The 282,891-nt window shown below is 44.0% G+C and overlaps 12 protein-coding genes and 1 long non-coding RNA gene across 23 annotated transcripts; 7 read left to right on the top strand and 6 right to left on the bottom strand.

The window, feature by feature from the left end:
- Positions 1–22,814: 22,814 nt before the first annotated feature.
- Positions 22,815–24,199, top strand: LOC103065967 (potassium inwardly rectifying channel subfamily J member 12). The gene has a single exon (XM_025166685.2). It carries the CDS (start codon positions 22,901–22,903, stop codon positions 24,197–24,199), a length of 1,299 nt encoding a protein of 432 aa, XP_025022453.1. The 5' UTR covers positions 22,815–22,900.
- Positions 24,200–50,530: 26,331 nt separating this feature from the next.
- On the top strand, positions 50,531–54,307 carry ATP5MF (ATP synthase membrane subunit f). The gene is made up of 4 exons (XM_025166682.2): positions 50,531–50,658; positions 52,227–52,334; positions 53,152–53,268; positions 54,154–54,307. Exons 1-4 carry the CDS (start codon positions 50,643–50,645, stop codon positions 54,180–54,182), a joined length of 270 nt encoding a protein of 89 aa, XP_025022450.1. The 5' UTR covers positions 50,531–50,642; the 3' UTR covers positions 54,183–54,307.
- A 147-nt stretch (positions 54,308–54,454) lies between these two features.
- On the bottom strand, positions 54,455–61,865 carry CPSF4 (cleavage and polyadenylation specific factor 4). 2 transcript variants are annotated; one of them, XM_007428247.3, is made up of 8 exons: positions 61,632–61,865; positions 60,299–60,349; positions 59,111–59,263; positions 58,463–58,558; positions 58,053–58,146; positions 57,646–57,718; positions 56,563–56,688; positions 54,455–55,860 (listed from the first exon to the last, which is right to left on the bottom strand). In XM_007428247.3, exons 1-8 carry the CDS (start codon positions 61,732–61,734, stop codon positions 55,792–55,794), a joined length of 765 nt encoding a protein of 254 aa, XP_007428309.1. In that variant the 5' UTR covers positions 61,735–61,865; the 3' UTR covers positions 54,455–55,791. The 2 variants fall into 2 exon arrangements, with proteins under 2 accessions (XP_007428309.1, XP_007428308.1); XM_007428246.3 differs by having other exon boundaries at positions 56,563–56,733; positions 61,632–61,863.
- Positions 61,866–62,122: 257 nt separating this feature from the next.
- Positions 62,123–70,101, top strand: PTCD1 (pentatricopeptide repeat domain 1). Of its 2 annotated transcripts, none has more exons than XM_025166678.2 (9): positions 62,123–62,202; positions 62,552–63,179; positions 64,149–64,289; positions 64,737–64,955; positions 65,694–65,795; positions 66,778–67,533; positions 67,738–67,854; positions 68,344–68,526; positions 69,887–70,101. In XM_025166678.2, exons 2-9 carry the CDS (start codon positions 62,709–62,711, stop codon positions 70,070–70,072), a joined length of 2,175 nt encoding a protein of 724 aa, XP_025022446.2. In that variant the 5' UTR covers positions 62,123–62,202; positions 62,552–62,708; the 3' UTR covers positions 70,073–70,101. The 2 variants fall into 2 exon arrangements, with proteins under 2 accessions (XP_025022446.2, XP_025022447.2); XM_025166679.2 differs by lacking the exon at positions 62,123–62,202 and adding an exon at positions 62,209–62,360.
- Positions 70,102–70,904: 803 nt separating this feature from the next.
- Positions 70,905–76,625, bottom strand: BUD31 (BUD31 spliceosome associated protein). The gene is made up of 5 exons (XM_007428245.4): positions 76,395–76,625; positions 72,514–72,629; positions 71,940–72,062; positions 71,424–71,590; positions 70,905–71,175 (listed from the first exon to the last, which is right to left on the bottom strand). Exons 2-5 carry the CDS (start codon positions 72,605–72,607, stop codon positions 71,125–71,127), a joined length of 435 nt encoding a protein of 144 aa, XP_007428307.1. The 5' UTR covers positions 72,608–72,629; positions 76,395–76,625; the 3' UTR covers positions 70,905–71,124.
- Positions 76,626–76,749: 124 nt separating this feature from the next.
- On the top strand, positions 76,750–85,118 carry PDAP1 (PDGFA associated protein 1). Its single transcript, XM_088148025.1, has 6 exons — positions 76,750–76,898; positions 81,020–81,111; positions 82,122–82,235; positions 83,036–83,157; positions 83,745–83,896; positions 84,229–85,118. The coding sequence occupies exons 1-6, from the start codon at positions 76,886–76,888 to the stop codon at positions 84,285–84,287; spliced, it is 552 nt and encodes a 183-aa protein (XP_088004151.1). The 5' UTR covers positions 76,750–76,885; the 3' UTR covers positions 84,288–85,118.
- Positions 85,119–86,045: 927 nt separating this feature from the next.
- Positions 86,046–97,976, bottom strand: ARPC1B (actin related protein 2/3 complex subunit 1B). 2 transcript variants are annotated; one of them, XM_088148023.1, is made up of 10 exons: positions 97,833–97,976; positions 94,275–94,349; positions 92,544–92,648; positions 91,990–92,212; positions 91,689–91,796; positions 90,487–90,693; positions 89,918–89,993; positions 88,768–88,964; positions 87,703–87,793; positions 86,046–86,284 (listed from the first exon to the last, which is right to left on the bottom strand). In XM_088148023.1, the coding sequence occupies exons 2-10, from the start codon at positions 94,336–94,338 to the stop codon at positions 86,246–86,248; spliced, it is 1,110 nt and encodes a 369-aa protein (XP_088004149.1). In that variant the 5' UTR covers positions 94,339–94,349; positions 97,833–97,976; the 3' UTR covers positions 86,046–86,245. The 2 variants fall into 2 exon arrangements, with proteins under 2 accessions (XP_088004149.1, XP_088004150.1); XM_088148024.1 differs by lacking the exons at positions 94,275–94,349; positions 97,833–97,976 and adding an exon at positions 94,120–94,241.
- A 2,715-nt stretch (positions 97,977–100,691) lies between these two features.
- On the bottom strand, positions 100,692–112,264 carry ARPC1A (actin related protein 2/3 complex subunit 1A). Its single transcript, XM_088148022.1, has 10 exons — positions 112,107–112,264; positions 109,627–109,716; positions 108,862–108,966; positions 107,791–108,013; positions 107,097–107,204; positions 103,974–104,186; positions 103,580–103,655; positions 102,593–102,786; positions 102,125–102,215; positions 100,692–101,107 (listed from the first exon to the last, which is right to left on the bottom strand). Exons 2-10 carry the CDS (start codon positions 109,688–109,690, stop codon positions 101,069–101,071), a joined length of 1,113 nt encoding a protein of 370 aa, XP_088004148.1. The 5' UTR covers positions 109,691–109,716; positions 112,107–112,264; the 3' UTR covers positions 100,692–101,068.
- Positions 112,265–115,556: 3,292 nt separating this feature from the next.
- On the bottom strand, positions 115,557–152,369 carry MYH16 (myosin heavy chain 16). Its single transcript, XM_088147767.1, has 43 exons — positions 152,160–152,369; positions 151,465–151,608; positions 150,596–150,752; positions 150,161–150,188; positions 149,184–149,280; positions 148,942–149,067; positions 148,357–148,420; positions 146,745–146,843; positions 145,420–145,523; positions 143,916–144,054; positions 142,630–142,898; positions 141,786–141,956; positions 141,181–141,360; positions 140,677–140,803; positions 139,415–139,476; positions 138,424–138,511; positions 136,868–136,985; positions 136,608–136,728; positions 136,179–136,315; positions 135,735–135,816; positions 134,630–134,803; positions 133,532–133,759; positions 133,122–133,226; positions 132,664–132,750; positions 131,362–131,507; positions 130,887–130,977; positions 130,352–130,408; positions 129,310–129,396; positions 128,210–128,455; positions 127,584–127,701; positions 126,830–126,957; positions 125,861–126,057; positions 125,248–125,380; positions 124,402–124,618; positions 123,473–123,609; positions 122,756–122,859; positions 121,824–122,016; positions 120,831–121,034; positions 119,469–119,594; positions 118,203–118,373; positions 117,856–118,056; positions 116,652–116,878; positions 115,557–115,944 (listed from the first exon to the last, which is right to left on the bottom strand). The coding sequence occupies exons 1-42, from the start codon at positions 152,367–152,369 to the stop codon at positions 116,675–116,677; spliced, it is 5,877 nt and encodes a 1,958-aa protein (XP_088003893.1). The 3' UTR covers positions 115,557–115,944; positions 116,652–116,674.
- A 2,193-nt stretch (positions 152,370–154,562) lies between these two features.
- Positions 154,563–164,825, top strand: KPNA7 (karyopherin subunit alpha 7). Of its 2 annotated transcripts, none has more exons than XM_007434479.3 (11): positions 154,563–154,826; positions 157,955–158,074; positions 159,464–159,598; positions 160,170–160,255; positions 160,766–161,034; positions 161,558–161,640; positions 162,057–162,320; positions 162,468–162,701; positions 163,290–163,472; positions 164,017–164,166; positions 164,656–164,825. In XM_007434479.3, exons 2-11 carry the CDS (start codon positions 158,009–158,011, stop codon positions 164,737–164,739), a joined length of 1,554 nt encoding a protein of 517 aa, XP_007434541.1. In that variant the 5' UTR covers positions 154,563–154,826; positions 157,955–158,008; the 3' UTR covers positions 164,740–164,825. The 2 variants fall into 2 exon arrangements, with proteins under 2 accessions (XP_007434541.1, XP_025026464.1); XM_025170696.1 differs by lacking the exon at positions 154,563–154,826 and adding an exon at positions 155,675–156,073.
- Positions 164,826–167,800: 2,975 nt separating this feature from the next.
- SMURF1 (SMAD specific E3 ubiquitin protein ligase 1) lies at positions 167,801–206,779 on the top strand. Of its 3 annotated transcripts, XR_015797416.1 has the most exons (19): positions 167,802–168,153; positions 185,541–185,579; positions 186,509–186,617; positions 187,493–187,626; positions 187,747–187,812; positions 189,480–189,555; positions 190,359–190,603; positions 191,319–191,403; positions 191,637–191,783; positions 192,825–193,026; positions 193,493–193,596; positions 196,027–196,141; positions 197,782–197,960; positions 198,691–198,828; positions 200,438–200,558; positions 201,672–201,873; positions 202,540–202,624; positions 203,231–205,912; positions 206,030–206,779. XR_015797416.1 is itself a non-coding variant. In XM_088148021.1 (18 exons), exons 1-18 carry the CDS (start codon positions 168,099–168,101, stop codon positions 203,328–203,330), a joined length of 2,193 nt encoding a protein of 730 aa, XP_088004147.1. In that variant the 5' UTR covers positions 167,801–168,098; the 3' UTR covers positions 203,331–206,779. The 3 variants fall into 3 exon arrangements, 2 of the variants coding, with proteins under 2 accessions (XP_088004147.1, XP_088004146.1); XM_088148021.1 differs by having other exon boundaries at positions 167,801–168,153; positions 202,549–202,624; positions 203,231–206,779; XM_088148020.1 differs by having other exon boundaries at positions 203,231–206,779.
- Positions 205,558–212,371, bottom strand: LOC112541392 (uncharacterized). 3 transcript variants are annotated; one of them, XR_015797419.1, is made up of 3 exons: positions 212,172–212,371; positions 211,317–211,431; positions 205,558–205,654 (listed from the first exon to the last, which is right to left on the bottom strand). It is a non-coding gene; the product is annotated as an uncharacterized LOC112541392 (long non-coding RNA). The 3 variants fall into 3 exon arrangements; XR_015797417.1 differs by lacking the exon at positions 212,172–212,371 and adding an exon at positions 211,991–212,155; XR_015797418.1 differs by lacking the exon at positions 212,172–212,371 and adding an exon at positions 211,991–212,155 and having other exon boundaries at positions 211,317–211,428.
- A 109-nt stretch (positions 212,372–212,480) lies between these two features.
- RNF216 (ring finger protein 216) lies at positions 212,481–273,521 on the top strand. Of its 3 annotated transcripts, XM_088148019.1 has the most exons (18): positions 212,481–212,639; positions 217,805–217,869; positions 218,868–218,979; positions 219,779–219,915; positions 221,788–222,606; positions 222,783–222,859; positions 224,392–224,494; positions 226,230–226,394; positions 227,638–227,752; positions 228,853–228,992; positions 230,304–230,354; positions 231,022–231,159; positions 232,423–232,571; positions 233,624–233,702; positions 258,588–258,685; positions 263,817–264,039; positions 270,091–270,160; positions 270,391–273,521. In XM_088148019.1, the coding sequence occupies exons 3-18, from the start codon at positions 218,916–218,918 to the stop codon at positions 270,711–270,713; spliced, it is 2,751 nt and encodes a 916-aa protein (XP_088004145.1). In that variant the 5' UTR covers positions 212,481–212,639; positions 217,805–217,869; positions 218,868–218,915; the 3' UTR covers positions 270,714–273,521. The 3 variants fall into 3 exon arrangements, with proteins under 3 accessions (XP_088004145.1, XP_088004144.1, XP_025026465.1); XM_088148018.1 differs by lacking the exon at positions 217,805–217,869; XM_025170697.2 differs by lacking the exons at positions 212,481–212,639; positions 217,805–217,869 and having other exon boundaries at positions 219,783–219,915.
- The last annotated feature ends 9,370 nt before the right edge of the window (positions 273,522–282,891 follow it).

Raw genomic sequence — 282,891 nt, 5'->3', positions numbered from 1 at the left:
AGCTAGAAATCTTCAAGTTAGTAATTGGCATCGTGCAGGGGAGAGACACAGAATGAACTCCTGAGGAAGATCAAAGAAGTAAATTCACTCTCTCTCCTTTCTGCGGGACTCAACCAAAGGGTGTGTGGAGGTCATTTCCTGAAAAAGAGGGCAAATTTTGGATCGATCAAAATAAGACCTTCCAAATGCATGGAATTGCTTGGTGCCAAGCAGATAGCCAGCCACTCAGATGCCCTTAAAAGCAGAATGGGCAAATGTGAAGTAGAAAAGCTAATCACCAATCATCATTCAGTATAATGCTTCTGGTTTGGCAAAATAGGTGCTGGTGTTGACTGTCTTAAGTTGGGGACCCTGAATGGTACTTCAATTATAACAGATTAAAGCACTGAACAAGAACCAGAAGACTCAGCTTCAGAGCCATCTCTGCCATGAAACTTACTGGGTGATGTTGACACAGTTTTCTGTTATCATTCAATGTATCAAGGCCCCTATCCTGCAAACCTCAAATGGAAATGACAGCTTTGGGATGCTCCTACACCAATCAAGGCCTGCCTCAAGCAAACCAAAGTTCCATTCAGATCAGAGTGGAGTTATTGGTCACTGTGAATGGAAGAACATTTCTGGGTCCATTCTATTCTATGTCAGTGTGTCTCTATCTCTGATATCTGAAGGCAGGGCTCCTGTTGAGACCGCTAAATAAGGATGTCTAAGGATGTCTAACAAGGATGTTCTCTAAGGATGTCTAAGAAGGATGACTAAGGATGACTAAGAAAGTTGTCTAAGGTTGTTTTCTTCTATTGGAAGGATGTCTAAGGGGCTTGGACAACCTCAATTTTTCCCCCTCCATGGAGCCCTGTTTAAAAAACATGATCCATGATCCAGCCATGTTTAAAATCACCCAAGTACAATTTTAAAACTCCCATGAGTACCTTTTAAAGCTGGCCACAAGCTACCCTGGGGAGGAAATTATTAATAGCTGGTCATGATTATTGCTAATTTTGAGATTCATTATTAAGAATAATATGCTTATGGTACTGGAGAAGCAACTCTCTCTCTTTCCCCAAACACCTAACTCATTATCCCAACTGCTCATAGTAACTACCCTTGTCCATTTCAAGAAAAAATCTGCCTTTCTTTTGAATATCCTCTCTTCCTTTATAGCCCTGGAACTAGAGGAAGATGTGTTTCTTCTTGAACTTCTAACAGCCATAAGGAGAATTGTTGAAAGGGTTTCCCCTTTCCTGGAGGTCATGTTTCTATGGCCTCTCTGTCAACCCCTCTGGCATGCAGCTGTCTAGGTTCCTTAAGATCCTGCCTGTGACAGAAGTAAAACTCTCTTGGAGGAGATCAACACTTCTGAACACAAAATTGCCCTCCACAGAGCCCTGTTGCTTTTCCTGATGGTCAGCTGGAAATGAAATGCTGGATGTTGCCAGTAAAATGTTCATGCTTGGAAACAGGCAGAGAGACCTCATTGCTCACCAGACCCTACAGTATGTAACTGGGGTGGGAGCTGTAGGTCATCCAGGGGCCACTGGTTTGTGGCCAGATTGTGGCCAACAACTGTCCGCTTCTGCTGGACGGCATGTGAAACTCAGACTCCCCCAAATTGTACTCAACTTACTTACCAAACTTGCTTTTATATAAGTCGCCCAAATGGAGGAAGGATATGGATTGAGAAGAATGGGGTAATTGTTTAGTTTCCTGTCCTGGTGCGTGTGTGTGTAGCAGTATATACAGGTGTGCAAATATGTGCCATTCCTAAGTCAGCAAATGTTCTAGCTTTCGGGGGCTGAAAAATGTGCCCCATTCACCACTCGTGCAGGATTTTAAAAAATCTCTAATTTGCGATCACCCATCAGCTGAGAGCCAGCCCCCCACCAGTGATATTTGGCCTTCTAGCTCTCAAGAGGAAGCCACAGAGATCCTATTAACAAACTAACTTTCTTCCTGTGAGATAGTTCTCACCGGGAGCTATTGAAGCAACACATTTCTCCAGAGGGTTAAACCAAGGAACAAACAGCTTGCACCCAACATATATAGGAACAGGAAGAGCTCTCTGTGCCTCTTCTTCTCCCTCAGGGAAGCCTTCAAGTGGGTTAAATCCAGATCTTAGCTCATAGCTGAATTACTGAGCCCTCCCTCACCCTCTCAAATATAAGTCTTGAAAGGTTGCTTCTCTTGTCATGGAATTCCTGCTAGCTTGGAACATGGATAGCATTTGCCTTGGAGGTTCAAACACTTGGATGTTTTCTGCCCTTGCACCATCACGTTTCTCCGGCTCTCACTCAGGACTGCTCGCTCCCCTGGGTAGCAAGATGGTTATTATTATGACTGCCAGAACCAGTTACATAAAGTATTTACGTCTCGCCTGTAACCCAGTTGACCCTGAGCTAGCTTGATGATTCGGTGACGTTGGCTCAGCCCGGGAAGGATTTCTCTGGAGGTCATCTGTTGTCTCTGTGGCCTGTGGAATATTTTTAAGAAGCTGACAGGAGCTTTAGGGTGATGACTTAGTTTCTGTACCTTGTGGGAAATCTTGCCCTGGTCTCATTGAACCCTCCAAAGTTCAGTTCAGGGAGTCACTTGAACTTATATTTCTGGGGTCACCAACTTGGCCTCTATAAGCAATCAACTGTCCATGGATGTCTTTCTTGGTATTTCCCTTCCCTGTTCCTCCTCCTCCTCCTCCTCCTCCTCCTCCTTCCATGTTGCAAAATGAAGTTCAGCTTTCCAACATTACCTTTAGTTCCAAGAATATTTATACAGTTTAAAGGCAACTAAGGCAAAGTGCAAGCTTTAAGAATATATCATAGATCTTATGGCAATAAAGCCATAGTACACTATGTAATAACATGTTACATCTTAAAATACAGCTTTAAGTACTAGTAATGGGAAATCGCGGCATTCACAAACTGTAAATCCAATAGCTCACCTTCTAATTAAACTTTCATCAGCACTGAAAAACTAGAAAGGTTTATTCCCTGGTGTCAATATTTCAGGGAATATCTCCTTTAGAAGAATTACATTCCACCTCCTTCTAATTCAATTGGACAAGTCAAGGACCTCATCATCTGCCTAGGCACATGCAATGATCAAAGGGAATTATACACACACACACGCAAACACACACACACACACATACACCTTAAGATCACTATTTTTGGAAAATATCTCAGTTGGGGACCTCAGTGAACTTTGAATAGCAACTCTCTCTCTCTCTTACACATACAGTTTCAGATCTTCGAAAATGACCTTGAGATCCCAGGATCGATGACGGTGCTTGGCTACCAGAGTTCTGCCATCTCTAGACCTTGTTTGGAAAGAAGACCCCAGAAAACCAATTTGTATTCCAACAGAGGGTCTCCACAGATGTTCCAAGATAAAGTGAGGGCAACTGATCCACTTGGAGAACATTTCAGTTTCCACTCAAAAGTTGGTGGAGCAATGTTTCACTTTACCAAATTTGAAATCATGCACACTGGTTCCAGCACTTTGGCTGGACAGCTCCTTTTCCTTGCTTCAAAGATGGGAAATCCAAACTTCACAACATCTGTGGTAAGAACATAGAGGGATGAAAGCAACTTAGCTCCTTGCTGTTGTGTTTTTCTAAGTGATGGACATTCCATCTCAACTGGGTTGCAGATCTAAAATGATCTGACCATTTTATTTTCTACTGTATCCACTTCCCTCAATTTTTTGTCTTGGGGTTACTAATGTGGATTAACAACGGCAACCCATGGCTTTGAAGAGTTGCCTTAAACAGCACCGAGAAACTTATTCCAGCAAGAACTCCCCACCACCACCACCACCAGACAAAGATTTCACTATTGCAGAGAAGGCTTACTTGGGTCCCAGCTGGTGTTAATCTGTTTTGGCACGAGGCTATGATAGTCTTGCTCAGCTAAAGAGAAATCCTACATCTGTGTCCAGGCATTTTGAATAGACCCAGTTATGCCAGACTGAAATGGCCCCAAATGGGCTCTTTATATTGTCTAGATTCCTCTGTTTGGCAACACAATGGCACCCTTGGCATGGCTTTTGCCACAAACACAACTGTCTTGATGTGCAATGCCTATTTTGTTAGATGTTAACAGTTAGTGAAAGGGACCTTCACGTCCCCTTGCTCTACGCTCACTTCTGTGCATTTGAATGGTTTCCGAGCTACAGCAGCTGATCCGACTGAAGATAAACACAGGTCAAATGCATATTAATCTCCTAAACACCCTGGTTATGATTGCCCTCTCCTCAAAGAAAATAAATATCCCACAAACTTCAATTTAGAATTAGGAAAATAAATGCATTGTCATACAGATCTGGGTGTTATATTCACAGTTCTTTTTTTTTTTTTTTTTAAAAAGCTTTCCTCAATGGATTACATCTTTTTTCTCCTTTGTCAGTCAGTCTGGCATCTATGAAACAAGTGAAAACATGACTTTAATTATTCCCCCCAGACTGACTTGTTGGGTAACTAGCATCATCCTAGAAGAACTATCTCCTCCTGGGCCTGATTTCTCCAGGTCACAGTAACAACAATTACAGATAGTCCTCACTTAACGACCACTTGTTTAGTGACTGCTGGAAGTTATGATGGTGCTAAAAAAGTGACTTATGACCAGTGCCCAAAGTTATGACTGTTGCAGCACCCCCATGGTCATGTGATTGCGATCCAGGTACTTGGCAGCCAGCTCGCACTTACGACAGTTGCAGCGTCCCAGGGTCACGTGATTGCCATTTGTGACCTTCCCAGCCAGCTTCCGGCAAGCAAAATCAATGGGGAATGAGTGACTCACTTAACAACCAAAAAAAGTAATAAAATCTGGTCTGGTCACATGATGATTCACGTAAGAACTGTACCACTTAGTGACCTAAATTCCAAGACCCATTGGGGTCATTAAATGAGGACTACCTGTATTTGTTGTTTGAATATATTTTTTCTATAGCTATTTTCTATTACTTTTGTTCCTATACCAATCTTCCTCAATATGATGCTCTGCAGAAGTGTTGACATCAAACACATCTGGTGGGCACCAGGCTTGGTTTAGAATCTTGATTAGATGGTTGCTGGTTGGCTGAGCTCATTGTTTGTGTAATGACAGGGCTGGACTTGTTAGGGAACCTTTCTACTGTACAGGTGTGTGTGTGTTACCTGTCATGTTCATTTGGCAGATTTTCTACAGGTGTTTGCTATGCAAAATAAATATAACTCTACCCCCGTCCCCCAAAACCTATTATCTTTTTCTGGTCCTTGATCTGGCTTGGGTGCAGCCCTCACCAACACCTTCAAAAGTTGTTCTCAAAATCAATATTTAATGAAAAATTAAAGGAAATTATTGAGTGAATGGCTAGAGAGAGTGTCATTAACTCATATTTAATTAAACTGGGATTTGAACCTGACATCATCCATTTGTTTTTGGGGTATAGCCTTGACGACGTCACTCAAAAGCCAAGTGTGGCCCTTGGCTTAGAAAAAGTGGTGGAAGAGGTTAGGAGGAAGAAAAAGGGGGAGGCAAAACAAAAATATAAATGAACATTAATTTAAGTATAGTTCATGTGTGCATGCATTACAATGTACATATTACAGTACTAAGGTATGCATGTATTACAAGGTGATAGGGGAGAGGTTTGCTGGTTGCCTTGCTTATATCATCTTGAATTGTTTATATTTATTTTGCATTGTTTTATTTTGCCCAGAAGCAGTAGAGATGGGCAACCTTATTAATTAGATAGATAGATAAATAGATAGATAGATGATAGATGATAGATGATAGATGATAGATGATAGATGATAGATGATAGATGATAGATAGATAGATAGATAGATAGATAGATAGATAGATAGATAGATAGATATAGATTCCCTGAATATTTAATAATTTCCTTCTTCTCCTAGTTTAGTAGCAACCTTCGAAGACATCTACAAAGGGAAACATCTGGGGCCTTGGCAACGCCACAGGTTGCATTCTTGTCTAAAGAGCTGCTTATCATCATATACGAGACAAAATAGAGAGACTGTATTGATTAATTGTTGTTTGGCCAAATAAATGCTCTGCCCTATTAAACATTAAAGCATGTTGGAAGGAGAAAGAAAGGGAAATGAAAGAGTACAATTGGAGGGGAGGAAAGTAGATAAAGAGATGGAGATGGAGATGATAGATGGATAGATAGATGATAGCTAGATAACTAGATAGCTAGATAGATATAACTAGAGATATCTAATTAATAAAATCACCGTTCTACAAAGCACTCTTGTTCATTCTCTCTAAGCAATAGCTTCTCTTCATCCCCCATGAGATTTTGGATCCTAGCCTGTTCCTGATCCTACTAATTCTCATGTCCAAATGGTGGAGCCCCTTTTGCATGGTGCCAGGCCACATAAAACTATTTGTTAAAAAGGAATAAAAGGTGTCATTTGGGGAGAAGAATGAAACAAAGCAAAGACCAAGGGAGGGAAGGGGAGAGAGAAGAGTTTTCACTCTATTTTTCAGGAGTGCCTTGGAGGACACGAGCATCTCCCAAAGATAAAAAGAGATCCGCACAAGATTTTTCTCCTTACGGCATAACCTTCTCTCCACGAGCCAGAAGTTTGGAAAAAAGTGAAAAGTTCACACTCAAAGGCCTTTTAAAAAGAGAGGGGAGAGAAAACAAATGCGTCGGGCCCAAAGAAGAATCCTCTTGAAACGAGGTGGCGTATTTCCAGATTAAATGTTTATGGTGTCTTCACTGTGCTCATTGTCAGAATTTTGGGGGGGACCCAAACATCTCCACCTTCTTTGTGGAATCGTCCCATTTTTCTACTTGACATCCTTGGATACTCATCATTCCATTTCATTTTATTTCCTTGCTCCTTTGATGGCTGGACAAAATCTCTTAAGGGATATGGAAATATTTGCATGACAGCTTTAGATGGCGCCCTCCATCCCAAAGCATCAAAAACTACAGGGTTGCCCCCTCAAAAAAAGGGGACTGATATAAACCCCAATTCTAGCCAAGAAGGAATTCGAGCATTGTTTTCTTTGAGGACCTAAGCTAAAAAAACCTGCAAAAACATACGAAGAGGATACCCTCCTTCCCAGAGCCTGACTCAAATCCAAACTGAGGGTCCTGGGTTCAAATTTTATGATATTCCAAATATGCTGCGTTTCGTTCTCCTAGTTTTATGCAGAAGATCCACCGCGGTGTGACAAGAACCGATGCAAGCTGTTCCCAGATTCAGGTCAAGTGTCTTGGGAACGAATACTTTGGGAGCAGGTTTTGCGGAACTTTTGCAAAAAAAAAAAAGTCTTTGCACCATCTCTCCTCCTCTGTTGATTTGGGGAGGAAAACCTATTTCTTCCCGTTGGCCTTTGAGATCTGTAATTGACAGTAACTGACATTTTGTAACTGTAATTGACCATAATTGGCATTTTGTGGCTGTGCTGCGGAGGCTTTTTTCTTTTTTCCCTCTTTTCCCCTGCTCCTGACAATCTGGATGTCGCCTGACAATCAATGCTGGTAATCCCAAATCTGGCATTTTTTCAAATTAATTTCTTTTCAGGATCATCTCTTACAGAACAGCCAGCAGCTGCAGGGAACATGCCACCAATCAGGGAAGAGCTGCCTTGGGGAAAATAAATAGAGAGGGCTAGAAACTTGAATTTAAAAAACATTTGTGTTTTAACAGGGGATGAATTCTGTCCATCAAAGCTTGTTTGAATGTTTTGACCAGCTGCCCTTCTCAGGGGGCAGAGAAACCGGCAATAAATTCCCCATGAAATTAATACAGTTCTTCAAAGCATCAGAGGATACAAATCTGACTTTTAGAGCAGAAAGCAAAGTTGAATGAAGGAACCCACCTGTATTTACTGCCTGTCCAGGTGGTGACAACATTTAACAGGTGCCTCTGCTTTATTCTACCATCCTGTGATCAAATTAGGTTGCTCTAAAATGTTTTGGGAGACCAGTGGCAATACCTAACAACTGGAATTCACTTGTTGGCTGAATTCAGCTTTGGTGGCGTGGGGGGGGGGGGTGTTAGTTTAATTTTCCAACGTTGAAATTGCAGAAATGGGGCCTTCTGTTTTCAGCCCTCATTCTTAGAAGAGACTCGGCTGGCCACATTCACAAAAATGGAATTCAGAAGCTGCATAAAACCAGTCAGCCACAGGTTGATCCCCCATGATTTAAAGGCAGGGATCACCGGGGGCTTCAGGACAGGATCAGAAGGGACCTCAGCCAGGTGCTTCTGTCCTGAGAGAGGGGGCGCTGGTCCCCAAAAGCAAGGAAATAAAGCGGATCTTGCAAAACCTGACTTGTGGAAAAGCAGGGTTGGAGTTGGGGATCTTCGGATGGGACTGCTTGGAAAACCTAGGGCTCAAGGCTAGATGGAGAGGCTAACAAAAAAACCAAAACAAAACAGTATGGATATACTGAGAAGTTTCCAGGAGTTGAATGGGAGTGGAAAGAGAATCCCCCTTTCTTTTGAGGGCTGGAAGATCTACCAGAGTTGCTATTCTTGTGCATAAGCGGTAGGAGGGAGTGAAGGTTTGTAGGAGAATTTCTCTCGCGCTGGTTGCCCGTGCTATATTCTCAGTCAAGAGGCTTAGCTGCACTAAAATACAGCGCTGACTCCCTCTCTCTCCCTCTACAACAGCTTAAGCCACCAACAGCACAGAGCCGAAGACAAGAGGAAAGTCTCTGCAACTCCAGAGCAAAGGGAAGCCGAGCAACGCTGGGGGAACAAACCGCGGAGACTTCCAACCCCGGTTAAAGTGGAATCCCGAAGAAGACTTTGTCTGGGTGTGCTGATGCCCCCAGATCACTCCTTTGGCATCTTCCCAACTTGACTCCAACAAGGTACAGAGAAGAGTTTGACCTTAAACCCTCCTGCAACTGGATTGTCTTGGATCTTATATATATATTTTTATCATTTTTTAAAGCAACTGCATTTGCAGCTGCATTTTTAATCAATTTCTTTCCCACTCGAGGGGGGAAAGGTTGGGTTTTTTTGTTATTTCCTTTCCTTTCCTTCCCCCCACCCCCACTCTTCTACTTCTTTTCCAAGATTTTTGTCCTCATGCTTCTAATGGAGCACTGGATTATCTGCCGAAGGGGTCGAGCTGAAGCACAAGACTTGTGGGAAATGAAGAAAGATCTAAGAATCCATTCTGTCTTGGGATTTAAAGGAAGGATGGGGGATCTGATGAAATCTGTGCAGTGAGAGGTAAGTGAGAAACGGGTGCCAAAAGGGGCTTGTGGGTGAGAGAGTTTTAGAGAAGCCAATCTGGTGTGGGCCTTTCAAGGTTACCTAAAACTAAGGAGAAAAAACAGTCAGATAAGTCTTTTCAGCTACCGCTAGAAAGTGGATTCCCAAACACTAGAAGAATGCTCAAAGTCGATCTAGCACCAAAGTGATCTGACTTGAATCTTAGATCCGTTTAAAAAAAAGAAAAAAGAAAAACAGAGCTGATATGCTATACAGTAATGGTTAATATGTTGGCCTAGGACTGGGGAAAATCTGGTTCGAATCCATCTTCAGCCACAGGGCAGTCATACAACCTCTCGAACCAGCCCATCTCACAGGATTGTGGTTGGGGCTCTAAATGTAAGTCCCCTTGAGGTCTGAGGAAAAGGAGGAGATCCGTCTAATGTAACCATGAATACATAAATCACCTGAAACCCCACAGCCACCCAATGTTTTACTCTGACCAAGACAGAGAATTCACTAGCTCAGGGTGTGAAAGGACTTTCCTTCAGCCTATGAGTTGGCAAAAAAGAATGCCAGTAAAAGTGATCTGCCCTCATTGGCAATGCTTACTCTGCCTCACCAACAAGGCCGTTGAATTTTTTACGAGAAACAAGTTAAGAAAAGGGGTTGGGGGTCCCCTTGGTTTGGTTTCCCCTTCTAACAAGCATCCCGTGCTGTTCTGGGAAAACAGCCGTCCATCAGTCTCCTTAACATGTGGTTAAGAGGAGAGGCAAGTGTAGACAGATGCTTCGATGGCGGGTTTTCGCCACCTGTCAAGCTGCGGGTTATTTCTGGTGAAGGTTCTAACGTTCTCCTGAAAGAGCACTAAACCCACAACCCAAAATAGTCCACGGAAAGGACCCAGGCTTGAAGGAGGGATGTGAGTGGAAGCTGGAGGAGCAACCACCATTAATGAAAGAGCTTTATCCTTGACAAGGATGCAAGAGAATGGCAGGGTTGGCAGCTGGAGGCCATGCCCAGCAGGATGTCACAGTAGTCGGAGAGTAGGCAAAATGGTACCCCCATCCTCTAATTAAACAGTAAGAATACAGGCATGGGAAGCCTACTCCACCCTCTTTGTTGGTAGAAGCAGAGTAGAACCTGTAATACCCTCAACACCAGCACACAAGGGAAGAATTCAGCTCTCTTTGGCAGTTTATATTGACCTCCTGTACAACACAGGACTCATGCTCTCAAGAGGGCTAAATCTCTGCCCTAAAGGAACCAGTGTAAGAGCTAACCAGCATTTTAGAAGTCTCTGCTCAGGCATTCTGCAGGCCAAAGGCTCTGTAGAAGCCAGTTGTCTGTCTGACCTGGAGCCCAAGCCCACCAACCAATAACAGCCAAGCAAATCCTAACCCTTGGTCATATCATCAACCACATCATTGATGAATTTAGATTAGGTCTGCACCAACGCTTGCATTGGGGAAGAGGAGGAATGCTACTTTAAAAGTGGAAAAGCATAAGATCTCTCTTTAAGCTGCCTCTGTATGGGCTAGGGATGAAAAGAAGGCAACCTCCTGAGGATGTGTTGCCTCAAAACCATTAGAAGGACAAGAGGATGAGCCCTCAGCTCTCAATTCTTTTCCCTAAACTCATTTGCCTTCTGAGTTTTGCCTTGAATGACCCTAAGACTGCAAGCTTGCTAAGCCATCAAAGAAATACCTTGTTCTCTTTAGCAAGCATTCCCAGTAACCAGTAAATGCTTACTAAATTGATCCGGCAGTTGTATCCACCCAGGAAGTCCTTGAAATGAAGAAAGTCACCATCCAAGGGAAGAAATTTGCAACAGCAGGAGCTCTGATGGATTCTATTCCAGGCAAAACCATTCCCCAAAGTTGCTTATTTCACCATGGCATGAGCGAGCTTCATGGAATGGCTTATCAACGGGTTGGCTAAGGCCTCCTGTCCACTGGGAAGATGCTGAGATCTCCCCATCAGTCGAGCTTTTCATGTTAACATGCACTTTCCCGGTCTATCCAAATTCAGTAGAGATTGATTCTTTCTAAGTCTGCCAGAAAAAGAATGCAGGGCTCAGCTCCTACTAATGTTTAGCAACAAGGATGATTAAAAACAAAAAAGTAGGCAGCGCCTATTTTCTCAGGACCCAGTGGCAAAGCTTTCTTTGTTTGGAGAAGTCCCTGTAGGGAGGAAGATCTTTTTGATTATTTGGAGCTCTCCATATTTATGAAAGATCTTATCAGGATGAGGGGTGATCCAAGAAAAGAAATGGACAAATTAGAGGATGGGAATGGAAGTAGAATTGTTCTTGACTGGCCTGAGAATTACTCATCAATATCGTTGGTGCTTAAAATCACAAATGAAAATGCTTCAAAGCACTGGTATCAAACAGCACGCCCATCCATGGGGTTGGTCCAAAAAAGGTCAAGATGGCAATGGCTACCGTGGGATTGAACATGCATAAAAGGGGGGGGGGGGTAATCCTGTGGCCACCACTGCCATCTTGACTTTTTTGACCCTCCACCATTGGTGCCCATGCAGGCTTACAATCTCAGATCATGTTCGACCAACCTGATCTTGTAAATCCAATATAGTTTTGACTTTCCTCCTGCTTTTTAAAAACCCACGTTAGATCCTTCCCAGCTCCTGTGCGCTCACTCTATAATGCCTGTGACTGTGATCTTTCAATGTGGGAAGTTTTCCAAATTGGCACAATTTGCACATTTGCACAACATGTTAGAGTAGGTGAAAATGGACTTGGGTAGCTTATGGACTAGGAGGTTGTAGGAATCCTATCATTGTCTGGGCAACTGGTTCAACCAGAGTCTCCCTGAAACCCACAGGATGGTTGATTTGTTGGACATTTTGTGGGAGGTGAAAGTGTTCATAAACTAGGTTTAGGGTTTAGTTTAGGATTTAGTTTTGTGGTGTGCCCAAGCAAATCAGATTGATGCATCGAGTCACTTGCTGTGACCATTTCTTCACAGACTGTTCGTTTGCTTCTTCCCTCACTATATCATCTTGGTTTCTGCAGGCAGGAAAAGTCATAGAAAAACCAAGAGCCCAAAATGTGATTCAGGGAGGGGAGAAGGTTGTGAAAAGGGTCCTATTTAGACAGGAGTCAAAAAACACACAGATGAAGATGAAAGTTGCAAGGCCACCTTTTATAAATGTCCTTGACTCAGACTTCCCCAACTTTTTGACCTCCAGACGCATCGGACAACTGATGGAAGTTGTACTCCCAAAATCAGAAGGACTGCAGATTAGGAGAATCTGCCTTGGAAAAAGGGCAGATGAAATCTAGCTTCTCCACCATCAGTGAATGCTACGTAGCATTTGCTCTGACCCAGAGAAATCACATTTCTGGGAACAGCAGAGATCCTGGCTAGCCGCTCATTTGACTAAAAGTCCTCTTTTAGATGAGAGAGTGATGGAGCAAATCCAGTCCCGTCCCAAATGCTCCGTTGCTAAACTTCCACGCTTCAGTTTCCAGGATGAGGGAATTAGAGGGCTGATTTTGATTCAGGGGACACCAGTTGCTAACCCCTGTTATAATGATGAGGATACCAATAGGTGTTTGGAGCCCTAGTAATAGCAATTTATTAGCAGACTATAGAATAAGTAAGAGAAATAATGTACTAGAATATTATGATTAATAATAATAGAAATCTATCATCCTTGTAAAGGTGTCTCAAACTTCTATTTAAAGTTCTAAAGTTGAAATGTCCCTTCAACTTATATTCAAACGTTGCAGGTACGCCCGAGTCTTTGTAACATACATTCTATGTAGCTTAATAATTGAAATAATTCTTTGCCATTCTGAGAAAATGGCACACTGACAGCGTATTTCTCTCCTTATCCCCTGAGTGTTGAAAGGGGCACTAATCTAAAAGAAGAGGGGGGGAGGAAGAAATCGCAGAAAAAAATATTGTGCTACCAAAATAGTAGCATCTTTCTGCACGAACAAGGAATGTTAATTCCCCCCCCCCCGCGTTATATATTTGGAAAGTGCCATTAACTGCCAATCCAATATTTCTCCCCTTGCTTACATTTTTGCAGTGCAGCAGACTAGAATAGCTTTTATCTTTAGAAACAAGGCTCTTCAGAGCAATGTACCAGACAGAGTAACACCTTGGGCGTTAAATTCAGATCCATTAAAACAGCGAGGGTGTGATTTGCAAGAAAGTTGTAAAATTGCGTGCGTGCACGCGTGTGTTTTTAAACCCAGCTCGATTCTGATGCTGGTTTCAGGCCCCTGCGATGTAAGCAGTGCAACGAAGGAGCTATTTTTTGCTGTCAGTTCTTAGAAAGAAATGTGACAGGTTTATTTACGAATGCGCATCAAGAGCTGAGGTTTAAAAGAAATAGGTCATGGGAAGAGTTGGGGTTTCTGTGCGTTGCCCAATGTTTCGACCTGCTTCGAAGGGGGGGACCGTTGATGTGGCCAACCTAAATTGGGGTCTAGAGCCTTTATAAATCCAAGGTTGTTGCTGTGGGAATGGCCCGTAAGATGGGAAGGGCAGTGGTTAGATTGCAAACAAGTAACCCCAAATGCATGGCTATTTCAGAAGTTCTGCAAAGAGAAGCCATGTCTATCCCTTTCTAAGCCAGTGTTTCTCAACCTGGACAGCTTTAAGATGGGTGGACTTCAACTCCCAGAATTCCCCAGCCAGCATGGCTGGCTGGGGAATTCTGGGAGTTGAGGTCCACTCATCTTAAAGCTGCCAAGGTTGAGAAACACTGTTCTAAGTCACTTGCAGCAAGATTGTTCAATGTCTCTGTAGTGGTTTCCAGATCAGTTGTGTGAATCTGTTGCAGCCCAAACATCAAAGAGACTTGTGGTATCTTAAAGACATTGTGTCAACGCTCTAATAAATGCGTTAGCCTTTAACACTCCACAAGATCTTTTTTGGAGCTTGGTTATACTGACTTTCCAAAACACGTCCTTCTTGTGCTTTAGCTAAATTTAGCCAAAAGTCTATCTATGTGAACTTGTTAGGAACCCTGTAGGGTAGACTAGGCCAAAAGAGATTTTGAATTGGTTCATCCACCCTGTTTAGCTCTGGCCGATTAACCCATGTTTCAAAACCATGATTTACTGGGATTGCACCAAATGAAACACCCTGGTTATCCAATGAGCTGTAATGGGTTGTTTTTCCACCACACATTAAAAAGCAGACCATGTTTGACAAGCCCTGTTAGCTGAGTTTATACAAGCTAGCAAACCAACCACACTGGGGCCTGGCAAGCCATCTCTGATTCTGAGAAACCAGGAAAATAATCGAAATGACAAGATCCAAAATATAGTATCATTGGGGGAAAAAATAAAGATGATATGAAATCAAATAAAGATGATATCAAGCAAAAGTATAGCAAGACTCAGGTTCAGCAACATTTTCTCCTTATTAAATAAAGCTTTTCTCAGTCCTTCCCGATTGTCCTGCTGGAAGATTTTTTTCCCCTAAAGACCTGCTAAAGATACGATCACTTGTTGAACCCATGTTATGCATACAATCTACGTCACTGGTTTAATAACAATCCCACCCAATATTTTAAGCGTGCAACTGGAGGTGCCAATTTGGGGGCACGGCAGAGTGGGCAGGATTTCACAGGGATTGCTTTTCTGGGCTGACCGTGGTCAGGTTTGAACAGTTTTCTTCGCTGGATAGCTTAACGCCAGGCAGCTGTTGGAGGAACACTGAGCCAGCGGAGAAAAACAGATGGGAACTTAAACGGATCCCGGCATTTGAGACGCTGAGAGTTAATTTCTGAACATCCGGGAGGGGAGTGGAAAAGAAGTCTGTGATGTTGCAGGGACATACAAGGCGATATTTTGACTCTTCCGGGGTCAGAGATGAAATGCAGAAAGGAATTTGGAAAGTTCAGACAACCATTGCGTTTTCTTGAACACTGGGGGCATGAGGACTCAGAGAAGGGGGAGCCACGGAGTTTCTCCCGAACTCATCTTCTGGCCAGAGATCAGCTTAGCATCGGTTTGCCACCGATTTATCATTAGAGAGCACCAGAATGATCAGGGTTAACTGTACAAGCTATTCGCAAGAAGTCTCTGACTTTGCTGGCCCGGTGGCCTGTAATAAGGGTTAAAAAAAACTCTAGCTAACCCTTCTGGGTCTTGCTGAAGTTTGCTGAGATGATGCAGGCGAAAAAGCACTATGAAAAGATACTTTATTGAAAAGAAGCAAGATCTTATTGACTCCGGGGACAACAGGAAGATGGTACAAGGAGCAACCTCTTCATGAGGTTAATGTGCCTTGCACATGGGTGTATAGGGTTTGTGAGGTCTGCCTTGTCATTCCAGTTGGCCCATCTGTACAGGCAGTAAGATTCCAAAATTGTGAATTTGGAGAATGCAAACATAAAACGCTTGCAAGCCATTTTGAGTGAGCAGGTGCTGCTTTCTGAAGTTGGCATAAAGGGGGTTACCAAATGTTGATGAAAACTAGCTTCCAGACACATGGAGAGACATAGTTCAGGGAAGCGGTAGATTTTTTGGGTCTTCTAGTGCTCAGCAAACGGTTGTGTGTATAGCTAAAACAGTGTTTTTCAAACTTGGCCACTTTAAGAGGGGTGAACTTCAACTCCCAGAATTCCCTAGCCAGCATGGTGGAGAGCAGGTAGAACCCCTGGTTCAGTCCTGCATATCGCGAGGAATGGAAACGTAAAGACATAGCTGCAGGAATAAGTCTGAAAGGTGATAACTCTCAAACCCATTGGGGTTTGGGGGCAAGTATGGACTAGGAGTTGGGGGAGGCCCAGATTCAAGTCCATCCTCAGGTAGGGAAGCCCCCTGGGGGACTTTGGGCCAGCCACACCCACCCACTCAGCCCAGCCTCCCTCCCAGGGTTGTTGTGGTGGGGAAAAAATTGGAGGTGGACGTGTTATGTGTGTCTCCTGGAGGAACGGTGAGCTAAAATCCCATCCAATAAGTAACATTTTATTTATTGGGAACTTTCTGGAGTGTTTCCCTCACTTTCAGAGTTCAGAATAATGGGACGTTTATAGCCATTCTTTCCCTCCTTTCTGAAAGATTCCGCTTGCTTCGTTTTTGGTCATTCTAAAATTGCTGATGCTTCTATGACTTTGGGAAATGTGATGCTGTATAATGGATTTGCCATTAACTTTCTTCCAATCTCCAGTATTCAATACCTGCTTCATATGAGCTAAAAACATATGGATTTTATAAGGAAAAAAATGGATAATTTTAGGCACTTGGCCACGGTTGGCGTAACCATGACTGAGTGAATAAACCACCTTTGGAGAGTCATACAATCAACTGAGCCATCAGCTGGAGATTACAACCCAAAATATTTGCTCTCATGCCAGTTAGTGTTAGAAGCAGACTCAGAAAAGACTTTTTCTGAGCAAAAAAAGGTTCTGTTAAGATCAGTTGGCTTGTTTTCAAGAGTCCACCAAGGGCTCAACGCCTGCGTGCACATGTGACTTTTCTCCTTTTGGGGTGGACGAAGGGCATGCGTCGAAATGAAGTGAGATAAAGAGAATCCCACAGGTTGGCGGCTCCGGGACGGACCTTTGCCAATGATAGAATAAGCCTCTTCTGACATCTCCTCTTTTCTACTCAGTTGTTCAACATCTTGGGCTTTATCAGTTCCCTTTGTGGCCCATTCCACAACTCGGTGGCCTATGTCGATGCACCCCAGCAACCCCACTGGGCAAGGTGCTAGCTTTCACGGACGGAGACCTGTGAATTCTGTATTTCTTCACGCCGTGTATAAATTGCTCGTGCTGTTTGTTTCAACAGCAGGTGGAAACAGGAAGGCAAACAGTGGGGTGTGCAGTTAAGGAGTTTTAGCTGCTCCCGTTAATGCTCTTACAGATTTCCCTGCCTGCCCCTTTAAATAAAAATGCATTTTACTTCAACGTATCACAAAAGTGGTTAATGCGGCCCGGTTGCATCTGGGACACCCCCCCAACTCCAAATCGTTCTGGCTATTTATCGATGGATTAAATTTTTACACCGCCCCGCTCCCAACATCTCTGGGCAGTTAGATAGCAACCTTAGCTGAATCCTGAAAAGAGCTGGATATGGTTAATACCTAGATAAGAAAGCACCAGGATATCTCATGTTGGGTGGCTAGACTGGGCAAGCGGAAAAACATTCTGGAAGGAGGCAGTCACCAACTTTTTTGGGTAGCACTGCCAAGAAAATGGCTTTGGGGAGAACCAGGAAGTCACCCAAACTCAAATTTGACCCAAAAGAGATTTGACCCTTTTTTATCCGATTAAAAAAAAAAAAAGCAAAGATTTGCAGATTTGCACTGTCTGTGAAACCTACCGCTAGCTTCTGGGGAGCAAAAACTGGGTGCCTGAAGCGATTGCCCATAACTGCCAACTCAGCAAGAACCTCTGTGTTCTGATGGCTCCTAAAGCAACAGGGAGTTGAAAGCGAGCTGCCGATGTGCCGGAACAGGTCCATGTGTATTGCTCCAGGAAGGAAATGCTCTTGGAGAAGCAGGATAAGCTAAAGAGAGAAAGGCATCCGAGCTATTTTGAGCCCCCGGAACAGCAGACCCCGCGATCGGTTCCAAAACTCCAACTTCTCCTCCACCTTAGGCATTTGGAGGAACCGAAGGCCATCTGTGGCACCAAGAAGCTTTGCTGGACAGTCCGCCTTCCAAATCTTAGCCCTTTCGTTGGGATACTTTTGAAAGCTGCATCTTGGGTTGTTTGGTAGCATGCCACAAAAAACATCCTACTTTGCTATTTCTCCTGAGCTTTTGAGGGATCTGGCTTCTTCCCCCTGGAAGAGTCAAGGGAGCCTTAAAAGCTTGCTCACTTCCCCTTTGGGAACCCGTTGAGCTGTTCTTAATAAAGACGGTCTTAATAGACAGCTCTGTCCTGTGGGCTTTCGCAACTTGTCCCACCGACACATAACCCCGAAAGCCCTCTGTAGTACGCTGTGCTGCCAACCCCAAGATTTCCATTCCCTCCCAGAAACCTGGTCCTCTTCTCTAACCCAGTGTTGCTCAACCTCAGCAACTTTAAGATGTGTGGACTTCAACTCCCAGAATTCCCCAGCCAGCATGCAATTGAGAAACACTGGTGTAGGAGATCAACTCCTGCGTTCCTTCAAGCTGTGGGTTCTCCCCTCTTGGGTTGGGAAAGGGTTGTTTTAGCTCGGTGTCTTTCAACCTTGGCAACTTTAAGATGTGTGGACTTCAACTCCCAGAATTCCCCAGCCAGAATTCTGGGAGTTGAAGTCCACACATCTTAAAGTTGCCAAGGTTGCAAAACACTGCTCTAACCTCTGCAGCAGAACAGCTCTTTCTAGCCCCGTCTTTCAAGGATCTGCCCCTTTTCTCATTGGGAATACAGGAAGAGACGAGTGTCTCTGCCTTGTTCCCCTGAAACCCTGCAATTATTGCATCTGCCCCCCCTCCCCAAGCACCTTGTCAAACACCCACCACCAGTTTTAGAATCGTGAATGCGTTTGGGAGAAGCGTGTCAGTGGTGGCTTGCTTTCCCTCTGTTTCTTTTTCAACAGAATTTTTTTTTCTTGATGCAGGGAGCTCGTAAGTTGAGGGTGTTTTTTCCCTAAAGATCTTTTCCTCGATTCCTCTCCTGTGAAGGATCTATTAAACCAGATCCAGGGTCTCTGGGGAGATGGAAGAAGGGAACAGTTCTCCCCAGTCTCTGTGCCAGGAGAGGAATCCATGAGACATGCTTCAGGATTAGAACCGATCAGACTTTCACACACAACAGGCAAATCAACGGTTCCCTAGGAATTATTTCAATATTTGGCGGGGGGGGCTACAATCTTCCATTCACTGGGTATCTGGGCACTTCAGGGGACCCCAAAGGAAAAACTGGAGAAAAAATGGTGCAGAGGAGCCAGTGAAGAAAAGAATGGGAAGGGAATGTTCAAATAAGCCACGTTTTTTTTTTCCTTTGGGGGCCTCTCAGTTCAAAAGTGCCAATGAGAACGTGGATCCAGCCCAGCCATCAAGGGGTGACAGATGTCACAGCCAGATTGCATTCCCATCAAGAACAGTTTGTAAGGGAGATCTCGCGACTTTCTCTATGCTGGAGAAAAAGTTGGGTTGGGGATTGGGGTGGAAGAAGCGGAAGAGCTTGTCCCAAAAAGAGATGTTCAGTTAATGTGTGGATGAATCGCCATCAGGAAATCCCAGGAATGCAGCCTGGATGGGGAAGTCCAAAAAATACCCCGGAAGAAGCCAGTTGCAAATAATGGAAACCCTGTTTGGTATAGGGGGAAGCTGATGGCTGAGAAACCAGGAGATGGTGAGTTCTAGACCTGCCTTAGGCAGGAAAGCCGGCTGGGTGACCTTGGGCCAGGCCCTCCCTTTCAGCCCAACCCACCTCACAGGGTTGTTGTGGTGGGGAAAATAGGAGGAGGCAGGAGTATTAGGTATGTTTACCACCTTGAATTGACCAAAATACATAAAACAGGATAAAATACAGGTAGTCCTCACTTAACAACCATTCGTTTAGTGACCATTCGAAGTTACGGTGGTGCTGAACAAAGGGTCTTACAACTGGTCCTCACACTTACAACCATCACAGTACCCCCATGGTCATGTGATCATGGTCGCTTGGCAACCAGCTTGCACTTACGACGGTTGCAGCGTCCCAGGGTCACATAATCACCATTTGCAATCTTCTCAGCCAGCATCCAGCAAGTGAAATTAATGACGAACCACATGATTCACTTAACGACCATGTGATTCGCTTAAGGGCCATGGTGATTCGCTTAATGATTGCTGCAAAAAAGGTTGTAAAATCAGGTGTGACTCGCTTAACAACTGCCCCTCTTAACAATGAATTTTCCGGTCCCTATTGTGGTCATTAAGCGAGGACTACCTGTAATAACAACAGCAGCAGCAACTCCCATGTTGCTGCCAAAGGAACAGCATGGAGCATGAGTTAAATGAGATTTTACCTTCTTTTTTTTTTTAACCAACAGTGACTAATGGAACAACTCCAGGTTCAGCCACTTGGAAGAGCCATCCTTAAGACCGTCTCCTCTCCCCCTTCTCTGCAGGGTGCTAAATGTCAGCTTTTGTTCAGCCTTTGGAACAAGAGCAAAGAAGCTGGTTTGCTCCATTTAAAAAACAAACACAGTTAGGCAAAAAGCATTTTCTATTGGGGAAATAGGACTTTAAAGAGGCCCCCCAGGAATATTCTTCTTTTTGGGGTGGAATGAAAGGACATAAGTGCTTAGCGAAGCCATGTGTCCTACTTTGCCTGCCTGCTTTGAAGGCATCCTCTAACGGGGGGGAGCGATCTCGACCCCCCCCCCCAGGAGAGCAATTATCCAGCCAAAATCCCACAACCTCTCTGAAAGCCACTGCTGGCTTGTAATGTTTAAGGTGACAGAAGGCAAATGTTTTTAAATAGATGGAGATAATCATGTTGACTGGATGTAATTTAATGTTAATTAAAATGTAAACGCAGCGAAATCAGATTTAGCCTTGGTTCAGCTGCTGAAAAGCTACGGAATAGCACTTGGCCTGAAAAACGTTAGGTCGCCCTGCTCAGGATGAACCAGTTGGTCGATTTCAGCTTTTCTCTCCGTTTCCCCCCCTTCCTGTTTTATGGATCTGCCAAGCCTGGTTTCTCCCAAAATCTCCCGCTGGACGTTGCTGCCCACCGGTCATTGAGTGAGGCCACAGAAGCAGCAATGACTCAAAAGGGGGGGGGGCATGCTTCTTAATGTAAGAAAGCTTGCTTAGGTTTCCATGGGGGTGGCGTGCCTTTGTTCCACCAACTTCCTTGCCAGGGGTGTCCGCGAGGTCTGGTCAAAAAGCACATGTTTTAAAAATGGAGAGAGCTTCAACGTTACGGGGGTAATAAAGCCAGCACATAGTTCGACAAAAATTAGGTCACGGTCCTTCCGTGCCAAAATCCACTTGGGACCTCACAACCTGGAATCTGGGTTCCGAAAGTCTACGGTGGGCCACCTAGTCGATATTCCGGCAACTGAAATTCACCGATTCTCTTTTCCAGCGACCCGTTGAGAATGCTGAGAATGGCCTCCCTGCACGGCAGGAGGGGCCAGGGACGGCAGGAGAGCAAGGATGTCATCACACAAACGTTGTGACTTATTTACTTTCTTGGATGCACGTGATCATGGCATGTGTGTGATGATACAATTGTCCACCTGCTGCCGTTTTTGGCATTGCTGCGGCCACACGTCTGAAAGGCACCAAGTTGGGAACAGAGACTCTGCAACATTCAAGCCCAGTGGGAGGGGAAGAATTTTGGCAATGTTTTCTGCTTGGAATGACTGGTTTGAGCATAACGTGCTTAGAAAATGCTCAAAACAGCCCATTTCACACTTGAAATGGCAAGTTTGCCCTCGGAACAAGCCATTTCCTGAACTTTCACACTCAAAACGGTTCAAAATGAAACATCTTTCACATACCATACCCACTTTTTGGCCTTTGTCACCCCCCAAAAAACCTCAGTTGTGGCCTTTGTCCCCCAAAATGTTGCCTGTCCCTTTCCCTGAGGGTCACAAGTAGGAGCACACCTTTGGCGTCCGGAAATTCACCTGCTGCCTGATTTACCTGCACTCATACAGTTTCCCCAGGTCAGCTCTGCTTACTCCTGCAGTGTGGTTAGGCTTCTTGCCCGCATGCGAATCTGTGAATTACATTTGCAACCAAGCCCAGACTGTCTTCAAATTGGATGTGGCAGCTTTGGAGCTACCTGCTGATAGTTGCCATCTAGACAAAAGACAATCCTCTGATGCACTGCCAGAGTTCAGCGTCTCTTCACTTATTCATACTGAGAAGCTCCATCAATCAAAGGAACAGCAATCTTCCACCTTGTCCTGCATTTAATACTGAGCGTGTATATGCCACAAACTGGCTGTGTTAACACACTGTGCTTAGCTTCCTAATCACTTATAAGAATTGGTCTACACCACTGTTTCTCAACATGGCTGGCTGGGGAATTCTGGGAGTGGAAGTCCACACATCTTCAAGTGGCCAAGGTTGAGAAACACTGGTCTACACTATCCACATCTCCAACATTTCCAGTTCTGGATGATTTCAGGAAGTTGGGGAGGTAAGATATACAGATAGGCCTTGTTTAGTGGCCACAGTTGGGACCAGCAATTTGGTCGTTAGGTGAAGCAGTTGCTAAGTGAAACCATGACGGTGCTTATGATCTGACTTTCCTTTGCTTTACAGCTTTAAAGCTTTCCTTTGCTTTACAGACCTGCGAAGGTTGTCAATGCAAGGATTGGTCACAAAGTGACTTTTTCATCACTGTCGTAACTGCGAACAATCACTAAATGAGGCAGTCTCTAAATAAGAACTGCCAGTATTAGGAAAAATACATAGGGAATGAAAAGAAAAAATGTGGAATTATTTCCTGAACGAAAAGAGTGAATCCTCCCAACTTTTGTGGATGAAGACACAGCCATGGTTACCTGTGTGATAAGGAATATATTTGTATTAGGAGGATCACTGTTTTCTTAACATGCCCCACAAACAAGTTCCTAAGAATAGCAAGACTATCCAAAGCTTCTCCGTGAGATAATTCATATGTCTTTTTGTTGTTGTTGTTGCAGAGACTCTACTCGGATCTATCTGCCTGTTTACATTTAAACCTGAGAATCTCCTCCCTTTTCTTAGAAGCAGTATTTGGAGGAAGGCAAAGTGAGATCCTCCAAGACAGCCAGAGTTACAACAGGCCAATCTGGGGATGAGTACAGGCAGAGTCAACCCTTATAGCATAGTGTCTTCTGAGGAAGACGGGTTGATCTTGACCGCCATGCCTGGAGTGAATGGTTTTGGCAACGGTAAGATCCATACTCGGAGGAAATGCCGGAATCGATTTGTTAAGAAGAATGGCCAGTGCAACGTCGAATTTACCAACATGGATGATAAGCCTCAGAGATATATAGCTGACATGTTCACCACGTGTGTGGACATCCGCTGGAGATACATGTTGCTGCTCTTTTCCCTTGCTTTCCTAGTGTCCTGGTTATTGTTTGGCCTGATCTTTTGGCTGATTGCACTTGTCCATGGTGATATCGAGAAGCCAACTAAAGATGAGACCTTCACCCCTTGCCTCCTCCAGGTGAATGGCTTTGTGGCTGCTTTCCTCTTCTCCATTGAGACTCAAACGACAATAGGCTATGGTTTCCGTTGCGTGACAGAGGAGTGCCCTCTGGCTGTTTTCATGGTGGTCCTTCAGTCTATTGTAGGGTGCATCATCGACTCTTTCATGATTGGCGCCATCATGGCTAAAATGGCAAGGCCGAAGAAGAGAGCTGAAACTTTGCTCTTCAGTCATCATGCGGTGGTGGCCATGAGGGATGGCAAGCTTTGCCTGATGTGGAGGGTGGGCAATCTCCGTAAGAGTCACATTGTTGAGGCTCATGTCAGAGCTCAGCTTCTTAAGCCCAGGATCACTGAGGAGGGGGAATATATCCCCCTTGACCAAATTGACATAGATGTTGGGTTCGACAAAGGCTTGGACCGTATCTTTTTGGTATCCCCCTTGACGATCCTTCATGAGATCAATGAGGAGAGCCCACTCTTTGGGATTAGTCGTCAAGATTTGGAAATGGATGATTTTGAGATTGTGGTTATCCTTGAGGGCATGGTGGAGGCTACTGCCATGACCACACAAGCTCGGAGTTCGTACTTGTCCAATGAGATCCTCTGGGGCCACCGCTTTGAGCCTGTCCTCTTTGAGGAGAAAAACCAATACAAAGTGGACTATTCGCATTTCCACAAAACCTATGAGGTCCCATCAACTCCCTGCTGCAGTGCCAAGGACTTGATGGAAAACAAATTCCTACTTCCAAGCACCAATTCATTCTGCTATGAGAACGAGCTTGCATTTATGAGCCGTGATGAGGAGGAGGAGGAGGAGGAGGAAGACGATAGTAGAGGTTTGGACAATCCATGCTCAGGTGACCAGCCTGAATTCGATAGGCTGCCAGCTACTGTACCTCTTGATCAAAGGTCCTATCGGAGAGAATCAGAAATATGACTCAGGGGTCTCCTAGATGTTTTGAGAGTTTCTTTGGTCTCTCCCCTCTCCCTCTCACTAACCTTCTCAAAAATTTATGCAGAATAATGCAAGTGCCATAGGAATGCCTGAGAACTAGTGTGGTTTGTTGGATCTTGGTTTTTGTTGTCTTAAAGAAAATTAAGTGCAATAATCACTGACTGGCACCGATCCTCAGAGGGTGGTAGAGCTCCAGTGTTAGAACGTCCTGCAGAGCAGGTCCTACATGGAGGCACCGTGGGTTTTGCAGCAAAAACACACAAACACACGCATACACACTTCTGAGTTTTATGCCTTGTGGAGGAATGACAACACATGCTGAGTGAGAGTAGGGAGTCTTTCCTTCTCTTTGTTGAAAATTAGTTTTTAAGAATAGTATTGCATTAGAGGGGTTCAGAAGACGAAAATATCAGGAAACAGAACCAGGTGTGTTTTTTTCAGATATACATACTGCCAAGGGGTGGAATTCCTTTGCACTAAGATGGACAACCCTTTTCTGACTTCACTATGTTGTCACGGGGATGGTAAAAGAAGTTTAAACAGCAACCCGATGAGAAAGGGTCCAGGGGTGGAACTCCAGGGCTGGTTCTACCGTTAGGTGGAATGAGGAAGCCATCATGGGCAACCAAGCAAGATGTCCTCCGTGGGCAGACTGATGAACCACAGGGAGACCTTGGGGTCTCAGAAAGCTTAGGCTCCCTTAGCTTGCTTCCCTCATAAGTGCTTCTCATGGGCCGTTCCACAAGTCATGGTAGAGATTTTCTCAAGTCAGCTTCAATGCCTGGTGACCACACGGATGCATCCTTGGGAGTTTTCTTGGCAATCATACAGAAGTGATTTACCACTGCCTTCTTCTGGGGCATTTTTAAAAGGGTTTCTAGCCCTGCAACCCTGAGATTTCCTGGTGGGCTCTCATCGAAGTACAAACCAGATCCGAACTCGGTGAGCTTTTACAGTCTCAGTCCATTTCAGTTGCCAGTTACATCCCTGATTGCTTTGAGCTCCTGGAGATACACAACACAGATTGCAGCCATGGGGTGGGGGATGTGGAAAGCTCTGCCTTGAGTACCATAATATCATCCGTTGACGATGGCCCTCACCCATCGCAGCATCCTTCCTCAGAGACGGATGTTCTGATTTTAAAAACAGCAGATGCCCAAGAGAAATGAACTCAGCTGATTTCCCTCTGACTATTTGGACCAGAAGACTTTCTTTAAGCAAGAGAGGGCTTAACCATTCCCTCGGTAAGGGTTGTAGGATCTTTGCGCCAAAAGCCATGCGTCTACCCCTTCCCTCCCCACCTTACATGAACCTCACCCTGTGGGTGCCTTCTCCTCCTCTGCTGCTTCTAAGCACCATTCTGTTCTAGTCCCCAGCCTTAATCAGAGTCACATGTCCATCCATCTGGATGGAGGCATGGGCCAAACTGAGCAGCAGATCACGTCAGCAATAAATGTGAAAGATGTTACGTTGGCCACCAGTTTCCGAGTATCCACCATTAGCTGTTACTGTAAAAGCCAAACATTAAAAAAAAGAAAGAGAGAAAAACCAAGTCTCGCAACGGCTGAATTTGCCCTCCAGCAAACTGCCAGGAGCTGAAGGACATACTGTGTTCAGAGACAGCTTGCAAAGGAGCGAGCATTTGAAGAAACTGTCTAAAATTAGAAGCCGTTACTTCTGAGATTTAAGGGAGCCAGCCGACATTGCCAACTGATCAGACAGCAGATGCTGGTCTGCCTTGCTTCTGTGCCTTTAAGAGTAACTCACTCTGCAAATCTCAGTGTTTGGGAAAGCTGCAAAGGAACCTGCAAACCAAGTTAATGTTGCAGGCACAAAGCTTGCAAATCATCTTCTACCTTGGCAAGCTTACTATTGTACTTACACATTGCATTAAGCTATGGCTTGCCTAACCATGCTTTCCTAAACTATGGTTAAGCAGCCACTGCTGGCTAAGCCTCTTGTGAACCCAAAGTAACCCCATTGGGCTGGGTTCATACAATGTGTTAAATTATAAATCCTTGTTTACAAAACATCATAGCGGGGGAACGAAAAAGGTATGTTACGGGCACCATCATGAAGGCCAAGCCAGGCTTTCAAGAAATGGCTGGAGAACATCTTCTCCCCTTGGAGAAACTGGGGAAATTTTCATCCTCCAGCTTCCAACTTTAAAATGTGGATTTAAGGCTGCCATTGGCACCCCTATCTTTTCAGGCACGTCCAAAGCTGGCAGACATCTTGAAAATACACCAGTGTCAACCTGTCCTGCAGAGACAGTGAGGAACCAGGATAAGGGAGCTGAGACAATCTCTAGGCAAGAAGGCTATGAGTCCTGCCCATAAGTCAAGAACCATGGTCTGAAATGAGCTGGGCTGGAGGGATGGTCAAGGTGCAGTTAATGGTTGAAAAGTCTAGGTAGATCAGTGTTTCTTCCTTTTTCTCTCTCTCTCAGGACCTCTTACCCCTTTTAAAAATAATGGGGGACCCCAAAAGAGCTTTTGTTTGTATGGGTTATATTGATCGACCTTTACCATATTAAAAATTAAAATTGACACTTTTGCTGCCCCCTACCCTTCTCACGATTGTTGGATGTATTTTTTTTTCAACAGAGGCTGGCAAATAATTTTGATTATGTGGACCCCTGAGAGGGTCTTGGGGGACCCCCATGAGTCTTCAGACCACACTTTGAGAAACACTGAGCTAGACTAATCAAGGTTAAAGATCCTGGGTACAAAGCACTAGGATGATTCCCAACTTGGGGCCATTAAAACTCTAAGGGGCCAACCCCTTTCAGACTTAAACAGTGTTTATTATTATTTCTACATGATCCTGATGTCCAGGGTGACTATTTTTCCCAGAGACCCGACAATGAAGTTGGGCAATTGTATGTTTTTCAGCCCATCATTCCTAGACGTTGTAGGATTAAAGGTTATGAAGTCAGAGCAGGTTTAGCAACTGGAGCTTCTATGGCCTTAAAACATTTTCTTAAAACATTTGATCTCCTCTAGCTTGTAATCCCCAGTTTGGGTCCTCAGACAAAACCTGAACCAGAGTCAAGGCTAGCTGAATCTTTGGAGGCAGGCTGTGTCAATGCGTGGGTCAACTGAGTACCCTATGGGCAAAAAGGTAGAATATAAATCATTAAATTAAATTAAATTAAATTAAATTAAATTAAATTAAATTAAAACAAAGCCCTGGGGAAATATACTGCAAACTTACTCTGGTGTTCCGCAGGTTTCATGGTTGTTGATTCCAAATCCCAGGGAGTTCATGTGCCATAGATTAGTAGCGACAAAATAATACGAATTTTCGGTTAAGGCCTTTTTAAGATTCCAAAGGATCCATTCCTATTCCCAACTTCCTTCTGTTCACATCTTATGCAAAGGCACTTTCTCTCACTTTCTTTGTCCATAGAAGTCAATGGTCCAATTAAAGGGATTGTGTGGGAAACCCCAGAATATTGATTCTTGGAGTTGTATTTGAACTGAGTCATTTACTGCCCTGAATGAAAAGCATTATCCATCTGATCCTTTGAAAGACTGAACCATGCATGGTTGAGGCCCTTTTTACTTATTTATATCTCCATCCCCCAATGAAACGGGTCCCCTAATGAGTGTTTGAGTGAGATCTTGGGGATGGGGTTAAACTATGGTTTTAAGACCATTTCCCATGATTTATAATGGAGAGGTCACCACCATATAACTCATTTCTATAACTTACATATGCTCAGCCCAATTTTGTGGCAGCATCTATCCAACGTTAGCTGATCTATCAGCTCAGCTGGGTTACCACGGATTAGTCCATGGATGGGAGCCAACCAGGAGGGTCAGAGCTGTAGGCTAGATGGAGAAGTTGAAAAAAAATCCTGGCCAAAGGTAACAACTAACCACTTCCATAGGGTTGGCAAGAAGATGGCGTGGATGTATCCTTCTCATCACCAGGAGTCAAGCTGAGCTCCCTAAGGATTTTGTCTCTCTCTTGTGACATGTTGGTATCCTGTTTCTACAACCAACCTGGTACCTAAACTGCCTTTCCCAACCTGTTTGCCAGGGTGATGAGCTAAAACATCGGAAGGACACTGGAATTAAGGAACAGAAGGTGATTTAGAAGCACACATAGATGGGATCCCACGATCGACCTGTTCCCACCCCAATGCTGCTGCATAGATGCCTTTATATTCAGGTTCCAGTCATTGTCTGTTGACCCAACAAGCTGCTTTGGAACCCTTCAAAAAGGGGTAGAATTAGAACCGTTTATCAAGGGTGGTTTTCTTTCAAGAGGTTGGTTGTGTGTTTTGCTGTTGTTTTTCTAACTAAATTCTTATTGCTGATTGAGGAGGGTGGATGGATGGGGTGATGTTCTGGACATGAATTTCTAAATGTAGAGCACCGTAAATATTTATAAAGGAGGAAAAGAATCTTGAAGTAAAGTATTTGCTTTTTAAATTATGTTATATAATTGTACAGTCTGGTCCCAGAGACTAAAATATTATATATATGTATCTATGTATTTTTTAAACTATTGCATAGAGCCACTTGAAAAAAAATATGTAGGTATGCAATGCAAACTTAGCAAATAACTCCTCTTCCTCCTCCTCTTACGTCAGCCCCTTAATCTTCTCTCTGCTTCACATCAAGCTATGGAGAATAATGTTATATAAAATGTATAGCTCTAGAAACTGAATGTGCTGTTATATAATGTATAATAATTATATGTGTATATATTTATATATATATATATATATATATATATTTTCGCCTACCCCTGAGTGATTTAGTGGATCATTCTTTCCAAGATAATTGACAAGCTAGCTAGGAATAACCTTGCCTGCTTTGTTACAAGCCATGGACAAAAGCTGAAGTTGACCCGTATTTCTCCTGTTCGTTCTCTTGTAGATATAATAGCCCAATATTCTAAAACCAAAGAAATGGGTCTTCTCAGATAAGGGCTAGGAAAAAATCAGCAACCCTAACGTTGGGAAGGAAGTCAAAGAACCGCGATCTGTGTGAAGGGTATCCTCCCCATTTTGCAAACTTTTTCAAATCTAGGTTGACAACTCTAAAAAGTAGTTTTGTTTGATGTGTTTCAACGTTGTTGGCAGGGCTGGGATACATCGGAGAATCCTCTCTTTGAAGGAAGCTTCTCTTTGAAGAGATCGCTGAGGACGGCCCTCTGTTTGAAGGACATGAACATGAACAACCCACAAATGATGTTGATTTAGAAATCATGATTGTACTTGAAATAAACATCCAATACAACTCACCCCACTGGGGAAGACTGTGAATGGCTGAGCTTGTTGCCCAAGAAATGCTAGCTATGGATGGGTAACTTTGAGGCCCATATTCCTCTCCCTTTATTTGACTCTTTGTCTTGAAACCTAACTTGAACAGGACAGTATTACAAAGAGAAGATTATTCCCTATCAAGGCCACCATTAACTAAGTTTGGTGCCACCTAGAGACTAAACTATGGAATGGCATTATCCACCCCAATGTTTACAGCCCTTAGCATTCTCAGCCACTTGCTGGCACCTTCCTTCAATTAATTACCATTTACCCATGAAGACATTTCTGCCCAGGTGTTTGTTGACTGTACTTATTACTTGAGCCATGGTGGGTAGGGGGTTGATAATGCAAAGTGGGTTGGCATCAGGTCACAGGTATGAACCAAGATTTCCTGTTTTTTTCCAGGAGTTTTAGAACAAATTATTAAAAAAAAAAAACCACTATTATATTTAGGGGTTATGCTACAGTTTGGAGGTATTTCCCACCTGTTAACAGCAGGAACTTCTGCAGCCAATTCCAGCTGCGGTGACCAGACCAGAGGGGCTGCAAAAAAGAGATTTGCAGGCTACCTGAAGCTTCTGGTTGCCCCTTCAAAACATCCTTGGAGACACGCTGCCCCCCCCCCCCGAATCTTGTTTTGGAGCTGCTGTGTCAACAAATCAAGTGAAGCAGCCCATCCAAAATAAAAGATATTCGTAAATTTGTAAATCTATCTCCCGAGCCTTCCGAGAATGCCACCTGAAACTGTGCCAAACGGGTCATTTTGGACCGAAAAACCAAACCATTGCAAATGCCTCTCCGGCCCCCAGGGCTCAGCCAAGTAAATAACCCTCCGGACATCAGAACTCGGATAGATTGCCAGCAAGTGCTCATGGCTGGTGTCTGAAACTGGAGTGGTTAACATGATCCATTTTGGTCCTGCTCCAGGCTGAACAGAAAGCTCAGCTGCTACATTAATGAAGTGGGGGGAACACAACCCCCTCCCCTTTCGTGACATCTTTGCCTTTCGAGTTGCCTGCCGCGTATCTTAACCTTTGGAGAATCTCTGCCGGCTCGACCTTCAAAGCTTTTGTAAGCCAGGAATCCAGCGCTGGGTTTTCTACCTTTAATAAGGCAGAACAAAGCAATTGCTTTCGATGTGGTTGTTTGAAAAAAGAAAAGACAGGGTGCTTTTGTTGGTCGTGGTATCCACCACCACAACCCCTGTGCCTTTTTCACTTGAGCCAGAAGACCAAATGGAATTCTTTTCTCCTTTATTCTCTGAAGATTTGAAAAAGAGATGAAGACGTTCAGGAAATAATTGGTTGTGTAAAGGGAAAAGGCCATTATATTCTTCCAGATCCAGCTGAACAAATGTGTTCAGCTATTGATGCAGATCACTGCTTTTATATTAAGAGCATATCACCTGGAGGAATGAGTCAACTGTTTTCTCTTTTGGAGGCAATGTCCTATGTCACCATCTTCTTGTGATATAAAGCAGAGGACATCACCTGAACCTCTCCAGATGTTGGGAATCCCCCAGAGACCTCCAGAAGTGGTTATTAATTTATCATTTGTAATGTGACAGACGGGGACATTCTTAAATGCACGACCGAGAGGATTCATAATAAGCCACATTAGATTTCAGTTCATGTGTATGGGAGCAAATTGAGCCTTTGATGAGGGTCTTCCCACAGGTTTGGTGGGCCCAGCCAACCATTCAAAGGTGAAGTGTGGGCTGGACCAGGTCACTCAGTCATGGTTGAAGAGATGGGAAGCCAGTAGATTCAGATGACCATGGCCATTCAAGATTCTCCATCACCTTTGTGGTAGGGAAATGGGGTGGTGCTGTCTCTGAACCTTTGGAGAAATTCCCCAAAGATTTCTCAGTGGAAGGGCTTGCCTTAGAGGCAGCACAAACACCACGACTGGAAAAGAAAAAGAAAAAAAACCCTAGGAGAAATGCCACCAGGGAGGCTTCCAATGGCTAAGGAGGCTTCACACAAGATCTTCACACGCACCCCTTGATCACTGATCCCTATGTAAGCACCAGAACAGCCCACTCCATTGATGAATTCCGCTCTTCTCCTAGAGGAAAAAATGGGGAAAGCTGATTCATTGTCAAAGTGAATGAAAATCAGTAGGGGAGTCTGGGGGGAGGCAGAATTCTTCTCTCTGGCACCAAAAGCAGGAAATGTGGAGGATTTCCAAACACCAGTGTGAACCAGCGCCAAGAGATTGCAAAGGGGAAAGCAGTGGATTCTGGGCGATGAAGTCTATTTAGGGATGGGGAAAGGAAGGTCAACAAGTCTGTGAAATGCTAGGAAGAAACAGGAAGGAGACACAGAAATGGATTTAGGGTGATGACAAAGATATTGCCCTGAGGCCACCAGAGAGGAAAATGACATCAGTGAAGAGTGAAAGGTGTAGAAGGATTGGAACTTGGGAAATATTTATTGAACCATGACAAAAATAAGCTGGTTCAGGAATCAACAAAGGTCAATGCGCTTGGGGGCCAAAACATCCCATCCTGCATTCACAAGGAAACCAATTAATCTGAAGCCCACTGTTTTTAATGGTGCCACTGAAGAGGGAATCTGAGATGGGGGGGGGGTCTTATGATCCTTGTTGGTACTAGAAAGGGGTCGGAAGAAACACTGAACATAGAATTGGACTGAGGCCAGATTTTGGGGTGGGTTGCTGGGTGGTTTTTGGAAATACATATTGCCCTCTAAAGGTTATAATGCTTTTCAAGGGTCTTTACTAATTTTTAATGGAACTGTGTGTATGTTTATTTTTATATGTGTAAGAGAGATTGTGTGTGTGTGTGTGTGTGTGTGTAACTCTGCTTATTGTTTTCCTGTTTTCTCTTTCTTTCACCCTCCCTTTCTCTTCCTTCCTTCCTTCCTTCCTTCCTTCCTCTCTCTCTCTCTCTCTCTCTCTCTCCTCTCTCTCTCTCCTCCCTCCCCAGGCCCTGCATTTTGCTGCTGCAACGGCGAGTTCTGGGAAGGTCAACCTGCCTTCCTTTTGGAAGTTACTCCAGGGTACAACCCCGTTGGGAGGCCAATGCGATGCTTTGCACAAAGTAACCATAGTAACACACCATCAGTGCTCTCGTTGCCTCTAATATCAATTTTGTTTTTCTGTTAGCGTTAAAGGAGAACATCTTTCTCTTGCTCTCTTTTCCTTAGCCAAGATGAATGAAAATCTTCAAATGGCTAACAAAAGCCCAGGGGATAATTCCTTTACTCATCTGCCCGGATGTTCACCACAGGAGAGCCGAGCTACTGGAATGAAACTGTGCGAAGACTTAATTCCTCCATTGCTCCTTAATGAAGAGGCAGGGATGAAAATGAGGTTTCCCTCAGGACTGGTATCAAAGTAATTCTCCCAAGTTACCATTTTAACATTTTAAATGATGATTTCCCTTTAAAAAAAAAAAATCATTGTTTCAGAAAACCTGCAGAGTTTTCCAAAGCAATGCCTAACCTACTCTTAGCCACTTTAACAACAATCCTGTCAGGTAGGCCTGAGAAGGGAGGGATGACCGATGCATTGGTAGCTGAGGAAAGACTGGAACCAGGACTTCTCCGTCCTATCTGTCGCAACGGCATATCCCCAGCGGTTCCACCAAATGTCTTAGCAGCTGTTGGGGCTCCAAAGAAAGCCTTGGGAGAGATTAGCCCGTGGTGAGAGTCATCCTTTGAAAGATGGAAGCAGAACTTTGAGAGGACCTTGAAGAGCAAGGCAGAAGTTGAGGGATGACCGGCATGGGTAAAAATGGTGCTACAGAACCTCAGAAGCAGTTGCCTCTTCCCCTGAAGGTCCTGAGGATCTGCTCAAAGTTCGCCCTAGCCATAGGCTCTGCCATGTTTGTAGCCATGGGGGTCTTCTAGCCCCTGGGGAAGACGGCAGTCCTTGACGTTCCCCTTGGCTTCCTTCTTGCCATACTGCACCTAAGATGTCTTTCCAAATGCCTTCCTTCTGAAGCTCAGCCAACAGCCCTCATCTGATCAGGGCTTCATTCCTACCCATTATAAATGCAGGTATCTTTGTCTTAAAACGACAAGCTCAGCGATTCGGCTTATAGCTGGTAAGCAAGAAGGTTTCCGTGTTGTACTCCTGGTACGTGCTTTTCTCTCGTTGCTGCCGTGATGCTGGGGAAGAAACATCTGCAAGTCTTTGGGTCATGTAGCAAACCATTTAAATAATTCTGTTTTCTGCCAGGGAAGACCAGAATGTCAACGGAGGAGTGACTTTCATTGGTAAATGCATGTCTGGACATGAGTTCCCTGTCTCTGTGGCCAAAGTCTTGATTAATGGGTACATTTGGATTTGCAAATCTCTGCTGATCCCTTCCGGGATAAGAGCAATGTTTCCTTGACCACGTTTTGCAGTCGTGAACTCGGTGATTAATAAGACGGCTTTGCGTTGAGCTGATGCGGACCTCTGTTGTAACTGGGCTGTTCTGTACGCATCCATGTTGTCGTCGCTGTTGTGTTCTTTAAACTAGAAAGTGGCTGAACCCAAAATTTAGAGGACCCCATAAACAAGGGCTGAAAAAATATATCCTGCTGCTTTTTTCCTATCAGTTCTGATTCAGTTGCATGAAAAAAAGAATTTGCTTTCGGCATTTCCTTGAAAAGGAGAAGACAGTGGCCATTTCATACATTCTTGCATTATTTAGTGCCAAGATAGCCTCCACCCTGGATGCTCCCTGCGTGACTTGGATCAGTCATTCTCTAGCCTAGCCCTTTCTTTCTTTCTTTCTTTCTTTCTTTCTTTCTTTCTTTCTTTCTTTCTTTCTTTCTTTCTTTCTTTCTTTCTTTCTTTCTTTCTTTCTTCTTTCTTCTTTCTTCTTTCTTCTTTCTTCTTTCTTCTTTCTTCTTTCTTTTCTTTTCTTTGCAGGGTTGTTGTTATGGGGAATAATGTGGGGAGAAGCATTATGTACTCAGCTTTGAGTTCCTGGAGGAAAAGCAGCTTACAAATTAATAACAAAATAAAATGCTCCAGTCTCCCTCATTTCCCACGTTTCAATTAATCCCAAATTTAGGAAGAAGTCTAGATAAGGAAGGATACAGAGAACAAGGGAAAGATGGGCATTGGGGGGAAAATGTGCTCACACCACCACTTCCAGCAAGAAAGTCAGCTCCGCTCAGAGAAATTTAAAAGAAATTCTCAAGCTTCCCAAACTGCCAGTTGTTGTTTTAAAGGAGCCTTTATGGCAGAGAAAGAAAATTTCAAAACGGGTTTCAGCCTAGCCCAGGCAGACAGAAAGTTATTTAATTCCCAAAAATGTATCCATTTTTCTTGGAGGTTTATAGGCCTGCCCAAGGAAGATGGAAGGACACAGGACAGATTTCAGCAGCTGAAAATGGAGAGCAGCTTCTTCTGAGAAACCTGGTTCTCTGTCCATGGTCCTGGCGTTGTGAAAAACACAATGATGGAAATATTGCTCATGATATATCAATAAGTCTGCTTTTTTCCCCCTGTGTCTCCTCTCTTTGCAAGGTTAACCTACATGGCTAAACATCAACTTTATAGCATTCCAGGCTGTCCGCGTGTCTGAGTATTTGTGTGTTTTAAATCTGAAAATCCATATGAAAATCCAGTTTAGAGTCAGTTTAATCATGTAAACCATCTGCTTTGCTCTGAAAGGTAAAGCTACTTTTATTTCCAAGTGCTGGCAAGATTTTCTTTTAATTTAAACAGGGCAAAAAATAATTCCCTTTTTTCATCTGGAATGAGAATGTTAAAGTCAAGACAGATCCCAATGTTTAGATTATGTTGTGGAGTGTTTTTCTCTGCATTACACAAGCTTTTAAGTCTTTCGGGGAAAGGATTAACTTTCACTCAAATCAATCAACTGGATGCCATACTGAAGTTGTCTGATAATAGATGGTTCACACAACAGAATAATCTGTGACATTTATTATGGCTGAGTTCATGCCCTACACTGTCAATTGCAAATAGTTGTAATGGCTGATGTAGTTATATTTAAACTGTCACATAATAGGAATCGTTTGTTATGATTAATATTCTACAGTCCTTCCCACCCACAGGCCTCCAATGTGTCGAACTTTAAAAACAAGTAAATATATATATATATATATATATATATATATATATACACACACACACACACATATACATATACATATACATATACATATACATATACATATACATATACATATATATACACACACACACACACTAAATTAAAACAAGAGAGCTGGTTTGATTTAGTGGTTAAAAGCACTAGGCTAGATACTGGGAGACCGTGAGTTCTAATCCTGCCTTAGGCACGAAGCCAGCTGGGTGACCTTGGGCCAGTCCCTCGCTCAGCCCTAGGAAGAAGAAGGCAAGGGCCAACCGTTTCCAAAAATGTTGCTAAGAAAACTGCAATATTTATTTTATTTTAATATTAATATATATGTGTATGTGTGTGCAACTTCAGGTCATTGTTGACTCCTGGTGACTGCTTGGACAAGTCTCTGCAGTTTTCTTGGCAAGGCTTTTCGGAAGTGGTTTGCCCTTGTCTCCTTCCTAGGGCTGAGAGAGGGACTGGCCCAAGGTCACCCAGATAGCTTCATGCCTAAGAACTAGAACTAGAACTAGGACTAGAACTCATGGTCTCCCTGCTCCTGGTCCAGCACCTTCACCACTAGATCAGACTGACTCTGACACGGTCTTTAAGTCATACTTGACTCCTGGTGATCGACGTGGACCAGTCCCTGCAGCTTTCTTGGCAAGATTTCGGAAGTGGTTGGCCCTTGCCTTCTCCTTCCTAGGCCTGAGAGAGGGACTGGCCCAAGGTCACCCAGCTGGCTTCGTGCCTAAAGGAGGACTAGAACTCACGGTCTCTTGGTTTCTAAACTGGTGCCTTAACCTCTGCACCGAACCGGCTCTCCATCTATATCTATATCTATATCTATATCTATATCTATATCTATATCTATATCTATATCTATATCTATATCTATATCTATATCTATATCTATATCTATATCTATATCTATATCTATATCTATATCTATATCTATCTATCTATGATTTTTTTCTACAACACCTCTGGTAAAAGCATGTTAAGAGAGTTAAGAGAGCCAGTTTAGTGTCCTGGTGAAGGTGCTGGCCTAGAAACCAGGAGACGGTGAGTTCTAGTCCTCCCTTAGGCAAGAAAGCCGGCTGGGTGACTTTGGGCCAGTCTCTCTCTCTCAGCCCAACCCACCTCATGGGGTTGTGGTGGTGGGGGAAATAGGAGGAGGAAGAAGTGATAGGTATATTTGCTGCCTTGCGTTATACATAAAAAAGGCAGGATAAAAATATAATAATAATAATAATAATAATAATAATAATAATAATAATAATAAAAAATAATAATAGCCATATTTTACTGTATTGCACAGGAACATTCCACGCTGCACCCCTTTCTTGCAGCCCCCGCACATCTTAAATGCACGTGTAGTTGCATTTTTAGAGCAGGGACGGGCAACCCGTACCCTCCAGAAATGACTCACTAGGATTCCCAGCTTATTCATCGCTAGGCATCCCGTCGCAGAGACCGATGTTGGCGAAAGAGAAGAAAAACGTTCCGAAGCATTTACCGAACAAGAGGTAAGGGTTAAGCCCGGGAATGCAGAGAAAAGGGAAGGCCTTTCGGGGTGAGATCAACAGCTTGGATTCAGAAGCCACCCAGGCAGGATCGGCCGTGCTCGGGAACGTCTATCTCAAACCGGCAGGCTCAGTTTGGCTCGGCCTGGTTGGCATCCCTTGGCTTTTGCGCCTCCCAGAGATGCCTCTTGTCATCAGGAAGCCCGCTGCCTTTTATTTCCCAGCGGGGCTGCGATGAAAGATAATTTTGGAGCTGATAAATCTGCAGACCTGCTGCAAAACCAGCCGTGTCAGGAATGTAAAGCGCTTCCTACAGCAGTGCCAGACCTTTCAGCAAAGGGCGGGCGGGTTTTTAAAACGGCGTATCCCACCACTTCTGCTCACATGATGGGGCTTCCTTGGCTTTGTGGTCATAAACAGGTTTGCTCATGAGTAAGGTCTTTGGACTCGCACAGGATGTGCTCGCCCCCTCCCCCGGGAATGTTTCCCTGCCCTGCAGTTTGCCTGGGGTGCGTATATAAGGCTATGCAGACCCAGGAACGCTGACACTGAGCTGTGCATTCACCTCTACATACATTGAAAGGGTTAAGGTGTTTTATATCAGGCACAATATTTTTTAAGGTTGCATGCATGGAGCAATAGGAGGTAGGTAAATCTTTTTCGATTAGGAATGTAAATAATAATTCACAGCTATTTTTATGAAAGAGGGCAGCCCTGATTGTGCCCATTGTTTAAATCACTGCAGGCCACTTGTCCGTCTTGAAGATGGGAGAGCAAAAGCTTCTTGAATCAGAGCTTAGCAGGCTCTTTTGATTTATTTTTCTTTCTTTTCCCTCCTTTCCTTCTCCTTCCTTCCTTCGATCCTTCCTTCTTTCCTTCCTTCCTTCCTTGAAAAGTTCTTTGAATACATATAGCTAGCTTCTTTGCTTCACTCTTCCTCCTTCCTTCCTTCCTTCCTTCCTTCCTTCCTTCCTTCCTTCCTTCCTTCCTTCCTTCCTTCCTTCCTTCCTTCCTTCCTTCCTCCCCCCCCCCTTCCACCTTGGTTTAACCTCTTAGATCACATGCAACGTGTTTTGATTTTCTCAAAGAGTCTCTTTGATTTTCTCAAAGAGTCTCTCCACTTCGGAGAGGGCACCCTTGGCCCTGAAAAGTCCTATCGCAGCCCCCATCTAAGATTCCAATGATTTGGGCCCCCTCTTGGGCTTTCTCAAGAAGTCATTCTTCCTCGTCTCACCAGCCAATTCTAGCACAGACTCGCTGGCACAAAGGGCTGGCAGATTTAGCATCACCGCCTCCTCTGAAGCGCCTCTGAGTTTTCCAAGCGAACTGGAGAACAATTGGATCAGCAACAGTACTTTTCCACCGTTCGCCCACATGACATTCCCTCTTTCTCTTTCAAGACCGAAATTCCTGTGAAGCAGCCTGGCCCTTTAGAGGTGGGAACTGGGGCAGAACCCTTGCCTTGCGCCTACAGCCCCACGGCCTTTTCTCCTGGAAAGACGAAAGCTGGATCTGGCCTCCGGGAGCACGGAGGGCCACCCAGGTGGGCTGGATTTTCTGCCAAGCCAGTCACCAGGGATCGCTGGAAGAGCAATTGTTCCAGATTTTGAATCTGCCAGATTGTAAAAAAAATCATAACGGGCGCAGAGGTCAAATAGCTGAAGCCGCCTCGTTCATTCTTGGCTAGTGGATGAACCCAACCCCCTGATGGCCCATCAGTTGAGATGGAAATTGAATAAACAAGCTTGCAACAAAAGCCTCTGCAGAAATTATTGACTGGTTGAACACACTTTCCTTCCGCTGTTTTCCCTCTCTTTCTCTCTCACACACAGATGTGCATACAGACACACTTAGAAAGTGTGCGAAATGTTTCATTCACGATGGCATTGTTGTTATTTTGAAGGACAAGGGAAAAAAAAGATTTGTATCTACTTATAGACCAGGAGGTGATCCGGAGGCATTAAGTCAAAGTTTTAGACTTGGATAGGAGCTGTCTCTTTTAGGTGCTGCCCCCCTCAAATCCTTACAAGAAATACAGCAGAATTGTACTTTTTAATATGACTGCTTTGGGAATAACATATGATCGGTACTTCATTCATTTGAATTTAGTTCATTGGATTGCACATGAAATTTATCATTAATGTTGAGTTTCTGCCTTGGCTTCACCTGCTTCTTTGCTCTGGCCCTGCCTGTTCGTTGGTCTTCTTCTCACTTTGTGGAGCATGATTCCCCTGGAGACCACACAGAGATCAATAAGGGCTTTGGGATGAGAACAACTGAGCATCCCAATCGAAAGAACATGAAAGGGGGAGGAGAGGGAGGGGGCAGAGAGGTATCTCAACTTTTCTCCAGCTATAAAAAAAACCCCTCCTTCCTTTTCATTTGAGCCCAAATTACTCGAAGCAAATGGACTTTTAATTATTCATTCTTTGATGAGGGCCTATTAAGAAATAATAAGAGCAAATGGATATTCTAGTGGCTTTAAAAATATCTGCCTCTAATTGATGAAAGATTCTGAAAGAGAAGAGGGATAAGGACGGGTGGGGTATTGTTATGAATTCCATTACAGAACTCAAATAATTTAGCAGGATGATATCCTTTGTGCTGTTCTGTCAATTAATAGCAGGAGACCAAGGACAATCAAAGCTATGGGGAATTTTGGATTGAGGAAGTGGCAGCTGAAGGTGGTTGAGACTCAGACCCAAGTCTCTGGTTCTTGGAGGAGTTGACCCACGCAACGAGACAACCCTTAACTACAGTGTCTACCTGCTCGGTGAAGTTCCCTCGAATTCCCATCTCTCCCTCCTCCCCCAAAAAGAAATCCAACAGGATGGAAGCCAGTCAAGATTTGCATTATCGTTGGCGAAGGCTAATTTATAGCTAAGAGATCAAAGAGTCCATCAAGGTAACTTGGATTCTCCCAGAAAGACGCACTTGTTGTTCATCTCCACTTATGAGATGTTGGGAAACAAATAAAATATTATGAAAACGCCATTGGTTCTTCTGAGATCACCCCTCTGAAAGAAAGTCCAGATTAAAGAACAGAACCGCCCCTGGAATTGTTCTGCCCAAGACAAGCGGAGAACGTGCACGAAAAGAAATGCGAAATAAATGTTGGGCCATTGTGGAAGGTAGGCGAGGCAGTGGGGGGGCGGGGGGGGGGGCGGGGAGAGAAATGTGTCTCCATTTCTGGCCCTAGTGCATGCCTCTTCCTTGTCCATACCACTGAGCAGAGTCAGCCAAGTTTCCAAACTTGATTATATTTTGGAAAGTACTTGTCAGCTGGAAAGCTGAGAGCGTCATCCTTGAGCCTTGGGTATGAAAGCCAACCTAGATGTGAAACTTCTGTTCCACCGTTTGATTCTGAAAAGGGTTTGGGGTGTGGGGGTGGTGAGGACAAAACACCCGTTTTCCATGACAAATGCCAGGTCTTTTCTTGTAAATACCAACCAGCTGGCAATCTTCCAGCAGGACAATCTTCCCAGGTTACTTGGTGGCACCTTCCGTAGTCTTGGGAGAAGAACGCTCCCCTGCTTTGCTTTTTCAACAGCGCTTTGCTTATTAGCATACCTCCCACTACAAATGGGGAAAGCGCATCTGACGCACTGAAACCCCTCAGAATGGGAAACGGGAATTTAATCAACGGAGGAGGGGGAGAGAAATTTTTCATTCACTTGGAAGTATAAAAATATGTTTGCTTTATTTTTTTCTGAGTTGTAAAAGTGGGCGTTAGGAGCTAGTCTTTCGGTTTGAAGGCTGCAATGCTTTAGATCTTTGTTCTTGTTAATGGGGCAGTACCCTAAGTTGTATAACAACCTTGCAATAGACTAAGTTGTACAGCCCCTGTCTCTGGATGCATGCCATCTAAAATTCATGGCCAGGAAGGAATAAAAGAAGAGGAAAGAAGTAAACAGGAGGGGGAAAATGTTATTTTGGTATTATGTTTCACAGCACAGTAGACCCTGGCCATTGGTGGCCAGCATCTCCCTTCTTTCTAAATTGCATTAGGGTTTGGGTCATTTTGAATCATTCCAGAAGAAACCATGGGTGTAAGTTACATAGAAGTCCATTTCAGCTGGACATCAAGAAGAAGGTCTTCACCATAACAGCTGCTGTGCAATGAATCCACCTATCTCAAGAGGTGCTAAACATTCTGGAGATGTTGAAACACAGGTTGGATGGCCATCGGTCAAGGATGCTACAGCAGCGCCCTGGGCAGGACAATGATCTCCAAGACCTCTATCAACTCGTACATCCTGTGGTTCCATGGTTTCCTTGGGACTCCGCTGAAGAGAAGAGATAGAGAGGTGGGTTTTTACAAAAAAACAAAACATCAACAGTAGATAGCCTGAGTGCAAAGTTGTCCCCATAGTTGGAAGTCACCATCTAGTTTCCCCAAACTCTTGACTTATTTCTGCTTCCACACCTTATGATAGCATGGCCTTCTTTCCCCCCACTCCCAACTGGGATTCCTACACTTTAATATGCTTGTATATTTTCCTTTGGGGAGAGGGTGATACGGTGAGATCACCAGAAATTACTGGCTGGAATGTTCACAAAGATGGAGGTAGGGTTGGAGAGCAGTCAAGGGAAAATAGGTGTCTTAAACAAAGCTTAAAGTAACTATTTCTGGAATGCCCAAAATGTCAAAAATCATGCTGGCCCAAATTGGTATTTTCCTCCAATTTTAGCAGTGCAATCTCGGAAGGTTTGGGTCCAGGGTTGTGTATTTTGGCCATAGCGTGTGGCCCCCCATGACCCAACCCTTAAACTACCAAGAGGCAATTCTCAGAAGGTTGACTTAATGATAAGGAGTTGTTGCTAGTAATGATACCAATGGGAACAGCTCTTTAAAGCCTCTTGGGCTCCGTTTGTTTTGTTCTATAAACTTGAATGATGTCTCTGTAGGCAGCTTAGAGTCATCTCTAACAATGAGTATCAGTTACAGGGGTGACTCAGAATCACGTGTGGGACCTAACAATCTTTCCTTGCCCAGAGAAACTGGGAGAGATTCCTGGAAAGCATTAAAAAAGAGAAGAACGGGGATCCAAAACTGTGGTTAGCGTATCTCCTGCCCAAGTGAGCCACCGCAACATATTTTGCTACCTGAGAAGAATGACAAGATGGAGACCTTCCTCTCACCTACAGAAGCTAGGAGGACTGGATGGACAGTTGAATTTTATCTCATTGTTGGCTGAAGGACTGTGTCCTTCCTAAGGTAGAATAAGGATGCACCAAACATTGTCCTCGCTTCAAGACAGGCCCCCATCATGCTCCAGTGGTAACTTGGGAGGGCCATGTTGCTTCGCCTCCCTTCTTTTTACACCCCCCTTTCTTGATTGCAAGGTAGTTCCTTTTGGAGGTGCTTATACACACTGGTCTCCATTTTCTTCAGCGTGGGCCTCCTCAGTCTTGGTGGCCAGATCACCATCAGCAAGGCAAGAGATTTAGGCCTACGGTTCAGCATCCCAGGCTCCCAGTGAAATTGAAGACTGCCCAGAGCACTGTGTTCCTTGTTCTGTCCATTTATCATTTCAGTGGAGGCACTCACAGTGTGATATCTCACTTGGCATGGCATGTTTGATGACTGAAAGCTATGGTCCGCTTCTGAGAATGTCTGACTAGCAGGTTGACATGGGAGAACCTATTGTTCTTTGCAGAGTTGCAAAGAATTGCTAAATCATAATTATGATTTTTATTTTATTTTATTTATTTTTAAATAGAGTGTGGACTGACCTTAGGAGGTCAGTGGGTTGGCCCTTGGGATGGGGCAGCAAAGAACATTTCCCTCTTGCAAAGTTTGGGCACAGAAAGCATTGAGTTGGGAATGCTCATGATAGAGTAGGAGAGAGGGTCGTGCTTTTTGCAAAGCAGACTGGTCTGATGGCCCATGCGATCACTAATTCACTGCACCAATGGGTTCATCATCCTGTTCTACTGAAAACCCACCCACCCCCACCTGCCCAAGTGGGTTAGGAGGCAAATTAAAGCCAACACACAAACCTATGTACATCTTGACTTGAGCAGATGGTAGGACTTGAAGTCTAATGCATCTGGAGGCAGCAGGTTGAAACAGTGACCTATAAACAGTGATCTCTAGTATAAATGACTCCAAGTGTGCAGGTAGGAATCCTTCTGTCCTTACTGGAGATCATGCTGGGGCTCTCTTGAAGGGGCAAAAAATGGATCTGAGTAGCCACAGGTGATCCATACATTGGCTACTCCTGACATGTAAATATAATAAATATAAATAAATAAACAAGTATCCTGCAATGTTTTAATGCACTATAAATATGAATCAGCCATCAGCCTGCTCATCTTCTGTTGGTGGTTTGAAGGGCAAAGGCCATCTTGTCCTTTGCTCCAGGCACCTAAATGTCTTGGGAAATATGGTTATTTTCCAGCTATTGAAATAACAGCCATGGTCCAACCTTGGTCCTCCTCAATGAACACCACCAAAATAAGTGGCTTCCACACCTGCTGACTGAGAAGTCCTCTCCCCAGCCTTTCCAGACAGCTTCCAAAATTGGGATTCCCTTGTAGGTATGTGGGCAGGAGAGCAGATGAAGGTGTGGAGAGAGGGAGGCAAAAGCAAAGAAGAAGGCGAAGGCGAAGGAAGAGGAGGAGAAGGAGAAGGAGAAGGAGGAGGAGGAGAAGGAGAAAGAGAAAGAGAAAGAGGAGGAGGAGGAGGAGGAGGAGGAGGGGAGAGCGAGAGAGAGAAAGAGAGAGAGAGATGATTAGAGATTAAAATAGCTCTCGCCCTGGCTGCAACTGAATATGAAGCTCCTGGAACGACATAGCAGATGTTTAAAACAGATTGAAATGTCACAGTAGGCATGGAGGGTGGAACAAAATGTTATCAGATCCTTCTCTCTTCTAATCAGCCTGTTCCCTTTGCCCAGCTCACTGAGAGATAGGGATGGCACTGAATGAATGTCCAAAGTTGAGAAGAAGAAATCCCAGGGGGGTGCCCCTAGAAAAGATATATGGCAACTTCTTTTATCCTCCAGGAGCTCCAGGTGTCATACACTCATTCCTCTCTCCAATTTCCCCCAGTAACAGCCCTGTGAGGTAGGCTAGGCTGAAAGAGAGTGACTGGCTTAATGCCACCTAAAGGTTCAGTGAGTGAAAGTGGACTTGAAGCTGGGTCTCAACATAATGGGCCCAATGAAGGCGACTGGTACCAAATAGAGCTCTGAAGGGATGAGATCATGAGGGGCAACCATGTGGGTCTGCCTGGAGCCTTCTGCTGCTTGCTAGGTGCCCTGCCCATTATTGAAGGAAAATAGGAAAAGTGGGCGGGGTCAGAGAAGTGGTCAAGAAGCTCTCAGCCTCTCCCAGCCTCTGCTGTCTAAGACAACTGCCTTGGATTGCACAATAGTAGAGCCAGCTCTGATTTATCTTGGATTGTGTGTATGTTCGGGCTCTGAGCAATGGAGCCAAGGGGTCCAGGGTCCCACAGCTTGGGGTGGCAGGCAAATTTAAGAACCACATTTCAAAGAAAAAAAATCTGCAGAGAGGTCCTCGGAAGGGGGAAAAGGAAGGAGAGAGAGGAAGGAACCACGAAGGAACAAACTTCACACAGTGGATGATCTAGAACAGCTGATGCTGTGTAGCCCTTTCTCAACCTCATGAATGGTGAGATATCCATGCAAAATGCCAGCATGATTATTAATCACAGCGGGCATCCACATAGCCCACCGGTTGGCTTTCAGCTCTTGGTTCATTTGTCACACAGCCCTTGAAACCAAAGACACTTTTCAAATGTTTCCTTTTTCCTGGATTGTTTTGAGCATCTTGACCCTGGAAAGGGCGTCTTGGCTTGCTGCTTCAGAAGGGCTTTCTGGCTTACATGCTACACAGGTCTCAACCAGGATGAGTAACTTCTTTTGGCCCTGGGGAGCCCCATGTGGGCAGCCAGATCTGGGATCGACTGACAGTAGATCTTCCTGCCTTTCTCACCCCCAAGCCACCATTCACACATTCTGTCATCCTTCCCCCTGGGCCCGCAGATATCATTCCAGTCTCATAACTGAAGCAGAAGCTTGAGATATTCGGTTACAAGATTTCTCACCCCCATCCCAGAACAGCACAAATTGTGTTTCCAAGCTACCAAGGACTCACGCCCCGTGATGAGATTTATCACTGCCTTTGGCTGAACAACTTTAGGCAAGCTTTTTTTGCCTTTACTTTTTGCAACAGGGTCAAACTGGAAAGCCAACCTCAGCCTGAAATACCCTTAACAAAGACACTTAACTTATTCTTTTTTTTTTCCCTGCCCAAAGTAGCTTTCCTGTAAAACATCTGGAAGTGCGGCTAGAACATAAAGGCCAGATGCAAACTAGGACTGTGGTTTCAGTCCAAGGAGAAGCGGCCTGTTGTGGGGCGAGCCAAAGCCTTTACGAGGCATCTTTGAAAGGCAGGGATGGGAAAGGAGACAAGTAGGGTCTGTACTGATTTCCAAAAGGCCACGTTCAATTCTGTTCAAATGCACAGCAGCCAGGTTTCGCAATCAGATTTCTAACTGCCAGACAGACAAAGGCTTTTTTTTTACAGCTAATAAGGAATGAATCCAAAGACGAGACCCAAAAACTTAACTGTTTCCAACCAAAACCTCTTTGCTTATTAGGAGCCTGACATTGCTGAGGGCTTTTAAAACTCCTGATTTTCATAGAATTATAGCGTGGTGTAGCTGTCCAGCCTCTTCTTAAACATGGAGACCTCACAAACTCCATAGGCAGATTGTTCCATTCGGGTACAGATCTCGCTATCAGAAAGTTTCCTCTTATATTTAATCAAAATGTAGGTAGCTGCAACTTACCGCTGTTATCATTCTTGAATACTTTATGCATGGATCTCCATATTGTCCTTATCTACATGATGTTAAGAGGGGACAAATCAAAGTTATAGTGATGTTAGGTGGGCAGGTGTGCAAAAGAGATTTAAAATGCTTTCTTGAGCTCCATGTCAGGCCTACATGTATCTGTGGCAGCTGAGGTGGGGTCATGCATAGCCCTAACGGAAGGACCAGCTCTCTACTTAAGTTCTGCTACTGCTGCAGATGGTCCATGGCGGGCCAAGAAAAGAGAGTCATCTTGGATCCAGCCAGGGAGTGACCACATTTCCCACAGTACTAACGATAGGAACATAGTTGTTTAACTACTCAACTGACCTGTAACCCTGACCAGTGCAGAAATGGCAGAAGGAAAACATTTCCATCCATCCGGGATAACAAATAAATGTAGTTCAACCTTCCAGAGATCACACGAACATGAATAAAAGCAGGTAGGTGAGAATGAAGAATTTGCACACTCCCCATATCCCCTGAGTAAATTAATTGGCCACTTTATCCTAAGTTCAAATGAAAAGTACAAAGTGTTTTTAGGATTGAACAATCCACCTCCACACACACACACACACACACTTCTGTGTTCTCCGTGTCTTAGCTCTCCCACTCACAAGGAAAAGGTCCTCTTTTTCCAGGCACATTCTCCAGGTGAGTTGAACCAACATCTAAAAAGACAAAATTAATGTGCCTTTGAAAACTTAGACAAATAAAACAGTTTTCATTTGGCAGTTATTAAGTAAGCAGACCTTCTTATCTCTAGCCTGAATTCAGCAAAGGAAGGCTGTTCTTCCATAACCATCTATTACAGTGTGTGTGTCCACACCTTCAGGTCAGTGTTGACTCCTAGTGACTCCTTAGACTAGTCCCTGCAGTTTTCTTGACAAGATTTCAGAAGTGAAATTTACCCTTGCCTTCTTCCTAGGGCTGAGAGAGAGGGACTGGCCCAAGGTCACCTAGCTGGCTCCGTGCCTTAAAGATATTTTGGGCACATCAAATCAACCCAAAACTTTATTATGGTCATTGACCAGAAATATTTCAGCAAATTAATACATCAGCAGGCTATCAGAAAGCATGGTGCCAGGGAGGGCTCTTGATCTTCCATGATTAGAAACATTTCTGCAATAACATAGTTTTCTATGTCCATACAGATCTTGCGAAAGAAAGAAAGAAAGAAAGAAAGAAAGAAAGAAAGAAAGAAAGAAAGAAAGAAAGGAGGGAGGGAGGGAGGGAGGGAGGGAGGGAGGGAGGGAGGAGGCAGGCAGGGGAGAGAGAGAGAGAGAGAAGGAAGGAAGGAAGGAAGGAAGGAAGGAAGGAAGGAAGGAAGGAAGAAAGAAAGAAAGAAAGAAAGAAAGAAAGAAAGAAAGAAAGAAAGAGAAAGAGGGAGGGAGGGAGGGAGGGAGGGAGGGAGGGAAGGAGACAGGCAGGGAGAGAGGGAGGGAGGGAGGGAGGGAGGAAGAAAGAGGGAGGGAGGGAGGGAGGAAGGAAGGAAGGAAGGAGGCAGGCAGGGGGAGAGAGAGGGAGGGAGGGAGGGAGGGAGGGATATGGAGTTAAATGCCTTCCTGTAGGAACACTTAGGCACTCATGAAAGGTGGATTACAAAAACAGAAAGGTTGCAATCTTCAGACCTGACAATCAGCACTGTTGCTGGAAGAATAGGCAAGACAAAACCTGAATGATTAAGCTTAAGCATCCCGTTTGAAACCCGATGACACCCCCTGCCTTCTTTTTTGTCTTCCTTCCACTCTAATGGAATCTACCCGATGCACCCGGAGCCTCTGCTATTGCCATCAGTTTGCGCTTGACTTGAGCCGTTCCGAACATGGTTGAGAGAAGCCCTTTCTTGAGGCTACTAACCTGCCCAAAGAATGTGACTGCAGTGACACAAAACAACGAGCAGCAGAAGATGTAACAGAATTACATTAAAGCCATGGACTTTTTTTATTATTTTTTATTTTTTTAGCAATTAAGTTGTTTCTCCCCCATCTAACAGAAATAGATGTTGCTAAACATAGCTGCCCAGGAGTGGGTCTGCCTGAAAATAACTATTTTCTCAGGCAACAGAGATGGCTCTTTCTGAAAGGAATCTGAATTAATGTAGAATTGTGCCTCTAGCCAGCTTCTAGAGGGGAGGAAAAGGAGACAAACCTCCTCGTGTATAGCGCGTCCTACAAAGGTCCATCTTTGCAAGATGGGACACTCCTTAGTTTCCAGACTCTTGTATAACACTCTAGGGATTATGGATTCCAGGCTGCCTTGGAAGATCTCTTAGATTGTCAGGAAACATTTCTTCTGCCTCTTGACCCACAAAGAACTCAGATTCTCATGTATAATAGGTGACATTTCATGGCCAAAGAGAGAGATTTGCAGTTAAGCCAGTACATTTCTGCTTTTTTGGAGGACCTGTAACACCATATCTCAACTTGCTTGCAAAAAGACAACCAGGCTAGAGACACAGAGGATTCTGGGAACAGGGGAAGGCGCTAGAGCACATCCAAGTCATGGGGAGAGGCTGGCCAGCCCTGATGGAAGTCATTGTTTTTGCTGTTTTTCTTTCAGTCACTTCTGACCCTTTACGACTTGATGGAAAATGGTTTGACAGGACTGCTGGTCTCAGTAGCTGCTTCTTTGAGTTCTTGTAGGCTCCTGCGTATATCCCCAGGAGAAATATCTCCCACCTCATCTTCTGTCCACGTCTTACTCAAGTGCCTTCCATTTTTCTAAGCATCAGGGTCCTCTCCAAGGATGGTTGCCTTCACATTATGTCCAAAATATATAAGCTTTAACTTCATTATGAATGTTCCCAGTAAACTATCTAGTTCTACTTCATCTAGTATTGAATTATTTGTTTTTCTTGCAGTCCTTAAAAATGCCCTACAGTTCAAAGGCCTCAAGGGTTTTTTTGTTCAGCCTTTTTGATGGTCCAGCTTTCACAGTCATAGGCTACAACTGGGAAGATTATGACTGCAATCATACATATGGAACCCTCTTTGTGGAACGTACCAGTTGCCAATCTAAGGTGCTGCATATTTGCGGGGAGGGGGGCGGTTCTGATAACTTCTTCCCAGGTAAAATCAGCCATGTGAGAACAGAACATGAGTATCTACCGTAAAGGACCCAGCTGGATCTTAGTCTGCGAAACATACATGAAATTCCTCAATAATGTTAAATTAAAGTCCTATTATTGAGCAGACTCTGACTCTCTAGATGTTGAACTACAGTTCCCAGCATCCCTAGCTGTCAGCTGTGCTGTTGGGAATCATAGTTCAGTAAAACTCAGAAGTGTAGGTTCTTCACCCTTGCACTTGACAGACTCTGATAAGCCTTTTTTTTTTTAAGGTATAGATGGCTGATTATTCATCCAATAGGACAATTATTTCTGAATAGAAGTTGCTCTGCTAAACAAGACTGACACCTTCTGGGACTTTTCTGAAATGGCTGCTTGTGAAATTACATGGTGGCAATTCATTTTCCATTTAAAAGCAGCAAAGCCTCCTTTGCTGAGACCAGTTGGATGGACACTTCCATGTAATTTCCACGGCCACATGGAAAGAAAAGAAGAGGATGACCAGCAGCAAGGTGGTTGAACTCAACTACAGCGGCATGGATACACTGTTGAAGGACCAGATTATGGACAAGTTATCCTGGAGAGAATTGATCTAGTGGTCGCTAAGAGTCAACACCAACTTCATGGCCCATAATTAATCAATCAATGAGAAGGAAAGAGAAGAAGAGGACAATCAGCAGTGAGGTAGATAGATGGACTCAGTTACAGTGGTGGTGGGTGCCCTGTTGGAAGACCTGAAGGACCAAGTTGGGGACATCAAGTGTCCTGGGAAAAATTTGTGTCATTAAGAATCGACATCAACTTGATGGCATGTAATCAATCAAAACATGGAAATAGCTGCCCGCTGCCTTGGAGAACATCTTCCCAACAGCCTTGGGATTCCCTCAAGGTCTTCTAGCCAACTTCCAGGCAGAGCCTGACCCCGCTTCTCTTACAGCCCGGATGAGCTGATGATCCAGGTTCCGCCACGTGCTGACACCATTCTCTACACCCAAGTGGAAAGAATTAGGGCCCCCTTATCTGGGCTGTAGAACTGGAGGCTGTTGCTAGAGGGAGGCAAAATTAGGCTTTTTGGTATCTCTCTGGTGCCACCCAGGGGCCAACGGATTGTTGCAGCCTGGATCTGGGAGCCTTAATACTGAACCCCCCAACCCTGACCCCCAAAGCATCATAAAAATAGATGTCCCTGGGGAAAAGTTTTCTTTTAAACATTGACCATAAAATAAAATGTTGTTGTCAGCACGCAAAAACAAACGCCCTTCGGGGTCCTCCATCGTTTTTAAAAGTGGGAGGGGGTCCTGGGAGCAAAAGGTTTGAGGGACGCGGGGGCAGAGCGGATCTGCCTTTTCAGAAGGGGGGCTTCCTGGCGGGCGAAGAGAATGAAGATGCTACTAAACTAAATTATTACATTATTTAAATTTAAGATGCTATTAAATTCCGGCTATTAAAAAAGCGAACGGGACCCTCCCCGCCTGCTGTCTCCTGCTCCGGACAGCCCCGCCCCTCGCCTAGCCCCCCCCAGGAGGCCCCTGCGGAGAGGACGACCTTCTGCCCGGCGACCCTCCCGCGCCTGCGCGCTCTACCTCTTCCCAGCAACCTTTGCGGACGGAACTCCAGGACGTTCCTTAGCAGCCGCAAGATGGCGGGTCGACCGGGTGAGTCTTTCTCGGGGGCGGGAGAGGCCAAGGTGACCCCCGGCTTTCTCGTGGCCTAAGGCTCGCTTCTTTCCTCCCAGATAAACCGGGTGAGGCAGCCCGGACGCGTTTTGCGGACGTTTGGGACTCTAGCACCCATGAGCCTCGCTGGCTGGGGCTCATGGACTCTGGAGTCCACCGGGCGGGGGCTGAGGGCACCAATTCGCCTTGTCTCTCGAGCGCGCCAGGCAGAAAGGCAGTAGGGGAAGCTTCATTCCCCCCCCCACACACACACACAAAGACCTGTGTTGTCCCTCCCCATAAATGCAGAAAGAAACGGTGCAAGAGTTTGGGGGAAAAGAAAGGTGGGATTTTATTTTTATTTCTTAAATGCACATGCCCTGGGCTGGAGGTGGGCGGCCTGCACTTAAAAGCAGAATAATAATAAAAAAAAAGAAAATGCATGACGTGCTGACATCCAGAGCAGCCGACCACCGCGCTAGCCATCCTCCCAAGCCCAAGATTTTGCAAGCACAAAAATTGGGGGGGGGGGGGGATGTGGTTCTTGTCTTTTGGAGGAAAGTTCTGCTTTGAAGAGCGGATCACCTGCCTCCCTTTGGAACTGAAGCAAAATGATCCCGACAGGAGTTTAACCTGGCTGGCCTGCCACAGTTTTCCCTCATTCTTAAAAGAGAAGGGGAGAGGGGAAAGCATTGGCTGAATGTGGTTTTTGGATTTCTGCAGCGGGGTGAGGAAGTTTTCGCCAGCTGCAACTCCCTTCATGAGATGCTTGGAGGGGCTAGCCCAGTGTTGTTCAACCCGGGCGACTTTAAGCTGTGTGGATCTCAACTCCCAGAATTCCCTAGCCACCATGCTGGGAGTTGAAGTCCACACAGCTTAATGTTGCCCAGGTTGAACAACACTGGGCTAGAGAGATGGAGGATTTAAACTGGGTTTTTAACCCATTGCGGATGTTAACTGGTAAGGTACCTCTAATCAGTCTGGCATCTGACCTGCATCTCATCAGCCATCTTCCCCTCTCTTTCCACCCCCCTTTCCATCTCATCCCAGTTTAAATCCTACATCTGTGCATCTGAGGAAGGGAGCTGCAGCCCACGAAAGCGTCCACCTTTTCACACAACCTGCTACCGGGCTCCTGACTTTTTTTGCAGCTGTACATGAATAGGGCTTCCTCCTACAATGGCTTGGGGTGCAGAGAATGAGGTTAACCAACTCCTTATCTTCTGGGGCTGCTTTTTCTCCCCCAGTCCCTAAAAGGCATGTTGATAGGGACATAAATCTGTTTTTCTTCAACATTTGAATATTCTGTTTTTACATCGAGAGCCAGGGCTGTGAAAACAGGACAGTGGGAAGACCTGGGTCCGCATCCCCACTCCGCCAAGGAACGATTTTTAATCTCCATCTCAGTATAATGGAACTCAGAGATTTGTTAGAAAGAGAAAGGGTTTGAATTTTCTCTTCTGCTCTTGAGAGACTTAAAACAGGGATACGCTTGTAAATTATATTGATCTCTTGGCGATAATTCCTAAATGCTGCATCCCTTTCCATGTTTTGGGTTCCTTTTCTAGTACCTATTAAAGATATGAAGCTCCTGGACGTGAAACTGGGTCAGCTGCCCTCCTGGCTAGCATCACTAAACTACACCCCCAGAGCAATGTTTGAAGCTTGCCGGAGAGGTTAGTATTTGGAAAATGTGTCTTGGGGGGGAATGTTCCTTAGGAATTTTACAAGATGTATATTGGAATTTCCATGACAGTAGCATTTCAAAATTCTGTTATTAAGTTTGCATCAATAATACTCTGGCTATAGCAGTGTTTCTCAACCTTGGTGACTTGAAGATGTCTGGACTTCAACTCCCAGAATTCCCCAGCCAGCATGGCTGGCTGGGGAATTCTGGGAGTTGAACTCCAGACATCTTCAAGTTGCCAATGTTCAGAAACACAGGACTAGAGAGTATGTGGTTAGTAAAACTATTAACTCCATGAAAGTATTTTGGCTTGGCAGTCAAGATATGAAAATATGTGATTCACCTGCAGTTATTAACCAAAATTTCAACTAGCTACTACAATTTCCACTGAATTCTGCAGCGTACGGTTGCGTTGCAAGCTTCTGTTTTCATCTTGGGATCGTAACCCGGAATTTGAGCGTGTCTCCTGCACCTCTAAATTGGTATTTTAACGTGGTCCGTACGCTTTGATCAGTGGTTGCTGGCGGAATGGTTGAGTAGTAAAACTTTCTAGTTATTGAAAAAGGAATTTTGTTCTGGGCTACAGCTTCAAGGACTCCTGGCTAAAAATCCCACTTAACTTGCTAAGTTTAACGAGATTCACTTCCTGGTAAAAATGATCTCTAATTGTGGCCTCAGGTTTTCCTCCTTTTGTCCGTTATTTTTGTTGCCACTAGATGTGCGTTTTCTTCCATTTTTCAAGCTATTATTCTTAATGACCTGTGTCCATCACCCTGGCTTCTAAGGTGGGTTTCCACTTTGTTTAGGCCACAACAGGTTCTACTCAAAATACTGGGATGTGAAGAAATGTGGCATCAGCGGTCCGGCCATATTAATAACGGCTTATGTGATTTTCAGCTATTATACAGTATACGACCATCTTAGTAAGTAAAATCTTTTTTTTTTTTAATTACACGATGTTCACACAATGTGCCAAGATTCTGTAGGAAGTTAATGGGGTGGCAGATGTTTCTGGCTGCGTTCAGAGACTGGCTTCCATCATCCCAACACAGTGGAACCAAATTACAACGTACAAAAACCTGGATTTGAAACCAATTTTATTTTAAATTCTGGTTCCTGCAAGTGGGCAGAGGCGACAGATTCATATGACATGAGTAAAGCCCCTCAACATGAAAGACTGCATGAGAGGAAGAGTAAAATAGCCAGGCCCACGGCCCTGTTCGCTCAATGCAGGGGGAGACCTACACTAAGGCCCGCTGCATTGTGGTTTTGTGGTTGAATAGACACAAGCTGCTCTGGCAGCTTAAGGCAGGTTTCTCGATCAGTGTTGCATTAGAGACGCTCTGGATGTTTGTGGCCTTGAAGAGAATTTTATTTAGTTCTATCCACCATTTAAACTCGTTGGCCAAATTCTGTTTCTAGGACTCCTACTCACGGTATGTCACCTCGCTTCTGACCAGCCCTGTAATCTAATAGAACAGGTGGGAAATAGGGCTTTGAGACTGTAGCTGCAAAGGACCTTCTGCCAGGTGCTGGTTAAAATTGATTTTCCCAGAAATCTGGTAATTGCAACCAAGAGCAGGAATTGGCAGTACCCCATAAGCTTTTCCTGTTAGACTGCACTTCCATCTTTTTTTTTTTCCATTCACCATGCCCAGATAGGGTTGACAGAACTGTTAAGAGTTCAGTTACCTTATTCATAGATTTCCCTGGCCATATGTAGAAATGTTTAAAACAAACACTAGTTTCTGTATGAGAATTTTAAGAAAATTGCAACCTAACCAAACTGGTTTGTTCTGATTATTCAGAGGAGGAGCGCTGGAGAAAATATCACTGAGAATCCTTGGACAAGTATAGAAGTTGGCTTGCTGTGACCAGTCAACTAAAGGCAACCGACCTCTGGATTTCTCTTATAAAATAGCAAATGTATGCTGAGACCAATAATAAAATATTCAGTCTGTGTCTGGTAGAACTAATTTCAATACTAGGAGACAGATGAGTGAGAATACAAAAAAAGCTTCCTTTAAAACTATAAAAATAGTAAGTATTTGAAGATATAATTCCAGCTTCACCAAGATCTAGAATATTAAACACACTTAGTATGTATCTTTTTTGAAATTGTACAGTTGTCTCTTTTTTCTCTTGATGAAAAATGCCAAGCTTTGAACAATACCCGAAAGCTTTTTTTTTTAAGGCTGATTCTTTGCCATTTTGCTGCCTTTGTCGTTTGAAGGGTTTGCTTCACTAGCACTAACTCATGAACATCCATCTTCTCTAGTTGTTTACAGTGACAATGATTTTTGAGAACAAACAGAAAGGTTAGCAGTATAAAGCTGTTATAATTATAAAGGAAATCATACTGGCTCAAATCCATATAGCTTACTTTCCAAAGAGTAAAGGAGAAAGCTGAGAGCATAGGAAATATGGTACACCATAGTGACTAGAAAATATACTCCAATTCAGATTCTCAGAATAATTCAGATTTGTGAGTGGAATTACATATTGATAACTCTCTTCCAAATGAAACAATGATATGACAAAATATTGTTCTGCAGCAGAGTCTTTAAAAGAATGGGTTTTTATAGAGGGCTGCAGGTTACTCCTAAGGTGAATTTAGGCTTTTGTTTTCTATTTTAAGAAAAAGGGTTTTAATTGAGAATTTTGGATGTCAGAACATTTTGTTCCTAGGGAACTTTTGGTAATTTTTTAATGTGTTTTGCACATTAAAATTGCATTGTACTGGCACACATTTTAGATTGCTTTCAGAATGAAGAGAAGATTTGGTTTTCCCATAAGCCTAAGGTCACTTTTAATAATTTGGAGTTTTCTGCCCACATTTGTTCAGCTGCTAACCATGGCAGTAAAAAAAGAAGGAAAAAACTTCAGAGAGAAGCTATAGCTGCAGGCAAATTCACAGTGGACCCCCTCTCTTTCTCCTGAACAAAATGAACTGCTGCAAGCAGCTGAGTCGCTAATTCCACCTTGAATTAGCCTTCAGCCCAGACAAGGAGCACAAAGATGCAAAACAAAGCGGATCTGGGCAATGGCTCACACGCAAATATTTATCATCTTCTGCCATAGCCAAGGACGGCTGAAAGAACAAAGACCTCCAGGCTAAATGTTTTTGAAGGAGAAGCTCCACAGTTTTGAACCAAAAATCCCTATCCCAAATGTTTTATTTTAGAAGGCTTGTGTATTAAGTTTGCTTCTTCAGGCTGCTTTCACATTACATTCTGTGAACAAGGGCAGGCACTAAGTTCTAGCCTTAAAAATTAAAACAAGGAAATACCCCCCCCAAAAAAAAAAGTAGTTGCAAATCAAGTAGTCCTTTCACTGGCCAGTCCTTTGGTGCCGGTATAAAAAAAGGTGGTTCAACAGTTCAAGATGACACTAGAGATAATTCAGCTCCCAAATATATATATAAAAATGCTGTAAAGTCTGCTGATTCATTGCCCACTAAGGAAGGCCAAGTGTCCTTTGGTACATCTGTTGGCATAATGTCCTTTTTCACCACACTAGGGAGAAGAGAAAAATGTTATTAAAGTACATACAACTAGAAGCTTTTAATGAACAGTTTAATCTGGATATTCACAATCATAGAGAACCTCTGGTTTTTTCTAAAGTAGCTCCACTCTGGAGGTCCATAGTTAGAAGCATCAATGCTTTGTCTCTTTCAAAATAATATTCTTGTAGTATAAATCAATAAACGGCTGCTGTTTTATACCCCATCGTTTGTATTTGGACAGGCGGGATATATGTCCATGGGCAGGTTTTCCCATGAAAACTTAACACTCCGTACAGCTGAATTTGGCACTGCAGTAACTACCCAAGGGAAAGCTATGGCCTACAACACAGTTCTCCCAAGATCTATTTATGATTTCAAGCTAACGCTTTCCAACCTATTCTATTACTAGCCTTCATTCCCCATTGTCCGTATTAGACTATAATGGTACAGATTTCTTAAAATGTCCTCCTCTTTGTGTAGAAATAAGGAAAAAAATCTCACATGCTTTTCTCACTTTTCACAAAGATGAGAGTCATTTCTCAAATTCCACCTCCTAGAATCAGAAGGGAGTATCCAATTTTTAAACAGTGAAAGCATGATGTCTGTTACCGTCTCACCTCCAGAAGTCAGGGCTGGGGGTGGAACTGCCCATACCAAAATCCCTTGCACGTTTCATTCCCTAAGAATACGCAGCCTTGGCAGCTTGCCTTACCTTATAACAGGTGACCTGCTCCAGGGGGCGTGGGCCTCTGTTCCCTATGCTGTTGTTTTGGGACTGCATAACCCCAATGACCTGTGGAGTCCTCTGCTGGTTGGGAGAAGAGTTCTGATTTGTCAGCTGGATGAGAGAGGATGACCTTTGTAATGGCGTGTTATTGCTTTGCTGAAGAGGGAAAACAGCCCGCACAACAGGTAAGCACCTTAGAGGCAGCTATCTCTGCTAACATCAGACAAGAATCAGAAGAATGTTGCCCCAGACTTGGGCCCACGGTGCAAAAGGTAATCCACACACCTCCCTAAAACTACCCCGGGACAAGTTTACAGTGTTGTGAATCCTTTCGAGCTTCCCATGAGTCTGCAGTCCTGGGACCTGCCGAGTGATCAGAGCATCATCTAAGCCAGTGTTGTCCAAACTTGGCCACTTTAAGATGAGTGGACTTCAACTCCCAGAATTCCCCAGCCAGCCATGCTGCCTGGGGAATTCTGGGAGTTGAAGTCCACTCAAAGTGGCCAAGTTTGGACAACACTGATCTAAGCCCAGCTCGTAGATAAGTGGTTGATGCTTAAACTTTTCTCTCAGCTCTGGGTCTCAGACTTCCAAAGCAGCTCCCAAGATACGTTCTTCTTGGCTATGCTTTTACAAATGCCGCAACGAAAAAAGAGCACCATTCAACTGAAGATGGTGGGACTCTCAAACTCTACCTCAAATGCTCTAGGTATGCAGGAAGAGATGTGCCCATATTAAACATATCCAATGTTCTCTTCCCTTAAGTGAGTAATGTCTTCCTGTGCAGCGCTATTATCCTGCGGCAGTCTGATTGTAGTATTACCTGTGGTTTTAGCCTACGTTTGTAGTGCCCTTAGTTAAAAGCACACGATAAATTACTCCTCTCCTCCTCCTCCACAATCATTAAGTGCCACTATAAAAGGAAGAGCCTCTCTAGCAGCAATAAATGTGTACAATTCACCTGTTCAGACAGACCCGGTTCTCTTTAAGAAAGTAAGTTCAAAGATGATAAGTCTGAAACCTTTGGAAATGACCTTCTGAGGCAGCTGAAAAAGCGATCTAGCTTACCTTTTGTTGCGGCTGTGTTGGCGGAGGCAGTGGAGGTTGCTCTGTAGTTCCCATGGGAAGTTCGAATCGAGGACTATTTTTCAAAAGAAAAAGAACATGTACGTATGGAAAGATAGGAAGACCAAGCTGATAAAAAAAAGCACGATTAGAATCTAATTCTCCCAGGAGTACTTCAAGCTGAGCTACAGAAGCCATACCCTCTTGAAAATGGGAATACTGCTTGACAGATACAGAAACTGTAATATTGGGCTAAATATTTTGAGGATGAATGTTTAAGAGACAGCGTGAAACCTGAGCTTGACACTTAGGAAAGGATTTAGGTGAATTCTCTGAAAACTGCACACCTACGTGGCTTAGTAGTATAAGGTGAGGGGAGACTTTTAGGACAGATCCTGGAACATACTCACTGCATGAATTTGCACGCGGGCCCTTCTGGACAGAAGCCTACCAGATAATTCACACAAATAACACGCCGTGTGTGTCTGTGTCTGCAGAGAGGACCTACAACATAAAACGCAACGAATGTAGACGTTACACAAGGAACGTGCAGGCCACACAAGTCTTTCCCCCTAACACTAACCTCACCAAAGGCAACTTGAGATTTCTAAGTTTTCAAGCAGCAAGAGCTTGAATTCTCTATAACTACAAGTATAACTACAAGTTTTTCTTCAGAAGTGAAGAAGGTAAGTTTTCAAGGAGCCAAACGTCAAGCGTGAGACTTTGCAAGCTGGCCTTACTACCATGTATCAAAGGCCAAGCTTCAAGTCTGTGTATCAAAGGCAGCCCAGCTATCAACAGTCACAAGCTGAATACCTACCATGTTTACAAAAACCTCGGTCATACCAAGGGCAATCTTTGATTTTAGATTCTGGGTCAATATGCAAGAATGGACACTCCTTGTTGCTGCATTCTCCTGCAACAGACAATCACCAGCTTCAGCGCACCAAGTCATGAAAAGCCAGTTTCAAGAACAGTTACGCAGCATTAAGAAAGTCAAGCACTTTCTTTATGACCAGCACCGACACCTTTCATCACCACTCACTTTGAGATGTAACATGCAATGTGCTAATCTTGTGCACGTACACATCGCTGAGCAGGGGTGTAAAGAAACTGGTAATTTAAACATTAAAAATCGTATCAAAAAGCAAAGCCAAGCACATTATCAGTAATCAGTGCAGGGCTGACTGTACAGCAATCATTTGCTCTACCATGATTCAAAACACCCTAATCAAAATGTCACCAAATGGTAGCATAATAGTCAGGTGACTGGCTTACAAATCAATGCACTTTGGGTTGAAATCTCATTTCCTCCAATAGCGTCTCAAATAACTTGAGATTATAAACTCATTACAGTAAGGTTTGCCACAACAGTGGATGAAATGCATTCCATGGTAACCTACGGAGCCCATCCCCCTGTAAAAGTCAAGTTTAAACAGCAGCAATTCGTTATTACATTTTCCCTTACCGTATTTTGAATAGAAGTAACATTCTGGCATCTTGGTCATGTCATACTCATGCAAGAATTCACACTGGTCCCCTTTCTTGCACAGTCCTCGTAACCAGTGTTTACAGACTACTGTCTTTTCACCACTGATGTGCCGGAAGGGACACATCCCTCCTGCCATGGAATATGAAAAGGAGATATGAAACACGGTAAGAAATCAATATGAAATACCTCTATGCTATAATGTTGCTTTAATTTGCAGATATGAAACATGTTAAGGCAACAAGGGAATAGCTGATCTACATGTTTTTTAAAAAAATATAAGGTATTCATACAGTAAATTCAACCTTTCCCCAGCAGAGCCTTCTAGACCAATATGACCAAGAGTTACCATGTTTTAAGACAAACTTACGCTATGAGATCTTGACATATGATTTTTATTCTTTTTTTTGAATATTTTATTGGGGTTTTAAAATTACAAGGTTAAAAGTTAGAAATGAAAAAGAAAATTGAAAATACAAATTATAAAGAAAAGGAAAAGAAAAGGTGAGATAACGTAAAAGAAAAAGAAAAAAGATATGAAAAATAGATAACTTCCAATCTATCTCTGGTCTTAGGAATAATAAGAGTATCATAAGTGCTAGTTTTTAATGCATTAAATAGGAATAATTCTTTGTCAAAACATATCCCATTACATTTATAATCTAATCTTCAAATCCCCATGTAAGCTTCACCCCGCCTGCATTTTGCAAATAGTCCATCAATGGTTTCCATTCTTTAAGGTAATAATTATTTGAGTTTTCTGACATATGATTTTTATTCTGATAGTTCAATTTGTAAACCAATAAGACTTAAAAAATAAGGCTCTGAATATAGGTGATGAAAAGGATTTTTCATAAGCAATTTCTCCTCTCTTCCCATGGAACATCAGGAACTCCTGTAACCTGAAAACTGGGCGGCCAGTCTGCTTGCACATCCTCTGGCTACATAATACTTTATCATCCTGTGTTCATTTATGGGATAGAGATCCCTCTTATATACATCTTGGGGGAAGGGACTGCCTTTTCTATACATTCTCTATAAAGCACTATATATACTGATGCACTGATAAAATAAAAAGTAATTAATGATTCACAATAAAGAAGATGATGAATTTTTAACTCCTCCCCTCTCTTTCAGCCTTCCAGCATATCTGCAGTCATAGCTTACCTTTCCCACAAGCTGCCTTTAAAAAAAAATCACAGACAGCAGCACCCGACTCTGTGAAGAAAGATGCACAATGAAGGTCTCGTTACCCCAGTTACAGTTTAAGCAATTTTTTTAATGATCAGTTACACTATCAAACTGCAGACAAATACAGACAGATGTTCATGGCTAAACATGTTTTAAGAGCCATTTTCTAAAAGCTCAAAACACTTCTAGATATTTCTGTGCCCTTAACGACTATGTAACAAACTGAAATCCAAAAAAGGTTTTCCCAGATTTTTTTTTCTTTTTAAATAAGTCTGTGTGGACCACGAACACAGGCCAATCATAATACATTTACAGTTTCTCTGAAGAATTGTATTATTCTTCAACCAAAAGCATCATAGAATAATTTCCTCTTTATTGAAATATCTAACAAACCTGGGGATGCATTTTCAACCCTTTATTAAGAAGGCATATATAGGTATATGCCCAGGGAGCATCACATCCTGTAGAAGACAATACTCTGTCCTTTTAAAGGGTACGCTGGGTGTTGGGGGGGAGGGAATGGCAGTGGGAAGAATCATTTTAGCTTACAACTGTCAAAATCCTTTGGTTCTGGCTGCTTGCTGAGACTTCTGGGGGTTAAAATCCCAAACATCTGGAGGGCACCCAAAGGTTGCCTCTCCCTGCATTGTCTTCTACCTGGAAGTCCCACTGACCTCAACAACTGCGTTCACACAGCATGCCAGAGCAGGTCCCCGAATGATCCCAGGTCCGGAGTTCACCCAATACAAAGAACCATGAACCATTTAGATTTAGACAACCCACTTAGCCACTCCCCAAACCCCTAACCAAGCTATGCAGATGCAGCTGACCTGGTTAAGCATGTTGCATGAATGCAGCCAGTGAGGCATTATTTCAGGAAAAGATTATTATTGTTATATTTTTACCTTGCCTTTTTTTACATAAAGGCAGTGAACACACCTAAGACTTTTGCCTCCTATTTTTCCCACAACTCCGTGAGGTGGGTTGGGCTGAGAGATAGGGACTGGCCCAAAGTCACCCAGCCGGCTGGGGATGTCATGGCTTAATTTATGCCTTTATACAAAGGAAAGGGAATTCCCGACAGAAACCCATTCCTGCTCAATCTCTGTTTGTGCTTCTTCCTCCTCCCTCCTCCTCCCTCCTCCCTCTAGTGTCACGTCTTTCAGGCTGTCCAGGCCAGGGGATGAACGGGCACGGTCCTCCAACCAATTTGGGTGGGAGAAAGTTTAGGGATCCTAAACCGTCTTGGACTCTGACGAGCTGGAAGGCCTCTGGCCAGGCTCTCGCGTCCCCGGACTCCCTCACGTACTGTCCATGCCCGGGAAGGGCAGCGGCTGCGCCCCCAGCTGCTGCTCCACCGCGATCTCCAAGTCGAACTTGATGTGGTCCACGCTGGCGATCAGCTCCTGCATGGCGGCGGTGGGGAGAGGCCGACTAAGTGGGGTGAAAGAGCCGGGACCTCCGCGCGAGGCGCCTCAACTCAGCCGGGAGCAGCCCTGAGGGAAAACTGGCCGAAGCGCGGGGGGAGGAGGAGGAGGAGGAGGAGGAGGAGGCGCGCGCCACCGGCTGGACCAATCGGAACGCAGCCCCGCGCGCGAGGCACGCTGGGACTCGTGCCTCGTCGTCCCCCGCGCTGAGCCAATGGGGGAGCGGCTCCGAGCCCGTGAGGAAGAGGCCCGGAGGCGGACTTTTCCTGCCCCCTCCAGCCAATCAAAAGGAGGTCTGTTCTGATTGGGCAATAGGGAGGGAAAGGGGATGGACTGACCTATCCACGCACACGCCCGTGGAGGGCGAGGGGTGCGACGTCCCGCCCTTGAGGAGAAGTACCGCCTTCTAGTGGGCGTGGAGAACGAGAGGAAAGGGCCGCGCGGACTGAGCCGGTGAGGGTGGCTGGGGCGAGGCTGGCCGCCTTCAAGAGGGGATCTCAAACTCGCTCGACCATTATTTCATCTATTTATTAATCCGCTCCGCCTTTCCTTCAGGAGGTCACACATAGCACTCCTCCCTCCCATTTCCCCCTCAACAACAACCCTGCAGGGTAGGCTGCCACGATAAAGAGAGAAAGAGAGAGAAGGCGCGAGGGACAGGCCCAAAGCCTCCCAGGTTGCTTCTGGACTGAGGACGGACTTGAGCCTGGCTTTCAATGCCTTTCCCACCAGGGTCAGAGGAGGCCTGATAAAAATGTTTTAATTTAAACATTAATTTAATGTATTTTTTTTTCATTTGCAGGATGGCTCACACAATAAAAATATTTCCATGCTGCTTTGGATGATTCTCCCAGGAAAGCAGGTGACACTGTTTTGAACTGCAATCCTAATTCCTTGGATCTGGACTCCAGGGTACAGCTCCCTCGTCCGGTGATGAGAGAAAGGAAGGCGAGATCAGCATGATTCCTCAGCGGGTGTGCCGTCACTTTTCTGCAGCATTTACCCAAAGAGGTTCTGCCTGTCCTTGGCTTTGTTCCGTACACAGTTTAAGAGCCGTTCCTGGAAAAAAACTGATATGGCCCCAAAGCCCACAATCCACAGGTTTTCTGGACCGGAGGCTTATTACCACATCCCTGGCCGTCTACAAGTTGCACAACCGAGATTTGAAAGAGATGGGCAGCTCGTCAGAAGTGCTTCCTAAAGAAGAGGAGGAAGAGGAGAAATTTGATGCTGATGAAAGCTTTGGGCTGTTGACTCAGAAATATTCTTCCAGGCGCTTTTTTCGTGCAACTTCGGCTGATTTTCACAACTTACAGCTTCAAACTGAAGATGAGGATGAGGAGGAGCCAGAAATAAAACCGAGACAAGGTCGAAGGAATACCCCGTACTGGTATTTTTTGCAGTGCAAGGCATTGATAAAGGAAAATAAGGTCATTTCCTTGGCTATGTTTTTCTTTCCTTTTTTAAGAGATGGGGTGTAGAGGGCATAGAGAATGGCCTTGGAGGACAGGGGGAAGATCTGTTCCCAAGGCAACAATCAGGCATTGGTTTCTTAGTCTAGTCTACCCTATAGGGTGAATGAGGATTGAGAACCTACTTGCAGGAGGGAGGAAAAAATCAGTGCCTTAAATCTCCAGTTAAAAATAGGTAGCAGAAAATATATTTTCTGGAAATTCTAGAGAAGGCTGTTGGCTTCTCTTCACTTGAGAGTCTGTTAGATGCATCGGATTATAACTGCCTTGATCTCTCGTCAGCAAGGTCAGCAACCCTCCTGTATGCGAATTGTGACTTGTACGTTAGTACGGCACAGAGTTCAAAAAGATAAAATAGAGAGGGATCTCCTTATGCTATCTAACACAGTCATCTCTAATCTTTTCAAACCTGGAATCTACCTTTAGCCCATCCATGCACTGGAGGACTTGCTTCTTAATTTTTATTCCTGTATTTCTGTGGTGATAATGGGAACGTTTCAATTCAACTTTGGTTGGCCAGGAGTCCATACAGTGGTTCCGAGCCACCAGCTAAAGACCCAGGATGTGATGGTTCAGCCATTTTACACAATAATTGAAAGATTGCATGTGTGTACATGGTTGCTTCCAGGTCTTAAAAAGTTAATAGGAGAGATGGTGGGGAGGCTGGGAAAGAAATGGAAGGGAGAATAAAGGAAATGATCAAAAGATTGAAGGCCAATCCATTGGTAGCTTATCTGATCAGTGGTAGTTAAGCCTAGGTAGTGAGAAGAAACATTTCAAGTCGTTCAGAGAGACTCTGGCTTAATGAATTCACTACATGTACCCCGGATTTGCATTACTGCAGTCTGTGTAGTTTTGACTTCCTTGAACTTGTCCACCTTTGTGGGGCTCCACAGTTAACCCTCTTCCTAACTGTCTCCTCTGTAGCTGGCAGAGGCCCTAGATCTGTTTGAGGTACAAATGCTGAAGGAAAAACGTCTCTGGCCAGAGGAGCGCAACTACACCGTGCTGATTGGTGGATGCGGCAGGGTTGGCTACCTGAAGAAGGCCTTCAGGCTCTACAATGATGTAAATACCGCAAGCTAAATTTCTTTCAAAGGGAATTTCTGTGAGATGGGGGGTTGGTTTAAATGAATAAGAACAAATGGCAGGTTTAAATCAGCGATTGGCTGGATCCAGTCCAATTGGAAACCTAATTGATTTTGATTTCCCACTGATGCTTCCTCATATATGTCCTAAATAACACTACAAATCTGGCTGGGGAATTCTGGGAGTTAAAGGTCCATACATCTTAGAGCTGTCAAGATTGAGAAACACTCCTCTAGAGGAAGTCTTCACAGTATTCTCGCACAGCAGCCATTTATAAGATTATGAATGTAACTTACACTCGTTCTGATCAATAGTTTGAAAGCACCCCGTTCATTCTAAATGATGTATAATCTGTCGCAAAGACGACAGATTGCTTTAGTGTTTTTCTCTATTAAGCTTTTATCTTGTTACATTATTGGGAGGCAGATGAAAAAGCGAGACCTGACACCAACCCTTGCCACATACACAGCCCTGTTCAATGCCTGCGCGGAGTCACCCTGGAGAGACAGCGGTCTGCAGAGTGCACTTAAGTTACGACAGCAACTGATACAAAAAGGCGTGGAGTTGAATCCAATTGCATACCGCGCTTTGTTGAAAGTCTGTGCTCTGTGTTCAGATCTCCACATGTGCTTTGATGTACTAAAGGTAAAAAAGGATGGGTTGGTATAAATTTATGACTGTCTAGGTCTGTTTGTAAAGTTGTATCTATCAGCTGCCTTAGAAACCTCATATTGATATTCAAAATAGGACATGAATCTTCCATAATAATAATTTATTAAATTCATATGCCGCCTGACTCCCAGCGACTCTGGGCAATTAGGGCCATAATTAAGCAGTGTCATTATGTTCCACAAATGTCAACAGGAATTTCTGAGGTTGCAGCTGGGAAAATTGTTATGAAATGTATCCCTTGGTATTCACTGTTGTTTCACCTGCCTTGGAATAGCCTGTATAAACAACAGAACAGAAGCTCCTGTTTGTTTGCAAAGAAATGGATGCTGGAATCCTAGAAGACTTTTTCCAGTCTTCACAAGATTTAGACTATGGCAGGATTCACACGTTGCTGTACAGCCATATATCAGGTTTATAAAAGGTAGTGCCTAGTTCACACAACACATTAAGCCAAAACCAGATAAAGTGTATGATGGTTTAGTACAGTAGGTGAAACCAGTCACAGGATGTATTTTGTTGCCTAAGACAGATTGGTTTCTGCAGCTCTCCAGGTGACCTCAGCAAAAGAACACATCCTTAGTTCTTAAAAATGTCGTGGCAAATTTCTAGAGATCTGTTTTCTGGAAATTTTGTATTTGGATTACAGAACAGCTGATCGGTTGTTACATCTTTGCATTGAAAATTAATGATGGAATACTTGCCTTTTCTCAGGAAATGGTGGGAAAGGGCCATCAAATCACCACGGATACTTTCAACGTTCTGCTCATGGGATGCATAAACGACAAGGAGAACGGGTTCCGTTACGCTTTGCAGGTCTGCTTTCTGCTTTTTGCTCCCTTCCCATGGTGGGAACAAACCAAGCTCTTTCTCCCCTTTCATTGGCTGAAGCTATTTCTCTTAAGGTGTCACGTTGTGCTTTTTTTTCCTCTAATGCATTTATCCATTACGTTATTAATCTTGCAAGCACAATCAAAGAGAAAACCCCCTTAATATAAATCTGTACATTGGGATATCTTATAGTTTATTGTTGCGTGAGGTAGAATCATCCAGGAAGGAGATGTTGAAATGGATTGAAAATTCCAGTTTATTATGCAGAAGGGGCTTTGGGGATTCAAGGGGGCTGTCTTTGGAAGGAAACCAAACCAAATACGCTAAATTCTGCAAATAATTTAGTACGCTGTTACTTCAGGATTAGCAGCGTATCATCTGAGCTTCAGTCACTCCATTTGTTACTATTAAGTTCCCAGGTCCAATTCTGAGTGTTGGTTTGGACCTATAAAACCCTACACGGCAGAGAAATGTCTTCTTGATCCAGATTTAGCCTGTCTTGTTTGTCTATCGCTGGAGGTCGGAAGGTCTCCACCCTGCATGAGATGAAGGGAGTGGAGACCCAAGGGTGTGTCTCTGCACTGATGGCAACCTTCCCACCCACACGGACGCTTTGGAACCACTTGCCTCCTGAGATCTGAGGGCTTCCCCCAAGCTGGTTAAGACCACGTTCGGAGGGGCTTTTGGTCCAGGTGGTGGGCCTGTGCTCCCTTTCCCGACTTTATTACGGGGAATTTTGTTTACCGCTTTTTAAATAGGGAGTTGCGTTGGGCTGGTTCTGTCTCATCACCTTTGGAGTGGGCGGCATATATGCGTTTTTTTCTATAAAAGTAAATAAATCTCCCTGTAGTATAAGGATGTTGAGATTGCGGTTACATCTTTTTATTTCCATTTGGGCAGTAACTTTTCTAATTGTCTAGAATGAGTGTGCATCAGTTAATGATCAGTACTGGTTTTTTTGAACCAGGTTTGGCAGCAGATGGCAAAGCTGAACCTAAAACCCGATCAGTACACTTACAATTTGATGCTTACGGCTGCCAAATACTGCGGCCTTGGTGACCCCGGTGTGGCTTCTAAACTGTTACTAGGACCCTCAGAGGAACGCCCAACGATCCTGAGGCTGAATTCTGGCAGGGAGCAAGGAACGAAGGATCGGAGAAGAAAAAGAGGTAATGTTCCGGCTTTAGTGTCGTTGAATGTCGAAGCCCTGGAAAAACGTATGTTCCCAGAAAACGACACAAAAACTGAGAAACATGATGGAAACAGGGATAGTACCAAGGACTGTACAAAGCCAAAGACAAGCGATAGCTCTGATCTATCAGGCTGCGTTACGGACAGGAGTTTGGTGATCTCTGATCAGAACCAGTTGGTTCCGGAGTCAGCAGAAGAAAACTCTTTCTCGGAGCCTACCTTTCCGTTCCCCAACTTGCTGGATCTGCAGAGCCCAGGTCCCAACGTGATTTCATTAGGGACTGTGGCAACACCCGCTGATCGACTAGCTCTGATGGGAAACATGGAAGGTTTCTTAAAGAAAATGAAGGATGACAAGGTGGCAGGAAATATTAGGACGTTCATATTGCTAGCTGAAAATGTAGAGCCCGACAGCCCGTCAGAAGCGTCTTTGTTGACTGTCATGGAGGAAAATAGCGTGAAACCAAACGTAGCTTTTTTCAATACCTTGATCAGAAAAAAGAGCAAGAGGACTGATCTGGAGGGGGCAAAGGTAAGATCATCACCGTATGGGTGGGAGCGCCACATTAGCCAAATTCAGCTTTGTAAGAACTTTGTAACACTTTTCATTCCTGCTTTATTTTTTAGGCAAACTTTGGGGGCTACGATGATATGCAAGAAACATTAGCTTAATCTGTAGTTATTGCAGCTTTGGGGGAATGTGTACGGCCTTGCTTAATGTCTTTTCATTTTACAGGGCTGGTTGCCTTTAATGTTGAAGAAAGGAGTTTCACCAGATCTATATACATTTTGTAACTTAGCCATTGCCTGCCGCAGAAAGGAAGATGGAACGCAGTTGCTGTCAGACATGAAGGTACAAAGGAATTTAGCTTCTATAACTTTTGGGGCTGCTGGTAGAGAGCCACGTTGAGGCCTGCAAGAACTAAAACTTTTTATTAACGTTAGTAGATCTAATCTACTTGGCCTTGCTTTTAAGTACTTGTCCTGGCTGCAAGCTAGAGCAGTCAGCTCTTCTGGTCAGCTGCACTTGGTGTGATTTCCCTCCCCTCATTCCTTCTTTTTTAAAAAATGTAAACCATTCCAGGACCGAGATTCAGATAATTTCCTGGAAGGGGAAGGGGAAAACCAGTCACAGGGCTCCAAAGCCTGGGGTAGATAACCCACCTCTGAGGTGTTGCTTTTTTTAACATGCTGTGAATTGAAAATTTTGAGGCAGTAATCTTTTGTGTATAAATGTTTGTCAACTCCTCCCTCTTTGCCTAGATTCCTACAGAGACCGGTACGTCCCTTCTTCACAACTGTCTTTGCCTCAGTTTCAGGACTTTTTATTTATTTGTTTCAGCGATCTGGCATAAAACCCAATGTGCAGATCTACGGCGCACTTATAAACGCAGCCGTGAAGAGACTCCATTACACTTACCTCATAGAGATCCTAAAAGACATGAGCAGGAATCAGGTTGCTCCAAATGAAATTATTATTAACCAGCTGGAGTTTGCAGCCCAGTATCCTCCTAATTTTGATAAGGTAAGATATCCTCTACTTCTTTGTTTGCGTAAACTTGCCTTGAGCTGGTTTAAGCCACGCCTAAAAAGTTAGAAACGTAAACTTTATGTAAAGGGTTTGGAAGGCGTTAAGTTGGCATGAACACTGAAACTAAGTTAAGCATATTTTACTTGGGAAGTGAAATGCCCACTTTAAGCTCCACCTCCAAAGAAAATCCCATTCACGCCTTTATCCATGCAGCTAAGTGATGCTGACTCGATGGCCCATCATCACCAGTTCTAGCACTCTTGCACATGCTCGTTGCACTCGTGCTGTGTCCTGCACCAGACGTGGGCTAGAAGTAGAATGGGTTCTCTGGGGTGACTCGTGCTGGGTCAGCAAAAGTTTCATCTCCCACCTTAGCCCATCCCACTTCGTGGTTGAACAGAAGCAAAGTCTTTCAATTGCTAAATGAGGTTATTGGAATCAAGGAATCTTTGGAGAGAAGCTAGATTTGGGGCCCTGCTCCAATTCTGTATGGTAAAAAGAGATTCCTGGAGGGAGCCTGTGTTCAGAAATGCTGCTTCTCTGCAATTTAGTGCCCCTTTATGAATTATAATGCCACATTTGCACATCTAGGTGGCAGCACTTAGCCAAGCATGGCTAATCTCAAAGAGCTCAGACATGGTTAATAGCCAGATGAGAGACCGCAGAAGATAGCAGAGGAACTACATGGCATTCTCCATGAAATTACTAGGAGTTAAACTTGAATCCCAGGAATCTTTACTTAGACCTCATTCCAGTTGGGGGACTTTGAAAACAAAGTCAGGCCTATAAGCCTGAAACTCTACAGGTAGTCCTCAACTTACGACCACAGTTGGGCTCAGAACTTCCCTTGCTAAGCAGTGAGGTTGTTAAGTGAGTCGTGCCCAATTTTACCACCTTTTTTGCTGCAGTTGTTAAGCAAATCTTGTGATCATTAAGCAAATCTGGCTTCCCCCATTGACTTTGCTTGTCAGAAGCCCCCTGGGAAGGTTGCAAATGGCAATTATGTGACCCTGAGACGCTGCAACTGTCGTAAATATATGCCGGTTGCCAAACACCTGAATTTTGATCACATGACTACAAGGACACTGTAACAGTCATTAAGTGCGAGGGTTGGTCATAAGTCACTTTTTTCAGTGCTGTCATAACTTTGGTCATTAAATGAATGGTCGTAAGTTGAGGACTACCTGTATGTCTTTGTCCAAGAACCTAGACGATATGCCAGAAACAATTGGATGTAGAATAGTGCTTCTAAATTATATTGATTCTGGTGAGAGTTTAACACCAGCTCATGCCATCCTCTCTGTCTTGATACAAGGTATGTTTTTAATAACTCCCATTTGTTTTCTTCTCACAGTACCAGAAAAGGGACCGTTATCTAGAGAAAATTGATGGCTTCCGAGCTTTCTATTTCCGCTGGCTTAAATGGATGCCAGGAGAAGAAACACCACATCCTTGGGCAAATTACAGAAACAAGAAGTTGGCACAAAGCAAAGATAGCACAGGGCTGGAACAAGACCACGATAGCCAGGAGAAAAAATAAAAGAGTTATTGTTGACAGTTCATAATGATGATCAGTTGTGATACTGGCACATTTTTTAAACTGCTAATTCTATGGACATCTGTTCACCTCAAGCTCAAATAGACCCCTAGGTGTATATACAATTGCAGCCCAAACTTATCTGGAACAAAAACAAGATCTAGCAGTATACTTAGCAATATACTGTCCTAATAAATTATGCTTTTCTATTCTTGTTACAGATCTAGCATCATGTTCCCACTCCAAAGGAAATTTAAGTTTATTCTTGTTTTATAGTGATTGAGCAGATCCCTCATCTCTTTCTAAAGCCATTTCTATGACACGTAACTATTAAATGTTATAACTCTTCAAAGGAAAATATTTAGAACCCAAAATTGTGAAGCAGTACAGGTACCACGGAACAACATTTGCTGCCGTGTTTTCCTTGAATATCGACAGAGAAGACTGAACGGACCACATAAACTTCACTGTGTGGTATATACCACAGGTAAATGTTTGGAAATTAAATAAAGTTTGGGTTCAGTAAAGATTCCCAAAGTAAAGGGTATTTTCTATCCTCTCACTATCCAGCAGTAGTCATACAAATGTTCATGGAACTTCAAAGTGACCGTTAGTTTTTTAAGATGGCATACAATACTTTTCAACTCCCTGATTTCTGTATTTGAAATGGGAGTTGTTGAGTCCCATGAATCCTGTAATATTCACTAGTGATCATTATGTATTAGCGACCCCAATATTTCCAAGTCACTGGAGGATAAAGAAGTACTTAATTAACCCTTTATTGGTAGAACTGGTGCATAAAAATAATTACAAAATCACAGAATTATGCTCATCATCATTTGGGAGAAGTAGGCAAGACTTTATTTTAAAATACAATGACTACACAGGACATCAAAACACACTACTGCGTTTACACATTCAGTTATTCTATTTCGGGATGCAAAGGGAATCATCTTACGGCAGGCTTGTTGTGAAAAAATAGTTCTTATGAGCAGTCCTTGATGGTAAACAGTCCCTTAGAACCTCTGAAAAGGGGGTTGCTTTTGAAGAATGCTTCATCCAGAACAGCCTCTACAACCACAGTGAGTACACTCAATTATTCTCCCCTGTTGAACAAAACCAATGTGTGAATTGAAAAGGATCAAACTGTAAGGTAATGCAAGAGGTAGAAAAAAGAGGATTCCCAGGCTGAGAAAACTTGATTTTAGAGCGGGGATATTTTTTATAGGATGAGAATTTCAAAAGCTGTATTTTCACTATTTATGCATGATTGGGCCTCTGAATATGCACAGAAGGGGGGAAGAAAGTCGATACCAAAAGAATTGCTACAACGACTTAAAACAACATTCCTTACCACTTCCAGTTTACTTTTGGGCACCCTACAGATGCAGTTGGTTCCAAAATTGGTATCGCGGGTCTGGATGCAACGTAAGCAGCAGAGGTTTTCATACCCTTGTTTCTTCCACTTTGCAATCAGGTTTTTGTCCGCGTAACCTTCTTTGATACAATATTCGTACAACTCTATACAGGGCAAATATAAATGAAAGGGTTAATATGTCTTTCTGACTGAATGGGCTAGAATCTGGAAAGAGAAAGATGAACGGTAAAGGAGTATTAAATGGCCTTGAAGAAGGAAATGAGAAAGAAACTCAAGATTGCCCCACCTTGATTTTCTTTGGAGGAGATACAGAGAATTTCTGCCAAGCTTTCAAGATTCTGTTATAATATCCCATAACAACAGAGTTCCAGTATTCTTTGTGTGGTCTGTTTCCTGACTTGGCCTACCTCGAAGGGCTGACAACTTTATTTTTCCCGCACGCAACAAAAAGACAAGGTCTATTCACTCAGATCAAATTGCCGACTGTCTTACCTCTACTAATGGCTTTCCTTTTATAGAAGAGATCAAAAATATAGCGTGTTTTCTGATGATGAATTCTGAAGATGGGCCAAAGAGATTCCACTTTCCTTTTCCCTTCATGTGGTTCGGTCTCAGCTGAGGAGGAAAAAGGCACAGAACACTCAAGGCGGTGAACATACCTAATACTCTTTCCTCCTCCTATTTTCCCCACAACAACCACCCTGTGAGGTGAGTTGGGCTGAGAGAGAATGACTGGCCCAGAGTCACCCAGCTGGCTTTCACTCCTGAGGCAGGACTAGAACTCACCGTCTTCTGCTTTCTAGCCTGGTGCCTTCACCACTAGACCAAATTGGCTCTCAAACAAAAAGGGACACATGGACACATTTTTAGTCATCACATTAGAAAAATGGCCTAATTTCAGCAACTAGCTGAACATGAAGCCTATGCACAGATCTGATCTATCACTAACGTGACATCATGGATCTTTCCTATCACTGAAGTCAGAGCATCAAGTGATCTGATGTGAGAAATGTCTCATCAGATCACTTGAGGCACACAGCCTAGCCAGCCTCACTGTGTGTCTCACCTTCTCTCATTTTTTGATCCAGTTCATCTAAGGTTGGTTCAATCAATTCCCAGCCATCTGGAGGAGGTTTTCTGCTCCTCTTCACCTTGGGCATCTCTTCGAAAAGGAAAAAGAATCTGCAGAAGAAACATAGCTGAGATGTATGTATAGTCTGATGTGGGAGAAACCTAATGAAAGGGGTGGCATAAAAATGTCAGTAGGAGACCTAGGACAGTGAGATCCTATACACAGCTATTCAAACTAAACCCTAAGGCAGTGTTTCTTAAACCTTTTTCCCTCAGGACCCCTTCCCACTTAAAAATGATGGAGGACCCCAAAAGAGCTTTTGTTTGTATGGGTTATATTTATCAATATTTACCATATTAAAAATTAATTTCAACGCATTCACTGCCACTATTGCTTCTCACAATTGTTTAATGGGATTTTAATATTGTAATATTTTTCAACATAGGGCTGGCCAATAATTTTGATTTCCTGGACCCCTAAGTGGGTCTTGGGGGATCCCCAGGGGTCCTAGGACCACACTTTGAGAAACACTGCCCTAAGGAAACTGTTCCTTTAAAAACAGTTATTCCAGCAAAAAGAATAATGCCATCCTGTGTGGATCACATCTTGTCGCCTTTTATTTTACCCAATTAGATCAATTATTAACACACACATATCTTTCTAGTTCCCTAGAACAGCCCTCCTCCTGATGTTTTGGAATCATAGCTCCAAATCCCCAGAATTGTTCACAATGGGCTGCAAATTCTTTTTGCGATATTCCCAACACTTGGCTTGGGAAGGCTGGCCAAGAGCAGTGTTTCTTAAAGTGAGGTCCTCCAAGGTCCTCTCAGGGGTCTGGGAAATCAAAATTATTTGCCAGATATTGAAGATATTTGCAAAATTTTAAAACAATGATACTGTATTGTTTTTTTATGTGTTAAAAACATGTTCTTTTCATGAAAAATATTTTATTTATATTAATATCTAATGGATTTAATATTGTTATTTTTACATGATTCAGTAAATAAATACAGGTAGTCCTCATTTAGCAACTGCAATTGGGACCGGCAACTCGGTCGTTAAGCAAAGCGATTGCTAACTGATAATCATGCAATCATGACTGAGCTCAGGATTTTACTTCAGTTTTCCTCTGCTTTTTGCTACTTGCTTCAGCTGAACTGGGGTTCCTTCTCTTTTTCCTTGAGGATCATGAGCTTCTTACTGCAAAATTTAGGCTTAAATTGAAGAATGTAGGGAAAACCACTAGACCACTCAGGTATGATTTAGATCATATTCCTTGTGAGTACACAGTGAAGGTGATGAATAGATTTAGAGGATTAGATTTGGTAGACAGAGTGCCTGAAGATCTATGGACGGAGGTCCGTAACATTGTACAGGAGGCAGCAACTAAAACCATCCCAAAGGAAAAAAAATGCAAGAAAGCAAAATGGCTGTCTGATGAGGCTTTACAAATAGCTGTGGAAAGAAGGAATGCGAAAAGCAAGGGTGAAAGGGAAAGATATAAGCAACTGAATGCAGATTTCCAGAGAATAGCAAGGAGAGATAAGAAGGCCGCCTTAAATGAACAATGCAAAGAAATCAAGGAAAACAATAGAATGGGGAAGACTAGAGATCTCTACAAGAAAATTGGAGATATGAAAGGAACGTTTAGTGCAAAGATGGGCATGATAAAGGACAAAAAAGGCAGGGACCTAACAGAAGCAGAAGAGATTAAGAAGAGGTGGCAAGAATACACAGAAGAACTATACAAGAAAGATCTTAATGTCCCCGATGTCCACGCTGGTGTGATCACTGACCTTGAGCCAGACATCCTAGAGAGTGAAGTCAAGTGGGCCTTAGGAAGCATTGCTAAGAACAAAGCTAGTGCAGATGACAGTATTCCAGCTGAGTTATTTAAAATACTAAAAGACGATGGTGTTAAAGTGCTGCACTCAATATGCCAGCAAGTTTGGAAAACGCAACAGTGGCCACGGGATTGGAAAAGGTCAGTTTATGTTCCAATTCCAAAGAAGGGCAATGCCAAAGAATGCTCAAACTATCGCACAATTGCACTCATTTCACATGCTAGCAAGGTTATGCTCAAAATCCTACAAGCTAGGCTTCAGCAATACATGAACCGAGAACTACCGGATGTACAAGCTGGGTTTCGAAGAGGCAGAGGAACTAGAGATCAAATTGCCAACATTCGCTGGATCATGGAGAAAGCACAAGAGTTCCAGAAAAATATCTACTTCTGCTTCATTGACTATGCAAAAGCCTTTGATTGTGTGGATCACAACAAACTGTGGCAAATTCTTAAAGAGATGGGAGTACCAGACCACCTTACCTGTCTCCTGAGAAATCTGTATGCAGGCCAAGAAACAACAGTTAGAACCAGTCACGGAACAACCGATTGGTTCAAAATAGGGAAAGGAGTACGACAAGGCTGTATACTGTCACCCCGCTTATTTAACCTATATGCAGAGTACATCATGAGAAATGCCAGGCTGGAAGAATCACAAGCCAGAATTAAGATTGCAGGGAGAATCATCAATAACCTCAGATATGCAGACGATACCACCCTAATGGCAGAAAGTGAAGAAGAACTAAAGAGCCTCTTGATGAGGGTGAAAGAGGAGAGTGCGAAAGCCGGCTTGAAACTCAACATTAAAAAAACTAAGATCATGGCATCTGGACCCATCAATTCCTGGCAAATAGAAGGGGTAGAAATGGAAGCAATAACAGACTTCATTTATTTGGGCTCCAAGATCACCGCAGACGGAGACTGCAGCCATGAAATTAAAAGACGCTTGCTCCTTGGGAGGAAAGCTATGGCAAACCTAGATAGCATATTAAAAAGCAGAGACGTCACCTTGCCGACAAAGATCCGCATAGTCAAAGCTATGGTTTTTCCAGTAGTAATGTATGGCTGTGAGAGCTGGACCATAAAGAAGGCTGAGCGCCAAAGAATTGATGCCTTTGAACTGTGGTGCTGGAGAAGACTCTTGAGAGTCCCCTGGACTGCTAGGAGGTCAAACCAGTCAATCTTAAAGGAAATCAACCCTGATTGCTCATTGGAAGGATCGATAATGAAGCTCAAGCTCAGATACTTTGGTCACCTAATGCGAAGAGAGGACTCTTTGGAAAAGACCCTGATGCTGGGAAAGATTGAAGGCAAAAGGAGAAGAGGACGGCAGAGGATGAGATGGTTAGATAGCATCACTGAAGCAATGAGCATGAAACTGAGCAAACTCAGGGAGGCAGTGAAGGACAGGAAGGCCTGGCGCGATATGGTTCATGGGGTCACGAAGAGTCGGACACAACTTAACGACTAAACAACAACAAGTAAACAAGAGGAGAGAGCTGCTACAAAGGTCATAAATGTGAGGACTGGTCGCTAAGTTGTTTGAGCACTGTTGTAACCTCAAATGGTCACTAAACAAGGCAATCGCTAAGCAAGGACTACCTGTATTCTATGAATGCATTAATTGTAATTTTGAATATGGCAAATATCGATCAATATAACCCATACAAACCAAAGCTCCTTGGGGGTCCTCCATGATTTTTAAAAGTGGGAAGGGGTCCTGAGAAGAAAAAGCTTAAGAAACGCCAGCCTAGAGGAATCCAAGCCCATATTCTTCCCCTTTCGAAGCTCCCCTCTTCAAGCAGCGACAGCAGGATCGCCTGTCTCCCTCAGTGGGAAAGGCCACTTCTACAATGGCGACAGAGCAGGTAGAAATTACACCGGTGAGTTCTCTCCCAGCAAGATACTCTCCCAGCGGATTTCTGTCTGCCACGAAGCGAAACCTTAAACATGCCCCAGCCGGAGAGGGAGGGAGCACAGTCGGGTTCTTCGGGGCCCTCCTCCTCCCCTGGCACGAAGGGGAGCCACTTACGCTCTCAGGGCGCTGCTTTCCTCCTGCACGGCGCTCTTCCGTCTCTTCGGGGCTCTCGTCGCCCCGCAGTGACGTCACCAGCAGCCGAGGCCCTCCTTCCCACCGCCGACGCTTCCCGGGGGGCTTTTCCTAGTCGTCCGACCGTCCGAGAACCTTGCCTGTTTGGCGTTGCGCCAGAGTTCAGGCGACCCGCCTTCAGAAGAAACCCTCGAGCGACCCGTCCGCCTCTTCGGCGTGGCCAGGGCTGCGAGGGGCTCTCCGTTTCCCCCCAAGGTCGCTCCGTTTTCCGTCAGGCAATGAAATAGACATGAGAGGCTCAGAGCAGGCCGCCGTCGGGCGCTCGCCACGGGAAAGGGGTGGCTGGGGACCTAGAGCGACGCCGGCTCCGTTTCCGTTTCCGGGTCGCCTCCCAGCTCGGGGCGAAGCGAGGCGTGAGGGGAGGCGGGAGGACTCGCTCGCCGTCGGAGCCGCCATCGTTGCCTGACCTCGCTATGCCCAAAGGAGGTGAGAGCCGAGCGGGGAGGCAGTGGCGGCGGCCGTTGCCGCCGCGGGGGGACTCCTGGGAAGACCCAGCTTCTAAAGCGGCTGGACTACACCCCGTCGTCCCCGCTCACCCGGCTGCGCCCCATAGGCATTGTAGTCCGGCCCCTCTGCTGAGAGGATTGGGACGAATTTGAGCCGCTTTGGACGGGTTTCAGGGCTTTCCTGCCGATTTCTCTCCTTGAAAAAAAATCCTAAAATGGGGAGGGGGGAACAGCATTCAAGCACTGCCGCCCCCAAAGTGCCTCGGGGGAGGAATCCCGAGATTCTCCCTGGGGCAGGCCCCTTAGAGTCTCTTAAGGGGGTGGGGGTGCTAATTAGTGTCGAATAAGGGGTGGGGGTGCTAATTAGAGTCAATTGGGGGTGGGGTTAGAGTCAAGTAAGGGGGTGGGGTGCTAATTAGAGTCGAATTAAGGGTGGGGCGTTAATCACAGTCACACAAGTGGGGGCGTTAGAGTCGAATAAGGGGGTGGGACGTCACTTCGCCGAAGTGGGGGGGGCGCCCCCCGCACTCCCCGGCTTGCCTTGCTGACCCTCCCGATCCGGTGGGGATCCGGTGCCCGGGCAGCGGCGGGGGAGCCGGGCTGCCTCGCCGCCGCTCCTCGGGGATCGGAGGGTTGGCTCGGCCGATTGCATCAGCTGGCTCTGCCGGAGGAGCTCGCGGCGGGTTGGCTGCCGAGCAGACCCCGGGAGGCTGGAAGCGCCCATTTCCACGTGGGAGCGAGTGGGGCGGGGGAGTCGCGGGCCCGAGCCTCTCCCTTTAGGCTCCGCATCGGCGGGAGCCCCGGAAAGGCCCCATCGGGCCGCGGAGGCACCTTCTTCGGAAGCAGCCGCTTCGTGATGCTTTTCTCCCTCCTCCTCTTTATTTTTTCTCGTCTTGTTTCCACCTTTTCCCCTTCCAGCCCTGGGGGAGGGTGTCTGGCCCCTGGATTTGAGCCTGGCTTGTGGATGTGCTAGAAGCAGGAGGGTGGGCAGGGGGAACCAAAAGGGCTTTTGCGTGCATGGGATAGAGCCCTTCTCCAACATTTCCTTGCCCCTGCCCATCTTTCATGTATCGGCTTCTGGAAATAAAGAGCAAAGGCCAGAATGCCTCCTCGCCAGCAATCAACACTCCGATAAGCAGGGATTAACACCAGACAAACAATCAAGCAGTAAACAACAGCCTAATCTAGGAATTACCAAGAAAAAACAACACCCCCTCCAACAATGACAGGGGAGCCTACTGTATATAAAGAGAGAGAAAACACCACTCCCTTCTAGCACTGAAGATGTTACCTAGACAGGTAATGACACGTCTACAAGAAAACAACCAAGCTCAGAGAACCCCAAGGATTCCACAAACAGCCTTTTTTCCCACAGGCCTTTCCATGGGGGGTGGATGATGATGGGAGAAGACTGTCTTATACTGGAAACCAGCTGCTTCCGCTGATGGTTGAGTTGCAAAAAGCGGAAGAGACAGGAATGGAGGGCTATAAAGTACCTTCTCCAGCGTGGGTTCCTCCTGAAAGGTTGACCTATGGCTTCCGTGAAGCCTCAGCCGGCATCGGCAAGAGTCAGAGACATGAAAGAGGAGCACCAAAGCATCTGCAGGGGACCCATGATGGAAAAGGCTGCCTTTGGAAGATGAATGCAGCTTTGCTTATTTCAGTTTTATTCCTGGAAATGTATTATTTTTCAAGCTAATTTTTCTTTGTGAAGGAAACACTCTGTTATGACTCTGATGTAATGCTAGTCACATTGAAGCCTCTGCGCATGTACAGAAGTTGATCGTGAGATTTAGAAATAATAATAAGTGAGCCTGATTGCCTGACTGGAGTGATGAGAGAGTGCCAAACATCTTCCATCATGCTTCATGGACTAGCTTGCCCATCCTTCCTTTTGTTTATTTATATTTCAAATTTATCATCGCCCATCTCACTACAGAGCAACTCTGGGCGGTGACAAATTTGAAAAATAAATAAATAAATGGAGAGATGGGCAAGCTAGTCCATGAAGCACAATAGATGTTTGGTGCTCTCTCACCACTGCAGATGTGACCAAGAAGTATAGGATTGAGGCAGACAGTTTGGGTCAACCTTTCCTAATCACTGCCCTCCAGATTTGTTGGGCTGTAACTTCCAAAATTCTCAGCAGTGACCATGCTGGCTGGGAATTCTGGGAACTGAAGTCAGTACCTCTGGAGGCTACCCAGGTTGGAAAAGGCTGGGGTAATCCTATGTGGTTTTTCACAGCAATTGCCAGACTGCTGTGTAAGGTAAGCAACTTACGTGGGATGGAAGCAGAGGTCTCTCCTTCACTTCCGCACCAGTGTGAATGTCAGCCTCTCAGAGGAGTGAATTCTAGAAGATGGTTTGAAAATGGATGCTAAGTCAAGATGTGCGAAGCATTTCAAATTCAAAAGACTTCCTACTTGAAGCATTCCATTTTGAGCTCAAACAACTGTCCTGAGGTTGTCAGAGGCTCCAGGGCCGTAGAGAAATGTTTCTGTCCACACATTCCTGGTACCATTTTCTTCCTTGAGGTTGAGCGCCGGCCGCCTATCTTCCTTAAGAAAAAGAGTGCCATATCCTTATTTTACACAGGAAGAACAACTGAATACAGTAGTTCTAGCCTGCCTCTCACAGGCTAGGTGTCTATATGCAGGCAAAGGAAGGAGAGCTGCCTCATGCTCTTTTATCACTTCAGTGAGAAATTAGCCAAAGTGCTGGGGGGAGGTGAGGGGGGTTCCCCTCTTTTGCTCTTTGACAGAGGGAAATGGATTTGAAGGAGGAGGTGCCCCTTGCTGCCAAGCATTATTTGGGAACTTACGTAGTTTCTTTACACTTCATAGCTGCTGGATTTGTTGGGCACATGACTTGTTGCACGGAGATTTGCGCATAAGCAGCAGCTGGAGAATGTGCAGTTGAGCCGCAGCCCAGACCATGAGTCAGGCAGAGCAAATGGGTTTTCGCATGGTGAGGGGAAGCCATCTTGCCCTCCCCTTCCTGAGACCGCAAGTATGGCTCTACCCAGGATGGAAAGGAGAGCCTTGCCCCACAGCTGCTCACGATTCCTTGCTGTGGGACAGATGCCATGTCCGCTGTTGCCAAGGCAGTGACAAGCACAATGGGGAAAAGCTTTTAGCTGTGTGTGTGTGTGAGGTGTTGAAGATTATTTTCAGCAGCAGAAATAATTGTCTGGTACTTGCAAATCTGGAATAAGTTTTATCTTTGGTCAGAAGTGGAGGGCATCAACTGATGGCCACTCCAAATGCCCCAGATAGTAGTGCCAACTATTCCTTTCCTAGTTCACACCACAAGGGCTGCTTTGGTGAGTTGGGCGGCCATGCAGATCAAGTCAAGCAATGTGCTAAGACGGTGGCTGGGTTGCTATAAAATGCTGGGCTGCAGAGGAGGATCCTGTTTTTGTATCGTCTTGTGAGTTGTGCAAACCCAGCCAGGAGATCCTCCAGTGATACCAAAATGCTGGTTTGGGATAAAGCAACAGGATTTATTTAGAAAATGCATCATTCATTTTGAATGTTGGTGTCCCAAACTCTGGGGACCACAGGGATTGGTACTTTGTAGCTGAGTAAACATAGAAGTCAAGCTCATTAATGCAATATTTTAGTGGTGATTCTTTATTCTCAAACCCTAGATTCTTCCCAGAAGAAATATCTCATTAGAAACAAGATACTGGAGTAGATGCCAGCCCCAGAAGGGGTCAGTGAGTGCCACTGAATCAGGGAGAAGGAGACACTGTATGAGAGTTAGTTCTCACAGTCAGAGAAAAACAACATGACAACAGACCTGAGAATTGCCAAACCAAGGGACAAATGGAAATAAGCCCTCTGTCCAGATAGCCTGTCAATAAGGAGAGCATTAAAAAAGAAGTGCCAAAGGGTTTGAAGATAGATTCTATAAATGGGGCTTCTTCTTGAAACCCAGCAGTCAGTGGAGTTCTTTCGTGATGGCTTCCTCACTTTCCTTCATTGAAAAACTGAAGCTCAGAAGTTACTTGATTTTTGTCCCATTGGGTCCAGCCCTGCCTGCCAGTGGAAGCGGAACGGGGGGAAATAGTAATCTAAACCCACTTTTTACTTGCAGGTAAAAAAGGGGGCCATAAAGGCCGAGCACGACAATACACAAGCCCTGAAGAGATCGATGCCCAGCTCCAGGCTGAGAAGCAGAAGGCCAAGGTAAGGGACCCGGAGGCTGAGCTTGCCAAGCACTCAGCAAGACCACAGCTACTCTGGAAGCAAGGAATTTGCCCCGACCAGATGTGTGAGGTACTGGGACCAGCTACAGTCCCAGTACCCTTAGAAGTTCTGATGGTGCCAGTCAGAAGCATTATATTAAATGCGGGTAGATGAATGTCAGTTTTAGTCCTAGCCCCTGATTTTCCTACCAGAGACCAAGTCCAGACTGTTTGGGGCAAGCCTCTTCTCCCTCCCTCCTGCAGACTGGGGGACAACCCTGTTTGTGATAGTTTTCAGAGTACTTATCTCTCCCATAACTGCCCCAAGAGATCCCCCAAGCAGTCGACCCAAGGTTCTTGAGGTCGCACTCAGGGACTGAGTACAGCAGTAGATATCACACCATCTCAACACGGAACCAGGCTTCTCCAAAATCGTCATCTGATACAGTGTCAGGCAATGGGTCCGTCAGAGCCAAAGGAGGGAACTGGGCAACTTTCCTTTAAGAGGTGCATCTTTTTATCAACCAGAACGAGAGGAAATGTTTACAACAACAACATCTTCGTTCTCCTCCCTTTTCCTCCAAGGAGATCTGGCCTTGGGACGTCCACAAATTGGCGGGGGGGGGGGCAAATGATGAAAGCAACATCCTGATGGTCCTGTCCTTTTGTACCCGCCACATCATATGGTGCTTAAAATGTGATAGCGCTTTCATCCCTTGGAGGAAGCATCCAGTCCTGTTGATGCCTCTACCCCTGCCTCCCATTTTACAGTGAGGTAGCTGAGGCTGAGAATTGGAGGCTCTCCCTTGTCATCTTGTTTGAGCTGGGCAGCCATATATGTTGAATAAATAAATCCTCTGAACACCTCCACAAGGCCAGGCAGTCTGAGAGAGTAACGGGCCGAAAGCCGCCCCAGCTGCTGAGTGAAGATGAATCGCTCCCGGCTGTTTTGATCCCACCATAATCTTCCATGCAGCTGCTCTGGTTTGGTGATGCTTCTCCTTTCCACAGGAAGAGGAAGAGGAGCAAGAGGAAGGAGGCTCTGGGGCATCTGGAGAACCCAAGAAGAAGGAGAAATCGCTAGATTCGGATGAGAGCGAGGAAGAAGAGGGTGAAGACTATCAGGTAGAGGAAGAGGTTGGGGCTGGAGCTTAGCTTCCCTGATGCAGGACCAAGAGGAGCGATGAGATGCTTCTGGCTTTGATTCAGCCGGTCGAAACTGCTACATATGTGTAATGCTGCCCTGCGCTCCCCCACCACACATACAGCTTCCCCCCGCAAGATCTTGCGTCCCCCCCACTTTAATTATCTTCCAGAAAGGTGTTCCAACAAGCTTTTCAGAGTAAACCGTTACACTTTACCTACCATATCTTTGGCTGTATGCTAAACTGTAAATTAATACACGTTTGGGTGGTTTTCCCATTTGAGGAGTTACAGATGTGAACTGCCTAGAGCAGTGTTTCTCACCCTTGGCATCTTGAAGGTGTGCGGACTTCAACTCCCAGAAATCCCCAGCCAGCACACCTTCAAGATGCCAAGGGTGAGAAACACTGGCCTAGAGATATGCAGTTGTGGTAGTCTACCAGGGAGGGACCAAAAGCAAATAAATGTTGTCTTTGGATGGAAAGGTGGCTAGCTGGGATGCTGTAGACAGCTCTGCCTTTGAGCTAGAAGATGGAAGTTGTCTTAATCACACGCCACGCTTTGGAGCCCAGAAGCTGGGTCCGCAGCCGGGTGGTGCTCAAAGGATGGGGGTGGTTTGTGCAATTTTTGGAGCACGATGCCGCTGGTGGGGCACGCCTGTACTGGATGCACAGATTTGGTGGCCCACGGGACACCTTTGCCCTCTGCGTGCATCCCAGCCTGGGCTTTCCCCGCGAAGGGTCAGCCACAGCTCCCGTGTCCATTGTGTCCTTCAATTGCAGCCAAAGCACAAAGGAGTGGAAGGCATGATCGATATTGAGAATCCCAATCGTGTCGTGCAAACGGCTAAAAAAGTTACCCAGATAGACATGGAGAGCCCCAGGGAATTGTCGCGGAGAGAACGGTAAGACATTTCCTTCCCTTTAAGATAGAAGTGGGCAGTCCTGGGCTTGTGAGTCTCTTTCCAGAACCCGCTTGGAGCAAGCCAAGTGTTTGGGAGGGAGGTATAAGTGGAATAATGATTTTTTTAACCCTTTGGAAGTAGCGCATGGTGGTGGGACAAAACGCACTTTGATTTCATTCCCTTTACATCAGTGTTTTTCAACCTTGGCCCCTTAAAGGTGTGTGAACTTCAACTCCCAGAATTCCCCAGGGAGCATGCTGGCAAGGGAATTCTGGGAGTTGAAGTCCACACAGCGTAAAGTGGCCAGGGCTGAGAAACACTGCTCTACATTGAATGAAAATCAGTGTATTCAGTAGGACGACTTGCAGTCACGTATTTCATCATTTTCCCCTCCTGCAGCTTTAAAAATTACTGTATGGCCAGGCAGTACTGAAATGTAGGCTATTTTTGTTCCCTCCCATGAACCTGACACACTCTGGTCACAACCGTCGAGATAAAAGACCTTCATGTCTGGGTGCACGAGGAGCTCTGAAAAGCTCCACGTTTATTTGGATGTTTTCCCAACGGTTCCTCCTCCACCTTTTCAGAGAAGAGATTGAAAAGCAGAAAGCGAAAGAAAGGTACATGAAGATGCACCTCGCAGGGAAAACAGAGCAGGCGAAGGCAGACCTCGCCCGGCTAGCCATAATCCGGAAACAGAGGGAAGAGGCCGCCAAAAAGAAGGAAGAGGAGAGGAGAGGTAAGGAGGGGACACCCAGGCTGATGTTCAAGTGGGATGGCGCTCCTGTGAGGCTTCAGGAGCCCTAAGGAAGGGAAGCGACGTTCCCACAATCTGGTCTTTCTGTTCCCCTCCAGGTTGGTTTTCTCTGCCATCCCTGTTCCTTTGCTTGGTGTTGTTTTTGTGGGGGGTTTCCCCCCATTATTACTTGCTTTTAAATGTTTTTAACAATTTGTCCACCGCCCAGAGTTGCTGGGAGTTGGGCAGCGTATAAATGTAATCCGTCATTGCTGCTTTTATTATTATTATTATTCAGCTCTCTGGTTTTTTTCCTCCTCTGGTTTACACCGCAGCTAAAGACGAAGCGGCTTTGGCAGGCAAAAGGATGCAGTCCCTCTCCCTCAACAAGTAAGCGCGGGCCACCCGAGAGGAGGGAAATCCCAGGGACCGTGCTCGGCGGGGCACCCTTCGGACTCGCTGCGGCGTCACTTCCCAGAGAGGCTGCAGGAGGAGCACGGCAGCAGCGACGTCACCGTCACCTCTTAAGCGAAACTGACCGCTCCATGTTTGTCTTCATCTGGGCACAGAATTCCATGGGGTTATTGGGGGGGGGCAGGCGAGGGAGGGAAAGGGGGGGATCCGGGAACTCTTAACCTTTGGCGCAGGATCGTGAGAATGGCTAACGGTTGCATATAATGACCGTTTCGGGAGGGAAACGCCGCCGGCTGAACGGTTCGACGTGTTTCGATTTCAGATCGCCTCTCCGGTGGCCGAAAGGGAGGGAGGCAAAACGACGCGGGAGATTTGATGGGGAGGGGGTGGAATGCTTTCAGCTAGCTTTCAGGGAACTAGGCAGATTGGGGAAGGGGTGAGGGTTGGTAGCTTTGACCCCTGTAGATGCAATTCCAAAGTGGGGAGGGGGGAACACCATGCGCTTCGTAATAGGCCCTTGACTGCAGAACAGCCCAGGGAAGTGAACAGCAAGGGGGTGGTGTGTGGAATCCTCGGCCCTATCTAGCCCTCTGGCTATTTGGTTTTTCTCTTCCCCGCCCCGTTATTTTTTTTTTTAAGCCGTCCTTTTCATTTCTTTCCTCCTCCTCTGGAAATGGATAGTGACTTTTTAAAACTTTGGCAAAACGAAAACCAGAGAAACGCTCTTCTTGATTGTGCATCTTCTTGGAACAGAGGCAGACGAGAAACAAAAACCTGTATATTTGGCTGAATAAAATTTAAATTATCGTAACAGTCTGGTCTGGTGCTCTTCCCAAGGGGCTGCCTGGCCTGTAGAATACATTCTTCAGTCACCTAAAATGCCAAAGCAGGGAGATTTTCTACCCGCAGGTCCTTTGGCATTTCAATCCATTTCTGCTTGCTGTCACCATGTCGGAAGGAAGAGCGGATAGGTGGAGCGTTGACTCACTTCTTCCCCTTTTACTAAGGAAAAAAAACTCCAAAAGGCTTACTTCTCACAAGCTTGAAGCGATTTAAGCACCAGGAGGATTTTCGCACAGGAGGCGGCCAGATGAAAATACCCGTTTTTCTCAGCTTGAAAAGGCCTGGGATTCTTCCTTTCCAAAGTGTGGGGGCACAGTCTAGCTTCCGGGGGAAATCCAGATGCCACGTACTCCTTTTAGCAAAGTAGAAGCAACAGTAGGCTTAAGACTACCGGGGGGGGGGGGGTCACTCCTTTTCTAGCAAAGTCTGAAAAATGGTGGGAGGGGGCTTCTCAAGGAGAGATCTCTTTGCTACACACTGAAATTCTGCCAAGACTTGCAGGCTACTCCTGCCAGTCAAAACGGTAGTGAAGAAGCAGAATTTTCTACCCCTTCTCGCAAACCCTGGACCATGGATGCAGGTGGCAGGAAGAAAAATGGCATTTTTTTTAATCTGCGTGTGTAAATCGGCCTTAAAAGCCTTTTACGCCCTTGGGGCACCCCTCGAACACAACCTGACAAATTGTCTTAAGTCCTCTTTTCCTTAGATAGAAACCTGATCTGCCCTCCAGCCGCACAGACTTCAGTTCCCAGGATCCTGCCAAGCTGGCTGCGGAATTCCAAAATTTGAAATCATGCCAATAAGGTCCGAAAGCAAGGCAGTAAATTCTGAGAAAGGCTGACTTGACTGCAGGGAAGAAAAGAACCCTGACCAATGACCAACCCAGAACCGAGAGTTTGTTTTTAATTGCATGTACTTTATTTTTTCACCCTCTGGGTTTCTGCCCAAAAGGCCTCAAGAAAGTCTGGAGCTTGTAGCATGTGGGATTGTCTTTTCAAGGTTCTTGACAGCAGGAACGGATTAAGCTTTGTTCGATTTCCTTGGAAGGCAGGAATCTCTGTGCTCGCTGGATTTTATGCAGGGAGAAACGTCTGCTTATTTGATGTGGAGGCCCTTCATTGCAGCCTCCAGGGTCTGAAACACAAAAGAAAGAGACTTCTACTTGGGCAGCAGACATCAGTTTACTTAGAAATGGATCCACTGGGATCAAAGGTGACTTTACCCTGAATTCACAACACTATCAATCTGTAATACCTGTTTCCCCCCCACTTTCCCCTCTTCTTTGGCTCAAGTTGGGACTTAAAACGTGGAATGAAAATTTTTCCATCTTCCATTTGCCTGTGATAATCTCAACACCCTTTCCGGCCTCAATTTTCTACCAGATTTCCACTGAATGCTGTTTTTTTTTTGTGGGGGGTTGTTTTGTAGTCTGAAAGGGGTTTCTCTGGCCTGGTGAAAATTGGAGGCAGCTGCTTCCCCCTGAAATAAATACTAAAGTGAACCATTCAGCGTCTAAATCCCATTTCTTCTCATTGTGCAGCAGAAGCCTACCTAGATAATATCAGAAGTCCTGCAGCCTTCAGCAGGGCTTCCTCTCAAATAAGGCTGTCCCTAAGTTACAGTCCTGAAAGCCACTGGATTTAGGGGATTCCCCTCCGCATCCCAAAGATAGAGGATCTGCTTCAACCGATTGTTAGATTCCACCCAAAGTAGAAAAAAAAATTGGCAAGCTGATCCTTAAACAGCTCGCGTCCTGCGGACAAAGCCAAAAACTCTTGAAGTGGTGGAGGGGTTCAAATGAAGGAAATAAGGAATAAAATGAGGAAATGAAGGGGTTCAGATTTCCATGAAAGCCTTGTTCTGAAGATAATGCTCACTGAACATGACTGTTGGATTTCCACTGCAATTTAGGCTCGTGACTTCTTCCTTCCACCACACTCGCACTCCCCACCATAATGCACAACTTCTGGCACTTGCGTTTCTCTGCACCTGTCCTTTAGAGGAACGGGGCTTCTCAGCAGGGGTGAGAGAGGACAAGGATTGTCATCCTACTGAGTAGGCTCAAAGTCTTCTGCTCCTCTGACCCCCACGCTGGGAGCTTGGGTCACCTGCTACCATAGGAGGCCAGCTGTGGGGCCTGTTGCAACTTCAGGAAGCAGCTTGTCCTGTTTGCAGAATGACAGCCAAGGTTGGGAGAGCCCACCCAAGCATCTCTGCCAGAAGATGCATCACCACCTCTAACTCTCCCAGGATGCTGGGAGTTCATCCTACCTTTGAGATTATCTAGACAGGTGGCCATACCTCTAAGTCAAACCTTGCATTGCAGTGAACCACTGTTTTTATTTAGGGGGACCTATTACTGGAAATACAGGAGATGCTAGAGCTCGATGCTCTGTTTTTGCAGTGGGCCAACTTCATATTTAAGCATTCAAATCATCCTAAATGGGACTGATTTGTAGACACAGACCGAATCCCAACCCCTTAAAAGAAAGTTTCCTTGCCCTCTGACAATTCCCCGTGGATTGCAAGGGGGTTTGGCCCTCATGGCTTACCTTGACATCCCATAGGCTCATGCCACCATCCATTCCGGTGGTGCAGAACTTGGAGCAATTGCCCTTTCCACCAGCAACCACAGAGATTTGGCTAGAAGAGAAGAGAATCCCTGGGCTGAGACTTTTCATCTGAAGCAGAAAACACTTGCACTACAAACCAGTTAGAGGTGGCCAAAATCATCCATGGCTGATGGTTCCAGGAACAGGGGGAGTTGTCTTACATTGAATCCAGCCCCTAATCACACATTGCCAACTGCAATCTTTTCCCCAAAATCCCAGCCAGGGATGCTGGGAATTGTAACTGAAGGACTGGGAGGGCTCAAAGCAGCTTTCTGGGAATAAAAGCAAACGTTTCTCAAAGGGTTCTACCTGGAGATGTCAGACACTGACCATGGACATTTTGTATACCAAGCAAATGTTCTACCACCAAGCTGAGCCACCATCACAGGGTAGAATGCATGATTTTTATTTTACAATTTTTAGATGGTGAAACTGCAAATTTGTGGTCCAGTCTAGGTCATAGAAACCCCCTTCTTCCAAGTTAATTCTGGTTGGGCTTTCAAGTTTTTAATAGACTCATAGTTTCCTGATTCCTAAAGGCATAAAAAAAGTCTGCCAATTCCTCCAACAGAAGTTTTCAAAATTTGCCAAGCTGACCCAGGATGCTGATTTTGACTATGGCTCAGGACATTGTAAGGAAGATGGAGCCAGGTTTCAGAGGCAAGGAAATGAACTTTTAAAGAAAACCTTGACCAAGCAGTTTTCTTAGTTTGAATGAAGGTGGCTTTGCAACCCAGCAGCTCATGCTTTGAAAGGCATGTCTATATCTTATAACAAGTCTATAATGCCGGGAAAGGTAGAAGAAAGGAGGAAGAGAAAATAAAGAGCAGCAAAGTGGACAGACTCAATTACAGCAGTGGTGGGAGGACCATTGGAAGATCTGAAGGCCCAGGCTGGGGACAGATCATCTTGGAGAAAATCTATCCATGTGGTTGCTAAGAATTTACACCAACTTGATCAATTGATCAATATCTTATAAAGGAATGAGATGCTATGCACACTTGCCTGATACTATTTTTGTGGATTGTATCCAAAGAAGCATTGTTGGTTTCAGAGCTGGCTTTTTTGTCCAGGTTCTGGAAGCGCTCACGAGCTGTGAGTCCCCGCTGGGAACTTTGTTTGGGGATGTCCAGTTTCCCTCCAAAGCTCAACGCTCCCTGCTGTTCGTCGTACATGAACAGCATTGGGTAACAGTCATGCCCCTGGAGAAAGAGAAGTCAAGGCCATGTCTCAAAAGACAATTGCAAGGAAGTTCACTCATACAATTATTATGAGTTGTGGTTGGGGTAGGGCTACCCCAAATTAGTGTCCTCCAGATGTGGCTGTACTACAACTCCCAAATGTGTCATTCCTGGGGATAAAGGATGTGTCGTTCAGTACAGCTGAGAAAGGATTACATTGTGCTTCAAATATTTTTATTTATTTTATTTATATATGCCACTCAGGAGGCTAGATGAAAGCAGTCTGGTTGCTCCTCAGCAGAAACAGAAGGGGACCTACTCTACTTTTCACAGATTCATCCACATGTGGTATGGTGCCATCTACTGGCTAAACCTTAAAATGACATTATCCACCCAGCACAGATGATTGCTTGCCCATTTCCCCAAATGAGGAATGTGCCACCAAAAGACAGAACAAGCAAGCAAAGAGCTGCTTATAACTTCTTGCTATAATTTCAATGAAGGCACAGTAATTCTCATTATACTGTGGCACGGATGTCCACAAGGTAGGATCGAAAAAGTCAAAGGGCAGCCACAACAGTGTGATGAAGGCTCTGCCTGTTTTTTATGTGCGTCCAAAAAAAAAAAAAAAAACCTGGCAGAGCTTCAATCACACCATTGTGCCTACTATCTTGACTTTTTTGATCCTACTGTGTTTACAACTGGGAAAAAGTGACTTGATTTGTTGCTCAGTCTGCCAGCCAGGTGGCCAAAAGTGGAGGGCAGCTTCACATCCCTTGTTCCTTTCTTTTCTAATTTCCAGCCAGGCAGTCCTTCCAACAGAGGATGGTCCCTTTTATCGGCGAGCCTGTCCTTGCAAATAATTTTTTTGATGCAAATTCATCTACGGTTCAGTTAAACTGCCATACTATTCCTCTACATGGGAATCTTTCATGGGAAAATAAACCTAGCGAGAGAGAAAATGCATGACTTACTGCAGCTACAAGACTCTTCTCCGTGATGAAGGTCACAGCCAGGAGGGGTAGAGTCTCCGTAGAAAGGCAGGCTACACTGAGGGGAGAAGCGAATCTTCAGCCAGATCTTTGGTCTTTGTTTCAAGCATGAATGTGAAAACTCCAGTCATGGATTGACTGATTTCATTCAAATCATCAGTGACCATGCATCAGTGGTCTAAACCAGGGTTTCTCAACCTTGGCAGCTTTAAGATGTGTGGACTTCAACTCCCAGAATTCCCCAGCCAGCCATGCTCTGAGGAACTCTACATGACCCATGTGATTTTTTTGGTCTACCCATGTCAGATAAACATTAATTATTTAATTATTTTAAGATTAAAATAATTTTGTCTGGATGTGTTTCCCCCTCCCTCCATCTTCATCTTCTCCATCTCAAATTACATTTCTGCCCCAGACTCAGATTTCTTTTATCTGACCGTTGTCTTGGTTGCAGCTCTTCCTCCTGTTCCTCAAGGTTATTCCTTCTTCCCGTTACAACCCATCAACTTGCCCCCAGCTTTCTCCCCCCTCTCTCAAACCATCCCACTTACGCCATTTTTTTGTTGGCATCAGCCAGGCAGATGGTGCTGTCATGGCCCACCCATGCCAAACGGTTCCCGCTCTCGGAAAAGCAGATGCTGTGGACCCAGCTGCAACTACTCTTCGACTCAAACATGAGCTCCCCAAACGACATCTTGGATCCCCAGGGGGTAGGGGCTGGCCGCTCTTCAACCTCCTTAATGTAGGCAGAGAAAATCCTGAAGGGAAAAGAGAAAAACAAAGCAGATGACTCTGTAACACTCAACAGGGAAGGAACTATTTCAGCTAGATCCATAATCCTATCAACCAGTATGCAATGGGTGGACGATAAGGCTCCATTGCATGTTTATATCGCACCCTTCATAATCATATGGGACAGATTGTCCTGGAGGAAATCTATCTGGGTGGTCTCCAAGAGTCACCATCAACTTGATGGCGCATAATCAGACACAATCATATAACAGATTGCTGTCTAAAAGCACCACCTCCCTGTTCTAGGATTCCATCCAGCTGGGGATACTGTGACATTGAATTCCAGCACTAGGCAGAGGATTAAATGAGATAATCTCCCATGTCCTTCCATCCCTTATATTCAACGCTATTACCCATCTTTCCCAAATAAATGAACTATTCTACAGTTAATTCAGTTTACATCTATTTGTAGTTACATATACTTCCCTTCATTTTCTTCCTATGGTTCATTGTAACATTTTTTTCAGTTCGGCTTCTCTCATTTCCATGATCCTGCTATTAACTTTGCTAGTTTCTAGCTCAGTGTTTCTCAACCTCGGCCACTTGAAGACGTGTGGACTTAACTCCCAGAATTCCCCAGGCTGGCTGGGGAATTCTGGGAGTTGGAGTCCACACGTCTTCAAGTGGCTGAGGTTGAGAAACACTGTCCTAGCTTGACAGGCTGAAATCATATCTAACTTGCCACATAATCCTAGCTGAGTTTCTAGGACTGTTTTTAACAGGAAATCAATAAAATGGAGAAGAGCCATTTCTAACAGTTAAACCTCAACTGAAATTAAAACGTTTCCAGTTACAATACGAGCTAATAATAGTTCTGTAATCTGGTAAAGGCCCATACATCAACATTCATGCCAACGTTCAGCTGAAATCAGTTTCTGTGGAACTTTTCACCCCTACGGTTCTCATCCTGGGAAACGGTTCAAAAGCTAAATTGGAAAATGAATAAAACCAGAAGGTTCACCTGCATTTGAAATCACAGGATCCAGCTGCCAGGAGGACGTTGTTTGGGTGCCAGTCCAGACTAAGTATTGTTGATCGAATTGGTTTCTTGATATGCTTACAGACCCACCTAGGGTACGTTAGAGAGAAATGTTAGTCTCATTTTAAGGAATCCAAACACTATTAGAGAGTTCTAAAGAAAAACTCAGAATGTATTAATCTAGGTTCATGACCTATTTGTGATTCTCTGTTTCTCCCACAAGCATTGAAAGGATAAGACCCCCACCAAAAAACCCCACCCACTTGCATTTGCCAAGACACACCAATCGTTCTCTTGCTCAAAGTAGCAGATGGAGATCCGCCTGGAACCGCTGCCCACAGCAAACTTGTTCTCTTTCGGGGACCACTTGACACAACAGGCAGCACGATTGATCCGGAGGATGACCAGGGTTGGCTTCCAAACGTCGTTCTTCAGGGTCCAGACGTAGGCGTTGCGGTCTGTCCCGCAGCTCACAATCCGGTTGCTGTCCGGGGCCCAGTCGATGCCTGTAAAGGAGATCACTTTAAGCCAGGTTTGGTGGTGGTTCTTCAAAATGTTGTCCTACTTGCTTCAGAGTCTGATTGTTTGTGTTGTGGTTGCCTATTTCACAGCCATTAATGAGTGGTGGGACAAGGGGTTCCAAAAACTTGTTCTCTGATTTAAATAGCCTATTGACATCTCACCTTTTCTCTAACTCAGACTTCCCTTGCCTGGCATCCTGCAGGTGTGCTGGACTACAACTCCCAGAATGCCTAGCTGGGCAAGTGCCCAGTGCTAGAAGGAACATCCTTCTTTCCATCAGCTCCTTCCAGCTAGTGGGGACTTGGTTGTCCTCACCTGTCACTTGCCCGTTGTGTTCCTTCAGCTCATGGATTTTGTCCCACTTGGCACCATTTTTCTTGTAGATATGAACTTCGTGATTATTGGGGGAGATGGCAAGTTCTGCGGGGAAGAAGACAAAAAACCAGCTTGATGAATACATCAACACAAAGGCATCTTGGCCCATCATATCAAACCACAGTTGTAGACAGCAAGGATCTCTTCTGTCTTAACATCACTTTTTTGTGTTTTTCCTTTTTCTCCAACAACACAAAAAAGAAACATACCAAAAAAAAAAAACCACAACCCACACACACATTTGCAGATAAATGGCTCTTTATTATCGGATGGCTGGAGCGTCCCTGATTCAGCCGCGCAGAAGAGAAAGCAGTCTTGTTCTTCTTCTCCAGGGAGCAGGAGTCGAATGAATGGGTTGGAAATTCCAAGGGAGAAGGAGGTGGGTTCATTATGGGAGAGTCTTTCTAATCATTGGCGAGCAGAGAATGCCTCTCCCTCTCTGTGCCCCTTGTGAGGGATTTTATACTTGCAGATCCTACATGGAGTGGGTGGACTAGATGACCAGATGCAAAGGTCTTCCCAGCCCCTCACCAGACATGTTCAGTATTAACTCTAACCCATTGCTACAAACACCATGATTTTTAGCAGCAATCAGGTGATTTTTTTTTCCAAGCATAGAATCAGGCAGCATGAAAGCTCCAATGTTCCTCCAAAGTTCACTCAACTCTGCCATCTCCAAATCAAATGTCTCCTTCCAAAGGTTGAGAAAACCATTTTTAATTACCATTCTCAAGAACAATGGGGCAACCAGAGCAGATTTTTCCAATCCCCACAGCTGGAGAGCAGGAAATGATTGCTAAGGTGGCTGGTTGATTCACAAAGTGTGCCCTTCTCTTGCACACCTTTATGCATCAATTCATGCCAAGGTAGTCATCTTCCGTTCTTTCACACTGCCTCTGTGCCAGCAGTGCCCTAAGGTTGGCTCTTCCCAGCTATGAAAAGAATAACCCTGGATCTCATTTCTCCCTATAACCTTTATTCAACCTCTACTGTTTCCCCCTCACTCATCATCTTTGTTCTGGATGATTATCTGCTTTTGGGGAGATAACAAGGATGGGGGGAAATTTGGCTACCTATGAGGAGAAATCTGTCCCTGATCTGAAAAGCTGAAGATTATTTATGTATTCGATTTATAGCTTGACCTTTCATTCAGGAGCTCAAGGCAACATATGTAAGAACATTCTGTCTTCCTAATGTTCCTCACCATAACAGCTCTCTGAGGCATGTTGGGCTGAGAGGTCTAAAGTCCCCCAGGGAGCTTCTGTAGTTGAGGGGGGACTAGAAGCTGGATGTCCCCACTTCTAGTCCAGCACCATTAGCACTAGACCGTATTGGCTCTTGGGCTGAGAGGGAGGAACTGGCCCAGAATCATCTCAGGAACTTCCATGCGTACAGGAGAACTAGAGCCTGGGTCCACCACCTTCACAACAATACCATACTGGTTCTCTCTCTTATAGAGGCCTGTAAAGCTATACGTTGGGGCAGTTTATGCACTGGGTGCAAAGGCCATGTTTACCTAATGCCATTAGAAGCCATGTCAAAATCTTGACTCCATTCACCCTCAGCCCATCTTTCAGCTTTCCCCCTTAAGGTTTTTCCTGCTGCCACAATTGTTGGGTTCAGGAACTGAATCTCTGGGGGTCAGGCAGCCTTCCTAAAAGGCAGACTTACGACTTCTGTCCTTGTTCCAGGCATGGCAGGTGATGGGTTCCAGCAGGAAGCTTTGATAAGCCATGGCTTCTTAACCTGCCCAGGAAGAAAAACAGTTCAGCTTTCTCATGTCACAGAAAGCTAGCTGGGAGAAAGTAACTGGTCAGCAATTATCTAAGGTCTGGATTCAGACACTACACTAGACTAGGATGCAACAGAATCCTGGGTAATTTGTGGGAAAGCAGGCCTGGTGGGCACCTCATGTTTTTGTGAACCCAGCAATTGGATTTTGTTAATACAGACTTAAGAATTTGATGTGGTGTGTGAACCCAACTGAGTGAAGATCTGATCTTTTAGAAATAAGAACATGCCTAGAGTGTTTAAGGCAAAGTCTCCATGGAGTTGGGCTCCTGGTGATTTAATGAACATGGCTATGTGAGGTTTTAGGAGAAGTTTTTCATTACCTTCTTTGAAGTTTCCCAATATAGCTGACAGTCTAGACTTGAAATGTCCTGATAGTCTCTTATCCAAGTACTAACCAGGTCTCATCCTGCTTAGTTTTTCAGCTAGGTGAATTCTCTCAGCTGCATATTCCAGGGGCTAATTTAGAAGGCTACCTTTCATATTGTCATCCCCAATTCTTTCTCTTTTAATCCTTCTAGAGCAGTGCTTTTCAAACTTGGCAACTTTAAGATGTGTGGACTTCAACTTCCAGAAGTTCACACATCTTAAAGTGGCCAAGTTTGAAAATCACTGCTCTGCAGGATTACATGTCAAATGCATAATCTGAAGACCATCATTCTAGTTCAGTGAAACTAATGTTCATTCAGACATGACACCTATCCAAGTAGGTAAGAAGGATGGTTAGAAGTAGTGAGTAACCTCAGTGGGATGAGTAATCCACTGCCCCCAAGCCCCCCCTCTTATGTCTCTTCCCCCCACGCCCCTCCAACCACAATTGTCCCCCAACAGCTGTCCTTTATGCTACCATGTCCAGGCATGAAAAACACTGGTAAGCTTTCTAAATAGGCTTAATGAAAGAAACAAACCAGAAAGGAACAGTAAAACCAGGGAAAACCATCACTCTGCCTTCATCCCATTCTAATCAATGGTGCAAAATGTGAAGTGTAGTTCTCAAAAGATCGCCATTCTGGCTATTTCGAATTACAGCCTCCAGTGTGGTTGAAAGGCAAGGAAGTAAATAGCATAGAAAAAGCCACAGGAAAGCAGAAATATTTCTTAACCAAGAGCCATTTGGCAATACCATATAAGGCCAGAAGCAGACGGATCTCAGAGAGGAAGAGTGAAGAGACAGACGTCTTGCAGCAGCTACTGGAAACTAAGGTTGAACTTCCTCATTTAGCTCAGCCTGGTGGTTTTTATTCTGCTTTCCTACTAAAAGGAGCCAAATAGATTTACTGGTATGTTTTGCAGAACTACTAATCAGACTGTAGAAGTACCCAGCTGTATAGCTCCCCCACACAGATACAAGAGACAAAAGACACTTAGCCTGATCAATGTGGTTGGTCTCCTTCGAGATCCACCCATGATTCAGACCTTCCAAGCAGCAAAGTCATCACAGTTATTTGTGGGCAGGAAGATCTCAGAAACAGCATAGCCTCCAAATTGTGCAAAACAGACCCACTGTCCTGGCTAGGAACCTTTGGGGCGTATTCTCCTTCTGCGTTTTCAGCTTCCTTGGCTAGTTTTATTACAGCATTTCTGTAGTCTACCTCATAATTCGGATACACAACTGTGACATTTGAGACTACTGTTTGTCCTGTTTAACAGCTATCCCAATGCGAAGATCTGCCAGGGAAGATCTTTTCTTTCACCACTGGAAAGCTCATGTTAGGGACTGCTCAGTGGTGGCACCCCACTTTTGGAAAACCCCTCTCCCCAAAATCAGATTGGAGGAGAAGTTGAATTCGTCGCGCCTGGCGGTTCCCCTAAGCTTTTGAAAGCTATATGTGGCAATACAGTAACTCACTGTGATATTTGTGGGGTTAATTTCCTACTCGTGTTTTGCTTGAATCCCACTAGAGGTCTACTGATATAAGATGTGTTACAGAAGTTGCAATAAATAGATTATTGTATGCACAAAGATGGAAGGGTTTGGCAATACCTACAGTGGAGGAATGGTTGGTAGAGATGATGGGACTTGGTGAGATGGCCAAATTGACTTCTTTGATGAGAGAAAAGACAATATCTACATTTATGGCTGACTGGAAACCCCTTATGGAATTTTTGCGTAAAACAGAAACAAAAGAACTTATGATTTATGGTTTTGATGATTAGACAGGATAGATTATAGAAAGAAGAGAGTCATGTCATAACTTTAGAATAAGAAGTAAATTTATCATTGTACGTATAACTGCTGTAAAGAAGATTGGAAGCCATTTCTTTCTTTCTTTTTTCTTTTCTATTTTTCTTTTACTTTTTCCCCCTTTCTTGCACTTTTAGCTTTCTCTTTGATTTCTTTCTTTTTCTTTTTCCCTTCTTACTGTATATTACTTTGTATTAGTTTTTCATCTTCCTTTTTAAAACTTGTAATAAAATTATTTATATATATATATATATATATAAATGTTGCAATAAATAAAAATATGCATACCACAAAATGAAATTAACCCACTTACACTTGCTTACAAAAGACCCCTCCTGTTATATAAGCATTAATGCTGGCTTTTTTTTTTCCCAGGGGAAAAATAGAAACGTTTGCAAAAAGCTGGCCACATTTTACAGCCAAATAACCATTTTTCCCTCCAGCATTTGCGGGTGACTGAACACAGACCCAGATTATTTTTGCTCAAGTTTAAGGCTCAGGAATCCAGAAAGTCACTTGATCTGAAATGATGCCCTTAGCCAATTACAAATCATAATATGTATGCAGGCTAAAGGGGGATTCGGTTCTTTCATTACTTCAGAATAGCAAAAAACAAAGCGATCTTGCAGAACCTTGTAGGGAAAAAACCCTCTGAAAATAACAGTCTACTTCCTCAGATGAAAAATATCGTTTTGCCCTGGAGGATGTGGGATTTCACCCACGAAAGCATCTTCCACCAAGGTAGCCCAAAGCTCTGTTGAGCACTGGATCCCAAACCTTTTGCCCCTCCCGAACGAACGCTGAGGCCCCACCAAACCCCCCTTTTAAAAAGACAAAAGACTTGCTCGAGATCTAACAATGCTTCAAAGGAGAAATGTAGTTTGATCTGCGGGCTACTATTCAGAGGAGCCTCGACATCTTTGCCTTGTGAAGATCCACCTAGATGGAAAACTCACACGGCAGTCAATCACTGCTGGTTAGAAACACCCCTGGAGAGAACGACAAAGTTCCTGAAAGTGTTGCCAGAAGGAATGGAAAGGAAATAACATCAGAGTGAAAAGGAGGAGGCAGAGGGTGGGTGGGTGGGTGGGGCAAAACCTTGCCAAACAAGTTTTTCAGTCCCAGTTTTGGACCTTTGCCATCATTTCGGAGAGAAATGCCTTTGCGAGAAAGCGAGCGAGAGACCTTCAGGGAGAAGAAGGCAAGTGAAAGAGAGTCTGTTGGGTTTTCTTAGGAGCATCTCAGGGACTTACCTTGGATGGGGGAGATGAAGATGTCAAGAGAGGGTTGTTTCAGTTGGTGGAGGGGGGGAGAAGAAGAAGATAGAAGAAGAGGCCCAGCGAGTTCACGGACTCTGTGCAGTCGACGTGAACAGCCGCTGAGCCAGCTCCAGAGGAAATGAAGACGTCGGAGTCAAGGACTGCCTTTAGGACTTCCCTTTCGGAAAGAAACGTAACCACTTCCTTGAGTGGGTGTTGGAAAACTCTCTCTGCATGTGATGCCTTCTGAGTAGTGAAGAGGGAGCAAACTTGCAGGCTTCGGTGGGGCAGGAAGCTGTGGGCTCAGCAAGGTAGGGCTGCAAAAATCTTCTTAAAAATGAAACGCTGGGGTGGCTTTGGCCAGAAGCCCAAGGCGCTTTGGGCAACGGAGTGGGGCGGGTGGGAAAGGAATGCACATCCTGCGAAGTGTTCTCACTCATGTCTGGCGTTCGAACATGGTAAAGCCGGGCTTAAACCGAAATCAAATGACAAAGCCCAGACTGAAGCAATAGCTGCACTGCAGAAAGGTGTGTGTGTGTCTGTGTGTACACACACACGATAGATAGATAGATAGATAGATAGATAGATAGATAGATAGATAGATAGATAGATAGATAGATAGATAGATAGGATAGATAGATAGATAGCCCCTTGAGCAATGCCCCGTGAGGAGTTATTTTGGAAAAAGCTATCATCTATCTATCTATCTATCTATCTATCTATCTATCTATCTATCTATCTATCTATCTATCTATCTATCTTCTTGCTTTTTCCAAAATAACTCCTCACGGGGCATTGCTCAAGGGGCAACTGACGTGATGAATTGGCCCGTTAAATCTCTGGAAAGGGGAACGGAAGCTGAATCTTCACGTTATGATTAATTCCATATGCAGCTATTTATACATTTTGGTTTGAAGCAAGATGGGTGATGGTTAATCTCCCAGTCTGTCTCCCTGATAGACTAATACCTATCTAGTCCCTTGCAAGCCAAACAGTTTCTATCTTTCCTGAGCTGTTTTTGTTTTGATGACATGTGTATATAACCTTGGACCCTTCTGTTTATGTACACTGTGTGTTTTTACTGAAATGGTTTCTTTCCTCTAAGGATTTTAGTGAGTCCCAATACAATGGGGGTAGGTGGAGAAAACAGTTGAGATACACACACACACAGAATTTTTCAGCATAATAAAATGTACAAAGCAAACAAGAACAAAGATGGAAAATAAGAAATAGAAATACGAGAGAAATGTAAAAAAAAATACATTTCGATTGAGTAGTTATCTTAAACTTTTCCCCAACCTCTTCATCCCCTTTTTAATCCCCAAATGTCCAATTCATTTTTTTTCTTCTTCTTTCAGCAGTAAGTCCCTATCAGGTTTCCAGCCTTTCAGAAAAGTTTTATTTTTAATGCTAGCACTTGAGAGCTGAAGCGGTCCCTAAAAAAGTTTGCGTTATTTAACGTGTTACATGCCACCTCCTTTCTAGGAAAACAAGATAGCAGACACAGCCCTCCCACCTCTAATTTGATCCCTAAAATCACCACCCTGCAAGGTTAGATTGAAAGTTAGCAAATGGGTTACTGGTTTCTAGTGAGGACAGCTTGGATATGCTCATAGGCAAGCCAAGAGTTCAGTTAAAATTACCTTTCTTCTCATCATGTCTCAGGCCTCTCTCCTTGTTTCAACAAAACAAGAGAAATTGGAGTTTCTCAAATGATCTGGAGGGAACTAAGCAGACACCAAACATTCAAACCCCGTTTCTTCAGGCATGATTCCAAAGGGGATTTCATTCTAGGCAGCTGGGAGGCCTCCCTGCTTATCCCACTGGTCTTCATTCGTTTCAGGAGCGTATCCCATAACTGAAAGCAAAGTCTGGAGCCTCTCTTGGCCTTTACCATGCTCTCAGTGCCCTGTCATACCCCCACATCCAGAGCATACTGAAAGTGCCTTGTTGTACATATGGCTATCTGTGGCTTTTGGATCATGGTTGCCAGCCAGTCAGGAAAAATGGAACTCTTAGTGGTTTGGTTTTAATGGTTCAACTTATCCTATTTTGGAGACATGATGTGAAGACCCAGCTCTCTGGAGAAGACTCTAATGCTGGGAAAAGTGGAAAGAAAGAGATGAGGACGACCAGCAGCAAGGTGGAGGGACTGAGTTACAGGGGCAATGGCGGCACCATTGGAAGAGCTGAAGGACCAGGTTGGGGACAGATTGTCATGGAGAAAATCTTATCTATGTGGATGCTAGGAGTTGAAAATGACCTGTTGGCACCTAATCAATTAAAACAGTTTGCTTTAGAAAAGAAGATCTTGGGGAAGGCAGGGAAGTAATAGCTCTGAATCAATACGCTGGTGAAGGCACAGAAGCAGAAGCCAGTTGCACAGCTGAGAAGCTAAAACATTTGGGAGAGAAACCCACCATTCTCTTCCCCATCCAACTGAAATAAACTAGCTTCCTTGGGTTCCAAAGCAGTTGGTGGCATATGCCAGAAGTCCTCATGTCACTGGGGAGGGCTGTGAAAGTGAGTAAAACAAAAACAAAAACCAGCAATAATGATCTGGTCCAAGTTGAAACTAAGGACAGAGGAAATGTGCTATTTTTTCCCACTAAAAACATATTTCAAGCTGTGATTTCTCCTGAACATCCAAGCAGCACCCCAGGGAGGGGTGTGCGTTTGCGCGATATTTTAATTGGAATAGCAGAAAAGAATCACTTGATCCTGGTTCCAATATGGATGCTTTCTCAGGAACGAATTAAAAGCAAAAGCTCGGGTCGCATCTTGGGCCTGTTTCCATGGCAAAAAGCAGGCTTTGCTCTCCACGCCGAGCAAATGTATTACAAACGCATCAGATGCTTTTTTAAACTTTCTTTTTATTTTTATTTTCTAGCAGACAAGCTGAACATAAAACTCCCCTTTTAAGTTAGTATTTCACACTTCCTGCAATAAACTATTTTAAGGAGCAGCTTTGGTAAAGAAGGGAATGAAACAACCGATAACAATTAAAACGACGACGACAACAACCACCCACAAACCGAAATATATACCACAATCACAGCCAATTTGCAAATCAATACATTTCACCAAAATTGGGGGGATGAATGGGGGGGGGGAAATCCACCAAGTCATCATTTTTCAGTGCTTAAAAAAGTGATTCATCTCCACCCTGTCTTTTCAAGTCTGTGCAGGCTTCAGAGCAGGCTGTCTTGCTAGAGAACAAAGTATCAGTTCTACATTATTCGAAGTCCCTGGATGGAAGACTCTAATGTCTAAACAAAGAGGAAGACATGAATCGGGTTATTCACCATGACAACCGATACCAACCACAGTTCTATGGAAATCTAGAATGCGCTATAAAACTCAACAACGGACCTCAAATTTCTTTCTAAAACGATCCGGTTTCTGCAGTTTATTATTTCTAGCCTATCCCACCACCCCAAGTTGAATAGTACCCGGAGCAGCTAACAAAACAATACATCGAACAATAATTGAAAATACATTCCATCCATGGTAAAATGTAAAAAGAAAATTAAATTATAACACAATTTAAACTAACATTACAATGAAAATGCAGGGAGGTAACCCAAGTGTGCCCACCCGATCTTACCCCCCATCCAGAGTGTGGGGTGGAGGGCTAAGGAAGAGCTTTGCTAAAGCGTCCTGTTGTTGACAACAGCAATATAGTCACTGGGTTAGGGTCTCTTCTTCTCAATTTCGGGCTAAACACAAGGAATTATACAGAATCGAAATTATGCCACACCCACAATTCACAGAGATGCAGACTCCAGAGGGACTGGGGTTTCAATGAGTTGCAATTCAAACTGTTCAGAGGGGACTCAGATTCTCCAAATATATTTTTGGGAATAGAGAAAGGACAAGGAAGGGAAGACAACAGATTATTTTTCTCCCACGAACTTCCTAAAAACTTTATTTTAGGATCTTCCAACCTAGTCTGATACAGATTATTGCAGAAGTCTCAGCAAAGATGCTGGAGAACAAAGAGATTTCGTTTTAAAAACAGAGATAGGATCCTATTAATAAAACTAGTCAGGAGTAGCGTCATCTGCCAGGGAACTAATTTAGGGACAATGCCTCTAGACTTCGACAATACTAACTTGCATAACATTTGCATTAGATAAGCATATATAGAATTGAAACTGTTTATTGTTATAACAATATATTATATTATGCTATTACCCAGTTAACATAGGAGCTGGCCTGCATTATGTTAATTATAGAGTTGGCTGGCATAACCCATCTAGGATAAGCTGGGTAGTCAAACATACCTTGAAGTCCCAAATGGTCATTGCTCCATCAATACCAGTGGTGCAGAACTTGCGACAATCTCGCTTGTCCACCTCATAAATAGACACTTGACTGCAAGAAGAGGAGGAGAACAGAACCAGCATGAAACTTGGAAGAAAGCATAAGCAATAGGTTGATCCCAACCAACGTAAGCACCAGACGCTTCCAGCTGTACAGAACAAACACGCTCTCATTCTGTATCCTGATGACTAAAGGAGAAAGGTGCAGGATGCAGATCAGTTTGGGGGAAATATGAAACCTTCTGGAGATGAACTATACATTTCAATTCTTAAATATTCCAATTCAGGTGTTTCATGGAAAAACATTTCAGTAGCTAGTGACCGATCCTCTAGCTGATGCAGCTTCAAACCAATTTCAGAAGCCAGAGCGGGTTAAGTTATGGGCCTGGGTCAGAACCCTCCCATTCTTCTTCGCCCCAGGCCACTCACGTAATGCTGTTCTGATGCAGCGTCTCCAGCGTAGCATGGCGGTCTTCTGTAGTGGCTCTCTTGTCCATGTTGCGGAAACGCTCCATGGCTGAAACGTTGCGCTGAATGCTCTGCTTGGGGATGTCGAGCTTCGAGACAAAGGTGAGGGCGCCACGGTCGTCACAGTTAAAAAGCATTGGGCAGCAATCGTGGCCCTGGAACAAAACAGCGCATCGATGCTTTGGATCGACTGCTTACCTCCGACCCCTTTCAGTTTAGTCCTGAAGGAAATTACAACCTCGAGGGTCACAATTTTACCACTTGCAAAGCACTTCCGGGAGACGCTTACATTCCCTTGCCCCCAAAGGTTCTGGTGGATCATCATCATCAACGCCAAACAGTAGTACGTGTTGGATTACTGTACAAGGAAATAACTCAAGCAGTCCTTGATAGGGAATCTCATTAGCTGCCCAAAATTATTGTACACCTGAGACTCTGAGACTTCTAAGATGTGGCGCAACTGTCAGGCTCCTAACAGCAGAGTGAAACCCAGAAAGGAAAATCTGATCAATTAGGTTTACTGTTAAGAAGGTAAGGGCTTAATCTGCAAAACTTTAGAACAAAGTTTCTCAACCTTGGCCACTTTACGACGTGTGGACTTCAACTCCCAGAATTCCCCAGCCAGCCTTGCTGGCTGGGGAATTCTGGGAGTTGAAGTCCACACGTCGTAAAGTGGCCAAGGCTGAGAAACCTGCTTTTGAAACTGACTAGACAAAGCTCTAGTGCTCATGTATTAGTCAATTCACAAGGACAGTTTGAACCTCTTCTCTTCAGAATGCATGACTGAAGGACTAATGGTCCTTTTTCCAGACGCAACTGACCCTGAGATACTCACCGGTCCATCACTGTTCATGCTCCTGTTTATTTCCCAGCCCCAGAGATCTCTCCTGCAGAAATACTCAGAGCCTCCCCACCAACACAAGCCGATGCAAGAGCAAAGACACTTACGGCCGCGACCACACTGTTCTCCGAGACAAAGGACACGCTCAGCAAGGGGAGAAATTCCGTTTTCAGTTGAGAGAGCCTAAACAAAAGGCAGGTGGTTAATAATGCAGCCTCACACTGAAACTTGCGAAAGTTGTGCAAAAGGAAGGATCGCCTTGTCAATTAGGATGGATGTGGGCACCGCCTCTGAGAAACTGCAAACCGGGAAGCCAGCAGACCCACCTCTCAATTCCGGCTGGTCGCGCAACGTAACCTGGATGCGGGAGGCTAAAATGTACAGGGCCCCATCTGCATCAGCCTCCAGCTGGGGACCCTCCCTGTGGGCAGGCAAAAAGGCTGGATCCCGCACCGGACTGCATTCAGAGGCATTCCCCAGACACCCGCAGCGATTACTTACATCATGTTTTTGGAGGCGTCGGCAACGGATACCGTGCTATCGTGGCTGACCCAGGCGAGGCGGTTCCCACTGGCAGAAAAACTGACACTGTGGACCCAGCCACCACTTCCCGTGCCTCCAAATTCAGCCATCAGCTGCCCAAATGGCATTTTAGATCCCCAAGGTGTGCTGGCCGGTTTCTCGTCCACTTCCTTAATGTAGGCTGAAAACACCCTGCGAGAGACAAAAGTCAAGCCTGTACGTAAGGGAGAAATGTTAAGGATTTTTCCCCCTTTGGCAAAGTCATTCATTTCACAGAAAATGCAGTCACAGAAAGCTCAGGATTTAACAGCCCAGAGTGTATGTTTTCCAATAATGTGGTTAAGACACATTAAAATGAAAGGGGTCCTTTATAGGGTACTTGTTTACCCTATAAATGACGTATGGCTAAAAGACACTCTTGGTGCCCCAAAAACTCAGTTATAGTTACCCTGCCTTAAGCCTCAGAGGAGGCAAAATAACATTTTGCTCCCCAAAATTAAAAAAAGTGAATTAGCCATATGCATTTTGATTTTCAATCAATATTCTCCAGTACATTGCAGAACAGCAATACACCTGTTAAATCTATTGATAAAGTCTCTGACAATGAGTTGACAAAGATGCAAGCTTTGATGTTAAGTATGAAAACAAGCAGTAAGCAAGGCACCAGACATGTTTAAGGCAATGAAAAAAAGACAAAAATCAAGAACTAGCTATTTGAAATAAAATAGGACTGAAGGACTGGACAGTGGTACTGGGCTAAATTTTAAAGAGAACCATTTGGAGAAACCCAGGGAGGTGAATTCTATGAATGCACGGAAAGAGAACGTGTTATTTAAAGGAATGAAAAGCTCTCACAACCTGAATGGAAACTGCAGTTAACTGTGAATATAGGAAAATAAGCCCTTCAATTTAATAAAATTGCTTTTAGCGAGATTTGAAGGATTTTTTTTCCAAGCCCACTTTCTCTATTTGGAGTCTCCAGATTCAAAGGGAATTGTAGAACGGCTTTAATGTCATCCGTTTGAAGTATTAAACACTGCTATTGCGTGCTGGTGACAATGGGAAAGGCTGCCTTTTGAAAATCCAAGGCTGCATTTCTCATTAAGTTGAGGGCTGGAGGAAAAGCCATTTTGTAAGAATAATGTCTTTGTGAACTCCAGCTGCTTACTTAGCAAAGCCCTCTATCGAATATGTCTAATCCTGTAAAGGCTGCTTTTGCAGCAGGACCTTCAAAGTACGTATAGCGTTCCTAGCAGTGACACCGATCCGTGGAGACAGTTCCAGAAGAGAGGCCCCACCTGGCTCCCTCATGCTTTACTTAGATGTGGCAATTTCACACAGCCTTCAAGACAGCGGATCAGCCACCTCTCCACTTGCCATCCTTCTACTGTTGTTTTAGGTGTCGAGGCATTTTCAGTTTTTTTAAAGAAGGATCAATTAGCCGATGATGGAGACTGCAGAAAGGAGAACGCCTGACAATACTAACGTTCTCTACAAATGCCGGACCACAAGGCCCAGAATAATACAGTATCAGCATCATCATCATCATCATTGTTCTTTTATCCCACCTTTAATACATTTTGGTCAACTCAAGGAGGCAAACATTCCTAATACTCTTCCCTCCTCCTATTTTCCCCACAACCACCACCCTGTGAGCTAGGTTGGGCTGAGAGAGGCCCAGAGTCACCCAGACAGCTTTCGTGCCTAAGGCAGGCCAAGAACTCAGAGTCTCCTGGTTTCTAGGCCACCACCTTCACTATTACACCAAACCGGCTCTCTAATATCCATATGACATGATATAAAACGTGATCCTGAGAGCATTTTAGAGCTGCTGTAAAACTGCACTGCACTCAAAGCAAGTGATTTTCATGACTATTGTAGCTGGGAAAATGCCCAGCCAGCATCAAGTCAGCAATACTCTGCAAGATTCCAGGCCACCTGGGAACAGAAGGTGGTAAACACTGATTAATGTTTATGTAGCCGCCCATCTCACCAAAAAAGTGACTCTGGGCAGCGTACAACACTTAATTAGATTTTCCATCTTCTTGGATCTTCCTTTTTTAGTATTGTTTTAAATTTTGGATGTTTTATATGTTTTAGATATATTTATAGTTTTAATGTTTTCTCTAAGTCGCCCAGAGTCCCCTATTGTGGGGGAGATGGGCGGGGGAGAAATTCAATAAAGAAATAAACAAACAAACAAAAAACACATATATAACAATTATATGTTTTATGTGTCTCCAGGAGAGATGGGCGGCATATAAATTTAATAAATAAATAAATGAATAAATAATTAAAATTACAAGCACACACACAAACAGGAGAGAATGATGTTAACCACAGTAAGGGAGCCATTGCAAAATCTCCCCAGAAACATAAACTTACATTTCCGTGAACATTTTCTTTCTTAGAACAAACAGTACCATACTGACTATAACAGTGCTTCTCAACCTCGGGGAACTCTGGGAGTTGAAGGGAATTCTGGGAGTTGAAGTCCACATGACATCAAGTTGCCAAGGTTGAGAAACACTGGACTATAGAGACAAGGAAAGTTTCACTCTTTCGGAAGAAAAAGGCGACAAAATAGAATTGCTTGAGAAAAGACCGTTGCAGTGACTGATCTGCAACTACCCTGCATAGCTTGTCCTTACTTGGATGAATTTACATAAAGGTATATGGCATCTTCAGACACAGCCACGCTTCACAGAAGACACAATTTTAAATGAAGGTTGTTCGACAGACAGTATGGCAAGAGGACAAGCAGAGAGTGAAAAATAGCAAGGAAGAAGAGAGCCAATGGCATATAAGAAGGACAAATGCAAGAGTTTCAAACAGCCCAGAGGTGATCTCTGCCCTTCCAGATGTGTGTTGGTCTGAACACACTCTGAAAACGATAAAAGTATTTGCTAAAAGAAACCAATTTGACAGCTCCAGTACTTGCATTTCTCCCAGAGAAAATAGAGTTTCTTTCTTAAAGCTGGTTCCTATGCAATTACTGCGTGCTAAGTCAAACATTGAATGTTTGCTGCCTTAACAAGCTCCTGTAAAACAGTGTAAACTGATGACCCAAATCCATTTCATAAGGGCTCTGAGTGCTCTCACCTGCATTTGAAGTCACAGGATCCAGCTGCCAGCAAGACGTTATTCGGGTGCCAATCTAGGCTAAGGACGGTGGAGCGAATGGGCTTCTTAATATGCTTGCTCACCCACCTAGGAAACAGGAAAACTCATCATCTTCCTTAAGCTGTGGTGCTGAATCTGCACGAAAACAGCCGTGCAAACAGGCCACGTTGGCCGCAGAATGGGCCTGAGCAATACAACTGATCTGACTGATCCCATACCACCAATCTGGTTGACTCCTAATTCAGTCAGTGTACTAGTTACTTGTTAATTGCTAAAACCAAGGAACTTCAGCTTCGCATTGGAAACCTTCTGTTTCGAAGTTAGTTCCATTCTTCAGCACCTAATGGAAATTCTTTGGGAACAGATGGAGCTAGCTAATCTTTCTGGGATTGTAGTCATAAACTCTGGGACAAGCTCACTTTCTTTCAGGTTGGGTAAAGAAGAGAGGGAGCTAGAGCAGTGTTCCTCAACCTTGGGAACTTTAAGATGGGTGGAATTCAACTCCCAGAATTCTGGGAGTTGAAGTCCACCCATTTTAAAGTTCCCAAGGTTGAGGAACACTGAGCTAGAGGATGAAGGCTCAGCAATTAAGTGACAGTTGGTAATAGTATTTTCCAGGCAACATTTATTAGAAGGCCAGTAGAGGACAATCCCAAGAGATCATCCTGCTCACCAATCATTTTCAGATTCAAAGTAGCATACGGAGATGAGCCGAGCGCCGCTTCCAACAGCGAATTTGTTCTCCAGAGGGGACCATTTCACAAAGGTGGCTGCTCGGTTGATCCGTAGGATCACCAAAGTTGGCTTCCAAACACCATCCTTCTGACTCCAGACATAAGCATTACGGTCAGCACCACAAGTAACAATGCGATCGCTCTTGGGGGCCCAGTCAATACCTGTAATTTAGACAATGGACTGTTTTCAAAGGCAAACACACAAGAAATGCAACAGTCAGTGACCTCCATGTATCTCTGAAGACAACCATTCTGATATCTTGGCCTCCAAATCATTCAGGGTTTTAATCTTTAACAGCGGCTAGCTAGTTTCACTATCTACTGCACCAAACACCAGTCTGTTCAGACATCAAGTCCCTAATCGCAACACAGAACCAAGGAAACAAGATTCATACAGAGTTTCATTCATCAGGTTGGATGCCAAGAAAAAGAGAGTTAGGATCAGGATCTTCAAAACTGAACAAGCAAAACTCCAGCCCTCATGTATGAGTCAATTCCTTAATTGAAGGTCTAAGGACTCTTTTCCCAGATAAGACTGAGACATCCATCTGCTCTATCTTTGACACGTTTGGAAGTCCTCCATTTCCTCCAAGAGTTATGTTACATCAGGTGTCCTATGCGTTCGCAAAATTATACACACCACTTCCCATCTGTCATTCCTAAAGTGGTATCACCAGGAATTCAGGAAAAAAACGGTGTAAGACAAAGTTGAATGTTTATTGTGAAATGGGCCGTAAATGCTGGAAAACAATCCTTTCTGAGATTAGCCATACGCAGGCAACATACACCACTCCAGCAACAGGAAAAATTTCCAGCAGAAAAGTTGGATGGGGACAGTTCAAATTATACTGCTTGGTTTGAAATGTGAAGGAACAATGCACCCCAGTATTAATTCCTTCTGTGGAAGCGCTTAAGAAGCATTTCATTCTTGCAGGAATCCAATTCTAAGATTAAAGAGGTTGTCCATGCAGAACTGGAATTTATTCTACACAAGACAGAAGCTCTCTTACCAGTGATGTGGCCATTGTGCTCTTTCAGTTCATGAGCTTTCACCCACTGGTTCCCATTCTTCTTATAAATGTGAACTTCGTGGTTATTCGGGCTAATGGCAATCTCTGTCAAGAGGACCAATGGATTCACGTTAACAAAAAAGAGAGAGAAAGATTTAGAAAACATGGTTCATCTCAAGTCTCATCCTTTTCTTACATTTTCCCAACTGAAGAAACTCAGTCTAATGTGTAATGAGCACGGAAATGAATACAGAATTAAAAGAAAACTGAACACAATGGTAAGAAGCAGAAGACGTTAAACAGAAGCTGAAGATAAAGATCAAGTCAACAGAAGACGTCTTGGTGAAAAGAACTACTGCAAGGGTAAAACTACACATTACACTGACATATAAACCTTGAGTAGTGAAAGAAGAGAGAGATAGCAGTGAAGGATGGGGGGAGGGGCTTTCTGCCTTTTGCACATCTATCCACATTTTAGACCTGTCTTTACATCAGAAGCACGCAAGAAAAGTGCTTCAGGATTCTGAAGATGAAAGAGGGAAGCAGCAGATAGTGAAGAAGTTGAACAGCCCTCTGTTGCTCCCCTCTTACACATCTTCCTAACTCTGCTTTGCAGCAATCCCCGAAGTTGTATCCAAACTGTCCCTCGTAAAAAAGCTTAAAATAGAACCTCAATTACTAGCAGCACTATCTTTTCACCACAGTATCAAATAAATATTGACTGAAATCACAGTTAAAAAAGCGAACAATCATGATGACACTCACGAGTTCGGTCTCGGTTCCAAGCATGGCAGGTGATTGGCTCAAGTAAGAACTGGTGTAGGGACATTCTGAAGAAAGGGATGGTCTTAAAGTCTGAATGAAGATAAACCAACAATCAGGCACAATTTGCATATCAAATAATAAACATAACTGATAGGTGCTGCAAAAATAACCAAAATATATTCAAGTGGTTGTTTAAATCTGGATTGAGAAAGGAGAGCCCTGCCTTCAAAAGATCACAATCTCAAACGCAGAGAAAAACAAATGCATGTCGTGTCACAGCCCCAAAGAATCCACTGAATAATACACAGCTGAAAATTCAACCAAATTGAATCATCTCAATGTATACATCAAATAAATGACTCTTACAAATTGGAATGGGCTCATAATCAGAGCAGAGGAATGATGGAATAGGAAGTCATCTAATGATCAAAACTGAGATCCTATCTGCTCCCCTAGACAGGAAGCTGCACAAACTATACCCCTTTGATTAGTTTCTGGTTCAAAGTATTGCACAACCCTAGGAATAGTTTATTCAGTAGCCCATCGTGTTGTGCCAATACACTCAGTTATATCACATTTATTTCCATTTCAGTTGCCTTAGGAGTCCTTCAGATCAAAACATGAGATGTATTCCCATCTTGTCTTTAACTCTTTGGGCTCAGGTAATGGGTAACATGGCGACTCGATGAGACACAAAGAAGTCCATCTCTCTTCCCTAACTCTCTGTACTTCTCTGCTACAAGGTGGAGCAAAGAAAATCCACCTTCATGCTTATCATAAAAACAAACCAGCAAACATTTTTGCTAGCCCGCTTTCTACATATGAGAGAAGCAAGAATACTACAGGTATGTCCCTCTTTGGCCAAGCCCTTTTGCAATTAAAAACCACTTGTAAACACTATTGTAGACTTGTAACGCCTGTTGGTTTATTTACAAGATTAAGCTTCCAGGGGCTGGAGCCTATATGCTCCTAACCCTATCATTACAATTAGTAATACAGCACCTACATACACATCGCATTACTAGAGCTATTCCGGTGTCCTGGACTTCCACTCCCATACTTCCTGGAGTCACTGCATCTGAAAGCCTTGGCTTCATGATTTGGGGGAAGAGAGTGTCCCAAGAAGCCCCACTTTTTATTTACAATTGCACAGATAAAAAGTTCTGCTTTTAAAGAATTTATAGGGTGTATGTTGTGATTGACCCACAGTTGATTTCACTGCACCATTTCCAAGTTCACACAACACCCCGAACTCTAAAGTGCCCACAAGGACTCTTGTTTGCACAGACTAGAAAGCTAGACGCCAGGGCCAGGGAACCCCAAGAGGGTCACCATTTTTTCAAACCCCTGGTCAGGCTTACACAAGCAACAAGCAACTAAGCCAGCTGTGGGCTCACCAAGGACAGTCACAGTACTGCTAAACTTTAGCTGTGATTTAAATGATAAAAAGTGGTATATTTATTTCTTGTCCAACCTTAATCCCACAGAAATAATTTGCTTGGGGGGGGTTACACAAGTCCATTTATTATTTTAGGGGGTCCTGGTACTGCAAAGTTTAAAACCCTTGTAATATACAGAATACTCCCCATTCAATCATTCATTTTATTTGGGGGGCGTTGTTCACACAAATTCATTTTAGGGGTTTGTGGTACCTCAGTGTTGGAGAACCCTAGTGATACGCCAGTTACAATCTAGACAATAAAGGTATCCCATTTGCTGAAATACAGATTACAGCCCCATTATTAAAAGCAAGGGGGCACAATGGGCAGTGACAAATTTCAAACATACATACATACATACTTACATAAATTGTGCCCCCTTGCTTTTAATAATGGGGCTGTAATCTGTATTTCAGCAAATGGGACCCTGGCCCTATTGAAAGCATTCATGTTATTCATGGGGAGGGGGGTTACACACATCTATCCTCCTAGGGGGCTGCAGTATCACAATTTTGGAGCCCCCCCCCCGTGATGCACAGGCCACAATTTAAATACGACAAATGTCATATTTGCTGAAGTCCAAATCCCAACCCCAATATTACAGCCAGGGGCCCCATTCGGGCCCGACCTTAATGCAATCATTATTTTATTTGGGGGCGGGGAGGTCACACAAAGCTGAATATCCTTTGAGAGCACCCCTGGCACGCACAATTGCAATTTAAATATTAAAAATGCCAAATTCGTTGAAAGATAGCCTACAACCCAACTGCGAGGAGCCGGGGGCATCGTTCTGCTCCCACCCAATGAAATCATTCATTTTACTGGGAAGGTGTCACATACATTCATGTATCCCTGTAGGGGGTCGTGGCACCGCGAAGCCCCTGGGCTGGGCGATGGGGCCAGCGGGCCCGGGGGAGCTTCCCCGCCTCCCTCCTCGCCCCACCGGTGGGGAAGAGCCTCTGCCCCCATTGCCCCCTCGGGGCTCCGTCGCCCCCCCAGGGGGACGCGGCGGCGGGGGTCGCTCCCCCGGCCTTCACTCACCTCCCGGGGCTGAGGGAAGCGGGGCTCGCGGACTCTGGTCAGTCAACGCGGCTCCGCTCCACGCGAAGCGTCCGACGGCAACGAGAAGAAGGCGCGGCCGCCAAGCAGGGCCCGGCTCTGGGAAAGGCCACTGCGCCTGCGCAACCTCCCGGGGGCAGGGCGCCTGCGCGATGGGGCCGACGGCCCGCCCTCTGACCAATCGAGTCCCTCCTCTCCTGAGGCGCTTCCTCCCCGCCCTGAGCAGCAACCGCTTATTGCGCCTGCGCTCGGGAGCGCGGTGTTCCGGAAGGGGAGCGAAGGCTCGACTCGACTGAGGGCTCATCCGGACTGCGCTTGCGCGAGGAGACCGGGCGGGGTGGGGGAAAGAGGCGGGGCTGGGGGAGAGTTTTTGCGGGAGTTGGTGACGCAGTGCGCCTGCGCGGATGGGAGCCCAGGGCGTGGGGCTGATAGACGCGCAGGGTGGCGCGTGCACAAAATCCAGCAATAAAAAGTCCTTGTGAAATAATCTCGGGCATAGGAGGAAATGTTTGCAGAAGGGGTTGGGTGGTTTCTCCGCGGGTAGATAAATGCATGGGTGCAGGGAAGGAAACGTGTCGCTTCTTGCACGCCGCAGATTGCTATTGTTTCTCCCAACCGGCTTTCCTGCTTGTTAGCGAATTAGGGGAAGGGGGCAGGAGTTGAAACGCAGCCCACCCTTTGTTTCCGAAGAAGGGCTCCGCCTGAGCGTGGGAAGCTGCCATCCGTGCAAGCTTCCCTTGGAAATAAGGAATCTAACCAAAAAAAAGAACCCACCTTCTCATCTTCAGAACATAAAAGATATTCAAACATCAATACGTCCCAATAGTCCTTAATAAGACCTCTGGTGATCCTACACCGCCTTAAAACATGTTTCTTGTGACACCTCCAAGATTAACATTCCTCTATCACTCTTTTAAGGCACCGTGGGCAATTTTCAAATACTTTTAATTTTTGTTCCTTCAAGCGAATGATGCTAAAAAATGCATGTCCTCGTGCGTTTGGGGCCTATGCGCTGATTGGGTTCATCCAGGTTAGCCGTGGTTTATTAAGCAAACCGTAACTGCCTCGAGCCATGAACCAGGAGTTACGCCAGAGTGGATTTGTACAACATGCCGAACGAAAACCAAGCGAGTCACGGTTTGGCTTAAGGGTTGTGCGAAAGAGGTCTGTGAGACCAACAAAAGCGATCCATAAGCAAGCGTGGTTTGGACACGGGTCGGATTGGGCCTCACCGGGAGTTTGGATTAAAAGGCACAGAAAAGATCATTTTAATGCTAAGGATTGTTGCCCTGTCAGCTGGCTGGCCGGGGGTTTGTTTTAGAAAAAAAAAAAAGTTAAAGCTTTGCAGCTGGGTGAGTTAAAAATTGCACAACTGGAATGCCATTGTACTGAACTGCAGTTTTATCTTTCCAAAGGTATTTTGCTGTTGGGGAAAGGTGAAAGTGGCAGGGCTGGGTCTCAACCTCCTTCCCCCCCTTGTATGTGTTCTCCCACAGCTGTATGGAAGACATAAAGAATAATTTATTTATTTATCAGATTGATAATAGCCTCTGGATATGTTATCCACAATATATTGTAATATAATCCACAGTAAACGATTTGTAGTCATCTCTTAGTTTCCCTACTTGCATTAGTTCTCCAGGGCGAGACCAAGTGTCGCACGGATTCTGAAGGTGAAAAACGTGTGACTTAGCTTTGCAATCCATCCTTGGTGGGTGGTTATTTCTGGTAATCCTTAATGGACTTTTGCTGATTCAGATGGACGATGAGGTTCTAAAGATTTGTTCGTAGAGAAGGAGGCGAAGATATGGGATGAAGAGGTTGATTGTGGTATTTTAAGAGATGGCGATAAGTTGTTAAAGTTGTTTATACTTGCTGGGACGAAGGATTTTTTTTCTTTGCACTGTTTTACACTTTGCATTAGTTTTATCTGAACAATGGGATCTTTAATAAAATGGTGATAAAAAAAAAATCTGCCCTTAGCTGGGGTAATCTGTTGCATAATCTTACAGACAGGGGCTTCTGTAAGTGTTGACGAAATGAAACGCTCTTCGGCCTCACTAGCCAAAAAAAGAGAATGCAGTAATTCTGTGATTCTTCCATTGTCCCACCCGACGTTGACCTTATTTACACTTATTTCTTGAATTGAACTAATATGGCCAACCGGAGATGGAGAACCTCGTGGGATGGGCGGAAATGATTGGAAACAGGCGTCCTGCAGATAACCTGACCTTGTGCCTTGAAGGGCTTTATAACTGACCATCAGCATCTTGAATTGCACCCAGAAATCTACTGGGAGCCAGTGCAGTTCACACAAGAGTGACGACACAGGGGCATGCCGAAGTGTGTTCATAACAACCCACACCACCACGTTCTGCATCAGCTACAGTTCCGGAGTGGTCTACAAGGGCAGCCCCCTGTAAAACAAATTGCAGTAATCCAAACGGGAGGTAGCCAAGGCATGAATGACCACGCACGGCCTCCCGATCCAGGAACAGAAATGGATATTCCATCCGATTGCTTTATCTTCCATTTTTCACGGGCTGTGATGTGGTCTAGAACTCCTCCCTTGATAGGCAAGCTATAAATATTTCAGTTGATTAGAAGTAATTATTTGGAAATGACTCCAGATAACGTGTCTAAGAAGTCTCTGTTCTTTTAAAATCTGTTTCTTTTGAAAAGGTTAATCTGGCCACTGACCAAAATAAACATCTATTTTTTTGAAAAAGCCACCCATGCTCAGGAACATTTCAACATCTTGGGGCAATGACTCCTGCACTGTAACTGTACATTGAACAAAGAATTCCTTGTATCTACTGACGATCTTTTTTATCAAATGACCTTGGGCTCTGGTATCTGGAGAGAAGGAAGAAATGGGGACAACTCTGGGCTCATGTATGTTTACTCAGAAGTAAACTGCACGCCTGCCCTTCACTCAGTAGACTTTCTAACCAAATAAATATGGGTGGGTTTATAACCCAGAAACATTCCTCTCATGTATTTTTTAAAATATGCTTTGAAAATTATGACACAAGTTAAATGGAAAATGGGAATATATATATATATATATATACAGTCCAACCACAAACCTTTGCTTCAACAGAATTTACTCCCAGCTGAGAGGCTAAAGGACCTAAATCCTGCAGTGCTTTTAGGTTTGTAAACCTCCTTTTATTCTATCCCTGATTCTGAATTGCAAGCCAGCCTGGATCCTAGGAGTTTATTTGTAGGAGGAGACTCTAAATTCCCAGTAGAAAGAAGAAGGAAACAGGTTTCTTTTATACATTGGTTCAAGATCTAAGCCATGTCAGGGAAGGGGAGGGGAAGGAAGGGGAGGGGAGGGGAGGGAAAGGAAGGGGAGGGGAGGGGAAGAGAGAAGAGAAAAAAGAAAAGAAAAAGAGAAAAGAAGAGTCCAACAAGATTCTTTTCCAGAGGATGAAGCTTTATTCAACTAAGCATGAAGATTATTCCAGGTAGGGTAGTATTTACAAGAGACAGCCCAAGCTGGACCCTCCGAACGTTTTCCGTCCTTGACATGAAAACGCAAGCAAACTGCATTCAAAACAGAACAGAAGCCTTTGACCCCGAGAACTTGTCTATGGTCCATCAACTTCTTGGTGTAGAAAATCTGACATGTGCTCACGGATGGTTAGAGGACTCTCTTTCTTCCCCCAGAGGCCAAGAAGCTCTTCCCTTCCACTTTCCTTCATCTACTTCCTTGCAAGTGCCTTTTTAAAGGTCTTCAGGCTGCTCCAGTCATCCCTACAGTAGCAAGCGATCTTCCCACGCTGCAATCATCTGAGATGCTTGGCTGATCAGACTGCAAAGGAAAGGCGGTTTAGCTGGGGCAAACCAGAGCAGAGAGAGAGGAAGGCAGAAGAGAAGAAGACACCAAGGTTGGAGACAAACCAACAGCATAAACGGGAGACAAAAACAAGCTCAAGGACAGTCAAGGTGGAGGGTTGGGCTTCAGTCTAGATCATGGTTCCCCAAAGTGATCAGTACCCTAGTGATACCCAGTACCCCAGCCTTCCATTTTGGCTGTTCTTGTTGAGCTTGCTTTTGTCTCCCATTTATGTCTTCAACCTTATTATTGGAGGTTAATTATAATTGTCTCCAACCTTATAATAATAATTATTATTATTGCTGTTGTTGTTCTTCATAATACCATTTGTCAAAGTATGGGGGTTGATCGACAAACTGAAACTTCTTGAAGGGGTCGATGAACTGAAGAGTTTGGGGACTCCAGGTCTAGGTGAAGATTTCCTAGCCCAAGTGCTTGATGAGATCTCCAAAACACGTTTTCCACCCCACTTTCTCCTCCCTTCCAATTTGCCCTCTTCTTTTCTCTTGCAACGGCTGAGTCCCCACACAGCAGACCCTCAGCAAAAGATGCTGGCTCTTCATGGGAACCTCAGCCCAGCTGTTGCAACCCAAGAATCAGGGTTTGTGCATGAGCATCCTGCACAAACTTGGTCAATTGGGGTTTCTTTGCTGCCACCATGGCCAAAACAATGCCATACCTACCGGTTGCAGGACAAAGGGGATGTTTATTCCTCCGCAGCTGACTTGGAGCTGGCTGATTTGGAGACCTGGATGATCTCCACAGAAGTGAAGGCTTTGCCAGCGGAGAGCCGGTGCCTTGTGCGGAGTTTGTTCAGAGCTGACTCAGCCATTCCCGCTCTCTCTTCTGCATCGTCCAGCTCGTGCACTGTTTTCCGATATCTTGCCATGCTCTGATTTGCTTGGTCCTCCTGCAGGGAGGAGTGGGGTTAGGATGGGAAAGAGACTTTGAATCACTAAAATGAAGACAAGAAAGTTTCAAGGGCAGTTCCCGTTAATCAGTTTTAATTGCTGTGAGATGCCCAGAGGCCCCTATGTGAGATGGGTGGATATACACGTTGAATGAATGAATGAATGAATGAATGAATGAATGAATGAATGAATGAATAAATAAACAAATAAACAAATAAAATTTCATCCAAAGGTCCAAAGCAAAGGGGAGGGGGGATGCATTACTTCAAGGGCTGCTGTTGTATTATTTTTTAAACCTTTTCCCAGCATGGTGGCTGTGACTAAAGCAAGTGGTAGGCGGGGCCACCTATTTTTCTGAATTTCCACAATTTCCCCCCTCTTTTTGACACTCCCCATCTCTTTCTTTCTTGTCAGGAGAGCAAGTTGCTGGGAAGATGCAGATCAACCCCTTTGGAGTTAGATCGAACCCTCAAAACCACCAAGGAAGTGGTTTTAAAATAAATATTAAAATTTATTTATAATTATTATAAATGAATTAATTATTATAAATAACCGCCCAGAGTCACTTCCTCATGGGCAGTGTCTAAATTCAAAATATAAACAAACAAACAAACAAATAAATAAATAAATACATTCTAGTTACTTTGACCCTATCAAGGTTAATATTATTATAAATATGTTGTGGTCCTTTTAGTTTAAAGGCTTCTTATTTTATATTATGGTGTTATAATTGATTGTAAAATAATATTGCATCAACTATTGTATCCTGTGTCTGTACTGGACTGAATTATAAGCACCGAATAAAGAAATAAAATTATTGTTACTGCTTCAAGGGGATTAATGAGGCCCACATTAACTATACTGAATACAAATGGTTGTTAGGAAAAAAAGGCTCATAGTTACACACCCTTCCCTTTTAAGTAATATATGCTGAGATGGGTGAAAAGAAGTAGGCTTAAAAAGCGACGGTACATACAGCCTCATCGATTTGTCTCTTGTACGTCTTCAGTTTGTTCTGCAGTTTTTCCACCAGTTCCTGCATGCGTTGGTTGGTCTTGTGGTCCTCTTCAGTCTGGAAGACCAGCTCCTTCAGACGTCGCTCGTTCTTTTGCAGCAACTTCACCGTCTCCACGTGGCGCTTTTGTTCGGAATCCAGTTCGGCCACAAGTTCCTTAATCTGAAAAGGAAACCAAGGCCCAGCTTGTGAGGTCAACCTCAAAGGAGCCAAGGGGGAGTCATAACAGGCATGATACTGGCCTGATGCCACCAAGAAAGTGGGAAGCTTTAGAAACTGAAAGTGGGATGGAGTGAAGAGGTATTTACCCGGGTCTCCAGCTTCATGATGGTGCGTTTCCCAGCTTTCAAGGCCAATTGCTCAGCTTCTTCCATCTTGACCTGCAGGTCCTTGATGGTGACCTCGTAGTTCTTCTTGATCTTCTCCAAGTGCATGGAGTGATCCTGCTCCTGCCGAAGCTCTTCGGCCATGCGGGAGGCCTGGAGGCGCAGCAAATGAAGGGGGATGAACAGTTGGAGGTGGACCGATCTCCGCCCAAACCTTCTTAAATAATGCATAAATACTGATACCCGTTATAATATTTACAGTCCACCTCAATCCAAATAGGGTCATGACAAAAACAAGACACTGAGAATCACACACGACAATAAAAAATCATCACTGAAAATCGAACACATCAGAGGAACCATTCAGTTACAAATAACCTAGGTACCAGACACCTGTCAGAACACTGCTTTGCCGAATTTTTGAAATTGTTGTAAGGCAGGGACTTCCTCCAAGGGAAGAGGGTTCCAAAAAATGGGGCCATGAGTGAGGAGATCTGTCACTTGGCTCTTGTCCATGAACCTCATGAAGGGGAATGGGGTTGCAGTTGTCTCTTTCTAGATGACGAGACAGCAGATTTGATTTTGATGCCGACTTGTAAAAGAAATCCACCACAGATTTCAGAGTAGGGTTCTCCTCAGCCTTTTACACAGGTTGGATCTACTCCAAGAGTGCAACATTTCAAGGTCCATGTGTTCCTTTGGCATTTTTGAGGACACGGCATGGGCAGGATCACAAAAATGGCTGCCACCATAAGCATGGCCAGCTACAAAACGTATCTCTACCAAAATATAAAATGGTGTGGTGGTTCCCTGCCCCCTTCTCTGGCCCCCTGAGTTGCTTTCTTCCCTCTCAGCTTATTCTTGGGTAAGAGAAGACACTCCCAACGTGCTAAGAAGTGTCCATCTTGCCATTTTTATTTTCCAGGAATGCCTGTGGGAACTACGTAAGACCAAAAACTCTTCTTGGAACCCCAAATGATTCCGGAGGTTGTTCTTTGCCTGGTGGCAGATTTGCCTTTATTATTATATTTTCATTTTAAAATTTTGGCAAGTGCCCAGAGAAAGGTTTGCAGGCACCAAGGTTGTCTATCCCTGATCCATCCAATGTGCCTTCATGAAGACAAGGCAACCCATGTCTAGCCAACAGTTATAACCACCAGGGGCAAAGTGCACATTTGAAAAGGGTTCTATCATTCAAGGAAATGCTCCACTGAAGCTTTCCCCAAGCTCCAGGAACTGCAAACTCACGTCAGCCATGGCTTTCTTTGCTCTCTCATCTGCTGTTCGGAACTCACTGATCAGTTCCTCATGTTCAGTCGTTATGCGCGTGAGATCAGATTCTAGCTTGCGTTTGATCACCAGCAGGCTTTGGTTCTGCAGAAGGAAGCGGAGGCGTCAAAACAGGATCCATTAAATCAGGGGAGCTCAAGCTATGGCTCAAGACCCCCCTTGGGGATGGGCAGCAACTTATAGAGGGACCATGTTTGCATAGGAAAGCTACAAAACTGTCAAAACTCAATCTAGGAGTTGCCCCTCAGTATCTGGTCACCAGGCCAGATTGGGTGATTGTGGTATGGCAAAGTTTGGGAACTTGTGTAATATAGAGATTAAAACATAATGGTTCTCAGCGTTAGATTTCTTTCTTGCCCAACCCAAGCTGTGATGAAATCATTACTTTTATTCATGGGGAGAGTCATGCAAATTCATACATCATCTTAGGGGACTGTGGTAGCCCAAAACTTGAGAACTCCTTCATTAAATGAAACTAGATGGTTCTTCAGACAGCGACCAGGTTCAAAGACTGTCTTACAAGGGACAGTTTGGATTCTGTGTTTTTGTGCAATAGAGATGACTCAGTTAAGTGAAATAACAGAAGGTGGATCGCCAGCTTATGGTGAAAAGTAGATGAGGGTCTCATAAGTTGCGTCACTGTTTTTTTTCCAAGCCAAGAAGGAGTATGTGTGTGGAAGGAGGTACAAGCCAGGTTGGAACTACAGCCTTGAGGAGGGGGCTTTATTCTCCTAGCCCCCTTTCACAAATCAACAATGCTTTGCCCACATCAATTTTTCTTATTTTCAACGCCCTCCCAGTAACTGGAATTCCCTGCCCGAATTACAGATGATTGAAAACAACAAAGCGATCAAACAGTGAGCAACAGAAGAGTATGTTAACAAAAACCAGAGGTGAAAAAACAGAAACTCTAAATACTCAAGAACAATCTTTCCGGTATGATCTGGTGCTTAAAATCAAGGCAGCTAGAAAAATGTGTTGGAAGAGAGGAATGTCAGGCTGATGCAGAAAAGGAATTGATGAAGCACCAAGCACTAAAGAATTTAAATTCTTCCTCCCTTCTCTGTACCATGGCCCAAATCTAAGTAAGGTACCCATTCTCCAAAGGATTGTTTAAATAAAAAACAGAATCAATGGCCTGTGATCCTGGATTTTAACAGGAGATGATTTCCTTGCCTGGAATGATTATATTGTAATTTCACAGTTTCTGTTTTATAGCTCCCTTTTGGATTCTTGACCTAATGAGTTCAGTTGATTACAAGGACCGATGCCCACCCCTTCTTCCCCACAAGAGGTGGGGGCCACCAGCAGTTGTCTTACCTGAACATTGAGTTCGTTGTGCCTTTCGGAGACTTCCACCAATTCCTGCTCAATGAGTTTGCGCGAGCGTTCGCTGCCCTCCAGGCCAGTGCGCACCTCTTCTAACTCGGTCTGGAGAAGACTGAGGCGTCGTTCTTGAAGATTGTATTGCTCACGCAGCTCTTCGTGCTGGCGGGCATCTTCGTCCATCTGGATCTGAAGATCCTGGAGGCAGAATGGTGTCAGAAGCACATGCTTAGTCTGAATCATCAGGGATCGATCAACAGGATGTTTGGAGGTCCAAGAAGTATGTCCAGTACTGAATCTTAATCTACCTGCTGCCTTTAAGCTTCCACGGTTATCTAGACTAGAACTAGGACTAGAAACTTGGGGAGAGGGGGCCTGCCTTAAACACAAGCTCATGTATAGCAAGGAGATGGGCAAATGAAGTCCTCAAGGAATTTACTGGGTAAGTTCCTACGGGTGGACATATATTACAGTTTTGCTAATCCATTGTCTGCTCTGCAATAAGCCTTCAGCTTGATTCCTTCTGGGCTGTGGCCTGAAGATGAGTTGTACCAACAGCCGAGCAGCCATGGAGAAATGAAGAAGTAATCAGCCTAGGATTTGAAGGCAGATCTCCAATCTGAAATGTTGAAATGTGCTTGTTTGTTTGTTTGAGGATAGCTTACTTTTTACTGGCTCTGAAGGCCTGGCTAAACATTCAACCTGGCTCCTGCAAGATGAGAAACCACCAGTGGGAACCCTCTCAAGGAGAGCCAGTGAGGTGGAGCGGTGAAGGGGTTGGATGAGGAGCACGGAGGCCCAGGTTCTAGTCCCCTCTCAGCCACAGAGGCTCCCTGGGTGACTTTGGACCAGACCCTCTTTCAGTCCAACCTATCTCATAGGATGGGTGTGGGGAGGAAAATAGGAGGAGGAGCTGCTATATCAGGAAGCAGACTCAGATGTTATTGTTTTTGTTCTTCTTGTCCCCTTTCCTGTAACTCTTTTCACCTTGATCTGCTGCTGGAGTTTCTTTAAGGTCTTGACCAGCTCGCTGTTGTTCTTATTGGCATGGTCCAGTTGGATCTCCATTTCATTCAGGTCTGTCTCCATCTTCTTTTTCAGCCGCAGAGCCTCGGCTCGCCCTTTGGCCTCCAGTTCCAGGCTAGACTGCAGAGATTCGATGGCACGCTGGTGGTTCTTCCTACAAAGGTGAGCAAAGGTCATACCGTTCCAGGCACATCTTGACATCCAAGGAAATCCTACCACATTTCATAAGTTATCAATTCTCACCCCACACTGAATCATCTCATGGCCAGTCAGCTTTTGGTTTGGTATGACATGTCATCCCACATGTAAACTTCAGAAGAATGATCTGGATTTATACATGGTGCCAAGCAGTAAAACCCTAGTTTACAAAACACAGCAGCTGCATGCTTGCAGGATGCTAAGCCAAAACAAAACTATCTTCCTTACGACTTGCGGGACTGAATGAACCTAGCTGTTGTGACTTAACATGATGCACAAACTATAATTTCCAAAAATCAGAAGTTTTGGTTACCATAGACTCACTTGGCTCTCCTTCAACAATGTAATCGATGATTTGTTCAACAAACCACCATTAAGGCAAATCCTGGCTTACCAACATGCCAGCAGAGCCGCAGTCTGTCTGTCTGTCTGTCTGTCTGTCTGTCTATTTATCATATTTATATAGCCGCCCATCTCACACAAGGCGACTCTTTATACAGCATGCCTATTCTGTCCCTAGAGGTTTTCTTCATATGCATTGGACTACAAATCCCATCACCCCCACCCACATCGCCAGTATGGGGACAATGAGAATTGTGACACCAATTTGGAAGCTGTGCAAGCTAGGAAGATGGGAGGGGAATCCCACCACATATGGAGAATACTGACTTGAAGAGAAGATAAATGTTCCAAACCTTGTGGCTTCAAATTCCTCCTCCTTCTCGTGGATTCTCCTGTCAATGTCTGCTTTGACTTGGGCCAATTCTAGCTGAATGCGGATCAGCTTGCTCTCTTCCACCTGTCAGCAAACAGAGGAGCAGAACCATGATTTTTTAGGGTTAAGGCAGGGGTAGGGAGGCCCCAATTTTTTCCATAGTTCTTAGATCCCTCCTAATCCCTACTGACACCAACCAATGGCACAATACCTATACAGTATTACAGGCAGGAAACACACTTCAGTGTATGTCCTAAAGTAGGCTTTAAACTCCAGATTGCTCTGCAAACAGACAATCATAGCCCTACCCATCTCAGGTGGATCTATTGTCCTGCTTAAAAAATCCTTGTTTTTATAAAACCAGTAGTCAGACAAGGAAACTAAGCCAGCCAGATATCTAATAGTTTCTAGCAGCTATTTTTGTTCTTTTCATATGAAGAAGCCTTCCATCTTGTGAGCAGTCTGCAGTCACATCTAAATCTTGTCACCTCTCAGGGACAGCCAGGCTCTGGCCTCAGTTTCCCCAAACAGGAATCCCAGTGCTCTTCTGATGTGTCAAGGTAACCTTTTGCATTACCTTGAGAGTATGAATCCTTGGACTCACTTTTCTGAGACAAGGATGCTGATGGCTCCATGGATGATGAAGAAGGTCCAGAATTACCAAACAAATGAAAGATGCTAACATTTTAAACATTACCTCAAGGGAAGCCTCAGCTTCTTCCAGGGCCACCTGGAGCTCATCTTTCTCAATTTCCAACTTCTTTTTCAACTTCTGTAGTTCATGGACACTCCTTCCTCCCTCGCCCAACTGGTCAATTAGATCTTTGATTTCCTCTGAGAGAAAAAGGAACACGTGAGACTTATTCAACCTGATCATTAAATTTCAGGACCATGGACTTTCCCCATGGCACCCACACTGGTCTAGTGAGAGTCATAGTTAAGAAGCTGGATTACAGCTTTGAGGGGCTGCTGAACCCAACATGGCTTATTTCTTTGCATCTGCTGACAGCTGACAAACAATTGCAAATGTGCCCTCTTTCCAGAGATGCTTTAGATTGGGTTCTTATACAGTACTCTGGAGAGTTGTTTTGCAGCAATAAAACTCGCTATGAAGTCACTTGGGGTCTTGATAGGACATATGTATGCAGAAGTAGGCCCGTGGGCAAAAGTGACATACCTCATACCAAGGTTGGAAAACCTGTGGACCATACAGTGCCCTGAAATCCAGTTTTGCAGCATAATTTCTAGAATCTGCTGGAATCAGGAGACTAAGATTTGTGGCTTATCCTAAAGGGAGGTGAGGTGCCACCAGTTCTTTGCAGCTGGAGACAAAAGGAGGAATGTCGACCAAAACCTAGCTCCTTTATGTTATCATCTTCAATCTGCCTGTGGCAGCCCTCAAATACAAAATATTTAAAAGAAGTGTAATCATGAACCACAGAAAAACTTGCGTATTCCTGCTATCCATATACTGTGCACACAAATATAACAAAGACACATATATATAAATGTGAATGCACCCAGCCATAGAATAGGCTCTGCATAGTCTATGTCTAGGTGGATCAAGAGCAGGATTTGTTAGAAGGTAGGTCCCTAGCTTAGCACATTCCCTCTTGCTCCACTTGCCCTGGAGAGTCTTGTTTTCCTTCTTCACCGACTCCAGCTGCTCTAGGGCTTCCTCATACGCTGTCTTGAGCTTGAAGTTCTCCGTCATGTATATGCGGCACTCCTTCTGGGAATTGTCCAGCTCTAATTGGAGCTCCTCACACTTCTGCTGCCATTCAGCCAACATCTTGTCAAAGGCCCGCTGCTTCTTGTCCAGGGCCGCACAGGCTGCATTGGCCTGGAAGGGAGAAGAAGCATTACACACTACCTGGATGTCCCCTCTGATCATCTTGCTTTTACTCCAAGCCTTGTTTCTAGGTCTTCGTAGTTCAGATGGAAAGTTGTTTTTAAGGTGGGCAGTTTTCTACCAGGGAACCAACCCTACCCTCTTTTGGTATCGATGCTGAATCTGGCAGGATATTTATCAATAAGAATGGTTGCTATAATTTGTGGCTAACAGCTTAAGCGCAGTGGCTTCATTTGGGTTAATATAATAATGTTAAACAGAGGTGGGCAATCATAGCCCTTTAAACCCATTTGTGCTGCCTCTAGAGTCCTCCAAAGTCATGTCTCCAAGATTTCACAACAAATCTAATTGTTGTTATTCTATTTTAAACAAACTATGGCCTCAAAACAGCCTATTAAGCCTCCAGTAGAGGAAACGGGTTTATTTGGCTTCAGTGCCTTCCCGGATAAGAAAGAACTAATAATAAACCTACCCACAATTGCAGGGTAGATTTTATTACCCTGGATTTCAGCTTTTACTTGTTTCTACCATACCACATTGTGCAAACCCGGTCAGTTGGGGATCAGTGCCCAGAAGGGACCATGATCTTCTGAAGCAGCAGTAAGACTTTGTTATTTGACCTTTTCAAGATCCAAAGTTAGATCTTCCACTTCCATCTGGAGCTTCTGCTTGTTCTTCTCCATGCTGGCTACCCGAGCTTGTGCAGTTTCAGCCGCTTCCTCTGCCTCCTGGAGACGGGCAGTCAGTTTTCTCCTGCAAGAAGACCGCAAGACAAGAAAAGGCTCGCCAGATATGACCTAAGTCAAACAACACAGGGGAAATGATTGCCTTCCAGATATCATTGAACTATAGCTCTTAGAATCCCTCATCAGATTGCTGGGAGTACTAGTCCTACAACCCTGCTCGATGTGATGGAATGTGTCTACGAAGGGGGAGGTGATGTTATGGGCTACAGTAACACAGCAGGTTCTCAGGAAGGAGGGAGCACATTCCAGGAAAGGGGGCGGTGAGACAAGAGACAACACAGTCCGGAGCAGGAGCGTGGGAAGAGGAAGGGATTTAGGAATAGCCACTCCCTAGAATTTCCCAGGGTATATCCTCTAGGTTAGAGTAATACAGTTTTAATCTGGCAAGTTTCTGTCTATATGGTGCAAGCAATAAAAGAACTAAACTTGGCTGGACTGTTTCCCTGTTGTTCTTGGGCTGGGCCTGACATTCTGCCACCTTACTCACTTAGTCTCTTCCAGTTCCTCAGTTCTCTGAATGGCATCAGTTTCATATTTGGTCCTCCAGGTTGTAACTTCAGTGTTGAGCTTGGAGACTAAGCGTTGGAGTTCAGCTTTTCCTGTCTGCTCTTCCTCCAGCTGCTCCTTGATCAAATCCAGGTCATGTTTGGTGTTGGCCAAACTTACCACTGCAGTACTTCGGGCCTAAGGACACCAAAGTGGTAGCTGATTAATGTATTTCTCCCATATTTCTTTTTCTTTGTTTACAGTTCTATTGTAAAACCTTCAGCCCAAATCAGATGAAAATCATAAATAGCAACAACATTTTATTTTTTAAATTATCAAAAAAGAACAAAGCTTTATAGTATGGCTGATTTTGGAATTTCTGGCAGATTTTGACCATCCTCCTAAAAGCCAAAATTGATTAGTCTGTTGTATTTTTTTGCAGGTGTCCAAAAAATTATGCTATTGCTTTTTATGGCACCCAGTTTCACCTACAGCACCATGAAGAGGGTTTCTTCAGAATGATGGGATCTGTGGCCAAACCCATGTGGAGAGCACCAACTTGTGTGATCTTTGTATTCTGTGTTTCCCAACCTCCAGAATTAGGATGCAATGGTATGTGGGAAAGACCTTGGGAGATGGGGCAAAGAGATGCTGCCTAGGGAATGGTCAGATAAGAGGGGGCATAGCCCACAGCTGCATAGTGGGTGGAGCAAGAGACTCAGAAGCGACCCTCCCTAGTTTCTCAGGCTGAAAAGGAGATGGCAGGAGAGATGTACTTTCAGATTTGCAAGATTCTGTTAATGTAGCTTTATAATAAGGTAGAATTAGCTTATCTAGTCATGTTTCCTGTCTGGTCTACCTAGTAAGGCTGACATAGGTGAACTTGGACTCCCTATTTATTTGTCTTTGTGCTTGGTTTCCATTATTTTAATTTTAGTAAGCAGATGCGCCCATCGTTCCTAGGCCTTGCCTTTGATTCTTCATCCAGCTGCCGCTTGAAGTCATCCACTTGAGAGGTGAGGGATGTCTTGACACGAAGGACCTGGTTGAGCCGAGTTTGGCCTTCTTCCTGCTCACGGCTCAGCTCATTGTTCTCAGCTGCAGGGGAAGGATTAAAAGAGGAATGGAGAACTGGATTATTTATTTATTTATTTATTTATTTATTTATTTGGCTGCCCATCTCACTGATGCTTGGTTGGCCAATGCTTCACTTGGCATGAGCACTCTTTGAATGGCCAGGGGACTGAACTTCACTCTATGGGGCTGTAGAAGATGGGACGCATGGGTGAGGTCACATGCAAGGGAGTGGGGGTGAGATTTTTTTTCTGATTAGTGAGTAGATTGAAAACCTTTCTTCTGTCTCTATTTTTTTCTTCTTTAGCTGAGCTAGGTCTAATCTAGAATGCAACCCATAGCTTTTGCAGCACGTGCAAGGAAATCTTGCGCCGAGTTTTGGACATCAATTCACCATAAGTCAGTGATGCAGCTGGAGCAGCAGAAAAAGAAAGTCACAGGATGAATCAAGTCTGGCCTTCAGAGGTCACCCATCTTGAATCTAACTTTTCCTTGAGGGAATCACACTTTCTTTAAGGTACGGACTAAAAACTAAAGACACATGGGTGGATTACAGCACCTCATGTTAAAGGACTTGAGGCTGGAATTATGGGGTGAGGGGGTCATGGTGGAAAACTGTGGAAGTCTGGAGATCACCCAAGGAAACCAACCTTGGAGTCTGTTCCTGACAGCATTGATTTCTGCTTGATTCCTTTCCAACTCAGACAACCGAGCATTGGCTTCGGCCAGGTTGTCCTCCAATCTGCGGACGTGAGCCTCGGCATTAATCTGCAAGGATACAAAGGAGGAGGCAATTTCAGAATGATCCAGATTTCATTCTTACATTTCTACAAAGCAACTACAACCCTTAGAAGTAAGTAGTTAGGACTTCCCTGATACTTTGTCTTCCAGTCAGAGGGATGAAAAGAGAAAAAGCCTACATTGCAAGACTGGTCAATACATAGGAGTAGGAAAAGTATTCAGAGCTGGATCTTGAATCTTTCTTGTTTCCCCTTTCATAGTCTCTTCTGCCCATGACACTTTCTCTTGATGGGGGGAAAAGATACAGGTTTCTGGCCTATTGCATCAGGGCCTCTGCTACAGGTGGCTAATAGCTCAATAAAAGGAGCCAGTAAAATCTACTGTGTTCCTGATTTTGACCTGGTCTCTTTAATGAGAGTAATTCACCCTATGGCAAATGGCTAAGATATCAAAGAGAAGATGCTGGTTAGGAATCCAAGCCATGAGATTGGGGTCCCTAGCCTAGCACAATGGTGTTTTCTCTCATTCAACTTACCTTGGATTTCTGGATATTTTCCATGGTGCTACTGAGATCATCAATCTCGGCCTTCATGACCTGCTTGTCTTTCTCCAACTTGGACTTGACCCTCTGCAGGTTCTCAAGGTGTTCTGTCATCTCGGCCATGGCGTCGGTGTGCTTCTTGCGCAGGGTGGAAGCCGTGGCCTCGCTCTGCAAGGCGGCTTCTTCCAGTTCTCGCCGAAGTTTAAGCAGCTCAGCTTCCCGCTTGCGGTTTTGCTCGATCTGGGAGCAGAGGGCAGGGTGGGAATATGTAAGAATCACCATCCCTTTGATCCTGTCTTCTTTCCCACAACTGAAATGAAGCCAGTTCATTTCTGGGATACACCTTGAATCCTCCTTTTCCCAGATTTCAAATCTTTAGACTAGCGTTTTTCAACCTTAGCCACTTTAAGATGTGTGGACTTCAACTCCCAGAATTCCCCAGCCAGCAAGGCTGGCTGGGGAATTCTGGGAGTTGAAGTCCACACATTTTAAAGTGGCCAAGGTTGAGAAAAGCTGCTTTAGACAAATTAGAATGAGGTTATTTCAAGGACTCTTGTGGTCTTTAGAAATCTTCTTGGACTCTGAGGTCATGAGGAAAGCTACCACTGATGAGGACAATTTATGCTGGTCTATGACCATAAAAAAGACTTGATTTGTTCTGATCAGGACTATTCTATTGTTGTGAAATTCCAATGTTGGCCAAGGACTTTTACGTTAGGTAGCTACACTATGAATGCTGTAAAGGCATCATAATTTGGTCGAACCGGTATTGTTTTTATGGTTGCTTGATTATTTCCGAAAAAGTTGCTTTTTAAACATGGGATTTAAATGACCCCCCCCCCCAAAGAACGGATACCAATATCAACACCTCTACTCAATCCTTTCTTTTTGGCCATTCTTCCAAAATAATCAATCAACGCTACTTTGACGTGCTGTCCCAAACATCCTCTGACCCGTCTTGACTTCCTGCACTTGAAGGCCGTACGAAAGAGGAATTGCTGGGGGTGCTATGGACGATGCACTCTTTGCCGGCTCAGTTCCCCAGTGTGTAAAACGAGCACAGCCATCTGCTGCCTGGATGGATGTGTGTTTACCTGAGCTGTGGTTGCTCCTCCAGCCTCTTCAAGTCTGTCGGTGAGTTCTTCCAGTTCCCGGGACAGATCATTGCGCTGCTTCTCAATCTAAAAGCAAGTTAGGAGACTAGAATTATAGCATTATTTCTTTCTCCCTTTGTATTCTTTCCAAATACAATGTCCAAAAACAGTCCTTAAATAAAGATGAGGAGACAAAGCCAAGCAAGATCAATTGAGAGGCAACGTTCACACACAGTGCTAAACCAGAGATAACTTTACTGACTAAGCCACAAATGGATGGGTTCCTATAAGCGGTAAGCCATGGCCTATATCCAGCACATTGACTGCGTTTATCCAACACACTGAGCCAAACAAGCAAGATGTATTATCATGTAGAATGCTATGTGACCCAAGCTGTTATCTGCTAACCCATGGGACTGAACATGGAGCCTGTCAGGCCTAGCCCAAAGAACTCCAGGAGACCATGCAGATTCAGTTCAGCAATGTTTATTAGCTGCGACCTCTAGCAAGAATCTTCCTAGACTGAAACTCAGTTCCCAAAGTCAGCCAGTCAAAACAGAGTGAATTCCTCAGGAAGGTGCCAGCCTCATCCTCTTATCTCTTCCTCGCCCCTCAGGAGACGAAAGAGCATGCTTCCCTCCCTGAGTCTGGCCTTCATAATTCCATTCCATCACAGAGCCCCACAAAATGATGGTGAGATGGAGAGATCCAAATCGTTCTATCAAAATGCTCTGTCTTGAGTCGGTTACAAAACAAAGGTTATAGCTGCAAAACAGACTGATTTGAACATCTGGCAGTATGTCTAGGTTGAAATTGAAATGCTCAAGGTGTCCAAAAGATCCCTCAAAAAGTGCTTTCAAACTCAAAACGGGATGTTTCAGACATGACATGGGGAGTTTCAGAATCAAAATGATTTGGATTTGAAATGTTTTGCACAGTCCTGCCATCAAGGTAAGGGTTCTAAAATGCTCTGGAACCAGAGTAGTCATCGCTGTCTTGAACATAATGGGCCACTTTTTTGATTATGGACAAATATATTTACCTTTGCCCTTATAGAACGTTCTGCTTCCAGCTCTTCTTCCAGCTCTTCAATTCGAGCCTATTAGAAGCACAATACCGTGAGATATGAAGCAATACTTTGAGATAGGGTAGCTAAGAATGTTTAAAGGAGCCAGGTTCACCCCATACCAAAGTTAGGGAGGTAACACCCAGGAAAAATTGCATGACCTCCTGCCTTCTTGTTGAGGGGAGGAGCCACAGCACAGTATATGAAGTTGCCCCTGGAAATGGCTAAGGACTAAACAAGACTTCACTCCAGATGATCTCCTATCTAGGTGACATCTAGGGATGTGTTTTCTTTCACAAAGTCAACTTCATCCCTTGACAAACTACTCTGAAAGCCCTGAGAAATTTAGCTGGCTCATGGTAGTTTGTGGATGTTTTGCAACACTAAGATGTCCTCTTAGAAGAGCCAAATCTGGACGGGGACAGGGGACCTGATACTGTTAGCCAAAGGTGATTATGGGAAAAGGTGGTGGAGTAAGATAAATAAGGCGGTCTGTCTTTCTCTCTCCTACCTGGTGTTCCTTCAGTTTTCTCTGAAGGGTGGAATTTAGAGCCTGTTCATCTTCTATCTTGGAGTTGATAGAATTTATCTCTAAGTCTCGCCTGCAAGAGAAGATGCAGCAGGCTTATTAAAAGATTCTGAGGATAGTTCAAACAACATATTAAAACTTGAACTCAGGTTAACAAAACACAATTGGAATGTTCACATAAAGTACTATACTCAAACAAATAAGCTATGGTTGGGTTTCCACAGTCTCCTGAACCAAAAAAGGCCTACCCACCTACCCTTTTATCTTAACGTTGATGTTGTGCGAACACATCCAGAAGGCAGTAATGATCAAGACCAAACTTCCCAATCTAGTGCCCTCCAGGTATGTTGGACTACATTTCCCAGAATCCTCCAGACATCAACTCCTAGGCCAGCTCAGTCAAGTGGTTTGTTCAATAAACCAAGGGTTCATGTGAAAGGAGGACCCCACCACTTACTTCTTCACCACCTCTTCCAAATCTATCTTCATCCTCTCCATTTCATTCAGGTTTTCAATGGTCATTTTCAAGTCACCCTCGGCCTTACGACGGGCCTTTTCAACCTCAGCACGGATTTTCTTCTCTTGTTCCCAATTGTCTTCCATCTGGTTGAGACAAGCCAACGAACCAAAAAATCACAAAAGGAACCCATTTACCAGTACAACCAAAGATACAGACATACAACGAAGAGGGTGATGAGGCAAAGATTTTGGCTATCTTCTCTTTGCCAGTGGAAACTGCTACAAAATGCTGCAGTGTGGCTCCAGTTCAAGGACCCTCCTGCTCCATTCTACAGTTTTTTGATGTGGTGGCCTTATAAAGCTAAATGGCAATCACAGAATTTCAACTCATAAGTTACATAACGTTGCATTACTTGGAACAACAGTGCTTGTATTATAACACTATCTTTAACTCTCCTAGATCCCTTATCTATTCATTCATTCATTTAAAGAATTGATATGGTTGCCCAACTCAAGCAGTCTAACTCTGGGCAGCTTACAAAAACAACTAAAATAACACCAAAATGAACAATAACAGCAATAATCACTAATATGCAAACTGGCTCACACCCCTACCCTCTTCCAGTAGGAACTTATTCATCCCGGCCTTATAATCAAAATAACCAAGTTTTAAAATCCCTCCTAAAGGCCATCAGGGTTAGGGTCCATCCAATCAAAACTCTCTGATAGATTGTGTGTAAGCTGCTTTTGTGAAGAATGGGAGCAAAATGAAACCCTGCATCAGATTCCTGACACTGGGTGATGGTACAGGTAGTCCTTGTTTAACAACCACAATAGGGACCAGAAAATTGGTTGTTAAGTGGGGCGGCCGTTAAGCGAGTCACAACATGATCAGACCCGATTTTACAACAATTTTTACAATGGTTGTAAAGCGAATCATGTGGTTGTTAAGTGAATCATGTCATTAAGCGAATCCAGCTTCCCCAATGGGCATTTTTTGCTGGAATTCACTTAACAACACATGATTCGCTTAACGACTGCATGATTTGCTTTATGTAAAAAAGGTCACAAATCACAATCATGTGAATCCGGGGGTGGTGCCATGGTCATAAGTGCAGGTACAGGTCATAAAGCGCTTTTTCCAAGGCCATTGTAACTTTGAACCGTGAATTAAATGAACGGTTGTTAAGCAAGGACTACCAGTAGTCAAAACACCACTGGATTCTCCCCATAAAAACCTCTTAGAATGTGCCCGTGAAAAGCTGCTCCATTCTCTGCAGAAGGAGAATTCAATGCTGACCTCATGTATCTGAGTGGTGAGTTTACTGTTGGTTTTCGTTAGATGGTTCACTTTGTCTTCCTCAGCTTGAAGGTCATCAAGTGTTTTCTGCAAAGAAGCAGAAATATCCCAAGGAGAACATGCCCAGTGAAAAAAACAGCTGAAGGAAAAGCTAAAGATGCCCCTTCTCCACAGTTAAAATCTTAAATGACAACCACTTCCAAAAATATTGCCAAGAAAATTGCTGGGACTTGTTCATGTAGTTACCAGGAGTCCAGACTGACTCAAAGGTAGCCAACAAACAAACCCCATTCTACCTCTGTGTTACAGAAGCTGGAGCAGAGATGGGAACCTTATATGTTGTTTTAGCATACTGTAAATCTTTTCCTTGATCAAAAAGTGGGACTCTGATCCAAAAAAACCCATATGATAAACCTAGACCTTGTGTGAGTTGATAAAAAGAGGCCACTCCTTCTCACCTGGTGTAGCTCCTCCAGGGCCCTTTTCTCCTTCTGGAGTTTGGCAACAGAGTCATCCCGTGCTTGCAGGTCACCAGTCAGATTTCGCACTCTGTGATCAAGAGCCTTGAAAGAAGCAAGACAGATTCATACAGAACAACCCAGAGCCAGGACATTCCCCTGAGCAGATGACCAAGCTAAGATACACCATTAGGACCATTTTCCCTCCACTTGACCTTTTTTTTTTTGGACAGTGAGAAGATGGAAGAAGAAGAAAAATGGAAGATGTGATCCTCCCATCTAATGTCATGAATAAGATATGGCAAGAGTGACCTTGTTTGGAAGTGCTCACTTCCAGAACAAAGAACAACCTAAAACATGTCTTCAAAGAGACTGTCAGTTTCCAAGGCCACCAGGGACAAGATGCCTACTTGTTTCTCTTTTTCCGTCTTAGCCAACGTGGTTTCCAGCCCCTCAAGGTCTCGCTTGAGATCGTTAAGTTCTGCTTCCAACTTGCGCTTGCTGGCACTCAAGGAGGCAGCCGAACTTTCTTCCTCCTCCAGGCGTTCTTTCATGTCTGAAATCTGGCTTTCCAGGTCCATCTTGGCCTTCATCATTTGAGTCAGGCGCTCTTCCGCATCGATCAGGTTCTCTTGTTCCTGAAAGGGGAAAGAGGGGATATTGGAGTTCTCTTGTTATTCTTACTCAATGACCATCCTTAGAAGGTAGTGGTGCTGGCTACCAGCTTGGCTGGCTTCGAAAAAGGGTTGGGCTAGTTGATGGAAGTCATGGAGATTATTATTAGCCTTGATGGCAGGGTGACTGCCTCTGAAGACCATCTGCTGGAGGACTAATGGACTTCCTTGAGCAGTTGGTTGGCTACTGTGAGAACAGATTGCTGAAGTAGATCAGCCAGGGCTCTGATCCAGCAGGGCACAGCTTAGGTTCTTATGTTCTAACATCTACCCAGTTACATTAAAAAACCACAGGTCAGTTGGACTGTGGACTGGACCAGCCCTATTATTAGGCGGGAGGCTTAGCCTGGGATCAGCATTGTTAAAGGGTGGCAAACTAGTAGAATTTCAATTCAGTCTGTATGATGATAGGTCAAAGGTTATTTTTTAAATATTCGAATTTTTAAAAAATTATATATTAGCTGCCTCACTGAGAAATACAGCACCACATCGTCTTTCAGCATGATTTTCCCCCCCAACAATTTATCTGGACCCACAGGACAAGTGGAAGAAAAGATACCTGGATAGTTGGAACCCATTGCTATCTTTGGAAATGGCCAAGAACCTCTTAGAACACCAGAGGTTTCAGGGCACAGAGCAACCTTTTGGTAAATGGACATAAATGGTCCTGCCCCCTATGGCAGCCATTCTGTGAAAATGCATACCATCCAAAATGTCTCTAGCCCAATCACTTCTGGAGTGGACTCCTCAATATATCTCATGCAAAGCTTGATATGGCCCTCAAGCCAATGGAAGTTGCACATCCTTGCTCCAGGATGAATTTTGTAGACTCACAGCCTGCAATTGGATGGTCAAATCATTCTTCTCTTGGCTGAGGGTGGCCAGCGTCTCCTCAAGCTCCTTGATGCGATCCACCAGTTCCTGAGTCTTTGACATGGCGCTCCTCAGCTCCTCCTCCTTTGCTTTCATTTCCTCCTCTTGCCGAGCCACATTCAGCAGAGGTTTCACCTGCAGGTTGGAACCAAAGTAGAAGATGAAGCATTCTGTGACTTCTGGCCATTCCTGATCAGAACACATCTATGCCGTGCAAACCTCCACCATCTTTACATTGAATGAAAAGGCACAAGGACTGGAATTGTGCTTTAGGCAGAAATCCCCTGGATCCGTCCAAAATTCCCACTTCTGCCCCATGTCTCTTCAAAAACTCTGGGACTTTCTAAGAGTATCCTTCTCAGTTTTCTATTTGCTATTTGCTTTAAAAAATGGCATGATGTTATATATTGACACACTTACAGAAGATGTTTTTTATGCATTATATGCAGACAGACTACAGTGACATTTGCATCCTATTTCAGAATAACTGAAGAACATGGTAGCCAAAACAACTTGCTTTCAGACTTAGATTGCTGTTTGTTAGTCCCTGTAATTTTGATATATTTCTACCCATACGTACAAGCTGAGAATGTGGTCAAGAATGTGATGTAGGTGGGCTGCAGGGCATCCATCACACTCTAAACAACTCCTGCCACCCACTTTCCAAATTTATTTAAAATAACAATAAGAAGGAAGAACATATTTTTTAAAAAGTTATAATCTTAAAGGATCACCAAATGTGAGATGTCAAGTGTTGGGGAGTGGCACCCAGGCTATCAAGTGACATTGTAGCACAAGAAAATACTGTACGCACATAGAGACATGCACACAGAGATAATAGAACACAAACTTTTGGTAGGAATTAGCTCCACCCTTCTGCTCATTAACAATTAACCATATCGCCAAAGAGGGTTTCTTATTGTTGAGTAAACAGGTGGAGAACTTCTCTCCTGCTTGCTTGTTGTCCAAAGCCACCTGTTGACTGAAAACAGCAACTCCCATTTGGTTTTGATAAAACACAAAGCCTTGGGTGGTGACCTCTCTGTTCCTTCCACCACTGCCTCACCTTATTGTACAGTTTCCACCATCCCCAGTAACGCATCTGCAAGAATTTGCGAATGTTCCTCTGGATCAGTATCAGGCCCAGCCTGGTAACAAAAGAAAAACAAACAGTTGGGGAAAAAGAAAACAGGCATGGTCTCTCAATGGCATTATGGACTTATCCCTGTATTTGTGGGTGCAGGAAGTTCCAGAGCCTAAAACAGGGGCTTCTCAAAAGCCTGGTAATAAACTTATGGCTGGACATAAACCAGAAGAAGACAACCTCTTTGAAATGGCTAAGCACATTGGGAATTTCCGGAGCATGTCATTAATCTTTTATTACAAGGCTTCTCATTCAGATACTGGTCTGGCAGAACACTGATCTCAATGCAGATTTCAATGCCTTGTTCATTCATTCATTCATTCCCTCCTTAAAGGAAAGAAGGGGAGATATAATGCACATACTTACCTTCTCTCCAGCATCTTTTTAAACTCAATCCTCATCAGGTAACCACGGCTGCGGCTCTGTAGCATTGTCATGATCTTGCCCAAACGCTCATCCCTCATGTCTTCCAACTTGGCTAAGACTCCAGCACGGAAGAACACCTTTGAAAATAATGCACATATGTACCCAAATCCATTCACAAGATCAAGTTGTAAGAGCCAGCCCCCAAACTCTCTCAGGTACATGATGGTTGAAATATGAGAAGACATGTGAGAAGCAAAGGGTCCATCCCAAGCTGACTAGCAATGAAATGTTGCAACTTGCTGAACTTTCAGAGTTCAACACAACTGTGTTCTCTTGCAGGGAAGGACATTCCATCTTCCAAACTCATATTGTCCTGGAACAGTCTGTCTCAATTACTCTACCCAACCAAATGAGAAACCATCTTAGTACCTTAGTATGTCCAATTTTGTACTCATTTTCCCCAAGGTCAACAGATCCCAGCAGAAGTTCAGAGGCTTTCTTATTGTCCACAAACCCTTGAGGGAAGACATTGGGATTCAGCACCTGATACCTGACATCAAGAAGAAATAAACAGGCATTGGTTGGTCTGGCTGGGACTTTGGGAACAAGGTCCCAACACACCTGGAGAACACCAAGTTGGGGAAAGCTGTCCTGAAGGAATGATGGAGGAAAGGGTAAAACACCATCACCTTTGCTTGAACTCAGGATACTGCAGCCTGTTGGGGAAGCCTTTCCGGCAGATACGGATACCTTCCAGGACACCATTACAGGCCAGTTGGTGCAAGATCAGATGGGCATCCACCACTCCTGTAGAGACAGAAAGCAGCAGGGCCTTATTTCCACAGCCTTCACAAGAAGCTCTGCGAGGCCATGGCGTGGTCTGGATGACTTTGCTCCTCAACCTCTCTTCAGATCAGTGAACAAGCTGAAGACAATTTCCCCCTATTTATCTGGGCCTCGGCTATATCCTCTTGCCCTTGTGAGTGTTGTTGCATGGTCTGGAATCTGATGCTGCCCTGCCCCCAGCATGGGTACAATCTGTTGTACGCTATGCTAAAGCGTGCCTTGTTTAACCATGATTTACTGAGTCAGACATCTTAGCTGAGTTTGTACACCACACCAAGCAATAAACAGAGTTTCTAACCTCAATGGCTGGCTAACCACATTATGGATCTCACATCATGGTAAGCCATAAGGGGATTGGTTTGGGTTCGGCTTAGTGTGAGGGGGAACTGAACTTTTGTAGTTTGTAAACTATGCTTCATGGCCTAACCTCTCACACAATCCAACAATCCAGCAAGAGACAGGTAAAGCAAGGCATAGCTGAGTGTCACGTATAAACATTTTCCTCCGGATCTTTCAATGCACTAGAATCAATTCTTCCATTTTCTCCAGCCTGGGTGTAGAGCTAAGGCATGACAGAGACCATCTTTTTGTTATAAATTGTTAGTAAAAGTTTTAAAAAGAAAACAAAAACTAACAAAAACTAATACAGGATAAAGTAAAAAGTGAAAAAGAAAAAAAGACAAAGACAACCGGTGCAGAAAGAAAGGATAAAAAGAAACAGAAAGAAGAAACTTCTGATTTTCTTTGCCGCAAATAGAAGTATGATTACAAAATTATCTCTTACTCTATGGTTTCAAAAGAAAAGTTCACTTTTTCCTATTACCTATTTTTTTTCTGATCATCAAAACCACAAGTCATAAGTGCATTTTTTTCTGTTTCATGCAAAAAGTCTATAAGGGGGTTCCAGTCAGCCTTAAATGTCTTTTCTCTCATCAAGGAAGTCAACTTAGCCATTTCTGCAAGTTCCATCATCTTCACCAACCCTTCCTCTACTGTGGGTAGCGCTGGGCCTTTCCACTTTTGAGCATATAATAATCTCACTGCAGTTCTCATATATAAAAACAAAGTTCCACAACTGTTTTCTAGCTGTCTGTCCATTCGTCCCAAAAGAAAAGCCCCTGGTTTCAATTGTACATTAATCTTTAAAATCTTCTGAATTAGTGTATGTGGCAGAGACCATCTTTTTGTGGTGCAGTCAGGAAGGTGGCGAAATACTTTGGATTCAATTCGAAAAAGGTGCTTTAAAGTATGCAGGAGTGAGAACAAGCCCTCTGTCTGCAACACTTTAAAGCATCCATGTATTTTCTTAAGATCAGCAGCTGTACTGATGGTATTTCCCAAAGAAGAATGGACTTTGCTGTTATTAAGAGGTGGAAAGGGATGACATAAACCCACGTACCAGACTGCTTGAACTCATTGGGGACAATGCAGCGGACAAAATGAGGGGAAGTGCTGTGCAAAGTGGCCATCAGCTTGTTGAGCTGCTCCTGAAACAGATGGAGAAGAACGGAAGGAAGGATGAAGAGGTGGTAATCAATAGACCTGGGACTTACTTGGGAAACAGGTATCAGGACTACTCCGGTGCAAGCTGATGGAAGCATTAAGAATGCATGGAATGCTCCTTTTAAGACATGATCGTCTTCAGAAACAGGAACCACCTGAACATTTCAGTGGGCCCCTGAATCAGACAGCCAAAAAGCAAACCATCAAAAGATATTCAAAATTCAGGGATATTTGTATTTGATTCCTGGCCTGGTTCTCGTTCCATGTTGATTATTGCCTAGTTCTGATAGCCACGTATGTATTTCCTGCCTCCTGTATATAAACATGACCATGTACCTCACTGCATGAAACTTCAATTCCTGGCTCATGATTCCTAGTCTTCCGACTCCTGCCTTCTCTCTGCTACTGTCCTCAGAGAAACCACTCTCATAGCACAGAGAAACCATAGCTCATAGCATGAAACGGACATACAGATTGGTCTGTGGGACAACCACATATCAGGTTTCTCTGTGTTCATAAGCGCAGGGAACCAGTGGTTGCAACAGGGTCTGGACACAAGGACTCTGTGGAAAATAAACATATCCACCACTGGCTAATGAGTTGATCTACACCAAACTGGTGCCTTCCAAGTGTGACAATTCCACCCACCCCAGCTGGCAGGAAGGGATCAGTTGGGGAATGACTTTTCTGCTTGCAAATATATCTTCCCTAAACCTACAAGTCCCTATAGTTTTCTTGGCAAGACTTCCGAAGTGGGTTGCCATTGCTGTCTTCCTAGGGCCCAGAGAGAATGACTGGCTCAAAGTCACCCAGCTGGCTTCGTGGCTGGGTTTTTACACTGGGCCAAAGACCATTCATTTGTTGATCAGAGGAAGGTTCTCACTTACCCTATAGAAGTTGGAGACGGTCATAAAGGAGGAACCCCTTTTCTGCTTCTTGGTTCCCGTAGCTGAGGACAGCATTGAAAAGCAGGTGGTTCAGGGGAAAAGCACAAACACAGAGAGCAACAGAAGAATATTCAATGATTGGCCAACCTGCCAATTTCCGTTTGTTTCCAGTTCTTTCTGCAAATCTGTCCATATCAGTTTCTCTTCATTTCTCATTCTTCCATTCCCTTCGGCCCATTTCAAGGGAAGCTAATATTTATGCCTGTAACTCCTCCAAATATGCAGTACATACATATTTTTGTTTGCGGTTTTACTTGTAAACCATGTTCTCTTCTATCATGCCTTTCTGCATATCATTCTTATTAATTATGTATTTCCAGGCAGAGTTTTCTCATACAGCCATAATTTTTTAAATTGGCAAACTGTATTTTGCAAAAGCCAGAACAGCCGAGTTTCCAAAGAATATCTCGCATCTTGGTGGAAGCATGCAAAACTAAAGGATTTCACAATCAAAATGCAAACAAAATGAATTTCTCCCCTTACCTTTTAAAAATCACTAATGCAAACCTTTTAAGGTCGCAAAAACATTGCTAAGTTGACCGTTCCAGGCAATTCGGGTTAGGAGGTCTTGCAAAATATAAAACAAAACCACTGCATCGAGTCGTAACGATTTAGTAGCATTTTTAAAACGGATGAACCCCTCATGACGGTAGCAACTGGTAAGATTTAAAAGCTGGCAGAAGCCTGAGGTTTCTCTAAGTGGGTGGGTGGGTTGATTTTACGTAGCTGTTGGGACAAGTCTTTTTTGCGTGTGGATTTTTCTGAATCACGCCCTCTAACACAGCTGATGACGAGATGTCAGAGCAGTGTGATCAGAATGATACATCAATCCAACATCCCTGAAGCTCTCTGAGCAGAGAAATACAGACGTGACATTATGTCATGCCCCCATGGAAGCATTTTTATGTGACTTCCCCATCCACCCTCTTGGAGGGGGGGGGAATTTCTCCCTGTTTACACAGTGTATATGTGTGATATTTTTCGGTTACACTGACCACCAGGAGGCACCACATGACTGGTTTTGTCCTTATTGGGACTCCTCACGTGTAGGTAGCCGGATGTTAGTCTATGGGATTCAAAGCAGGTATTGAACTCTCAGACCTTCACACTTTAGAGCCTGGATAGTTCCTAAAGCGAATGCACCGTATATAGTTATCTAAAGAACGACGGGATTGCAGCGCAAGCAGCGAAGATCTATATACCTGCGGCCTCCTCTTCTTTGAAAAGAGTGCAGAGCAAGGCCATGGCAGACTTCTGAAACAAGCCCACCACCGTTTCATTCAGGGGGTCCTTGTTTTTCTCCAGCCAACCGGTGATATTGTAGCCCACCTGGATTGAAAAAAAGAAGAATTATAACCAGGCCCTGAGGAATCTATCGCTACAATCAATAGGACAGCTGTCCCATTATCCTTCACTAGTGGCAGAAGATAAGCAAGGAGGGGTTCACCTGAGCTTCATGGACCAAAATCTTCTATAATATTGGTGCAACTTCCAAGAAGACCCTGCCTCTGGCACAAACTGCTGTATTTCCCCCACAGGTGGAATTAAGATCCAGATGAGCTGTAGCCAGTTGCTCACCCACCCAGAGATTTTTGACCAGCCCTCTAGAATTCTGGTCAAGGTCAGACTGCAGCCGCCAATTCCTGTAGGCAGATACTGCTCTCCACGCCCTCCAAAAGCAAACTTCATCCACGCTTTGTACTCACCGTGCCAGCATAATGAACCAGGTCAAAGTGAGCTTCTGCCCCTTTGCCCTTGCCACCTTTGGGCTTCAGGAAATTAGGGGACTTGCCCAAATGATTATCATAAAGGGCCGCCTTGAAAGTAGCATCGGTCGCCTTGGGAAACACACATTGCTCTTCAAGGATGGAGAAGATACCCATGGGCTATTGAGCGAGAGCATAAGAGATGGTTAATTCATTAACTCTTATTTATGTATTACTATTTTTTAAACCACCTAATAGGGAAAGCTCTCTGGATGGTTTGCAATAAAACCACATGCGCTCTCACTCCACATAGGCCCTAATCCTCAATCAGAGGAAAATTTCAAAGATGGTAACAGTGCTTCAGATGTGCCGCCAAAGATAGATAGATAGATAGATAGATAGATAGATAGATAGATAGATAGATAGATAGATAGATAGATAGATCATAGATAGACAGACAGACAGACAGACAGATAAAAATAAATGCTTGGGACTCATATTAACCCAGAGCAAGATTAAAAAAACACAGCTATAGTAAGAAACCACTCAATGAAGCCTTCAATATATCTGTAAGATGTCAGGTTGCTTCAGTTGAGGATGGTTACCTTTTCCAGCAGCTCAATGCAAGCCTGGAGATCAAGACCGAAGTCAATGAAGACCCAATCGATGCCTTCTCGCTTGTATTCCTCTTGCTCCAGCACAAACATGTGGTGGTTGAAAAACTGTTGCAGCTTTTCATTGGTGAAGTTGATGCACAGCTGTTCAAAGCTGTTGAACTACAGGAGGGGTACGCAACAGGTTACTTACAACATGAAAGGCAGCCTTCTCATCTGAGACTGCTGCTCCTCTTTTGCTTTACTGAAAGGAGGTCCTGGGCAATATGGGTACCATATTTTTATAGACAATCCAAAGAGCAGATGACGGCAACCCAGTGCTTTATCTAAGGACATAATGCTGCATCAGGCCAAGGTCCACCTTAATCCAGCATTTTGTTTTTCTCAACGGTGACCCAGATGAAGGACCTCACAAGCAGGAGATGGAGACATACTCTGCCCCACCGTCATTCCTTTGCAACTGGTATTGGGAGGCATGGTGTCCCTCACCAGGAGATAACACTGAGTCTTGAGTTTAGCAGCCCTTGATAGAACTCATTCTCCAAAGCCAGTTTTTGGAGGCTGAGGGTGGGAAGGGAGTTTTGCCCTCTTGCTTTGTTGGGGGTGGGGGGGAATCTGCTTTCCCACCTTACCCCCAAAAGCCCAATGTAGACTGGAGCGCTGAGTAGTAGCAGAACTCTGGCTATTGATGGCAAGCTGGAAAATATGTAAGGTGGTGTTAACCTGAACAGAGTGGGTAGAACACTTATGTGCCTCATTCTACATGCCAAGGTTTTTTTGGGTGTCCCCAATTCTGAATCTTTTGCAACAAAAATAATTCATAGTTTTTTGGTACCTCAAAGATTTCAAAGCCAGCAATATCCAGGACGCCAATGAAGAACTGTCTCTGCATCTTGGTGTCCAGAGTTTTGTTGATCCTGACCACCAGCCACTTGAACATCTTGTCATAGACCGCTTTGCCCAAGGCACCAACAGAGTTTTGACATTGATCTAAATTTTGCCCCTTCTGCACAAACTCATTGCCCACTTTAACCCGGGGCCTGGTAATGCCCTTCTGAAGTTCCCCAGAGTTGAGACCCATAAGGTGGGCAACTTTGTCAGCCACTGCCAAAAGATTAAAATGGAGAAGTTGACATTATTATTTATTACTTCAATAGATCTCTATCCTGCCTTGCCCCTGGAAGCTCAATACTACATGACAAGCTTCTTATCCTCTAAGTTTTCTTCACAACTACAACCCTGGAAGATAGGTGGGGCTGAAAGAGATAGCTGGGCCAAAGTCACCCTCTTAAGCCTCTGTGATTTGAATCTGGGCTCTTTGGTTCTAGCCCAACACCTTAACCATCAGAAGACAAGAAGAACTTTGCCTACAGTAACACTGGAAATAACTTCTTCATGTATTTCTGCACAACAAAATGGCCAGAAATTCTATAAGTTCCTGAACATATGCATTGCAGAAGAGGCACTAAATGTCCTTCTGTTCAAAACTGATTCCCCTGGTTGAATTTTAATGGGATTTTGTCCCAGGTATTTAGGTAGGTAGGATTGTATTAAAAAGACTGTAGAAGACAAGCCCTAGGGCCATTTTCACTACCACACAGATTTGTTTTAATGCTACTTGCAACTGTCATATTGTCCTCCACCCAAAGTACCCTGAGAACTCTAACTCGGTGGAGGTCAGTGACTTTAGGAGATGCCTTTCTCCTCCCTAGAAGGAATCAGAGCTTCCTGTGAAGAGAGAGAAGCTATTAAAATACTAAATGCCAGAAAAAATATCTATATATGCTTTTTCTCCATCTTGAATTGGGCAGGAAATTATGTTTCTCCACTGCCTCTAACACCAAGCTCTTTTCTTTCTTTCTCTATGTGGAGTGCTCCAAGCAAACTGGGGGTGCTCCCCGGGGGAGCCAAAATCCCAGCTTCTCAGCAGCCAACGAGAATTGATGGAGGAATGAGAGGGACTATATGGAAGAGACAGGCCTTTAGGGGAAGAAGAAGAGCCCCTTCCCTTGAACCCAAGAGAGCTGAATGAAATGGCCAATGAGCCAGATTCAACCCAAGGACATATAGAAAGCAACCTTAAGGTGTTACATGCTTCCACGTTTTCCCCCACTCCATTACCCTCTGTGGTGTCCACTTCTGCCTGCTCCTCCCTTGGCTTCTGCTTGAACTTCATGTTGCCAAAGTGCATAATGCCCCCGGTAAGCTTGTATACACCGGTCTTCTCCTCTCCAGTGAAGCCCAGGACATCAAAGGCCACCTGGCAGACAGAGAGGTATGACACACTGGGATTTAGAGGGGTTTGCCTGCTCATATTACTTTCTAATCAAAAAGAAAGTCTGCAAAACCAGCAGCCAAAGCAAAGAAAACCAAAGTGATGAAAAACCAGGATAATTGTCCCCAAAGCTCTCACAACCAGCTGTACGGAAAGGAAAAGCATTCTAAGATTTCAACTAAGGTTGGAGTCACATGGGGAATGAGACGTGGATGACGACGTTATCATGCAAATGGCGCAACTGATCTTCTTGCATCAAAGGTCATGACATCAGTACATAATCACACTATTGGCATAATGATGTCTTCACACCATGAGGTTTATCTGCTTTTGCCTGGTGAGCCATGCGCATCCAGACACTGTACACTGTAAGTTATGGTTTATGGTTTGGTGCTATGCATGAACATGAGCAACTGTGGCTTATTCCACAAACCATGAGTAAATAAACTATGGCTTAGCACAATCTAGGAATCCCAGGTATATGAGATGTGGTTTGTCCCTGAGGGCAGGATTTTTCTTTCTTAATTACCATAGAAGACAAGTGGAAAAGAGTACCAGGTTGCGGAAATCTAAGTTACAGCCACAACCACAGTGGAAGACTCTCAAGCTCTTCACAGTCATCTATACCAAAAATCAAGATTCCCACAGAGTCTTCTTTAGCCAGATTTATTGAGAGAGAAAAGGGATTAGGCTACAGAAATCATAGCAACTGGACACATTTTCTTTAGCACCCAATTTATCTGTAAAATCATGAGAGATGAGATTCCTGGATCTTTGTATTGTCGAAGGCTTTCACGGCCAGCATACGATGGCTGGTGTGGGTCTTCCGGGCTGTGTGGCCGTGTTCTTGAAGTTTTGTTTCCTAACATTTCACCAGCACCTGTGACCGGCATCTTCAGAGTGCAGGAGCACAGACAGGAGCAGCTCTGCACTCTGAAGATGCCGGTCACAGGTGCTGGCGAAATGTTAGGAAACAAAACTTCAAGAACATGGCCACACAGCCCGGAAGACCCACACCAGCCTTCCTGGATCTTCTTTCTGACCACTCACTGATATAGTGGGGAGGTAGCTTCCCGTTTTCCTGCTAAAGGAAAAATGGGCAGACGTTCTGCACTTGTCACGTTTTGCAAGCCACTACCCTGCTTCCAGGGTCCGAAAAGCCCATTTACAGCTAGGCCAAGAAAATAGAACCACATTGTCCGTGAATTATAAGAATCAAAGTCCAGTGCATCTGGTGGGAGCCATACTGGGAAAAGCTGGTTACATGATTTAAAGCTTAGCCCACAACACCATTTTGACTATTTTTTTTCCATTTCCAAGATGCCATAGGCACTACCTTTGTAGACTTACATCTGTGAGAAGCAATTCTTCTCCATCATCCATGTTATCTACCACAGTGACCCCTTGGCTTAGCCATTGGTATTCCTTGGGATCCGGTACACACAGCAAGCTCTCTGTGACAACAAAAGACGTATTAGAATGTGACAATTCTGTGTGTTGGTATGCATAGACAGCCACGGAGATGGCCTTGAAGGGAATATTCAGAAGCTGGTACAGAAACAACAAGAATTCTTGAAGTCCTGAGACAGGAGATAGTATTAAGAAGAGGCTCAGGTTGGCTCCTCCCTGACTCAATGGGGTACGCCACCCAGAGTCATAGTGCCTGGTTTGGGTGACCTTATTAATCTTTAAATAAATAAATAAATAAATAAATAAATAAATAAGAGGGAAGAAGGATAAACATTTGCAGACTTGCAAGATTCTATTACTATAGGCTACCTCAATTAAGTAAAGCAGTATTTCTCACCCTTGGCAATTGAAGATGTGTGGACTTCAACTCCTAGAATTCCCCAGCCAGCATGGCTGGCTGGGGAATTCTGGGAGTTGAAGTCCACACACCTTCAAGCTGCCAAGGTTGAGGAACACTGAAGTATAGTTATATTCTTCCTGTGGAGTCAGTTTCTTGATCTGGTCTACTTGTAGGGCTAACATCATGGTGTGCAGGAGACAACTACTTTGTATTAAAGACTTAATATTTTAAACTATGTCCTTCATGGTTCTCCTCTTTAGATCACAAAATGTGGGTTGGCCACTGTGGTTGGATTTGGGGGCACATCCTGATGAAAGGACTGTATAAGAGAAACTGTGAACTTTTTGTGATAATCAATGTTCTACTACCACCTCTTCCTATCTCCCTGTTGCCCTCTCTATATGCAGTTTAGATTCCTTGGATTTTCCAGATGAACTTTGGAGTTGAACCTGCCATCTCTTGGATCATTCCTGAAATAGAGTTTTGTCTTTCTGGACTATCTAAAAAAAGTAAGTTTTCATGCTTCCGTTCTCTAAGCAGAAAGTCTGCAGTTTGCTATGCACCTATGTTACTACAGTTAAGGATTTACAACTGCAATAAATACCTTGGTATCCGAGGTTGTAAGTATGTGTATAATTGGCAACACAGAACAGCCTAAGTCTGTCTGTTTTGCTGTCCATTGTCTGGGTGATTACTGGGGGGATCTACACCATGTTTTCTATCCTGGATTAAAATTTTCTCATGCAATCAAAGGTTGTATGCAAGTATTCCAAAAGGGAGCGTTATATTAAGCAACAGGAATCTCTCTCTCTCTCTCTCTCTCTCTCACACACACACACACACACACACACGGAAAATGCCATACCAACAAGATCATGCTTCTTGTTGGACAAGAGTTGGTAGAAGATGTGATAGCCCCTTTCAGCAGGTTGTTGGGAGATGACCCTAGACTTCTCCAGGAGATCTAGAACAGAAAGAAAAGACTGGCATTGCAGAGAACATAAGCATTAGCAAAGGATAAAAAATTGTCCTATATTTTTCAGGACTAGCTCCCAGTCTAACGGAAGGCAGTTTCTTTTAGAAATCCTTCAGGAGAAGAAAATGTCAATGAAGTTCTCTTGGGTGGAATGTGGCATTCTTGTACTTACTTACAGTAGAGTCTCGCTTATCCAACATAAACGGGCTGGCAGAACGTCGGATAAGCGAAAATGTCAGATAATAGGGAGGAATTAAGAAAAAGCCTATTAATTACGTTATAATTTTACAAATTAAGCACCTAAACATCACATTTTACAACAAATCAACAGAAAAAAACCCAATTCAATAACTTACGTTAACACGCACGTAAACACTGCACAGTAACACACAGTAAACCGATCCGCATACAATAACAACCTGCACTGAGCGACCATTAGGAAAGGCGAGACACGACCGACACATGAGTCATAGGCTAGACGCGCGCGCCTGCTGCACCTGTCGCAATCGATTTTTGCGTTGCGGCGCCGCAGCGTCAGGAGCAACAAGAAAGAGTACATTCACGCTCGCAAACAAGCGGCACACGTTTCTCGTCGCCGATTTATGCGTGTTGTGGTTTTTTTTAGGGGCGTTGGATAAGACGGAATGTCGGATAAGCGAAGGTCGGTTAAACGAGACTCTACGGTAATTACAAAGTAGGCAAGGGCTTAAGAGCCAGGACCTGGACTAGGAGCAGAAACCTGAGTTCTGGTTCTGCCTTAGGTATGAAGGCAGTTGGGACACTTTGGGCCAGTGTCTCCCTCTCAGTCCTAGGAAGAAGGCAATGGCAAGCCACCTCGGAAAACCTTGCCAAGAAAACGGTGTGGGCTTGTCCATGTAGAAGCCAGGAATCTAGAACAGAGAAACACTGCTCTAGAGTGATTTGAAGTCACCAAAATATAAAAAAAAAAACTAAGAGAAGGTTTCTTAGCAGGAGGTTCTCCTCTTACCACCAAGGGGGAATCATGTCCTTCAGGATTTGTTGGAGAACTTCTTCCTCTAAAGAAATTTGGAGAAATTCTCCTGCCAGTTTCTCTGAACAGAAATTTGGCCATCTGTGTCCAGCAATTATAGTATATATTCTAAAAACAGCTGTACCATGGTACTGCATGCTAAATCAAAATTTAAATTCGTAAATGCAGGAAATCCAGATTGTATACCCAGAAAAGTCAAGCACACCAGCCTGAAAATGCAGCAGATCTACAGACTGCCTTCCATTGCCCCTCATTTATTTCACTTTTTAAAAATTAGGGTTACTATCCATTGAAAGAAAAGAAAATACTGAAATTAGTTTTCATTTATTTGTCAATGTATTGGTTTCTGAAATCTGGAATAATTTTCATTGGAGATAGATACATAGACAGATAGCAGATAGACAGACTAAAATGATTGATACATGCCAGCTAAAATGGATATAGAGGCTGAGAATTGGGAATTTGTCATTAGAGAAATTAGATACTTACAGCTCTCAATATCAGCACCAGCCAGTTTTCCTGTGCTGCCAAAGTGAATTCGTATGAATTTACCCTGAATAAGAACAATTAGAGAGAGTCCCATTATTCCCAACCACAATAGCTTCAAACAAAGATATGGTCTTGATTTAATGTGTTGTGTGAACCAGCCAGCCATGTTTTATTCAATCATTTGGGGTTAATTAAAAACAAACAAACAAACAGAATAAATAGCAAGTGATTCTCATATGTATGTGCAAATCAATTGTCCATCTAGCAAGGTCATCCAGACAAGAAGCACACCCAGAAGAACCAGCTCTACTTTATTGTAAGGTGACATTAACAGAATCTTGCAAGTCCGAAAGTGCATTTTCCCTCATCCCTTTTACAGCCCAAGAAACTACGGAGGGTCTCTTCTGAGATGTTTGCCACGCCCCTTTTCCTTCTGCAGGCTCAGCTGACTCTTATCAGACTGTGGGGTAATCTGGCTCTTCCTCCTGTCTCCCAAGGTCATTCCCACATGACATTACATCAGTGGAATAAGAGGGAAAAGGGTATTGAATGGGACAGAGCACTGTTTCAGAATCAAATACTTACAAAGCGAGAGGAATTATTGTTCCGGGTCGTTTTGGCATTTCCAAAAGCTTCTAGAACAGGATTGGCCTGGATGATTTGATCTTCCAGAGATCCCTGCCCAAAAGCAAAGACCATCACCATCAACATCTCTTCACGAAGAAACATTTTGGAACAGTTAAGGACGATGCATTGTTTTTCAGGACCGCTTTATTATGGTCCATGGTTTCAACTACTACCGGACCATGGACCTCAGTTTAATTTACCTTCCCATCAGCAGAGGCTTTGCCAGTACTTCCAATGTTGGCAAAATACTGGATGACTTTCTTCGTGTTTTCAGTCTTGCCAGCTCCGGATTCTCCGCTACAGGTAAAGGAAGAGGTCTTTATCAGGACTGTAGAGTTAAAAGGAACCTAGAACCATTTCTTCCAACTCTTTGCCACAAGAGGTATTGCAACTGAAATCCACCAAGCATACAGTTCCAAGACTGATATAGTAATTTTTGTTCTGTTCCTTATGATTCAAAAGGCAGGCAAGATCAGTTTCTTCAGGCCTAGACACTTTTCCCTCCCACCAAAAAAAAAAACAAAAAACAAAAGTCAATGTCCTCATAGTTTTAAATTCCTCAGCAAAAAGGTAAAGTGAATTTAAAAGAATCCAGTGGAATGCTGGACTCGAAATAGGAAGATTCAGGATCAGACACACGCACGCACGCCCACACACACACAAACTTCCAAATTCTGGAGTTTATTGGGAGAATTGGGGCCAGTCAAGACTTTCATCTCTGTCTACCTCACAGGATTGTTGTTGGGAGGATAAGGGAAACTTCTAATGATTCCACCTTGAACTCACAGATCAGAAACAAATGTGGGATATAAATGTATGGGGCCCATAGGTTAATAGGCTGTGGCTCAGCCACCTGAAAAATGGTACAGAATGGCCTCAAGGTGGGGCATTTACTCCCTAAATAAATTTGTAGTAGCCCTTTCTTACTGGCCGAGAAAAACTGTCTTCTGGAAAGATTTCTTAATGCCCAATAAATTTTCTCATTAGCATCTGTTGCCAGGAAATGGGCTTTAAAGCTGTACCTTTTTATTAATTTGGTTGTTTATTCATATGATATACTTTTATTTTTCTTTGTATAGTGTGTAGACTCATCTTGGAGCTTCAAGACCCAAGCCATTTTATTAATAATAAATAGGGAATAGCAGGGAATAAATAGAAAGAAAATATGGCCACTTACGTGATCAGCATAGACTGGTTTTCACGTTCTATGGAGGAACAGAGAAAGAGAGCACTGGATCATCAGCATTTTCTAAATCCCATGGAATTGATCAATGGCCCCATTCCCCAAGTAAACTCTTGGGGGCAGCAACCAGGGGGTTAGGACTGGGCAATGCCGAGCCCCAAGGTGGTCACCCCATTATTTTTATCTCTCTCCCTTCTTTGGTTTATCTTGCCCAGCAGGTGGCTGGCAAAGGAATAGATCGTTCTTTCCAGTTACATAATGTGATTCATTATATAGGGATTTTGAAATTAAGCCAAGGACTGCATGGGCCATAGGCCTGCAGGTTGCTGACCCTTGCTTGATTATAAAATTCAGGCTGGCATCCTTGGCTTTGTGTAAACTGGAAAAAGGGACAAAGGGTGGTCCTTTGAGGACCTTCTCAGCACTCACCCATAAGCATGTCATGATAGGCATTGTCAGAGATGGAGAAGAGGTGAGGAGGCATCTCTGTACGCTTCCTGCCCTTGTACATCTGGGCCACACGTGCCCCATAGATGGGTAGCCACTTGTAAGGGTTGATGGTGACACAGAAGAGGCCAGAATACGTCTGAAGGAGAATAAGGCAGACAAGATCAGCCTCCGGTCATGTACTGCATTGCAATATGTTTCATATTTTGATCTTTGACCAAACTACAATCCAATTTAAGTAAGGCACTGCTCAGTTTAGACCAGGGTGATGAGTTTAATTTTTCCAATTAAAATCAAAACAAAATCGCTTTCTTCATCATAGGAATTTCCTTTCATTCCCAAAGGGTTAAAGTTACTTTGGGGTAAAGAGGGGATAATGTATGAATGTTGTCAATCAAAATTTTAAAGACAACCATTCAGCATCTGGAGCCAAAAAGACAAGTCTGTGAGAATGAAAAGATATTCTGTCATTTGGAGCAAACCAACTTTCCAGCTAATTTGATTATTTTATTTTCTGGAAAATCTCCTTGTAAGGAACAACATCCCATGTAAACAGATACTGCGGGGTCTTAGAATCATTGGATGTTGTCCTTTCACCAGTGCTGAAATTGGTAAAATTAGTTTCATCTGCCAATACAGTACCATTTACTTCTGCACAGAACTGATAGGGGGAGGGTGGTGCCATCTTATTCTCTACTACAAGCAGCAAAATGATTTGCATTTTGTGGATCAATGGAGTAGGGATCCTCCTTCATCTCCCAAATATCTGGCCTCCAGGAATGAAAGATGGTCCTATCACCTCTAAGATGTCTCCAGACAACCCAAATGCTTCCACCCATCTTCTCACTTACATAGATCCTCATCATAATGTAACGCTGCCGGAGATTATCCAAGACACTGGCTTCATTCAAGAAAGTCATGTTGGCCATATCATTGACCTGGTAGAACTTAGGTGGGTTCATTTGCTGGACATCATCCTTCTTTATGGTGACTGTCTGTGAGGGCAAAAGACAGTTGTGAGCCACCCAGAGTAATTTTGGAGTCAGGCAGCACTTAAATGAAATAAATGACATTAAATTCACAGATATGGAAAATCATGTAAAGCTCTGGTTCATTTGCCTGTCCTGAAGACATGAAATGGTGGGTTTAAATTACAAGGAGTTGATTCTGCTTGGACATCAGGAAGAACTCCCTAACAATAAGGGACCAGACTGCCTTGAATGATGGGAAGCTCTCCTTCTCTACAGATGCCTAAACAGAGCCTGGAAGACTATCTGTCGAGGATGCTGTAATAGTGGATTTGTGCACTGGACAAGAGGTTGGACTAGACATCTCTGAGACCCTTCTAACCATTATACTGTATACTATGATGGTTTATAAGTGGAAACTTCAGCCATTCAGTCACTAAGTGCAACATTCAAAATAGGTTCTACCTGATCTTCCCTGCAAGTTTTGTCCCCTTAGTTTGAACAACCCAGCCCCTAACTTAAGAAACATAAGAAGTCCAAGTGAAGTCCTTGGAGTTGTTCCCATTCTATCAAATCACCTGATTGGTCACCGTCTTCACCGTGACGTGGGTATCAGTTTCTGATTGGATCTCTCCAGCCAAGAAGCCTTCCTTCTCATCCTTCACCCAACATGACTTCTTGATGTCATAAGGTTTACTGATGGCTTCAATCTTCTCCTTCTCAGTGGGAGCCAAAAAGGGCATTGGATCCACATCATCTCCACATTCTCCTTTGTACCCACCAGGCATTTTGGCTTGGATTTAGGCACAGGATGGATCCAGAAAGGAAGAAAAGACAGGGAAGAGTGCAATCCACAAAGTTCCTGGAAGAGAATGGGAAACTGTCTTAAGGTATCCATCCATCCATCCATCCATCCATCCATCCATCCATCCCAGCTCCATCTGTCATCCCTCTTGTCCTGTTCCCATGCCACAGTTCCAACAAGGAGTACCTACTGGAGAAACAAGACCAAAAGTTGCCTTTGATATAAAAGACTGGCTGGTTTCTTTTATACCATCTGATGAGCTTTGAGCTATCACTTTCTCCTGATAAGTGCCAGGGACTTTGTCAACAGAAAGCTGATTGGACCAAGAACATGTCCCTCAGGAGAGATCACATAATGCTACAACTTCTTGAGAGTTTCTCCTTCCTGTCCTTCTCCTTTTAGGGCATCTTGCAAGCCTCTCTTTGCCACTCAAGGGACTGGAGAAGTCTGAAATAGAATCTTCTGCCTTGCAGATTTCTCTTCTCAAGGCACTGCTTCAGTTGTTACTTCAGTGTAAGACACACTTCCAATTAATGCACACAACCCATTTCCCCTGTGTCTAGTCCAACTTGGTGGAATCCAGGAATAGCTTTAATGCCAAATGCATGAGCTGGGTTTTTTTTTTTTTTGCCAAACTCAACTGGGAATCATCTCCTATAATGCAACACAGGACAGTGATTTGACATGATTTGTATGTATCTTGATCATTGTTGAACTCTTATGCTGGTTTGCTCAAAAGTAGGCACCGCTGTGCTTCCTTCCTTCCCCACGGGTCTGTCAAAAATTTAACTCTCTTAATCACTAATAAGCAGGTGGTTGCAGTAGTAAAAAACCCCAGAACACAACTTTGTGGCAGTAAGAGTGAGATCATCCCAACTGCTTTGCAGTTGTCTGTCTTCTTATTTTCAGCTGGGATCTCCTTGCCTCCCACCCACCCGAGGCCTTGTTAGAACTAAAAATGGCGCTTGAGGCTGGTGCACTGGTTTACAGTGTGCCAACTTCCCATATGTGTATTTATTTAAAAGAACACAATATCCTAGAAGTGTAGGGTTTGATGGGGCCACCAGGATCATGTAGTCCAACCCTCTGCCACATGCAGGAAAATTCCTCCAGGAGACGTGATTGTCCATGATGGTAGCAAAAAATCAGAAGTCTGGTAGCACCTTTACTAACATATGTGATTAAAAGGCAGAAGCTGTTGTGAGCTGCAGTATATTTCCTCAGATGCTACAGTTCTATGCCTTTTAAACAGATTTGTTAGTCAGAAAAGGTGCCACATGACTGATTTTTTGCTACCGTAGACTAACATCCTCCTCCTATAATATCCATCATTACCATCATCATCATCTGCTAGGACAGACCCTGGTGGGCATCAAGTGAGATATCCCAGGATGGTTGGTGCCCAAAGATGTCAGCTTTTGTAACAGTCTTGTCCAGTCTCTCCAGCATCCAGAGTTTCAAGGCAATTCCCCAAATTGCCCAGTTCCCCAAATGTCAGAATTCCCAGTATGAATTGTGGGAATTCTGAAAGCTACAGTCCCAGGACATCTGGAGAGAACTCAGCTGGGCATAGCTCATGAAGTGAATTAAATTTAAATACCGTGGGACTCTGCCCTGTTTTTATTGATCGATGGACAACCCCCTGCTTCACAGGGCTGTTGTTGTGTGGACACAATTAGAGGCTTTCAGGAGGATAGATAGGAATCCAGTCACTAGCTCTTCCAAATGGGCCAGCTGAAAATACAGGCTAGAAATCTTGTTGATAAATAAAAGCCTATACAGGTCTACTCAAAAGTCAGTTTTGCTGAATTCAGTGGGGCTGACTCCAGAGGAATGGTGCACCCAGAGAGGACAATTTATGGGGGAGAGAGAAAGACTCAGGAGGAGAAACAGCTGAAAACAAAGGCCTGCTGTGGGTCACCATTAAAAGGAACCGAGGCACAAAATCATCCCCACCCACGTAAATAAAGAGTCTGATTCTCCAAAGTGCGGAGAGTTAATATTTATTTAGCATGTTAGAACAGTTAATATTTATTTTGTGGTGCCATGGGTTACTCTGAACTACCTTTTTGGGGTTAGAAGGAGCACGTGGCTACCAAGGTGAAAGAGGGTTGGGTGGTAGGAACAAAAATCCTGGATTGATTTCTTTTCTTTTCTCTTTTCTTTCCTTCCTTCCTCTTTCTTTTTTTCTTTCTTTTCTTTCTTTCTCGCTTTCTCTCTCTCCTTCCTTCCTCTTTCTTTCTCTCTCTTTCCTTTCTCTCTCTTTCCTTTCTCTCTCCCTTCTTTCCTTCCTTCCTTTTTTCTCTCCCTCTCCTTCCTTCCTTCCTTCCTTCCTTCCTTCCTTCCTTCCTTCCTCCCTTCCTTCCTTTTCCATGCAGTTAAAAGTCATGCACCCAGCAATTCTCCCTCTTTCATCCTTAACTCCAGGCTGAGAGAAAGGGTGGGTGAGCTGTTTTCCTCGGAAGGTGCTTTATTTGTCACTCGAGAAATACCAAGAAAGGCAGAGGCATCTATTTTGATGGGGCAGCATCATTCCCAGCTGTTGCAACCCGTTGGTAGTATTCCCGCCGGGGTTCTAGCCCCGGACAAAGTTGGGGCTTGGTCCAAAGAAGGATAAAACACTCATCCAGACGTCTATTTTGAGAGACGGTTGACCAAGGCCAAGAAGGTCTGGAATTGCCTGGGCAACAACGCCTTATTATAATTTGCAGAAAAGCAGAGGCTGGTCTGGGGAAGGAAGGAATCCAGCTTGTCCGGGGACATTTTTTCTTTCCTCCTTGAAATTGCTCTTCTGAAATTATTTCCAGAGAAGGCAATGCAACATCTAGAAGAGTGTTTCTCCACCTCGGCAACGTTAAGATGGGTGGACTTCAACTCCCAGAATTCCCCAGCCAGCATGGCTGGCTGGGGAATTCTGGGAGTTGAAGTTCACCCATCTTAACGTTGCCGAGGTGGAGAAACACTGCTCTAGAATTCCCAGAGGCTCCTTCTTGGCACCCACCAGGCCCAGAGACTTGGTTCAGACCACATGCCCGCTAACACACATTCACACCACCTGCTAACTCATGATGAACAGGGCTCTCGTTTAACAACTCCATCCAGTTACTGAGGTTTGCATGCAAATAACGATCCCCAAATGAATTGGGACTCAGTGAATGTTAATTCAACCCCAATCCATTTGGCTGGTCTCCGGAGGAATGATTTCATAAACTGTGTTAGGACCAAAAAGTTAATTCAGTTACCAGGTTCTGCATCTATGTTAGCTTGAAAGTAAGGCCACTGAGAAGAATGAATGGCCAACATTTAGGAGTAAACCCCGTTGCACATGGGGGATTCAAGCCAATGTGGGTCTACTCTGAAGAAAGCCCTATTGGACTTAAAGTGGCTTACTTCCAGGTGAGCATGCCCATAAAGGCTGCTCTGCAACCTTTTAACTCACGCCCTTCCTCACGGGCTTGATGAGCAACCGTTCACACGTGCAAGACACAAGTGACCTCTCCTGCGCAGGCGCCGTGAGCACCCCCTAGCCCACCGAGCCGTTCTCCCGGCGACTTGTAAGGCGAATCGAACCCTGGAATGGGGCGGAGCTGCTTGGACGTTTCAACCAATCAGAGGGCGAGATTGGGCGACTGACCCATTTCCCGGGAAATTTAAGTCTTGTTCCCGGCGGCTGCTGCTTTGCAAGCGGTTTGTAAAGGGAGACAGTGAGTAGCGGGGGCGTAATTTTTTTTTTTTTGCCTGCCTTTTAATTTATGGCGGAATAGGAACGGGGGCACGGAAAGAAAGCTTATGCATTTATTCGATGCTCTGTCCGAGATATGTTGCTGTTATGCGTTCTGGGCTTTGCTTATAGGCAGGTTGTTAGCGAGAACATAATGAAAGGAAGGAAAGATAAGGTTGGATTTGTGCCCTAAAACCTAAGAGCTAAAGCTAATTCTGAGGTTTTCACCAGGTGGTTCTCAATTAACCTGGATAATCAACCCATAAGGGGTTGTATCGAGTTTTAGAGTATACAGCAGTGTTTTCAACCTTGGCAACTTTAAGATGTGTGGACCTTGCTGGCTGGGGAATTCTGGGGGTTGAAGTCCACGCATCTTAAGACTGGCTGGGGAATTCTGGGAGTTGAAGTCCACGCATCTTAAGACTGGCTGGGGAATTCTGGGAGTTGAAGTCCACGCATCTTAAGACTGGCTGGGGAATTCTGGGGGTTGAAGTCCATGCATCTTAAAGTTGCTAAGGTTGAGAAACACTGCAATACAGCAACTAAGTGCCCTGGGTTCACCAAACACATTAGAGGGGGGAAAAACTCCCATCTGCTCAAGGTGAAAAATTAAGAAAGCTTAGTGTATAATGCAAATATAGCTGGCAGGTTTGCAATGGACTTGTTTAAATATGTTAGTGCAGCACCTGAGTCTGTTTGAAAGTAATTCCTCAGTTGTTCATGGGTTAGTAATTATTTTTTTCCAGAGCCTAGTCTGAAACCAAACTGTCCTGCCTTTGAAAATTCCTTTTCTCTCCCTTGATTAAGGCGCCCTAGCCTCATCCCCAAACTAAATTGTTGCAGCTTGCGAAGCAGGAGGAATACCAATCTTTGCTTTTTCTCTTCCATGAAAAAAAAAAACCCTATTTTTTTCCCCAAGGTTTTCAGTTGGAAATAATCACTGGATTGGAATGGCTGGGTTCAAACTGTATTTTTTTGTGAATCTGAGTTTCTTGGTACTCTGATGAAATGGGAAAGCAGTAAAAATGCACGGATTATTCCCTTCCCTTTTGGTAACCATGGAACCATTTCCCAGGCAAGAATGTGGTCACCCTTTGCAATAGGCTATGATGTAGTTTCTGTGCTTCTGTTGTATGAACATAAATCATGGGAACTGATTCAACAAGCCATGGTTTAATAGCAATGGGAACCTGATCTTTGAGTTAGCATCCTTTTTGGCTGTGAGAATGGCTCTTTCCTATGGTCAGCTGGTAGAAACTTCAGCATACTTCATTCACTTTTTGCAAGCTATTTTTTTTTTAACAAGGTCTGGCTAAATCTAGGTATTGCACCAAAGAAAGGTCACTTTAGAAGAGCATCATTGCTGTTCCAGATTTTTAAAGACACATCTTAAACTCTTGCTCTGTGTGTGTCCCTTCAGAACACCCAGTGAAATATGTTGGCTTTCCAGCAAAATCATTTCAAAGGAGTGTTGTTTGTACTGTTGCTGTGTGTGTATATGTGTGTGTGTGTGTATACACACACACACACACACAATCTTGTAGTTGCCCAGAATTCTTTTAATTTGTGGTTAGGGGTGTTTGCAGGGTGTGATTAAAACAAAGATGGCTGTCACGATGGTGCAACTGAAGGCTTGCATGTTTGTGATGTGCATCACCCACTTTGATTGCACACCCTGCAGACACCCATGTTTGGGGTGGATTATAAATACCATCAAATAAATTAGCATGGTTAGGAGCAACAGAACGCATTATAGGAATGAGAAGGTTTATGGCCCTTGGGCTAATGTAGAGTCTTGGATAAGGGGGAATTGTACCCCTGAGCCAAATCTTTTTCTGTTCACCTAGGTGTGAGGTGGAGGCACATCTTACCAACCAATCTGTGCTTCCAGAACGTTGATCATGCCTACCACAAATGAGCAAGATGAACGCATGAGGAAATTCAAAAATAAAGGCAAAGATTTTGCAGTAAGTATTGGGCTGGGGGTTGCTTAAGGACGGAAGGTTACAAGGTGCCGAATTTATACTCCTGGCATCGGAGGTGGAATTTACCACCTGGAGCTGGTATACGTGGAGGGTCTGAACCACAATACTGTAGAGCAGGGGGTTTCTTTTCGGGAGACCCTATTAATTCTCCAGCTTTCTTTTCCCAGTTTTAGAAATGCATGGTTTCATAAAATAAAGGAGAAAGGAAATGGATATAACCCTACATTAAGTGGGTGAAGGCATAACGCTAAGGGAAAGAGACTTCAGTGCGTATTTTATTTATTAAATTTCTATGCCGCCCTTCTCCTCCAGAGGGTGACTCTGGACGGCTCACAATTAAACAGTAAAAACAAAAATATAAATATCCATATTAAAATTAATAATTCTATTAAAAAAAACTATATACAAATCAAGATGATGGGGGAGCAGTATTCCATGTAGGTACAAAAGATAATTTTGGGCCTCTTTGTTTTTATGGTCGGCTGTGGCTTTATGTTGCAATGTCTTAAAATATGACTAAAATTGGTTGAGTTGTAATGGTTAAAAGCATATTATGCACTCTATTGATTCCCTTCCAGGGAATTGTCTATTAAAACTATGTTTGAGTGAGAAGGAAGGATCAATCATCCATCTTAACATTTTTTATGTTTCTCTATTTAGTTTTCATATCATGTCCAACTGTATCTTAGTGGATTTAGGGAAGTCCCAACATTTCTCGTTCAAATTTTTCTGGGAAGCTCACCACCACCACTTAACATTTCAGTGAGAGCTAGAAGCTTTTTAATTTAAACACATCAAACAGATTAATTTAGGTTTTGATAATGGCTGTGTTGGATGACACGATGAACTACAAATGAGTCAACCATAGTTTAGTTTAGCAGTTGCATGAACTCATGCAAGTTTGCTTAGCGGCTAGATCCATATCTTGTGTGAATCAAATGGTTGGGTTGTTTAAGTATATCATGGTTCAATGAACTATGGGTAAGTGCGTTAGATACTTACAACCACTCAGTAGCAAATTTACATTTATGCACTAATAATTGCTGGAGCTACTGTGTGTTTTTCCTTTGCACTAGTTCTGATTAGAGGTTTCAACAAAAATAACAATCTGTTTTTCCCTGAAGAGTCAATGGAGGTTGAAGATCATATGTCCCCTTTGACCTGGAGAAATCTCTTAACACTGTTAGCTGTCCTCCTTTGAAGTCTGACACTAGTAGATAAGAATTGGTTCTACTTCAGAAGACATTAGATCTTCTCTTCTCCAGACATCTTGAATAAACCAGAGTTCCTATTGCTCTCTGTCCTACCAACTGTATGGCTCATAATTTAGTTGCTTTAAAAACCATAATGCTTGACTCTCTTCCTTGGTAGGAAATAAGGAGGCGAAAAATAGAGGTGAGAGTTGAACTTCGCAAAGCAAGGAAAGATGAACAGATCTTGAAGCGAAGGAACATCTGTTTTTCTGCAGAAGGCAGCCTGTCTCCTGAGAAAGAAGAGAAGAACATGGTGTGTGGTGGTAGTAATGTGATAAAGAGATATGCTCCATAGTAAAAGTAATTTTCACCTCCCTCTCTAGATCTTAGTCTTAGCCCAAGAATATATTATGTCTAGCCACATACCTAATTTTCTACACCAGCCCTTTCCAACCAATGCTGTCTAAATCTTTCAGGATTGCAATTTTCAGAATTCCAAATTTCAGTCATATTGGTTGTGGATTCTGGGCTTGTAATTCACACACATTTGGAAGGACACTGGTTTATAAAGCCATTTTCCATATCTGTGTATACAAGTAGGCGTGCTTGTGGAATACTCACACCCACTGACTGTTTTGGAGTGGTGGTGATTTGCTCAGTGTGTGAGGAAAGCAGAAACAGGCTATCACAAAGACTTGGGGACTCTGGCATGCTTGGTTCATGTGGCACACTAAACTATGATGCTGGTTGTTTTGGGCTTAGTGTGAATAGATGCAAACTCTGTATTGACTAGAAGATGAAGTTCTTAGTCTCTTGTGGTTGGACATCTGTATCCTGATGACTTCTCTGCTCTGGTCTTACAATCCTTTTGCTTCCTGGTCCAGGTTGCTCAGCTCTCTTTGACAGAAATAGTCGAGGTGATCCAATCGGAGGACCCATTTCTTCAGCTGAAGGCAGCACAGGCAGTCAGGTGAGCCAAAGCCATAACTGCTGCTTATGCACCCCACCAATCAATCCCATTTGCCTTTGATTATTTAACTAACTTGGTTGAATCTCAGGCATAGAAGAACAGAGGATCCAATAGGCTCTGGTCAGTGTTTGTTAATGGAGGTCACTAGGTTTCTGGAGAAGCTCTTAACAGGTAGCATATGACTGCTTGAAGCATCTGCTACAGGGCCATACATTCTATCTATGGCTAGCACAATCCAGATAGTCTGATCCAGCATGAAAGGCGATCTGAGGAGTAGCTGCGCTCAATCCCCACGTCCTCCTGCCTCTTAAGAACCATACTGCCCATTGGGAATCCCACCAGGGCACAGCTGGACAGGCATAGTTAACTCTGCTCCTAAATAACCACCTGGTGTAGATGTAGAAGGTGCCTCTATTATTCCAGAAGTTGGCTGAGAAATGGCACTGTTGCTGTGGTTCTACCAGCAGGGTGAGGTCACATTAAAGGTTGCCCTTGTTTCTCTCCCAACAGGAAGTTGCTATCCAAGCAGAAGAATCCACCAATCAATCAAGTTATTGAATCTGGGGTCATTCCTAAATTGGTGGAGTTCTTGTATCATCATGATGCTCCCAACCTGCAGTTTGAGGCTGCCTGGGCCCTCACCAACATTGCTTCAGGAACCTCTGACCAAACGAAAGCTGTTGTAGAAGCCAATGGCATTCAAGGCTTGGTCATTCTTTTGTCTTCTCCACACGTCCACATCTGTGAGCAGTCGGTGTGGGCACTAGGCAACATTGCGGGTAAGTTGTGGTGCTGCCTTGTTTTGAAGATGGCAGGTTACAGAATCTTGGAAATGGAATAGGAAACGGTGTACCTTGGCTCTCATTTATTAGTGGATGTGTCAAGGAATGGTTTCTCTATTCCCTTTTATCTTCTTTCCAACTGGCTCTTATCTTAATGGAGAGGATACAAATTGCTTCTTTGATACCACAACAAAGACCATCAGTTCTTGTTCTGTAGGCACCCAACCATCATCTCAGCATGGAGGTGTGCCAGGTCATCAGTGAAGGCATCATTGGACTGTTTTGGAGTACCATTGTGCATTATATGCCCACAGCAATTTTATTACTCCAGCTTTAGTATACTATATGAGCCCAGTTCTTTGTATCAAGCTGGCTAGCCTCACCGTTGAAGCTGGAGATTGGGAAAAGAACCTTGGCAGGATCTGACCAGCTTAAGTTATCTGAGCTAGTATATAGATCCATGATAGTTGTTTTTTTTTAAAGGTACAACCTCACTTACTGTTCCAATTATTCTCTGTAGGGGATGGCCCTGTGTACCGAGATGCCTTGATTGGCTTCAATGTGATTCCACCTCTTCTGTCACTGGTGACACCTGCTACTCCTGTATGTAGAAATTTCTGCTTGGTTGGGTTAGTTGGTTCTGTTGATCTGATCTGGCGAGCTCATCGATGATCTTAGAAGCTGTTTGCCTCGGTGAATTGAAAAAAAATTGCAAATATACCTACCTTTGTTGTGGTATAAAGGTGTGTGCTTTAAAGCTCTACCAAACTCTTTAGAAGGCAAAACATTCTCGGAACTTGAAAAGCAGTAAGAAAGTTCCAAAAACAGGACCAGGGCTTCAGACCTGAGGTCTGTGGTTTGAAGTCAGGGCCCCAATAATACCTGCCATGAAGTAAAACATTTAGCTTATAATCTTTGTGTGGTTTACCAGGTACATTCTGTACCCTTGAGAGCTTGGACACTGTTCCCCCGTGTTTTGTTTGCTTGTTTTCAGCCAATGAGCATATTCTTATTTTTAGGTGGGCTTCCTGAGGAATATCACCTGGACACTGTCCAACCTCTGCAGGAACAAAAACCCACACCCTCCCCTGGATGCTGTGAAACAGGTGCTCCCTACCCTAAGCTGTCTCCTGCAACACAAAGATAAAGACATTCTCTCTGACACCTGCTGGGCGATGTCCTACTTGACCGATGGTGCCAATGATCGCATCCAGGTGGTGGTGGAGACAGGGATCCTGCCACGGCTTGTAGAGCTCATGAACAACACAGAGTTGCCCATTCTGGTAAGTAAGAGTTATTTCTTGAAGGGAAGGCAATGCTTCACTAGTGAGGGATCAACCCCTATAAAGGTCATCCCATTTCCGCTGGTGGTAGCCTTCAGTGATGAACCTCCATGGCGTCTCTTTTTCTCTTGGTGGACATCTCTGCAGACGCCAGCTCTACGTACCATAGGCAACGTAGTCACCGGGACAGATGAACAGACTCAGATGGCCATTGATGCAGGTGTCTTGTCAGTCCTACCACAGCTCTTACGTCATCCGAAGTCAACCGTCCAGAAGGAGGCAGCGTGGGCTCTGAGCAACATTGCTGCTGGGCCATGCAGTCAAATTCAGCAGCTTATCACCTGTGGGTTACTCCCTCCCCTGGTAGAGTTGCTGACCAAGGTAAAGTTTTGCACTATCAGGATTTCAAGTTGATTATAAGTATATGAAAAATACATGCACACACATCAAAACATACATATATGCATATACAAACTTGTAAGATCATCAAGCTTGAAGATTGACATTGGCCAGCTGACATGCTCGTCAACTTGGTCTGGATAACATGGAATATCTAATATCTTGGAAACATGCAGGAGCATTTCCTGGGATTCTGCTTTTTTCCTTAAAGGCAAAATCTAAGTTTCTAAATTTATAGCTACTAATTTGGGGAAAACGCCTGCTTGTGCAGGGGTACAAAGCAGGAGATATGAAGCTTACAGCTCATTCCAGCTTATGGCAGCCACTCACAACAAAAGCTGAATCTAGAATGAAATCACTCAGGGCTCACCAAAGTGTTGGAAGTTGTGTGATTTTAAAAGTGGAGCCTCTGGGGTTTTTGAGAGAGAATTTTAACTCCAGCGAAGAGAGGTTTGCCAGTAACAGCCAACCGCAAACAGAGTGCTTTTTGTGAAGGTGTTAGATGTATAATCATGGTAGCAGCTGAGTTTATATATTTCTTAAGGTTCTGTACTACTTTACCATTCGTAGGGAGACTTCAAGGCTCAAAAAGAAGCTGTTTGGGCTGTGGCCAATTTCACAACGGGAGGCACGGTGGAGCAAGTGGTGGAAATTATCCAGGCTGGAGTCCTCAAGCCTCTGCTCAACTTGTTGTCTGTCAAGGATAGTAACACCATCCTCGTGGTCTTGGACAGTCTCTCTAACTTCTTCCTGGTAAGGCTATGGAAGGAAATTGTATGTCATACCAAGTTGGAATTGCTAAGAATTCTGATTTATTGGGAGCCACTCCTTTGGTTCCTCCTGTCAGAAACTAGGATGTGACCGTTGCAGCTTATTTAATATATGGCTTGGGTAGGACCTCTTCTTTCAGCTTTGGCTTGGTGGGCCCTGGGAACGGAGGCAGAAATCAGAAAACCTAGTTTCTTCAAGACACTAAACCAGAAGACATTTCAGTGGCTGATGAATCTGCTCCTCCTGATAGGAACTGTTGAAGATATCTTCAAAGATATCCTTGATGTGTAAGCAGGGCCTTTCAGTGACTTTGATCTCATACTGTAAAACCATGGTTGCCTAACCCTGATAATTCATTTCACAGTACTTTACCTTAAACCCAACCAAGCAAACCACGTTATGCTTAGGGAAGTGGGTAGATCCAGCCCACGTGTCTTGTTTAATTGAACGTGATTGAACCATGGTTCTGTGCAACGTAGGAAGTCAGTGTTTGACCTACTGCTTGTGTTTTCTTTTTCCATACCAGTCAGCTGAGAAGTTGGGTGAGACAGAAAAGTTGTGTCTTGTGGTCGAGGAGCTGGATGGTGTGGAGAAGATCGAAGCTCTCCAGACTCACGAGAACAACTTGGTCTATCGCGCGGCCCTAGGCCTCATTGAGAAATATTTTTCTGGTGAGGTAAGTGGATGCAGGCATCAAATTCCCATGTTCTTCCTTGAAAAGTGCAGCTTTTAAACAGTGAGAACTAACAGCATCCTGTCAGCTGGGTAATTCCTTCTCTACTTAATATCAGGAAAGCTAGCTTCTGAGCATGTTTTTAATCCCATTGGGAGCAATCTTTGGCTAACTCTATTGCTGCGTACATAAAAGAAAGCTGCTTTTGGTGTTTCCTTTTCATGCTGAGGTGCTAAGGATCTGCAATGGAGAATTCCCCATAAACCTTCCGCAAATTCATAATGCTTGGAATTCTTGGGAAGGGGGCATATGAGTTAAAGCAGTGTTTCTCAGCCTTGGTCATGGCTGGCTGGGGAATTCTGGGAGTTGAAGTCCACACATCTTAAAGTCCTCCAGGCTGAGAAACCCTGAGTTAAAGTAACAGATTTTAAAAGTCTGCAAAGAAAACCTTGAATTATTGTTTCTTTCTTCTCCCCTCCAAATCAATGTTAGGAAGCTGAAGACATAAATCCTGAAGCTGAACAGAAAAAAACTCTCCCTTTTATGGCTGAACAGCAGGACTTTTACAACTTCTGAAAGAGCTCAGCTTGTTGCATGCCTTCAAACGTGGTGATACACGATCGGGGCGGGGAGAAAAACGGGTTACACCTCTCATTTGTTTGTCGTAATAAATCACCTTCCTAGATTTGTAGGGTCTGTGTCTGGAGGCTGTATGTCCTGACTGCTGTGAAAACCACAGGCTCTCGATCAGATTTCTTCATTTGGCCTGGTCGAATCATCCATGCATTGGACACATCCTATGGAGGGGTGGCATTACTGGGAAAGGACTTCTGATCTACCCCAGTGTGTTATCGCCAGGGGTGTCGGCAGGCTGTGGTCAAAACAGTCAAGATGGCGGCCACGATGGTGCAATTGAAGTTCTATACCTAAAAAGCAGATGGAACTTCAACTGCTCCATCGTTGCCCTAATCTTAACTTTTTTTTTTTTTTTTAATCATATGCTGTGGACACTTCTGGTTATTTCTCTTCCTTCCCTTCGCCCATGATTGAAAAAAATGGATAACACATCTCCTGCGTCCTCTTCTGCCTAAACTCTTGATTTGGATTCAGGAGGAAATAAGATTATTTTAAACACACCTATGTTATATGCCATAGTCATAACTAGCCACCCATTTTCCTGCTATGATGTCAGTCCTTTTGCACATAGGCCACTGGTGACGCTGCCAGTGGTTCACGTTTAGCGACAGCGAATTCAAAGACCGATTTCGGATTCTCCCCCACTACGGAGGAGGCGTAACTAACATGCGAAACATGATGAAACACAGCAGGATTTTATGCGATGCGTGAAGCTAGGCAAAGTCTGTCTGTAGATCGCCACCCTTGTAAAAAGGTGATTGGAACAGCCGCTACCATCACTGTCTTCTCTTTGACCTTAAAGACAGGTTGGAACAGAGACGGGAAGAGATGAAAAAGAAAAAAGAAAAATCCCCTTTTTGTGCTGCTTCAGGGCCCTGCATGGGTTTCTCCCATCAGTCAGGCGTGTACCAAACTGTCTCCTATGCCACCTGTTTCATCTTGTAGCTTGAGGCACCAGGTATAATAAAGGGGTTTCGTGTTTAAGGTGTCCCAAAGCTGCTGAACTGCCAGAGACGCAGCAGTGTTGCAATTGGTTAAAGCAGTGTTTCTCAACCTTGGCAACTTTCAGATGAGTGGACTTCAACTCCCAGAATTCCCCAGCCAGCAAGGCTGGCTGGGGAATTCTGGGAGTTGAAGTCCACTCATCTGAAAGCTGCCAAGGTTGAGAAACACTGGGTTAAAATCACACTATTGCACCCATCGCTCCCCTTGAGTTGAGAAACTGTAGGAAGATGAGCTTTCTGCAGGATGTGCACACTTTGTGCCCCTCAGTTTCACTGAAATGGTGGGAAGGAAATTGCTCTACCCCCTTCCACCCCATGCTTCACATTCGGGCCCCGCTGCCTTAGTCACTTCTATTTGCTCTCGCCGTAGCAAAACAAGGGTGGGAATCTTTGAAGGACTGCCACCATTTTCTTTCCCCCGAGAGGAGTGGTGATGCTTCGTCTGGCCTGTGTCTCATCTGTAATGTTAATTATTGTGGCGGCGGGGCGGGGGAGCAAGCGAGTGAGCAATCTATTGCCTTGTCATCAGCTTTTATGGAGAAACAACAGCCACCTTGATCTGCCTCTCAGAAAGCAGAGCTAACGGGAAGCCCTTCTGTAAACCCTTGGTGAACTCCTGCCAACTGACCTGGTGTGATGGCTATCAATGGGGAAAGAATGACCTGAGTTTCACATTCACTGCTTCCTTCAAGGGGAAGGTGCATATTAATCACCAGCGCAATCCAGGATTTTGTAGTGAAGCAGGAATTGCTCAAGAGGTACTTGTTACAAGAGATCATTGGCCCCATCAGCTTTTTCTCCACCTGTCTTCAGCCACAACCTTCATTTTGGCTCCAGCCAATGTTCTGAAAAGCAATTTTATTGCTCGGAAGAATTTCCCCAGTTCAATCAGCAAACCACCACCTCAGGATGGCATCTGAGGAGCTACCCTTTTCTGTTCTGAAAGTTTGCTAGCCTCGTGCGTAAATCAGAATTATGATTTCCTCTGCCTGAAGAGCTCTGTGAGGCCTGAAACCTTGCGCTGTCTCCTTGTGAGGTTTACATCCTGCCTTTTAGTCAATGGCCCCACAAAATTATACTGATGAGGAATGTGGTTGCCACCTGCTGCAGGTTGCAAAGTGAATCAGCAACTCATTCATAAATTAAGCAAAATGTGGCTTTATGGTGTCTTAGCTTGTTGTGCAAAAACAACCACGAGGGCTTAGAATGAATGGAATCCCAGCAAGTTGTGATTTATTTCACAAACCACAGTTAACCAGCCTGACATAGCACAACTTCTGAACCAACTCAGTGGGAAATGAGAGGTGTAAACAGGAGGCTGGCAAAGCTCCTGGAAGTTGACCGTTTTCAGCCATGAGGTCTGAAAGAGGTGCTTTCCAGATTTATAGCCCTGCTTTATTGCTTAATTGCACCTATACACATTAAACACAAAGGCTGTGCATTAATCCTTCTGCAGTCTTCCAGGAATTGATTAAAGCGCTTTCCCTGCCCTGCCGCCTCCCTGAAGGAACCATCTTCGTTACAACTTGGCTGATCGTAGGCTATTTAGTCATCTTCCACCATCCAAAATCTCCCGCAGCTCAGATGGATGGATTTTGCTGTTGCTTTATTTCCCTCCGTAATCTCCTGCTTTCCAGATGCCACTGACCACACCTCCCATCTTCCTGGGCCAGGTGGATGAAGAGGCTGAGGCTGATCCCGGGCATCTCCTCCTCAGGGGTGGGCCACCTGTGGCCTTTCAGACACAGTCCCCCCATCGTTGGCTCCTGTTTCCCGGGGGCTGATGGGATTGGTAGTTCCACGTAACGCCCGAAATCGCTGACACACCCCCTCCCGCCTCGCTCGCGCGCGAAGCTTTATACAGCCGGACCTCCCCAAGATGGCCGCCGAGCCGTGCCCGTGACGCGCGCCCTCCGGCGTGCGCGCGCCGGAAAGGGGGCGGCGCGGGCAGAAAGCGAAGGCGGGTGGTTGGCTGGGGGGCGGCGCGAGCTCGCGCAGTCGCCGTTCGCGTCCGGCGGGGCGGGCGTCGAGCTCCGTGAGGCGGCGCCGCCTCCGCCGCCGCCGCCGCCGCCGCCGCCGCGTGAGGGGAACCGGAGCGGTTTGTTCCTTACTGATGATGACGATTATTCATTTTTAAAAGGGAATCGGGATCAGCGGAATTTTTAAAAGACGAGAGGAAGAGGAGAGGCCGAGCGGGCCTGGCGGCGACGGCCAAAGAACCGCGGATGGGGGCGACCGTGGCCGGCGGCTGATTCCGCCCTCCCGCCCTCCGTGTCGGTCGGTCTGAGGGGAGCGATGTCGAACGCGGGCACCCGGAGGGCCGGCTCGAGCATCAAAGTCCGCCTCACAGGTACAGACGCCAGGGCGCCGCCGCCCGCAGGCGACAACGGCCGGCGCCGTCCCGCTGGGCCGCCGGGGGGAGAGGGGGAGCCGGCGCCTGGGGGGGCCTCCTGCCCCTCCCCTCCCCGAATCGCCCTCCCGAGAGCCCCAGCGCCCATCATCCCCGGCCCCCAGCCTTGGGTTGGGCGGTGGATCCCGACTGGCCTCGCCTCTGCCTGGATGACGAGCTGCGGCGGCTGGGGGTGATGGGAGTTGTAGTCCCCGGGCATGTGGCGGGCGCCCGGTTTCTGGGAGCAGGCGGCGAAGCGAGTTTTTCTCCTTCTCTTCGTTCCTCCTCCTTCCCATTCTTCTTTCTTCTTCCCCTCTCTCTTCCTCTCTCCTTCTTTCCCTTCTTCCCTCCTTTTCCTTTCCCTCTTCTTTCCTCATCCTCCTTCTTTCTCCTCCTTTTCTCCTCTTTCTCCTTCCCCCCTTCTCCCTCTCCTCCTCCTCCTCTCCTCTTTCTTCCTCTCCTCTCCTCTTCTTTCCTTCTTTCTTCCCCTTCCTTCTTCATTTTCTCCTTCCCCCTCTTCTTTCCTTCTCCTCCTCCTCCCCTCTTCCTTTCTCTCCTTTTCCTTTCCAGCCTTGTTTGGGTCGGCCGGTGGAGAGACAGGTCTTCTGTGAAGGTTGGGCCGTGGAGGAGAAGGAGGAGGAGGTTACAGTTGTCCTGCTGCTGTTGCTGCTGGTCCTCCTTTCTCCTTTCCTTCCCCAGGGGGATTGCAGGGGCAGCGGGAAAGGTGGGCCTCGCCTTTCAAATTGCTATTCTGGCCAGGTTAAGGAAGGCCTTTTTTCTTATTTGGGCCTTTACATTCAAACAGGATGACCAAAGATTGCATTAATACATGCCATGCCTAACAGTATTGAGACAGTTCCTGCTGTTGTGGATTGAATGTCTCTCCCCCTTGCTTTCTTTTTTCTGGAAGATGTTGTGGGGGGTGGGGAATCCTTTCCCGCATTTTCCCAATTTGGCTGGTTGGAGAAGTCTTGTTCCCTGTTTTCTTTCATTTCTTGCTCTGCCCTCTTGGCAAAAATGCCCGCCGACCTTTGAGTTCTGACTATTTCGGCATTGCAGTGGAATTGGTGGAAGCCGGCTGTGGGTTTTTTCCCCTTGCTGGTTGGAATTTAGAGGATCTTCTAAAGAAGGCAAAATCCTTCTCTCGTGCAGCTTGTAGTGGATGGAGACTTTCAGATCAATAAACCTCATTAAGAATTTGATTATTTTTTTCTTTGGGATGTTGAATAAATGGAGTTTCCTGGATGCACCTTGTTTTAAAAATATTTCAGGGGATTGTATTAAATATAACTGGCTTTCCATGGTAAGCAGTGCTGTTTGTTAATATTTGACAGAATAAATTTTACATGGGAACACAAATAGTCTATGTTTTTAAAAATTGGCCCGGCCAACCAGACTTTATGAGGCTTGAAGGGAAGGATAGATTTTGTTCAAGACTTCTTGGAAAGGTGCCCTTTTGTAGTCTGTGTTAAAATCTTTAAGGTGATTCTTAAGTTGCACTTAGGTTGCATCCATGGGTTTTTCCATTGAGCATTCCTTCACACTACAGAAGGAAATTTGGTGCTTTCAAAAAGGGATAGCAGGGAACCTCAGCTAGTGATCAGTTGTGGTATGTGTTCATGGTTTTGAAAACACACATTTGATTTTTTTTTTAGTGTGGTATATTAACTGGACATCTTCACTAAGACATTTGTCAAATATACCTGTTCAGAAAGCTGAATGTGGAAACTTCTAGTCTGTATGTTGGCCATGAATTTGCTGGATAGCTTTTGTTTCTTCTCTTGCTTTAAAACAAGGTTAATAAAATTGATTTATGTTATAGAATTGATGTATTACTGAGATATTATATGTGAAGTGCACATAGCATAGGTAGAAATATTTCATGGCCTGTACCTTGTAGAATGGCACAGTTTTCTCTGGACATAAGATGTGTGAACTGGCCATCGGAATCTAGACAATGTTTACCTTCCTATCTCCCCTCCCCAGCTTTTTGAATGAAACTCAGATACCCCTAGGAATATCTGTTAATTCCATTGAGAATTACTAGCAAAAGCTGGATACAGTTCTTTCAGGAAGCCATATGCATTGAAGCCCAGCATCCCAGTGACTTTTGCTTGCCAGATGTAATTCAGAAATCAACTTCTCTTTTTATGCTTTGTGTGGATTCTGCTTGAAAGTTTTTCACTTCTCTCAAAAAATTAATGCTTCCATCTACCAGGGTAAATGATGGGAAAAAACGTTCAGCACCTGGCAATGATTAATTGTATTTTTTGCCTTTGTTGCTCTCAGTGAACTACAAATTAACTGTTGCATTTTGTTTAAATGGAAGTCTTGATTGTGGAACTAGCCTTGATATTCTCTCTTCCTGATCTTCATTAATTTAATTATTTAACAAGTCCTTTTTCAAAAGTGAAAAAGCATTTCAGATGCAAAAGGAATTGATCATTTAAAGCTATATAGAAATCATTTTGTTCTCATGCCACCTTGATGCTTTCCTCTCCTTTTGTTATAGTCTTATATAAATGCTGTAAGGCATAGAAAAATCAATTCTTTCATTTAGATCGGTCGCTACTTCATAGCATTATCATAGTAATTTTATGCACTTCATGTAATTATTTTCAGTACCTAGTAGTGATTCTGCAACTGTTGCTATAATGTAAATGAAGAAGTTACTGTTAAAGTAGAAACTTCTCTAATGTTGAATAGTAGATTCAAGACTGAAGCTTCCAAACTTGAGACTTCTCAACCTAACCATGATGTTGCTTGCTTGCTTGCTTGCTTGCTTGCTTATTTATTTATTTATTTATTTATTTATTATTTTTGTGGCTTTAAGTCATTGTTGACTACTGGTGACTGCCTGGACAAATTCTGGCAGTTTTCTTGGCAAGATTTCAGAAGTGGTTTGCTATTCCCTGCTTCCTAGGGCTGAGAGAGAGCGACTGGCCCTAGGTCACCCAGCTGGCTCCGTGCTGAAGGTGGGACAGAACTCACAGACTCCCAGTTTCTAGCCACTAGACCAAACTGACTCTCTTCTCTAAATTACTGCTTAATAATATCTGTGCTCTAAAATAAACCATGGGCTGTATGTATTTTGCTCTATGTGAATGATATCAATATACTTGGGAACCAGTCCCAGTAATTTTTTATTTATTTGTTTTTTATTAAATTTGTATGCTGCCTGGCTCCCAATGACTAGGGCGGCTCACAACAACCAGAACAAGGAAATTACCAAAAAAAAAAAAAATTAAAAAAGAAGAAAAGATAATAGATAAAATGTAAGAAATTATTAATGTTCATTTAGGTGACTTCTTTATTTTACCTGCAAATATTTTTAGATACAGAATTGTTCTGAATGATAAAACACAACTAATTTTAACCATCCAATCCAGTGTATCAGGGGTGAGTAGTCTAGTACCTTCTGGTAGTTTTGCACGTCAGGGTGTATTAGCCTGTGGCAAAGGATTGTTTAGTCTAAGTCTAATCTGACGTGGGCTAATTTGAATTTCAGTGATAGAAACAGTTTGTGTACTAAAATATAAAGCTAGATTTCTTTCAAAAAACGATCATGTAATATTTGTCTGAAAACAGCTTTATGCACATTAGAGGCTAACACACTTATGATAATAAAACTTGTCATGGTCAGTACTTGCATGTGTGTGAAAACATGCATCAGGCATTGTACATATTTATTTATTTTATTTTATTTATATATCAAATTTATATCACATATAGCTAAGATGTATTGTCATGAGAAAGGTGCTTGGCCAAATTCAGATTATAACCGATGGAAGCAGTGCTTGAGAGTTAAGAATAACAGGGGGTTAATGAATCTTTACATATTATCTAAGCTTTGTTTGGGTTGATGTGCCTGGTGGAAATGTAGGAAGCTACCATACTGCTTCATACCATTAGTCTATGAATTTCAGTATGAACTGTCTTTTTTAATTAGTAAAAGCTGGCTATCTCCAAAAGCAAGAGTAGTCTTTCCAGCCCTCCTTTTCTTCACGCATAAACCATGATAAATGAGTTGGAAATCATGAACGCTTAGGCAATAATTAAGCTAGTAGTTTTTAACTTGCTAGCATTCCACAAAAATTAATTTTTATTATATAAATATGGCTACACAGGTAGGTTGGGGCCTGGTGTCTAATTCTTTTGGAATAATCTTGACAAGCTTATGTAGCATTGTGTTTCTAGCTTGCAAAGATACTCAACTAATTTTGAAAATTTCAACGAACACCTTGCTTCAATTAAACCTCTGCTTCATATTTTTTTGCAAGCATGTTTAGTTCTTTGTATCTTTGTACTATTACATGCGTATCATTTTGGAGGCTACTATATGATGTTTAATTACAATAATTTGCTGCCATGCCATTCAACCTTCAGAAAGAGTTTAAAACTGTTGCCATTCAAAAGCAAATCCAACATAATATGTTTGTTAACAGTCAGATGATTTAATTGTTTGAAGACAAATTTAGGTTTGTTTTTTAGTGGTTTAAATGTTGCTTGTATTTTTGCTTGCAAATCTCCAGATGTAGTTGAAGTTGACCACTCTTAAAACAAAGAGTGGCCTATCACATTACACCCATTGAGTATCGTATGGGTCAGGTGACCAACGTGGAAATTTGTTATGCTGGTATAAACTAGAGTCGGTCTCCAAAAACTGTTTTGTATTGCAGTTCCTAGCACTGGGCAAATTAAAGCTGATTCCTTCTTTTCCCCAAGTATTTCCGTTGATTTAATTCCCTGTTTTGTTCTTTCTTTCTAACTTTCACCTGATTAGACTTAAGTGGACTTCTGTCCATGCCGTTGATGTTGACTTGAGAACACAGCAGGGAAATTCAGTGCACCAGCAATATTTATTACATTAGCAAAAGAGCACAGGTAAATATACCCTAACGAACAAAACAAACCATTGATCTGAGATGGTTGGACGAGTGAAATTATTTTTAAAAGCTCATCTTGGATGGTGAGTTTAATTAGCAGCAGAAGTATGGTGATGCACTCTAATGTAATACCAAGAGAAATATAGTTTGTAATTTTGAAATATAAGAGATCACTCTGTTTATTAACACAAAGACCATTCTTCTTCAGTCTTATATAAATTGACTATAATTGAAGCTTCAAACTATAATAGGTCAGATTTTGAAATTAAGCTCATTGGAGCTGTATGTAAAAAGAGATGTAAGAGATTATGACCAGCATACTGGCATCTCCTGTTTCATTTACATGGAGAGTGCAGTGTTGACTGATGCTGCAGAGTAAACCAGGTGATCTAGGACACTGAAACTGAGTGGCCCAGTTCATTTTTTCCTGGTCCTTTTCAAAAATCATGAATAAAAATGACAGGGTCCATCTTTTCAGAAATGTGGCATACATGATATGTGTGTTTTTGGTCTTCATAGTACATTAGTGCTCTTACTGTATTTTGTTACAGCTGAAAACAAATTCTGCAGAATAGATGAACCTAGCCTTAGATTCTTTGACTCCAGTAAATCAGTTTATATATCATTAAATGCCATCAAGTCAGGGTGAACCTTTAGTGACCCCATAGATAGACCTTCTCCAGGATGATCTGTCCCCAGAAAATAACCTAGAAGCAGGAAATTTAGGTGGCTTACTGACTGTTCTGCATAAGTCCTTACATTGTATTTCTTTACTGTTTAAAGCTTTGCTGAAACTGATATTTAGGCTGGAATTCTAGTCAGATTTTTATGTGTTAACTGTTTATTAAACAGTTGCCCTTTTGAGAAAACATTGTTTTCCTCTTAGCTTAGAGAAATGTGGGAACAGGCACATTTGTCTGTGCATGGAACACTTTGAAACAAATATTTCTTTAAATTATTTAGTCTGTAGATTGCCCTATCCATCTGGTAGAAAGGTGTTTTTGCAAAATATTGTTTAATTTCTGAATAATAAAAATGTTTCATAGTGAGAAAGTAACTTCCAAATAGAGAATTTTCTGTGCAAGATAAAAATGAAAATAATAATGAAATATTCTAAATACCTAATGTTGCTTTTGTATTCTAAGTCTGGCAAGAGAATGAAAGTTGACACATGGAAGGATGATAAAAGAGAAATAGCCCCTAGGTTGATGGCTAGATCAGATTTTTCTGGGGGAGAATGTGCTGAATTCTAATGCAGTATATGGTTTGGGGTTACTTTCATTCAGCAACATTTAATCATGTTAAAGGCCAGAACTTGCGCTGGCTTGTGTCAAAGGCAAAGCCTGCGTACAGCAGAGATAAATCCCTTGGGCCATCCAATTTACAGCTCAAAGAAATCTCTTGTTTCTGGAAGACACTGCTTGAATTCCAAGGTACTGTGGAACTAATTTCATGTGGCTGTCTATTTATTGGGGCTTGTTTCTGAACGTACAGCCCTCCTTCCCGTGTCATAAAGCACCCTACTTTTAAAAGTGAGGTTTTCTGTTTCCAAGGGTTCATGGAAAAAGTCAAAGTCCTATCATACATATTTAATGTGTCTCCTGGAATCCTATCTGCTGAGTTTACTAAGGGAGATAAATGCAATTCAAGCATTTATTAGTTGTGTTTCTGCCTCTGTGAGCAAATCCATTCTTCAAGAAATTGAACTAATATAGAAAGGGTGTGGTGGTCTGTGATTCCAGCCGTGTTCACCTCTGTTGCAGCTGAGCAGAATTCTCTCTGGATCAGGCGTGCCTCTAGTTTCTTGTGTCATGAACTAGAAATAACTTTTACAAATAACTAATGATTAACTATTAGCTAACTAGTAGCTAATAACTAAAAACTAATTTGGAGATCTCCTATCACTAAAAATATAAAGGGATGTGTAAATTGATATGATCACCCCTTAATGATTTGCTGTCAAATATGCTGAAGACAGTTGTATAGTGTAGATTAATTTTGCTTTATCCAAAACTGCTTGTTCACGGAAAAGTGTAAATTTGTAGCACTCTTCTAAATTGCTGAAGTGCTGCTTATGTTTATTTGGAAGTAATTTGCTTAAATTTTGTTCAAATAGGAGTGGGTGTGTTTATTAGGTACAGTGAGAACCAGGGTAGTAGTTAAGGTGTTGGATTAGGAGTGGGAAGACCCAGATTCTAGTCCACCACCAGCTATAGAAGTTCATTGGGTCACTCACTTTCAGCCCAACCCAACAGCCAACCCAACCCAAGATTGTTCTTTTGGGGGGAAAATAGGAGAAGAGAGGGCAGTGTATGCCGCTTTGAGCTCCTGTTGCAGAAGGTAGGAAATAAATCAAATAAATAAATAGGGAAATGATGATATTTCTGTAGTATGCTTTCTCTTTATTTAATATATTCATCACCCTCAAAAGGCACATACTGTACACAAACAGTACAGTAGTTTTATTAAAACCACTCATTATTACAACTAATTCATTTCATAAAACCACACAGCAATAATTTGGGGGCTAGGGAAGAAATTCCCGGATATGGTAAAATCTGTCTGCAATATGTCAGACAGTGAAACTGATCATTCAGAATGTTCTTTATAGATTGGAGCATCTTGAAAATAAGCTTCAAATATAATGAGGAAGAAAACTCTTTCTGCAAGCAGTTGACACTTTTCTCTATTGTAACCTTCTCTAAACGGGTGCTGTCCAGATGAGTTGGATTTCAGTTCTCATATTCCCTGACATTTGGACTTGGACCATGTTGGCTGAGAATATTGGGAGATGCAAATCCAACACATCTGGAAGGCCACTTTGTTGCTTAGCTTGAGATGTTTGTTTGGTATTGCTAAATTTTTACGCTGTCTTCAGTCTACCAGTATTGTAGCCAATACAGCATTCTTTTTTTATAATACAGTATCAGTCCATGATCTGTTGAATTCCTCAGTGAAAATTAAAAATTAAAATTACACACCTATTTCTCAGCAGATTTCAAAAACTTGCTAGGGAAACTGAAATGTGTCAACCTGCATTTGAAAATATTTCTTATGCAGAATTCTAATTAAATTGTCAGAACAGTTTGTTTTTAACTGAATCAGGGCACATTTATAAACTATTCCCAGATGATAGAAATGGAAGAAAAAAGAAGAGGGGCTGAAGGGAGAGATAGAGAATACAATTGCATTCTTTCTACTGGAACATTCAGTATTAAAACGAAGACTAAAGCTCTAGATGACTAAGATGGATATGGAAAGGCTTAAATGAGTTCACACTGAAGAACAGAAGCATTATCTGGACCACCTTTGACTACTCTGCAAAATTTAGGCAACAGAATTATGACAGTTGTTAGAAATATAGGTTGTTAGTACCTAAATTGCATATCTAAATGAGCAATGGACTGTGTCTGTTGCTTTGGATCTTAATCAGTTCCTTCCTGCCATTTTAATTCAGATTGATTGCCCTCTTGTGTACTTCAGTGGTCTCCAGTCACCATGATCTCTCATGGAAATTATGGAAGCTTGAGTCTGACATATCTGGAAAGCACCAAGTTAGGGAATGTTTTTAGAATAATGGACTATGTTGTATTTCAGATATTTTTCTGTCTCATAGTGTCTTATTTAGCCCATCAATGCAAGGATTTCTGTTATTGCCCAACAACGTTTTTAGATGGGCTTTGCTAATTACCTTATTAACAGTGAACATTGAAAAACTGTTGGATACTGTGCATCTTGCTTTTCATTCCCCTGTGATGCCACTGTTAACAATTTTCCTTGCTGCTCCAGGATGTCTGTCTATGTGTTTATTTTATGTGTCTGCATGGATTTTACACAAACACTCTATGATACACACAATTAAGAGCCCACAAGGCTGCTTTATTACATGATGTTGTGTTATAATACCACCATCTTCATCATATTAGCTATGCCGGTGTACTTTTCTAAAATTGAATGCTGTTGTTCATCTTGTCCCATGGAGTAGAAATATATCTGTTGCAACTTGGGCCATCACATTGCTTGTGTACAGTGACAAAGCTAGTTTCCACAGTACTGTAGTTATATCAGTATTAATATGCTTAAGTGCCCTAAATTTGCAATTCTGTTGTGAGCAACAAAAAGCATAAATATTGCTAATTCAGAACAAGTAAATTTATCATGACAGATGTTAGAAAATAGGTTATTTGTCATTTTGGGTGTTCCGAATATAATCTGCTTTCCTCTTCAGTAGTTAGATAGCAATTTTATATTAAACTTTGTTTTGTTAGCCCAGTGTTTGTTAGTGCAGATCTACTCTATACAAACAGAGTATAGATTCAGATTTGAAGTAATGCTGTCATATTTGAGGAACAAAAGTGCATTACATAGGCTGATACAGCTTTAGTTAGAAAGAGACCCTCCTGCATAATGGCATGCATTGTTACTAGCTACCTTACATTCTGTGCAGTTTTGTTAAAGATGCAAATATTTAGAAGCATAGATGAAAAGTACCAAATTTAGTTAAAACACAGAATTGATTAAGAATTGTGCATTTCTTTCTTTCTCTCTCTCTCTCTTTCAACAAGAGCTACTTATGTATAAACTCTCAGAATAATTCCATTTTCCAAGTTATGGTAATAGGTATGAAAGGGCTAAGACAGCTATGGGCTGCACATCAATTTGAAATGCTTGAGGAACTTGTTTCACCCATTGATTTCCAACTGCTCTCCAGTTCAAAGAATTGCACCTATTATCTTTGAATCCACATAAATCAATTGCCAGGAATTGCTTTTTGTTTTAAAGACAGTTTACCGTGATCATTCAGAAGGCTCTTCATCACAATAGATGCTAAACGCAACATTTCCTGAATGTTTGTATCACAAGTGGTATAAATGATGCTAGAACGGGTTCATTCAAATCTGGCAATATCATCAGCTATCTATTCTGAATGGGCTCTGCAAATAGAGTTTTCCTGTAATCCAGTTGCTGCTGGATCACTCCACATCTGCTCTGTCAGCATTAATGTTTGAAGGTGCAAATATCTTTACTTAAAAGGAGCATTGGGTGAATAGCGAGTGACCGGCCACAATGTGGAACAAGTGTATGCTTTGTGTAATCACATTTTGCCTAGAATTGATATTTTTATACATGTGAAAATTAGTTTTCTAAGCAACTGAAATTTATCTTGAAATGAGTTTTTGCTGGTTTGAAAACTTTAAAAAACCCCTTACGATCAGGATTTAAATGTATTGGAGAGGGTTAATATCTTCTCTTTAGCGCTCTTATAAAGACACATGTAGATTGGAAGATATAAACTTTTATATGAATAAATTGATTTAGAGAGCATTATAAAAATAAAGACAAATATTTTCTCAAGTTTTTAACTGTGGAATGGATTTCTAGGTGTTCTTTTGGAAGGAGAGGAGGCCATCCAGTTATCCATTTGACAAGATAATTTGCAGGGATCCGGATGATTTCTGAGGGCCATTATATAGTTACACTTTCATGCCTCAAAAAGAAAGAAAAATTGCAAGTTGTTTTCTTGGCAATAGTATGAAAGTAGTTTGTCATTGTCTTCCTTTGGGTGGATATGTGAGTGTGTATGTGCATATCTTTGCAGTCTAGCTTGTAGCCCTGAGATTTTGTGGTTGTCTTCTATTCAAGATCTAATCAGATCTAACTTTACTTACTTTTTAAAATCATTTGGTTATGGCTGACTGGATGATCAGTCTGGATTTACATCAACCACATTCTTTCCACTCCAGTTTTATTCAAGTGCAGTTTTTAACAGTTAATACAAGCAGTGAGTTTCCATTCTAAAGTGTTGACCAACAGTGATGTGTTGACAAAGTTAAAACTTGGGGAAGTGCTTGGATTTCAACTGTGACCCAAATGTTTTTATCTTTGACCTTGGTTGATACATCCCTACTCTTAATTTCATTTGTCCATATGGATGTTTGTACAGCACTGCCCTGAATCAGAGCTTTCAATGAGCTATAAGTATGCAAAATATTTTTGGCAAATGAAATTAAACTTGGAATCCGAGTTATGCTTGCTAGTGGGAGGAAGAACATGCTTCTCATACATGGATAATGTTTTCTGAATTATGCAAGTGGTAAGCATTTCAAAACTGCTTGTTTTAAAAAAAAAAATTCTACAGATCTTCCTTCAGGTGACATGGCTTATTGAATAACAACTCTTAGGCAGTTGAAGAAAGTAGTGAATAATCTACAAGGGTAACTCAGCTGGGTGAGGTGCAGCTGGGACTTGCCTTCCCTTCTCACTAACACTCTGAGGAAGTCTGAAAAAACACATAGGAAGTCTGGATTTACTTTAGGTTTCTGCATTTGCATTTGCTTGGTGCTTTTGCTGTTTTGTTAATGATTTAAGTAGAAAAAATAGGCAGAAGTCAACATACTGAATGAAGAAAAATAAAGCATAATTGATACAAAAAGTGTAAAGAGATCAGGCAAGCCAGGAGTGGGAGGAACTTTTAATGTGTGGTTAGTCAGTCATCACAATTTGGAATTGGTGCCAAATAATTAATTTTTCTCATTTCCAAGTGCCAACCAGGTCAGAAATAGATATGTCTGTTTCAAGAAAAGCGTACCTCAACGAGGCTGTTAAGACAGAATAAATGCCTTGCAAGTTCATATGGGTAAGGGACAAGAGCAACTGTTTATCAAATTTCAGCTAAAACTTAAATTTGACTTAGCCTACTTTGGGATTTAATGTAGGATATCTCAAGCTGCCTCTGTTTGTCATGTTCACACTGAATAGATTTTGGAGAATTTATTCCAGTTGAAGGCACTTACAGTTTTTTTTTAAGCAGGAGAGGTCAATGGTCATCTACAGATTTTTAATTATATTTATTGTAGTACATTACATTTTAATTGATATTGTACAGTTTTTCAAATTATATTGCCAGTTTGGAAAGTAGGAAATAAGTAATTTTAAGAACATAGCTTTCTGTTGTGTATAGAATTGCTAGAAAAGATTTTCCCTTCTAAATAGGTCACTGACAATTTTTGAGTTTGGGGAATTGCACATAATGCAGATCTGAAAGCCATTAAGGTAAATTTGGTGCACTGAGATGGCTTTAAGTGGAATTAAACAGGGAAAGTCATATGGAAAACTAAAAATAAGTATTTCTTGAAATGCAATGCAGAAATGCTGCAAGGATTTTTGTGGTGGAGGGTAAAATCTTCACATGATAGAATGTACACATGATCAAAGTTAACCCTGAAATATCTGCTACTGAGGCTCCTTTTTTTTCTTTTGATTATCTTTCCATTGAATCTTTAATCTGTTACTTTAAGAAAACATTTGCAATATAATTAGGTTCCTCTATGGAAATTCTGTCTAGTATGGATAACGTTAAGTGTGACCAGTTTGTTTAAAATCTTGGATGTGAGTGCTGTAAGAATAAACGATCAGAAACGAATTTAAGTGGCTAAGGAGGTGTGGTGAATAAATTCTGAGGAGTTCTAGCTTCTTAATGGATGAGTAGTGAAAATCTGTTCTTATTTAATAGCTGAGTTGCCTTCAGCTTAGTATATAGATCTTATATGATTAATACTATTTTAATGTACAGAATTTTTATATTGGACATTAGAGAACCTTAGCATGCTGCTGTTGAATTATTATGTTACTCTAGTTTGTTTTTTGAATGACTTAGCTTGGTATTTTGTGGAAATAGCAGTAAATTCTCAGGTGGCCTTAAAACAGGTTCTTACAAGCCCATTTATCCAACCCAGAAATTACAGTGGTGTCTGTAGAATATATGATAGGATAAAGTCCTCGGTGCTATTCAGGAGGAAAAATGCTGCCTTTAAGATTATTACAGAAAATGTTAGCATTTTGGATGGCTGCAGTGTAGAAAGAGGTACAAATCATTCAGTTTAAGACCCAGTGCTTGACAGAAACTGGTAATAAGTACTGATGTCAACTGAGAATCAATCGACTACCATTGGCAATGGGGAAAAAAAGGTCAGTCCTTTTAAGTCTCCTGAAAAGACTACTTCACTCCCCAAGGTGGATGTTCATTAATTGTTTAGACCCATAGATGACAATTTCTCTTATAACCAACTGCTTTAATAAAGAGTATTGGTTTTAATTTGGGAGGAATAATATCCTGAATGCATTCTGTTTTATTCAGGCTTTTTTCTGCCTTCCATCCCTGCATCACCAGCCAAATATCTTTGATAACAAAAATTTTTTGACATACATAAGAGATGGTTTACTTAGACCTGCTTTTGGAGCAATAAACTGGTTTAATCATTTTGGATCTGCTAATGATGTACATTTCTACTTCTTGTTGGAAGAAGAAAATTACTGCATTTTCTGTGGAGCTATTTAATTTGTTTCTGATGTTCCTATGGGTCTTAACTGAGCTTTTGAATTAAATTGTGAGGATGTTTTATTTCAACGTTTCATGTATGGAGTAAAACTTGTGATTTGCTTAAAAGCAAAAACTAGTCTGATCAGTTGTGGTTGACAAGTGGTTAGCATATTGTGAACAGCTGGCTTCGACTTGCTTCTGATGCAGGTTGCCTTTTCAAACCCTTTCTCTAATTCCTTATAGAGCTTCAGAGTTGCTTGCACAGGCAAGCTCCCAGGGAGCTGACCGATACTAGAGCTAATGGAAGTCTCAATTTCCAGAATTTCCACTGGATTAAAACCACCTCCAGGGTTTACCTGCATCCTAGCCTTGCATCTTTCTACCCTACTGTTAGCTCTGGCTTACAGCAACCTCTCTTTTGCTTCTCTGCCACTACTGCAAAGATCCAGATTTCCTTCCCTGGAAGAATGAGATTGTTGGAGCATCTTACAGATGTCCCAGCAGAATTTTTGCAACCTGAGTTAAGTGTTACTTGGCTGTTTTTTCCCTTTCATCTCCATATCTCTCTCTCTCTCTCTCTCTCTCTCCCTCCCTCCCCCTCCCCCTCCCCCCCCAACCTGTAGTGGTTCTCAGCCAGTTTATTCTGTGACAAATAGAAACATTGTGGTATGGTGTGTGTATACCCCATAGCAATAACACATATTGTTTTGGGCGCTCTGAGCATACAGCAGATTCTGATTTTACTATGGGAACTTAGGCAGTTCAGTAAGTAATAGCATTGCTGATATTTAAATTGTTGAGGGGAGAGGGTTTCCATTACAAGACTGGATAACCGTTGATACAAACAGATTGTGCTTCATAAAATGAACATACTGCCTTATAACATCCCCCACCATGCACACACAATTATTTTAGAGAGCCCTTCTCCAGTCTGGAGTTCTTCAGAATTTGCAAAATATATAGGTAAAATCCATGCTGATTGGGAGTTCTGGAAATTGAAGTTTGGGTCATTTTGAGAGCACCAAGTTGGAGGTTACTTTTGTAGGGAATCAAACATAATTCTGTCTTGAAGAAATGAGGTATCTGTTGGTTCATTCTTGGCTTGCAGTTGCTAAGATTGGAATAAAAGAAATAACAGTACTGTTTTGACTGAACCCACAATCAGATCTCATAAAGTAGTCAAATTAATGTTCTTATGTTTTGGTGTTCCTGCCAAATATGTGTTATTTCTGTAAAACCAAAAGAAAAGATAAAATGCAAGATTGCATATTCTTTAGAGATGAAAAATCCAGCTCTGGACTATTTTAATGTGGTCTGGTAACTAGGATACTGGCTTTTCTTTGTGGCCAGTTGACGGCTAAACTAGATACGGTGGCAGCAGATTCCTCCATTTAAAGTTCTAGCCTAATCATGTGTAATTGAAGAGGGGATAATCCTTTCCCAACTCATTATTTAGTTTTCCGTGGTCTATCAGTTGTCAGAGAATCATAGAATTGAAAGTGGTCTTGGATATCATCCAACCAAACCTCTTTCCCGGTGTAGGAATATTGTGACTAATAAGAAGTAGCTAATGATCCTCTGCTAAATGCCTCCAGGGAAGGTGAGTGGATCATCTCCTGACAGATATTCTGTCAGCCCTTAATCTTCCCTTCTCCATGCTAAATATATTCAGCTCTTCCAACTGTTTTTGATAAAATTTAGATCCTAAATCTTTTGTTATCCTACCCATCCATCTAAGAGTTGTTTGACTTATTCAGTCTTTTTCTTAAACCGTTTCATCCAGAGCTGGACACAGTTCTCCAGTTGTAGCCTAAACCCTGTGTTACAGAATGGAACTATTGCCATGATCTGAATGCTGTGCCTCTGTTAAAGCAGCTTAAGATGGCTTTAACTTGTTTTGCAACCACATTGCACGCTGGCTGATGTTCAGCTTGTGACTAGCTAGGATACCTAGATCCTTCTCTCATAGGTATCACTGCCAAGCCAAACATCTTCTGCTTATGCAGAACTTTTAATTTCTGTTACATTTCACTGTGTTGGATTTGGCCAAGAGTCTTAGCCTGTCAAATCCATTTTGTCATCCCAACTAAACCCTGATAGCAAAAGTAGGTTCAGCTGAAGGAAAAAAGTGGAATTTAAGGGAATCTAATGTGAAGCAGGAAGGAGACATCATTCCCTTCAGCTATAAATACCTTTGTCTAAAACTCTCCTACAAACATACAGCATAATCTTAATTATTCAGCCTGTCTTCCTTTCTTCATGTAGCTACAACTTTCAAGGAATGAATGTTTTCCTTAAATTGAAAATGGACAAAATACTTCGGATAATTCAGATACAGCTAAAAACGTATTGTCACACTCATCTAATCTGGAGAACATGATTTGTTTTGGCCTTTAGTATTGACTTTGGTATATAAATGAACCCTTCATGTTCAGGGTATACTTTTAAAGGCCAGATGTTGGCAGCTAGTGGGTGTATTTGACAGAGCAGTACTAGAAATGGATTTTCTGATTAAACAAACCTTTGGTCTTATCTTTCAAAGTATTCTTTGTTTTTATTGATGTGCTTGCTCATGCATGCACAAGTATAGCCCTCTGAACTTCCTATCATGAATGTATGTTATTTGTCATTAAAGTCTAGCAAGAAAATGATTTTTAGAAGCATACAGCAAAAGTAATGGTATTGTAGTATATTGGGTGCTTGTATCAGCAAAAGGTATATGTTTTAAGGCTATTGATGATATGTTAATTGTCCATAAGGAGAGGTACTTTTATAGAGAGTCAGTCTAGAAGTTGAAGGATGAGATCCTCCTGGAGAGAATCTATGTGGTTGCTCAGAGGTGACACTGACTTGATGGCACGCAATCAATCATACATAGTTATTTTAGAACTGTTTCAAAAATAATATTTGAACACTTTAAGAAAATGTTGGTGTATAAAGACTAGGTAAACCTTCCTGGCATGTTAGTTTTCCAAAGGCGGGGAGATTTTCTTCTGGAGATAGGAAGGAAAGCTTAAGTCTTCCACACATAGATCTATGTCTTGAGGGCCATTTTACCACACTCTTTCCACTGTGAGTCTTCCTTTCATCCTTGTGAGTAATGGTGAAAGGATTCCTATTTATTCTGCAAAAAGTGCATCTTAGAATTGAACTGACTCTTCCTTTCTTCACAGCTATTTTATATAATTGCAGTTGCAGTTGCAAATGTGACATAGTTCTACTTTGTTATAGGCTGGAAGTGCTCTTTGCAGTCAAGTCATAGATGTCAGGAAAGAACCCAAATACAGCTACATCAATAACCAAAAAATATGCTTTTAAATTGTTGATTTATGTTATGGAGTAGACAGTAGTTAGATCTAGCTGAGTTTAATTATGATTGAGATTGAACATACAATTGTACTTAATTTTAGTTTGCATTCCTTAATAATTAGGAAGGTGAGGAAGAGGGTGGGAGGGATGGTGTGCTACATGGTTACTTTTGCAACATTACTCCCAATAGGACTATGAATAAAAGAAATTATGTTCTGACAACTGTTCCACTTGAACGCTTTTCAATCAGTCTCATAAATTCAGCATTTCACAATATTTCTGTTTAAAGGCAACCAGTTGAGCTTTCGGTCTGCCTCTTCTGCCATGGTCTGCGGTGTTATTGTGTCCTTCTTTCACTAATCAAAACGTCTCTCTTTGTCAAGAATAGCACCTCTGTGATAGTACTCTTTTTGCTGGAGGAGGTCCTTTATCCAATACTTTTTTAAAAGCCATAGTAAGAAACCACAAAACTGGCTGGAAAATGCTTTAAACTCAATTATGCTTTCATTGGATCACACAAGCCAAACCTCATCTGACTTTTTTAAATCCTAGAAATGGCCAATTAAAAAAAAGTTCCTAATATGATGAATGAACTATCACGATTTCTCCACATAAATGAATTAGTAGGTAAAAGCCCAGGTTTGGGGAAATATGTGCTGTGCAGTTCATGAAAATAATCAAATTTAATGCTGCTATTTGTTAATCCAGTTGTATTCTTTTCTTAGCTTTTTATAAATTGTGCCCTTGGGTGGGTAAGAGAAATCTTTTCCCAGCTTCAGTTGTTTATACTGAAACATGAGTGGAATCTGCTAACCTTTTTCTTTTTCTTGCAGTTCTTTGTGCCAAGAATCTTGCAAAGAAAGATTTCTTCAGTAAGTAACTGGAAATATCTATATACTTTTTCTTACCTCCCCACCCCATCCCTTGTGCATATTTAAGCTATTATACTGATGTTAGTCCTTTCCTTTAAATGCTGAGGGCATTTAAGGAAAGATTTTCAAGAGTCGGAAGCATAACTGTCTGAAATTTCTGTTCACCAGACCATGAAGCAGCAAGCTGTGCTCTTTTTGCTGTGAGCTACTTAAAACAGATCTTGATTCTGGCAACTGTGAGCAAATATATTTCTGTTCATGCTCACTCTCTTTCTTCTAAATTGGGAAAAGGCGCTATAAGGCATGGTAAATATCTGCTCTCATGAGATGGTAATATCACGTCACAGTGAATTAACTTGGGAATCACCATTGCATTATCAGATGTGCAGGTTCTTTTCATAGGCAGGCCTGGTGTGACAAGCTGAAAAATCATATGTTAGATACTTGAAAAAGGCTTAGCTGCATTTTTCAGAACTTCAGTGTACTTTAAAAATACCATGTCATAGAATTAGTTACTGATTGAGCTTCACAGGAAATTCTTGTTCTCCTCCAGAGGCATGCAACTTTCCTTAACTCAAGGACCACCCAAGGCTTGTACAGCACAGCAAAAGTGGATTGGATCCAACGTTGCCCTCGGTTTGGGGTCTTTGGGGGGCTCAAGGATTGGAATAAGGGCCTTAAGCCAGGAGGCCGCAAAAAGAGGTCTGATAAGCCACATCCGGTTCATGGTCCATGCTTTTTACACCCTGCTCTATACCTTCCAAAGTGAAAGAACCTTTCCTAGAGAGAAAATATTCTGTATTCCAAGCAACTGTTCAACCTTTCTTCTCATGATTACCAGGAGAGCAGCTGTTAAACACCGCTGTTCACTACTCACCTGCTGCTTTCATTGGTCTTTGTGGTGACGGGGCTGCCTTTGTTCTTTGCAGGGCTTCCTGACCCCTTTGCAAAGATTGTGGTGGATGGGTCTGGTCAGTGCCACTCCACTGACACTGTGAAGAACACCTTAGATCCCAAATGGAACCAGCATTATGATTTGTAAGTTGCCTGTTCAGCAAGGGATTCCAAGTCTCAATCCTTGTTTCTTACCTCTTCTTTATTTACATGAAATATTTATAACCTTGATCTGTACCTAGGAACTGGGCTCCAAGGTAGCTTACAACAAAAGAGAAATAACACAATAAATGCAAGTAGAAATACAAAATAAAATAAGAAAGCAGTCCCAAAAAGCACCATAAAATAACAATTCTTTCTAAGACTCTTCATAACAGCAGTGCTGATCCAGATTATTATTGAGGCAATGCCCACTCCCCAGGCATGATTATTAGTCTGTTTTGTTAGAGAATAGAGTTGTGTAATAATTTGCAAGACTTCATTTTGGGGGCTGTGAGTTGCGTTATTGGCTAGACTCCAAGGCCTTATTTTAGGTGTGCCCAAACTACTATGTCTTAATGTACTTTTGAAAGCCCCCTCAGTTTAAAACATGGCATTTTGTCTGACTTATGAGTTTCAGAAATTGAAACCTGTATCACTTTATAGAAATACTTGCATAACTACATGGCTGTTAGGAATAGAAAATGTCTCTTGTCCTATGTAGTAATAGTACAAAAATGTGCATTGATGGAATAACTCCAATTTTAAGGAAAAGCAGTCTTTCCATAGTCTGATGGGCTCTGCGCTTTGTAGTTTATAATAAGATGGTCTGTAATTAGCAAATGTTTGTGCATTATCTATTTAACATGCTGTGCAAAATTACAGTAATCTAATGATTAGTTACATGTTTCTCTCATTTGATAAAGTGGTAGTGTAACCAAAGCATTATTGAAATGAGTTCAATGTTCACAAATGGGAAAGTTGTACTGTAGCAGAGAATGAGCCTCCATTAAATATCATCTTCAAACTGATTATTCTAGATACGTTGGAAAGTCAGATTCTATCACCATCAGTGTCTGGAACCATAAGAAAATTCACAAAAAACAGGGAGCTGGCTTCCTGGGATGTGTCCGACTTCTTTCTAATGCCATCAGCAGGCTAAAAGATACAGGATGTAAGCATGTCTTTCTTACCAAATGTTTTCTGAGTTTGGCAGTATTTTGCGTCTACATTCTGAACATTGAATCCCAGTTGTATACATCCTTGGGTGAATTTTTTCCCCTCTTTGTTTCAGACCAGCGTTTGGATCTATGCAAACTAAATCCCACAGACACTGATGCAGTACGAGGCCAGATAGTGGGTAAGAAGACATTTTTGTCTGCACAGATAACAAAAATATAGCTGTTTTGTTCAGCTCTGGATAAAATGGAGGCACTCAGATCACAGAATATCTGGGGAATGGATGTTATGTTCAGCTTTCAGGATTGTTTATTGCAACCACAACCCAATGGGAGGAAATTAAGGCAGATCAGTCTAACTCCCTCCTTTCTTAGTTTTGCATGTGTTCATTCACAAATCTGTTCCGTCCTATTTTTGCATCAGTTGTGTTTTTTTTTAAAAAAAAAACACATTTTAACATGTACTTTTTAATAAAGTACATACATTTTACCTAAAACATTCTGATACATTTTTTTAGAAGCCTTTAGAGACTGACTATAGAACCATACATGCTTAATGTTATTTGTTCCATTTTTTGTTCAAGTTTTAAAAAGTACTATATTTCCTTACTACTATTTGGTGTCTTTAGCTGCCTGCAGCCCATGAGGATTGGGACAGTAGATAAATTGCATAAGCAAAATATAAAAATTGGTAGGAGTGCATAAAGGGTTAAATGTCTTCTAATTCACATATTACGCCAGGAAATCAGGGTAGTTCATTTTGAAAAGTGTATTCCACTGACTTTTAGGGATCCTCCTTGGAGCAGAGTTCCATGCTGGGAGACACTTGATAGCAGAGTTATTAAAAAATGGAACAGATTACCCTGGGAAGCTGGACAGCCATTGGAGGCCTTGTACTTAGCAGCTTTGCTGGGAATTCTAGGAATTGTAATCCAATGTACATAGAGGGTGGCAGGTTGGGAATGCTGAACAATGGCCCCAGGATGCATTTCTTCATTAACAGTGCTACAGTTCTAAAATTATTTCCAGATATGGAAGCTTACAGGTAGTCCTCATTTAGTGACCACAATTGGGACTGTCAATGTGGTTGTTAAATGAAGCGATTGCTAAGTGAAACTGTGACTCTGCAAATAAATACAGAATAGTTAATGTAAGCAGAATATCCTTACCAAAGTTTAGTAAGACTGTAGTTTGTAAATTTTCTAAAGGAAGCTGATGTTTAGTTGCCTTGAGGTTGTCGTTGTGGCTACAGGGATGACATGATAACTTCTTTCTGTGAAGTAAAAAATGCAGAGGTGGTAAAAAATGACTTCCGTTTTAGAGTGCCATCTAGTGTGACAAATTTGGTATCCTCACTCTTGTCAAGAAAAAGAGAATTTTGCAATTGCATGTTAATATGGAAGGCCTTGTGTTTTTTAGCTAAAGTATTATACATTGGAAACAGACTTTAGTCTAAATTATTGTGCAGTGGGTGCTTGGTTGATTGTTTTTAATTGACAGTGGTCTTAATTCCTGAAATATTAAGGATGCATTTGGAAGAGAGGGCTTACTGTATTATTTTTTTTTCCTTTTTGTCATTAAAGATTGATTGAATTAGTAGAATATGGAAATGCATTGCCTGTTAAGACACAAGCTACTGCAGCAAAGTATCCAGACTTGCCTTCGTAAGAGGAACTCTGCATGTGGATCATGGCCAAATACTTGAGAGTATTAAAAAAAAAATGTACAAAAATGCTTGCCACATCAAGTTAAAGCACTCCCCAAGATGCTCTTGCATTTTCGTTGCTGTACTTTGTTTGCAAACGGAAGCTTTGAATGTGAATTTTTGTTTCCCTTCTTCTCATTCCAGTCAGCCTACAGACACGAGACAGGATAGGCACAGGAGGGTCTGTGGTGGACTGCAGGGGGCTATTGGAGAATGAAGGGTAGGTATCCTGTCTTCTGATCAGTCTATGAATCTCTTCCCGTTACTGCTGCATCATTAAATGCATTCATGAGAACATTCTCTTTTCTGGAGATGCATTAAGCCAAATATTACACAAGATTCTAAAACGAAACTATTTCACTTAGGTGCAAAACAAGGTAGAATGTGCTCAGCTGGTAACTCCTGCTACATCTCTGCTTGAAATATGATTTCATCCGGCCCAAGAGTCAGATGAGCAGTGCATCCCCTGAATACAGAGATCTGCTTGTGCCTTGCATTGTGACACACAGATCACTGTCTCTTCTCTTCTCTTCTCTTCTCTTCTCTTCTCTTCTCTTCTCTTCTCTTCTCTTCTCTTCTCTTCTCTTCTCTTCTCTTCTCTTCTCTTCTCTTCTCTTCTCTTCTCTCCCCCCCTCCCCCAAAAAGACTGTGCTAGTGTTGACTAGCAGAGAGCTAGGATTAGCTATTGGGCCAAAACGCAGTTGTAGCAAAGAAAGAGGGCCAAAAAGTGAGAGAGCTTTCCCTCAGCACTTTATCATAATTAAGTGACTCACTGGAGGAAATCTGGTCGTTTAAGAGATAAATGCAAATTTAGTCTTCGGCGCACGTCCCCCGCCCCCTGCAAAAATCTCACAGTTGAGAGCCAGATGAGTTTTGTCTTTCAAGACATTTTTGTTGGTTCACGGGCCACGAGAGTGAGGTCTTCTTGGAAAGGCTGGGCCCATTCCCCTAAAGAGAATTCTTCCAACGTTTCCTTAGGTTTGTGTGAAAATCTGTTCACTGAATGAGCTTCCCTACTTTCAGAACGGTTTATGAAGACTCAGGACCTGGGAGGCCCCTGAGCTGCTACATGGAAGAGCCAGCCCCATATACGGACAGCACAGGAGCTGCTGGTGGAGGGAACTGTAGATTTGTGGAATCCCCTGGCCAGGATCAGACGTTGCAGGTCCAGCGATTGCGGGGTCCTGATGTAAGAAGCCATGTCCAGACACCCCAAAATAGGCCCCATGGCCATCAGTCACCATCACCAGACCTGCCTGAAGGCTATGGTGAGTTTGAGTAGGGTTGCTACCCGTTCCTATCCTGGGAATCCCAAGGCAAGGCCGAATGATGGGGTGTTGGGGAGAGGCCTGTATGTCCTGTCGTGTGCCCAGAAATGGCACAGCCTCATTTTGTGGACTTCTCTTGTATGGGATTTTTCACTGGGAACTGTAGCTCTAAGTTTCACCCGCCCCCCCGAGATGTTTATGTTTATTGATGTGTGATTGGCTTTTGTCTAAGAGGCAGAATAAGTGGGAGGGTTTTTCCGGGAGCTGGCCAGATGGTAGTTTAACATGGTCAGTGTTGTATTTCTCAAATGACTATATCAGTATTTTGCAGCTGGACTGTTCACATGGCATATTGGCAAGCAAATATTAAAACCAGATTGTCGTGATAGTTGGGAGGGAACAAGGCAAATATTTTGCAGCTCCTAAAACAGCTGCGCAATAAAATATAAATAACAAACAAAAAAGACCATATATTGCTCCAATAGAGCACCAGTTTTCTGAATGAGCAATAAATAAAAACGAGGAAACTGTGATACGCTTCTTCTTGGTGTTGCTGTTCTCCTGCCCTAACAATGACAAACTGTCCTTCAAAAGTAAGAAAAGCAGATGAACCACTGCCTTAAGCTTTAGCTCACTCTTGCTTGGTCTGGCTTTAGCCACAAGGCTTTGTATGGGATTTGGATTTAGTGTCTTTTTTCCTTTTCTGTCTCTTTAGAGCAAAGGACAACAGTACAGGGACAAGTTTACTTTTTGCATACACAAACTGGGGTTAGCACCTGGCACGATCCCAGGATACCAAGGTAGGTGGATTCGCCTCTTTGGAGTTCATTTGGATTTTGGCAGGAAGTTAAATGGCACGGCCTTGGCTTTGGAATGTCATTCCCTCTCCATGGATGCTTTTTAGTGCCTTTGGATCCTAAGATTTCGAGATTTGAAAATGTATCTCTTTTCTGTAGACATGCTCAAATAATTTAGGATAATGTTGGTGTTGAGCTAAACCTGGTTCCTCTTCCTTTTTTTTTTTTTTTTGCAGAGACCTTAACAGTGTGAATTGTGATGAACTTGGACCTCTACCTCCAGGCTGGGAGGTTAGAAGTACAGTATCAGGAAGAATATATTTTGTAGATCATAATAACAGGACCACACAGTTCACAGACCCAAGACTGCATCACATAATGAAGTACGCCACCACTAAGTTGCTGCTTGATTTTGAGGCTGAGAATTAGAACAAGATTAGTCCTGTCAGGACCCTGTAAATACTATGCAGGGAGCTAGTGCAGTAGTAAGGTGCATGAGGAAGTATCATTTCAATATGTTTTGGGAGCCCTAAAAACAGATTCCGTTAAGCAAATGTTGAACCATGAATGACAGGGAAGGTGCGTTGAAACCTTTTTACAGCAGGTTGTTCCCACTTCGAATGCTGCAGTACGAGTCAGTCTTATTGTGGAATAATTGAACTACCTTTTAAAGGGTGCCACCAAGGATGCTAGGCCTGCTGCAGCAGGTGATACGGCTTCCCCTATGAAGCTTATTAGATGTTTGGATCATCACTGTCATTTTGTAATTCTTTTGGTGGGGAATTGCAGGGTCAACCCATCTAGAAGGTGCCACGTTGCTTGAAAGAAATGAAAAATCTGTCTGATTGTCTTTGGTGAACTGTTGCTGTCAAGAAACGAATCTCTCTCCCCTCCCGTTATCACCTTTAAAGCCCTATGTGGCACGAGACCAGGTTATTTGCAGGACCATGTCTCCCTGAGAGTATCTGCCTGTCCTACCAGATGGGATAGGGTAGGCATGCTCCAGTTCCCTTCCCTGAAATGTTGCCATCTAGTGGGACCTCCAAAGCGTGCCTTTTCCGTGGCTGCCTCTACCTTATGGAACACCCTCCCCCCCTGCAATCCAGCAGACCCTCACCCTTTTAGCCTTTTGGAAGGCCATCAGGACCTGGCTTTTTATCCAGGCTCTGGGGTAGAGTGAGGATGTCTGGAGCTGGTTGTGGGGCACCCCAAAGGGATGATTGAGGCCTGGAGTTTGGGTTGTGTTTTATGGTTTTTAGAGGTCAGGATTTTATTGTTGTTGTTGTGAGCCATCCAGAGTTGTGTTTTTAGATGGTGGCCGTAGAAATCTTTTAAATAAGCACACACACACACTACCATTGCCTTATTCTTCCTTTTCTGTTTTTGAAAGTAATGTCTTGTCTTCCTTTCCTTCCCCACTTAAGCCACCAATGCCAACTAAAAGAACCCAACCAGCCTTTGCAAGGACCAAATGAGGGGTCGCTGGAAGACAGCGAGGAGTTGCCTGCTCAGAGATACGAGCGTGACTTGGTGCAGAAGCTGAAGGTCCTCCGTCATGAACTCTCCCTCCAGCAACCCCAAGCTGGTCACTGCCGCATTGAAGTATCGAGGGAAGAAATATTTGAGGTATGTAAATGTGAGCTTAGGTGAAAAGGATCTGGATTTCATCTGTAGGCAGTAAGATGCACTCCGTTCCTGCCAGGCCTAAATGTATAAGAAAGCTGTTGGTGTTTTTCAGGTCCAAGCTAGAAACTGGTGGATCTGATATGTCCAAGTACTTGGTGTTTTCATTTATTTGTGATTTGCCTTTCCAGTGGACCAGTGCAGTAACTGCAACGCACCTCTGATAGCTAAGAATATCAGTTTGGTTCATAAAAGGCAGTCTGCCCCAGTTTTACACCATGCCAGTTCCCCAAGATGCTCAAGCAACTTGTTGAGTATCAAGAACAAAACCACGTTTAGATAAGGAATAGCTGAAAGGTTCTCCTTTTTCTCGAATATTAGGTAGAAAAGAGATGCGTGGAGTTCAGCTGCTTTGGGTAAAATAATGTTTTTGTTTTTGAAAAAATCATGCTTCTGTTTCTGTATGTAGGAATCTTACCGTCAGATAATGAAGATGAGGCCAAAAGATCTGAAGAAGAGACTGATGGTGAAATTTCGGGGAGAAGAAGGCTTAGATTATGGTGGAGTGGCAAGGTAAATGCCAGGATCCTAAAGGGGCTTGTATGGAGCGAAGGGTACCTTGACAGGGAGCTCCAGATATTGCAGTTATAAATACAAGAAATCATGGTGGCTCCAATGAAAAATGGCTGCTTTGGAAGGTAGTGGTTTAATATTAATGAAAAAGGTTTACCAAGTACCTGGGTCCTCCTTTCCCTCTGGCATAGCTTTTAGAAGACATCAGAATCAACCACTTCTTTTTTGGAATAATTGCAGTTTAACAAGATGTCCAAAAGCCCCTCTGTGATTAAAACAGAGTTGACTGAAACATACCAGTTTTTATTCATTCAGATTGGCTTGTTGAGTAAATCATAATTACAGCTAAGTGTATTACACCTATGAGCTAAACAAGCCACACCTATCTTAAGATAGACATAAAGGTTTCTAAGAGTTTGCAGCAGGGAAGGAGGAACACATGACCCTAAGACTCCCCAGGCTATTCCTTATAATGCTGTCCTGTGATTTACCTTAGTATGAATGCAGGTATAGCATCCCTGAGATTCATGTAGTTGTAATAATAGCAATCGTGTTTAAGCAGACAAAGGCTGACTGTACATCGGAATCAGTTCAGTGGGGTACACACAAAGACAGGTTCTTCCTGTCTCCTGATCCACCTGCTTTGGGGGTTCTCACCCAAGAATGTGGCTGTATTTCTTCCTGGCATCCTGTTGTAATGCTGATCACTCTCTTGCCTCAAGCTCCCATTTCCTGGGTTTGGCAGCTGAATCCATCAGCAACTAAATTGCCACTAAAAAACCTTTTTCTTTCTTTCTTTCTTTCTTTCTTTCTTTCTTTCTTTCTTTCTTTCTTTCTTTCTTTCTTTCTTTCTTTCTTTCTTTCTTTCTTTCTTTCTTTCTTTCTTTCTTTCTTTCTTTCTTTCTTTCTTTCTTTCTTTCTTTCTTTCTTTCTTTCTTTCTTTCTTTCTTTCTTTCTTTTTTTGTGGTTCCTTTTGTCTAACTGTACTGATAATGTTCTTTAATTTTATTCTCCAGTCTGGGAGTTCTCTCCTTTTGACCTCTCCCTTGTCATCACCGCTGTCTTGCAAGAGTTTCAGTGTTTCTTTATCTTGTCTGCACTTTAATACTGTCTAGACAAATGCTGAATCCTCTAACGTGCCTTAACCAGATGTCTCCGTTTGGTTTGGGGTGGGGTAGGCAGAAGATCCCCATTATGCAATTAAGCTACTCTCTTATCTCAGGTATTTAGCTCATCACATACCATGACCATCTACCTTCCCACAAAAAGGAATCATCACAGTTCTTTAAAAAAAAAACCAAACTTCCTATAAAAGATAGCTGTTGTTATTAGTTTATTTTATTTGTTTAAATTTATGGGCCACCCAACTGCAGTGGACTCTGAATGGCATACAAAAATAGGGAAACCCCCCCCCACATAAAAACGGCTAAAAAAAATTAAATCAGACAACCCAGACTAAAATGATCTAATGAACAACAAAATCAACAAAACAAAACAGGGGCCATTAAAGAAATAATAAACATCACCCCGGGCCTGGAACAAAAGCCAGATTTTCAAAGCTTTCTGGAACCCTAGGAGAGGGGGCACCATCCTGATCTTTGGAGGAGTGCTGTCCCAGAGGGTGGGGGCCGCAACAGAGAAGGCAGCTTGCTAGGTCCCACAAGATGTCAGTGTTTAATGGAGGGGACCTGGAGCACGCCCACTCTGCTGGAACATATTGGGTGGGCTGAAACAATTGGAGTCAAGCAGCATCTCAGATATCCAGGCCCTCTGCCCTGCAATTATTCCTTCCTTTAACCATTCTTCTTTTGGTCTTATTTTTCCGAACTATAGCATTTACAAGAGTAAATAATATGAATAAAGAGCACTGGATGTGTCAGATTAATAGTACAGATTATTATTGGGGACAATTTTTTATTTTTTAAACTAATCCTTGAGTAAAGCTTGTAATTTTTTCAGACTCTCATTTTTTTAAAAAAGGTAATTGGTTTTTTATGGTCTCTTCTTACAGTGTTTCCTGTTGAATACCCTTCCTTAATATAGGAAGGAGGAATCAGAAAAGCTGACAGTGTTGCGATTAGACACTGATCCACAATATTTTTCTTACATTTTGGCAATCTTGCTAGCTGTATATGTAGTCAGCCTTTTTCAGAAGTGTCTTACGCTGTCGCATAGACCAGTGTTTCTCAACCTCAGCAACTTTAAGCTGTGTGGACTTCAACTTCCAGAATTCCATAGTCAGCATGTGTGGCTGGGGAATTCTGGGAGTTGAAGTCCATACATCTTAAAGCTGCTGAGGTTGAGAAACACTGTCATAGACCATCACCAAGTCATGGAAACTAATCCAGTTTCTGAAGTGGGGTAAACTTTAACCTTCATTTCTCCCCCCACTCCATCTCTTCTAATCTTGTTAAAAATTATGTCTGGCAGGGAATGGCTGTACCTTCTGTGCCATGAAATGCTAAATCCATATTATGGGCTTTTCCAATACTCAACTGATAACATTTACACGCTGCAAATAAATCCAGATTCCTCCATCAACCCTGTAAGTATTCTAAAAGCCAAGGATCTGTTTGTGTTATTTGAAGATGTATGTTAGAAGGAGCAACCATCTCTGAAACCAGGGGAACTGTATTGGGCAAAGTTCAATGATCAGTTCTCAGCATTATATTATTTATTTTATTTATTTATCAAGTTTATGTGGTCGCTCATCTCACAAAAAGTGACTCTGGGTAGCATACAACACTTAATGCTTGTTTTTATATTTTTATTGCTTTAATTATTTAAAAATGTAAAAAAAAAAAAGCACAAGGCACAGAGGTTGAATGTTAACCACAGTTAACCACATATTACAGTAGAGACTATAGCTTCCTGTGCTAGGTAGCAAAGCCCTTTTGAATTGGAGAAATTTCAGAGCAGTTTGAAAGGTGGCGTAGATGAAAAGTGGTGTAGAGTAGGGGATTCATAATGGTGCTCACAAGGCCCCCAGATTAAAAGAAATACATTTTAATGTCTCTAAGCTCTTGAGGTGGTCAAATTCCCCAAGATTAGTACTCTTGCGTGAGTTCTTTCGAGACCACACAGATGAAATCTTGTGGAATTTGGACCCTTTGACGTTTTAAATTTAAATTAACGTTTCATGTTGGGGCGGAGCACTGCCTGTAAAGGTTGCCAATCCCTGCATTTTTTCTCCTGTTCAGAATCTAAATAAGGTCAAACAGTTCACTGAGAATAAGGCAAATGCTTTTGAGTGCTTCTAAGTAGGCCTTTGGTCTTGAACTGTAAACTCTGTGCAGATATTGAAACTCTGCATAAAACAACGGACTTTGGCAGCTCCCTCACGTTTGCACAGCTGGCATCTTTTTAATTTGATTTTCTGTACATTCTGCAAACCGATTAATGTCTATTTTATCTTTACGCAAGAAGGTTGCTCTTTGACATCCTCGAGAAACCCCATGCATTGAAAAAGTGCAAAAATGAAAACAGTCCAGTTGAGGACTGTGTATAATCAATGGTTGCCATCATGTGTGAGGAGATTTGAGTGAAGTGAAGTTGTGAATGAAGATTGGTTAGAGATGTACCGGCACTGTGATCTTCCCAAGGAGCGCTTCACTTTAATTGTTGAGTTTGCTTTGCTTGAGTTTGCCCTCCAGTAGTAACTACCATCTCTTTTAACCTGGCATTTAAGATGAATCACTCTGCTTCTGGCTAAACACTTGCTGACATCAAGCCCCAAGGACAGGAGGCTAAGGAGATGCTAGGTGACTCTTCAGTGAGACATAAGGATTGTTCCAACTTCTTACAAGTGGCTGATTAGTGAAAAACTATCTCAGTGTCTCTCAGCCTCAGCAACTTTAAGACATGTGGACTTCAATTCCTAGAATTCCCCAGCCAGCATGTGTGGCTGGGGAATTCTGGGAGTTGAAGTCCACACATCTTAAAGCTGTTGAGGTTGAGAAACGCAGGTCTACCTATAGTGTAAAAACATAATTGTACTGAATGAAATAGCATAAATACTGCATTCAGAGGGTGTTGATGCTTCTCAGCCAGAGGATTTGTGATAATGAAATGAAACCTTTATTACACTAACTAAAGTCTGGCAACAAGCAACTGTGGAGCCCCAAGATGTCAGGTGCAGGCATCTCTTCCAGCGAATGAAGTCTTGTGGTTTGGCATGTCTTTCAGGATCATCTGTCTTACTTCCACTTTGTCGGTCGAATAATGGGGCTGGCGGTATTCCATGGGCACTACATCAACGGGGGTTTCACAGTTCCTTTCTACAAACAGCTGTTGGGCAAACCCATCCAGTTATCTGACCTGGAATCCGTTGATCCAGAGCTACATAAGAGCTTAGTTTGGATTTTGTAAGTATTCCGTCCAATAATATATAATGTTTTGACTGGACCAGGAGGACCAGCTCCATTGAAAAAGCTTCCGTAACCTTGATCACTGGTGCCTACATAGATCTTAAAGCTGCTTTAGGGAAGGTAGGTACTTAAGGGTTTCCAAAAGTGCCCAGCAAAAAGTTGGAATAACTTTTATAAACAATCAGCAGTGAGACTTCTGGATAACTGTTTGATAGGGGGAAATAGTCCTTTAACTTCATTAGAAAACTGTTCAGCTTAATTCTGATTCTGGATTGATCTGATCTGCATGCTATTGCTAAATTAATCTTCAGCCAGGCAAAAGAACTAGCCTTGCTCATAACAGAGGCATGGAAAACTGCTTTAAATTGCTGGGTATCTCTGGAAGTCAACAGACAGTACTTCAAAGGAATAGCTTTGGGGACAGAGTTTGATCATAAAAGATCTTTTTATTTTGTATTCACGATGTATCAGCTGCACAGTAATATTCCTGTACGCGGTTGATAGAAATAACTTTGAATACATCAATAAGCACCACAATAAAAAAATAACAGCATAGTTTTTTCTCTGCAAGGAGAAATATTAAAACCCACACAGCAGCACAACTGTCTAGTATGGATCAACCACAGAGAGTTCTGCCATTAAAATTACATGTTTAAATAGGTCTGGGTAAACAAAAAATACCTTCACCTGCAGAAATGACTTGTAGACATTGTGTTCTTGTTGACAGAGAGAATGACATCACTCCAGTTCTGGACCATACTTTCTGCGTGGAACACAACGCTTTTGGCAGAATTCTGCAACATGAACTCAAACCGAATGGGAGAAACGTTTCTGTTACGGAGGAGAACAAGAAAGAATATGTCAGGTACCCTCAGGGAAGGGTGATTTTTCCCCTGTCAATGAGATGGTGACAGCCCAACAAGATAGATCAGACCAAGATACCAGTACCATGTAGTCAGGACTACTTCTGTTGGAACAGCTATAGCAACAGAATCTTGCAAGTCTGAATGTGCTTCCTCCTCCCTCAGCTTATCTTTTTGTGAACTAGGGAGGGGCTTGTCTGAGACGTTTTCTCAAGTTATTTTCTTGGCCTGGGCTCAAGTACCACGTGTCAGCTGTTGCCTTGGTAGTGGCTCTTCCTCCTGTCCTTCAAGGCCGTTCCCGATGCCCTCTACAGATGGCATAGCTCTCGTTCTCTTCTTTTTTTTCAGTTGTGCACAAGGAATGCAGAACTTCTGTAGTGCAGCAAGTGAGGTTGGTGTCCTCTCTGGGTGCCCCACGTGCTCGCTTATTGCTGCAGAGATTCTGCTTTTGACTTTAAAATCTAGTTGCAGCGGCAGCATCCAGAACTATCAGAGGTAGGGCAGTGATGCACTGTTTCTGCCGAAGGCATGTTAATCTGCCTTCCATTTGTCCTGCAGCATAGGGGAGATTTCAGTTTTTTTGAAAAAAAGAAGGAAAATCTTTATTACAGTCACTGACCAGCAAGTTAGTTGGATTTATAAAAGAATAGAAAAGCAGAGTGCAAGGACCTATAGCGTAAGTAGAGAAAATATAAATGTTGTCCAGAGAAGACAATAAGGCCCCAAATGTTTTTAAACTATCAGTAGGAATGCGTAAAGCAGCTTACTGCAACTCAGTGAGTACAGGTAGCAGGATACTAAAAACAAAATCCGAGTAATGGAAACAAAATGCTAATTAATAAAATACTTCAAGCGTAAAACACTAAAGTTCTACCTCTGAAATGTTAGACTTTTAAGTAAGTATATAGAAACATGAATTAATGTGAATGTAAATATAAGTAAGTGAGATTGTATATCGGTCAGTGACAGAGGAGATAAAGCCTGGGCACAGTGTGATCTAAAAAACGATAAAATTGTACACTAATGAAATGAGAGCATAGAATGTGAAACTGTTCATAAAAAAAGAAATTAGATGGTGTTTATGAGGGATGGGAATTTAAGGCGGTGTCTGAAGCTACAATACGTTAGTGCCATCTCTCTCTCTCCTCCCTCCTCCCCTTTTTTCCCCCCTCCAACAAAACTTATACTGATGTTTGGTCTAGGGATGTTGGATATAGAGCAAGGTGAGGACATGCCTCCTCCATTTATGGGGATTAGACCTGTGTTAAGTACCAGTTCACTCCTCTTGGAGATGTGCCTATTGAATCAAGTCTGAACTTGTCTAGGCTCAGAAGCTAAACACCATTAGCCACACTGCTGCTTGCCTGGTAGACCACAAAAGAATATCAGAGACTCAACAGAACTGGAACGATTTCCCCAAAGAGACTGCTTCTGATGCTACTGAGAATACCATGTGGATGTGTTCATGAAGGGTTTAAACTTTCTTCAAAGGAGACTTGTTTTTTTTTCTTTAGACAACCTGTGACTTCTTGAGGGGCAGATTTTATATCCACTTGCAAAATTCTTACCATTCCAGAGCATCATTCTCAGATTTAACATTCTACTTCCCAGGTTGTATGTGAACTGGCGGTTCATGAGAGGGATTGAAGCCCAATTCTTGGCCCTTCAGAAAGGTTTTAATGAACTTATTCCTCAACACCTGCTGAAGCCTTTTGACCAGAAGGAACTTGAGGTATCCGTTGCATATTTCAGGCTAACTCCTGCTGTGGTTCATGTGGCCCCAAAAGTGAAAATAACTTTACATACGTTCTCCTTGTTCTGAATTTATGTGGCAGATAGGATTCTGTCCAAAATGAATTAGGAGCAATGCCCAGAAAGCTTAATTTTGAAGAGTATTTCTTAACTGGAGACCTTGACTGGGCAAGTTCAAATCTGGGGCAGTTTCAATACTTTCATAGTGACATAGTGACAAGCCTTTCATAGTGAAAAAAGAATGATCTCCTGCCTATTTATTATCTGTGGTCTTCTGTAGTTGCTAGGGAGAATGGGAGGGTATGCAGAAGCAAAATCCTAGTAGAGAAGTGGGAGATTCCAGTGCTTCAGTCTTGAAAGCACAGAAGCTACAGTTGTGTTTTGGTTCATTTTCCTTTAGGAAATTTTAGGAAATAAATTAGGAAATTTAGTCAATTTCCTAAGATTTTTTTCAGAGCATATGACTGGTGGCTTAAGAGTAAAATAGGTTTTAAAGCTGTCATAATAGCCATTGAAAGCAGTTTCTGGTTCCTAACTTGGAAAAATCCTGAAATATCAGACCGCTTGGATCGGCTGATTTGTCCTCTCTCACAGTGTTTCCCACCCTGGACAACTTTAAGATGTGTGGACTTCAATTCCCAGAATTCCCCAGCCAGCCATGCTGGCTGGGGAATTCTGGGAGTTGAAGTCCACACATCTTAAAGTTGCCAAGGTTGAGAAACACTGTGTTAGAGTGATCCATAAGCGATCCATTTCAGGATCCATTTCAGGATCACTGTCAACCCTTTCTGGAATGAACTAGTAGCAGTAATGGAGATTGTGTGGGGACTCAGCTGACCATCTAAACATCTTTTGTCCTACACATGCAGTAGTTAACAAATCTATATAGCAATGTCCATAGAGAATCTCATCTTTTAAAGAAATATTTTTTTTTAAAAAAAAAGCACCATGGAAAGCCTACTCCTGTGGATATGGAAAGTTGCATTTTTGTTCAAAAACTGTCAGCATAGCAGTCAAGGGTGGTCATTGTGAATGTACAGTTCCATGTTGTCCTGATGCTTGCCACTTTAAAAAGGACCTTTCTGATTCCCAGCTCATAATTGGTGGCCTAGATAAGATTGATCTGAACGACTGGAAGTCCAACACGCGTCTGAAGCATTGCATGGCCGACAGCAATATCGTGAAGTGGTTCTGGCAAGCGGTGGAGGCCTTTGATGAGGAAAGGAGAGCACGGCTGCTCCAGTTTGTGACAGGCTCCACGCGGGTTCCACTTCAGGGTTTCAAGGCTTTGCAAGGTGACTGATCGGGTGGCTGAGTTAGCAAACTTGGGCCAGAGGCAATGGGGATCTCCCTTTCCAGTCCAGTTCATTGGCCATCACTTCCCCAGTCCATTTTCTGGCTGTCCCACTCAGTCATCCAGTGGAAGAATGTGTGATTTTCCACTTAAAATAAATCGAACTGCCTTACACTGAATCAAGCCAGGAGTTTGTGTTACCCAGTTGGGGCGAAAGGGCCACACATGGACTTTGTCCTGGGGCTGTCTTTTAAAAGAATAGGTGGAGTCACAACAAAGAGGTGGGGGGGGGTGAGGACAAAAATCCGAATTACACCTAGTTGATACGATAACTCCCTATGCATTAACATCTCTCCCCCGTTGAAAATTATAGTTTGGCAGTAAACCAAAGCTTTGAGCTCCTAGATGTTTCCGAGCCTCTGGTTGAACAGCTCTGGCCTCTTGTGGGAAGCAGCTGCTCTCCCGAATCTTGGGCCAAAAGAGAGCTGCCTTGAGACGAAGCTCTTCCTAACTCCTAGCATACTGCGCAGATGTGTACATGCCCCTAAGCCAGGAGTCATGAGTTCCTGTTCTCTGCTTGGTCGATACCAGAGGTTATCAGAGGTGAGGGTAGCATGGAACACAGCTACACTTTTGAAGGGCCTTAACTAGAATGTCTATTTGCAAGGTTCTACAGGCGCGGCAGGACCCAGGCTGTTCACTATTCATTTGATAGATGCAAATACAGACAACCTTCCGAAAGCTCATACTTGGTAAGTGTCTTCATACAGCTGCCGATCCGTAGTAGACCGTGCTGCGAAATGGGTGTATTTATGTCCCTCTGTCAGATGAAGTTGTAAGCTCTCATGCAAAAAAGAAATGATGCGTTGAGCATGTCTGGATTAACCTTCTCCAATCTGACACTTACACCAATTTATTTTCTGCTTATGGGCAGAGATGGCTTGGCTGTGTGCGTGTCTTCCTCAAAGGGAGAGAAGGAGGCTTGAGAACACAGATAAGGCATACGTACGTTCATGCGATGTGCTGTAGAGCAAGAATATCAAAGGCCTGCCTTAGCATTGACACCTTTGTACGCTTGTACATTATTTTTCCCCCTGTCAAAATGGCTGACTACAAAGTAATGTGTTTTGATGCTCTGTGACCCAGAAAATCTTAAGTGTTTTCTGCAAAAGCCCTGTCATTTTCCCAGGAAAAGAACACTAAGGATTGCTTCAGTTGTCTTAAAACGTAGCTCTTCCCTTTCCTTGTTACCCAGCTGACGTTTCTGACCCCTTTTTGATTCAGCTTGTAAGTGGGGCTGTATTTGAGATAAAAACTTAGACCAGAAAAGTACCCTGTGATATTTTTGCCTCCTACAGCTTTAACCGAATCGACATTCCGCCTTACGAGTCCTACGAGAAGCTTTACGAGAAGCTCCTGACGGCTGTGGAAGAGACGTGTGGGTTTGCGGTGGAGTGACCAGGCTACCAAAGGAAACAGATACTAGCTCATGGACCACCAAATCACAGAAGCTTGCTGTGAACTTCTTTTTGTCCAAAGTGTTGGGATGCTTCACAACTAGGGGTGCGAAGGCTGTTTCCCTTCCTTTGACGGCATTGGGGAAGGGCGGGAGACTTTTTTTTGGAGGTTCCCAAACTACTTTCTCCCTTTTGTTACGATAATCCTCCCCTCCCTTTCTTCATTTCCCAGAAAAATACACACACAGACACACACACACAAAACAGGCAGCCAGGTTCAGCATTTGGTTTTGGTTACCCGAGATATTCTGCTAGATTTGTAACACATATTGTGATAAGGTCAATGACCTGTGGTCTTTTTTATAGGAGAATCAAACTGTAGTTGAGTATCTTGCCATTCGTTCGCCGAGGACTTTGGTTGGTAGGTGTACGTGGATGTTTGTCTTTGACGCAGCCCTGACCCCCCGTAGAGTCCACAAGCTATAGGAAAAAGAGACTGGCCCTGGAATTCCAAATAGCACATTTCAGGAGACCCGTTCAGGAATGACTAGCAGAGCACAGCTCCGTATGCGTAGGCCGCTGAGGATTATTCCTTGACAGGAAGCTTTTTATGTGAATGAGGTGACTTGGCTCTTAAGAGGAAAAATTAAGGAGAATCAAGCCATCTTGAACGACGCTAGCTTCTTTTTTTTTGGGGGGGGGTATGCTTTGCACAGAGGATAGATTGGTTCTGTGGAATAATTTTTCTTTTTTGCGATTCCTGGTGTATGTTAAGAGAAACAGGGCACGGCTCAGATTCTCAAGAGAATCCACCTCCCCGCCCCCCGCCCCCAAATTTCTTCTCGCTGTTTTCTTAAATGCTTTCATTGTGATGTGAAATGGCAGAAATTCTTTCCAGAGGAAATAGCTAATAGCAAGATAACAGAATCCAATTCCGTTTCTGAGCCATCTGGAATGCGGAATGGCTCTCGTGAAAGTTCTAACTCAGGCCTTAGCCTATAGAGACCGAGTAACCCAAACAACTGTTTCCAGCTTCTCTTTTTTCCCCAGTCCCCGACACATCTCAGCCCAGTTTTCACGGTGGATATAATGTGTTTTCCCTCCATGCGACTTCCAGGGGGAGAAGAATCAAAGTGGTCCGATTCCCCTGTCAAACACTTCTTTTTAATTTGCACAAGCAAGAAGGCCGTAATTGTAACAACATAACATTTTTTGGGGTCAAAAATTCCTCTAATCATCAAGTGTAACTTTGACACTTTGTGAGAGTTTTCCTTCCTCCTTTACAAACAAAGAAGCATATTAACAGGTGTCGAACTTCATACGTGGGTCATATTGGTGTGGGCTTGGTTTTTGTTTGTTTTGATCTGTCTACATGGATATTTTTATTGTCACTTATAAAATAAATTGACATTGATAATAGCTTTAAACTGTGATAGGACAAACCAAAATTAGATACTTGTCCGAATCCCAAAATCGTTTTCTCCTGTTTATTCAGTTGACTGTAACTCTTGTAATTTTGGTGGTGGAAAACGAAGTATTCCATTGGAGAAAGGAAATCTACTTTTGTGATATTTGCACCATGTGGCAAAAGATTGGGTTTTGTGGTTGACTTAACAACTGACTTGCAACGTCCTTCGGGGACCCATTTGCACTTAAGAGACCATTTAAATGCATTGTGGATAATTTGAGAGGGGATTACATCAAGGGAATCTGAGGGTTTTTCAAATCTTTAAATACCTTAACAGACTTCTGGACAGTAGAAATCAACCATCCCTGATTTTCCAAGGGCTTTTGAAGATTATATGCTTTCTGTGGGTCATGATTTATCCTATTAGTGGAATTCAAGCATCCAGAGAGTCATAAAGATGTTTAATTCCTCTTCCCACTAAAATTGTTTCCACAGTCTGTTTCCCAGATATTGAAAGGTATAAATGGTGAGAAATTCTCAAGCCAAATGGTTAAACAGGCTGGCCATATCAGCAAAAATATTACCGTGGTCACCGTAGGCCAATTCTTGCATCCTTCTTGTCACATAGTTGTGCATCAGTCATGTCCAAAACCGAGGACTTGTGAACGAGTCAAGGAACTTGAAATGCAAAAGGCAGGCTGTCGCAGTCCCCAAATAGCATGAAAGTTAGCCCTAGGGGGATGATCCGATGGCACGGTGCAAAATGGGTCTTCTGTAGTGCAGAGGATGGGAAAAAATACCTCTTAACAATGTTACTCACCTGCTCTGGTTTTCTTCTCCTAAAGGTTCATCAACCTAGAGTTCAAGAAACTGCTGCTGTTCTGTCCAGTAAGAATTTGAGGCAGGATCAGCTGGGGCTGGGAGGGAAAAGCAAAGTAAACTAAGGAGGTATGTCTTGTTTCTGAGGAGAAGCCTGGAGGACCTTTGGCTTCTGCCCCAGCTGAGCCCTCCCCATTGCCTTCCCCATCAGAGACTCTATAAAAGATGAACTGGAAGGAGCGATTTTCTTAGCATCAGATGGGCGTAAGGATCACCTCAGCTGAAAGCTTCAGGGCAGGTAAACTATTAAGGCAAAGTATACAAGCATAGCTGCCCTGGTATTGCTCTTGATCAATGTCCTCAACCTTGGCAACGTTAAGATGTGTGGACTTCAACTCCCAGGATTCCCCAGCTAGCCATGGCTGGCTGGGGAATCCTGGGAGTTGAAGTCCACCCATCTTAACGTTGCCAAGGTTGAGGAACACTGCTTTTGATGAACAAGTACCTATTGGAGCAGGTTGTGGGGCAGACCTGCAGAAGTCCACCTTAAAACTGGGTTACGTGCAAGTGGAACACACAACTCCTTCCTCTACCCTGGAGTCTTCCCTCTGATAAGCATTTGCAGCTTTTCCATGAGGAGATAGGAAACTCTAGTTTAGCTGTGATGCCAGTTCAGAGGGAAAAGAAAGGGCAAAGGGTTTGCATTTCCAGTCCCCTCAGCCAGATGATCCCATCCGAAGCCTCTCGAAATGGCCTTCAGCACCCATAGCCAGAGATAAGCCGCGCCTGGTCCAGTGATGCAAATCTCTGTGTGCATTTTTTGTTTTTAATTGGTTTACTTGCCCTGAAATGCCTCATCCTGCCTTGATGTGCTCAGGGATGCAGGAAATCAGCACTTGTTTAGTGTTATAAATTGGAAAGGTGTGAATAGCTGCAAGTCAAAAGTAGTACATATTGGACCAACTTCCTGCTTGTTGATACTTTAAAGGGATCGCTTGCTCAGCATTGGTTCTCAGGCCTCAGCAACTGTTAAAAATCCCCTCCCTCTCTCAACCACGACCCAGTATTCTGCACTGTTAGAGCACAGAAAGTTTTCCAGAAATGCAGTACGTCTTTGTTTTTTCTTGGTTATTTTTTTTTATTATCATTCTTTAACCACTTTATAATGTGTTTTTTAACTTATTCTTTTGTAATGTCTTGGGTTTTTAAATATTGCTGCTACCCTTGTTACTCTTCTCACCATTTTTATTGCAGATTTTATTTTGTAAAAAAAAAAAAGTTGTACACTAATGTGTTTTTTTGTTTCATTTTATGTCTAAATCAAAGTATTTAAAAGAAATGCTAGTTCTATTTAATGTGTTATGGAGCCGGCTGGAATAAACAGTGATTGTGTAGTAGGGTGGGCCCCGGAAGGTCATGTCCATTTTTGTTACATATGCAATAAACTCTCACAACTTTAGTTTTGTGCCTTGATTCTTTTATTATGTATTACATGTTCTGAAATATGATGTTAAAATGTACAGGGAGAAAATGAGCAGTTTTCTCGGATCAGGCTGAACAACCTGTCCAGGGAGGCCAGCTGAGTTTTTAATTGCTGGGGAGGACCTAATAGGGTCTCTAAATGGACAGAGTCTCCCTATCACTTTCTGTGTGATCTTTTAATTGGGGATCATAACCAGAGTCTTCTGCATGCGGAACAGGAGCTCTATAGCTATACAGGTCATCCTTGTTTAGCGCCTGCCTCATTTAGTGACCATCACAGTTACAGTGGGGATGAAAAAATAGCTTTATGACCAATCATCGCATTTATGACCTTCCCAGGTCTGTAAAGCAAAGGAAAGTTAAAGGAAGCTCCTAAGTGTAGTTGCAGTTTCACTTAGCAACTGTTTCACTTAATGACTGAGTTTCTGGTCCCAATTGTCTTTGCTAAATGAGGACGACCTGTAATGTCTTTTGTGATTGCCTCTTTTCTCCCACATCTGTGATTAGTAAAAATTGCCTTCAGATAACAGAGACCCAGCAGTGAGCTAGAAAGAGTTTGATTCCTTGTTTTGCTCTCTAGGCCAAGCCCATAAAATTGCTTAAAATCAAATTAATTGTCTGTTTTTGAAAGAGATGAACATTCTTACCCAGAGCATCCTTCTGTTATTAAAGGGCAATCTTTCCAACCTGACACCCTTCAAGTGCACTAAGTTTTTCGTTGCCAGAATTGCCAGTCAACTAAAGGCCCTGCTGCTGTCTGGAAACTGGGAATTGTAGTTCCAATGCATCAGGCAGCCATCTTGGGGACAGCTGTTTGGGCATGCCATGGAGTGCTTTTGAGAGGTAAATCGTATCAAGGATTTCAACTGATATAATTAACATGCAATGCAAGGAGGCATACAAAAAACTCTACATAGTAACCCCTCCTCCCAAAGCTAAAAATATAATAAAATATGCATCAGAAGTATCTCCATCTAACCAAAACAATTTTAAAAAACTAGTCAAGATGGGCAGGTACAAAACTTCCTGGCCCAGTGCCTGGGCAAAACTCAGGTTTTAAGAGCTTTTTGAAAGGCAGAGTTGGGGCCATCCAAATCTGGAAAGGAATGGTATTACATAGGGCAGTCACAAAGAAGGCACATCTGGGTCCTGCCAGATGTACTGCTTAAGTGATGGGACCTGGAGCATGCCCACCACGTCAGCTCTTACTGATCAGACAGAAGCATTTGGAGATGAGGTCCCACAGATAATGTCCCTGTGCCATGAAGGGCTTTGTAGGTCACAACTAGCACCTTGAATTGTGCCCAGAATCTTATTGGTGACCAGTACAGTTGGCAAAGTATAGGCCTGTTGGGTGCCCATAAGTTCTTGGGTTGCTGCGTTCTAGACCAGCTGCAGCTTCCAAGTAATCTTCAAGAGCAGTCCCATCTAGAGTGCCTTGTACTAATCCAGATGAGTGAGTGAGGCAAGGATTATGAGAAGGGCCTCCTGGTCTAGGAATGGAAGAAAAAAGATGTGTGAACTGTTTCCAAGAGGAACATTGCCAAACCATTGCAAGGACCACAGGTGGAAGGAAGAACAATGCTTTCATACGCTGCTGAAGCTGCCCTTACTGGAGTTGGCTATGCTTTTCTCTCTCTCTCCCCATTTTTGAATGAAAAACCAGCTGGACTGCTGCTTCCTCCTCCCTTGGGTTGAACAAGCATGCCGTTGTAACCAGCTTTAAACCTTAGCCTCTGGCAAAACGGTGCTGTAGCACCACCTCTTGCTGGAGAAAAGTGAGAGCTGCTCAATTGGCCAGAGCAAAGCTCTCCTTTCCGGCTGTTTGCCCTGTAGCCGTTCCTTTGCCTCTGGCTCCCGCCCAGACCCGTCAGCTGCCATAAAAGGTGTGCTGGGAGCGCATAATTAATTTGAACGTCTGTGTGTGTTTTTCCCCTATGGGCAAAGACTTACAAACCTTCCAGTCTGCACAATTGACGATTTCATCCAACTCTGGCAGAATGGTGGAGTTTATCGACTTTGAAGCAAAAAAGCTCTGCCATGCAAAATGCCGTTTTTCTGGGCTGACCCGATACATGACCCTAACTAAAACCAGTCTAGATCAGTATTTTTCAAACTTGGCAGCTTTTAAGATGTGTGGACTTCAACTCCCAGCATGCTGGCTGGGGAATTCTGGGAGTAGAAGTCTACACATCTTAAAGTTGCCAAGTTTGGAAAACACTGATCTAGATTCATAAATGCACCACACCAAGATGTTCTACCATTCAGAGAAAACATCTAATCAAGGTAAAAACTAGCCAAGCTTTCCATGGTAACTTTGCTTGCCTTCCCGCCCCCCCCCACTTCTGTTCCAGATGAGGTTTTTAAGTATTAGTTTGGGCACGGAAAAAAGACACAAAGTTTGTACAAAGAGCCCAAAGACCACTTGCACATTTTCCAGAACGTTACCAAAAGCCTTGTCATATATCTATATCAGTCAGCGAGCATGGAAAAAATTTTCAGCACACATTACTGGATGGAAAACAGTGACTTCTCTGTGGCATCTAACAATGCTTATCTAGCAGAATGACATTCATTCTGCAAGAGAATGCAACACAGGAGAAAAAAAAACTTAAGTTTTATACATTTTATTTGGCCATGTTCTAATTCCCCGCCTGAGAACGGAGCAAGCACACATCAAATTGAGGTGGGAAGCTGTCTGTGTGGACTCTCATGTTCCCAGAAACATGAGTTTAACTTTAGGTCACTTTTCTTCCAAAATTGTGCCAGTCAATACTCACTGTTGATCACAGAGCCCCACCTGCTGGAGACATGTTAAAGAAAAATGTATGGTATCATTAGTTAATGATAATATTCAGCTTCCTCCAGCAAGTTGAGCTCTGGGTGATCACATGGAGACTCTCTGATGGAGCCCGAGTACAGTCCAAGCATATGCACACCCAAAGCTAACATCACTGGTGGCATCACTGATTATTTCTATTCATTTCCATTTTGCTGTTTTGAGATTCTGGGGAAAAGAAAGCTGTATCCAGAAAACTGAGTTGAAACAGTGCATAAATATGAAAATCAAGGTACATACAGTTAAAATGATTGAAACCACAAAATTATAAGAGGTAGAAGAGGAGAAAAGCAAACAGGCCCAGGAAAATCCTTAAAATCAGAACAGGTACCTTTGTAATCCTCGCTTTTAAATTTGTATACAATAGAGTATCATTTAAAGCAGAGGTTCCCAACCTGGGGTGCCTGCACCCCCAGGGGGTGTGAGATGGAATTTCAGGGGTGCAACAATTTTATGCACTGAGTTAAAAGCTTATTTTTTTAAGTTCAATTTGTTCTTTTTTTTCTCCAGATGTTAATAAACAACAGTTCCCATCACTGACCATGCTGATTTCTGGGAAGAAATGACTAATTTTAGGGGTCAACAGAACCTGTTTTGGGTGCTGAATGTCTTGCATTCAGCCTTGGCAATTCTAAAGATGCTCATGGAACATGGATAAGCTGGCGCATTCCATCAGACGTTTCCAGTCTACCCCGCTGTTTTGAACTATAATGTCTACCATCCCTAGCTGTGGAAGCCTCTTTCTGTTAAAAAAAAGAAAAGAAAAAAGAAAAGAACTATTGAAAGAAAACCCATTAAAATGCTCCAAATGGATTGTGTGAGTTTGCACAGCATAATAGTTTTGATCAATTTCTGGTTGAAATTTGCTGAAGTCTTAGCCTTGGCACAGCATTCAGCCTATTTTGATAGATGGACTTGGAGTCAGTGCTTATAAATCCATGTTTGTAAAGACCTCTGGGAGATTTTTCCACTCTTCGTCAAGTAAAAGTTCTTGTTCCTGTGAACCTTCACCTCAAAGCCTTCTGGGGATGTTTCTTTTCACTTTGCTCCAATGGTTTCAGCGTGAGCTCTGAGGAGAGCGCTACCAACTTCTCCTTGCCATTCACAGACAGGATCTTAAGATGTTTGCTGAGCTTGTGAAAACGAGTGGATCGGATCGCCACCAAAAACCATCTCCTGGATTTTGCACAGAACATCTTCAGGTTGTTTGGGGACGGCTTGTGTCACGCAGCGATTTATGCCATTGATACCAACGGTACCAGTGATAAATACCACTTGGATGATGGTGGAACGATGCTGAGCGAAGACACCCTTGAGTCAAACTCAACTCCTGGTTCTTACAGAGCCACGTCCATGTTGTTCCCACAACAGCAGTACAGAAGCCTTTCTACCCCTGCCCTCCTGTCACTGTGATTTTTCTGACAAATTCCCAGCCTCACCTGCAGCTGTGGCGTTTCCTGGTTGTCTCCCATCCAACCACTGCTTAGCTGTTTTCCCAGGGCAATCACGGTCGACTGGATGCTGCCCCCTCGGCCACGAAGCACCACTCTCCTGCTGAAGAAAATAAGGAAGGTGAGATACACAGGAACCATATGCAGAGAGGGTTTGGTGTCCTGGTGAAGGTGCTGGCCTAGAAACCAAGAGATGGTGACTTCTAGGCCTCCCTTTGGCATGAAAGCTGGCTGGGTGACCTCCGGCCGGTCCCTCTCTCAGCCCAACCCACCTCATGGGGTTGTGGTGGTGGGGGAAATAGGAAAGCAGGAGTATTAAGTATGTCTGCACCTTGAGTAGACCTATATATATAAAACATGGGATAATAACAATAACAACCACCCAGGCAAAAGGGGCTGAAACTCTTCTTAAGTCCAGAATGTCTAGATCAGAGTTTCTCAACCTTGGCCACTTTAGGATGGGTGGACTTCAACTCCCAGAATTCCCCAGCCAGCCTTGGGTTGAAGTCCACCCATCCTAAAGTGGCCAAGGTTGAGAAACTCTGATCCAGAGTGTTCAGGAGCATCTGAGGCAGACACCTTCCTGATTCCCTTGGCTGGCTGGGGAATTCTGGGAGTTGAAGTCCCCCCCTCTTAAGGTGGTCCAGGTTGAGAAACAGTACCAGAAGGGGGAGGAGGTCCAGCTCCATCAGACTTCAGGAGTCTGTTATCCTTGCCCATCTCCTTAAAAGTGGGTGGCCGGGGCTGGCCCGGCCCAGTGGGGCTGGCCCTGCCCTCCTCAGCTCGCCACCCCAGCCCCCAGCAGGCAGGCAGGCAGGCAGGCAGGCATCCAGCCAGGCTCACCACGTGCTCCGCGGGCGTCACGTGAGGGCCGGCCCGGCCGCCGCTCTATGGTGCGCCGGGGCGCCTCTCCCTCCGCGCGCTCTATGGCCCAGGGCCCCGCGTGCGCCGGCCTCTCGCTCCCCGCCCCCCGGCGGTCACGTGGCGGGCGCGCGGGCCGGAGGGCGCCTGGCCCTGCCGGCGGGCGGTGGGTCGGCGCTGCATGACGCGCGGGGCGGGCGGCGGCGGAGGGGGCGGCGCCGGCCGGGAGGGGCAGGAGGGGGAGGAGGGGGAGGAGGAGGAGGAGGCGGAGGGCCAGCGGAGGAGGGAGGGAGGGAGGAAGCCGGAAGCGCCGGAGCCGCGCGGGGGTCGGGCCGGAGCGCGAGGGGCAGCGCAGGCCAGCCGGGCCCGGACGGGGCAGCCAGCCAGCCAGCGAGCGAGCGAGCGAGCGAGGGAGTGGGGCAGCGGGCAGACCGCCCGCCGGCCTGGGCGGTGAGTGAGGGAAGCAGGCCGGAAGGGAGAGGGCCCTTCTCTTCCTTTCCTGGGGGGTCTTCCCCTTCCCCTCCCTTTCTTTTCCTGGGGGTCTTCCCCCTCCGTTTCCTCCCCTCTCCTGGGGGGCCTCCCCTCCCCTTCCTTTCCTGGGGTGTCTTTCCCTTCCCCCTCCCCTCCCCTCCCTTTCCTGGGGGGCTTCGTCTTTCCCTCCCCCAGGACTTTCTCTCCCCCCGCGCCTCCTGACAAGCCCCCCTCCCCTCCCCGCCTCCCTCTCCCCCACTTTCCGCACTTGACAGCCCGGGGGTGCTCTTTTCTCTTCCCCACCCCGCTTTTCCTAAGAGAGGTTTTGCTCTCCTTCCCCCCATGTTCATTGGGCCTCCCCAGCCCCTGCATTTCATCCCCCTTCTCTATCTGTCTCCGCCCCCCATGCCCCCTTTGGCTTTCCTAAGGGAAAGAAAGGAGGCTCTTCTCCCCCCCAGCTAATCTCATCCTTTTTATTTCACTTTCTCTTCCATTCGGCAAGTTTTGCTGGCTTGAGTTTTGTTCCCCCCACTCTTGCCGACCGCAGGCCCTGCTTCATTTTCAACAACTCCTCGCCCTTCCGAGCCCCCTTTATGCTGCCCGCTGGTCCCTCTCCCCTACTTCTTGGCGTTTTGCTTCTCCCAAAGCCACCCCATCCTGCAGCATTCAAGTGGGGCTGAGGAACAGCCCAGCACCTGTTTTGTAAGCAGCTGAGTCTCAGATTCAGATCCTGATGCCTTCACACTGAGCTACGCCAGGCTTCCCGTTGGGGCCTTAGAGGAACACAGATGAGGTCTGGCACGGTGTAAACTAACTTCCTACATTCTTGGTTGAAGTGAAGGCACCAGGCTAGAGAGCAGGAGGTGGTGAGTTCTAGTCCTGCCTTAGGCACGAAAGCCGGCTGGGTGACTTTGGGCCGGTCCCTCTCTCTGAGCCCAACTCACCTCACAGGGTTATTGTGGTGGGGAAAATAGGAGGAGGAAAGAGTATTCGGTATGTTCACCACCTTGAGTGATTTATAAAAATCATAAAGGTGGGGGAAAAAAAATCTAAAAATCCTGACCATCTCTAACTCTTTCCCCACCAGCATTTGTTACCAGACCTTTTATTCCTGCTTAACTTCCTTTGCTGTCCAAATTGGTACTGACTTTATTTGGAAATAAGCCCTATTACGTAACAGGTAGCCCCCAGGTTAAGAACACCCAGTTTACGGACAACCCATAGTTAAGGACAGAGCCTATTGTAGCAAAATTCGAGTTACATACACAATGGCTCGAGTTAAATACACAGTGGTTCTAGTTGGCTTACCTACAAATTCAACTTAAGGACAGACCCTGGGAACAGAACTCATTCCGAAACTGGGGACTACCTGTTTTGGAATTTGCTCCGGGCTTTACAGCTGCTTTAATTTACTCCAAGTTCCAGAGTGATTCTGTAGTACAGAGATGTCTGCGCTCAGAGACCTGAATTCCTGGTTTACCCCTCACAATTTAAGACAATATTGCTAACTTTTAAAACTCTACATGGCCTAGGGCCAGACAGTCTGAAGGACTGCCTCTCAGCCCTTCAGGTCCACAGGCCAAAACACCTCGTGGGCCTTCTGCATCCCTCCATTCTCTTGGAGTGGGGTTTGGACCCCGCTCTGAATTTAGGAAATCTCCAGAGAAATATTGCTTTCAGGAGGTTTTAATTCTTAGTTAACATTTGCATTAATTTGCTTTTACCTTTTGGGATTTGGGATTTTAATTATGGTTTGCCAACTTGAACATAAAGGTGGCTTATAAGTGGAATGAATCAAACACAGACTGTGTTCCTTATATTCTGTGCTCTCCTCAAAGGCTTGCTTTTGTCCCCATCCTCCTCCACCCATATTCCCCTTTTCCATTTATGGAATGGCCCTTTAAACTCCCCCTTTAAGTTCTCTCTTCCACCTGTTCTCCCACTATTCTTCCTTTTGCTGATTTGCCTTCTCTCTCTTCTCCCCTCCCCTCCTTTTTCCTCCTTTTTTCCCCCTCACTCCCTTCCTAAGACATCTTGCTTCTCCTTGGAAAGTAGTTCATTGTGATTACAAGGATAAGCTTCCTGGTTGATTATTGGTTTCAGGGACAAAGTCCATTTACCTACAAGGCTAGATTTGTATGCAATGAAAACAAAGGCAGCCTTGCCATCTGAACTTTTGTTTGGGATGGGGGAGGAAGATAAGGTCATGGAATTTGGGGAAAGAGGCAGGGCTGATTCTGGCATCTTCTGCTACCTGCTGTGAGGGTAACCTTGGTGAAGTGAACTGATTGATATGGGTCGTAGGAGTCTCCTAGTCACAGCCTTGTATCTCTTTAGGTTTGGCCGAAAGGGTTAGTTTTCTTCCTTAGCCTTGGGAATAAGTAAGTATTGTGGGGCAGGGGGGATGAGAAGTAAACCCTGCAGACCTCAGATGCAGCTTTGAACTTGCAATTTGTAATAGTTGCTATTAACTGTATTAGTAAGTACAGTATTCCCAGAATATACCATGGAACAGTGTTAACTTTACGGAAGGTTAAGGTTTGGGTGATGGAACAGAGCATAGGAAAGTTAGTGGAAGTTTCAAATGCTATCAGTTAAGTGGAAAATCAGCAGAGTGCCATGTCTTCAAAGTGATGCAGCGTTCTCTCAGGTGTATAATTGGTGCATGGCATATTTGAATACTCCTCCATCATAAAGTCATTGCAGGTAGAAATCTTGCCCAGCAGGAAAACATGTTCAGTCTACTTGTTTCTCAAGTATGCTGCTTTTTTACCTGCATGACACTATGTTATGTGTTTATTTGTTAAGAGTTTTGTCCTACTTCTCCTGTTCAAAACGTTGTGTATAGTGCTTCTTCCTCCAATTTTTACCCACAACAGCAACCTGTGAGGTAGGTTGGGCTAACAGAGAGAGACTGGCTCAGTCATCCAGAGAGTTTCAATGGCTCAGCATAGATTTGAACCTGGGTCTCCCCAGTGCCACACTTTATTTAGTTGGAAACACCCAAACTCTTGCTTGGCATCTGAATTGGTTTGGTCTGTGTAATGTATTAAACTCTTGGGGCATTTTTTCCCCAAATACGTAAGCTGAGGTTTTGTTAGTTCCTGCTGACAGTTGTTTCTTGTTGAACCTTTTCCTTCTGGTTGACCCATACATGCTGGAGTTTATTTTTTTTTCCTCCATGCCGCTAGAAGAAATGAATCACTGCTTCAGACTTCTAAGGATGAGTTTGACTACAGTTTAAATTCTGGAGGAAGTTGTGAGCTGTCCTAAGGAAGAGATTCTTGAACTGGGTCTTACTGATCTCTCTAGGCCTGGTGAGGTGCAGCCTTTCAGAAGAGATTTGTTCTGGGCCTGTTCTAACAACTTTCGTTTCTTGCAAGAGCTGTGGAGGATTTTGCATTCAGAATAATCTATTGCAAAAGAGGTCAGATGTTTGGGAAAGTGGTTTTCAGCACCTCCCTGAACATTCCTTCTAGCTGGAAACTTTGGGAGCACCAGCGATTAGAGATTCAGGATTAACATGAACTTCGCCAGACAGGCTGCTATCAGTTATTTTTATGCCTCCTTAAACTGCCTGTCCTCATTCTGGAAAAGTATTTAAGGCAAACAAAGAGGGTTGATGTGAGGATCTAGTTCCAGACTCAGTTCAAGGAGCTGATTGTTATCCTAAAAACCAGGAATGGGTAGAGATCTACACATCTCTGAACCTCTTTGGTTTTGAGGATTTCTCAATCACTTTGAAGTTGATTGAGAAATGTCTGTGGTGGGTCTTCTTTGTATCAGAAGCAAGTTTTTGCAGCACAAATCCTTCTTTGGCTGTACCAAACTATGGATCGGGTTAATGCCCCCTTAATACCTTCTTAGCACTTCTTTTATTTTGGTAAAGGTTTACTGGATGGTTGGTTTTGGCATGTTGTCTGCCAGCCTGTTCTTTCTGGCTTTTATATGACTTCTGTCCATCTTAGGAACAGCAGGACCCCAGTTAAAATGATTTGGGGAGCTTCAGTGTGTTACCCCCCTCCCCCAAAATTGTAAAGGTTCCTTTCCCTTTTGCGTTTTGATTTGGCCCAGGCTCTCCTGGTAGAGTGATAGCGTTTCTAGGGTAACTTTCCTAGTCTTTTCTTGATCCAAAAATGGCCATTTCTTACTGATTCCACCAGTTTTCTTTAATGACCGGCATATCTACTTCTAAAGCAAAGCCACTCTGTTGCCTTGAGAACATCTAGCACTAATAGGAAAAAAATGCTTACATACGATCATTTCCACATGTCTGTTGTGTTCATTCCCCCTTTCCTGCTCCCTGCCCATTTTGGCAACAAAAAGATATCCTTCTTCATCTCTTAGGCATGATTTAACCTAACTGGAAGGTCCTTAATCCTGATGGCTTTTTACTAGGCTCAGTTCAAAAACTGCTTTGCCATCTTTTTGGTAAGCCATCTGGCCGATCCCCTCCTAATGCCAGTTGAGCCTGTTCTTTTTGGATAAGTCTAAATTATTCCTCCATGACGTATAAATTTAGAATCTCCTCGTCCCCAGTATCTCATCTTTTTGAGACTCCTGAGTTTTGCCTGTTCATCAAGATACGGCATATAACCAGTGGCAGTTTTCTGTACGCGGGTTCCTCTCTAGTTAGATTTGGGGGAGCCTAGCTGCATGTGATTTTCAAATTGCTAAATGTGCCCCAGTACTCTGTTTAAAAACATTATGCCAGAGTTTCTTCCGTGGTAGGCTTGAGAACTTTTGGTTTCAGTTCTCAAGAAGGATAGTTCGTTAGCTTAGTCAGAGTTTCTGCAGTTTATTCCTAGGAAAGATATTTTTTATGTCTAGACTTGGGCGGATGTTTTTCCTTTGACAGACAAATTTGCTTCAGTGATAAAGTCCAGCCTGATTAAATCATTGGTCTTTTGGTGGACGGCTGGCAACCTAATGCAAGAATCACTTACTTAGGCCAGAAAACAGAAATTTGCCGTCTTGTGCCCAGTGTGAAAATCTTAGCCCAGAAATCAGGATTGCATCAACCGCGGGGACTGAATAGCGGGGCTGTCATAATTAGCTAACCAGGCTGATGGATGAAATGATTGAAAATGTAGCCCAACGAATCAATAGGTTTTCCTTAAAAATTAACTTTTAATGTGTTTCAGGAAAAGAAATAAATAAATCTTGATGCCAACTTAAAGACCTTCTTCCCTCACCAGAAGTGTTGCGGGTGCGTGTGTCTTCTAGATGTTGTATTTTGTGGCCCACATGTGCCTGAATCTCTGTCGTCTGCTTTAGAAGAATTTTATTTACACGCAGACATATGCTGATCTATTAAAATTAAGGCCAGCATGCCTTGAATCTGATGGTGTGCTGGTGTAATGGAACGGTTCTGAATAAAGGTTTACTGGAGGGTTTTGGCAAAGAGCAGTGCTGGAAAAGCACAGAGTGTTTCCAAGCAAGTCTTTTATTGTGTAGTCATGCTGCCTCTATTCAGATCCATATGTCATATTTCAATTATAGCCCTCCATGTTTTCACATTACTTCTTCCCTGATCTTCTCATGCATACACGCCCACACATTCACAGATGCAGACACATCCATGAAGGGAGACCCAAAAAAGAAATCAGTCTTTTAACCTGTATCGGGTCATTAGCAGCTGTGGCCAAGAGGAGGGAGTTAAGGGAGAATGTTAAAGCTCATTCAGGCTTGCCAAACCAGAGGCTTGAACCTCATTGAAAAAGGCTGTTGCTATAAATGAGGCTTGCTTTGTGTGCATGCGTGTGTGTGTTTTAGAACCATGACTAGGCACTTGTTTTTTATTTACTGAAAAAGTGAGGCTCCCTAACCCACACAGTTCCTTGGAATTCACTCCTAATGTGTCCAAGATAATTTGATTCCCATGGAGTGTACCCCAGGGTTCCTCCCCCGCCCAAAGCAGGGAAATCCCACATTGATGGTTAGCCTGGAGACATTTCAGGTAAATAGAAACCTTGCTTGAGAGCGGATTAGCAGTTGCAGGTGGGATTGTTGAATGCTTGAGCAATGAGCAGCTGGGTTTCCCTGTGCAGATCCTAGCTTTTAATTAAAGCAAGGATCCTGAACAATTTCGTGTGAAATCTCACTCTGCTGCTGATGCTATAGTAACAAGCTCATGGGAAGCAAACAGTGCGGTGATCTCGCTGTGATCTCTGCTGAGTGATCATCCTGTCATTCGGCTATTTCCAGGGGCTCTTGAAGAAGTGAATGCCATGCTCAGGTGCATAACCTTCTAACATGGAAGAAGGAGGTGGAAAAGAAGTAATTGACTTGAATAGTTTCCGGAGTCATCGAGGGAAAGGTAAGTAATTGTTTCCCAACCCTTCAAAGTCCTTCATGGAAGGTGGGCAAAAACATTGGAGGATACCGTGCACCCAAGCCAATATTTGCACTCTGTGTGATGCTCTCGAGAGGTATCAGTCCAGACTAATTTCAACATATCTGCCATTTTAAAGTTTCTGGGCATCACGTGTCAGAAAACACGAACCTCCCAGGTATTTATACCGAATTGCTACCTTTTTTCCAAGCCAGTGTTCATGATGCAGTATGCAGCTTCCAGTTTCACAAGATATTTAATTCTGTAAATCGTCTGTTAGGTCTTTTGATGTGTTATTCTTATACTTGCCACCCTCCCATCACTGGAACTGGGCTGCTCATTTCTAGCGTTTTGCTGAAGTTTTGGACAGGACGTGAGGATAAGCCGTTGCCACGAAGGCATCCTGTTTCTCTGAAATGCTACTACTTCTACACTTTGAGATATACCGCGTGGCTCTTTCCCATTTGGGATCAAAGCTTCTGCTCCATTTCCATATGTCTGCATGATCTGCCCAGTATCCTCCGGTGACCATTTAGTTCAATGGAGAAGGTGTCATGTTCTTGGCACTGAGTACGCGCAGGTGTGCGCTACTTGGCTTTGTTCTGACAAGGTTGAGACGGTGCTGGTGGTGAACTCCAGTGGAAACCATGCCCTTGAATTTCTCTCATGCCTTATTACAATGCGAGCTCAATATATTTCAGTGTGGAGTCCTAAGGACGGATGTATAAATATTAATGAGCCGCTGTAAACCTTCAGCTGGTTGATAAGCTTGTCCTTCCTTCAGATAGAATTAACCAGCGAGACGAGGGACTTATCACTATATCAGACTCCTCGGATGAAGAGCTGCCTGTGATGTTGGACACGCCTGTTCGCCGGCAGTGGGAAGATGAGGAAGATGATGATGATGTCATCTTGATGGAGGTAACTCCTCCCCTGCACAACAGAAATGTGATGTAGCCGGCAATAATGTGATAATGCAGCTCTCACAGCCTGCTTTTCTTATGTAGGTGTATTCGCGCAGGGACAACCCCCATTAAATATTGCTATTTTTTAATCTTTTAAATAGACTTTTCTCTTGTTCTGTAAGTGTGGTGAAAGCAGGCCGGGGAACTTATTGTTGCTTATTGAACATCTAGCACAACATTTGTTTGAAATCACTGCCATCTGCCTTTCAGCAATGTTCTGTTGTGACCTCCCTGTTGTACTGATATTATAAAAATGCACAAACCCAGCATGAGCTCTCTGATGAACCACTGGCAACTCAGTTCTGGTTCTCTGCTTTCTGAAATGCCTCTCACTGGCATTCCATATACCTGCATAACGAAGCTTTATGGGGCTTCTTAAAACGTAAGGAAAAAGAATTATGAGCTTCTCCGTGGGCTTTCCTAGATAACTTTTCAACTGTGCAGAAAACAAACAAAAAATCCTGTTGTTTCCTATCGCGGTCTCTGAACAATACATTTCATAACTCCTGAATGCCATTAGCCAAGGGCCCTCCCGAACCGTTTTAGTACACTTTCTGATGCAGCTAAGTCTGGGCTCATCTCAGAATAGTTGTGGCTAAGCCATCCATATTAAACCACAGTTTGTTGCCTAAGCTACAGTTGGCTGGGGTCATGCTTTACACTGAACTCAAACCAAATTGTCTCATGTGTAAACCAGGTGCAGGGCTTTGATGAATATCCCAAGGCTTAAAACTCACCACTTTCCCCCTGCATTCCTTAAATACCAGATTGCTGTTTCCAGCTGCTTAAATTTCTTCAAGCTGATGAGAGGTGGGGGCTTTATTACCTAAAAGCAATATACTGTAACCTATTCCTTACATATATCCCAGCACATTTCAGTTGTTTTTATTCTCGTTCTCAAATCCTCTGATGCATTTCAGCACATATTGAGAAGTAGCAGCTGTTGGACCACAAGGTCAGAGTTATCATTTGAAAGGGCCTGCAGCAAGCAGTGTAGCACCCTTTCTGTCCCCTGGGCGGTTTTGTTTTGTTCCAAAGGAAGTTAGAATACGCACCATCTAGGTAGTATAAACTACTTTACTTTTCTAACTCTTTTTGGGGTTAAAGTTTAAAAAAAAAAAATTTTTTTTTGCCTTTTACTCAAACATCCCAGAACAGCATGGATGATATATTCCCACAACTAATCCTCCTTCTGACCCATATGAGAAAGGCTAGGATGAGATAGGAAAACTCTCCAAGATCACTCAAAGAGATTTTATCGCTGGAATTTGAACGCCAGTTTCTCCTTTCTAGAATGTGCTGCCTTTTATCATTCAAAAGCAGCTTAAAGGCCTGCTGTCACCCAGGCAGAGGAATTTTGTTTTGTTTTATTTATCAAATGTATATAGCCGCCCGTCTCACAAAAAGTGACTCTGGGCGGCATACAGCAGTTAATTAAAACAATAACTATAAAAAAACAATAAAACTTAAAATGTAAAAAACCACCAGGTACAAGAGAGAGCGGAGGTTAACCATGGAGCCATCTCAGGGTTTCACCAGTCCCCTGGCCTGATGATATAGCCAGGTCTTGAGGGACTTTGGTTAACCATGGAGCCGTCTCAGGGTTTCACCAGTCCCCTGGCCTGATGATATAGCCAGGTCTTGAGGGACTTTGGTTAACCATGGAGCCGTCTCAGGGTTTCACCAGTCCCCTGGCCTGATGATATAGCCAGGTCTTGAGGGACTTTGGAACATTAAAGGGGTGGAGCTAACCTCACTCACAATTTTAGATCTAGACCCTGCTTCAAAAGGAATGATGACTCTAACTCCTGTCTGCCTCCTTGTAAAGACAGCAACGAAGAAGTTTCTGCGGCCCAACGTGATCAAGCCAGCCGCTCCCTGGCAGGGCGTTAACACCTCAGGGGAAGGAGGATCCAACAGCGACGTGGTGGCCCTGTCTCACGAAGACCAGAAGACTAAGACCCCGTTTTCTCCAAGGCTGCCTGGGGCCCGCCGGAACTGCCTGAAGGCGGGGAGCACGGGACTGAGCAGACACAAAAGCGAGAATGAGGTCTTGGAGTTACCGGATTCTCCGGAGCCTGTTGAACCGAGGGAGATCGGTGGGACTGTGCCAGAGGCCGGGCCCAGTGTGGTTCAGAAGAGAGAGGCCACGAAGGAGGTCATTAATTTGGAGGAAGTGGTCTTAGTGACCGATCAGGAAGACCCAGATGAGAGAGATCGGACGCTTCAGCCACGGCTAGCCCCCAACCTTGGAGGGATTTTCCATTGCATCGAGGAGAATACGCGGCTGGATCATCCGTACTTCCAGCCTGTGGAGAAGGAGGCCCGGACTGTGGTCAATCTCCTTTCTTCTCGGCCAGCACAGTTGGAAATAGAACTGGGGCCACTGCCAAGGGTATACCAAGGGGAGATCCCGGGGCCAGCTTTTCCCAGGCCTGAGCCTCAGCAAGATGGCATTCCAGGCCCTGCTTCCCCCCAACTAGCTCACCCCCCAGAGGAAAATGAAGGCCAGCAGGCTGCAATAAATGAGCAGGCAGGCCCGGCGTTTCCAGTCCAAGGGTCCCTGGATACCAGCTCCGGTGAGCTTCCCAAGCAGAGCGCTACTCTGCCGGACAAAGACCTCATTGCGCTGCTCATCCGAGAAACGGTAAGTGCTTCTTAAGTTCTCTCAAGCCGAGTCCTTGCGAGAAGAGGATTCAGGATTCGGCCAGTCCAACGAATGCTCTGAGAAAACCATGTTTTGGATAACTGAGGGGCAAGCCGCTAATAATTCCTTGAGTTGCTTGTCTGTCAGAAGGATTACCCCCCCTCCTCCTTTTCTAGGAAGCCAGGTTTCCAGATGCAACAAGAGAGTACATTGAGGAACTAATACAGAGCAAAAATTGCTGTGACTTGAACGTGTAAGTATAAAAAACTTTGTGGCACAATCCCAAAGCAGTTAATGGCCATTAGACGTGGGAGAGGACTCACAAGCTGTGTGCAGGCTTCCCCTTCTTGTACCTGAGCAAAAGTCGATTCTGACTTCGTGTTTTAGCTTTCTTGCTTTCCCCGGAATTACCGTTTTTGTTTTAGACCACTGAACTTGCACCCCAATCTCTCTGCCCCACAACCGCCACCCCGTTTCTGGATGTTTCAGAGCCTCTAAACTGTGTAACAGTTTCTAGCGCGTGGTTCCTTTTTCTGCTGTTGCTTCTCCTCACGCAAGCAGGACTAACCGCTGAGACGCAATCTGTGGTCAGTTTTGTGCCCAGTAAACATTTTGGGCTTCCTTAGGGGCTTTCTGCTGGCAACAGGGCAAAGAAATGTCAATTTATTTATCCCCCTTGTTATTCCTATCCTTATTTGGGTATCTTTTTGCCTGAGTAAATAAAACCAATTCTGATATTCAGCCTCCCTTTCTGCTGTAGGTTGCTTTTGCCTCTTCGCTGCAGAAGGCTAAATTAGACGAGGCAGCAGATCTGAGAGGGAATCTCTTGCATCTTTGCAGAAAGCAGATGTACTTTAATTCTCTCTCCCCACTCTTTTTCCTGGTGAAAATTCCCCGTAGGCTCCTGTTTGCCTTCTTACGCACATACATGCACACACAAACACACACAAAATTAGAACATGTTAGGTCTTCATTAATGGGGCCAATCATTAATTTTGGGGCTTTCATTGAATAATTTCTCAAAGGTGCTTTGTGCAAAGTGTAAAGATTTGGGAGCTTTTGTCCATGGCCTTCCATAATCTGGTGTAATTTATCCCAGAATGTAATTTCGTAGAGCTCTGTGTGTGTATGTATGTGTGATTTTTTGCCAGAGTTGGCAAAATACTGTTTTTAGTTTTAATGGGGGACTAAATATGCTGACAATTTAAAAAAAAAAAAGTCCCTACAAATCCATAGCTGACCGTTTTTCTTCTTAGTGGGCAAAATCCTCTCCTCTTCTGATCTTTAAAGAAACACCTCTTCTGAAAGGAACCTATTTTGAAGCTTGGATGCATCATTTAAAAAGATGGTGCTTCTTTCAGAACAATTAATCTGTTTGCAAATTCACATTCAGTTCTGTTTAGGCTATGTCAATTGCTCGATGCAGGATGTGTAGCAGAACCAGCTGAATTCTTACTGATTTCAGATAGTTTCCTGTCCTTGAGCAAGAACCCCAAACCAACTTTGGCACATCTCAAAAAATGCTCTTAACTGTCCTGCTCCACGGATTGGTCTGCTCATCCCTTTGAATCCCTTTCTTGTCTACCTCCTTTAACCCTTCGATCTCCAGTCTGTCTTTTCCTTCCCTCCGGGGGGGCTTCTCTCTCCGTTTTTGATTTGTGGTCCTGAGCAATAAAACTTTGTCCATTTACCAAGGCTGGTTTTGGTTTTAATTTTTGAGGGGCACGGGGAAAGTTCTTTAAAAGACCACTCTTTCCAAGGGTTCTGTCTGCTTTTGCTTTGCAGACTTTGTAATTTTCTTCTGGAAAATCCAGATTACCCAAAGAAGGAACACAGTATGGTTTTAAATCCAAATAGCAGCCTGCTTTCCAGCCAAGATGAGACAAAGGCAAGTGTGAAATTTTGGTGAATGCGTCTTTATACAGTTACAGTATAACTTGCGGTTATAGTTCCTGAGGTTTGCTTTGCATGAAAAGATTCAGATATTTTTCCTTTGGAGGACATGAGAACGCTAACAAGAGGCTAGAGGTTTTACTGTGATTTTTAGTTAATTCTCCTTCTGTTTCTCACTAGTAAACCCCACTTCATGGAACTCTATCCCCCAAGATAATCTGGCTTTTTACAGGCAGGTTAAAATAGTCTTACTCCACTGTGATTTGGCCCAAGTTGAATGTGGGTGGCATGCTCATTTATAGCAAATGTTAAAGTCTTCGTTGAGGTTTGCTCTAGAACCAAAGAGCCTAAGTGCTGCCCTGCTGGATCAGACCCCTGGCCGATCTAGTCCAGCCGTCTGTTCTCACACTGCACAAGGAAGCCTGCGAGTCTCCCAGCAGACGGCTTTCAGAGGCAGTCACCCCGCCATCAAAGCTAATAGCCGTTGATCCCCATGACTTCCCTGAATTCGTCCAGCCCTTTTTGGAAGCCTCTTGGTAGCGAATTCCAAAGCAATCACGTGTTATGTAATCCCCCCCCCCCCGTTTTGTCCAGATTCTCCGAGAATTCAGTTTCATCGGCTTTAATTCTGTGGTTGTTGCTTTACTGTTTGTCTCCCAGAATCCTTTGGGAGTGAAGTGGCTCAGAAATGCTGTAAAGGAAATAAAATAAATATATTTATATCCTGCCGTTGCTTTAAGAGCTGGGGGTGATTCAGGTGGGGGATTTCCCTTTTATTTTCACAGCAGTTACTATTCATTTATATCATCTATGTAGCTGCCCATCTCACACAAGTGACGCTGTGTGGTTTACGAAGATTAAAACACAGAAAACCTCATATAACACCCCCCCCCCGGTGCCCACAGTAAACAATAACCTCACCCCAAAAATTCATGAAAGAGAGGTTGAGTTTAACCTGTTTCCCCTGGTCTCAGGCTCAGGAACTTAACCATTACACCACAGTGGTCCCCAATTGTTGCTGATTCCTCAGTGGCCCCTGTAGAATTTAGGTAGCGCTCTGAATTTAGAGCTGAACATAGCTGTCAAAACTAAGAAAGGCGTAATTTCTCCCTGTTTCCCCTGAAAGCTGCCCAAATGTGTGCTTTGTATATAAACTTCCATCCTATGTTTCTATCCATTAGTTATAAATGCCTCACAGTGACCTTGCTGCTCTACCACAGGCCATGGTTCAGACATCATTTGCACCCCAATAAAAATGAAGAATAAAATAAAGACTGAAAACGTTGAGACGGGTCGTGTGCTACTTTGAACTCCTGGGGAGAGAGATGGGCTAAAACTTCAGAAATGCGACAGTGGGGAATAGCCGTAGCTCAGAGTTGAGTGTTTGGGTTCTTGGTGTTTTCTAAGCTTGGTTGTTTTCCTATAGATGTTTCATTACCAGGCTAGGTAATCTCATGACTCCGAGGGAGAATGCAATTTGCTGGCTGGTCTTGCCAGCCTTTTAAACAGCCAGCAAACTCGACTCACCCATGCACTAACGAGGTGACCTCGCCTGGGCATGCGGGTCTGCAGGAAAACAGCCAAGCTCGGAGCACACCAAGAACCCCACAGCTTCAGAAATGCATTAAACATTCAAGAGTGGCCAAGCCTGTACATATTTCCTTTCTGTTTTCCTCCTCCTCCTCCCCTCTTCCTCCACCACCACCACCACCACCACCTGCCTCTTCTAGGTGCCTAAAGTGGACTATTTTGACTTCTCCCAACTTGATCCGCTTGATCAACGTTGCTTCATTCAGGCCGCTGACCTTCTCATGGCAGACTTCAAAATGCTGAGCAGCCAAGACATCAAGTGGGCGCTCCATGAACTCAGGGGACACTATGCAATCACACGAAAGGTTCTTCCCTCTTGGTTCTCCCTCTCCTTTGCCTGAAGATCCATCCTTTAGGTCTGAAAGGAAGATGGTACCCAGCCAGGGCTCAGAAAGGAATCAGAGTTTGAGGGCCTCCAATAGAGAAAAGTCTGCAAAGCTTGAAAAAGGCAACGTAAACCATCAGAATAATTCTGGCCATCTCCTTCCTGTTGATCGAAAGCATTTTACTGTCTGTAACATTTCCTAGACAATTAGCAATAACTTGGAAGAAATAGTGCAGAAAAACTGATTCCCAGGAACAGGGCAATAAGCAAAATCTGGATAACAGCTTAATGATTAAAAACATAAAGAGTCCATATTAACAGAATGTTAATCTATTTCCTATAAGACAGCTGCATGCTTACCATTCTATGTCTGAGAGGCTTGGCTCAGGAGACATTAAGAGCAATTCCCTGCCAACCAAATGCCATTCTAAAAAGGAAGTTTCCAACTTTCTTCTGCCTCTGAGTTTTCCATTGCTTTGTACTCTCTAGGACCGCAGTCATTTCTAAAATCTCAGAGTGTAAAGCGAGATCTGGGTAAGATCCCAAAGCAGGGAACGCTACTAGGCGAGTGTAGGACGTTGGATTGATTCAAATGTGACTGAATCAAGCCACTGACAACCTCATTGATTCAAATTTGATTGGCTCCAGTGAGGTTCTGTTCTGTCCTCAGTCCAGGGCTGGTGGTAAATTAGATAAGCCACCAGTCTAATTTGCAGGTGCTCCGTGCCAGTATGCGCACGGGAGTCTTTATGCTGGCCTGTTGCATGGGGGTTGGAATTAGTTTGGGGGTTGGTTGTGGGGTCTTCAAGCATAGGATGTCTTGCTCTTTCATGGGGCCTTGCCACTAGAGTTGGGTGCTTTGGTTCTCCCTCCAGAGAGAGCAGGAGTGAGACCTGGACAAAGTTCTGTATTTGGTTTGCTTTCATTGACAATTAATTTAATTAAACAGAGTTAATACTGGATTATTCTCCAGTTGTATAGGTAGTAATTTTCTTCTGTCCCTGTAAAAGTGACATTTTGTTAACAGCCTTCCAAAGACTGAGTTGCACCTGGAATTTGGGAGCCGCACGTAGGCCCCGAGGCCTCCTTTTGCCTATCTGCCTTGGAGAGTAGCGTGCAGGCTTAATCCTCCCTGTTACAGATAGCTGCGGAAGCTTTAATTACATTTGTGCTTCCATCTCCACGTCTCGGTTCACTGCCTTCCCCCCCGTCTCTTTCTTTAGGCCTTTTCTGATGCCATTAAAAAATGGCAAGAGTTATCTCCTGAAACCAGCGGCAAGCGAAAAAGGAGGAAAGAAATGAATCAGTATTCTTACATAGACTTCAAATTTGAGCAAGGTAATCAGTTTCTTTGTGACCTTCCAGAGATGGGTCAAACTGCTGGTGGCAAAATATAAAAGCCCAGACAGTTGTACCCCAAGAGATGTGTCTCCACCTCAGTATTTCAGCATGAATGTTTAAGAAAGCATTTTCTGGTAGATCTCAAGGTAGGCTCCGTTGACTCTCCAAAGATGCCCAGATCAACGTTCCTTGGCATTTTCCCTCCAGCAGTGAAATTTTCTTTTACACTGGAGGCTGGTCCTGCTTTGGAACCCTTGCAAAGTAGTTTCGTTGCCAAGGGAAGGAAAGCAGCCCAGCTCAGCTCGGCCTAGCCTCGCTTGTTAGCCTCCAGATATATGGGACACCACTTCCTCCCATTTGGCCATACAGGTAGTCCTCGTTTAACAACCATTCATTTAGCGACTGTTCGAAGTTATGACAGTGCTAAAAAGGTGACTTACGACCAGTGCCCCAAGTTATGACCATTGCAGTGCCCCCTGCAATCATGTGATTAAAACCTGGATGCTTAGCAACCAGCTTGCACTTATGATGGTTGCAGCGTTCCAGGGTCATGTGATCACCATTTGTGACCTTCCCAGCCAGCTTCTGGCAAGCAAAATCAATGGGGAACCATGTGGTTTGCTCAACAACCACATGATTTGCTTAATGACCACCACAAAAAAGGTCGTAAAACCAGGTCCAGTCATGTGATGATTTGTTTAACAATCGCATCACTTAGCGACCTAAATTCTGGTTCCAATTGTAGTCATTAAGTGAGGAGTCCTTGTATTCCTTATCCTGAGCCTTCAGCCCTAATAGTGATCAGCATTTTTCTGCAGCATGCTCTAAAGTAAAGCTGTATAAACAGCAGCTAGATAGCTGGGAGCAAAACTTATCTATCCAAATCCCGGGGGATAATTCCCTGTAAGGAAGGGAACCAGCTCCAGCCACTTCCTGCAGTTGGGTTCCTAGGTCTGGACTTGCATTCTAATAGGAGATTTCTTTGTTAAGGTTCTTGCTTTATGGGGAGCTCTGCTTCTTCTGCAGAGGTCTTCTTCATTAAGAGGAGCATTTGATTTTTTTTTAATGACCTGCCATTCTTTCAAACCATGCTTTAGGCGACATGAAGATTGAGAAGCGCATGTTCTTCTTGGAGAACAAGAGGCGCCACTGGAGGAGTTACGACCAGCTCTCTCTCCTGCCCCCGGTACAGCTGGAGCGGGAGTTTTATGAACAGAAGATCAAAGAAATGGCAGAGGTAGTTTTTGCCCTGGGGAGAAAATTGGGTGCTTGTTCTCTCCCCTTGCACATAAAAATCTCGTAAAATCAAGGCCTTGCTGCTGTATGTAGAAAGTGTGTCTATTGAACATACCATAAACAAGGTGCAACACACCTTAAAATACTCAAGTATTCTCAGTGGGAATACACATGGAGTTGTATGTCCGACTTGGAACCAACCTTAAGGCTCTAGTTCTCCAGATCAGTGTTTCTCAACCTTGAGAACTTTAAGGTGTGTGGACTTCAACTCCCAGAATTCCCCAGCCATCATGGCTGGCTGGGGAATTCTGGGAGTTGAAGTCCACACACCTTAAAGTTCCCAAGGTTGAGAAACTCTGCTCTAGATTCAGTGGCACTGAACTGAGCTTGCCAGAATTTTCACCCATCTCATTGATCTGTTTTGGCCTCTGCTTGGCAAGAAATCACGCCTGGTGTTATTTGTGCCACCCTCCTACAATGATTTGCAGAAAATAATCCATGGGTTGCTTATTTCTGATCCAGATGTCATCAGATGGTTGAAAACATTCTGAGTAACTTTATCAGGAATCTGAAAGAAACATAGTGGCGCAATCTTGGAAAGGTCGGAAAAAAATTGATGGCACAATCTTAGGGGATTGAAGAATTTTGGTGGCATAATTTCATTCAGGGAACTGCAAAAAAGAATCTGTGGTTCACTTATTTCTGATCTAGGTCTGGCCATTATAATATCACCATGGTTGAAAACATTCCAAGTAACAATTAGGGATTCCTCAGTGGGAAGGTCTGCAACCTTGAATATTGTGCTCTGTTTCAAAAGCCCTAACCCTCACTGACTTTCTTTGAGAGATGGTAGGAGAGCTGTGTCAGGCTACGGTGGCAAAAATCAGAAAGACTGTATTAACACCTTTTCCAACTAAAAGGCATGCCTTTTAATAACCTTTTTTAGTCGGAAAAGATTTATTTGAGAAAGAGAGCACCTGATCCTGTGTATTATTATACAGTCAGTAGAAGCCTGGAGATTCACTATTATCTTTTTTCTATATATAATTGTATTAAAAGTTTTAAGAACAATAATAATAACTACAAGAAACTAAATTAGAACAGAAAAAGTAAAAAAGAAACAACAGAAAAAAAAACTAGAAGTGCAGTAAGAAAACAGAAAAGAAAGATTTGTCTGATCATCAAAACCATAAATCACAAGTTTAATTTTATGCAAAATGTCTGTAAGGGGTTTGCACCAATAAATGTAGATATTGTCTTTTCGGAGGTTCACTTATCATCAACGCTAAGTGTATATCTTCTCTCTTGCTAGCATGCAGATTTCCTTCTTGCCCTGCAGATGAATGAAGAGCAGTATCAGAAAGTAAGTAGCTGGGGAGTCAAAAGACATCTGTGACAAATTTTACAGGGTCGCATTTATCAAAAAATGCTGGCGACATCGAGCTGTGATCCATCTAACCCTATGTCAGCAGGTTACCTGGGAAGGAATTGTGCCAAATACGCTGTGCCCCCTGACAGCCAATTGGTAGATCCATTTTTTTTCCCCTTCTGAGTTTTTACAGCTGTTGAAATCTAGTCCTGCTTGAATTGCGTAGGATCGCTGCAACACCTTAATGTTGCTTTGTGGTGCTGTGGATTCAAGGGGGGTAAAGATTCTTCAGAGCATGTGGGCATACAAATGTAACACGTTGGCTACTCCTTGAAGCATCTTTTCTTCAAATCCAGAGCAGCGTACAGCCCTAGCTATTACTATCATTAACAATGTTAACCTGTTCCTGTTCGTGGTTAACTTGGTCCCGTTTCACGTCTTCAGTGTAAACATCTGCCCGTGGTTTATAGTTAAATGCCTCTGTTCTTCAAAAGTGTGTCTGTAAACATTTGTTTCATTTTGCAAAATAGCATTTGAAGCAGGGTAGCCGTTGATAACATTTGAGATGAGGTCACACCAATATTTATTTTTCGGCACGGCTGTATCTTCTTAGGCGGAGCGGATCAGGGATAACAACTCATCTTTTGGATCTGATTTTCAGGACGGCCAGTTGATCGAGTGCCGCTGCTGCTACGGGGAATTTGCGTTTGAAGAGTTGACGCAGTGTGCTGATGGACACTTGTTCTGCAAGGAGTGCTTAATAAAATATGCTCAGGAGGCAGTCTTTGGCTCTGGGAAGGTGAGGACACACAAAGCAGTTGGGACTCTAATTTACATGAAAGGATGCCCCGTGGGCACAGCTTCCCAAACCAACAGGTTTCTCACTCATGCTTTCTGCCTTGTGCTTGTTGTTTGCTTCATTATTTCTTATTCTTGGTTTTTCCACCTCATGGCACTGACTGGGTTCAGATGCTACGCTTAAGTCCTAATGTGGTAGGTTTGATTTGGCTTCACAGGTTGTTTGAACCCAGCCAGTCTTGGCTTATTTAACAAACCATGATGAAGCAAAGCTGTCTCACTGAGATGTGCGAACCTTGGATGTGATTGGATTGCATCCTTATATTGACTTGGTTGGAAACTGGTTGTGTCTTCTTTTGTCTTTTGCAAAAGCTCCTGTGTCTTGGTTTTTTTTAAAGACTGCTGTGCTCTGTCTTATCTTTTATATACAGGTTTCTGGGGATAACTTAAAATGCATCTTTTTCCCTTTCCTCAGCTTCAGTGATTTCTAAGTTTTCTATTGAGAATCCTTTTACTGTTTGTCCATTGCCCATATAGGTAGTCGTTGACTTACGACCACAACTGGGACCAGAAATTCCATCACTAAACGATGCAATCGTTAAGTGAGTCGCACCCAATGTTATGACCTTTTATCGTGCTTGTTAAGTGAATCACCCAGTCATTTAGTGAATCCGGCTTCCCCCATTCACTTTGCACGTTGGAAGCCAGCTGGGAAATGGTGATCATGTGACCCCGGGACACTGCAGCTGTCGTAAATACATGCCAATTGCCAAGTGCCCAAATTTTGATCATGTGATTGGGGACGCTCTGTAAGTGTGAGGACTGGTCATAAGTCACTTTTCTCAGCGCCATTGTAACTTCGAAGAGACATTAAACAAATGTTTGTAAGTTGAGGACTACCTGTATGTTAAGCCTTAAGCCAGTGTTTGCTTTCTAATTCCTTGGACTGACGTTGCCCTGTTCTAATTTTGGAGTGTGTAATGTTTAGTGGTGTTGTTTTTAGACACAATTATCTCAATTCTATAATATGGTGGCCCAGTGGTTAGGAAATTCCTGCCGCTACCTGTGGATAAGGGAGCAGGTCCATGAAGTGTGTATTTCTCCACTCCCCTGTCCTGAAGCTAGAGCCCAAAGGTCAGGCGAGAGAAAAAAGTAGCACATCACAGTTCTGCAGACCAAAATGTGCCAAAGGAATGAACAGACCAGCCAAGCTGGGGGCCTGTAACCTTCATGTCCTCCCCTCCTCCTTCTTCCCTGAACGCAGTCAGAGCTCAGCTGCATGGAAGGAAGCTGCACGTGTTCATTCCCCACCAGTGAACTGGAGAAAGTGCTTCCTGAAAACATCCTCTGTAAATACTACGAGAGAAAAGCCGAGGAGGAGGTGGCGGCTGCCTGCGCAGATGAGCTCGTCAGGTAAAGCTCGCAGCCCAGGCTGAACGGGGTGGGACGTAGGAGCATCGCTCCCTTTCGAGGCTCTCTGCAAGCACACGTGGCAGCCTGTGCTCGTTGATCCCCACCCGTGCAAATGTTGGTAAAGCTTTGTCTGCATAGAGGGATCTGTAAAGCGGGTGTGTGACGCATCTGTTTCTATTTCTGAAGGCCCTTCTTTTCTGCAGCTCATCTGGTCTTTCTGCAGCCCAGGAGCCTCAATGAGCATATTTTTCCTCCCTCCCCTCCCCCCCAGCATTCCTTTCCATTTCATATTAATTGGCCTTTGCATTGGGCGGGCAGCCGTTTCCAGCAGCCAGTCTTCTCATTTTTAAAAGTATCCTTAGGGAGCATGGGTGTGACCCAGAGAGAGGAGGAGGAGGAGGCTAAAAGTCTCTGGGCCTTTGTAGGTTTTGAAGGGCTGTTGGGGGAGGCAGCTGAGTGCCTTCAACCTTGCAGAAGCTTAACATGGATTTTACAGGTATTTTGTCCCCATTTTGCTAAAAAACACATCACGGTGGTTTTGCTGCACTCTGGGACTGCTCTGAGGGCCACAGAAAGCCCCAGGTTGTGTGATGTGCTAAACTAGCACATCCTAGTTTAACATCATGAACTCTGGAGGGGCTTTGGAGGAAAGATCTGGGTAGGACAAGCCAAACCAGATGATCCAGTCGGAAGAAGAAGAAAGCCCAAGGTTTAGGAAAGGACGAGAGAGTTCTGCTGCACGTGGGTGGCTATTTATTAAAACACCACTGTAAGCCCAGGGCTCCAGGGATGAATGGCAGTCCCCTAAAGTTCATCTTCCAAGAATGACAAATCCGTGCATCCATTGCTCTCTGGATAATGACGAATGGCATCTATGGAGTCCAGTGGAACTGGAAAAAAGCATTCTTCTGCTCGGTCAATTCCGTTTGCATGTTACTGAGAAGGAAGGCTGCAGTGGATATTCCCTCTGCATTTCAGTTGCCATCATCGCCACACCTTGCTTGATAAGCTTTCCCTTGAAAGCCCTCACTCTGTCTCCCCTTGGTTTGTAGATGTCCCTTTTGTAACTTCCCGGCTCTCCTGGACAAGGATGTGAAGCGGTTCAGTTGTCCTAACCCTTGTTGCAGGAAGGTAGGCTATGTCTGTTTATTAAAATGATTAACCGGTCACCTAGCAAAGCGCGGCACGATTGAAGGGGAAGGTTCTTGCTGTTTGTCTCACTGTTCTTAGTCGGGGCTAGAGATTCCAGAAGGGAGTTTAAGCTACAGGGCATTCAGCTCTCTTTGCAGTTGGCAGAAGGGGTGTGACTCTCGACCTTGACGAAAGGAGGGAAGGGAACATCTGGAGTGGGATTTGTGTCTTTTGATACAGCCAAGTGCAAATAAAGACCAGCCAAGCAGTGGTTGAACATTTGGATGTCGTTAAACTGTTTTGCAGAAATAGTTCTGAGATCACACTCTAGCAGTCAGTCGGTGTGCTGTATAGCGCGCGCAGCCACATTCCCATGACTTAGAGGCAACACTTGGTGCTTTGATTTGTAGGCTCACATGGGATGCTTTTTAATGTTGTTGTTTTTTCAAAAACATGAGAAGAAAAACAGAAAAGAAAGAGGAAAAAAGGAAAGATGTAGAAGCATTGTGAGGCTAAATAAAAATTTCAGAGCAATGTCGGATTCATATGGGGCACCGCTCCAAGCATCTTCTCTCAATGTGGAACTTCAGAACATGATTAAAATCAAATTGATCAGCCATATTAAACAGCAGGGGTTAGTATAGGAATTATAAACCCAAATGAGAAATTACAAAAGCATTTCTGCATATTTAAAAAAATCAGTTGGAGTCTGGGCACACCTTTTCCAACTAGTTAATTTTATGAAATGGCATTAGCTGCAAGAATGTATGCCTTTTAATGCCATTCATTAGTCGGAAGAGGTGTGCCGGACTCCGACTGATTTTTTTGCTGCTGTAGACTTAACACAGCTTTCCTCCTACAATGTGGGATCTAAGATTCCTATGCTTATTGAGCAGAGCTTATTATCAAAGTTTTTCTGTAATAAAACCTTACTTTGAAAGATCTAAACTTGGAATTCTGTGGAAGTTTCTACTCTTCCGTCGACGGCCTCAGAGAGCGTCGAAGGATTGTTTGCTGACTCAGGGGTAGGTGTTATTTTTAGGTCTGGAAAAGGGTCTGCTCAGTGAAAGCTTTTTGCATTCAACAGGGCTGTCTCATCGGTTGGAAAGTGGGGAGGGACGTGAAGTCCTCTTAGGGTTGAAAGCCGCTAGATGGCACCCTTGGTTAATCCACGGTCAGGATGAATTCTGTGCAGTCTCCTCCTTTAAAAATGAAATAAACCGTATGACACCAGCACTGTAAAGCCTCTTGTTTAGTTATCTGTCATATGGTATAATTCCACCCTTCCCCTGAGGAGTTCTTCTGTTTCATCCAGAGAAAACAAGTTTACCAAAAAGCCTTCAGGATTTGAACCCGCCTCTCTCTGATTTGAGTCTAAGGCAGACAATCAGGCTATTTTATTTCAGACTCTGAAGGCAGAGGAAGACCATTGAACGACTGGGTGGTGCAATCAACAGTAATGTGTTTAACTGATAAGTGTTTGCTGTCTGGGTCTCAGCTTCTGGAATGTCCCCGGACGTATCTGTTGTCTTAAGAGGGATTCTGATTTTAATAATGTTTTGAGGGTCTTGAAGGCTACATTCAAGTATCTACTGAGCTGAATCACTACCACTCAGTTATTCTGGTTCAGATCCAACATAAATCATAGTTTAGTGCCCGTTTCCATGTTAAATGACCCGTGGCTTGTTTTGGCATCTGACAAACTGTGGCTATCTTAAACAAGGACTTTCAAAACCGGATTGAGGCTGTTGGCTTTTGACTCTGAATTACTTCAACTATATTTTATTCTAACCAATGTTCACAATTTGGATGCAATTAAAGTTCCTAGTATTCATACCAAGAAGGCAGCTGTTCTCAGCCTGGCAGTCACAGAGATGGGGGGAAGGCGTACACGAATCTCAGATTTCTCTCTTGAGAACCCCTCTCTTTCCAGTTTGGGCAGTCTTCATTCTTCTGCATAACACTTAAAAGTAAAGCCCCGTAACAATGACTTGCTTCTGAGCGAACATATGTTGAATCTGCCCTATTATTTGTTAATCAAGGTATGTTTTCTGATGTAAGCGGTCTCAGATTCTAGAAGAGTGTAGGGTGTTTGGGGGGAAAAAGTTTCTCCATTCAGAAATTTCCTGGAACCCCAGATTGCAGCTGTAAAAGACATTGTTGTCAGTGTCAGTTGAGGTACAACAGATTAATCAAGAATTATGAAAAGTTGCTATGTAGAGGTGTAGCATTCAGGGATGATGAGGCTCTTATCACGGGCTTCCTGAAGAAATTTGGAGCTGTGGCCCACAGCCATGGACCATCCTTCCCCACTTAATGAGTAGCAAATGCTCCTTGGACGTTGCGAGCTGAGCCCTGAGGTATCTTTATGATTAAAGAAGGGTTATCAGTCTGAAGCTAATTTCACTGTGTCTGAAAGATACATTGCCAAGTCTTCCATTAGAAGTCCCATTAATTGCTCTCCCTGTAGTATCCAGGGAAAGGGTAATTCATCAAACACAAACGTTCACGCTTGCTCTGAAAAGTCAGCCGTTTAATGGGCAGCTCGTACACGAATGACTTTTTGGAGTTGAAAGCATTAGCTCATGCCAAGCTGTGTGTCCTTCAAGCGCATTTTCTTGCCTTGCGTCAATAATGTTAATGGGTATGGCTGAATACTAAGCCACCTTGGGAGCAGCCGTGAAGCTCTGAGAAGAGCCTGCTGGAATGAGAAGTTGCTTTCAAAGAATTTGCCAAACAGGAATGGTGCTAGATTAACCTTCTTCAACTTTGCAACTTCCAGAAATAGTATTTGTACTATTCCCATAATTCTAAAGACTAGGCTGGTATTTTGGAATAATGTGTGGCAATAATCACACAGCTAGAGAGGGAAAGGGCTATACTGTACTCAGATGTGCAAATACATGTCATCCCAAAGTATCGGGTGTGGCTCGAGATCACCCTTGCAGCAAATTACAGCTTTTAAATGTGATAGAAGACTCATGAAAGACATTACCCAAGAGTAATATTGAGTATGTCTGAGTATCCATGAATTTCCATGAAAGGGGATCAGAATTCACCCTTGTCATGGCCCCGTCTATAGACTTTCAGAGGGTGTCATTCAAAGGCCAATGTATGGTTCTTCTCCCAGAAAAACCTTACCCTGCTCTAGTTAGCCCAGATGGCTTGCTGTCCTTGGCCTGTGAGATAGGGAAATGGCATTGTGTTCCTTAATTCCCTGCACTTGGAAAGATCAATAGTGGATAGGCCACCCCTTGTCTTCTTAACCATCTTAACTAAATAGTATATTCATAGGTGCCCAAAGGGCTTTCTTTACTGACTTGGCCCAGTTGTCTCCTGGGTTCTCCTACTACAATGATGCTTACCATTTAGTATCAGGTGCTGAGGATAAACATAGCATGAAATGTCTTGCTCTTAATCCCAGCCATTAAACTTGCAGCAGGGCCACCTAGGTTTCTGCTTCCAGACAAAGACCTTTGGGTCAGTAGATCTTACTTCCCAGGGAATTCTTGTCCTCCTCTTGTCCTCTTCTCCTTCTTTGAAAGCTGTAGTAAATTAGACAGCCCCTTTCTTTTCCTTCTTAGGGTGAGTGGATGCTGGCAGTAATCATCTCTGCAATCCCCCTTCCTGGGTGACATCAGATGTGATTGCCATGTCCTGGTCAAGCATGTGGGTTTTCATCTCTCTCAGCCAATGATGTAACTTGCTGACAACTGCAGTTTCGGTGCCAGTATGTGTATAATATGGGCCGAAAAATCCTTTCTCTTTTGCAATCTCAGCACAAGGCACTGCAGTGTTTCCACTGAGCTGGAAGACCAGAAGGTGAGGGATACTGTTGCCATGGTGATAATTCATCTATGAAAGAGAGCTAGCACATCATCCCTTTGTGCGACTGGGGAAGGAGGCTGGGCAGAAGCATAGAATACTGGAAGTTGGACTCTTTATTTCTTCTAACCCCCTTTCACCTTGTATGGCAGCCAAACAGAATCCATTCATTTCCATTAGATATATGTGGAGTTGACCATCGGTTCTTTAGTGCTGGGGGGAACATGCCTGCAACCTGCTGAGTGTCAAAATGCTGGCGTTTCTTCCCTGTTGCTCCCCGCCCACCCAAAAAAGTGATGGTCAAGTTGAGTTACAAACAGCCGTATCCTACTTATTTTCTAGACCAGTCCCCGTGCTATTTTTTCCCTTGTTACACACACTCGAGATAGCCCTCCACAATCAAAGAGACTAATTGCCATCCTCGTTATAATTAAGCCTCAATTATCTTGTTACGGAGCTGCATGGCTAACGTACTAGATGAAGCTAGATGCAGCAAAACTCACATGGCCAGAAACCTTGCTTTATTGGTTCAGAAAGCTTGGTTGAGCAGCACAGCTTGAACGTTTTGACCAAAAGCGTGCATCCTTTTCATTCAGTACTGCAGTATCTGTCTCTGTGGCCTTGGGCATTTTCCATTTAGTTGAAGGTGTCAGGGTTTAAAAGTGAGACCTTCGGTATGCAAAGTTGATTGATTTACCTTGGTGTGCAGCAGCTCTGGACCTTTGCCTCTTCCTACAAGTCTAAATACAGCCCATGTTTTCTCTGCAAACAGTGTCGAGCAGAAGTTAAGCACTAGATTTTTTTTTTCCAGAGCCAGAGAAGGTTTCTCGATGCTTTTTTGTGGTATAAAACTTTTCTTGTACTGGAAAAGCCATCTAGTCAGTGGCGTGTGTGTGTGTGTGTGTGTGTGTGTGTGTGTGTGTGTTCAAACTCGGCCCCCTCCTTCAGATTTCCAGCACGCGGATAACTGCTTAATTTTGGTGTTGCAGTTTCTCTTCCAGCCACTGAGCCACCTGACTTTCGCTCTTCCTTTCTCTGTAGCAGCACATTTTTAAGCACCCCTTTGACATGATGCAGCCCCATGCCTGAAACTCGTGGTGACAGAGCGGAGTGCATGGCATAAACTGAAACAGAAGCACGCTTTCCGGTTGGTGCTCCGTGGGCTGGCCCGGCGTTGTCATCTCTGTTTGGTGGAGAGCGTGGCTAGTGACCTCTCCTGAAGGTTGATGATGCCTTTGGCTTGGTGCCGGTAGACAGCTTCTGGTCCTGGGGAGGGAACCTTCTGATGCTGGGAAGGAAAATGTGTTTGGATGGGTGGCGACCGATAGAGAACTTGTCCCAAATGCTTTACGTCTCCTTGGCCTTCCTTTCCTTGGGATCATTCGTGGTCAGGAAGGACAACCGACGCCGCCTTCCCCTAAAGAGCAGTTCTCTTTTCTCTTGTCTTTATTTTGCAAAGCCTAGCCTTTTTCGCTCTCCGTTTTCTGGTCAGTGCTGATGTGGAGTTTCCCTTTTGAACAGCAGAGCTGAGAACATGCTCCATTGATTCTTTGCCAAAGCCGCAGGAAAAGGGAAGTTTTTGCCTGCGTTGGCTCTTCTCTTCTCTTCCCCGCCCCGCTCTGCTGGTTGGGCAGGCATTTTTCTACCATAAAAGGGCAGCAGAAATCTTGGTGCTGCTTAAGCATAACTGGTGAGGAAACAAAGAGAAAAGACGAGGAGGCAGAAATTGTGGTCTTCTGGCCAGGCCTGAGGTTCATTTCTCCGAGAGATTGCTGTGGTCCGGTTGAAATCGGTACAGAGATACTGAAGTTCTCTGGAGGTTGCTTTGAGAACCTGGAGGGCCTCGCACGTTGTAAATCCTAACTTTGTTACAAGGAACTCTTTCCTTCAGGCAGGCCAACCGTGTTCAGGTTTGGCAAAATTGGGCTCCGAGTCTGTGAGATGCAAGATCCAAAGGATGTGGTGTTTCGGGCAGGAGGTGAACGTGTGGGAGACATGTGCGATAAATGGGCAGGCAGTTCTAGGATCAGTATGTCGTCTTTGGGGGTTAAGGACCCCTCTAAATCCCCGAAACCCTGCCAATGAATCATTAGAAGACACCCTCCCCCCCAATTTATGAGGAGATCTCAAAAAGAAATGTTCCCACACATGCTGTGTGGTCTGTAGAACAGCCTCTGCCACCTAATAACCTCCAGAAGTATTTGACAATACCCTTCCGTCAGTTGCAGCCAGCTGGCATCATGCGAACTGCACGGTAACATATTTTGAGGGCACCACATTTAAAAACTCCCTATTTCTATGCAAGGATGTGAAATGCATTACTCAGAATGGGTACCCTGCCCTATATTTTTCTCTCCTGAAATTTGCCTCCTGGGGGTTTATCCTGGGAACCCCTTGAAGGCTGATGACATCTGTTGGTCCTGCAGAACTAGCAGAGAACCAGAGACATTGAGTCAGAGCATTGGAATTTGGTAGCAGGGAATAATAGGGGGAGTCTGTGTGCGTGTGTGTGCATGTGTGTGAGAACCTTTTTGGCACCTTGACTGGAAAGGAAGCTATTTGCATGCAACTGGGGTCATTTTAAAGATCCAAAACTGCCTCCTTGGAGAGCGATGGCATGCATTTAGAACCTCGCTACTCCCTCTTGGAGACAACCAGATGTTTTCCACGTCCCAGAAGTTCCTGCTTATGGAATGACTCGCCTTTTAATGCAAAGGGCTGCGTATCTGCCTGTCTTCTCTTTTTACTCCTGTCAAAAGGGGACTGTTGCAGAAAACTTGAAGTTGTCCTGAAAATGTAGATCAGCTCTTCCTGTTTTTCTTCAGTTTATCTGGAACAAGGACAAGCTTCTTCCACAATAGAGTTCTTTCAGATCTAAATCTTGTAGGAATCCTTAATCATGAAATGTTGAATAACTTGAGCTCCTTTCAAAACAGGCTGGGAAGTTCAACATATTTGGGATCTGACTCGCAGGAAGAAAGATGTCTTGGTTCTCTCTGCCCCCCCGCCTTTTTCTTCTTTTTCTCCCCCACCTACAATTATTAGTGGTGGTTTGTACTACCCCAAACCTCCAAAAACAGGAATTCTTAAGCCTGGAATAAAAATAGATCAGGCAAGTTTGGGAAGCGAAACTTTGGGGCAGGGGGAGGAGAGGTTCTGCCTTATTCTCCTTCCATATATAGCCATCCAGTGAGAAGATGATTCTGCTTTTGTGCCTATCAACTTGGAAATATATCCATAAGAGGCAAGCCATTTGTCTGTCTCTTCCAGCATAGCTTTTAGGGCTTGTTAAAGCAGGAAGCTGTGGTTGACCTCCAGCAGCTTGTTATTCAGAAACAGCCTAAGCTTGTAAGCATAAGTCATGGCTGGGCTTCCTGCTTCCCTAAAATCAGGTTCCAGGTGTGAAGGGCTGACTATCCAAAGTGGTGGCCCTTTCGTACTGCCTGTGCGTTTCATGGCAACAGTTTTCAGGGTCGGTGTCCTGGAGAGACTGTTGCTTGGAGGCTGTTTGCAGGCCAGTCAAGGTTGAATGCTGCTTTGGGCCTTTTTCCTGTAATGTTTCAGCCATGGTGTTGGGGCCCACACTATAAACTAGTGTTTCTCAACCTTGGGAACTTGAAGATGTGTGGAGTTCAACTCCCAGAATTCCCCAGCCAGCTGGGAGTTGAAATCCACACATCTTCAAGTTCCCAAGGTTGAGAAACACTGCTATAACTTATACAGTTTCTTTATTGGCAGATTTATGCCCCCTTGCTCCTGGCCAACCAGCCTGCAGAGCATGAAACAACACGTCACCTCAGTCCCAGCAGCTTCAGATAAAATAAGTAAACAATACATACTAAAAGCACAAATGAGGTTCAAACCAGGTACCATACCAAGCTAAGTTTAGGACTGGAATTCTTCCCTGTGGAAGGAAGGCTTTAGATTTCTCTTAAAACCAGCCAGTATAATTTGCAGCCTCTGTTTGGGCAAACCTGGTTTGCATGCAACAGCAAACCGTTTGCCCTTCTCCTTTGCACCTGAGAAGGGAAATTGAGTAAAGTGAGCGAAGGCTGGTATTGAGGGTGATTCACCTGATCCACTTACCTGTTAGGTTCATTGCACACCCCTCATAGCGTGTGGTGCTCCTAGAATGATAGATGTGGTTTTTGAGCCCTTTCCTGCAACAATCTGCTGTGGTAGGTATTGTACAGTTTCCCAGTGCCTCTGTAGAAACCGGAGTTAAACAACAAGGGACAACCCTGCCTCCCCTCGTTGCCCATCTTCACGGTTTGTGCACACCTAATTCTGCTCTGTGGCTCACAGAACTCCTTTGCTTTGTCTGCGACCTGGAGAACTCATAACCGTTCACTGCATTGCCTTTTATCATGGTCATCAGTTCTTCAAGGAGATGCGGATCATCCAGTTTTCCTCCAGCACCCCGGTGAGGGTTTCAGGCTACAGGAGAGTGGGCTGCCCAAGCCTGCCTGCCCCAATTTGCATGCTGTGGGTTTGCTTAATGTCCTGACGATGCGCCTCTTCCAAGGGCAACATGCATCAGTAGCATGTTATACCGAGATGCTGTTGTGCTAATCTTGAGACAGAAGATGTTTATATTCCAGCAGCAGAGCAGCTCCAGTTACTTCACTAGAGTGATGTCATTCTTGGTTTGGGCAACGATAAGGCAATATTGTGGTAACTTGTAAGTATGGACAGGGCTATGAAGCATGTCAGAGCCCTGCAGGGCCCATTTTGATGCACCGCCTAGTCAGATTAAGCCAGTCCCTCCTCTTTCATTGCCTATCACTCCCCAAGCAGCTCATACCTTCTGATATCCTGCTCTTGAATATGGAGTTGCCAGATGGGTGTGATAGGAAGGCAATCTCCAGTGACCCCCATGAACATTCAAGAAGGAACTCCAGTCACTGTCGGCTCCCTAAGAAGTGTATCTACACAACCCATGCCTTGCATTCACACCAGGGTGGCTTTAGATGCACATGTAAGATGTCTGGTGTGAAAGCTATGAGTCTGCCTGTCTTCTTCTGCAGCCATGCTCAGAGTGCTGGGCCTTGCGTGAGCAGCCTCAAGCAGCATTCCACAGTTCCGGTCAGAAAGGCCAGGCTCAGGCCACAATGTCTTGCGATGATCTTGGAGAGCCCTTTGTTGTTTGTTTCCTAATTTGGTCACACAATAAGTCAAGCTGTCTTGCTTAACCTCTTTCTTCAGAAGAGAGAGCGGGGAGGGGGAAGAAAGAGGCTTTTTCTTAGCACTGTGGAGTAGAAGAGGAAGTGATAACCATGGGAGGACCTGAAATTTGGCCTTGCTTCCTCTGCAAGTTTAAGGGTGTGTGGCTCCTTTGTACCTAAGAGGTTGTACCAATGGGGGGGACGGGTGCTTGAAATCTTCTAAAGAACATCCGCTGATCCTGTTGAGGTGTCTTGATGGGTGGAGAGAGGGAGGACTAGGATTGGGCCAAGCCTGCACCTCTGAGTCTGTGTCTTTTCCAGACCCAATAGATCGTCCCACTACAAGAATTAAAGGAAAGAGGACAGAGTTGGTTGGGTGGAAGAAAAGTGTATCAAGGCACTTTGAGCTAAGGTTGAAATATGCATGATTGTAAAAAGTTTAGTTGGTTCTGGACCAATTGTAAGACTACCTTTGGGGAGCTTTCAGAATCAGCCCAAGGTGAGGTGGCCCTGGTTATTATCTCAAACTAGTCCCACAAGGCATACAGCAGTGGCTTAGTTTACATACCCCACTAAACCATAAACCATGGTTTACAAGCCGCAGTAGCCAGAATCACAAAGCACTCAGCCCAACCCAAACTGGGTGGTGTGATAAATGTGAATCCAAGCAATGCATTGGTAAAAACCAAGTATCATTTTCTACATAATGGTCTATTCAAAAATTAAAATCTTAAGTTTGATCTTAAAAACCTCAAGTGGTCTTAGAATGGGAATCCCTTGGTTGCTTTTCCATGTTTCTACATATTTTTTGCTCGTTAGTAGAAGTCCAGATTGAAGAACGTGTGTTACAGGCTACTTTCATCGTCAAAAAGCACATTTGAAGCAGAGGGTTACCAACAGAATCCTTTGAACGATGGGCCCTTTTTTTATGGAAACACTTTTTTGAGGAAGCCCATTGTTCCTTTAGGTCATAGAGAAAGCTCTTGACCATGTTCCAAACATGTTCCTAAACACGGATGGCCTAAAGTTGATCGTGCTGTTGTTCGATAGACCAAGAGCTTTTATTTAACCGTTTCTTATATGGGTTTTTCTACAGTTCTGTTTCCTTCGGCTTGCTTATGTTTTAGCAAGAGCGCTTGGATGCTTGTCGTTCCCTTACCAAGAGCAATTTTAAAATGTCAGCATGATGGCTAGACGGATATGGAACCATCAATAATGCAGGAGCAACTTTAAGTGGAATGCTTAACAAGAGAGAGGCTTCAAGGTTAAACAGCCATCATGTATGGCTGGCAGGAGTGGGAAAACGATGCCATTGTGGGAGTTGCCTCAAAGGCCGGCTCAAGTTGCCTCTCTCGAAGAAAATAATGGCAAGGGGACCCAGTCTCTTGGCCAGTGATGGTGCTTTCATCTTCACTCCACTCCCTTCGTTCCTTCTGTGTCGTATCTGTAAGGTAGATGAACCTGCAGATAGGGACTACATCTTTTAAGATAACATTTTATAAAAATGCCCTTTTTTCAGAGTCAGGACATCATCAGAGAATCCTGTTATTTTCAGATTGCAGTGGTTCCCCTTTGTGCCCAAGCTGTACAGTGGCGTTTATTTTATTTTAAATGTTTATCATCTGTCCGGTACCCAGAGCAGGATTTTTCAGATGGTGTTCCATAAAACCCCAGGGCTGTGCAAGAACTTGATGGAATTCCACGAGGGAAGTGAAAAGTTCACTTGAACTCAGCCTGTTTTCAAACCCTGGAGCTTTGCCTCTTGATTAGTGGTTCTTCGAAAAAAATTTTTTTTTAACTGGCAGGTTCTGCTGCCTGAACAAAATTGAAACTTCACGATCTAGGGAATCCCATGTTAGATTATAATGTATTAAATAAGCAAGCCAAAAAAGTAAACCAATTAAACCCTTAACTTAAACACACACTCAAGCAATGGAGACGGAGAGGCACTCGAGGGAAGAAAGGCTCGCTGAGATTGTGGATGCGGAAGAACATCCAGCGATTGGGAGAGGCACGTGGGGATGCTAGAAGGGGTCTTCTCTGTTGTGGTATCCCAAGGTGGATGCAGACTTTATCTTTCAGGGTCTGGTGGAGACTGGTTTTTCATTCTTGAGAATGAGAATGAGAAACCAGTCTCCACCAGACTCTGGAGGACAAGGTCTGCATCCATCTTGGGATACCACAAGAGAGAAGACCCCTTCTAGCACCCCCGCATGCCTCTCCCAATCACAGGATGCTCTTCCTGTGATTTTTACATACAAATAGTTACTCAGTGAGATGGGGCTTCCACAGATATCAGGGTCCAAAGGCACAACTACGTTTTTAGTTAGAAACATTACCATTGGTAAACCCTGATTCCACAGCCAATGGCTTTTTCTGCCCTGCTCCTATGGAAAGAGTCTAACATCTGGGCTGTTTCTTTGTACCCCTGGCTTCAGAAGATCTTGATTGATGGAAGGGCAGCTTGGTGCATTGGCATCCTTGGCATATGTGTAGGGCCTCCTTGCACCCATCTGGTAGTCTATCTGCTCCACCATCCTGGTTCCCATAAAGGGTTCGTTGCCTTGTTCAACATCAGTCTGAGCCATAATAGGTTTGCTTGGTTTGGGCTTAGTGTGTTATGTGACCATAAACCACTTGTGGTTATTCAGTAAACCATGCTTAAAACAAGCCATTGCTTTGGGTAAAGCCACTCACTGGCTACTTCCAGGAATCTTGAATGAATATTAGAAAAGGAGTTCTCTAAGTCCAAATTAGCCGTTATTCAGCAGCTAATTCAACTTTCAGGATCAGTAGCCATTGACTCTTGACTTCCTTCAATTTATCTAGTCCCCCATTTAAAGCCATCTCAGATCAATGGATTCTGCAGAGGGAGGGCATAGTTGTGTGGGGGGGTGGAGAGTCAACACATACTTTGCATGTTTAAGTCTCAGATTTGGCCTTTGGCATCTTTAGGAACAAAAGAGCCTGCCCACTGTACCCCTAACGTGGCCTTTCCCAGCTGCATCTGGTATCAGCTTCAGCCATCCGGGTCAACCCATCTGGAAGGTACCAGCTTTGGGAAGCTTGCTGTCTCACATCAGATGTCAATTGCCGCAAGCCGCTATAGAGAGTGAGTTAATGAAATCCTGGGTAGCAGTGCTCCAGATCTGTTGCTGCCATGACATTATCGTGCAGCTTTCAGGCATGCCTTCCACAGCCACCCGGCCATGGCATTTGGGCCCCTCCGCAGGGGCTTGCCAGCGACAGGCATCCTGGGCTGGTTCCCATCTCCGCAATAAATCAAGGATCAAAGGAAGCTGCGGAGGGAAACGGCTTTTTCCCCTGGTGCCCTCTGGTGTAAACAGAGCAGATGCCTCCATGAGGAGTGCGCTAATGGAATGCGCAGTCCTGGCCAAAGCCTAAGACCTCGCTGCAGTTTTGGAGAATGAGGTCAGGAGTGCTCGGAGCCAATGGGAGTTTTTAACACTGGAGTTGCTTTTTCCAAGCCAAGGGGTCAGCTGGGAAAACATAACCGTTGGAAGCAGAAGCACGCTTGCTGTGAATCGGTCTAAATACCAGACAGATGTAACTGCCTCTTCGATCGGCTACCCGGACATTAACTAGTACACGGCTGTACTTTTCCCATTTGGTTACAACCGGCTTGCGTTTCTAACTTTGCAACCCTCCTCAGGCAGTAATTTAAAGTATTTTCCTCTCTGGTAACGTAGACATCTATGCCAAGCATTTCACGGGCCCTGCGTCTTTGTGCCAAGCTAGAAGCAAAGGTTTGCAGTGCTCCTGGTCACGGTGACCGGTTCTGTTTCATTCCGAGTCTTCCACGATCGTCACCAATGATATTCTCAGTTAACCGGCGGCCCCTGATAACTGTCGCCTCTGACCGTTGATCGGACCCCCAAGTGCGAAACTGCGCCGAAGTGGTTTGGAGGGTATGTTAATTGGTGATGGATGATTTTGTTTTCAATCTTGGCTTTCTTTCAGGAAGAAGAAAGGAATCTCTCGGGGGCTAAGAAATAAAAAATGTGAAGGCTAAAGCAAAACAGTTTAAAACAGTAGAAATTCAGCTAAAGGTAGTTCAGCACAAAAGGCCTGGCTGACGAAGAGGGTCTTGATTTCTTGATTCCTTTCTTAAAAGGAAGAGGAGGGGGGTTCCGTAGCGGGGGGGGCATGAAAGTGGCTGCCAGTCCTTATAAGACAGTGTTTCTCAACCTTAGCAACTTTAAGATGTGTGGACCTCAACTCCCAGAATTCCCCAGCCAGCTGGCTGGGGAATTCTGGGAGTTGAAGTCCACACATCTTAAAGTTGCTAAGGTTGAGAAACCCTGTTATAAGAAGCGAGAATTTACCCCTGCCAAGAAGAGGGGGTATGTAGGAAAATGCATCAGAGCTGTGATTCTGCCCTTTTTCTATCAAATCTAGGGTTTTCTGTTGTGATCGTGATTATCCTGGTCTTACTTCCCAATGCTTGACCCTTTTAGTTCCAAAGGTGGGGATTAGAACTGCGATCACTACCATCTGGGGGAGGGGGGTTGCCACAAACAATCACCTTTCCTGTGATTCGGGATGCTCTTGATCCCAGATGAATGTATTTCTGTGTGCAGAGGGAGAATTGCAAGATTCCTGCTTTCTGCTGCAGAAGCAGTTTGCAAGCAGAAGCTGTTCACGTGGGCAAGCAGAAGCTGTTCACGTGGGTTACAAGTGGCATCTCCACCCTGGCCCGGAGCCTGTTTGCATGTTAGTTCAGGGAGACTCATTCCACCCTGGGCCGCCATTCCCCCAAACATGCATTTAAGCCCCCAAATTTAAGCCCATTCCTCTGTGTTGGTTGCCAAGACTTGCAAGCGTGCAGGGGACGCCTGCAAAAGGGCTCCTCAAAAGGAGTGATGTCAGGCTGTGAGAAAAACTCTCCTCCCGGGGCCTGGCTTACCTCTTTCTACCTGCTCATTCCTATCCCCCAGGATGGGTGGGAGACTCCACAAATTTTTAGGCTGGGCCTGCAGTTCTTGGTGGCCTGAGGATGCACTTAATCTCTGGGGAAGTCAGGCACCAAAAGTGGACGGAGGGCAGGAGAAAAGAAGTGGGCAGAGCCAGGACGAAGACTAGATTTGTTTCGATTTCAATCCAAACTCTAGTCACCTTGTTCTTTTTCCACGTATTTCAGCAGTTCCCCTTCGGTCATGCACCGAAAGAAAACTCGTGGTAGTTTTTTGAAGGGACTCCGGAGGCTGCGTGCAGTTCTTGGGCTCTCACCACGGGCATCTTTCCTGTTTTATGCAGTCCCAGATGCTGCAACCCATTTGCCCTGCCGGGGTGAAAGTAGCAGGAAAGGAAAGTGGAGCTGCTGCTTTTTTTTACTAGTTTTTTTGAGCTTCAAGAGCAGTGTTTCTCAACCTTGGGAACTTGAAGATGTGTGGACTTCAACTCTCAGAATTCTGGGAGTTGAGTTCTGGGAGTTGAAGTCCACACATCTTCAGGTTGCCAGGGTTGAGAAACACTGTCCAAGAGGCTTAGGGCCCTCTGGAGGAGACTGCAACTTGACTTGTTTCAAAACAAAAGCAATCTTACAGGGTGCCACTTTAAGTGAATTTTAAGCCCTTTGCCTTAAGCGCTTTGAGGTCCAAGTCCCACGTTCTTCATTCTAGAGGTGGTCTTCTCTGTTCTGCCTGAGCTGTTGCCTAGAGAGGTGGGTTCTTACAGCTGGCATGCCCAGCGCTGCTCAGGGCATCTTTTCTGTTTCTGCAATGGCGTAAAGGCCTTACAAGGGATTGCCAGCAGGAGGCTCCAAAACTCTGGATTCTGAAGATTTGTTTCTGCCATTTCTCTCCAAGCCACCCTGGAGCATTAACCCTCATCAAGATCTTTCATCTTTCTTTAAAAGCAGTACTGATTCTCCTCTGTTCATCTCAGTAAGGTATTAGGCCGGCAGGAAAGCATCGTGCTAAATTGGGTCTTGGATTCCTGAGGGCATCTGTTGAAGTTTGGATTTTCTCTGCAGCGATACAAGCTGATATACAAACCGATCCACGTACGATGCACAACCCAGGGCTGTGATTTTAGTAGGGCTGGTGGATGGCAAGGAAGACTCATGGATAAAGTGAAGTCTGGAACCTGGTTTGGGCAGGACGCTAAGCCATAAGTTGGGCTTTTGTGTGTTGTGTGGCTTCTTTGATCAACCATGGTTGAAGCAACCAATGGTTTAGGACTGTGTTGGAATTAACCATTGGCCATTTATGGAAAGAAGGTCAGGAAAGTAATACCCAATTCCATTGTTGGAAATTATTACGGGGATATTATTCCCAGTTAATATTCAGAGACAGATGCTTTTAGTTCTGGAGATAATACATAACCTTCAGGAGGAATAGATATTGTTGGTCTCACGTGAACTCAGCCATAATGATTGACAGATCATAACGCATGGCTTCATGTGAGGTATGAACTCATCCAATTGTGTTTTATTCAGCAAACCACCATTAAGCCATTGCTTTGAGTCATGTACAAAGTAAACTCTTGTACAACTTAAAGCAGATGAACCTGTACAAAATAATGCATTCATGTATCGCTTCTTACTTTATCTAGCAAGCTCACACTATTTTTCCAAATCTGAGACAGAAGAAAGTTTTTTAAAAAATGTCCAGGCATTGTCCATTTTCATTTTTCCCACAGTATTGGAGTAACGCTGCGTTGGCAGAGGCTGTGTATCCTGCTGCTTTAAGGAACAGATGCAGCTTTGCCTGTTTTTCTCTTTCAGGGGTAAGGGATGGTGACTCCCCTAAAACATCTGGTGATGTTTTCAAGCTGGTTTTCGAGCTGACCAGGCACAGCTGGTCAGGAGGGACAGGATAGACTCGGCTTAGCGAGATCTTCAAGGTCACTCTTCAAGCAACCTGTCCACAATGGGCAATTCTTCTGTGCTTTTTTGACCTTCCCCATTGGCAGGTGGTGTTTTCATAGTGCTGAGATTTCAGTGCTGAGAAGCGACCATCTGAGAACCCTGTCCTGCTTTGGAATGCCCCCGCAAAATGTTTTCTAACTCCCTAACCCCAGCCTGTCCACCTTGGGAACCATGTGCTGTATTTTAGAGCAGTGTTTCTTTCTCTCCCAAAACTTGGGCCTGATCCTTCTCAGCTCTTTGGAGAAAAAGAATGAGCCGTAACCAAAGCGCATCATTACCCATGGTGACATTTGCCATGGCAGTTGTAAGAACTAGACCGTTTTTCTTTCTTGAAGACATGAATTCTGTACTTGCAAGCTCCTTTGAATGCTTGAGTACTTATTATTCCAATTTGTATGGCCACCTACTCACCACGCAACCCTGGGTTTCAACAGGGGATTAAAAACCACCGAAAAAATACAACAGGAATCGCGAAAAAGATATTATTCATTGCCCACTTGCCTGGGATCCCAAAATGGAAAGAGAAAATGGAAATCAGCAGGAACCCCAGGAGGACTGAAAAACTGCCCCTTTTCCTGTTCATGGCCTGTACTGTCCTGATGCTTTGTTTCTTGGCCAGGACATTTATGGGGCAGAAAGCATCATGCGTGTGAAAGAGCGGCCTGAACTTTGGAAGGGGCTCAGAAGAGACCTGTGACTTGAAACCCCAGTTCCCAAAGGTGTTGCTCCCTCTGTGACAATTCTCAAGTTTGACATTCCAGGTTATTTTGAGAGGTCTTACTTGCCTTTAACTATCTAAGTTTCCTTAATGCATTTCTTGAAAACGTTCCAGATAAAGGATTGGCGAGAACGATAAAAAGACCTTTGCTCCGTTGAACGATGCTGGGTGTAATCTATACTCATCAAGCCAAGAATGCCACTGGATTTTTATTTTTTTTTAAACATCTTCACATTCTGGCCAAGTGTTAATTGGTGAGGGGTTATTTTTCATACCAATCACTCAGCTGCAACTGAGTTCTTGTAGTCAACTTGTTCTCTCTGCCTTCACTGGCATCAGATGAGTTCAGATGTGAAACCTTGGGTCACATCTGTGCCCTGGACTACTTTAATAGGCTTGGGCTGAAATAGGTAGCAACAGAAGGAAGAGGCAGGATCCTTGATGGGGTACAGCTGCAGGGGAAGAACCCTGATTTTGCACACCCCATGTAAAAAGACACATCAAAAGAGAGAAAGACGCCGTTTTTGCAATCTAAAACCCCCTAGCGCCTCAACGGACTCCCATGTATCTTGTATTCGTTTTGCATTTGCAGATAATGCTTTGCATGGTTTTGAAGGGCGCTCTCTCCATGTGCAAGCCTATTATAATTTACTCTGCCACCTCATTTGGATATGCTTGTGAGTTTAGGGTACACTGCAGAAGCATCTGGCCTGGTTTGTGGGGGAAGATGAGATGGCAGTGCGCTTGACACGCTAAAACCACAGAAACAATTTGGTGTTTTTCCTAGAAGAGCAAGAGTTCTGTTTGGGGACTGGGCAATCTCGCCCTGTAGAAAGAGCGCCATCGATAGCCTTGCTTTGAAATATCTTTTCCTGCTTCTTATGGCCTTGGAGGCTTCAAGATAGAGTTATTCCGGGCAGGGGGAGGTGTTTTTATCGCTCTTCTCCCCCTGCAGTGACTGATTAGTTCATACTGATTCACAGTAAATTGCATGGAAGAGGGGGGCACCTTTGGCGCGGGTTGAACTCAGTGCTTTTCAACCTTGGCAAGTTTGATGTGTGGACTTCAGTTCCCAGAATTCCCCAGCCATCTTAAAGTTGCCAAGGTTGAAAAGCACTGGTTTAAATCGGTGAGCCTTTCATTGCCTCCCTGTGATTTCTTTAGCAAAAAGCCAGTTAAAAGCTGGGGCTGCTGGTTTTGAACATGGGGTGGCTGGCTCAGGTTTTTCGCTTGTATGACATTTAAATGAGTAGGCCGGTTTCGTGTGGTCTCTTTAAGTTGCAGATTTGGCTCCTGTCAAACTGGGGCATTTTATGAACAGCTTTTTTTTTTCACTCCAGTATTTAGTGTCACGTTGTGCCTTAGTATGCAATCCACGGTGATGTTAGCTCAAGTTTCACATCCGCTGTGGTTTGCAGGCTTGAAGTGAGCGCCGCTTTCTGTCCGTCTCCGTTCTTCCCTGTATTTTGAGCATAATATTACATTACATCGATATGCTTTGAACTTTGGAAACGAACTGTATAGATGCAGATTTATTGCAACAAATCGGCAGCTAAAGAAAGAGGGAGGGTGACAAGACCCCCCTCAGTGTGGTTGTTTGGGGCAACCTTATTTGGTTTGCTTTTCAGCTTCCGCATCTGAAGTTGGTAAGGATCTAAACAAGCCAACTTCCCAGGACACATTGAAGGAAAATCCATAAAAATCATTTAAAGGGGTGGGTTGAAGGAGGTGGCAGTGAGGGCCGTGCCACAGCCATGGAAATGCTCCATTTCTTGAACATTGACACTAACCTAAAAGTTTGCTTTCTCTGTCTGTCTTTGAGGAATGAGAACTGTAAGCTTGAGACAGATTTCCTAGGCGGGGTTTGAAGTAGGCCATGTCCAGATTCAGGCGTAGGTACTAAACCAAACTCTCATTTTTGGGGTTTTTGCAGATCATATTGTGTTTGATTCAATACACTCACATGATTTAATGCAGTGTGTGTGAACACTGCCAGCAAGTACATTCTGTACCACACACGCACGTCCCTTCATACTGGCTGAGAATTATGGGACCTGCAGTCCTAAAGTATCTGGAAGATCTCAGCTTGGGAAAAGCTGCACGAGGGAATGCATTGATTGTCAAAGGCGGAGGTAGAATTGGGGACAGAAGGAGATGGAGGCAGAAGAACCTCCTCAGATTCTTTTCAAAAGAGGGCTAAAGCCCTGCCTCTACCTGTAAATATGTCCTGAAGGAATGCCAAAAAAAAAAGAAGGGGGAGAAATAATGACCCTTGAACCCTCACATTTGAGTGTGTGTGCATGTGATTATTATGTCTGTTTTATTTAGCATCCCCTGCTGTTTCTTGTTCTTGCTTTCTCAAGAACTTCCTTTATTAACTCGCCCTGTCAATAATTGAGTTACCGATATGCTCAGCTGAGGCTGAAGCTTGAGATCTGACAGATGGCACCTGCTCACGCACGCTCACTCTCTCTCTCCTAGTTTATAATTCTGTCATAAATATTGTGATGGATGTGGGGCCATTAATAATTGACAGGTTCCCATCTTCAGATCTCCATCAGCACTTGGTGGGGCTGGAGACACAAACGGATTAGATGCCCGCTGGCTTTCTCTCGGTTTCTCATTCGCCTTCCTGGCCTAGCTCTCTTCCAGGTGCTCTCTTTTGCTCTGGGGATGTCGAACAAACAAGGGCTACAGAAATCTGCCCTTTTCAAGCTGACCTACATTGTCCTCTTCTTGCCTCCGTCAGAAGCGAGTGACCAAGCCATGCTTCTGTGAATTCTCAGGGTCTGGAAGTGTGCTGCAAGACTTTGCACATCCTTTCCCACTTCCTCTTCTTTCTGTACCATTTTCATCCCCCTTGGTCCCCTTGGCTTGTTTTGGTAACCTGGGCTTGTAGTTCATCTGAGTCTTTTCTCCAACCTGGTGCCCTGCAAGGGTGCGGGGGCTGCATTTTCCAGCGGCCAGTCCCAACCCATCTGGCGGGGCACCTTCTTGGAGAACACTGGCTTTATTGCACGAGAAAGTTTTCCTACAGGACTGCTCTTCAAAATACAATCTCTTCTTCTGTTGCACAACATCTGCAAGGCTATAAGTATCTGTATTGCACAATCCACTTTTCTGCAGCAGGGTCATAAAAGAGACTTGCAAATAAACATGGAAATTTACTCTAGTGTTGAAACATTAGTATGTGTTTGTTTGTGTGATCACTTCGTCCATCAGAGGGAAAAAAAACAAATAATGGTTTATAGATCTGCATCAACGCTGGCCATTTAGTTTTTCCTTTGGGGCATTTTAATGCATGAAGCGATTGTCTTATGGGAAATGCTGACACCGTGCAAATTTGTTGGGGGTTTTGAGAGCGTAGGAAGAGATGGTAAAGCAAAGGCCATCCAGCATGGTCATTGCTGAGCATCCTGGGACTTGAAATCCACACATCTGAAGGGTGGTCTAAGATGGGGGCCCTGGGGGCCAAAGTATACAAGATAGAAAGGCATCAGGTGCAATTTTAAACAATATGCTGTTCAGTTGAGGCCTTAATATGTGGAGAGAACTTGGAACTTCAGTATTTTCCTCCACACTGTAGGCAGTAAAGTTGACGAGCTGTGATTTGATAATGGGACTGGATGAGAATTTAGTTCGGGTCTTTTTTTGTATATGATTTTTTTTTTAATCCTTATTTTTCCCCCACAAGCCGGTCAGAAAGAATCATGGGAGAAAGTGAGTTCTCAGATGAGGAAAAGTGTATTTTTGTCTTGCATCTGGGGTGGTTTTCTAAGCAGTTTGGGTTTCCTCCTGCAAGTTCTCGAATGCTTCCTGGATGCTAAGTTTAGTTGAACTCTATTCAGTGATAATTATTTTCACCACCATTGGCATAACTGTGGGAGGTCTAGACACTGGGTGTTGAATTTGCCATTTGTATTGGATTAGTGTTATTTACTTCGGCTCAGGAAATCTCCAAGCTATTATAAGATTCACATTGCCTAGGCTGATAGTGTGTTAGCAGTAACAGCAGGTGCCCCTGATATCAAATGAATGAAATTGCAGCTAAGTTACCTACCCCAAAGTAAGCTGGTTTATGCTCATTTAAAAGTTTGAGGTCATGAACTATATTTATTTCAGCTATATAAGTCTAACCAGGTACCTTTTTCTCTTGAAAACCCATAACAATTACTGAGGCTTTTAATCCATACATCTGCCTAGCAGAGTTAAGCACACTGCTACTTTTGATTCACAAACACAGTAGAGATCATGGTTCGGTCTTTCTTATCCCAAATTTGAAAATGTCCAAGTTAGGATACTAGGACGCATTGCTTTTGGGCTGTCTGTAACGACAGTTTGGAAATTTGAACTAGACACATCACAGTTATAAGACACATGGCTTTCATTATAGGTCTTGAAAAATCTGGATGGGTGCCAGGCTTATTTTCCAATACCATTCAAAATGCTGGTTTGACCTTTATAAAACCACAAGCCAACATTTCCCAATCTAGTCTCCTCCAGTTGTGCTGGACTATATTTCCCATCATTCCCATGGGTGGCTGGAGATACAGGGCCTTCTTTGTAATGGCCCCAACCCTTTACAATACTTTCTCCAGCTTTATTTTTCAGCATTGTTTCAGTTTTTTAAACTGGTTTTTTTCCCCCCCAGTTTCCATGTTGCTTTCTGCATCTGTTTTTAAGTTTGTACCACGATGGATTAGTTTGATTATATTGTAAGTAGAGATGATTTTGTCAATTTGGTATCTCATTTTTTCCAGCTATAATTGTGTGTGTGTGTGTATGCGTGTATTATCAGCATGAGGGAGAGAAAGACTCAGACATATGCATCTTCAAAAATATGCATATTTGTTAAACAATTTTGCTTGACGTACACACTTCCTTTATACTTTTCTTTATATAATGCTTGGGACTGGCCATGCAAATAGGGGGACTTAAAAGGTTGCCTCCACCCTTCCACCAGATGAATAAACTAATCAGGTATGTATTTATAGATATTATGCAAAAATAAATAGCCTGTTGAGGCTTCAGGCCCAATGAAAGCCTTCAACTGTTTCCGTTACTTAGAGCTTCGTGGTAATCATGCCATATTCTTGATGCTTTGCAAGGACCGGTGTACATAATCTCCTTGGATTGCCTGTGGATGGAAGCCCTCCAGCCCCAACAGCTTTGGGATTCATGTCAACATTCATAATTTCCCAAAGCGATTAGGGTTGGCGTGGCTCTCCTCTTCCTCCACTCTGCAGCTGTTGACAACATGCTTCCTCCTTTTATCGCCCTACAGCCTGGTGCTAGGTGGGGTGGAGTTAAGGGCCGTGTCCGTGATGCCCTGAGCCACAAGGTGGCAATGTTTGCTGCTGAATGAGTTCGTCCTTTGGGTGGCTGTTTTTATAAAAGCAAGGAAGATGTTCTTCTGAGGTTCTGGAGAATATGTTCTTCTTCAGAGAAAGACCTCAGTGATCCCTCTTCCAGAATCCATAGGTTGAAAGGCATAGATTGCTGGTAATCTCTGGTGGGCAAAGAAATACGTTGTAGTGGTTGGCGTGGGCTGGAGGCAAGGTTGGTGAGAGAAAAAGGCTTGTACTTCGTTTCAATATCACAATATTGAGTTGAGCTCTAAGATGTTTGATAAAACCTAAGGATCCTTTGAGATTTTGGAGAGATGCCTGCATGGAGAAGACCCCTTCAACGTGCAAATGAAAATAAAAGCCCATTTTCAAGGCAACACTATCCGCCCCTCTTCCATGACCCTGTCAAGCTTTAATTAACACGATTCTTTCTCAATTATGGTTGATTTCACCCCAGAGGAAGGGAACTTTTTTTTTGTAGAGGTGATAAAGAATTCCTTAGGGCTGCCCTCGGAGGTTCAAGTGCTACCAGTCAAAGGGGGTGTACAACAGTCCTGCTTTTTCCTCCGTCGCTGATTTTTTTTGTGGAGATGAAAGAGAGGGAGGAAGCTATGAGAAAACACAGCCCAGGTGGGTTCTGTCAACAAGGCAGAGCACCCAACCGTGGCAGCTTCACTTGGTGCCAAGGGCTTCTGTTCATTTTTGTGCAGAACTTCCCAAAGGATGAGACTACCTGGGTTAATTCACGTGGGTGAGAGGAACGATTTGGATTTTTCCTTCAAGCAGCACGCTGTCTGAGACCAGTCCAGGCTGAGAAGATTCTCCACCGGAATTGGGAGGAGACCCGCCATGCCAGAAGTGCGCTGCTTCTTGTGCGCCCTTTCGTGGTGGCACAACAGTGTCATTTCACTTCCTGTATGTGTTGGTCTGATGGGGCTATGTATAATGATAGGTGCATGGCAGGAGCCCTTGTGGGCATTACCCAATGTGACATCCAAAGGGTTCCTTAAAAGCAATGCTATCTTGGAGGATATCAAGTGGCTGTAATGCAACAACTCCAGATAAGAGGTGGGATTTTGATCCCAGTTCATCCTGTTTGGTCTGTTGCCTGACCCTAATGGTAGGGCAGGCCCTAGGGACCAGTGCACATCCTCCTTCTGGAAATATAATTTTCTAATCCCCTCTTGTATAAAAAGTAATGGTACACTTGCCCTAAATGGCTTTTGATTTAGAAGAAGAGAACTCGGGACTGAAGGACTTAGAATTTGGGGGCCACTAAATCATGGTGCACGCAGTGAGTGTAAATGGCCAGGATATATAGTGTGAATTTACTTCCATCCCCCCCTCCCCAGAGGAAGTGATACGTGTTCGAAGAGGAAGGAACTGTTGATAAAATTAGTAGTTTGTCAAGGTATGGTGTCATTTTCCCCTGTCTCAGGCAGCCATATATGGAAACCTTGCAACATTAAGGTTACCCGGCAGCAATTTATTCCTGTGTGGGTTTGCTAATTTAAGATGGTTGGGGGATGTTCTGCACCTCTTGCAGCATAAGCATTCAGCTGCTTGTAATAAATGCACGCTCCTTTTGCAAAGCCCTGACTTGAAAATCTCCAGCCTGATACGCTCCGGATCTGGAGGCTTCAAGGCTGTGCTGCTGGTGGAATTCTGGGAATTGCTACCCTGCTCATCACAAAGGTGTCTACTGTAGTGCCCAGGGAACAGTGATAGGTGGACCTTCTTGAAGGGACCTGAAGCAGGCTTGCACTGCTGTGTGCCTTTTCCATGCTTTCTGATTTGTTAGACTACAGGTAAAGGCATTTCGAAGAGGAGCAATAGATGCATATGAGAGAAGCAGGTAAAGATGGGGTTCCTGTCGCCCCAGTTGCATTTGATGCCATGTATCTCAAGGAGCACCTCTAATAGAAAGGTGCCTCACCAGAAAATCTACCCCACCAAAAGTCTACAATTACACCCATCTGAGTTTACCCAGATCTTGATCGAATTTCAGAAGACCTTCTCCAGGTACCTTGTTCAGAGGTGGAGGTGACTTGGAAGAACATGCTTTCTGGGTATTCCCCTCACTGCCTGAGAGAGTTGCCCTTGTCCACAAGTTGCATTAAGCCATCATGCGGTTTGGTGGTTTCAGATTATCATATTGTGTGAATCCAGCCATTGTAATATGCCAGTTATGCCTGATGGCTTAGCATGGTATGAACCAGGCCATGATAGTTTGCTCGGCCTGCCGTAGTTCTAGCCAGTCTGTGACTTACCAGTGAATCCAGTGTGTTTCCAATGTCAGTGAAGACTTTTCTTCTTTTGTAAATTGGTCTTTTTTAAATCTGTCTCTTGAATTGCTTTAATGCCAGTGAACTTTTCCAGTAAGGCAACAGTTCTTTTGAAGTCCTGGTTTAGGACTGCTGTATTTTGGGGCCGTCCTGGGAGGTGGGTTTTTTTTGCCCTTGTGTAAATCAATAGGTAAACCATTTGGGCATTTTAAATAAATAAATCCATGCAGATACGAGATGGAAATATCTGTGGCTGTTAGTGCTATGGTGAAGAGCTTAAGCCATATGGAATCGTAGATGCCAGAACAGAAAGGAGATTAGATGCCAGCTATTGCTATGACCGGGGTGAGAACTCACCTCTGCAAGTATCTTTCTATAAAAACTAGAAGCTTGCCTATGAAACTCCTTCAAGGGTTTGCATAATAATACAGCTGATCATTTGACCACCCCAATCCAAAGAAAAACCACCAGTGCTGCCTTCATAGAATCATAGAAGGAACCTTAAATGTCATGTAGTCCAGCCCTTTGCTCAGGGCAGGATTCGCTCCAGCATCGCTGACTGATAACCTTTATTTAATTTCAGTTTTTTAAAAATAATAAGCAAACATTCTGGTGTGTTCCCATAGCTTAATGTTTCTGCCTCACCCTCCAGGAAACCTGCAGAAAATGCCAAGGCCTATGGAAGGAGCACATGAACCTCAGCTGCGAACAGCTGGCTGAGAAGGACGACATCAAATACAGAACATCTATGTAAGTATCTTTGGCGCTGGGATGGGGAGAAGAAAACAAAACTCCATCCCACCCAGTTTTTTACTAGGGCCAATTGTGCAAATATTGCTCCGTAAGTGCTAGAGTTTTGTTTCTCCGTGATCAAAAAATTAGGAGTCTGGCAGTGCCTGTTCTGACTAACAAATTTTATTAAAAGGCACAAGCTTTCGTGCTACCAGATTCCTGATTTTTTGCCCCCATAGACTAACCTGGCTCTATTCCTACTTTCTCCATGACCTGTTGAAATTTTCCTAGGAACAAGGACTGGTGCTTTTTTTCTCAATTAATTGGCTTTTTTATTCAAAGTTGCTTGGATGGAGGGGGAGGGGGAGAGGAGAGGAGAGAGGTCCTAAGTCTTCTGGGCCAGCTGCAGCAGAAGTCAAAGTCCCATCCTTCTGCTTTCTACAAGCATGGAGACCTTTGTGCCCACTCTGAACCAGGAGCCACGGGAGGCAAATATTTGAAGCCCATCCCATTAGCTGGATGGGAGTTCTCAAAACGTGATGCTTTCTGTTAGGTGCCAGAGCACATTTCCAGAGCAGTGGAGAGGGGAGCGAAGATCATGGGCATAGAATCGATCACAGCATAGCTAGTGCAATGAAGCAAATGTGACATCCTGTTAATTGGGGGTCAGTGCTCTGAGAGTATCAGAAAAACAAGGCAAAGAATTCTGCCTGTCTGATTACTGTGGTCAAAAGGGTCCTAGCAAAGGAGAGTGGAGTGGAGATGGTGTTAGTGAGATTCCCATTGTCTTTTTGCCCATCCTGTTGCTCTGTCCTTTGTTCCTCATGTCTTACCAAAGAGCTTTAGGTTATTGTAAAGAAAAGATGCTTTTTAAAAAAGCTTCAGACATACAGCCATTCTTCTCCATAATGTATTTATCGGGAGACAGAGAGATCTAACAATACACCAAGGTTTTAGCTTTATTCTTCTGAAGAGGAAGGGAAGGAAGAACTCTGCTGGGTATCGTTTTAACAGAGGTTATGCCTTTTGGCTAACTGCTGTGGCCCAGCTGAAATTCAGACAATGAGACTTCCTGTTTGAGCCAAAGGAAGAGGAAGCACAGCTGGAGTTCAGACCCAACTTCCTGCTTTGCTTGGGATTTCCTGTTGGGAAGACGAGATGGGAATAGCGCAGGACAGAAAGACTGGCTGCACGCTGGCCGACTGCCTGCCCAAGCCACGAATGCAGTTACCAAAGAAGGCATTGGGAAGGGGAAGACCATAACCCAGAGTACCAGCCTGCAGCTCCATTGGCATATCAACATGCCTTTGACCTTAGTCCCTAAAAGCTATTTGAAGGGCCTGGACAGTTTTCCAGTGTCAAAGTTGCAGATACCATACAACATCTCTGTTCTAGTCCATGCCTATAGAGCAACATGCAGGGTTTTGAGTTACGTAGAATTCTTCATGCAGGATGCTAAGAAGATAAGTTGAGGAGGGGGGAGGAAAACCTTTCTGTGCCATGACATAGTAGTAAAGTAATAGAGGTCTCAGGACCCAGGAGTTACGGTTGAAACCAGGTGTCCGTAGTTAGTGAAGCCTAAAATAAATTGGATCTGGTCATGGGCAGTTAGGCTACTGCAGAGAAGAAGAATTGGAAGTTTTGGTAGAGCTGAGCTATGAGACCTCAAAGCAACTCTAGGATTGCCGTTCTGAATGCACTGTGGGTAGATTCCAGTTTCTTCCTACTTTGCAGAGGCCGCGTGCAAATGCTTCATTTCTTTTTCATTCTGCTAAATGTAATGACCATATTTTTCCTTCTTTCTGCACCCTACATGGTAAGGGACATGTCTGCTTTGATTGCAGATGGAAGCACAGTTTGCATTTGAGCTAGAAATTTGCATTTTGTCTTGTTAAAGTATTTATATTACCACATTTCCCAATCATTGATAAGAGTCCCTGCTTATGTTTCCTAAGGGAGTGGGGGGGCTAGCATTGCTCTCTTTTTTCCCACTATGCTCTGCAATCCAGGATTGCTAACAATTGTTTTGCAAAAAGAAGATTCCAGAGTTCCCCTTTTAAAATTTCTAGAGGTTGTAGTGACAATAGAACGCAAGCGATGTGGCTGTTTTCACAAACTGTGATTAGAACAAACTGGCTTACTGCAGGGATGAGCAACCACTTGGTAGCCTAATGCTGTTTCAGAGAAAAAGGGCTGAAGTTCTGATACAGAGGGGCTGGGCCATTTCTTGCACCTGAATGGAGACAGGAAGTTTCACAGTTTCCTGAGTTAAGTGGGCGGGGAGTCTTTTATTTTTAAACTATTTTAAGCCTGTGTCAGGACTTAGATGATCGCTTTTGTCTGTCTGCTCTTTCAAACTATGGGGAAATTGTGTAGCCAGTTTTTGACAGTTGTAGTTGGATGGTGTAGAGAAGGACGGAGGTAGCCTTGGAGACAGTATGTCAGTGTTGTCCAAACCTGGCCACTTTAAGATGAGTGGACTTCAACTCCCAGAATTCCCCAGCCAGCCATGAAGTCCACTCAAAGTGGCCAGGTTTGGACAACACTGCAGTACGTGGCTGTTGTTACAGAAACATCAGCTTAGCTGGGGAAAACAGGAAAGTGTGAGGAAGAAACTCAAGATTGTCCTGCCTTGTGTTTCTTTGGTATAAGAGGGAGGGAAGGAGAAATGAAACGCTTCCTGACCTGCTCTATCTCAAAGGGCTGACAGATGGGAGCTGCAGAAGGATTTAGAGATACACACGGTCCTGGAACCTTAGTTGCACGTGCATGGCTGAGCATGATGTGAGACCTCAACCAATATCTTGCATACATCAAAAGTCTGCAAATACTTGGGATAGGAGGGGGAAAGGCTCATGTTAGAACTGCTAGCATCTGATAGATTTTTCCTCTGTGGCTTCAAGATTGATAAGAATGGTCATGACACAGCCATCCTATTGAAGCTAAACAGACCCAACGCAACTATGGGAGACCATCAAGGACCCCGGTACGGTGACAGAATTGCCATGAAATCTGTCATGAGAAACGGGGGGGAGGCGAGGAAAAACCCATAGGGGTGCAACATCTGTAGACGATAATGTGTGGGGTGTTGACGGCTTTAACTTGCATGGGGAAACGGTGAGGCTCTTGTCACCTTCTAAACATCTAGTGTTTACAGACCATAATAGCTCCAAGTTCTTTTGCAGCATCCTGGTAACTAAGCAACAAGCAGCTCTGCTCTGTCAAAAACTGTCGAGCGAGCGGGGTTGGTTTCCCTGCCTGTTTCGCCCCCGCAGCTCTGCATTTTCTCTCTGCCAGAAGTCACTGTCTTTATGCCCTTGGAGTTCCAGACCTTCACCTGTTTCTAGGCAAAAGTTTGCTGCCTCGCTGGTTCTCTAGGACACCAGATTGAAGCTTGCAGAATGTCGGTCGGTGATGAATGTTCAGACTTAATTGGTTTTCATCTCCTAAGTTTGTTTGTTTATTTTAGCTATTTATTTTAAAGCATGCGTATGGCCGCCCACCTTAAACGGACAGCCCTGGGCAGCTAACGAACTGTACATAAAAAAGCCACTTTAAAAAATCGGTATGGAACAAAACAAAATGCAGTTAAAACAATCCTCATATGATCATTAAGGCCTCTCATAATCAACTCACAACCCCAAAACACACTTCCTGGGCACCGCTAACACCCTTGCTTGAGTGCTTGAAATGTGGTCTTCGAGGCCTTCCAAAGGGCCAACAGAGTCAGGGGGAAGACTGTTCCAGAGAGCAGGTGCTGTGACTGAGAAGGCATGTCTCCTGGGTCCCACTAGATGACTTTGTCTCAGAGAAGGGATCTGGAGCATCTCCATTCCACTGGGTCTGGTGGGATGGGCTGAGACCATTAAATCAGCAGTGGCTTTGGCAACCTTATTAGCTTTCAACAGAAGACACCCACCTTTGGGAGAAGGCTGGTGCAAAGAGCTGTGGAGATAAGCTTGGAGAAACTCAGTAGAGATGATGGTTACATTAACCAAAACATGCTTAAACCCAGGAAACAGAGGAAGGCTGAGAAAGACGCTCAGACTGGCCTCCTCCCTAATTCATTAGAGAGTAAGGGGGAGAGAAGTGAAAACGCAGCCAGGCTTTCACAATTCTGTTACTCTAGCCCAGTTTCTCAACCTTGGGAACTTTAAGATGTGTGGACTTCAACTCCCAGAATTCCCCAGTCAGCATGGTTGGGGAATTCTGGGAGTTGAAGTCCACACATCTTAAAGTTCCCAAGGTTGAGAAACACTGCTCTAGTCTATATTGGTAAAGTAGTTCCAGTCTCTTTCCTGACCTGGCCTACCTTGAAGGGCTGACAGCTGTTGAAACAGCTGTTAACGGTATTGTGTTCTCATCTATAAGAAGACTCCAACTGCAGAAGTCCACTTTGGGTAAAGGGTGGCCTTCAGCAAAAAGACAAGTTCTAAAATAAAACTATTCAAAGATGTGTGTGTGTGTGTGTATTGAACATGTCGTGCTTAGAACTGTCATCTAGCTGAAGTAATATTACCCAAATTTTTCTGTGGCCAGACAGTCATTTCAGATGTAATTAAGGCAAAGAGCCTGCCTCCAGCTGTACCACCCTGCACGTGGGAGAGAGTCTTGGCCAAGGAGAAGAGTGATAAACTAGTGCTCTGCCAGATGTAGCTGGATTTGCAATTCCATCAGCAAACATGAGCAGCAGTCGGGAGAGAGGGGTGGTCGCACAGCATCTGGAGAGCACTGGGTCAAATGTGAGCGTGCCCATTCTACTTGTCTGAAGCTCTTTAAACCAGATATGTCTTTTCTTGGGACAATTGTGCAATCTCAGGAAAAGACATAGCTGCTTTAAGAAGTTAGGTGGGTCCTGCCTGTGCATCTTCGTGAGCTCCAAACCACCTGTTGGCCTTCAAATCAGAACTGGCGGGACATTTTCAGAACTGCTCTGCCTTCATGCTTGGAAGGCATCAGGTTCAAGGGGGGTGGCTTCTACGATCTTCAGCCAGCAGCTTCTCTCCAATGACGTAGGTGAAATCCTTGACCAACCCAGCTTCCGACAGTCTTTTCAAACTGCAGCCCCTGGAGCATGAGCCATTGACCATCTGAAGACACATCATGCTCTTTTCTGGTGCCTGCCTGACTCTTGCCCATTGCCTTCCAGAGAAGAGAAGATGACAGCAGCCCGCATTAGGAAGTGCCACAAATGCGCTACTGGCTTGATCAAATCGGAAGGCTGCAACCGCATGTCCTGTCGCTGCGGGGCCCAGATGTGCTACCTCTGCCGAGCTGCCATTAATGGGTATGACCACTTCTGCCAGCATCCTCGTTCCCCGGGAGCCCCTTGCCAAGACTGTGCGAAGTGTTCCCTTTGGACAGACCCCACGGTAAGTGCCTGGGACACCCCTTAATTTCTCCTAACCTGCTTCTCTCCACCACCCCAAGGGGATCGACCCCGTGACAATCTCGCTGCGGTTTGCACAATCAGAAACGCCGGTCTTCTGCTCCCTTGAGGCATCTTCATGGGTGCGGTGGGGGCGCTGACTCTGTATCTTGGGATCTCCGGGCTGTGTTGGTTGAGCGCTCTGTCGGTATGTGTTCATCAGTAGAATCTTTCCTTTTCATAGAGGATTTCTCTCCCTCTTGCTGGCGTGCTGTCACCATTTCACACACACCCCACCTTCGTTTTTCCACTGCATTGGAGAGGCTCCGGGTGGCTCAGTCCCCCTTTGCCTGTCGCTGTTGAGATGTTCCCTGGTTTAATATGGGAATGATTTTTTTTTTTAAGTCCTTGTTCTCCTCCTCCCTCTGAACATCCATGCACCATGAAAGCATTTTTGAGCTTATTGGGAACAGCTGTGCCCACACATGGAGGAAAAGGACGGAGATCTCCATGCGTGTGTATCAGATTACAGATGGAGAAACTGGTTCCTATTGACTCATTTTAAATGCCACTTTTAAATAAATCCCCTCCATCCTGAAATCATTAGCTGGTTACTCTAGCTTGATGCAAAGACTATAAAAATATCTCGCACGAGAATTTTCTTGCGTTGAAAGGAATATGTCTGCCGGGGAAGCTTCAGCAGTAAGATTGTCTTTTAGTTTGATTTGGGACTTCGCTTTTCCCACTCTTTCTGGTCGTTGCACTTTTCCCCTTTAGTTTTGGGCACCCAGCCATGGTTGGCCTGGAGACTTACAGTCCAGAGGGAAGGTAAGCAACCTGAAGCCCCAGGGCCAGGTGCAGCCCTTAAATTCCTTCAGTGACCCCAGAACTCCTCCTCAGACCCAGTTGTTGCAAATCAGCGGCACTGAAACATCCCCGAACTGGCATGAGTTCCAGAATAAGGTAAACACAGTTTCTTTTTGAAGCCTAACTCTCCCTTCATAAACTAAAAAAAAAAACCAGAATACAGCAAACAAATCAAAACAGCCTTCCTGTATGTGTGGGACACAGCTCTGCCCCCCATTTGCAACCTTGTCCGTGCCCCCCAAAATACGTAGCGCTTCCTCCCAGCCACCAGAAACTACCCACTGCTGTCTTAGAAGGCTCGCCCCTGAAAAGAAAGAGGAGAAAGGATAAGGCCCAACCTTAAATTGGGTGAGTTTTTCTTTTCTTATCTACCTTTCACAATACCTAATCCTTGAGGTTCACCCAACGATTTTGATCTGGGGTGGGCTCCAGACAGGTAAAAGGAAATAGGTCTTCACAAAAAGCACATTCCAGTTGTAAGATTCCTTCCTTTCAGAGGTGATGGGGGCTGCTGGCTTTAAAAAGGGGGGTTGGTTTTCTCGTTGAGATAAAGTCATTTTGAAGGCAGGCTGTCTGAACAGAGACGAGAGCGCTTCGGGTTCTTTTAGCCTAGCTAGAAAACATCCCTCAAAAACTCAGTCTCATTCTTGATGATTAGAAAGAATGGATTATAAAAAGAAGGAAATTATGATATAATCTTAGAGCGGTTTGATTAGGATTGTATGTATAACTGCAGAGAGGGAGATCAGAGGCCGCTTCTTTATATACATATTTTTCACGTTTTCAGTGCTTTTATTTTCTTTTTCTTTTTTCTCCTTTTTTCTTTGCATCTTCTTTTCCTCTCGTTTCTTTTTCACATTTACTTGACGCTATTTTTTTCCTTAAATGTATTTCTTATTATATATGGAAGACCTTTTAATAAAAACTGTTTTTTTAAAAAAAAACTTAGTCTCCTTCCAGACGCATCCATAATTTTCAGAGCTCTCTTCCTGGATTTAAAGCAGTTTCCGCTATGGGTTGGTCTCTACGGCGTTCTGCTTCTTGTTTCATAGTTTTCCTGGACAGCAAGATTGGAATGATATAATGTCAGCCCTTCGAGGTTGCCCAGATCAGGAAACCGATTCCACACGAAGACTAGTTCTAAGCTTTATCGAGAGAGGCTCTAGTAACAGAATCTTGCAAATCGGGTTGGGTTCTCCCTTCCTCTCCCTCTTAGACCACCTTGAGTCCGAGAGGAGCCAGACTGAGCCTCTTCCTAATACTACCTCCTTTTCCTGGGCATAAGAATGCTTCTGCCCTCAGAAGGCTCTCCACGCTTGGTGGCTTCTTTTCTTCTCGGAAGTTGAGTCATACGCATCATGGCCCTTACTGTTTCTAAATATTCTTCAGGATCACACTTAAGGCAACACTTTTTCTAGTTCCTGCTCACAGTGTCAGTCTTGGTGCCATTTCCCATCATGTTGCCTAGGGTGCCCAGTAGGTTTACAGCCATCTCTCTGGGCATCCACCAGGACACGTAGAATGTAGGCACAGAATTAAGAAGTACCTTTCTTTTTTCCCCCCTTTCTCGCTCTTGGTTTAACAAACTCCTAGTTCCTGTTGCTCCAAACTTGAAGTATTTGGACCTTGTTTAATGAGATCTCAGAAGATGGCAGTCTGGGAACAGGATTTTGATACTCTGTGCGACTCCTCCATGACCAACAGCCCTAGAAGAAGTTATGCGAAATTGTTCAAAGGGTTGCGATGCATTGTGCCGAGTGAGCAAAACTCTGCGAATTTGCATTATTTGCATAACTCAGCTCTTTTTGCTATGTAAAACTTGTATTTACTATGTACAGAATATTGTTAGTATCATCACCTTAACAAGATCCCCATGACTGCCTGCTCAAGTACATGCACGCAATAAATGGGAGAAGAAAACTTTTCATGTTAGCGGCCAGTTCTGGAGAGGGGGATGTTTGAAGGAGGCAGGCGTCACCGAACAGCTGGTGGCTGCATATCTTAGTCTTTAACTTTGTCCCATATAGATGTCAGCAGTTAGTTAATTCTGCCATATGCACATTTGCTTCACATTCCTGTCTCCTCAGCATTCCAGAGGTGTTTCAAGCGTGCTTGAAAGGATTCAAATCATCACTGTCGCATGCCAAGGAATTAACCACCAGTGATGGGATCAGAGAGTAGGAAAGTATGCCCTGGAAATGGGTGGGTTTTCAGGAGCTGCTGGAGCAGTGTCTCTCAATCTCAGCAGCTTTACGTTGTGTCAACTTCAGCTCCCAGAATTCCCCAGCCAGCATGCAGGCTGGGGAATTCTGGGAGTTGAAGTCCACACGTCATAAAGTTGCTGAGACTGAGAAACACTGTGTTAGAGCATTCTGCATCTGTCTGACAATATCTAGATACAGGATTACAGATTAGCCACTTCCAGAATCAATCCAGAGTTCTCATTTGAGGCACAAAGAACCAAGCTCAAATTATTGTATTGTGGACACATTATGCAAAGACTTAGTTAAGTCTCTTCTCTTAAGTCTCTTCTCTCTGGAGAAGTCCATAATGCTAGGAAAGGTGGAAGAAGTAGAGGACAACCAGCAGCAAGGTGGCTGGACTCAGTTATATTGGTGATCCTAGAGGAAATCTTATCTGTGTAGTCACTAAGAGTCAAAACTGACTTAATGGCACATAATATAAATCAGATTAAATCCAGTGATAATATAGATCAGTCCTGAAGCATAGTAGAGGTCTTGTCTTTGATACCACTTGAGCCAACTAATTATTTTGCTCAATTACCTTTGCTTGATTGCTTTTCATCGTCCTAGACAAGTTGTTCAAAAGAATGTGGATGATAAAATGATCCCCTCTTGGTGGTGGAACCTACCAATAGAGCAGTGACTTGTCCAAAATCACAAACAATAGCTGCACCTGGAGATTCTTGCAGTGATAGGTTTGGTGCTACGTTGATTAGGCCTGCCTCTGCTCCCCGTGCCATTGGGTCCAGGGTCCAGGTGGCATCTTCTGAAGCTTTAGTTCATGGTCTTGCATCTCATTCTGGCAAGATGTTTCCATCTGTTGCATCTTTATGGTACCCTTTCTCCAGGAAGTCCAGGCTAGCAAGCAAGGGTTACTTACTTACTTATCCTTGCAAAGCAAAAGAGAACTCAAGGAAAGATAAAGCTGCGCTTTGGTGTTCCCTGGATGAATGGAGTAATGTCCTCTTCTCATGCTGGTATTAGGAGTAAGTCCAGAGAGGCATCAGTATTAGTCTGTTTCAATGAACATTCTGATGCCACCTTGATACACACATATGTATCTCTGTGTGTGGACACATACACAAGTGCGTGTTTAAAGATGTATTTCAGTATGAGGACCGTTCACGACAGTACATGGTCTCCAAATTGTTAGATGTGGGGGATCCTAGAGACAATACGATCCTTGGTTTATGACTCCAAATGTCTTCCATGCCTAGATTGTGTGAGTTGCAGACTTCTTACACTGTGGTCTTTACTGTGGAGAGGAAAAAGTGGTACTGTTCAAGTCCCACAAGAGTTCATTCTGCCCTAATGATCAGCTTGGAAGATCTGTGAATGTAAACTACTGACTTAGTGAATTCAAGAACAACCTTTGGTTGGACTGAATCATACCCATCATCCAGCCAAATGCTAATTGATTCCCATCAAACAATAAAATGGAGGAGGAAGGGGAGGAGAGGGCTTTGGCAAAACTTCCAGACATGTTTTATGAAATCCAAATTGGGAAACTGGCAAGTTTCTGTCATCCCTCCATCTGTGTGTGTGCGCGTGTGTATGTTCAACTGAGACTGCATGTTTCTTTCCTAGGGGTGTTTCAGGGTATTCTCCAAATGCAGAGCATTTTCCACGGAAGACATTAAAAAGTGAAGAAATGAAAACAAGATGTCCAGTGGAATTTAATATTGTAATACTATAGGGTGTGTTTTCCCCCCTAGCTGCAATGGACATCTCAAGTCATGAGGGAAGAGTTTGTGTCTACACATACAATCCCAGAGCTGGTCCTGCTGTGAGGGACAATGATGCTGTGAGATTTGACAACATCTGCTGTACCCTTGCTCCCACAAACCTGTGGTCTTTCTCCTGAACTGGATCTCGCTTGGTTGGCACTGGCTGGAAATGTTTGGTGTCTCGCTTGTAGCGTTTGAGTGTGGGAAATGGGCACTGCAAATAGGACCCCTATTTGGAGTACATGATACGTTTCTTACTGCTCGTTGTTCTCGTGGTAACCCACATTAACATAAAGAAGCTGAGATCTGAACTTAAGTTGGCGTTTTTGCTAGGGACAGCTCCATCCTCAAGTCCTAGCTAAGATCAAAGACCTCCTTCAGCTGCCTTACCTGGTACCTTTCATTCTACTTCCCTGCCCAGTTGCTTGGGCCTAGCAGTCCAGAGCTGGAGCTTTCATCTAAATATGTAATGGTTGAATGTTGTTTGAAATATTAATGGAGCTCCAGCCCCTCCTTGAAAGATCCCACCTGCTGCCATCTGCTTGCTGGGCCAGTCGGCGCACAGCCGGATTGGCACTCCTTCTCTGCTCGGCTTCGCAAAGAGGGCGAGGGTTCTGTGCAGGTCTGCAGCAAATCATCATCAGCCTGATAGAAGTCCTGCTGTTTTGCTCTCTGTTCCCTCCCTGACCACGTTACAAATTGTCCTGAAAAATACGCCGCACCCCCAGCTTACCACCCCCTAAACGCTTAACTGTGGTCACTCAGAATGGCTGTAATTGACTTGTGACCAGAAAAATGTGTCACGGTGCATTCTCATAAGAAGCGGAGGGGAGGCACCAGATTTATTAGCAGATTCCCGACAATTCTTAGTAACTTTTTTTTTTCTTTTTCTTTTCCTTTTTAAAGATGAGCTCTTAGGCCTTCTGGCTCCGAAGGCATGCCTTAAAGTGTTGTGGGTGGAATTTCGGGAACTAGAGAAGCAGGGGTAGCTATGAAATATTTGCAATCGTCAGGGGTGGTCCAATGTGAATAAATAGCAGCAGAAATGAGTAAATGTCGCAAAATACATGTGTGCAGAATAAACAGGATTTTCTCCTTGCAGAAACTGGGGGCGCCTTCGTTCAGCATTTCAATTTTTCTTTCTTTTTTTTTTACATAAATTTAGGCATATTGATCTATAGCTCTCTTGATAGCTCTGGGTGTTCCTGTCCCTTACAGGAGGACGATGAGAAGATAATCCAGGAAATTCAGAAGGAAGCTGAAGAAGAACAAAAGAGGAAGAATGGAGGTTTGTTTAATCTTTTAGTTGAATGTGTAAGAGCAGCTCGGCTGTGTTGGAATATTAGTCTGGAACTCCCTTAAAGAAACATCGATCTGGCACCCGGGTCAGTCAAAATGACTCAGTTGCTTCATCCCTGTCCCGAGAAGGCAATTCAGACAGAGGACAATAAGCTTTTAAAATTGTCACACTCTTCCCCACCTTCTATTTCTGATATATATTTTTTTTTTCTTTTGCAGAAAACAGTTTTAAGCGGATCGGGCCCCCTGCAGAAAAGCCTGCAGAGAAGATCCCACGGATTGAAGCCATCCCCAGGCCGGTTCCCCAGAATCTCCACCACCACCAAATGCCCCCGTATCCATTCGTGCACCCCCCTTTCCCCCTCCCCCCGGTGCGCCCCCTGTACAACAACCTCGGCCCCATTAATCTCGGCCCCATCCCAGCCCCTTATGTGCCCCCGCTCCCCAATATGAGGGTGAACTACGACTTTCCCCAAATGAACCTGCAGTTGGAGCACAATCTTCCTATGCACTTTGGTCCTCAGCCTCGACATCGGTTCTGACCCAGTTCAGGGAGGCGCCGTTCCTTCTGGAAGTTGCTGCAGGGAAAGTCCGCACACTGGTAGATGGTCCCCTCTTCTCCCTTCCTGTTAAACTCCAGGTGCAGAGTCCACCTTCACTCCTTCCCCCGGTTGTGTCGTTCCCCGGTTCAGACTTCCGGGTTCACCCTCTGCTAGATGCAGAGGTGCCCTCGTTGCAAAAAAAAGGTTTGTCCTGGCACTGTTGTTCTGCAGGCACTGTTGGTTTAGGAGAGGATTTCTGAATGAGGTGAGTTGGAGGGACAGCACTGCAAAAATGCGTTCTGGTCAGCGGGACAGCCTGAACTGGAAGCCGTGTGGCTCCCCTCCATGGCAGCAGAACCACCGGCATCTCAACCAAGCAGAGGTTGACGCTGGCGGAGGAACCCTCTGGAATATTTGAAACGCTCAGGTGGCCACCCAGACTTTCAGAAAGCGAGGTGCGGGGGGCTTCTTAGCTTGTTGCTCCACTGCTTCCCTCTTCTGCTAGAAAGCGCCCTTTTTAATGGGTCGGGATTTCCCAAAGCAAGCTTGGACAGACCCAGCTCACCCACTCCGAAACCTGACGGGCCTTGGTTACAGCTCAGGGCACGCTTAGAAAGCACAGACCGGATAGGTCTTGAAATGAAATCAGTGGCCCAGCCATTGCCATGGCTGGTGGCTGGTGTTCTGTCCTTGTGTCTGGAGTTGGGCCCCTGATTTGGCTAGTTACTCTTAAGCATTGTGGACCCCCCTGGAGCTGCTCTCAGTTGAGAGCATTGTGCATGGAAACCTTGGGATGGAACGATAGCCCCCGCTGGAGGAGTTGATGACAAACAGGCTGGTCTACAAAGAGGTCAAATGATTAGGGTTCTGTGGAAAGACGACAGGCGTGCAATTGTGCCTCCTCCGCTTTCTCTGGTGTTGGGGTGAATGCTCAGGTTGCTACCGTGGCATGCAATATGTTGGGAGTGTAGTCCGTGTGGCTGGGAGAACTGTCCCTGTGCACCTTGAGGGACATGCTTTGGACACCTGTGGAGGCATATGGCCGTAAGCTCCTTTATGCATCCTTCATGCAGAGCTGCTCTCTTGAAGCCCCAGGGGTAGACATGCAACCAAGCTGCTGGCTCTCTCTCTGCTGTCTGTTGTCCCATCGTTGAGATTTTCAGCAGAAGTGATGGCTTTAGATCAACGCAGCTCGTTGTATGGATGGGTGGGGTCAGTTCTCCAAATGCTCCTGTTTCCCCAGGAGTCCCCTCCCATCATTTGTACACCGGTGTGGTTCCTCTCCGTCCTCTGTGGCTGCACACCTTCCCTGTGAAGAGGTGTGGCCCCAGAAGCATGTCAAAAAGCTGCTGCGTGATCAGCCAGCCCACAGGAGCTTCAAGGACAAGGAATTGAGCCCCACAGCTGGTTCTCATGATTTCTGCTCTCTGTGTCACTGTTTCTCAACCTCAGCAATTTTGGGAGTTGAAGTCCACACATCTCAAAATTGCTGAGGCTGAGAAACACTGCTCTGTATGAATCAGCTTAGCGTCAGTCAGGAAGGGACACTGATGGTGTCCTTAGATACAGCCCTTCCCAAACCAGCAACCTTCAGATCAGACTGAAGACTTTCCTCCCAGATACGTTTACCAGCAAGGGTCTCTTTGGGTCAGACTTCTGGGAGCTGCGACCCTCGTGTGTCTGGAAGATGCCAGATTGGGGAAGGATGGGGCAGAAAATGGTTTTTTCCGACTCCTTTTCTTCTCTTCAACATAAATCCACCGAGGGAATCTCCCCATGGTTTCCTTCTGGGCATTGGCTCGGTTCAAGCAATATAGAACAAATGATGTTTTTGAATCTGGACTAGCTCTGAGGTCGTCTCCCAACCCCCTCCCCCCAAAATCCCATTTCCTCTGTAAGAAAAACTATATATTCCTGGAATGACAGGATCCTTTGACTCTGGCCATAGCAGAGAGGACGGAGGCACGTGAACATGGTGACTTTTCCCTCCACTCGAACTGTAAGTGTGAAAAAGAATCAGGGAATTGCCAGATGGCGAAGCCATTGCTGCTTTTCAACAGTGACTCTCCTGATTCTAGGTACCTGTGTCCCTTACGTGATCTTATCAAAGCAGCGTTTATTTTCCCACCTGGAAATCAAGCAGTTCAAATCCTCCTCTCTCCCCTGTCCCTTTGACCTCGATAATACAACCCAAAATCTTTACAGATAGGTTTTCTTTCAAATCCCTGGTTTCTGAAATAACCCCGAGATGCTTAGAATAGCTGCTCATCCCCAGGGGTTCTGGGGACCCACGTCCTTCCTGATCAGTAAACGTTGATCAGGCTAGTCAGCAGCAGAACGTTCCTACGGTGAATTGTGGAGCCTTTTCCTTGGTGAGAAAATGGGATGCCCTCAACTGTGAAGACGTGGGTAAAGGTTGGGTTTAGTTGGGAATTTAATCTGATAGGAGCCATATTCCCCATGTCCTTTCAGCCATCCTGGTTTTCTGCCAGCTTCAATTCCGTTGCGTTGCCATTCCGGTACCATCTTAGCTACGTAGGTTAAAAATAATGTTGTTAGCTTCCTGTTTCTTTGCCACAGTTTGGCCGTGAAAACAAAACCAACCCGATCCATTAAGACCAGGCTGATCCAATGCTGCTCTGTTGATTTTATTCAGGTTTTAAAATCGGCACCTTAACCTTAAGGGATCAGCTTCCTTGAAGTAGCAATTGTCATGGGCTTGTCTCATTCATATATATATATATATTCTAATCCATGCAGACCCATCTTGGATTTGAAGCAGTAGCAAGAATATATATATATATATATATATATATATTCATTCTTGCTACATGGATTAGATTTGAAGCAGTAGCAAGAATATATATATATATATATATATATATATATATATATTTTCATTCTTGCTACATGGATTAGACTGTCCTCATAGAAGTTCTTGAGTTAGAGAGAATCCTGGTTCCTAGGAAATTGAGTTCTTTTGCTTCTTAAAGCTTTCTTTTTTTTTTTTTTTCATTATTATTCTGGATAAGCCTTGGTTATTTGGGCTACATTTAAAGTGAAAAATACTTACACCCTTCATTCTTCTCCATCATTTATCTGCTGAGGTAGCAACCCCCTCCCTCCCCTTCCTGCAGTTTGAGTTCCAGAATATTAGCACATCTTTGGTGGCTGGGTAAAGGCTGAAACAAAGAGTTCATTTACTCTGGGTGGTAGGAGATCAGACCTGCCACTTAGATTTCATCTCTCGAAGTGTCTTGAACAGTGTGTTCCAGTGGTGCTCCCTGTTACAGGTGGGGATTCTTTTATCGTTGAACCCGCCATTGCTGTTTCCATTTTCTGACTTCTCTGCTTGTGGGATGTGGTTTAGAAGGAGTGGGCAACCTCCCCTACCACTGGCCATGTTCACCTTACGTTTCAGGAACATCTGGAGAGCTACAGGTTGCCCACTCATGGTTTAGAACAGTGTTTCTCAACCTTGGCCACTTGAAGATGGGTGGACTTCAACTCCCAGAATTCCCCAGCCAGCATGGCTGGCTGGGGAATTCTGGGAGTTGAAGTCCACCCATCTTCAAGTGGCCGAGGTTGAGAAACACTGGTTTAGAATGAACAGTCTGTTTCTTGAACTGACTTTTGAAGGCTACGGCCTGGGATTATTTTCCATAATACATTTGTGGGAGGAATTATGCGTAGGAAGAAGCCCAAAGCACCAGGAAATGTATTTGTTGACAAAGCCATCGGACTCGTATGGGGTCTTCTGTTTTTCCCAAATGATCAACAAGCTTGTCAGATTGAGAAGGAAGGCAGGAAGAGACTGCCCCAAACACGCATCTCAAATATCCCGCAGGTGTCAATTCCCACTGGGGTGACGGTTTCGAGCCTGGTCTGTAGCCGGTAATGGCTTATCATACCAAACCAATTAAAAAAAAAAACCCTGCGTATTCAAAACTTGCAGATGGGAAGGTGCGCTGTTTTTGCCTCCACATGTGCAGAGCTTTTAAAAATAAAATGTGAGACCACCTGCAGTCTGAAAGCCATCTGTGGTCCTCAGCTGTCCCTTCTGGAGAGGACCAGATACTACTAAGGTGTGGCAAAGAGCTTAAATGCCAGCCTTCAGAGTCTTTTTTTCTTTTTTTTTCTTTTCTTTTTGTCTTTCTCTCTTTCTGGGTCAGGGCTCCAGCAATACGGTTGACTACTCTGCAAGGTTGTGGGCGAACCCGTGACTTTCCCAGCTTCGCTTTCTCAAAGCCATGTTCTGTCTCTCTTGGATCTTGTTGGTCTGCTTTTTTTCTGTCATTAATTGGAACTTCCTGAATATTTTAAACGAACATGCATATGAGTTGAAAGTTGCTTGGGTGGAGAATGGAATTTGTATGAAATTCCATTTTTTGTGTGTGCTTTTTATTTGTAGCTTTTTAAAAATTTTATATATATATATATATATATATATATATATATATATATATAAAGTTCATCTCTTTACGGGTAGACAAGGAGAAGTGTATGGTTCCCCCCCGCTTGATATTTTAACAGGTACTTTCTATTATCAACTTTGCAGTGTCGCATTTAACTTGCCTTAAAAGGTGGAGAGAGAAATCTAGTATTTGCACTTAGCAAAAAAGAGAGAGAGAGAGAGAAGTTAATTTAAAAAAGGAGCAAAGCCCTATCAAGGGGAGATGCGCATGTCCGAAAACTTTGTATAACATAGCCGAAAATGACTAAGTGGTTTATTAAAAAAAAAAAAAAACGGGAAAAAAAAAGAATATTTTTCTTTACCTTCTGGTAGGAAACTGTTCTAATCTGTGTGTAAAAAGTCTCTGTATTATATTGTAATTTGAATTTTTTGTAATTAAAAAAAAATTGTGCTCCCTGTTTCATGCATCCTGGTTTCCTGTGGAGGATCAGTGCTGAGGAGTGTTGGGTTGCTCTGCTTAGTCAGCAGCCAGGCCAGATAGATCAGTTGGAGTTATGTGCAAATTTTCAAATCCCTGCGTTTCGAAACAGTCAATGTCCCTGGGTGAAAACAGTTGAAATATTTCACAAAAGCTTAATCTGTTCCAAACGCACATGTGCACATGAATATGGCAGCCCCCCCTTTCCCCCCACATTTTCAGTCTCAGAAGAATTCCAGCTTCCCATTCCAGGATGCAGTTCCACCCAAACTCAACCTCCATTGTCATTTTATGGGTAAGTTGAGAATGCCTCCTTTTTCTCCGTTTGGAGTATCTTTATTTAGTTGCAAAGCAAAAACTGCTCCAGACATTACAGAATTTTGAAGGCTTCATTTGAAAACGGTGGTTCATAGTTGGAGTTTGCTACGGGTAAAGCTCAGACTGGAATATCTTGGGATAGCATGTACCCAGTAAACATATTCCAGAATGAAATGTATTATTTCATTTTCCAAGAGTTAGAAACCCATTTATAAAAAGGTCGTTCATCGGTTCTCTGTTTGGGCTTACCAGGAACATTTTGTGTGTGAAAGTGCCAGGTTTTTCTTCGCAGAGGTGTGTTGTAAAAGTGCAATCTAATCTCAAACCACAGCTCAAACATTAGAATCGCTCGTGAGTTTCTTTGGCTCACTTGATGTTCAGGATATAATCGACCTGTGGCACACAGTTTTTTTGCATTCAAGTTTACTTTTCACCATCTGCAGAACACTGGAGGATCGCAGGACGTCATTCGTTGCTGAGATAGCTGGAAAATGTTTTCCGTGGCTAAAATTATTTTTTTCTTTTAAAGGTAGCGACTGTTAAGTGATTCCTGAACAGTACTAAAATACAGACTACCAAAGTAACATGGATGCAGAAGGAATAGGACCTAAACAGAAAGTTTGTCTTGGAGCTGGGTTACAGAATCTTAGAACGTAGGGGTTGGAACAGACCATGGAGATCATCCATCTCAACCCTTGCCCCGAGCAGGAATCCACCGCTACAGCATCTCTGAAAGATGGCCCTCCAGCCTCTGTTTAAATACCTCCAACCTAAGCAAGTCCACCATCTCCTGAGACAGCCTGCTTCATTGTACAGGTAGTCCTCGATTTATGACCATTTGTTTAATGACCATTGGAAGTTATGATGGCGCTGAAAAAAGTAACTTACAGCCGGTCCTCGCACTTAGGTCCATCGCAGTGTCCCCGCAGTGGCATGATCAGAGTTCGGACGCTTGGCAACTGGCACGTATTTACGATGGTTGCAGTGTCCCGGAGTCATGTGATTGCCATTTGCGACCTTTCCAGGGGCTTCCAGCAAGCAAAGTCAATGGGGGAAGCTGGATCCACTTATCGACCATGGCAAAAAACGTCGTAAAATTGTGTGCAACTCACTTCATGACTGCATTGCTTAGCAATGGAGGTTCCAGTCCCAATTGTGGTTGTAAGTCGAGGACTACCTGTAGATAGCTGTTACTGCTCAAAAATTCTTCCTGATGTCCAGCTGAAATCTACTTCGTTGCACTTGAGATCCATGGTTTCTTGCCTCAACATTGAGCATTAGCAGGTCAAAGTATGAGCGAGTCTTTGTGCGTGTCACACCTGCCTTTCAAGGGGGCAAGTGATGCTGTCGGAAGGATTGCTAAGTTGGCAACCGTTGCTCATCTCGAACGGCTGCATTGCCAGGTTCCAGCATCGAAATCTCCTTTTGGTATGTCTGCTCCAAAATCAGTTCCACGGGGGCCCTTTTGAATAATCAGCGGAGGCAGGGTCCTTAAAAGGCATTTTTTTAAAATCCCCTTTCCCTACACATCCGTGCGGTGAATACTAATTCTAATCCATTTCGCTGCAAGGGTGAGGGAGGTGGGAGCCAGGCACGCTAGCCATTTCTGAGTTACTAATCTGGGATAAAGAATAAGAGATGCTTTGTTGATGACATTCCCCCTTCCTCACGAGGAGGGAAATCCATCCCAGTTAAATGAATGTGCAGCTGTGGGTGGAAAAATGACAAGGACGTCTTGTAAGATTAGCTCTGCATTTCAAAGGCAAGTGTGCTCCGTATCATCCTCCCTCCCCAGCCCAGTCGAACTCCGCCATTGCAGTCAGCTCTTGGGAATCCAGTAAACTGATCCTCTGCACATTTATTTATTTATTTATTATATTTATATAGCCGCCCATCTCACACAAAGTGACTCTGGGCAGCGTACAGCAATTAAAAAGAATAAATACCTAAAAACAATTACAAATAAAAAACTATAAAAGCACACAAAACAGGAGGGGATAAAATGAATAAGGGAGCCATCGCAAAATCTCCCCGGTCCTCTAGGAGCCCCAGGCCTAATCACATAGCCGGGTCTTGAGGGACTTGCAGGAGATTGAGAGAGATGGGGTGAATCTCACTTCCGGGGGGAAAAAATTCCACAAGGCGGGCGCCACAGCAGAGAAGGCCCGCCTCCTGGGACCCCCCACATGGGATTCCCTGGCAGACGGGACCCACAGCATGCCTTTTCTGCTAGACCTGATGGGACGGGCAGATGTAATCAGGGAGAGGCGGTCCCTCAGGTAACCCGGCCCCATGCCATGAAGGGCTTTAAAGACCAAAATCAAAATAATATTACTGGAGAATGCTTTTTCCTTTCCCTCTCATAGCTCCATGAGAGTCTTCTGCCCCCAAACCCTTCGTGATCCCTCCTACCTTGGTAACCTTCCATGCTTGGTTGGATCTGTTTGGGCATATATTGCCTCTTCTAAACAGAAAATTCAGCAGTGGAAGGCTAGATTTATGACAAGGATCAAAGCCATGGGCAGGAGGGACTTCAAAGTACCAACTTGAGGGGTGTCTAGCTGCCCCTCCGCCCAGTTTGGTCAAAGAGAATGACTGCATGGAAGCTATTTGCAGAATCTCCTTGTATGCCAATGGGTCAGGTGGCATTGCTTGAATACCAGTACAGGTAGTCCTTGTTTAGCAGCTGCTTTGGACAGCGACCATTCACAGTTACGACGGTGATGAAAAAGTAACTTTGTGGCCAATGCCCACATTGACAACCTTCACAGCATCTCTCTCTTAGTCATGTGTTTGCCAGTACGATCAGTTAGTACGTGCTGTCCTGCGTAACATTGTAATCACAGTTGTGGTCACATGATTTTTCACTTAGCAACCGCTTCATTTAACAACCTAGTTGTCGGTCCCAATTGCAGTCTCTAAAGGAGGATGACCTGTAAAGATTTCTGACCTGGGCTTCCTTGCAGATTTTTGCAACAAGTTCTGTTCTCATCATCGGTTGCAAAGAAACTGCATCTTCTAGTCTTACGGTTGGTGGTTTTAGCACAGATTTGCCAGCAATGGGATCTGAAGGCCACACGCTTTCCAAGAGAGAAAACCAAATTGCATTTTTTCACATCTCACCTCTGTCGATAGGGACTGTAATCCAACAGGAAGCTCTCTGGCACAGACTCTGTGAACCGAAGTGGATTGGGCAGGATCATGCCCTGATGCCAAGGCTGATGACCTGGTGTTGCTTCCAAGGAAAACAGCTGAGAAATAGGGAGCCCAGAATCAAAACCAAACGAGCTATTGGAAGCACATTCGATCCTGGCTTTTGCTCAGTTTTCTTTTGTGAGGGGGGCTGTCCTAAATTGTGAGTACAGCAAGAGGCAGTGATTTTGCTGCAAGAAGATGGAATTACCCCTCCGAAGACGTGCTGTTCTTGAAAAGCCACAATTGAAACAATTTTATAGGAAAATAGTCTCCCTTATTTGTTGGGAATTCAGTGTAATTACAAGGGAGAGATTAAATTTTGATTTTAAGGAGAATTCTCATTGTTCTATTGTACACCCGTTCTCTGCCGTCTTCTCCTTTATTTTTTTCCCTTGTTTTCCCCCTCCGTGCTTCCTTCCCTTGTTGCTTTTAATGACACCGGAGAGAATTGGAAAGGTCGAATGGCAGCAGCTGGGCCAAGGTTCAAAATCTCTCTGAAAATTGATGGTACTGTTAATTGCTCTTTAAGAAGGAAGGGAAGGTAATTGTCTTGGGGGGAGAGGGGGTCTTTGTGGTTGTAACCATGAATATTTGAACCTTAATAGCTTTTTTCCTAGCCTGGGTCATCCCAAGTGAATTATGGTCTTGGTAGTCCCAGCCCAGAGCCTTGTGATTGGGAAAGTATAATTTTTTTTTTTAATTGTATTATTTATATAGCCACCCACCTCACCCAAGTGACTCTGGATGGCTTACAAGATTAAAAAGAAATGCCCCCCACCCAAAGATAAACTCTTATCTCCATAGTAGCAGAGCTGATCTCCCCCCCCCCGACCCAAACATCTTCAGCTCAGAGAGCCCCAAGGACTCCATCTTCAGATTTCAAAGTTTTCTCTAATGGTCAGTGGAAGTGGCCATTGGAGGAGGCACCTTTGTGTTTCAGAAGAAGAACCCTTTTGAACTGCATTACTCAGCCTTCCTCAGTCTTCCCCATACATTGGACCCGAGCCCCGATAATCCCCTGCCATGCTGGCTGGATTTATGGAAATTGAAACCAAGAAATCTGGGAGAAGGTGGTACTACCACAATTTCCAAAACACCCAGCTCCTTGGTCACAAGATGTTGGCTGCAGACCTGAACCGTCTTGCCTTCTCCTTCCACGTGAGACGACCACCTTTTCTGATTGCCCTTCCTCCTCCGTCTTTAAGTCTTTTTCAAATGATCCTTTACCAAAATAAATTCAGTAGGATGCTGGCAAAGGATCTCCACCTATTTGCAAGAAGGAAGGAGAGAGCATCGCTCGGGGTTCCTAGCTCACTTTGTGCTAAATAAGGGTTTGTGGGCTGGTCGTCCTCACGCTGGTCCCCATGCTCTTAGGTGGGCACTTTGCAAGTGTCTTGCCTAGTCCTGCCTTAAATAGGTTGCCCACCCCAGAATTACGGAGTAGGACGTATTTGGATATGAAATGGAGAGAAAGGGTTTGCACTGCTGGACTTCTCGGAAGCTACATTTGGGAAGAGGAGGAACGAGAGTTGCTTGGAGGCCTGAGAAGAGCACGGGTTTAAAGTCTTCCAGAGCTTGGCTGGAGAAAAGCACCTCTCTTCTCCGAGGGAGGGAGCGGAGTCGAATTCAAGAGGAAAGGCCCCAGAGGCTGGGAGCTGGCGTCGAAGCAACCCACCGCCCTCCGGTCTTCAAAGAGCAGAGGACAGCCCCCTGCCCATCCGCCGCATTTCGTATTCAGGGTCAGGACCTTTCCACCTCTCCCATTTCTCAGCGCGGCAGGAGGCAGCCTGGCGGCCTTTGGGGGGAAGGGAGGAGAGGCAGGATGGGAGGGGGGGCTCAGGGACCCCGGGGAGGCGAAAAGGGCAGGGGGGCTCTTTGCAGTTGAGGGCTGGTGGTGGGCGGGTGGGGAGTCCTCAGAGGCGCAGCTATTAAGCGGACGGGCTTCTGGGGCAGCCCGAAGCATGCTTTTTAAAGGGGGTGGGGGCAGCTGGAAAATGCAAACCAGCCTGAGCCCCATTTCTGTTCTGTGGCTATTAAGGCAGGCAGAACCGCAAGAGCTCGGCTCTGCCAAATGCCGCCCTCCATTTCCTCCTCCTCCTCTCCTGAAAGAAGACTGCTGCTGCTTCTGAAGACTTTCGATTTTCACCCGCATGCACGCCTTGGCCAGCTTGTTGCTGAAGTGCAAGCGCTTTGCATCCCACGGCAGTTTCGCCCCCTTTTTTTTTTCCTCCACTGGGGGGGGGGGAATAACACATTTTATATTCCATCAAACCAAAGGACAGGGACATACAAAACGAATTCTCAACACGGCGCTCGAAAAACATAAAGACGGATTTTTTTTTTTTTTAACTGCACAGTCATTCTTGACTCTCCTCAGCTCTGTAGCAACTGGAGAAATCTTAAAGGCATTTTTTTGTTTGTTTTTTTTTAACCTTTCCTAGATGAGTAAGAAGTTGAGCTCAAAAGAATACAAGCAGCTCCTCTGTTTAGCAGCGGCTAGGCTGAGCTGGGTTTCTGTGGGGAAAAATGAAGGGGGGGATTAGCCTGAAATAGCAAGGCGGTTGCTGTGAGTCGAGGCTTTTGCTCGCGCGCGGGCTGCGGTTCCCCGTTTTCGGCCTTCCGCGCGAGATGCTCGGTCAGGCCTCTCGTCGCCCTGGCAACGGGAGGGCCTCGTCCGTCAGCGGCCCCACTGCCCCCATTAAGGGTCAGCCTCTGCAGCTCGGCGAGCCCCGTTGTTGGAGGCTAATTTGTCTTGGGAGGGGCTTAAAAGGTGCCCCGTGAAGTCTCCAGCAAAGCTACTTGGTGAGGCCGGAGTTAGCATCTCTGCCCTCTGAAGTGGGCCAGGTTGTGGAGACCTGGTTCCCAGCGCTTGGAGTTGAGATGTCAATGGTTTGCAAGCCACAGCGGCTGCGTTCCTACCTTGGTTTTGATTACATGACACGCCGGCCCCACTAAGATTGAGGAAAACAGGTTCACGCGTTGCACCCTGTGACGTGGCTTTTGCTTAGCAAGCTGCAGATAAAACGCCCATTCTGGTGGTCTGTAGGCCATGGCTTAAGGCTAAGCCGCTTTGGTTTATTCAGCAAACCCTGGTTCAGCAGTCTGTGGTTCCATGTGAGAAACCCAACGTCATCTTAAGTCCAACAAGTCACCTGAGGGCTTAATCCAAAGTGTGAAGTCAGCCATGGTTTAGTGTCACCTTCCCCCAGAGCGAACATCCAGACGTGCCGTCCCTGGGGCTCTCAACTCGTCTGAAGGATGCCTGACAGAAGAAAGCAGGTTTCATGTAAGGTATTGCAAGTCAGACCTGGTTAGGATTTGGAGGGGAGACCATCAGGAAGTCCAGAAGCATCCAAGAAACTAAGGATTTCCATGTTGCTATGAGGAAAAGGGCCTGGGAATTACCAGCTGAACTCAAAAGAGGTTGGACTGGGCTTTTAATTAACAGTGTTTTAATTACTGTGGCTTAGTAGGAAGCCTGATTTATGCTGGAAATGGCAGAGATGGCCCAGCAAAGAGCACTCTTTATTCTTCCAGGCGATTGAGATGACAAGCAGAAAACTGGAATCACCTCATTTTGCACCATTGATTTGTCCACCGCACCTCCTGCTTTGCCGCCAGCTTTAAACCTCCTGTTTTGTTGCCCCAGAAAAACTCGGGGCAAGTTGCTGTTGGCAACAGAGATTGCAGCTGAGGAGTCTGTCTTTCCTAAACCACTTCTGGTTGACCATCTTTACCCACCAGCTGCAACTCAAACAAGCACAGAAGGGCAT

Source organism: Python bivittatus, unplaced genomic scaffold (genome assembly GCF_059951505.1).
Source record: "Python bivittatus isolate LINGU-HERP-01145 unplaced genomic scaffold, Pbiv_v1 ctg000560_np1212, whole genome shotgun sequence".
NCBI lineage: Eukaryota > Metazoa > Chordata > Lepidosauria > Squamata > Pythonidae > Python > Python bivittatus.
This window is presented reverse-complemented; position numbering and strand designations above follow the sequence as displayed.

Coding starts and splice junctions, on each gene's coding strand:
- LOC103065967 (XM_025166685.2), top strand. CDS start 22,901: ATGAGTACAGGCAGAGTCAACCCTTATAGCATAGTGTCTTCTGAGGAA.
- ATP5MF (XM_025166682.2), top strand. Junction 52,335..53,151: donor GTTTGAAGCTTGCCGGAGAG/GTTAGTATTTGG, acceptor CACTTTGTTTAG/GCCACAACAGGTTCTACTCA. Junction 53,269..54,153: donor TACAGTATACGACCATCTTA/GTAAGTAAAATC, acceptor CTGATTATTCAG/AGGAGGAGCGCTGGAGAAAA.
- CPSF4 (XM_007428246.3), bottom strand. CDS start 61,734: ATGCAGGAGCTGATCGCCAGCGTGGACCACATCAAGTTCGACTTGGAG. Junction 60,350..61,631: donor GCCCTTCCCGGGCATGGACA/GTACGTGAGGGA, acceptor CTTTCTTCACAG/AGTCGGGTGCTGCTGTCTGT. Junction 59,264..60,298: donor AAAGGCAGCTTGTGGGAAAG/GTAAGCTATGAC, acceptor ATTCCATGGCAG/GAGGGATGTGTCCCTTCCGG.
- PTCD1 (XM_025166678.2), top strand. CDS start 62,709: ATGATTCCTCAGCGGGTGTGCCGTCACTTTTCTGCAGCATTTACCCAA. Junction 64,290..64,736: donor CCTTCAGGCTCTACAATGAT/GTAAATACCGCA, acceptor ATTGGGAGGCAG/ATGAAAAAGCGAGACCTGAC. Junction 67,855..68,343: donor AGTTGCTGTCAGACATGAAG/GTACAAAGGAAT, acceptor TATTTGTTTCAG/CGATCTGGCATAAAACCCAA.
- BUD31 (XM_007428245.4), bottom strand. CDS start 72,607: ATGCCCAAGGTGAAGAGGAGCAGAAAACCTCCTCCAGATGGCTGGGAA. Junction 72,063..72,513: donor GGATCAAAAAATGAGAGAAG/GTGAGACACACA, acceptor TTTCCTCCTCAG/CTGAGACCGAACCACATGAA. Junction 71,176..71,423: donor CCAAAAGTAAACTGGAAGTG/GTAAGGAATGTT, acceptor TTTGTTCAACAG/GGGAGAATAATTGAGTGTAC.
- PDAP1 (XM_088148025.1), top strand. Junction 81,112..82,121: donor CTGAGAAGCAGAAGGCCAAG/GTAAGGGACCCG, acceptor TCCTTTCCACAG/GAAGAGGAAGAGGAGCAAGA. Junction 83,897..84,228: donor GAAGGAAGAGGAGAGGAGAG/GTAAGGAGGGGA, acceptor TTTACACCGCAG/CTAAAGACGAAGCGGCTTTG.
- ARPC1B (XM_088148023.1), bottom strand. CDS start 94,338: ATGGCTTATCAAAGCTTCCTGCTGGAACCCATCACCTGCCATGCCTGG. Junction 89,994..90,486: donor GATGCCAACAAAAAAATGGC/GTAAGTGGGATG, acceptor TTCTCCCCTCAG/TGTAGCCTGCCTTTCTACGG. Junction 88,965..89,917: donor AGAAGAGTCTTGTAGCTGCA/GTAAGTCATGCA, acceptor CTCTTTCTCCAG/GGGCATGACTGTTACCCAAT.
- ARPC1A (XM_088148022.1), bottom strand. CDS start 109,690: ATGTCCCTACACCAGTTCTTACTTGAGCCAATCACCTGCCATGCTTGG. Junction 108,967..109,626: donor TTGGAACCGAGACCGAACTC/GTGAGTGTCATC, acceptor TCCTCTTGACAG/AGATTGCCATTAGCCCGAAT. Junction 107,205..107,790: donor TTTGAATCTGAAAATGATTG/GTGAGCAGGATG, acceptor CCTGTTTCCTAG/GTGGGTGAGCAAGCATATTA.
- MYH16 (XM_088147767.1), bottom strand. CDS start 152,369: ATGCCTGGTGGGTACAAAGGAGAATGTGGAGATGATGTGGATCCAATG. Junction 136,729..136,867: donor TATCCTGAGTTCAAGCAAAG/GTGATGGTGTTT, acceptor TCTTGATGTCAG/GTATCAGGTGCTGAATCCCA. Junction 131,508..132,663: donor TCACCACTCAGATACATGAG/GTCAGCATTGAA, acceptor TGTCTCAACCAG/ATGGAAGACAATTGGGAACA.
- KPNA7 (XM_007434479.3), top strand. CDS start 158,009: ATGCCTACCACAAATGAGCAAGATGAACGCATGAGGAAATTCAAAAAT. Junction 159,599..160,169: donor AGAAAGAAGAGAAGAACATG/GTGTGTGGTGGT, acceptor TTCCTGGTCCAG/GTTGCTCAGCTCTCTTTGAC. Junction 163,473..164,016: donor GTCTCTCTAACTTCTTCCTG/GTAAGGCTATGG, acceptor TTTCCATACCAG/TCAGCTGAGAAGTTGGGTGA.
- SMURF1 (XM_088148020.1), top strand. CDS start 168,099: ATGTCGAACGCGGGCACCCGGAGGGCCGGCTCGAGCATCAAAGTCCGC. Junction 187,627..187,746: donor CAGGCTAAAAGATACAGGAT/GTAAGCATGTCT, acceptor TCTTTGTTTCAG/ACCAGCGTTTGGATCTATGC. Junction 190,604..191,318: donor AGACCTGCCTGAAGGCTATG/GTGAGTTTGAGT, acceptor CTGTCTCTTTAG/AGCAAAGGACAACAGTACAG.
- RNF216 (XM_088148018.1), top strand. CDS start 218,916: ATGGAAGAAGGAGGTGGAAAAGAAGTAATTGACTTGAATAGTTTCCGG. Junction 222,860..224,391: donor AATTGCTGTGACTTGAACGT/GTAAGTATAAAA, acceptor TTTGCTTTGCAG/ACTTTGTAATTTTCTTCTGG. Junction 231,160..232,422: donor CAGTCTTTGGCTCTGGGAAG/GTGAGGACACAC, acceptor CCCTGAACGCAG/TCAGAGCTCAGCTGCATGGA.